This window comes from Cyprinus carpio, chromosome B7 (assembly GCF_018340385.1).
Source record: "Cyprinus carpio isolate SPL01 chromosome B7, ASM1834038v1, whole genome shotgun sequence".
NCBI lineage: Eukaryota > Metazoa > Chordata > Actinopteri > Cypriniformes > Cyprinidae > Cyprinus > Cyprinus carpio.
In genome coordinates this window covers 39,080,084-39,357,630 of record NC_056603.1, presented here as the reverse complement: position 1 = coordinate 39,357,630, position 277,547 = coordinate 39,080,084, and the positions used below count along the sequence as shown (strand labels likewise).

The window sequence follows — 277,547 nt, the reverse complement described above, 5'->3', positions numbered from 1 at the left end:
CACACACACACACACACACACCTGTAAAATCACATTGCACACAAATCGGTGTTTGCAAAAGTTCTGCATGATCCCCATTTTAACAAACATTATCAGAATCATTGCATATTGGTACCTTAAAGGAACATATTAGTGACTAAACTGTACATATTAATACTTGTACATATTAGTACCTTTTAAAAGGTACCTGTGTCAGCTATTGTACCATTTTTTATGAGACTGATTTGGCAAAATTTACAACATTGTTAATATTTTCAGCTGAGCAGGTAAGAGGCGTGTCATTTCTGGAACACACTCAAAGCGGTTTACCAATCACAACACACTGGGTCAGCTAACCAATCAGAGCACATTTTGTATCGTCGAAACAGGAACTAAATGGGTCATTTGAGACAGACTGGGAAGAGGGATGCTGAAATAATGTAAAATGTGAAAAATAATGTGTTTTCAGAACAATCAAGCAAAAAAAGATTTTCTAGTATACTCCAAAAAAACAAATCAAGACCCAGCACTCTGGTTGCTTTCTAAGGGTGCTTTCACACCTGGTCTGTTGTTTCGGAACCTGGCACATTTACCCCCTTAGCTTGGTTAGTTTGGGCATATGTGAACACGGCAATCTTGCTTGGATCCACAATCAGTCAAAACAATCGGTCCGAGATTGCCTGAACGAGGTGGTCTCGATTGAAAACATACTCTGTAACAAATCAATCCTATCCAAAAAAAAAACCCATCAAATCCCAGAAAATGAACCATGGAACTTTGACCAAATTTTCGGAACAAAGCAATCGATCTACAGGTGTGAAAGCACCCTAAGTAGCTCCAAGTATATCCAAGTCAAAAAGATTCAGTCCAGGTCTATACAATATTTTGGTCCCTAGACGTTTAGTGTAGCAAAATGATAGTGGAAAAAGACATTTTAAGAAGAATTTGTCCTTTGGGTTTTTGGTCCACGCTAAAAGCGTTTACACGTTTTAGTTGGGAGTCAAAGTAATTTATTGGGGGCATGGTGGGTGACAGTATATACTCTGGTGCTCCTGCATAGTCTCACCTCACACTGGATCATCTTTGTGTGAGGATTTTACATAAACACACACAAGCCTTGTCCTGTAAGAAGTGAAGGAATGTAAACACTGACCCAGCTACATTCTTTTGTCTGTTGTTTTGCGTGGGCTCCTCAAAAGCTGACGGTCCCGGCAAAGAGCTCTCTGTACAGAGTAAAGCAGGACTCTGTAGGGTAAGCACTCCCACAGATGGAAGACCTGAAAGAAACCAATACTGTTAAGCAGACAGTGAGATCTCTTGTTTGTCCTAGAGAGCAAAGAGATTAAATTGAGAACAAGTGGAGACTTTTGGAATCTTGTCTTCTGTGAAAAAGACACGTGTCAACTCCAGAATTTTACAAGAGATCTCAACTTTGTCTCAAACTGTGGTCAAATTTGTAAAGTCTGCAATCAAAAGTCAGATTTCTCAATATGAACTCAAACTCTTCCAAGACCAAACAGCTCTATACTCATACTGTATGCCAATAATAGTCTCACAAATTTTTTTTTATAAAATTTTGTGAGTCGTCCAAAACTTCAGAAGTGTACATTCCCTTATGAAAATGAATCACGATTTTACTACGAATAAAATCGAAAACCATGGTAATCACAAATTAACCATTGGTTTTGCAACACTAAAAATCATTCTCAATATTAAAGAATAGCAGAGTCCAAAATACAGCTATAACGATCATCACTTCCAGAATTACTTTTTCCAGCTGATGAACGATACAAACATTGACACCCAATCAGAATCCTACGGAGCCCCGCACATGACATGCAAGAAAAAATAAAGAAATCGTACACACGATTTACTAATTTGTTCCCTCGATGTACTAAAACATGCACACGATTACTATTTTGCTCCCTCGATTTGCTAAATCGTGCACACAATTTACTAATTCGATGTCTAGATTTATAAATCGTGTGCACGATTTAGCAAATCGAGGGAACGAATTAGTAAATTGTGCGCACAATTTATATATCGAGGGAATGAAATAGTAAATCGTTGACATGATTTAGCCTACTATTTTTCCCTGCATGCCAAGTGCGGTGCTCCGTAGAATCCATTCTGCTGTATTGAGTTTGAGAATTTAAAGGCGGCAGATGATATCACCAGCTGGTATGGACACTAATATCATTATCTTTATAGTTATCATTCTTGGTGTGAACAGGGCTTAACCATTGTTTAACCATGTAGTAAAACTGTGGTTATACAAATGATAACCAAACATACACTTTTGATATATTAAAACCATGGTTAATTTTTGTAGGGGTTGGAGGATTTTTGTCTTTTATGACTAGTCCCACACTGTTCTGGAATGTTCCAGAAAGAACTAGAATATTACAGAAAGTTACAGAAACATCTAGAATGCTTCCATCCTTGCAAAAGCAAAATATCTTAAAAAAAAAAAAAAACATGCAAAATTAGTACAAAAACTCATCTGTACTAAAGCAGTGTTTCATAATTAATGACAAACGTTCTAAACTTTACTGGACCTAAATATTTACCAAAATACAGATGCTATGTGAAAATAAATAGTACATTAATAACAAGTATGACAGAATTACAAAAGAACCATAAAAATTTAAGTGAAACAAGTGTGTTATTTTGGATGAAAAATCTGAGGCAAAGTTGATTATTCCTTTGAAACATACCTGAGAACACCTGAGCTCAGAAAAGAGCAAACCTTTTGTAATATTACCTGTAGACACTGGCTCGTAGCAAACACTGACAGCACGTCTCAGCCAAAGCTCAGATGGTGAACCAGGGTCCTGATCTAGGAGGGTTACATCTGGGTTTTTGCTGACCTTAAAGACAATACACAACATACACATTTTCACTGATGACTCTATGCCAGATGAATCTTTCCTCTGTTCTATTGTGTGCTGTGTATGTTATCTTATCAGAAAAGACCATAAAAAATATAATTGACATTTAAAAGTGATGATATCAAAAGGATTTCCCTAACACTTTGACTAAAAAAAGTCATAGTGTAGTGCTGAGCGGAAGAGATAATGGTTTTGAAGGCACAATATCAACACAATCTCTTCCACATTCAACACAGGACGTGTGAAGCCTCGGAGCACTGTAATGATTGATATTGGCTTGATTTTGATGGGAGTGTATGAATCATGTTTTGTGATGTGCTTTTGACACAGCTGTCAGCTTTTGACAAATCTTTTTCCATCTTCCTATTGGTACAATAGGAAAAGCAAAACCCCAAATGATTTCTTCAACTGTTACTTCAAAACAGCAACGAGATTCACTTTTTTTTTTTAATTCCTGCTTTTCAGACTTTTCTGAAAATGACCTAGGAATCTTATGTCTCCTGGGGTGTTCCAACAGACCTTAATAATGTTTAAAACAGTATTAGATGTTTAGAACATTATTAGATGTTTAGCTTAGATGTGCCAATATAGCAAAGTCTGCAATACAAGCCTTTCAGTATGATTTCAATATTAACTGAAACATTTCCCATCAATTCTCCAGCATTATTCAAGCTGTGCAATTCACATTCATTTTATAGCTCTATATGCTTACTGTAAACAACCATTTCATTTCACAACCAAAATAAAATTTTGACATAAATTACACACAAAAACCAAAATTTTGTCATCATTTACTCACCCTCATGTTGTTTCAAACCTGTACGAGTTTCTTTATGTTGAACATAAAAGAAGATATTTTGAAGAATGCTGGTAATCAAACAGTTGAAGGTCCCTATAGACTTTCATAGTATTTCTTTCCTTACTATGGAAGTCAATGGGGACCAACAAATGTTTGATTCTTCAAAATATCTTCTTTTGTGTTCAGCATAAGGAAGAAACTCATACAGGTTTGGAGCGACATGAGGGTGAGTAAATGTTCATTTTTTGGGTAAACTATTAAAGATTTGTGAAACATTGGGACAAAGTTGATATTACAACTTTAAAAACTGTATTAAGGTTCCTGCTATGGAATAGCAAACTCTGAACAGTAAAATTGTGCTGCTTGCTCCTGACATTTCACATATAGTTACTGTTCACTCTTCATTAAATTTGACCAATGGTACTGTGAGATCCATAAGTTATGCGTTTCTTCATTCAGATGTGGAATAAATAATTGTGTGTACTAAGCGACAGTTAAATAATTGTAAATATCTCTTAGTGAGATTAGTGAGTTTTTTTGACTAGTTGACATTTTTAGTTAATTCTGTTATTATACTTTACCTTAAAAAAAGTTACTGGACCATCAGATTCAAGTTCAAATCATGGGTACATATGAAGAAGCAGCAACAAATATAAGAAATTGGGCAGCTTGCTATCGCAGCTATTTATATTACACAACTATTCGAAATTGTAGGTCAGTGTATTAAAAAAACAAATTAATGTTTATGCAGGAAGGATGCATTAAATTTATTACAAGTGACAGTAAAGACTTTTACATTGCTTTAAAAAAAATCAAATAAATGCTTTTCTTTTAAACTTTCATCAAAGAATGTATAATGGTTTTCACAAAAAAAAAACAAACAAAAAAAAAAAAAACCCTGAAAACTGGAATATTGGCTGCTGAAAATTCGGATTTGCCAGGAATAAATCATATTTTATAATGTATTACAAAAGGACAAAAGGCTCTTTAACAATATCACAATGACTTAGACTATCACAAGTACACGATAAATATGAAAAACTATGCATTTGATATACTGTTTGTATATAAGGTAGGGCTGGACAATTAATCAAATTTCTAATCGCAATTACAATTATGGATGCCACAATTACGTAATCACTCAAAGTGGCAATTAATCGTTCAAAGTCCACTTATGTTATTCTGTGTGCTTAAGATGCAATTTTTTTCTTTCTACATGCTATCTTTAGGGTTTTTCCATTGTTTTTATTTTAGTTTTAGAATAACACTATAATACCATTCATATTTTTACTTTTTTTATAATTTAAAGAAGAAACCAATCCGATGTATAGTTTACATTTGAGGCTTAATACTATAGAAAAGCACTAAAAGTTAGTTTTTTCAGCTTATTTTCATATAAAAATATGGCATCAAACAATGGTATGAACATCATTCAATGGAAATTGTTATAATCGTAATTAATAATCGCATTTACAATTTCAAAGGAATAATCGACAATTACGATTTTTGTCCTAATCGTGCAGCCCTAATATAAGGGTAAGTATATGGTAGGGCACTCTAAATGATTTTAGACAGCAGGAGTCCTGCTGCATGTTCCCCTGCAAAGAATGACACACAGATGAATATTGCAGTGCAATCCAATCACGCTGATTATTTCCTGCTGGCTATGAGTCTACGTTTGTGAGCTTTCTCTCTCTCTCTATAACTCGCCGTCCGTCTCTCTCTGTGGTCAATCTGGGCTCTATTCTCATTGACTGGATCTATTTTTACTTGGCCTTTGACTGTCACCACTGAAAGGAGCTCAAGTCTTATAAATTTGAGGAGGATGAAGGTCATCTTGATGGCAGGTCCCTCCGGGTCCCTGATGACCTCAGCGTTACCTCATGGTAAAAGCTCTGACGTGGCTGCATGAGAAAGTGCATGTCCCGCCCCCCTCCCTTCACTTGTTATGTAACACAGATATAGTGAGCCAGATTTGATGAAAATTTGGTTGTGTGAAAAAGGAAGTGGTTGCTATACAGTCACTGTAAAAACCAACAGGAAATGGAGAGAGTGTTTGAGAAACTGGCGATTCAGGTGAGAATCACCAGAAGCCTGCCATGAATTGGGGAAACTAGTTTTTTTCTTCATCCTTTTGGTACAAGAAAGAAATGCAGAATTTCACCTTTACAACATATTTAGGGAAAAGGTTTAAGAAAATGGTTTCACATACAATGAGGTACAAAAGTATGAGACCACTCGTGTAAGTTAGAGATAAAACATGAAAATTTCATACCACTATCGAAGTGACCAAAATGATCAAGGTTATCAATAATATGGTGTCTTTATTTTAATTCCCACCATTAACAAACTATTAACAACGACTTTTGCCTCAATAAACTTAGTAAAGTAGTTGTTAAGTTTAGGTATCAGGTAGGATTAGGGATAATGTTCATGCAGAATATGTGCTTTATAAGCACTAATAAACAGCCAATTTGTTATTAATAGGCATGCTAATAAGCAACTAGTTAATAGTAAGAATTGGTCCCTATACTAAAGTGTTACCAATAATATTCATGGTATTCATGGATGGAAATTTTCAAAAAGTACTGGTACACACACTGGAATCATTGTGATATTTTAAAACAACAATAATTAGCAGAACTATGCTCTTCTTGTTTGCATAAATATTAAAAGTAATATAATCTATGTCTGATGGCTATGATGTTATCTTTTAAAATGTTTAAAAAATGAATGCATTAAAGATTTACAAAATTAAATCATTTAGGATTTTCTTGATTAAAAAAAATATAATTAAAAACATAATAATTTGCATATATAACAGCAGCATGCATATTTGCTTTGCTTTAATGAGAGCAGCATGCAATCTGACAATAAATGCCAAGTTCATAAAACCTGATGATGATTTGATGTGAGCATCATCCAAAGAGCACCTTGAGCTTCAATGGAAACAAGAACATCTGACTGTCTGTCACGTGATCAGTGCCACAATTATGCTTATTTGATTAGAGAGCTATAAATAGAGCAGGAACTAAAACTTTATATCCAGGTTTAAATAAGATGACGATTGAAACCCAGATTTTAAATGTGGTTTCAGACTTTCAAACACTACTGTATACATGTAATCTGTGCTGATCCTAAGCAGACTGTGTGTAGTTTTAGGCCATTAAAACAATATTCCACCTCCCAGGAAACCATGAGTAGTTTAAAGTATTTCTTTCTTGAAGTCCACAGCAAGCTCTTGTCTCAAGAGACATAAATCAATCCATGCAAAGAAAAACTTGCTAAAACTCTACCTGATTGACCAACAGGGATGAAAGATGCTCTCTCAACAGCCCACTATTTCCTTTAAAGCTCTCTTTGTATTTGTCCTGTTGATATCTTTCCTCAAAGCTCCACAATCTTCAGCGTCTTCTCTCTTTTCCTCTCCCTGACTTTTTTCCCTGCACCAGCCTCCCTGTGACTCCTGGGAGCTTTGACCATTTAAGGAGAAGCCTTCTCCGAACCGCTATTGCCATGTGTGTGTGTGTGTGTGTGTGTGTGTGTGGTTTCTGCATGATGCTGCAATGAGCTGCAGCTGAAGTATGACTCTGTCCTCCACAGCCTTTATGTTTTTGGACCTCTGCCTCTTTCTGATTTAGATTTAGTTACTGAAATTTTATGGATGAGTGAGAAACTCATTTTCTCCTCTGCACCCTTTTAATGACAGAAACTGACTTTCTTTCCTCTTTAAATATCACTTATAAACACATTTTTCAGTTCAGCATCTGAACTGCAGCAAAAACAAGCCATTAAAGAGGAAGTGATTGAGAGGGTTTTTTTTATGTCTGAATATGCAAATACTGTGTAACATCCAAAATGTCTTTAAAACAGCTGCTATTCTCAGTGCTTTAAAGGTACAGTTCACCCAAAAATGATTTCACCCTTCATCATGCTTCTTCATCCCTGTTGTCCTCTCACATCAAAATACCAACATATTTCTTCAGAACTATTTTGGACTGTTTTTATTACTCTGCACATTTCTCTTATGATTTAGACAGCATGACTTTTTTCTCTGGACAAAGCAATATTATGAATTATGTGTATCTTTCTGAGACAAGTGTTCCTGTGGCTCAGTGGTCGAGCATTACATTAGCAGTGCAAAAGGTTGTGGGTTCGATTCACAGGGAATACATGTTAGGTAAAAAATGTTAGCCTGAATGCACTGTAAGTCGCTTTGGATAAAAGTGTCTGCTAAATGCATAAATGTAAGACGTTAATTGATGGACTGGAGTCTTGTGGATTATTGTGATGTTTTTATCAGCTGTTTGGACTCTCATTCTGACGGCACCCATTCACTGCAGAGGATCCACTGGGGAGCAGGTGATGTAATGCTAAATTTCTCCAAATCTATTTCAATGAAAACACAAACTTATCTTGGATGGCCTGAGGGCGAGTACTTTTTTTTAAGCAAATTTTTATTTTGGGTGGACAGAACTACAGAAATTTTTAAGAAATTATGCCACCATAAAGTAAAGCATGTATGTGCAACCAAGTCTGAAAACTTTTAAAATGTTTACGCTTTCTAAAGGAAATATGAATGATGCACACTGCCACCATGCTGGAATGTTGTGGATGATTGTCTGGGTGTTGATATGCATTTGGTAAGGTGCTCAGCATGGTTTGCTAGAGTGTTGCTAAAGTGCTCACAGTGGTTTCTAGGTAGTTTGAGTGGTTGCTAAATGGTTGCTTATGACCCAAGCCACAAGTCTCTATATTCTTGTTCCCTTGATCTGACTCGGGTCCCTCCTTCAGTGGCACTGTATTTACTAGAGAATAAAAACTGGGTCACACTTTATTTTAAGGTCCAATTCTCGCTTTCAACAAACCATCAATTATGAATTTTGCCTTAATAAACTCCTAATTTGCTGCTTATTAATAGTTAGTAACAGGGCTTAATTTGTGCCGGAACAAGCAGGATCCGGATCCGGCACCTCCGAAATCCAATCCGGCACCTCATTTTGGCGGATCCCCCTCCTCAGGCACCAATGAAAGACGTTCGTGCTGATCTATAGCGTGCATGTGATATATTTAATGAAAAAATCTTCTATTATGAGAGCGCTTGCTGCACAATAACGACCTTCAGCGTGCAAAAGACGCGACATGTGAATGGCCCCTAGGCTGCTGTCACAAGACCAAATGCACAGATCCAATACTGATACATGCGTTTTCTCAAAAAAGGATACTCGCCATGACAGCTATTTTGACGTCATTTTGTGTTTATTTGGCCGGTTAAGCTCAACAAACCAAAAAAAAAAAAAAAAAAAATCTCAATATGACACTGGTGAGGTGGCTTTATATGTGCACGCCATGCTTTGGCTGTGAGCGCACAGAAAACTGCCTCTGGAGTGAGCAAGTATCGAATGGCTTAAAAAGACTTGTGCAAATGATACATTTATATGACGATGCAACAATGACCTGATTAGGCAAGGGGCAGTTCTGTCAACTGTCCCGGAACGCGAGCGAAAGTCTTGTATCGCAGCGTCGAGCAGCTCATGTAGTACAGACGATTTACGCAGAGCCGGACTTCGTGCTATAGTGACTGTCAAGACCGGCTCGACGGTGTTTAATGTTCAGCAGCAACAAGTGCAAGTGCCTTCAGCGCATCTGAAAGAGATCCGCGTTCAAACGCATGCAATCGGCTAAAGCTTGCCACAAAGCACCATAATAGTAAGGAGATATTTCAAATTTTTATTTATAAAGTAGTCAGTGTCGCAAAGATGAAGTTGCCGATCCTGATTCGCAATCTCCTCATTGGACGCGCCTTTAGAAAGAAATGTATCTTTATGGATTACATAATGAAAGAGTTTTTGTTTTCGATTAGAATGATTTCATTTTAAAGTAGCTTTCTATAGATATATTTGTCATGTCTGTGAGGCATATATTCGCTGAGTTTCGGTTCATTTTTGTGAAGCGCTCCTGCTCAAGATGAGACGGCTGAAAGCGCATCCTGTTTGTTTTCTTTGTTTTATAAAAGCACAACGTTTTGTTGATATTGTGAGTGCACACAAATAAAAGTAGACCTTTTAAAGTTCCGAATGATGATGTATTACTCTTACTTTTATGAGCAAAAATGACTTGCATATCAATTATATGCATTAAAATGACAACATATTTTAGTTGTTTCTACTTGCGCCTCCATGTCCTGCAGAGCGTTTAGCTTCCACTCTCCGCACAAACAGTGCACATTTATCTAGGTTAAATGTTTAAACTAGCATTGTGATATTGAACGGTTTTATATATATATAGATTTAATGTTAAGCAAATCTAAAATAAAGTGATTGCACGAATGCTCCGTTACCTCTTCCTCCTCTAATCACATGCCAGATGCGTTACCCCAATTTGTTCCGGGACCTCGCAATTTACAAATTAAGCACTGCTTAGTAATGTAGTTGCTAAGTTTAGGTATTAGGTAGGATTAGGGATGTAGAATGCAGAATATGTGCTTTATAAGTACTAATAAACAGCCAATATGTTAATAATAGGCTTGCTAATAAGCAACTGGTTAATAGTAAGAATTGATCCCTTATACTAAAGTGTTACCAAAAAGAGTTCTAATTATACTGGTCCACAATTGTGATAGAGAAAATTGACTCCTCATCAGCAACACAAAAAAAAAATTATTATATAATAAAACAATACAATTTTAGCTTTTCTTTTCAAACCAAACCCCACCCACGCCAAGCCGCCAGGGCAGCTGTTTTCAATCAGAGGGATGGGACCCACAAGGGGCCTTAGAAAACTCCCAAGGGGGCCTCTAGATGACTTCAAATGATTTAAAATATGATACAACGAGATCTTATTTTCATTTGTTCCCTCAACAACTGTCATTTTTCTTTAGGAACCAGGGCTCTCACAATCTTGGAAAAATCATGTGATTTCTAGACCTGGAAAGGTCATGTATAAGGAACATACTGTATAACTGCCCTTATTCATGCCCTTGTAACAGTGCAATTATACATTTAAGTACTGAGTAATATTAATTAACTACATGTACTTACTATATGCTTATGGTTAGGATTAGGGTTTGGTTTAGGGTTACTTACATGTAATTATGCATAATTCATTGTTATTATAATTGAAAGTTCATGTAACGTGTACGATGACATATATACATTAGAGTCTGTCAAAGTCAAAAAAGCATCAGCACACCTAGCATTTAGGCATAATTTGTCCATATCACAAATGTGCAGAGTCAATTTTATGCCAGAGTTTAATAAACAATCCCTTAGCCTAAGTATTAGCAGCAGTAACAGTGATGTTTGAAAATCAATGACTCAAAACTAATGACACAAAGACAAGTAATGTGCTCTGAAGATGCTATGGGATATTGCAAAATACTACAGATTCATCGTAAAACACCTAGGTCAAAATTAATGGAAAAAACATATAAACAGCTATTTACCTTGTTGCAAGGTTCCTCTGCTTCCGTGCGCAGAAGCGAGCCACCTGTTTGAAAGCAGCAAGAGAGATCCAGGCTTATTTGCAAGTCACGGGTCTGTCATGCAAATGCACAAGCGTTAAAATGCACATCAAATAGTCGGCCATCTAACAGCATGACGCACTAAAGGAGGTGTAGCGCTTGATTGACAGCCGAGTTTTCTATACTTCTTTCAGACTCACTCTCTCCCTCCCACCCTGCCTCCATATCTAAGGGCAACAATAACCTGGCAACCATTTACATGAGGAGCTTGATCCTCTGGTTGAAAGCACTCGTCGAAGCACAGACTCATTGTTTCACTTCCTTCAAAAGCATGTACCAATTGGACAGTGGTTGTAAAACATTCAATGATGTGCTACAAACAGCGATAATCATTATGCTCAGAATTTTGCAGCTTAAAACTACTAAATCAATCAATGCAATAACTATGTTCCATAATTCATCGTCTGGGTTAAATGCAGGTCATGGTAAAAACAAGCCGTTCGACATTAATCACTGACATCTTCAGGAGAAGAAAACAAGATGAAGGATTTATAGCGGCTATAGCAGTAGAGTTGCGAGGAGAGTGTTTTCGTTTGATTCAGCCCACTGCTTGGCTCTTTATATCTTTATTACTGAGTGTAATGTACAGCAATGAGATTGAGATGAGCAGCTCGAAATGAGAACCAGACATAACTGATATGCTGACATTTCCCATTACAGTGACTACAACCATAGCATGATGACTTTGCTTGTGGTGGATAACGAACAAACTGATCTAATTGTATAACGTATAAAGTGTCTGGTAAATACATGTTAAGATGCAATAATTTCTTATCTGAACAAGGCCAACTAAAAAGACCTTGCAAAAAGAGGAACTTCATTAAAGATCAAAAAACATTTCAAGCAGATCACAACAGCTAAACGCTAAACCAAATGCAAATGTCCTCCCAGAAGAACAGGCTTTTCTGTAGAGTGAAATAATCTGGTAAATGCTTTGCATTAAGCCTCTCACTCATAAAACATCTTTAGAAACTCATTCAGTTCTGTGTTTGTGCTTCATGCTGCAACATTTGCATGTTAAAAAACCAAACAAATGACCTTTGAGAGAGTAAATATAAGTTAATGATGACACTATAACATTAAAATATAATAAAGTTCATTTTTTAATATTTAGATTATGCTTAAAAGATCAATAGTCAATCATTTACTTACATTCATTTTGTTCCAAACCTGTGATGCTTTCTGTATTGCGTGGAGCACAAAATCAGTTATCAAGACAAATGTCAAGTCAGACAGGTTTGGAATGTCATTTTAATTTCTGGGTAACCTAAGGCTTTACTTGAGATTAAACTCACACTGGGGTTGGTCTGAGGTGAGTGGATAAACAAATATGTTCAAAAGTTGAAAGATTTTTTAAAATCAATTAATAGTTACATACTATGGAAGCCCGTTTCCACCACTGAATAATAAATAAAACAAGGTAATTCCGACTTTTTATCTCACAATTCTGACTTTTTTTGTCTGAATTGAGTTCATATCTTGCAATTCTGACTTTATAACAAGCAACTGCAAGTTATAAAGTAAAAATTGTGAGTTATAAAGTCAGAATTACGAGTTATAAAGTCAAAATTGCGAGATATAAAGTCAAAATTGTGAGTTCTAAAGTCAGAATTACGAGTTATAAAGTCAAAATTGCGAGTTAAAAAGTCAATTGCGAGATATAAAGTCAAAACTGTGAGTTATAAAGTCAGAATTGTATGTTATAAAGGAAGAATTGCATGTTATAAAGTCAAAATTGAATGTTATAAAGTCAGAACTGTGTGTAATAAAGTCAAAACTGCGTGTTATAAAGTCAAAATTGTGTGTTATAAAGTCAGAATTGTGAGCATATAAACTTGCAATTAGGAGAAAAAAGTCAGAATTGTGAGATAAAAAGTTACCTTTTTGACGGAAACGGGCTTCCATTATATTCAGTAAGGATGCATTTATCATAGAAAAAAATATTTCAAATACTGTTCTTTTGAACTTTATCAAAAAAATCCAGAAAAAAATATTATGCAGCATGACTGTTTTCAACATTATATAATAAGAAGAATAAGAAGAATAATTATTTCTCGATTAACAAGGATCATGTGACACTGAAGGCTGGAGTAATGATACATGTAATAAAATTTCACATTTTTAAATGTATTACCGTGATCAAAAAAATGCAGCCTTGGTGAACATTTTAAAAACATTCTTACCAACCCCAGACTTTTGAACGGTAGTTTAAATCAGGTTTTATGCAGATTATTTCATGTAATTTTCCTCTTTTGCTGAGAGAGAATGATTAAACTTTTTTTTTAAACACTATACCTGTACATAATGCACATAATGTTATCTCTATGAAACAGCGACAGACATCAGCCATAAAATACAAAGCATTCGAGAGACAGTCTGTATGGTCAGTCATATTACTGCATGTCTGTTTCACTTGACTTTGTACTACTCATTTGATAAGCAAATACAAGACTTTTTGTCATACAATAAATAAGCTGAGAGAAAAGGGTTGCAAAAGGTATAAAAAAGTTGCTAGGTATACACACACATCTGCTGTTGCTTCGTGAGCAAACAAACACAGCAATGTACGATTTTACAAAAACAGTCTGCCCTTCTCACGTGATTCTACGTGATTAAGACCCTATACTGCACAAGTGAACTGAAAATCTCTATTTCCTTCAGCTCTATAAACAGCACATGAGGCAGCTGCACTTGGGCCAAAGCCACAGAGCTCCCTATAGACACAGCAGGAAGAAGGTTACGCCATCAGAGAACACACACACAAACACAACACATAAAGACATAAAAACATGAAGAAACACTCATTCAGTGTTACATTAAAAAAGCAGATACCACATACACTTAAAATATATACTGATTGATAAAACTAATAATAAAATTAATGAATAATGTACTTGATAAAGTGAAGGGTGTCATGTTTTCTATGTTGAAGAATATTTTCTGTTTTCCAAACAGTGTCATTTTAAGATGTCTATATACTATAGTATTTATTTAAAAAATACACTTTATTTTGAATTCACTTTTATTTTTATGTTTTAAATTTTCATTTAAATTTCAGTCTAAGTTTTATTCATTTCATGTGCTTTATTCATTTTTATTAGTTTTTTTTTATATTTATATGTATTTTAGTGTTGTAATGCCACACCAGCAGAGGGAGCCCTCACCTGAGGACTGACTGTTCACCGCTCCCTCTGCTTCTACAGTCACTTCCTGTTTGACACTATTTAACATGAGTCAGCATGTTCCCACTTTGCGAAGTATTGCCAGTTTACTTGCCTTACCAAGCGGTTTCCTAGTGATTATTTTGAGTGCCTGTTTTCACGTTCTTGCTTCTTGGATTGACCCATTGGATTTACTGCCTGATTGGACTGATGTTTGTTTGACCTATTTGCCTGCCTACTCGTCTCTGCCTTTTGGATTCCCCTTGTGCATGTTGAAAGATCTGACTGCCATTACGGTACTGACTCTCTGCCTAGTTTAACGACTCTGTCTGTAAGATCTTTCCCTAATAAACTTCTGCAAATGGATTCTAATATTGCCTCAGCCTCCTTGTTACAGAATACTTCGCCTGAACTGAATCCAGCAGGAGTTACAAACATGCAAGCAGCATTTGCTTATCAAAGTGAAGTATTGAAGGGGTACCAAGATCAATTGGGAAAACTTCAAGCAGTCAATAAACACTTGACAAACTACATCCAGTCTCTACCATTAACCATGCCTAGAGTGGTGAGTTTCGCACTACCCGATAAGTTTGATGGTTCTGCTGATCGATGTAGAGGCTTTGTTCGACAAGTAAGAATTTATTTCTATAACCAAGAAGACAAGTTTAATTCTGATGATAAGAAATGTGCCGTCATGATGTCACTGTTATCTGGAAAGGCGATCGACTGGGCTGCAGCTGTTTGGAACACTGACATGCGATTTAGATGATCGTTTGACTACTTCATTCAACAACTGCAAGAAGTGTTTGAATATCCCGCAGGGGGCAAGGATATATCAACCCAGCTTCTGCAAATGTCCCAAGGTAACAGAACAGCCGCTGACTACGCCATCTTGTTTCGTATGCTTGCTGCTCAGAGTGGATGGAATAATGTTTCTCTCAAAGCTGTTTTCCAGAAAAGCCTCAACGTTGACCTTTAGCCAGAACTGGTATGTAAAGGAGAAAGTTTATCATTTACTGACTTTGTAACACTCGCTATCAAGATAGATAATCTGATGAGACAAGCCCCATGAAGGAAAAATATAAGAGAGATTTCCCCTGTTACTTCATGTATTTCCCAAGTCATTGCCACATCTACCGCCAAGTCAGTTGAGGAATCAACTCTCTGAGAATGAAAGAACCAGGCAACGTCAACTAAATTTGTTTTTACTGTGGTGAACCAGGCCATCGCTGTCAGGGATGCCCACACAAGGCTCCAAACTCCACGGTTGTAAATATGGAACATTTCTCTTCTCTTTTTCCAGTAACCAGTCTTTCAAACTGCCCCTTACCTTGCAAACTGAAGACATGTCCATCTCATTAACTGCACTGATTGACTCTGGAGGTGCATTAAACCTCATCCATAAAGATATCATCAAGAAATATAACATACCCACTCAACCATGCAATCCACCTATCAAGATTAAAGCCATCAACGATACTTCAATTGGCAATGGAATATTTCTACAGACCAAGACAGTAACCCTTCAAGTTGGCTTATTTCACCAGGAATCCATATCACTCTACGTCATCGACTCTCCCAAGCACAAAGTCATTCTAGGATTTCCATGGCTGTCCGTTAATGACCCTGTAATTTCCTGGCGTCAGGGTGAGTTGACTAAGTGGTCTGCCTTCTGTAAGAGTCACTGTTTCTCTTCAGATGCCCAACCATGTTACACGACCAGCATTGAAAGTCCCTCAAGTACCAAAGCAGTCACTATACCCCCATGTTATGACGACCTGGCAGAGGTCTTTAGCAAAACCAAGGCAACCCAACTACCACCTCATCGTCCCTGGGACTGCAATATTGATTTACTCCCCAATGCCATGCCTCCCAAAAGTCGTGTTTACCCTCAATCTCAAACTGAAACCCAAACCATGGAGGATTATATTGAGGAGGCCTTAAGTTCTGGATTTATTCGGCCCTCTATGTCACCAGCTGCAGCAGGGTTCTTCTTTGTGGAGAAAAAAGACGGAGGACCGAGGCCCTGTATTGATTATAGAGGACTGAATAATGTTACTGTAAAATTCCGATACCCCCTGCCACTGGTTCCTTCAGCCCTGGAACAGCTCCGGGAGGCTACAATGAAGCTAGTAAGATGGTCTTTAAAATTAAATTGAAATTGTATTTATTTACAAAAGTTTTTATATGATTTTTTTTTTTTCTTTTTTTTTGTTAAAAAGGTGTTAGATAAGTAAAAGTTTTCACCCTATAAGTATACATGGGTTCTTAGTTCATGAATTTGATTTAAATTTTACCAACTTAAATCAAGGAATATTTTCAGTTCATCTTCTACTAAATGTCTTTGTTTATGGTTGTATGCTGTATGAATGTATGCTTATTTTGTAAAAATTGATATGTAATAGTGATTTTGACCACAGGAAGAACAGCACTCATATGTATATGAGATAGCTGATTGTTGGATCAATAAATAAACAAACAAACAATATACACCAAACTTGACCTACGGAGTGCGAATAACCTGATCCGAATTAGGGATAGCGATTAATGGAAAACTGCCTTCCTCACCACTAGGGGGCACTATGAGTATCAGGTCATGCCGTATGGACTTGCCAATGCTCCAGCAGTCTTCCAATCATTCATCAATGAGATCTTCCGAGACTAAATCAGTACGTCATAGCCTACGTTGATGACCTTCTCATATACTCGAAGTCAGAAGCAGAACACATTACCCATGTCAAGACCGTCCTCACTCGGCTCCTGAAAAATCACTTGCATGTAAAGGCAGAGAAGTGTGAGTTTCACGTCAGACAGACACCGTTTCTTGGTTATCACATTAGTCACCAGGGGGTCAAGATGGATGAAGCCAAGGTCAAGGCAGTCACTGAATGGCCACAACCATCCATCGTTAAGGAACTTCAAAGGTTTTTGGGGTTTGCTAATTTCTACAGGCGATTCATTAGGAACTACAGTATGGTTGCTTCCCCTCTGACATATCTACTCAAAGGAAAACCATCAAAACTCAAGTGGAATGAAGAGGCCACTCAAGCATTCAATACTCTGAAAGTAAGATTTACCACAGCCCCCATTCTCAAACATCCGGACCCCAATCTCCCGTTCATCATGGAGGTGGACGCTTCAGACTCAGGAACCAGAGCCATGCTCTCACAATGCCATGGCCAACCTGGTAAACTGTATCCCTGTGCATTCTTTTCAAGAAAACTATCAGCGGCAGAATGAAACTATGATGTTGGGAACAAAGAACTGTTATCCATGAAAGCGGCCATAGAACAATGGAGACACTGGCTCGAGGGAGCAGTCCACCCTTTCCAGGTAATCAGCAGTCCACCCTTTCCAGGTAATCACTGACGACAAGAAACTGGACTATATCAAAGGTGCCAAAAGACTCAATCCACGCCAAACTCTCTGGTCTCTCTTCTTCACCCCGATTGCAGTTCACAGTGACCTATCGTCCAGGCAGTAAAAACAGTAAAGCAGATGCTCTCTCCAGGCAGTATGATCTTCCCCTCGACAACCACACCCCAGAATGCATCCTTTCCTCATCTGTAGTCATCGCCCCAAATACCTGGGATATCATGGAAGAGATACAACATGAACAGATCAAAGAACCAGCCCCTGCCAACTGCCCACCCAATAAACACTGCGTTCCTCAAAGTCTACGTCAACAGGTAATGCAATGGATCCACACCTCTGTCAGTTCTGGTCACCCTGGAATATCCCGCACTTTGCATCTGCTACGCAACTCATTCTGGTGGCCTTCGATATCCAAGGATGTCACAGTTTATGTTAAGGCCTGTCAGCACTGTGCCCAGTCCAAGACCCCCAAGGAGTTACCATCTGGACTCCTTCAACCTCTGCCCATTCCACAACGCCCCTGGTCTCATCTCTCCATTGACTTTGTCACTGACTATGGTTTCATTGCAATCATCATTATCATAGATCGATTCTCAAAGTCATGTCGATTGATCCCCTTAAAAGGACTCCCCACAGCCATGGAAACAAGCAATGTTTCATCATGTCTTCAGAAACTATGGCATCCCAGAGGATATTGTCAGTGACAGAGGCACCCAGTTCACGTCCCAAGTCTGGAGAGCATTCCGCAGGCACATAGATATCAATGTCAGCCTCACATCAGGTTACCACCCACAAGCAAATGGACAAGTGGAACAATTAAATCAAGAACTAGGCAGATACCCAAGTTCCTATTGCAGCTGAGAATAACATCGGACCATCGAATTCCTACCATGGACAGAATACGCGCAGAACTCACTGACTCATTCATCAACAGGTCTGACTCCTTTCCAGTGCGTCCTGGGCTATCAACCCCCTATGTTCTCGTGGTCTGGCGAACCCTCATCAGTCCCTGCAGTGGACGACTGGATTTGACGTAGTGAGAGGGTGTGGGATAGTGCACATGTACGCCTTCAATGAGCTGTACGAAGACAGGAACTCCAGGCCAACAAGCGACGTTGGCCACACCCTCCCTACAAACCAGGACAGCGGGTCTGGCTCTCCGCAAGGGACCTCAAGTTGCAGCTACCAAGCAGGAAGCTCATCCCAAGGTATGTTGGTCCTTTCAAAATTCTAAGAAGAATAAATGAGGTCACATACCAACTAGAGATTCCTGCTAACTATCATATCTCTCCTTTTGTGTCGCTACTCAAACCGGTCCACCCGGATGCTGACCCCAACCGTGAGACTCAGGAACCGCCACCGCCGCTGGACGTTGATGGAGCACCAGCCTTCAAGGTCAATGAGCTATTGGACTCCATAAGGAGAGGGGGTCAGCTCCAATACTTGGTGGACTGGGAGGGCTATGGACCTGAGGAGAGGTCATGGGTAGCCTCCAGCGACATTCTGGATCCTTCCCTCACGAAGGACTTTCACCGAGCCAGACCCGATCGACCAGCGCCACGACCATGGGGACGTCCGAGCCGAGTGCCAGGAGGCACTCATAGGGAGGGGGATTCTGTAACGCTATGCCAGCAGAGGGAGCCCTCGCCTGATTACTGACTGTTCACCGCTCCCTCTGCTTCTACAGTCACTTCCTGTTTGACACTATTTAACATGAGTCAGCATGTTCCCACTTTGCGAAGTATTGCCAGTTTACCTGCCTTACCAAGCGTTTTCCTAGTGATTTATTCTGACTGCCTGTTTTTAGGTTTTGCTTCTTGGATTGCCCCATTGGATTTACTGCCTGATTGGACTGATGTTTGTTTGACCTATTTGCCCGCCTACTCGTCTCTGCCTTTTGGATTCCACTTGTGCATGTTGAAAGATCGGACTGCCATCACCGTAATGACTCTCTGCCTGGTTTAATGACTCTGTCTGTAAGATCTTTCCCTAATAAACTTCTGCAAATGGATTCTAATACTGCCTCAGCCTCCTCGTTACAAGTTTTGGTTTTATGAGACCAGTACTTCAGCTGAAACTTATTTTTCCAATTAGTTGCCAAGGCAAGTTTATTTTTTATGTAATATTTTTTTATTTTTTTTCAATTCATGAAAATAATGGATAGGTACATTGCATTATTATTATTAAAGCTGCAATTCTGTCTGGTGCAACTAAAATTTAACACTGTGCCTTTAAAAGGGATTTCAATAATAATGGAGTTGATTTGTTCGCTATATATATTTATTCAGGTGATTGTTTTGCTGTGTTTATTATTTGAAGAAATAAGACACTGCCATGACAAATTCATACGCTAATGTCAGTCAATGTTCATCATGAATCGAATTATCTGTGATATGGCTTTTACACAACAGTTCAGTAAACAAACTTGGCTCAAATACAGCTACTTGTTCATTCCGGAATGAATTAGTGGGTTTAAAAGGATCATTTGAATGATTCAATGTCTCACTCATAACACCACAGGCATAACGATGTGAGCTACAGAAAGAGTCCTACTAAAAAACATCTTACTAAATAGCCTGAATTTGGAAAAGAATACTACTTATATTAATATATTACAGAAAAAAAATAAGTGTAATAAGCTAGTATGCAATTCTGATTCGCAGCCACTGAACACATAAGAATTCAAGGAATGTTACATAAAACGTTACTAAAAGTTGCCATCATACAAATGAACTGCTTCAGATTCATCTGAAATGTTTTAGTAACTTAAGAGGTAAATAATACCGTTTTCAGAAGAAAGTGGAGTGAGGACGCTCTCCTGAGCAACAGACTCGGATGTGGAAAAGCTACAATCCACCAGGAGCCCAGTGGCTACGGATTGAGACATACAGAACGACTAGAACAATACAAACAACATGTTAAATCAATTATAACATGATGTAAACAGATTATATACTTTATATACTGTACGTACATATTAGTAGCCAAACGTTCAGAATAAATACGATTTTCTTAATCTTTTATGCTCACCAAGGCTGCATTTATTTGATCAAAAATACACTAAAAACATAATATTGTGAAATATAGGACAGTTTAAACTATTTTCTATTTAGACATATTATAAAATGTAATTTATTCCTGTCATGTAAAACTGAAATTTTAACACTCACTACTCCTGATACATTTTTTTTTTCAGGAATCTTTGATGAATACAAAGTTCAAAAGAAGAGCATTTATTTAAAAAAATATATATAAATCTTTTGTAAGATAATGAATGCATTTACTGTAATTTTTTTTTATGCTTAATATTTTTGTGGAATCCATGATGCACTACTATTCAAAAGTTTTGGGGTAAGCAAGATCAAGAAAAATAGTTTCATAGTATTCAGAAAGGATGAATTAAATTGATCAAAAGTGTAGACATATTCATAATGTTAGAAAGATTACTATTAAAAAAAGCTGTTAATTGGACTTTCTTCTCAAAGAAAGAAAGGAAGGCTAAATGTATCACAGTTTAATCTTAGGTAGCAAAAACTTTGTTTTCAACATTTATAATAAGAACAATTATCAATAATGGAGCACCAATAAACTGAGCACCAAATCATCATATAAGAATTATTTCTGAAGCATCATGTGAGTAATGACTGCCGAAAATTCAACTTTGCCATCACAGGAATAAGTAACATTTAAAAAAAAAAAAAAAAATTCTGTATAATATTATATTATTACCACATCATAACTTTTCCATGCATGTGGTGCAAGTCATTCCATGCTGGTCCATACCTGTGTGTTAGCAGAGATGGTGGCCTCCAGGGCACTGAGTTGACTCTCAGTAGCATCAGCTCTGCTCAGTGCTTTCTCGACCATCATGCTGATGGCCTCTATCCTCTCCTTTATCCTCTCTTCGCTGCTCATGAGCACCTGAGCTGCCCGCAAGGCCTGCGAAACCATGTCCTCCACTTTCCTCAGAGATTTCAGCAGCTCTTCTGCACCCAAATGCTCTGCTGATGAATCAGTGACTACAGCCACGTCCCTAAAGTGAATCTGAGCGTCATTGCAGGTGCTCGTTCCCTGGTCTTTGAGAAGCACCTTCATGCCATGCTTAGTTCCTTCCAGCCTGATGTGATTGACTTCCAGGCTTTGGATCGGCTTCTGAATGTCCATCACAGTTTCTTGTGGAACTTGGGCAGCCTGGTTCTTCTTGCCCTCTTTAATCTGACCAGTCCACCAGGTCATGGCGGCCGCTATGTGGGCTTCCTGTCTCTGATGCTTGGCCTTGTGCTGTCCTTGCGCTGCCAACGGTGTTTCAAGAAGCTCCAGCTCTTTCAGACTGGAAAGCAAATGGACAACATGCATCATGCAACGCAATGCAAAGCAATGTTAAAAGATGGCAGAAGACATCAGAAGTGATTCCTTACAGTGTGACCAGCTGATGCCTTGAACTGCCATGTTGTTGTTGCTTCTGCAGATAGAGTCTCTGTAATTTCTCACTTGCACTGTTACTAACTTTGTCCTGAAGAGCACATAACACAAAACAAGAAAGTACTGCAGGTTTGGAATGACACGAGGGTAAAATTAAATGTTTCAAATCAAATTTTAATTTTTGTGTTGACTACAGTCTTATATTAGCATCGAGATAGTATTATAGTTTTTTCATTAACATTTTGAATTGGCTATTTTTATATTTTGTGTTTCAATTTAATTTTAGTAATTTAGTTTTACTTGTGCTTTGCCATTTAATATTATTTCTATTAGTTTGAATTTAATTTAATTTTAATTATTTTAGTACATTGAGTTAAACTAAACAATGCCAATGTTTCCTGAGAAACTGGCTGAAATAAAAAGTTTATATTATTTGTATATTTTATTTTATTTTACATTTCTTTAAAGTAATGAAAATGATTTTTAAGGTCTTTGTTTTAGTTAACTTTAATAAGCCTGGCTGACTCAGCAGATCATGGTTTAATTTTACAAAAATAATCTAGTTTTTTATTATTAATACATTTATTCATAATAATAATAACAACAACAGGTGCAAGTTTACCAAATAAGCCAGGCTTATTTCAGTTAGTCTGACTTTTTAAACCAAATCAAGTGACAATAAGTCAGACACTATAATATTAAAATATAATAAAGTTCATTATTTAATATTTAGTTAATGCTTAAAAGATCAATAGTCAATAATTTACTTACTTTCATCTGTAATGCTTTCCCCAGGACAACAAAACAACATCAACAATTATGATGATGATGATAATAATAATAATAATAATAATAATAATAATAATTATGTGCCTCCTGGATTTTGGTTTCATTTATTAAATGGATATGCACTTTTTAAATATTTGAGCTGATAATACTATTAAAAGAAAATGTAAAAGCATAACAAAAACAGACAAAGACATTTGTAAAAAATTATCATTAATAAATTGTAAAAACATTAAAAATGTTAAGTTATATCAAATTACATATTCATGTCACTTACACTAATAATAAGTACAATGTGGTTATTAATGGGCTTTTACAGTAAAACTTCTACTAATAATAATATTAATAAACTGTAAAATAACTTTCATTCACTGTTACTGTTTTAGTAACTTCAGACAAAGCAGCCAGTATATCACGTGGATGTTGTGTGAATGTTGCTCACAGTCTCTGAGAGCTGTGTGTGGAGTATATGGGAAATCTCTACAGGTTTGATCTTCTGGAGGCTTTCAAAGTCTCCTCTCTGAGGGACGCTGGGTAAGATCTGGCTCAGTGAACCACTAATCAACTCCATAGCCACATTCTGGGACTGAAAGAAAAGAGGAAACCATGATGTACAGCCATTACATTTATTTCGTTTAAAAACCACGACACGAGATTGTTTGACAGTTCAGTAAATTGCTAGAAATGTAATGAGATTAACAGCGATTATGAGAAAGGTATTGTTTTTAAACAACAGTTCAATACACGATTAATCAAGTAACTTACATTTTAAAGACATAATGGCAATTTCTTCATCTATTTCTGGGCTGCCAACGAAAACTTTAAAACACAGCTAAAATAGAATCAATACAATACTGATGCTTCAGTTCAGAAGGAATCGGTGATGGTTTTGAACCGAATGATTCAATGATTCACTCAAAAAGACAGTCCCAGTAAACAAAACAAAAAAAGAGATTTAATTTTGTGTAATATGTTGATAGACTACGAATGTAGATTTGTTAAAGTTTCTCTAGGCATTTAAAAAATCATTAATTCTTTTTATTTCAATCTTTAAAACAACAAAAAAACAAGAGTACCTTAAAACTTTCTAAATTACTGGCAACATACATGGATTAATCCCCTGAAATGTGATTTAATTTGTCTTATGATATGTTTATTTTTTATTTTATTTTATTTTTATTTTTTTTGCTTTTATTTAATTTTTATTATTTTATTGTGTATTATTGTATTATTGCTTTTATGACGCTTGGATTTATTGTTGATGTGTTTAACAGTGGAAAGGTGACAATGTTTGTTATTTGAAAGGTGAAGTAAAGTGGTAAAAAAAAAACCTCTACTGGTGTAAACATTTAATTTGCAGAAAGGCTTCTTTCCCACATCGTGGGCGATTGTTTGCTGTTAGATTGTGCATCAGTGTCAGAAATGAATGGGGACCACGGGCAAAAATGCCACCAAAATTAACAAAAATGTCTCCCTGAAAGTAACTTTAAGGCTTTATCTAGTGCAATAAGCAATGATTTTGTGATGATATTGCAGCTTTACCCTCTAATGAGTTTCTGTTTTGATTTATTTTATGATTTTATTTTTTATTTTTTAACATAAATGCCATGACAGATGCAGCTTATTTAATGGTAAACATGTTGGATGTTGATTCATTATTGTTATCCAAGTTATATTTAATCTCTAAAAACACTATGAACTTTTATAAAGATACATTTGGCCATTAACTTTTAAATAATTCATGCATCGGAGAGATTATTCACTGTAGCAGTAAATGTGAAGTGGACTGTTACCGGTTGAGCTTCCTGAATCTCATGGTGCAGAGACTGATGGTTTGTCACATCTGTCCTCTGTGGAATATGAGAACTGATGTGGTATTTATTTAACCTGCCAAAAATGAGTACATTTAGAGTATAAATAATGATACATCTGGTTGCTTTTCACAAATACCAACTGATTTTTCCTGCTAATGAAACAACAGAGTGACAGAGAGGTATATCGGTGGTGTTTACCTGAAGAGTGCTTGCTCTGAGTGCTCTTGTAGCCTCATCAATTCTGACTGCAGGCCCTTCAGATGCATAAGCAGACAGTTACTGAACAGCCAAACTATTCTTTCACATGGTCACAAGCATATTCTCAAAGATGGAATACCTCAATAATTTTGTGACTTTCAAAGTGAGTGTCCTTAAGCCTTTCCAGCAGGATGCTTTTCTATGTGGAATAAACAACAAGTGCTATAAAGAAAGACAAAATGTACTCAACACAGTGAAAAAGGATCACCGCAGAGTTTAATATCACCTTTGTAAGGTCCCTGTCTTTCACAGCCAGCACCATATGAGATTCTTCTAACTCTCCCTGTGAACATGATCAGACTGTATTAATATACTGTAGCTCACTCTGTGGTCATATACAATGCACACTTACACATTCTCTCACCCTTAATTCAGAGTTTTCTCTCCTCAGTTTGTTTATTCGATCTTCAGCAAGGTTCCTCTCAAGGGTTAATTTTTCATTCTGTGGAAGATATTGTGATTTAATGCATAACAGAACTATTTCGAAATACTTATTCACAATGTATGATTCTATAAAGTCAATACCTTTTCTTCAGTTGTTTTGATTAGGGCTCTCAAGCGCGTGCTTTCCTTTATCTAAAAGACGGATCAAGTCAAGATATTGGGTAAGAATTGTCATTTATAAAACTAGTGTCATATGATTTTAAGAGCGTGAATGATTCATACTAAGGCACAGTTGCTGGCCTGTGCTCTTGCGGCTCTGTTCTGGCTCTCTCTCAGTGCACATCTGGTTTCATCGAGTTCCTCTGAAAGGGATCGGGCTCTTACTACAAACAGCTGGGTACTGGTGACATTTCAAAGAAAAAGAAAAACTATAAACATCATCCTTATGTTGTTATATTGATTATTTATTTTATCAATTATACTGATACAAAAGGAAAACTCCTGAAAATGTATTCACCCTCATGCTATCCCAGATGTACATGAGTTTCTTTCTTAATCAGAACAGATTTGGAGAAATTTAGCATTAGGTCACTTGCTGCAGTGAATGGGTGCCGTCAGAATGAGAGTCCAAACAGCTGATAAAAGTAATCCAAACAACTCCAGTCCATCAGTTAACATCTTGTGAATGGAAAAGCTGCATTTTTGCAAGAAACAAATCCATCATTAAGGCCAAAATACAAATCCATAATCCATAATAACGCTTCCTCCAGTGAAAAAGCATATCCCCTGTTGTCCTCTCACATCAAAATCCACTGTTTTGGACTGTTTTTGCCTGTAAATGGTACTTGACCAGATGACTTTTCACTGGAGAAAACTATAGATAGTGGACTCGTATTTTAGCCAAAAGCAATGGTTTGAAATTCAATTATCTTAATGGTGGATTCTATCTATCTATCTATCTATCTATCTATCTATCTATCTATCTATCTATCTATCTATCTATCTATCTATCTATCTATCTATCTATCTATCTATCTATCTATCTATCTATCTATCTATCTATCTATCTATCTATCTATTTATTTATTTATTTTATTATTGCTATTATTTAAAAAAAACATGCAGCTTTTCACTTCACAAGGTGTTAATTATTGGACTATTACTTGTTTTGATGTTTTTATCAGCTGTTTGGACTCTCATTCTGACGGCACCAATTCACTGCAGAGGATCGATTGCTGAGCGAGTGATGTAATCTTAAATTTCTACAAATGTGTTCATACGAAGAAACTACATCTACAACTATTCCTTTAATATATTTAATTTAGTACTTAGTGTAGAGAACGTTCCATTGATATCTATCAAGTCATATTTTTATGCATATACACACACACACACACACACACACACACACACACACACACAGATTTGTGGTAAGAGAGGTGCATTTAGTGGACACCTGGCCAGTTTGGTGTGCAGCTGTGACACCTCCAGACTGAGCTGCAGGATGGTGTCCTCACACTGAGAAACGGTCCTCAGAAGAGTGCTGTTCTGCTCACTCAACCTGTGCTGGGTGTGTTTGAGCTCAGACACTAAACCTGACAGATCTCCAGACTCACTGAAACCACACAGAAATCACATGCTGAAATCACAGGTGCTCTTAAAGACCCAACAAAATCAAAATGGTGCTTGTAGTCCATCTATAAAGAAAACTGCACCAGTCAAGCCATTTCTGGGCTCTTTAAACTGTAGTACAAAAACAAAGAAAAAATCACTTAACTGACCAATGACATTCAGCTCCATCTGTAAACGTGGCCTCGTTTAAAGGAAGATGATATTCAGTCCCTATGGGGACAATGTGAGACTAGTTTAAAATGTCACAGTTACAAAAGAATTATAACTTTTATTCAGCAAGGATGTATTAACTTGATCAAAATTCCACAAAAAGAAGAACAACTTTTTCAACAGTTAACAGAAATATTTATTAAGCACAAAATCATATTAGAATGATTCTTGAAGGATCATGTGACACTGAAGACTGGAGTAATGATGATGAAAATTCAGCTTTCATCAGAGGAATAAATTACATTTTAAAATATATTAATATACAAAATTGTGATAATATTTCACAATAATAGAGACTGTATTTATAAACATTAAAATATTCTTGACCCCAAACTTTTGAAGGGTGTGTAAGCTTTAATTTTTATTCACTTACCAGTGATAGATAATTTTCTTAAGGTTGATCCTGTTTCCTGTTTTTTATCCTCAGAAGCCCTATGCATAAATCACACTTTATAATGTCTCAACTTAAAATTAGTCACATCACGTCATATACATACCCTGACATTGTGTTTTTGTCTGTATCTCTCACCCTTCTTGGCAGCACTGAGCGATCCACTCTCTCATGGTGGTGTGAAACGTATCTCTACTAACAGGTGGATCCTGGTTCTCTGGGTCCAGCATATGTTGTAAATTGGTCAGCTTGTCCTGGCCGGAGCTTTGGAGCGTCATGGACTGAAGATACTGCACCACAGTGGAGGCACGAACCTCTCCTGTAGATAACAGAGAGACATACTGTTCAACTGTCTGTACATTCAATAAATTAATAAATAAATAAATAAATAAATAAAAGAAGCAGTTTTTAAATAAAATTTTTGTCATGTATTTTCTAAATTTTCAGCATCATTACTTGAGTCTTCAGTGTCACATGATCTGAACATCAATATGCTGACTTGGTGCTCAAGAACATTTCTTGTTATTAGCACTGTTGAAAAAAGTTGGTGCTTAATATTTTTTCATTTGTTTTTGTGGAAACGGTGATACTTTTTTGAGGATTCTTTAACAAATGGAAAGATCATTTATTTATATAATTCTAAATAAATATATATTAAAAATTAGAAACTTTGGCATTTTTTTAATCAATTTAATTAATTTTTCAGGATTCTTTGATGAAAAAAAAAATTAAAAAGAACAGCAAATATGAATAAATTGGGGGAAAAAAGCAAAGTAATTAATTTTTATTATATACACACACACACACACACACACACACACACACACACACACACACACACACATATAATATATATATATTATAATATATAATTATATATATTTTTTAAAGTATGTACTTACAGTATATTATGTGTGTGTGTGTGTGTGTTTGTGTGTAATGTCTTTACTGTCACTTTTGATCAATTTATTGCATACTGTATACTGCATCCTTACTAAGTAAAAGTATTTAAATTAAATAAAAGTATTAAAATAAAAGTCAAAGCCCCCACACTTTTGAAGTAAGATTTGCAAGTCTGCATCTATAGTAGTGTTTAAAGAGGAAACCGTACCTTTGCCGGTAGTGTCACATGCTTCAAACGTTATATTCAAGAGTTCTTCCTCTGAAAAGCCATTGGTATCAGCACAATCACACAGAGTCCTGTTTTCTGATGTGAAATCTAAAGCAATGTAAAGACACAGATAAGATGACTGTGATTACAGCTGCTCTCTCAGAAAATACATATGATCGTATCAAAACACTAACAAAGCTTCAGATCACCTTCACTGCTCTCAAGCAGATGGCAGGGCTCCACTGAGTATGTTCCAGAGTCGACGGAAAGGCTTGGGATCCCGCGTCCATCACACCCATGATTCTGTGATACGAGCCTGAAAGAGGGAAGATGGGGCCCAAAGTCTTCTTCTAAAGAGCCCTGATGTCCAGTCGGTTTCTCTGAGGCCATAGCCACTGACAACCAGAGAAATTAAACTCAAGAAACTGTGACACCTCAATACCCTTCATTTTATTCAGAGAAGGACTTACATTTTCCAGAACTACTGAAGATGACCTAATGAGATCTTCTGTTTCATGGTTTTAGTGAAATATGATAACGACAACAATTGAGACATCAGTAATAATAGAATGATATATGCTATTTTTGGCATGAAACACAATGTAAAATTACATACCTTTTCAGATGAATGTGAAAACACACAAGAATGGCATTATCAAAACAGCATGGATGATCTGTTGACAATCATACATATAGTTCATTCTTACACAGGTTGTGTATGTGCAACATCCTTGTTGCCTGTAGATCTCAGTGCTTCTAAAAGCAACAGCTGATCTTTAGAGAGCCTTTGCCTCTTTTCATCAGAGACGCACACTGGCACACATCAAAACCAGATGACACGGCTACCTCCCCCAAACGCCCTCCACTCACTGTCTGTGTGCTTCTAGCAGGACAGAACAATGCTGTAATGGACCATTTTAATTAACATTCGGCAGTTTTCCATATCAAATGTTTCAAGGCCAGCACTCATCACTGTTAGCACCACTCACTTATTGTCCTTATCCATTTCACCAAACGTATTTCTCTTAGTCAGCCTTTAATGTTGAAAATGTATTATTACTATTATTATTATTCCATAAAATGTTATATCTAAATTATGATTTTCGATATAATTAAACTGTTGTCATATCATTTTCTATGTATAATTATTATTATAATCTACACAGTATTATACTACTTTCATTGTTCTTTTATTATCTTAATATAAAATTTAATGATATTAATTTAAATATTACTTACCTATTTAATATTATATTATAATTCTAGATACAATTATACTACTATTATAATGTCATTGTATATTTGTTATTGTTATTATTATCATATCGTTAGATACAAATATAATATCATATCAAATATGCTTGACTACTACTATTATTTATCTTTAAAATATTATATTAGAATTTTACATATATTAAATAATATAATTTCAATGTATTATTACTATTATTATTATTAATCCTCTATATAACTTGTTATTATAATTTTATATTGTACTATCATCATATAATTGTATATTTGTCATCAACAATAGTATCAATATGTAATTATAAATGATAAGTAATACAGTTATCCTCCTTTTATTTCGTTTTATATTTATTATTATTATTATTATTATTTATACAGTATGATAACAGTAGTGAAGTAGTTATGAGAATAGTAGTAATTATATATAAAATTATATAATAATATTCATCATTGTACATTTGTTATTTTTATTATTAATTATCTTTCTATTATTATTATTATTATTATTATTATTATTATTATTATTATTATTATTAACATAATATTATATTATAAAATTAGAGGCAAATGTACTTTTGTCGTATACGTAGCACACGTGTTGTTGTTTTTGTTGTTACTATTATTAATTTGTCACTCTATGTCTAAATATATCAAAATACTTTAATAAATATTTGTATTTTTAGTCGTTTGTCGCGTCTCGTGATCATTTAGTGGCGACAGAAAGGTCTTTAAAATGTTGAAACAAAAAAATCCTAATGTATGGATTTTCGAGGACTTTTAATTTGAAGCGCTCGACGCTTACCCGGAAGTGCAGTGTATTTTGTTGTTCAGGTTCAGTTGGTGAGTGTGTGGGGCTGCCGCCGCTGATCATCTCCACTGGATACAAACAAGTACAAACCAAAAACTGTGATATTGGGTTTTTGGCTTGAGTCGCAGCCATGTCTCGGGGCTCCATCGAAATCCCTCTCCGGGACACAGATGAGGTTCGGACCTGTTTATTTATCTCTCCGCGGCGCTGAATATAATTTGATCACAGCTCTGTGAATAGCTATCATCTGCTAACATGCTATCATTCACGCGCTTTTGATAAGTTGACATAACGTAAAATTAATAAACTAACAATCTTGGACGACAGAAATAACCCCGTGAGCCTTATGCTACTCGGTCATAACTCATACAGCGAAAAACTCTTAATGAAGTTCATGTCTAAAATGCAAATTATTGAGAACCAAGCTAATTGTACAAACTAGAATATAAACAAACATGTCAGGGGTAACTTATACAGGAGAGAAGAAAAATTACAGCAACATTTTATATATTAAACAGTGCAGTTTATATTGCGTACGTTTACATTTATACATTTTTATCACTCAGTTTGATTTTATGAATATGACAACGCGGAATTATAATCACAAGCTTATACCATAATATAACAACAATCCAAGCATCATGTACTTAACTTTAAAACAGTGAACTAAATCATTTTCTCCAAGTATGGTGGACCTTATTTTATTCCCAAAATCAGTGACAAAAAAACAAAAAAAACTTTTACGTCAACTGAAGCTATCCTATATTTATAGTATGATGTTATTATATGGTTTTTTTTTTTTTATTATTTATTAGAGCTCTACTGTCAGTTTTAGCCAAATCCACTGAATTTTATCGTCCTCGCTAATGATCATTACTTTGTGGTTTCTCTCTCAGGTTATCGAGCTTGACTTTGACCAGCTTCCAGAAGGAGATGAAGTCATCAGTATCCTCAAACAGGAGCACACACAGCTGCACATATGGATTGCGCTCGCTGTGAGTGACAAGCTCGTTTACCGTGACATTTTTAGGATTTCTGGGTGCGCTAAAACCTCACGACTGTTTCTTTGCAGTTGGAGTACTACAAGCAGGGCAAGACGGAGGATTTTGTCAAGTTGCTGGAGGCGGCTCGCATTGATGGAAACCTGGATTACAGAGACCACGAGAAAGACCAGATGACGTGTTTGGACACACTGGCGGCTTATTATGTCCAGCAGGCTCGAAAAGAGAAGAACAAGGATGCGAAGAAGGACCTCATCAACCAGTCCACTCTTCTGTACACCATGGCAGACAAGATCATCATGTATGATCAGGTAAATGAAGGTCACGGTTTTCATAGTGAACTCTGTTACCGTTTTGTTTTTTGTGTTGTTGTCTTCAGCCTTATGATATTTCTCATTTCTGCAGAGCCATCTGTTGGGAAGAGCTTGCTTTTGTCTCCTGGAAGGAGATAAGATGGATCAGGCAGACGCTCAGTTTCAGTTTGTACTTAACCAGTCAACAAACAACATCCCTGCGCTCCTGGGTAAGTGTGGCACATGGTCATTATATACTTAAAAGTCTGATTTAAAATCAACTTGAAATCACAATTCACTCTATTTTTCCTAACACTGCAGATTTTGTGTGGGTCTTGAAATATCTTAAAGGCTCTTAATTCGCCAGATATTTGTTTTTGTTTTAATCATAAACTCACATTATTTTGATCAATTTCTCATAAAAGAAGACTTATTATTTTATGCGATTTTGCTTGAAAAGTCTTGCTTTACAGTGTTCCTTTGAATCCTTTAAAAGTCTTAAATTCAGTTCAAATTTAAGGTCATAAAAAGTCTTAAAGGGATACTCCACCCCAAAATGAAAGTTGTGTCATTAATCACTTACCTCCATGTCGTTCCAAACCCATAAAAGCTCCGTTCATCTTCGGAAGACAATTTAAGATATTTTGGATGAAAACCGGACTGCCAAGTAAATAACAGTGTCAAGGTCCAGAAAAGGTAAGAAAGTCGTCAGAATACTTCATCTGCCATCAGATGTGCAATCTGGGTTATATGAAGTGACAGGAACACTTTTTGTAAGCGAAGAAACAAAAATAACGACTTTATTCAACAATTCCTTTGTCAACGTACAGCATACGGTGATATGGAGAGACACAGAGGAGAACGTTGACAAAGGAATTGTTGAATAAAGTCGTTATTTTTGTTTCTTCGCTTACAAAAAGTGTTCCCGTCGCTTCATATAGCCCAGATTGCACATCTGATGGCAGATGAAGTATTCTGATGATGACTTTCATACCTTTTCTGGACCTTGACACTGCTATTTACTTGGCAGTCTATGGGACAGGCACAGGCCTCCCGGTTTTCATCCAAAATATCTTAAATTGTGTTCTGAAGACGAACGAAGCTTTTACAGGTTTGGAACGACATGGAGGTAAGTGATTAATGACAAAATTTTCATTTTGGGGTGGAGTATCCCTTTAAATGCTATAACAAAAGACTTAATTGTCATTTGAAGAGGTCTTAAATTGCATTTTAAATTTCAAATTGCAATATGTCCTAATTTGATAACTAAACTCCATATTACATCATATTAAATGCGAGTGCTGCATGCTCCAATTCAAAACATGTCAATCTTGCGCATTCTACAGGATCAGGTTTCAGAGTAGATCGCAGCCATTGATTATTGCACGTTTATGCCAAGCGTTTGCTATTAATAGATGTTGTCTTGTTATGGATGATTATTTATGTTTCTGTCCTTCAATAGGAAAGGCGTGTATCTCCTTCAACAAAAAGGATTACAGAGGAGCTCTAGCTTACTACAAAAAAGCACTTCGCACTAACCCAGGCTGTCCAGGTGAGTCTGCCAGATGTGTTGAACATACTAGTGCCTGTTCCTTAAAACCTGACCACTTCCTAGATAGTTACAGTAGATCAGTTTGTTCAAATCTAATATTGACAATATATGCATGAAATGCTTCAATGCTATATGTATTCTAATATATATTTAAGGCATGTTAAATCAATAGAATTCATAAAACTTTAACATTTGTATAATTTGTTTAAATTTTGGTCACACTTAATTTCAATAGTCAGTAGTTTTATACATTCTACTTGCTAGCTGCCTTTAATCTAACTCGTCACAGTATTAGTAGACTATTAGGTTAGGGCTAGTAGAATAAATTGAGAAATACTTGCAAATTTTCTTATATCTAAATCTGACTATCAAAATAAAGTGTTACTAAAATTGACTATTTTATAATTAATGTGGAATGTTTATTCATGTATTTTCAGAATTTCTGCATTGTTTTTATGGATTTATGATGTAATACAATTTATCATCAAACATGCATCTCACACATTAACAATTGAATATTTTCAAATGTAAACAAATCAAAATCTTGTTGCAGCCGAGGTGAGACTAGGCATGGGCCATTGCTTTGTCAAGCTCAACAAACTGGAGAAAGCTCGCTTGGCGTTTGGCAGAGCCCTGGAGCTCAACTCCAAATGTGTGGGAGCTTTGGTGGGTTTGGCTGTGCTGGAGCTCAACAACAAAGAGGCCGACTCCATCAAGAACGGGGTGCAGCTGCTTTCCAGAGCCTACACCATTGACCCCAGCAACCCCATGGTGCTCAATCACCTCGCCAACCATTTCTTCTTCAAGAAGGTAAAGCTAGATCTCTCTCGTGATCTACACTTTTGAAGTGGAGATGTTGTACTTGATACATGCTTTGTGTTTTTCAGGACTACAGCAAAGTGCAGCATCTGGCTCTTCATGCTTTTCACAACACCGAGGTGGAGGCTATGCAAGCGGAGAGCTGCTATCAGTTAGCTCGTTCCTTCCACGTCCAGGTAAGAAAGAGACTTTCTCAATCAGTATAACATGTAATTGTGTCAAAGACATTAAGATGACCGCATCAAAAGAAATTTACAAAAGGGATTTTATGTCCATAGAATGCACATTAAATGTAAGTAAAGTGTCTACTTTTAAGATTTCAAATACGTTTTTGGAGAATAAAATGTCAAAATTTGGTTGAAATAATGTTACATTGTCATTCAGTGTCACACAATATTAATATAAAATTCAAACACCATGATTATTCTGACATGTTTTAAATAAGTAAAAAATTCTTACTGACAAATGGGCAAAACCTAGGAAAATTTTTTAAATTACAACTAATTAGTATTTGGGGTGAAAGTAATTAGTCTTTTTTTATGTCGTAAATTGATTTTTGTTGTAAATATGCCTGGCACGATTGTTACACTGAATGACATTTTGGTGGGTCTCTTCCTTTGTCATTTTTTTTTTTTTTTTACTTTTTTTGGGGGGGAAACAACAACAATTTAAAGCAATATTACACTTATTGTTTTTATGCTTAAGCCCTTTTTCATCTTTGAGCCAATTACTTGTATAAGAGAGATAATTAGCTGGGAATAATAGCATAATCAACGCTAAAGAGTATTATTTTTTGTATTTTATTCATATTTTAACTTGATTGATTTTTATTGTTTTAATTTTAAGTTTTAATACCTTTATTACACCCTTTTATTTTTATTTTTTACATTTCATGAATTAATTTTAATTAATTTATTACAGTTTAATTAATTTGTATTTCAGTTTTAGTTTCAGTAATTTTAGTACCTAAACTTGTTTATTTCACTAAGTTGACTTGGGAACATTTCTAATTTTAAATTTTTTTATATATATAAAAAAAATCTTATAGTAATATTTAACTGTGTTTTATTTCCATTTTATTTTAAATACAGAAAACTGTTTTTAATATTTTGTTTTAATTAAAAATCACAACACTGGTCTTATAATGATCAGTAGATTTGTATATAAAATAATATATAGAATATTTGTATTTACTTTTATTTCTTTACTTTTTTTTTTTACATAATGCTTTGCATAAAGTGTAAAAACATTATTCGACCTTGCCAATACATCAGTCTGTCATTCAGCTTAAATTTCCTGCAGTGCGTAACACCAAATGCTGATAAACTTTCACATATCTCTGCTTTTAGGAGGACTACGACCAGGCCTTCCAGTACTACTATCAGGCCACTCAGTTTGCGTCTTCTACTTTCGTACTACCCTTCTTCGGCCTGGGCCAGATGTATGTATATCGTAGAGACAAGGAGAATGCTGCACAGTGCTTTGAAAAGGTCCTGAAGGCCTATCCCAACAATTATGAAACCATGAAAATCCTTGGGTCACTTTACGCCACGTCAGATGACCAGGAGAAGAGAGACATTGCTAAAGTATGACATCACTATATATCAAACACTACATTAAAAAAAAAAAAAAAAAAAAATTGTCAGAGATTGTAAGGCTGCTATTTTTTTTACTAATAGGAACATTTGAAAAAAATCACAGTGCAATATTCCGATGATGTGGAAGCCTGGATTGAGCTTGCCCAGATTTTGGAACAAACAGACATTCAGGTAACCGTGTCATTCCTACATATGCTTGTGTCTGGACTCATCCAATGGATAACTCTCTAACACTGAATCACCCATCTTTCCTGCAGGGTGCTCTTTCTGCATATGGCACGGCCACTCGTATCCTCCAGGAGAAGGTCCAAGCTGATGTTCCCCCTGAGATCCTCAATAATTTGGGTGCTTTACACTTCAGATTGGGAAACCTTGGCGAGGCAAAGGTAAAGAGGGATTTTTAGTTCTAATTAAATGAATGTTGAGGTTCTGCTGTTCATTACCACAGAAAACATCTCATTTTCTTTGTAGAAATACTTCCTGGCTTCTTTGGAGAGGGCAAAAGCTGAGGGTGAGCATGATGAGCACTACTACAACGCCATCTCCGTCACAACCTCCTATAACCTGGCCAGACTCTATGAAGCCATGTGCGAGTTCCACGAGGCTGAGAAACTCTACAAGAACATCTTGAGAGAGCATCCCAACTATGTGGACTGTATGCATCATCTTCATCATCATCGCAGTATTCATTTTGTGGATTTTTTTTTTTTTCAAGAAATGGTCAGTTCACTTGATTCATTTGAATCTGTAACAGGTTACTTGCGACTTGGAGCGATGGCACGTGACAAGGGAAATTTCTATGAAGCTTCCGACTGGTTTAAAGAAGCCCTTCAGATCAATCAGGTTGATAGTTCTTCTCTTTATACATATGACTTAACATATATCGTCAGTGTTCTAGGTCTGTATTCATTCAAATAGACAAAAAGTCAAACAAAAAAAGCTAATGTGAGATATAAACCACAGCTTGACTTCTCAGTCACAACGTGATCTTCTTCAGTGCCTAATTGCAATACCAGGTGCAAGAGTCACCTTAAAACAAACGAAGAAAGATCACATGGTTACCAAAAATCAATTCAGTTAATTAACAAATTATCATGTTTCCTCGGAATTCCATTGGTTCTAGTTTGTTGAGGTAAATTAACTAGTAGTATAATTCTCAGTTGATTAGACTTATTATCATTTACTAGCAGTTTTGCTGAAAGTTTAACGATAGTTTCTTATTTATAATGCATCTAATTTCATCATGTGCATTTTTTTGTGTAATTGTGTGGCGTAAGCAACTATGGGATCTTTAAGGTGACTCCTCGTACCTGGTGATGTAATTAAGCACTGAAGAAGGTCATCTTGCGGCTGAAACTGAGTAAAGCAGTTATTTTAGAATCATCGTTTTTATAAAGTTTGCTGTATTTTTGTTATTCATTTTAATTAGTTACATTTTAGTCATTTTGTTGTGTTTTTGTCGTCTTTAGTAATGTTTTTATGCATGTATGACTGTTTAGTTTTAAATAAATTATATTCAGTATTTTTTAGTTTTTTATTTTTATTTTATTTCAATTAAGGTTTATTTTATTTCAAGTAATTTTTAGTTTTAGTTAACTGTAATATTACTGTAGTAAAGCTGTGCTGTGCACTTGCATTTTTAAATTTTTTTTTATCCTATAATAAAAAAGTTATTTTTTTATTTTTTTTTTTTGCAACTTTTGGCCTACTTTGATTATTTTGGCTTATGCACCTAGACTTTCTCGAATTTTTATTTTCAGGTTTTTGGAGATTTCTTCAGGTTTGTATAAATATATTGTGTTTTGCAGGACCACCCCGATGCCTGGTCTCTGATTGGTAACCTCCACTTGGCGAAGCAAGAGTGGGGTCCGGGGCAGAAGAAGTTTGAACGCATCCTTAAGCAGCCCTCCACTCAGAACGACACTTACTCGATGCTGGCGCTGGGCAACGTGTGGCTCCAGACGCTGCATCAGCCCTCTAGAGACCGAGAAAAGGTGCCTCACGTCATTCAGTTGACAAAAAAAATCATGTGTTATCACAATTAGTTGACTAATTTATTTACTTTTTTTTTTTTTTTTTTTGCAGGAAAAGCGGCACCAGGATCGAGCTTTGGCGATCTACAAACAAGTTCTGAGGAATGATTCCAAAAATCTATATGCTGCCAACGGCATAGGTGTTTTATATTAGTTATCTGTAACTAGCAGTATAAACACATGTAATAGTGATTAACCGTTAATTTCATCATAAGCATCTTTCTTTCATGTGGCACAGGTGCTGTGTTGGCACACAAGGGTTATTTCCGAGAGGCACGGGATGTTTTCGCCCAGGTCCGAGAGGCCACGGCAGAGATCAGTGATGTCTGGCTGAATCTCGCACACATCTATGTGGAGCAGAAGCAGTACATCAGTGCAGTGCAGATGGTGAGAGAATAAACTGAAGGAATCGTCTCCTAAAGAGGAGGGTTTTGTTCTGGATCTGTACTCAAGTCCTGTTTTTCCTGTCTTGTTAGTATGAAAACTGTTTGAAGAAATTCTACAAACATCAGAACACAGAGGTGCTTCTGTATCTGGCCCGAGCGCTCTTCAAATGTGGCAAGCTGCAGGAGTGCAAACAGACTCTTCTGAGGGTGGGCAAATCCTAATATCACTTGGCAGTTTGTGTTTCCCAAACTGGGTTTTGTAAGTTCATGTAAACTAATAATGAAGTAAATCATGAAAAATGTCCAAAATCATTTTAAGTAAAAAATAAAAACAACAATTTAATACCAAAATAAAACATGTTTTATGAATAAATATTTTATTAGGCATATGACCATGACAACATTGAGACACTATTATAGTTTTTATTAATATTTTGAATTAGTATTATTTTATTTTCAGTTTTCATTTAATTTTTTTGCTGAAGTTTAAGTAATTTTGTTGTTTTGTCATTTTTATTATTTCTGTTTTTAAAATATGGCTGTATAGTTAAGCTAAATAAAAAAAAGAAATGTTGCCTTAATAGTTTTTATTTATATTTATATATTATTTATATATTTTATTTCAAGTTTTTATATGGTTTTAGTTAACCATGAACACGTTAGTATTCTTTTTGTGTTGAATTATAAATCAGGCTGCTGGATATTATATGGCAAACAACTTATATGATTATGCTTACATTTATTTATCCATTGCATAATTCGTTAAATAATAAATAGTATTTAACATATTGCTTATTTAGTTTTCTGGTAAAGTGGAACCCAGTGTATTATACTGGAATGTACATATATTTAAAGCTGTTTTTCATCAAAACAACATGGGATTAAAGCCCATATATTTATTTTTATGATTATGTATTATTGTATTAATTATGATTCTTTTTTTAAAACTATATATTGGTAACACTTTACAATAAAGTCCTATTAGTCCATTACAATTAAAGCATTAACTAACAATGAGCAATACATTTATTATAGTATTTATTTATCTTTGTTAATGTTAGTTAAAATACAAATACAACTGATGATGGTTAGCTCTTGTTAGCACAGGTGCATTAAATAATATGTATAAAATATAAAAGTTTGATTTTAATGTATTAGTAAATATCAAAAATAGGATTAATAAATGCTTTAAATGTTTTTTTTCATTGTTAGTTCATGTTAAAAAAATATAGGTAACTAATGTTAACAAACGGAGCTGCCTTGTAGAATGTTACCAAATATTTTTGCAGTCCTAATTGTGAGTTTTTTCTGGTTCTTTGACTCTCAGGCCCGGCATGTGGCTCCCAGTGACACAGTGCTGATGTTTAATGTGGCGCTGGTGCTGCAGAGGTTGGCCACGCTGGTGCTGAAGGACGAGAAGAGTAATCTGAAGGCTGTATTGAGTGCGGTGAAAGAGCTGGAGTTGGCTCACAGGTACGTGAACTCCAGGACCTCCAGCACGTGACGCACTACAGCTTGAAGCTCTCATATGGCTTTCATAACTTTGTTATTGTTCTCACAGGTACTTCAGCTACCTCAGTAAGGCTGGAGACAAAATGAGATTCGACCTAGCGCTGGCCGCAAGCGAAGCCAGGTAGGTTTGTTGTCCAGACATGGGATATATGAAGTTTCCTGATACAGCATGCCCCAGTCAGATGTGGTCTGACACCTCCCATGAAAATGCATGTATCGTTTCAAATGTATGTTTTCTCTTTCAGGCAGTGCTCGGATTTGCTAAGCCAGGCTCAATACCATGTGGCCCGAGCTCGGAAACAAGATGAGGAGGAGAAGGAGCACCGCGCCAAACAGGAGCAGGAGAGAGACCTGCTGCGGCAGCAGATGCTGAAAGAACAGGAGGAGAGGAAGAGCAAAGAGGCCGAGGAGCAGAAGAAGCTGCTGGAGCAGAGAGCCCAATATGTGGAGAAGACCAAGGGCCTGCTCAACTTCTCAGAGACGATGAAAGCAGCAGCGAAGGAGAAGAAGAAAGCAAGCAGTGGACGGGTCAGTCCAAACGCTTCAACACTCTTTTACACACCCTATCTTTTTTTTTTTTAAATGTAATGAAATGTTCATGAATTTTTTTTGTCTTAGCGCAAGAAAGGAGGTGACTTCGATGACTTTGTCAACGATGACTCTGATGAGGACCTGCCACTCAAGAAAAAGAAGAAGAAGAAAGCTGAGAGTGGGAGTGAAGTTGAGGATGCTGGGGAGGATGGAGAGAAGAAACCCCGTAAAAAGAGGAGGAGGTAAACTTTAATAACAACATATCTGCTCAAAGAGTTTTAGGTCACGTCTCCAATAGTCTTCAGTTCAGAGGATCATGATTCAATTACATATATGCCAATCATAAATTAAAATATAAATTATTCTATAATGATATTACTTAATATGTAATAATTACATGATTATAGATATATATTATAAATATATTTTTAAAATGGAATATTGGAAAATTTATTAAAGGTGCAAAATGTGAGCTAATCTAATTAAATAATTATGAATTATATAAATTTAGTTAATGAAAAAATTATATACTAAGTTTTTTTTTCTGAACACCTGATTGGAGTTTATTCTGGGTCAGGTTGAGTTTCAGTGTGTTTCTCTTGTTGTTTCCTCAGACCAGCTAAAAGAGAAGATGAAGGTTCAGATGATGAGGAAGGAGGCTCGAGGCCTAAAAAGCAGCGCAAGCCCAGAGAGCGCAAGAAGATCGAGAAGGTATCGATGCTCGGAGCACCTAACATGAACATTTGACCTGTATGTTGAGATTTAGTTGTAATTGCATTTCTCTCTTTTTAAACCCAACCGGAGCGCATGCCGCCGTCTCTTAAAGGGAAGATCAAGTCCAAAGCAATCATTTCATCCTCTGATTCCTCGTCCGATGAGGATGGCCTGAAAATAGCAGAAGACAGGTGAGAGACGTCACTTGAGTTTGCTTGAACTGCCAGCATGAGCTGAAATTTCACAATATCTATGACCGAAGCACACACATCTCAAAATCGAATCAACAACCTCGTCCCCATCCTATGTTGTTTTCTTTGACTTGAATGCACGTCACAATTCGGAAAACATCATCTGTTGCTAATTCTGTTTCATTTAGGATTTATTTATTCCTTAAATGGTCTGTTTTCTGTCTAGAAACCCCAGGGACAGCGGCTCTGCTTCAGACGACGACGTAGGCCACAGGAAACGCATCGCTTCTGACAGCGATTCCAACGAGGAGCGTAACCGGTCGGGCAGTGAGGCCGGCAGCCCCCAGCGCTCTGGAAACTCAGACGAGGATGAGTCTGGCAGCGAACGTCCGGTGAAGCGGAGGAGACCACAGCAGCAGTCCGACTCTGAGCAGTCAGACAACGCAAGCAAGAAGAGCCACTCCGAAGGGTCTGACGATGAGTCTCAGGCCGGATCTCCAGCCGCCGCTTCAGATCGAGGCTCGGAGAACGAAGGCTCTCCGCAGAGGTCCGATAACGACTCTGAGCCGGAGGGGTCCAACAATGAAGCCTCCAACAGAGGATCTGATGATGACAGTGACTGAGTTTGTTTTGGAAAAAGAAAAGTCTTTGTTCTTGTAATGTTCAAATCATAGTACGTAGTTATGTGTCTTCCTGGATAATGTTTCTCTTATTTTACACAATGTTTTATTTTTCAGTTTTCAGTCTTTTGAGTAAGAAATGCTTTTTTTGTTGAGCATTACAGCATACACTCTGCTCTGTAGTCTAAAGGGACAATCACAAGCTGTGATTCGGAGTTGGTGTACAATATGAAATACCTTGGAATAAAAAGTATTTTGAAACATTTTTCTAGTTTGTACTGAATCCTGGTTAATGATGGGTTTTTATACACCCCATAGATTCAGTAAGGTGCTGGAAATGTTCCTCTGAGATTCTGGTTTTCTGAGACACAGTTGCTCAGATTTGGCAGCTTCACATGCATGATGTCAATCTCCTGTTCCACCACATCCCAAAGATGCTCTACTGGATGGAGATCTGGGGACTCATGATTTGAGCTCTGTGTCATGGCGTGTTATCCTGCTGGAAGTAACATCACAAGATAGGTACACTGTATCAGTGTTGGGGAAAGTTACTTTTAAAAGTAATGCATTACAATATTCTGTTACTCCCTAAATAACTAATTACGTTACTTAGTTACTTTAACGTTAAATATGAGCAGGGCTTAATTGTTTTTAATATAAGAAGTTCTATTTATAGCAAATGTAAAAGCCCTTTCATACCAAAAAATGTAATGAATAAACCTCAGGCTAAAGGAAAAGTAAATTCACATCTGTACAGCAAAACACAGGAGAAGGTTCAACACTCTTCAGCAATAAAAACAAAAACAATGAAGCCATTTTTAAAGTCGTTTTTGCTTATTAGTATGGTTGAACTGGATCATCAAAGGTCAGCAGCAAAGATATTTGTGTTATTTAACATTTCATTATTGCAGGTTTGCGTCATATTCTGAGTTTGCATTTCACTGTTTTAATTCACTTTGATGAATACTAAATGTTTTTTTTTTTTTTTTTTTTTTTTTTTTTTTTTTTTTTTGCGAGTGGCATAAATTAATTCACATTTACATTTAGTCTAGAACTACATCGTGTTCACACAGAACACACAACGCCTCTGTACTTCTGATTTCTCCCAACATGGGGACAGGAGTCTTGTCGGTCAGTAAATGGGAAAACAAAGTAACTGGCGTTACTTTGTTTTAAAAAAAGTGACTCAGATATTTTCTTGTAAATTAAAAAGTAATGTGTTACTTTACTAGCTACTTGAAAAAAGTAATCTGATTACGTAACTCGCGTTACTTGTAATGCCGCACCCCCAACACTGGTGGTCATAAAGGGACGGACAGGGTCAGCAACAATACTCCAGTAGACTGTGGTGTTTAAACTATGCTCAATTGGTACAAAGTGCACCAAGAAGATATCCGCCACACCATTACAGCCTGAACCATTGATACAGGGATTTCATGTTGTTCATGCGACATTCTGGCCCTACCATCCAAATGTTGAGCAGAGATCAGCATACTCTTCAGACCAGGCAAGCTTCAGTTGTCTAATTTTACTGAGCTGTGTGAATTGTAGCCTCAGTTTTCTGTTCTTGGCTGACAGGAGGTTCAATATCATGCATTAGGTGTGAAGACCCAGCTCTGTGTATATTTTGCAAGACCCCCCTTTCCGTTAAACATACACTACTCAAAAAGTTAAGGATTCTATGATGAAAGTTCAAAATAAGTTTTTTTTATTTAAAATGTAAATCATCAGCAGCCAAATGTCTTTAATGTCACTTGCTGAATAAAGAAACATTAATTTCTTAAACATTTTTGAACTGTACTGTAGATGCAACAATCTGCAAATTAGATTTTTTTTCATTCTTTATTAGAAAATGTTTCCAACATGGCATCAATAACACAATAACAGCCTACCTATGGAAAGCACTTCACAATATGAATGAGATACACAAGAACTACAGAAAAACAAAATAGAAATTAACCGCTTTAAAAATGACATTACCAAGCATCATTTATGGGGCATCTCATATACCGTTACAGCACATTCTCTTAAAACCAAAGCATTTTCTTAGAATTCATTTCTGATTAAGGACTGTAAGCATTGTAAGCATTGTTTTCTTTATTCCTGAATAGTAAGAGACATTTCCGATGTCATCATTCAGTGCCAACCACAACTCAAAAAACAACAAATAGTGACAGTGAATTCAACCGATTCAGGGAAAAGCACAGCTCAGGCCTTCAGCAAAAAAATAAGAAACTGAACATTGAAGCATAACCATTAGTGTTATCCAAGGGATGGCCTTCAGTAAACAAGTCTGATGACAAATGTTCTTCGTTCCACATATTCATGCCCAAGCACACATGAAAGAAGGCCAAATAAATGCTGGTGTGTAACTTTATTGAAAGCAACAGTGGTACACTGAACATTCAGAGCTCTTTCACCGTACAGTAACACTATTGTTGTCCTACCTAATGATAAAGCTTTGATTTCCCCCCTCATGATTAAATAAATATGTATAATACCCATCATGGGAAAATACTGTTAGGTTGTAAAACAGTGATTTGTATATTGAACATCCATACCAAATTTTCTCATCTCGTTTCATCTTTATTTTACCAATTAAAATGCATTAAAAAAAAATTACACTTCTGTTTGGATCAGATTGTTGCATCTAAACAGACTGCGTTTGGTAATCCCTGAACATGCCGTAAAGAAAAAAACAATTCAAGTATCAGCTTGACATAGTGGAGGGGACACATATGGGCTGGGAAAAGAAAAACAAAAGGCTGCATAATTTCATCTCCCACATGGCTTTGTTCATTATTATAAAAAATAGGAGGGGGAAGTAAAAAACAAAACAAAAAAGAAGATTTTACAATCATAACTGGAAAGTAAACCATTTTTCCTGTTTCACAGACTGGAGCACCTTGCAGGTCTGGAGAGTTTTCATTAGACTCCACCACACTACTGTGAGGTATGAACGACGCATCCACTAAACGTTATGGTAACCGATGATTACTGAGGATTCTTTGTAACAAACATAAGTGAATATTGCAGCAACTCAAAATATGACACGGAGCAAAAGTGCATTTCTATAGTTTTGTGCTGAAATGAACAGCAGCAGAAAAGGCTCTTGCAAATACATGTTCTTAAAAGCAAAAAAATATAAAAGGATGCAGTTTTAAGCTGCTAATACCATTTATCTGTGGTGGGTCTGAACAGACGCTAGTCATTACATGCTTTAAACAATGAGGCCAAAGAGAAGCGTGAAATAATACGTTGGCTTGGAACAGCAGCACGGAATGGAGTGTGGCAGGTGAAAGGAGAGATGGTGAAATTTAAAGTCAAGGCTTTGGCTGGTTCTTTAGTCAGCTTCCTCCTCAGACTCTTCCTCTTCTGCCGTCTCCAGCCAGGTGAGCCACTGGTTCACCTAAACAGTGAAAAAAAGAGAAAAAAAGTATGTATGTGTCTTTCAAAGAAATGGTGTGTAACCGTTTCAGGCAATAGGATAATTACCTGGAACAATGCTTTCCCTTTCCCTGGAAACTCCTGTGTGATATCTTCTTTCCACGCTAGGAAGGCCTCTTCTTCAATTATCTCCATATCATAGAAGTAGACAAAGTAGCGCAGTAACATTCCTAAGGAGATAAGAGACCATTAAACATGGGAAAACAAGCATTTCCTCTGTATACTTCACTTCCAAGTCTTGGTAAACAAACTCCAAGGTTCCCACATTTTAGGTCAATGACTTCAAGCATTCTGTATTATTTAAAATATATAAATTTAATACTAATTATTATTATTATTAATAAAATGTTATATTTTTTACTAATATACCATGGTATTAAATCATCTATACTTAACAAAATTTTGGGTGGGGGGGGGACAATGATTATATTACTATATAATACTTCCTTCAAGTCTGGGGGAATTATCATAATTTAAGATTTTAAATTATCAGAAGATTTTTAGCCGTACCTATCATAATTTAAGATTTTCAATTATCAGAAGATTTTTAGGCGTACCTTTGGGAAAAGCATGGGCGTTGCAGTGGACCTGTAGCGCATAGAGTGCACTGACTTGTAGGTCCACGTGTTCATGCAGGAATTTTTGCATCACCGGTTTGAAGGCAAGTAGCAGCTGCTTTTCCTGGTCGAGCTGCTCTTTCGTAGGTGCAGATAACTGGTCGTCTCCTTCAGTGGAACACATCTCGTGGAAAATGTACTGCAAAAAGCTAGATCAATTTTGGGAGGGTTAACCAAGTGTCCATATAACAAACCTTCAATCCATTTACAAGAAACGTTTGAGCCAGCAGGTCCATCATCATACCTGGTCATCAGAATGTTAACGAAACCCTTATCAGTGTGCAGTTTTGGAGAAATGTTGTCCTTGATCCACTTGTAGATGGTTTGCGGGGCAGGATCTACTTGAATTTGCTTCAGCAGCTCCTTTTCCAGCTTCATCAGAGGGAATAAGAAGCTCAGGCCTTTCCCCTCCAGAATCTCCAACATACGATCTTTGTTTTGATCTATTTCTGTTGGCAGAGACAGGAATATATGATTCATATTTTGTTCTATTATAAAAGTGACTGGATTTGTTAGCGTTTAACAAATCTGGCAACTGAATTTTCAATTTCAGAATTTTGGCAACTGAAAATGAGCCCAAAACAATTATGAGAGGGCCAAAAATCAATGTTTGTCATGGTAACATTTAATAAGTAATGTTTTTCAGTTTCAACTGCGTCAATATCTATTTCGTGCACAGTACTTGGATAAACATCAGCTGTGTGGATGCTAGGTCTGGGTTGACCATCAACTCCACATGAATTGATCTTTATTTTGCTGAAGGGAGATTTTTAGTCTGTGCTGTTTTCAGTTGACGAATGAACAAAACTTCACTGAATGTTATTTGCAGTTCATTTGAAGTAAACTGTAGATGTGTCAACCCAGTTATCATTCTAAAAGCATAAATACATACTAACGTTAAGTTGATTAACTTTAAACTTCTCAAATCAAGGAGCCGTGCAAGTATGACCATACAGGGAGAAAACCGAAGCACATACCTGGCAGCATCTTCTGCATGTTGACCTTGCTCTGCTGGAACAGGTCGGTCAACCACTCCCGGTCTTTCATTTTGGCCATTTGCTGCAAGCAGAGGAGGAAGAGAGGAAAGTGGGTGCCATTCTCCAGAGGGTGGGCCAACTCTGCCATGCTCACAAGCTCAGCAATGATCGCCCGGGCAGCAAACTGAGCCAGGTAAGACTTCACCAAGGGAACATCCAACTCGATCTTGGGACACTGATCCAGAACACTGAGGAAAGCCTGTAAAAAGATATCATTTGAGGAAATGATGAGTCCCCGTTTCAGTCAAGATGCTGTGAGGGTGAACTTCACTGGTGAAAAGTGTATACAAACCTGCATAAAGTTCTCCCCCGTGACCAGTCCCTCCATGCGGAGTGTGTTGATCAGAGTGCTGACATGCTCTCGGTCCTCATCTGGGCTCTCCAGTGAGCACATGATCATCTTACTCAACATCTCAGGCAGGAAGTGTTTGGGAGCTTTCATCTCTCGCACTCCATTCACTGCATCATTCATGTGTTTGCTGCTCAAGTAAGCAGTCACAACATTCTCCTGCAAGCAAATTGAGGGAACAGCTCACTCAAAAGATGGTTTAATTGAACCATTTTCAATAAGACATTAAGTGGAACATACAGTCATCTTAAGCAGTTCCTCCCTAGCAGGAGGTGGCTTCTTAGTCGTCTTCTGCGGCTTCTCCTGAATTGGAGGTGGGTTGGTTTTCAGGCCAAGTTGCGGTGGCTACAAACAAAAAGGAAGGGTTAAATGCACTTTGAAAATAAGAAATATGGCATTTTGTTCCTATGCATGAACTACAGCACTCATCACCTGTCCCAGCGGAGGTGTGGAGGTGCGTGGAGGTTGAGCACTAGGAGGAATCATGGTAGGTATCTGCGGCTGCAACTTTGGCATTTGGTTTTTGTTCAGAATGAATGACTGAGCAGGTCTCAAGCTGATCTAAAATATGAAAATAATTTGTCATTAATCCTACAGAAAACACTTTTCTTCAAATTAAAACCAGATTATAAAGATAATGTGTGAACAGTTAAGGCAATTTTTTTTTTTAATTATATAGTTTTTTTTTCTTAATTTATTTGGATAACCTGAAATAAAAAAATAAAAAATAAAAAAAAAAAGCATTTGTCATCCCTGGTCCAACAATACCAAAACATTTTTTTCCTTTAAACTAAACCCAGATAACACACACCGCACACTGTGTGTACAGTAAAAAATAAAACTATTGAATGTATAATAGTAATCAACAACAACAACAACAACTCATTTATATGAATAATCACTAGGGTCTACCTTGAAACTGTTTTAAGTCTTCAACAGTATTTTAAATCTTTTTAGTACAAATTTGTACTGATACTAGTCTAAACTGCTGAAATGTTGACACCAGTTATGACAATAACAATAAATGTTCATCATCTGAAAATTAAAATCATTTATACCTCATCAGCATTCAGCTGTCCTTTCTTAAAACGTGGCGGCATATCCTTGGACTGAGCTTGCTGTTGAGATGAATGAGTCTGGCTCTGGAAAAGCAGATTCTGCCCCTTTGATCAAAACAAAAACACTTGCTATTTGCACTAATATTATGAAGTCCTGAAGCATTAGTTATTTGGTAAATGGGCATTCACTTGGTTGGATTTCATGAAAGGCTGGGGTGCAGGGGCCACGTGGCCACCGTGACCGTTGAAAAGAGGGTTTGTGCGACGGCCCATGGTGGGGGAATACCTGTCCTGAATGACTCCAGGGCCAGTACCAATCCCACTGCCTATAACCAGACAACAGAGTTATTAAGCTGGCAGTGAACTAGAGAGCAAATCCAGTCATGCACCACCTGTCCCAGAAATGTCAATGCACTTCAGGACATACCTGGCATCTGCCCAAACATATCCGCTAATCCCCCAAGAGTTTCTCGATCAGGTTTCATTCTTGTCGGCAAGAAAGGATTTTCTTGAAAGAAGTCAGTCCTTATTCCTTGAATCATTGGTGGAATAAAAACACCCAAATCCTGTAAGGGACAAAAGACAACAGATTTCCATATCTGCAAGGGTCTACAAGCCTTTTCAAGCCACAGACATTTTGCTTCACACCTATAAACCCCAAACTGCTAAAAAGTGAATTTGTCAGTTGATAATTTCTTGAAATCAGCAGAATAATTTTGGAAAATTCTGATTTTAGAATAGAACTGCATATTTATGAATCAAACCTGATTTAAAACAGCAATGTCTATGGTAATATTCTAAATTGTAAAAAGCGATTTAAACAATTTCACACTCTCCCAAAACAAAAAGTCCTCAGATTTGCATGAATTGTGCAAATGGCCCATTTCAATGTCAAAATAGCTTATTATTTTACAGAGAGGCAACAAGTTAATGCACTCAAATACTTCCGTTTACACTGTAAATCCATAGCTCTAAAAGGTCAAATGATAATTGGCGGGGTCTCACCTTTACTGCATCCTGGCGGATCTGGTTGATAGTCTTAGGTCCATTATCAATAAAAGCTTTCCGAGGCACCCAGTTGTTCTCTCGCAACTCCACGGTATCCTGAAGCAGGAAACGAATCCGAGCAGGCAAGTCCTTGTTGTTCATTAAGGATCGCATACGGCCGAAGTACTGATCCATTAAAGACTGCGAGACAAAGGGGTGTTAGGAAATACCACGGTCTTAATGCACCCAAAGTCCTGCTAGTCTTAAAGCAGCTTACCTTGGCTTTCTCATGATCTAGCCTTGGCCCCACAGTTCTCATTATCTGACAGAGGCACTCCAAATCCTCCCCCATATCCTTAAGTTGGACTCTTTTCTTCTTTTCCAGAAGTCAATTAGGAGAGTTCAAATGCAACACTGTTAGGTTGGAGATCAAGTAGCCAACATGAATAATTCAATGGAGGATTTATGAATAACTCACTGTTTTGATGCATTTATGAAGGATAGACTCATGAATGAGATCGAGTTTGCCAAGTTCTCCAATGAATTTGATGTTGCCCAGCATTTTGATCTTGGCAATGGCACGCTGCTCTTCCTCTTCAGAGGTGAGAGGGCTGTCATTTTTATCATAGACTGGTAGAGAAAAAAAAAAAAAAAAAAAAACAAGAATCAAGTAAATGACTGGAAATTCAGTATACCTGCTGTAATAATGTTAACTTTTCATGGTCTACTTACGGTCAACATTTCTGGCGCGGTTTTCAAATTCATCTTGAAGTTTGGATATCAGAAGTCTCCTGAATGTCTGTAGGAGCATGATGAAAAAGTGGAATAAATATCCCAACACAGTACTCTGTGCTGTGAAGCTTCTTGCAAATTAATAAGGGAATTTCTTACAGTGCTCTGCTTTTGTGATGATTGGATCTCTGTTGATGGGCCGTCAAAGTTTGGAGCATCCTCTGCCAGACGCAGACATAGCTGAGCATATAGCGAGCTATACTTCGGCTCTTCAAGGGCTTTGTCTACAATCTGGTTGAAGTGAACAAGAAGTTAATTCAAGAATTAAAACAAAAGCATTTCTCTCACAGGCAAGTGTGTAAAAAAAAAAAAAAAAAAAAAAAAAAAAAAAAAAAAAAAAATTTAATTGCCTTGGAGTCTAAATGCAGATTAGACCTGCCACTGTCCTTAAGTGTCAATATCTGTGGGGAAGTCGCGGCCTAATGAGAGTTTGACTCATAACCCTAAGGTTGTGGGCTCGAGTCTCGGGCCGACAATACCATGACTGAGGTGCCCTTGAGCAAGGCACCGAACCCCCAACTGCTCCCTAGGCGCTGCAGCATAAATGGCTGCCCACTGCTCCGGGTGTGTGTTCACTGCTGTGTGTGTGCACTTTGGATGGGTTAAATGCAGAGCACGAATTCGGAGTATGGGTCACCATACTTGGCTGTATGTCATGTCACTTTAACACTACTATCTATCTATATACAGATATATACACACACATACTAGGGCTGCACGATACTGGAAAAAACTCACATTGCGATATTGTTTTTCTGTGATATATTGCGATATGGAAGAAAAACAAACTAACAAAAAAAAAAAAAAAAAAAAAAAAAAAAAAAAAAAAAAAAAAAAAAAACCACCAGGTGACTTGAATAGCTCTCTTTGGAAAATAATTAATGACTGGGGTGATTTTGTAGGCGAGTAAATCAGCATAGAAAATAAACAAATTACAATCATAGATAAATATAATAGAACAAAGATACAAATAAAAAAAAAAAAAACAGTGCTTTATATATATATATATATATATATTTATTTTATTTATTTTTTTTGGTAAGACTAACAGTTTTCAGGTACAGTAATTGTATAATCAAATGTAAAATAACACTGCATAGTCTTCACTGTATAAATTAAATAAATTTAAATTAAAAATAATAAATCTGTGTTAAAGCTGTGTTTTTCTCTATGCGTTTCGTTGTTTGATTAACATTAAACTGCTGTGAACCAATATACTGTTACACATACATTTTCTTTCTCAATTGTTTACCTTTATCTAAACCGTAAGCAACTTTCTTTACAAGGAAGGATACTTTACAAGGAGACATGCATTTTGACAATTTCGTGCGCTTGTGTCATTTCAGGCACAAATAGACACAGAAGTGAAAGGAATTCGGTGTTCACATGCATCTGCGCTGCTCTCACTGTGTCTACACCGGACCCGAGTTGCATGGTGCGGCGCGACAAAATACTATAGAACCCATATAATCAGTGATGCCGTCTACACTGGATGTGGCATGACACAACAAATCCCTGACAGTAAACTGATGCTGCATTCTATTTGACGTACTCAAAGTTCAAATGATTTGCATGTCACTTTGTCAAGTCCGGTGTAGACACGGTGTCTGTGTGCGAGCAAAGAAAACCGCACGAGTTCATAATTCAGCTCTATTTTGCACTCGATGGTTTAAATTGCTTCAAAGTTTAAACTGAAAGGACCTAAAACACATGCAAATTAACCTTCATTGTATGATGGCTAAACTTTATAATTAATCCAACAATCACCTGCGTTTCGAACACTGTACCTGATCCATACATCGCACATCCTGCAATGGAACTATCGCAGATGCGCACATCACGATTTCGATGCTGTGACGAGTGAAGCGATTGACATTTGCTTATTTAATGTGTAAGAAAAGCCATCTGCTTTGGTATTAAAGTTGGTGTTGAGTATAAAATGTCACCAGTATTGGTAATTGAGTCTCTAGCCTTCATGTATAATGAACAAAACCCTCACCAGCAAGATGATTCCTTTGAGGACGAGCTTTGAATCTACGCCCACATTCAGGAGCTCAAGGCATAGCTTGTCAAACTTCTCAGGTGTCAGTTTATTAAGTATGCTACGAAAAAAAAAAAAAAAACAAGCAAAATGGTTAGTTCTTCAGTGACATCCACTGGCACTGGTTCTTAAAAAGCTAATTCAAGGACATTTGCAACCAAGAATATTCAAATCCAGGAATAAATGTTTTTCAAAGCAGGACAAGAGATTGTGTTCTGTATTCAGCCCTGTATTAAATTACTCTCGTAAAGTAAATCAGGACAAACTCTATGTCTCTGCAGTGGTGAATGAGAAGATTTGTTTCAGGCTCTTACCCTCTCACTTTTCTGAAGATTGCATCGTGTCGTTCTTTTTCGTTGGAGGAGTTGACATCTCGTCTAGTGCTTCGTGAAGGAACCCATCTCTGAACGCTAGGCCCTGGGGTTTTCCCCAGGAACTCGCTATAAAAAAAAAACAGTGCAGTCATTGGTTTGCGTCAAGGCTTTAGTGACTTACTAATGTCCAACATAAAACATCAGCATTGAAATATCTTTTTGTGCAAATCGGAAAGGATTCTGCCACCACCCGTACATGACAAACACTTTAAGAACTTTTAATGGTATTTCTCACATGAGGTCAACACCTCAGATTCAGGACAAGCTACTAATAATGTCTGTGACAATATTAATAAATAATGATCTTTTATTTGACCTACATCCATGTGAAAAGGCTCAAACCAAAAGAGGTGGGCTGGACTTGATTTTGTCTATCAGGAATTGATTGGTTAGTTGTTTGCCATTACTGCGATCTCTTGAGTGACAGGTTGCTGGTAAGGAAAAGTTACGCAATGATGCACAATTCAGAATGGATGTTATTGCGATTAAACATTATGAGGGGACATTAATTAAAAATAAAAGCATGATTGCATTTCTAACAAACATTACATAAAAAGAACAGTCAGTTTACATTTCTAACTTTATTTTTCTTCAGACAAAAAGAAAACGCAACAGTAAAATGTTCCTTTTTTTTGCTGGTTGCTATTCAGAGTCAACAAATCTTCCCCCCACTTACACAATCAGCAAGGCCTCAGGAAATAATGCAACGATGATGTAATGATGGCCACTGATATAGAAGACGGCAACACATTTAAATGAGCTGAGCGGTCGATAAACAAGCGCATTCATAGATCAAAACTTGACGTTTGTTTTGATTCAGGCTACGTTTACACGACAATGAGTTTTTCCCTTTGCGTTTTTAAAATGTTTCCCGTACACGCGACAATGTTTTAAATGATTTGCGTTTACACATCTGTGAAAATGGCAAAAAACACTATTACGTATGCCAGGCCAGTAGTTGGCGCTGTCACCCTGTTAGTAAACAGTACCTGTAGGGAAGTGACAATTATACGATGCGTCTCCACTGTTGCTTATAATATTGAAGTAAATCCACATTTTGCTGAAGAAGCGTTCGCAAACTCTTGAGCAGCAACAACTACTACGTACTCCGCCGTTGTTGTGTATGTTTGTTCGCACTTGCCTTTAAAATCGACACGTACTGCGCATGACGTCACCGTTTCCAAAGATTCCTGTATTGGGTGTTTACACGAAAACGATAGCGTTGGCGTTTTCAAAAACGTACACTTTGAAACCCGTTTTCAAAAATGCACGTTATCAGTTAAAACGCATAAAAAGTTTCCCGTTTTTGCTGAAAACATTGTCTTGTGAATGGCTCCTCAGACATGACCAAGAGAGATATCCAAACCAATGTGTTACTTGGCAATTAGTCCATTAACAAGAAAGAAAAAAAAAAAAAAGAGGTATATTATTAAACTCTCCAAACGTACCTGTTGCCGACAGACTTGGGATAGTGCTGAGTTGCACCCCTACCTCCTCCTCCGCCCGAAGAAGCACTACAAAAGTGAAAAATTCATATTGTGAGTATTCATGTATAAATTCCTGGGATGTGGGGACTTTATACATGAAATACTAAACTCTTTCTGCCCATAAGCTCAATTAAAAGCTACCAACATGCATCTTATTAACCAAACGTTATGTAAATAAGTGATCTTCTGAAATGGCACAGAGATCCATAAAAACAGTGTATAATAAAAGTGAAATGTGTACCTGAAACGAGAAGCACCCCCCTCTGCAATCACACTCTCCACTTTGGCGGCTTGACAATGAAAGATCCTCAAAAAGAATGAGAGTGAAAGGGTGGGGGTGTAGAAACACGCCTAAAAGAGGAGAAAACCGCTTCATTTAGATACACTTACAAAATAAATGGAAGTTACAAGCATGTAAGTTTAACTGAAACGTATAGTAGAGCTAAGAAGGTTCTTTAGTCGCATTGAAAAGTTGACAACGCGGATAAATGTAAAGAACTGAACTGCCATCAAATCTGAACAAAGCACAAGGCCTCTGCCGTGAGCTCAGATTTCACAAAAGAGCCTTGATTTATTAAACACCACATTCGAGCGGCATTATAACTGGGTTTATTAAAGAGAGTTAACGGTCAGTTAATAAAGACTACATACGGACAGTTCAACAGAGCGCATATTTTATGATAAACAATAACTCGGTTGTTGTCATGGTGCTCTGCTCGCGCATTAGCATTGAGGCTAATTATCTCACAGAAGAAAAAACGGCCACGATCTGGACATTCAACGTTTCTAGTCAATTCAAACAAGTAGAAACCAAAACGAGGCATCAAGTGTAACAGCGGGTCACTTGGCAGAATTATATTCGGGTTTATTTTATGGTCAAACGGGCGGTTTACCGGCAGGGTGGTGCGAGGGAACAGCTGATCTAATAACCGGACGCCATTTTCTCATTAAGGATCATAAAGCGCGTCAGCAGAGCCGCACTATCAACATATAAACACACAGCAGCTCACATCCAGCGCTAAACCTCTGGGTTTGACTCTGTAACGGTGCTCGGTTCGCCGGGATAACGGAATGTAGCTGTTATAGGTCTAGCAAATGCAGAAAGCGAGAACACGAGAGCAGTCGGAGCCATTTTACAGCAGCGGCAGCCCATTGGCTAATGCGAGTCAGATTAGATCAATCTTACCTTTTCTAAAAGAACTTCAGCTTTGATGGTGTTGGGTATCACAAAAAAGAAAAGAAAAAAAGAAGAGAAAAAGAAGCGAATTTTATTTAAACGCGAATTATAATGCGGTTAGAGAGCAGTGCGCCTTGAGGTAACTGGCCGCACCGGTGTGAGGAGGAGAACTGTGAGCTGACGTCACGCACAGACGCAACTTTATTCACTGGACGCGTCAAGCCTGCTGGATGGTACGGCGCCGTCGTCATCAAGTTTCACTGCACCTACACTGGACAAAAAAAAAAAAAAAAAAAAAATTAGAATGCCAAACAGCGGAGTGGATTTTGATTCACTTCAGTGACTCGAGGCAGTTAATCAAAAAGATTCACTGATGTTCATTCGGTGGCCCCTTTCCCGCAGTTTATGGTTTCGCCAGTAGGTGGAGACTTTTATGCGCGTCATTTACTTCGTTAACTCGTCATTCAATGAAAGCGCCCTATCTAAATAATCACGAGTTATTCATCTTCATTCATTCTTTCATGCATTTGTATATATTTAAGCCTAATTTTTAATCAAAATGTCACAATTGGATCTTCCGACCGACAAATTTCTATTCGAGTCATTTAATCATTCACCGATTCGTTAACATCGAGTCGACTGAAACAAATCCAGTTATCATATTATTAAATCTACTAAGAGACAAAAAAAGTTTAAACACCACAAGCGGCAGCAAAGCACATCCACGTTTTTCATCCATTTATGAAATGACTTATAACAATCTAATTTCTTAATATAAATATAAAATATAAATAATATATTATTTAGATAAATGTATCTAGTTTTAATAATGCCCTAACACTATTTTAATTGTGTATGGTCATTAGTATTCATTTTAGTACTGTCAAACGATTAATTGCGATTAATCACATCCAAAATAAAAGTTTTTGTTTATGTAATATATGAGTGTGTGCTGTTTATATTTATTATGTATATATAAATACACACACATACTGCACATATTTAGAAAACATTTACATGTATAGACATTTACATATTTATATTCTTAGATTTTATATTACATGTAAAATATTTAATATATAAACATAACATATTTTCTTAAATTTATACATGCATGTGCTTGTATTTATATATACGTAATAAATATACACAGTACACACACATATATTACATAAACTAAAACGTTTATTTTGGAAGCGATTAATCACGATTAATTTTACACAATTTATTTAACATTCAAATTATAGATAGGGTTTGTGGGTCCCTGGTGCATTTGGGTCCCAATTGAAATTGCATTCTGTGGGAGGTCCCCCTCGAGTAAAATTTGACTCGTAAATGTTTCAAAGCTTCATGTAGTACTGTTTAGAACTAGGTTTGTTTGGCAGTCTTGCTCACTCAAGGCAGATTAAGGCATTCTAGGCATGTGCCTATGCTTGTTTGTCGAGGGGGGGCCCAAGTACAATGAAGATATATGTAATGTTTTCTTATACTATGGGCTATCTACAACAGCAAAAGACCTAAAACCCCAAATAAATATAACAAACAATAAAAATGGCAAAGTTTTTCCATGTTTTCCACCTATTTTATGTATGGAAATCATGCTTTCCTTCTCCAATTCCCTCCCAAACGCACACACACAGTACAGACTTGCGCACACGTGGAGACGCGGACAGAAACTTGTCAGCGCTGTCCTACGAATTTATCAGTTTCGCAGCTGAAAAGCTATGATATTTCTCAGTAGTGAGGTTCTTGAAGCAATTCAACTTATCGCTATTAGCAGAGACGTTGCTGCTGAACACTGCTGAGAGATGCACACACTGAAAAAAATGCAACTGCACATTTTCCAATTTACGAAACTTTTTGAGTCTCAAATACTAAAAAATGCTATTGTCTTGAAACTACAAAAAAGTCCTTGTCAGACCAACAAAATTACCCCAAATGTTGTCCCAACTAGTCAAACAAAGTTGTCTGAACAAAGAATTTCATATTTTTGAAATGTTAAGGCTTTGTGAGTTCCCAGCATGCATTGCTGCATGAATAAATTATGCAGTTACCGTTATAGGATTATTGTTTTGCTGTTTGCTGACTTTTTTTGTTGTTGCTGTTTTATCATTATTGTTATTATTTGTTGTACTTGATGTAAAGAGTTCATCTTTTTAACATTTGATTGCCACCGTTCTTGAGGTTTGAGTGAACCCTAGAGTGTTTGACCACTTATGTCTATTTCCTGTATATCTTAGTCTTGTAATGTGTCTTATAAACAAAGTAAATGTTGTCTACTTATTAGACTAACTTATCCATTACCGTTTGTCATTCGTAAACAAATATAAATTCGATAATGTGGTGACCTTTTAAACATTCTGTTTTCTTCCAGGAAACAGACAAAAATTTATGGCAGTAATTGTTGTTTCAGCTGCTGTGTCAAGAATTTTTCTATTAGCAAAATAAGACAACCAGCATTGCATGAACAAACAAATTTACATTGGCTCAACAAAGTTTCTTTACTGAGCAGAACTAAAAAACTTGAGAGAACTCAAAAGTCTTACTGCATCTAGGTTGCCTTTTTTTTTTTTTTTTTTTTTTTTTACATTTTCTCAACTATTTTTTTTTTTTTTTCACAGTCACAGTCACACATGCTTAATCTCTCTAGCCACTGATCCTACTCTAGCTAGTCGGGGTACAGAGAAGCTGTTTTTTTAAATACTGAGTGTAATGCTATGCTGGACTGCATAGCTCCTTTCAAAAAGGTAAAATCTAAAGCTATTTCTCAACCCTGGATTAACACAGAGAGTCGGTCAATCAGACTAAAATGAAGACAAGCGGGGAGGAAATGGAAAAAATATAAGCTCCAAGTCTCGTATGAGATTCTTAAAGATTGTATGGTAACTTATCAACAGTTTAAATCAGCCAAGGCGCCTTATTTTTCTGATTTAATCTCAAAGAACCATCAAGGTCCTAAAGTCTTACTCCGTGGAATAAATACTGTTTTACATCCTGTATTTCCACGGGTGGTAAAAATGCATGGAGGAATTGTGAAATGTTTTTGAAATTTTTTCAAGGATAAGATTACTGACATTAGAGCTAGTATTTCTAATTTTCCCCTGGTTCCTGGCTAAACTTTAGCCTCTCCTGACTCTTTTCCTGTTGGCCAAAAAACCATGTGTGAACCTGTTACATCTTCTTATCTGTTAGAGATTGTTCAGCACCTGAAATCAGCCTATTGCTCTCTTGATGTTATTCCTCCAGGTCTGTTAATTCAGGTCTGGGATGTGGTGGGTTCCTCGATCACGTCTATAGTGAATCAGAGTTTTTTAGATGGGCTAGTCCATCTTATTTTAAGCACGCCTTGCTGCAGCCTCTGTTAAAAAAAAAAAACAAGCCTGGACCCGTCAGTGGTGAATAATTATAGGCCGATTTCAATACTTCCTTTTTTGGCTAAAGTAGTGGAGAAGGTGGTACTTAATAAACTCTCAACATTTTTAAATGAAAACAAAATCTATGATCAATTTCAATCTGGCTTTAGGCCTTGACACAGCACCGGAACTGCCCTTCTTAAAGTAACTAATAATCTGCTGATGTCGGTAGACGCTGGGAATTGTGTTGTTTTGGTGCTTCTCGATCTAAGTGCAGCATTTGATACAGCGGATCACAGGATTCTTCTTGACCACTTAAGTCAGTGGGTGGGCATTAAGTGGAATGCTCTAAAGCGGTTCTCTTCCTACTTACATGAATGAACTTTTGCTGTGGAAATAGGGAATCTATATCATCCTCTCGGCCTGTTTTATCTGGTGTTCCTCAGGGTTCTTGTCTTGGACCTCTTTTATTTTCCTTATATATGCTCCCACTAGGATTGATATGTCAAAAACATGATGTGACACCCAGCTGTATCTTCCTTTGAAATGTGATGATGATTCCAAACCTACATAGTTGCTTGATTGTCTGGAGGAAGTATAGGTCTAGATGTCTTCTAATTTTTGCAACTAAAAGAGTCTAAATCGGAGGTGGTGATCTTTGGTCTATCAAAGGTAGCTAAAAAGCTTGCAATTCACCTAGGCCCCTTAGCCACCAATGTTACAGTGCAAGCCTGGAACCTTGGGGTGATTTCTGACTCAGAGCAAAAATTTGATAGACAAATCAATACTGTCGTTAAAGGTAGTTTCTATCAACTGAGGGGCATTGCTATATTAAAGAGTTTTTTGAATTTTAAAGATTTGGAGACTGTGATACATGCTTTTATTTCATCCAGACTTGACTATTGCGATTCTTTATATTTTGGGCTGTCTACGAATTTGCTTGCTCGTCTGCAAATAGTGCAAAATGCAGCAGCCAGACTGCTTACTGACACTTACTGCTTACTGATTACTGAGAAAATGCTCTATATCTCCGGTGCTGGCCTCTCTGCATTGACTGCCTGTTGATTTTAGAATGCAATATAAGGTATTGCTAATGGTTTTTAAAGGGTTACATGGTCTTGCCCCAGAGTATATCTCTAGCCTGTTACAATGGCACTCTCCTCCTAGACCGTTAAGATCATCTCAGAGTCTTATTTTGAATGTTCTGAAATCAAGATTAAAGACTAAAGGGGACAGTGCCTTCTCTGTGGCAGCTCCACGTCTCTGGAATAGCCTCCCTCCTCATATTAGATTCTGTAACTCGTTGGAATGTTTTAAATCCTTGCTGAAAACGCATCTCTATTCTATTGCTTACAACTGCCCTTAGGGGTGGAGTCTGAGTAGTGACTTGTATTGGGTGTGTTCTTATTTGTGACCCTGGACCACAAAACCAGTCTTAAGTTGCTGGGGTATATTTGTAGCAATAGCCAAAAAAACATTGTGTGGATCAAAATGATCGATTTTTCTTTTATGCCAAAAATCTTTAGGATATTAAGTAAAGATCATGTTCCATGAAGATATTTTGTAAATTTCCTACTGTAAATATATCAAAACTTAATTTTTTATTAGTAATATGCATTGCTAAGGATTCATTTGGACAACTTCAAGGGTGATTTTCTCAGTTTTTTTATTTTTTTGCACCCTCAGATTCTAGATTTTCAAATAGTTGTATCTCGACCAAATATTTGTTTGTTTTTGTGGTAATGTTGAGAGTGTAAAACACTTTGGTCAACATGTGTTGTTTTTAAACGTGCTATAGAAATAAATGTTGATTTTGATTTTTTTTTAAATCTCTCTCTCTAATATCTGCATTAGCCTGGATAACAGTCACTCAAACCTCTGTTATTAGCTCTAAAATGACATTTTGGAACTAGCAATGGAAAGTTTGGAGGGAGGTGCATAAATTAGTTCAACAAAAGTTTTCAGGATGGAAACATGACAAATGTTTTGAAATAAAATATCTGAACAATGTATTAAGGTTGTGACTCCCGGCCGTTAATTTTTAGAGAAATAATGCTCTTACTGAAGCGATAATGTAGCCAAGATTCCAGAGCCTATTAATGGAACGGTCTTCCTCTGTTCTCAAATGAATTAAGAATTACATTCGATTTTCAATGACTAACACAAACCGAATGACTTTGCGCTTATGGTGATAGAGAACACGGTAACGGTTTCCACTGATTACTAAATATTTTTGTTTGCTGGGATGGTAATATTGAACAGTATATTAACAGGGAAGGGGCCCCCAAAAATTTCATTTGCCAATGTCATGATAAGAGGTAAATCTGGCCCTGTGTGCCACATGCACGTCAATAAAGTATACATATATACTCATCAATACATTGTGCAACACTTTATGTTTACAATAATATGTGATATCTAATTAATTTGACACTGAAAGGTTTATCTTGAATTCTTGAACACTTTTCAGGGCACATGAGCTCCTGAACATGATGGCATAGCCTGAAATGCTACTCTGAAGCATTATTAGAGATTGTGTGGATTTAGTGTCACCAAGCTTTGTCGTTTTTCAGACCTGGGACAGTCTTGCGCACTTACTGTCTGAGGCCCATACTTTGGCCTTTACAATGGCAAATATGCAGTGGATTTCTGACATCTAAATCTGTCAGAAAAAGTGTGAACTGCCTCCAAGTTTTCTGATTGCCTAACACACGGACAGATTTATTATTTTATCATTTTGCCATTTACAGAACCTACATTACCTTTAGTGTCTGAATTACTTATTTAGGTTGACTTCAGGTAAATTAGGCCACTTTTGCCACTGAGACTAAAGAAGTGGCCCTATTTACCTCATTTCACCATGTTCCTGGACCAAAAAAACACTGTTGGAGATTCAGACATCCTCCATATAGAAAATATCAAAAAATTTTCTCACTGCAACATCTACATTTCCTCCATAATCTGTGGTTATCTGCTATAATGATTTTCTAGCAAATTCAGAATATTTTACCTTCTTCTATTTGTATTTACATTCTTCATATCATTGCAGACACAGCTCAAATGTGATGTTCAATAACCCTAATCAATTCAGGTATTACAGTTTTTTCAACTGCTTACACATAACATCTTTACTTGTCAGACAATTTCTGAAACCTGACAATCAGACACCAGAACCACACACCAAACCTGCAAAACCAAACGCACAATTCTTTATGTAATCTAACAGGAATTAATATTATGGCAAAGGTGTTTGCAAATGTTTGCTTTTTGAGATGTGTTTGTGATATTTTGAATACAGTGCTTCATTTTGCAAGAGATGTGAGGCATTTTGCATTTTGTGTGTGCAATTCTTGGATTTGTGTGGAAAGTTTTGAAAAAAAGAGGCAAAGTTTTTAAAAAATGTAAGCAGCATAAATTATTTGATATGATTATAGATGTTTACTAAAAAAATAAAGGTTCCAAAATGCCACAGAAGAACAATTTAGGTTTGAGACTTCTGGTTCATTAGCCGCTTCAGGGAGATAACGGAAAATAACAATGGTAAAACTGTTTGCATTACAAACCATGTGTTCATAATTAAGATAATACACTAAAATTATATGGCAAGACACACCAATTTGCAGTATCAAGCAGCAAAACTAGTGGTTTTGTACAGCTAAAAATAGCTGGAAGCAACTGAGACCGGAAGCAAGAATCATAAAATTTATAAAAATGGCTGCGCCCATTTTCCCGGGCAGAATAAGGTGGATAACGAAAAATGTAAGAAATGGAAAGATTCCATTTATGTTAAAGTTTCTTCATGGACACATCAATGTCAAATCTTTATTTTTTCAAGACCCCAAATCCAGAGGCACAAGGGAAATCATCTGAATAAGAGAATGTCTATGGTTTATTTCCTTGCACAATATCCTCACATTTAAGATTAAGATTTTAATTTTCTCCATTTGATGAGAGCAATTCTACTGCAACACGATAGCCTCTTTAGAAAGTATGATGATCCCTTTGGTTTTTGCACACCACAGTATAGTTACAGCTTCCACAAAACATGGATTCACTTGATGTGCCCTTGAACTGATACAGCTACACTGCTGTTTCTAATGAACTTGTCACAGAAATTATGACAAAGACAGAAATTTTGTCTTTTTAGATTACAATAATGTTCCTCTGGAGTGAGAACATAGTGTCCAACTGCCTAGTTTGTTTCTGTTTTGAGGTTTATCGTCCACCATATGCTGATGAGATTCAGCGAAACCCGTGTAACAATGTGCTGCTCTGATCAGCTGTAGTTAATGAGGTGCTCAGGGAAAAGCTTGATTTCAGACAATCAGCTTTTAATTCAACAGTGTTAATGAAAATATGCTATTAAATGCCACACTACTCATCAAATTGCATTGATGACACTAACTTATTTAACCAACAACTGGCTGTTTGATTTGTTAAATGTTTAAGTATAGCCTACATGTTTACATGAAGTGCGAACTGAGGTACTATCACCATTAAACCAGCAGATGGGGTCAGTGACTCTTCAATGATTGCCCTTCAGAATTTATCTGCTCCTTTCTTCTTATTTTTCTCCTGAATTGGATTTAAGATTTAAAAATCATTGTCAGGTCATTCTTATTGGATAAAATTCTCCATCATCCACCTCTGTGAAGACAATCTAGATAGCCTACATTGTTTATCTGAATGTAGTTTAATGAATGGCCCACTGTAACTGTTTGAATAAATCTAATTTTGCGTTTCTGTTGTGGTCTTTCACTGGGAGATGATTGATGGATAGCAAGTATTCAGTGAGATGGGCCATCTATCTTCTCTACAATGCTGTCAACATGCTTAAAAAGCGACCCTGTCCGAAAGACGCTATTATAAGCTCATAAATACAATTAGAGACAAGGGTTTATTGGTTTTGTGTCACAGTAGAGGACAAAAGAGCTCAGATTCAATGAAACGAGTTTAAGTGGAGAAACTATGGACACAATTAGGCATTAAATCTGCTTCTACTCTCCTATGCAAACATAATAAATTGTACTCACAGCTGCTTACATGAGTTATACTCACTTCTAATGCTTGCTATTATGAATAATTTATCTTCAGCTGAATGGGTGAGAAGCTAAATCCTATGCTTTGTCACATATGATTAATTTCCTTGCAAATTAGACAGAGCTCTATGCCAGCAGACAAACAGGCATGTATATAGATGGTGATCTAAACATTGCATAGTAATGATGATTACCTTTGTAAAAAAGAAGTGTGCTTAATTAAATGTGCACTTGTATTGTACTTTAAATCTTAAAAGAAGTATATTTAAAAGGATTGTAGCTACTTGCAGGTAATATATATTGTTAATAAAATAAAAGGCTACTTAAAGGGATACTCCACCCCAAAATGAACATTTTGTCATTAATCACTTACCCCCATGTCGTTCCAAACACGTAAAAGCTTCTTTCGTCTTCGGAACACAATTTAAGATATTTTGGATGAAAACCAGGAGGCCTGTGACTGTCCCATAGACTGCCAAGTAAATAGCAGTGTCAAGGTCCAGAAAAGTATGAAAGACATCGTCAGAATACTCCATCTGCCATCAGACGTGCAATCTGGGTTATATGAAGCAACGGGAACACATTTTGTAAGCAAAGAAAACGAAAATAATGACTTTATTCAATAATTCCTTTGTCAACAGTCTCCTCTGTGTCTCTCCATATCACCGTATGCTGCGTATGCTCTTCTGTATCAGCTGCACCACAAGGATGCACTGTTTTCTTTCAAATCAAAGCTAAATACACGTAGAAATAGTCCATCCTTGTGGCACGGCTGATACAGAAGAGCAGCATAGGGTGAAATGGAGAGACCAACATTCTTCAAAATTTCTTCTTTTATGCTCAACAGAAGACAGAAACTCATACAGATTTGGAACAACTTGAGGGTGAGCAAATGATGACGAAATGTTCATTTTTGGGTGAGCTATCAATTTAAGTGTACTTTTTAAAATCACACGTTGTAATAATATCAAATGAAATGTTTTACCTTAAAGTGTTTTGTCATGCTTTGAAGAAGTACACTTACTTTGATGTGTTGACTAACATACTAAAGTATATGTAAAGTACTTGATTATTATTATTATTATTTTAATTGTAATTTTTTGTTCAATATTAAAATTAAAGTTAATATATTTTAAATGTATTAAATTGCAACTTCATCATTACAAATGTGTACAAATATATTTCAGTACATGACAATATAAATGACAGCTTACCATAAATGCTTGTCAGTATATTTAACACCTTAACCATAATTTCAAAGACCCCAGAGTTATGAAATAACATATAAAGATAAACGGAATGGGTCAAAAACACTTTTAGGTTTAACTAATTGCATTTCATATAAATTCAAACTATAATACATATGTAAATACATTGTAAATAACATACTAATTAAGTGTCTGCGTGTAAAAAACCTTACATTCATATTGGTATATTTATTTATTTATTAACTATTTTCTAGTATATTATTTTTTAGAATAAGTTATCCTGCTAATGTTTAGGCCTACCTTTTTTTTTTTTTTTTTTCACAAGGGTATATACTGAGTGCATTGAAGCCTTTCTTATTAATTAATCAATTAAATAAATAAATTATTCCTATTAAGATCACCTGCCACAGTTTTGAGTGTTATGTAAAGATTTCACACTGTATTGATATAAACACACTGGACACTCATCTGCATATACACTTACTCTTAATGAGCTCATCTCCAGTAATCTGTGTGGTTTATCGAGCGTATGGGGCTTTTTAAATCACAGATACTAAGAAATTAATTACTTTGAATCACATTTTGGACCAACAATATTTCACAGCTTCTAGTTGCCTGAACAAGCGAGTTCGTATTGAATAATGCTGCTGATTTGCGAGCTCCCAGCATGCATTTCAGCATGACTAATTTATGCAGTTGGTATTATAGGCTTATTCTTTTGCTGTTTGCTACATTTATTATTATGCAGTTGTTGTTGCTGTCATCACTATTATTTATTTGCTGTGTGGTATGTATGTGGTGCTGTTATAGCTCATCTTTTGCTTATTAATTGAGGTTTGTGTATGAAGTGTTGAACCAAGTGTATTTATATAAAGCTATAGAACATGATGTTGTTCATAAGATTCTGTTTTTAAGAAAATTGCACAGTTCTTATACATGCTTTATATATATGCAATGATGACAAATTAGAAATTTTTGGTCATTTCTAAATAATAATTTCCTGAATAAGAAATCTGTGTTTGACTTGATAGGAATTTATTGGTTGAGTGAAACATTTTGCATTTAGTGAACAAATAAGTTCAGTTTGGCAAGACAAAGTGTTACTGGGGATAGTTACTCAAAAATCTCATATATATTTTTGACTTTTCTTAAATTTCCTGTTTTTTTTTCAGTTTAAAAGTGAATAGAGAAATGATCATGAGTAGACTAAAAGATTATCATCTGGCAGTTCAAATGTGTTTTATCCAGCGCTGGATTTATTATTATTAATTCAAACTAAAACCAAAACAATGTTAGTCTGAAATAAAATAAAATAAAATATAAAAACTTAAACCTATTTTATTTCGGCAACATTTCTCATTATCATTAACTTGATGAACTAAAATAACTAAAATTAAAATGGAAATAAAATTTATAAAAACTATACAAACAAGTAAAAATTACTCAAACTAATAAAATGATAACTAAAATAAGAAAAACTAATAAAAATGACAACACCATGAAACAAAATTACTAAAACTTTGACTAAAATTAAAACACAAACAGAAAATATAAAAAAAATCAAAATAATAAAAACAGACCTCAGTCATACTAAAATAGAACTGTTATTTTAGAATACTATAGAATAATATTGAAAAGACCTGACTCAGACTCAAATCTGTCTCAATATTATAAGACCGTTATGACTAGTCAAGGCTGGTCTGAAACTATAACAAACTTTTTTTTTTTTTTTTTTTATCTGTATTCTAGTGAATAGATTTAAGGAACTGCCTACAAGAACTTAAAGTGGAAATTTAATGTGAGTCATGAAAAACTAATGCACAGAGCCAGTGTGATACATAATTTTTGGAAAGTGGTGCCAAGTTGCACAAAATGCAAAAATACCTGCGAATATCATTTGCATTCATTTCATCATTTAGTAAAGAGTTCCAATGTTTCTTCTGAGCCTCGAGTTTGTGCCACCAGATGGCAAAACTGCATGGGTCGTAAAGCAGTGCTGGATCAATACTGGGTACAGACAACATATTATAGCTGAAGCTATAACTGCTGCTATTGATTGAGGAGGGCAGGCTGTGGAATGAATAGTGAGGTTTGGAGTCATTTATTGTATACCCTTGCTCTTATGTGTTTTGCAAATATGTTGGATTGTATCTGGATTACCGGCCTAATCAGCTCATGTGATGGAAATATAATGAGAAAGACTATAATAGAACCTAGATGATTCTACAGTATTCTAAAATATTCTAGAGCAATCTGAATCATAATTGTTTAGACTCTCATTACGACGGCACCCATTCGCTGCAGAGGAACCACTAATGAGCAAGTGATGTAATTTCTCTCCAAATCTGTTCAGATGAAGAAACAAACTCATATATATCTTGGACGGCCCGAGGGTGAGTATATTTTCAGCAAATTTTCATTTTTGGGTGAACTAACAGTGTCTGGATTATGTACAGTCCCTGAAGCTCACTTTAATTTGAGTGTTCAGTCAAATACTGATCTGATATTGCAATGCCAGTGTTGATGCCAGGCTTTTTGAATAAGTGGCCTTGAGTGGATACAAAAGCAAATGTGACAAAATCTCAAATTGTGGAGAGCTCACCTATAGCTAGGGAAAACTAATTTAAGCAGAAAATGAAAAACCTGAAATAGCTTCATTTCATGAAAAGAGGGAGAATGTGTTTCTATGCATCAGCGTCAGTTTTGAAAGGCTGGTTTAAAGTTTACACTGAGCTCTCTTGCGGCTTGTTATGTATGAAGTGTCAAAACTATCAGCAGAGAGATTTTGAGTGCGCTGCACAGGCTGAATTTGAAGGGATCTTTGGGATATTTATAAAATAAATAAATAAAAGTATTTCCTTGATGGAACTGTAGTATTTTTCTCCCTGTTGGATTCATGCCATTTCATCTAGAGACAGAAAAAAGAACGAAATACTGCACCGTTCTGTGTTTGTTTTTTTTGTTTTTTTGTCTGTCTGGTTGCTGTTCCATGCAGTGAATGCAGCTAAGCTTAAGTAAAACTTTTTAAACCTTAAACAAAATATGCCAAAGTATCATAATTGATCCATACAATCTTAAAAATACCCTCCTAAAAACAGGGTACATTTTAGCAGGCTTTTAAAAAGAGTATTGTCATAAGTGACCTTTAATTTAATTAATATTACATTGTCTGCAAGAACATTTTTATTTTTTAATATACATTTAAGATTGGAAGTACACTACATGTGCAGACTCGTAGGGTAATTCTAAGCCTCTGAAGTCATATGATAACTTTGTGTGAAAAATGGACCAAAATTTAAGTCATTGTTTGCTGCTACTATTCCATGAGCTGTTAACTGCTCTAACTGGGTCAATGAGTTCATTTAGACCAGCATTGAGAACCAAAACGTATTCATTAAAAAGATTTGACTAAAAAAATAATATGTTCTTGAATCCTACACTGGTACAAAACAACTTCAGAAAATATGCCACTGTGAGTGTCTCAGATAGTTAGTACATCATAGGCGTCAGACTCCGGAGTGTGGGTCCAGACCTCACCGCAGTCAACATCACACATCACTGGCTTCTCACCGGGTGGCTGACAGCCAAACAATGACAGAGAGGTGGAAATGGATAATGCAGGAACCATTGCCAAAAAGAAGTATAGTTCAGGTTTATTTTATTAAGTATACTTAAGTAAATTTCAAGTATATTTTTAAGTATACTTTATGTAGTAAGTATACAAATATAAGTGCACTAGTAGTATACTTGTAAGTGTACTATTTCAATACTCATTGGGACTAAATTGGCCCACTTTCTAGTATATAAAAGTATACTTTTAAGTATACTTTTAGTATAACAGTAGAAAACTTTGAGTACAAAATTAGTTTTTAGTTTGTACTTCAACTATACTAAAAGTGAACTTATAGGTATACTGATAGTTTACTAAATAAATACTTGTAGCATTTTTAGTACACTCTGAAGTATAGTCTCTGTAAACTACTAGTTTAGTAGTTTTATACTGCAAGTATACTTGTAAGTTTTCTTTAAGTGAACTTTACATCATACTTTAAGTATACTACTATGTCCCTATATAGGTATTAATTTGTATATATTTGGTTATATGGATATCTGAACATACAAAACATCCAAAGAAAGAACAGGGTATCTGCTTGTAAACAAAACATTTTATTCTAGCTTCATGCTTTAGTTTTTATAAAAACTCATGAAGTTTCATAAATTAAAAATAAATAAACATTTTGAACAAAAAGCTGAAAAAAAGACTATGAATTGAATTCAGAGCGATAATCAAAACATAGAGAGTCGATCAACACCCCAAAGCTTGACAGTCATTACATCTTCATGGGTCTTCTCTTTAAGTTACACAGTTTTGATGCTGTTTTTTGTCTGATCGTGTTAGATTCAAGAGACAACCTTCTGGTCTTTCTCGTGAAACCAACAAGGAAGTGACTAAAACTGCAATTCATTGAGGGGTCGCTAGAGGCTGGCTCCAAAAGGGAGTCAGTCCCATAGACTCCCCATGTTATAATGACCAACTTTACATCAGAAAAATATATGTTTACAGCCTGGTACAAAAAGTGATTTTGGTCTATATTGCTAATTTTGCCCTCCATGACAAATATACGGCCACTTGAGTGACAGGTGGATTGCCACTGCTGCCACCACTATCGAGCTAGGTGGGCGTGGTTTAAGCAACCAGCCTCTTTGCCCATTTTCGATTATATGGGAGTGACTCGCTGCCAAAATGGCGACGGCGGGCTCCGCCCACTTTGAGCTTCAAAAACGCTCTTCAGAAATCTACGGGTGACGTTACGGACATAATACGTCCATGTTTTTATACAGTCTATGGTTAGATTACACATGGAAACATCTGTTGTTTTGGTTTCTTCTTCGCTTGTGTTTTGGAAATTTTGTACAGAAGGTGTGTAATAGCGCCCCCTACCGTATAACAATGAAAACATGGATTCCCGAAGCATAGCTCAAATATATTTAGAGTTTTTCTAAGTATAAGTCAAGTACACTTAAATGTCATTTTAAGTATATATCTGAGAAGTACATAAAGCACATTTCTGAAAAGTAAAAAAGTAGACTGAAAGTATACTTTCCTATTTTTAGTTTAAAAGTATAATAATAGTACATTTGAATAAACTTCTTTTTTGTAAGGGAAGCATAAGACTTGAGATCTACTGATAGATATTAACACATACTGTTGGTGTATTAGCAGTGGGTTCTCATTACCGTGATGTGTGTGTCTGCTATGTTGTAAAGGTCAAAATCCATTCATTAGCACAATAAAGTGAACTGACAGACAACTCACTAAAGGCCTTTTTTTAAAATATAAAATAAAGGTTTCTATAAAATGAATATGTTATTTCAAACACAACAGGAATTTATTCAGACAGTAAATCAGCTTATTTACTGCACTGAGGCAACATTCATTTTCATTCATAGCTCTCATTGATCATTTTATCCAGAGGAAGCTGAATGCTGAATCTATACAGTAATATCTATAGAGCCATATATCATAGACCACGTCATTTATGATGTGTGTATGTGCACCCATGTGTGACTCTGGACAATGAAAGGTTAAAGGAGATGACTGACTGGTTTCATCATTCTCAGTGACTGTGGGATGACGAGTTGCATAATGACTGACAGTTAACTACCAAATGGGTTTGGTCAATTACAATTGTGTTTTCATTGCGTTAATTAATCCAGTTCATTCATGTGGGAAATGTGTGCATATTTTATCTCTGTGTTACAGACTTAAATGGTCATGAGATGTTGTTGCTTGAAAATAATGACCTTGTGGCTAGAGCAGACAGAATCACTGGGTCTGTATGACTCTAATGAAGTATGATCTGAAAGTGGACATTTTTTGAGTCATAGGTTTGTGTACAACAGGTTTTTCAACAAATTTTTGATCTTGTTAATGATTTAGAGGCCTTAAGAATTCATATATTAAATATGACACACAGTAAGCTTTATAGGGTCAAATAATCATTGTTGACTTCTGGATAAAATGGCTAATATAAACTATGGTATAAACACATGCAACCAAATGCTTCATTGTCACTTGGAGATGCTTGTTGGCCACAGTAAGCTGCAATGTGGACCAAACCTAATGCTGTTTGGTCAAGGGTTTGACATGAAGGGAAACCTGCACTTACCCTTACCCTGATCTCCCATGATGCCCCAGATCCACCGCAGCTATATATAAATGAGGACTTGTGCAGCTCTTATGTCTCATAGAGCACCAATGCCAGCAAAGCTGTAAATGCTGGGCTACTAGAGCCATTAATGGGTGCTTGTCTCCATACCAGCTCTTCAGGAGACATAACAACAGATTTCACCTAAGCTGTTGTTTTCCATTTCAAGGACCTGGATTTAATTTCCCGCCTCTTACACAAATTCCAGGTATGTGGTCTGTGTTCACTCAAACCCTTGAGGTGGTTAGCTGTGTGAATTGCTCACCAGCTCTGGCAGTCACCATCGCTGTCAAGAGCACTTTATAAACACTAACTGTTGGAAAGCACTGACTACTGAGCCATGCTCTCTGTTGAAACATAGCAGAAAGGATGTTGCGGATGACTGAGAGAAAAATATATACATTTTGTTTTTCTTTATTTAAAACTGTTTTAGATAATTTGTTACATGTGTCAGTTTTGATCTATTAACTGCAGGAGCCTGTTTTTATAAAATAAAAAGTTAAAGAGGACAAGTTTTAAAATAACAAAAAAATAAAGTCACAATTACAAGAAATTACACAATTAAATAGATAGTTACCCCCCCCCTCCCAAAAAAAAAAATATATAAATCTGTCATTACTCACCCTCATGTCGTTCCAAACCAGTAAGACCTTCGTTCATCTTAGGAACACAAATTAAGATATTTCTGATGAAATCCAAGTGACCCTCCATAGAGAGCAAAGAAACTGACACGGTCATGGCCCAGAAAGGTAGTAAGGACATCATTAAAATAGTCCATGTATCATCAGTGGTTCAACCTTAATTTTATGAAGCTACGAGAATACTTTTTGTGTGCAAAGAAAACAAAAATAATGACTTTATTCAACAATTTCTTCTCTTCCGTGTCAGTTTTCGATGCAGGGTTCACGTCAGTACCACAACACATACTTGTAGCTTCATAAAATTACAGTTGAACCACATGGACTTTTTTAACAATTTCCCACCTTCTGGGCCTTGAATGTGTCAGTTGCTTTGTTCTCTATGGAGGGTCACTTGGATTTCACCAAAAATATCTTAATTTGTGTTCTGAAGATGAATGAAGGTCTTACGGGTTTGGAACGACATGATGGGGAGGAATTAATGATAGAATTTTCCTTTTTTTTTGTGAACTATACCTTTAAGCAATTACTACTATGCAGCTTAGTCATGACTGTGAGATACAAAATTTCAATTACCTTTTAATTTTACCCCAGGTAACTTTTAGGCTAACTATAACATTTGCTAGATTTAGGGCCTGTTCACACCAAAGATGATAACTAATGATAACGATAAAGATATAGCTTTAAAAATCATTTTAACAACATTCACAATATTACTTAAAAAACAACAACAACAACAACAACGGTATTTCTGATCAAAATAAATACAAACTTGGTGAGCATAGACCCCTTTCAAAAACTATCAAATTTAAAATAAAATGTTAAGTATATACCAAGGGTTTGTAAAACCTTTTTTTTTTTTTCACAATTTGGTAGTGTATATACTTTAAATTTTACATCATTATATATTTTAATTTTTTGGTAAAAAACATAAATATTCAGTGTATAATATAAATCTAATTTAAGGTAACACTTTATTTCGATAGTCCACTTTAGACATTCTACTAACAGTAAGTAACTTTGCAACTACATGTCAACTAGCAGTTAGTATATCTTCTAACACTTTCTGTATCAACTTATTGTTAACTTTTACTAACTCTAAACCTACCCCTAACACTAACCCTAAACCTACCCTAACAGTCTACTCTGAGAGTTAGTAGTCATGTAGTTGCAAATTAATGAGAATTAGTTGACGTAGTTGACATGTAGTTACAAAGTTACTTGTAGAATGTCTAAAGTAGACTATCGAAATAAAGTGTAACCTAATTTAATATTCTAATGTAATCTAGCCTACTGTAATCTAATCTAATCTAATCTAATCTATATATAATTAGAGAATATGAAAATCATGAAGTTTTGAGTAAGGCACATCTACTGTAGTAACTTTTTAGAAAATCCTTTTTAGGGAATATTTTTTAGAAAGGTCTCTGCACTGCCTATTGATTTTATTTTCAAAATATTTATTGTGTCTGGCCCAGCATGTGGTGTCCATTTGGACTCTAAATTGGACTCATCAAGCTTTAGTGAGAGTAGTGCCAGACTAAATGTAATGTGGAGTGGTGCATTTGCCCACAGAGAGCAATTTACTGTGCCACTGATTTTCATTATTTCATGTATTGTAACTTTCTATAAACCCTCAAACCCATCATAATTACCTCTGAGATAAGTGGTTCTCAGTGTAAAAACCAAACAAAGACTATCATAGAAGTCTGCTTGATGCCCTCTGTGCATCTGACTCAGATAGCAAAAGCCCCGCAGCTACTTTCACGTCAAAGCAATGCCTCTCAGATTGAAGGATGATAATGTAGAAGCAGGAGGTCGAGGCTGGGTCTGGGACCTTGTTTATGTGAATAACAGCACTTTCTGTTTGCAGAAACAAACTTCCTTTTTTTTTTTTTTGGAGGTTGACAGCTTCTTTTTTAACTTAACTTAGGAAAAGAGCAGCCTGAACATTCAGATAAATATCTACTTTTGTGTCTTATAAAAGAAGGAAAGGCATGAGGGTGATTAAATAATGACAGCTTTTCTTATTTTAAACACTTTTTAAAACTATTCTGCATTCTCAAAGTTCTTTCTGGTTGATTTGCCCTGAAAATGACTACGTTCTTTCCCACGCAACAGTAAAAAAACATAAGGAAAAATGTCTTCACTCTTCCATTATCTGAGTATTAAGTGCATGATAAAGTTGCCTTGAGATATAGTTCACAGAAGGAATATTTAATCAAGGATCTCAGGGAAGCTCCCTGCTGATCTGTAATGTATAACACAGTGAAGCAATCTAAGGATATTGTTTGCAATATTAAAGTAGCTGGGTGGTAAACATCAACATTTGTATCATTAAATGTGAATATGCAGACATTTGCAATCGTTACCTGCAGCCGTATGATGGAGGACTGAAGTTCAGGCTTTGTTTGCCCTATCATCCATCATGTGAGCTTAATGTCAGTGCATAAAAGCTCCACCTTAAATGTGAATCTACTCTGATAAAGGTCTGGGCCATGAAATGATCTTTGTGATGGATGACATTCCCCGCACCCTGTCTGTGAAAGACAGCTGAATGAGAAATCCAAAGAGCCGTAATATTCATGCTGGAAGGAAAACAGACAGCGTCTGCCTCCATTTGAGCTGTTATTACATGTGCTTCTGATGCTTCATTTCAATATTCAAATACGCAAAGAAGATTCAGGCATTTGGATGATCAGTTCACTGAGCTGTCATTACATCTTTTGAAGTAAAAGACACACTCTGATTCCATTCAGTGCTGTCACAAAGCAAAAAATAATTCTGTGGATATGAATCAGGGTTAAGCCAGGAAGGCATGTGTGCCATCTAATCAACATGAGCTGTGCAAGCAGGCATTGACCACCCTTTTCATAGTGTAATTAACAGATTTTTCATTTTCTCAGTGCAATCTGTGCCTGTATTTGTATTGCAACAAATATATTTGGGCTAGGGAATGATTAAAGATGTATAGTCCAATTTTCAAATTTAATTTTTTGTTTTTAATTTTTATTTTTGGGGGGCTTTAAGTCAACAATGTCAAGGTGATACAACTATATTATTATTGCATTATAATGCATAAAAAGCCTCATAAAAAAAACACATTTTTTTTTTTTTTGGAAAACTTCATTAAATAGTTTAGAATAATAATGTATGATAATTTATTTTAAATATAAAAATAACCGGCCCTCTACTTTTAAATTTGTAAATTATCTTTTATAATGTTTTGTCCAAAGATATGCTGTGTGACTAAAATAAATAAATAATAACAATATTTGTAAATATATATAAAACAATTTATAATATATTCTTAAATGTATACACTCATGTATTTCATTTGTAAGGATTGTTGTTGTTTATGAATTAATAATTGACTACTGATTTAGAAAAACTTTAAAATGTATTTATAAATATATTTAAAAATGTATATAAAAATATAAAAAATATATTAAAAAAATAATATAAAATATATACACACACACACACACACACAAATAAACAAAATAAAATACATATTCAAACAAAAAAAAAAAACATCTCATGGAAATAGCATAAAAGTTTTTCAAAACCACATAAAAACCAACATGAATTCAAACAGTACATTTCTAGACTAATTAGGCACTATTTCAATACAAAACCAAGTGGCATCTGCAAACAAATGCTGCAAGACCTTTTCTTTGAAATCACTCAACTTTTTCGAGTCATGTTTGTAATTAATTTTAGCCAGCTGAAGCCAGTGTTTTTTAGGAATGCATTAAGTTTCCCTCAAGTTCAGATAGGAACTTGTGCTTGTTCTTGTTTGCGCTATATTATTTGTATTCAAAATTTTCCAGGTACATACATACTTTTCTGTTCTTGTAGTACAGAGATTTTTCATGATCCATTCTTTAGTTATTCCCTGCTGTGCTGACAGACATAAATCACTCCACTCTTATCTTGCACGAATTTAATGGAAAAATAATTATGTTTCTTGCTGAGGCAGGAGTGCGTTAAGCCCCAAAAGTCAATCGGCAGATAAAGACGGAGAACAGTTCAAAATGTGTTTATTCATCCATTCTGTTTGCTATCATTTTGTGTGCCAGACATGATTTAAACAGACAAAAGACAGAAAACTGAAAAAGATCTTGTATGTAATTGAAAATTCACTCTATGTCAGCATATCACAGACAACAATATTTGGCCATAAGGAAGTACATTTTTTATTATAGTCTAATCGAGTTGTCAACCCAGATGGCCTTTAGTTGTTAATTACAACAAAATCCGATGCAAAACTAATTACTCAGACACACATACGAACAAAATATTCATTAAACATTTACTTCCCTGTAGGCCTATTGTTAAATCAATAATTTGAGAATGTATTTTTTTTTTTTTTTTTTTTTTTTAGTGCAGTCTAGTGCAGAAATATTTTATTTCACAAAAACTGCCATTGATCTGCAGGAGGATAAACACAACATGAAACATCTCAGACAAAAATCTGTCAAAGTCTTTGAATTGTTTCTGTCTTCTTGCATGTCAGTGCTTGAACAGTATTTGATTATCATCTCTCAAAACATCTTGAGTAACTGAAGAGGGAATATGTCAAACTTGCTTTTAGAGCTGAAAAAAATATAGGAATGATTTGGACTGATTTACATTTGTGTTTTTTTTTTTTTTCCAATGTGATATTTATTTTATTATGGATATTTATTTGTGTAATGAGATTTATAATAAATTAAGTAATCATAAATTAGAATAAGAGTTTACCTTTTTTTTGTTTATATCAAATTTAAAGGAACAGATCACTCAAAAAAAAAAAAAAAAAAAAAAAAATACTGAAAATGCATTCACCTTCAGGCCACCCAAAATGTAGATGAGTTTGTTTGTTCATCATTACAGATTTGGAGAAATTTAGCATCACTTGCTCACCAATGGATCCTCTGCAGTGAATGGGTGCCGTCAGAATGAGAGTCCAAACAGCTGATAAAAACATCACAATAATCCACAAATAATCCACACAACTCAGTTCATCAAATAAAGTCTTGTGAAGTGAAAATCTGAGTGTTTGTAAGAAACAAATCCGTTGTTATATTGATTTCAAATTCAAATCGTTGCTAAAATATGAGTCCTATATCAGTGATATTGCTTTCTCCTGTGAAAAGCTGTCTTGACTGAATCAGGAGAGAAATTTATAGATCAGGCACCACTTACACTGGAGGCAGCGTTATTAGGGATTATGGCCAAAAAAGATGGTTAAAAGTTAAAACGCCTTAATGATGGATTTGTTTCTTACAACCATGCAACTTTTCACTTCATAAGACATTAATTGATGGACTGGAGTGGTGTGGATTACTTGTGGATTATTGTGATGTTTTTATCAGCTGTTTGGACTCTTATTCTGACGGCACCCATTCACTGCAGAGGATCAATTTGTGAGCAAGTGATGCAATGCTACACTTCTCCAAATATGTTTCGATGAATAAACAAACTCTACATCTTGGGTGACCTGAAGGTGAATAAGCAAATTTCATTTTTGGGGGAACTATTGCTTTAAGGACAGAAACATATACTTTCTGCCAAGTTTGCCCAACTAAATATAAGATGAAATACAGAATCACATCAGTGACTCAGTGAGTTTTGTTGAAACTTGTTGAAAGGACAAAGCATGTGCAAACCTGACTTAAGAATGGCGCTACGTGCTCAAGCCACCGCATCAATTCAACACCCTCTCATAAAGCTGTCAGCTGTAGATCTATGTGGCGGCTGACATCTTTAGACTGCTGAAGATGAAGCTGAAGGTATGATGTGAGGGGCATGCCATATCTCCCTGCATAATAAAGCATAAATATGCACGACAATTCATTTTCTTAGACGCTTAAGATGTCAGGTCGGGTTGGGCTGCTGTGAGGAGGTTCACTGTGAGACAGGAGCATGATAAAATGGCAGGAAGTTCAGTGTTTCTTGACAGGAAACACCCTTGGGATGCTGTAATCTCGTGAGATGTTTAATTTCCTCAAACTCTTGATGCTGCTTCAGGTGTATCTGTTTGTATAGGAGACATTTCAAGAAGGCTTAGTTTTTTTTTTTTTTTTGGGTTGCATGGGTGATTTTTAGGGAGAATAAAGCTAATAAAATCTTAAGCGTGTTTATGACTTTCTTTATTCTGTTCAGCACAAAAGTAAATATTTTAAAGGTTATTGGTGACCAAGCAGTTGATAGTGAAAATTTTTTTTTTCCATATGAAAAAAATAAAATAAATAAAACCGGTATAGAATGTTGTTACCAATATTCTTCACAATATATTCTTTTGTGTTAAACAGAAGAATGAAAATAGCCCTTTAAAGGGATACTCCATCCCAAAATTAAAATTTTGTCATTAATCACTTACACCCATGTCGTTCCAAACCCGTAAAAGCTTTGTTCGTCTTTTGCTTTTTAAATGTAAATGCAATTAGTTTAACTTTATTGTACTAGCAATGTAGTACATATAAAACATATAACGTGTAATATATTGTAAGTTTTACATACTTTTTTTGTCAATATTATCAATATTATAATACATTATCAAATATACTTGTGATATCAAAAAACACAATTAAATATAATTAATATATAATCAAGTACTTATAATCAAGTACTTCATATGTGCTTTAGTATCTTTGTCAACACAATGAGCACATTTCTTTAAAGCATGAAGACTATTAAAACATAATTATTTAAAATAGTAAGGTAAACATTTGATTTGACAATATTATAATGTTTTAAAAAGTGTACCTAAGTGTGTTAAGAAACAGTCATGAAAGTCTACTCTCTTTAAGTACTCTTAAGTGGCCTTTTATTTAAATTATATTATTTTATTTTGTATTTTTTTACAAGTGTGACCAATCAGAATCGAGTATTTCAGAGAGCCATTTACTACGCAATAACAACTACTAGAAACAGACATTTATATAAACACAGTGGGAGTCTGTGTCTCTGTGGCGCGACCAATGGCAGATGGGAGAGCGCTGAGGAAACCTTCTTTAAAAAAGTCTGTATTTTTGTGATTTTTTTAATGCTCTAGTAGTGGAAAATTTACACACCTCACTTTTAATACAACCATTAAACTTTTCACTAATGCTAAACAACTATTCAGTATCCAGAAGAAAACAATGCCTCCAATAAATGGTACTATTTGGAAATCATTACTATTCAAATCATGCATTTGACGACAGCCTAAACTGATAATTATTCTGCCCTTGAAAAAGTCCTCCAATTTGAATGATAAGCAATTTATGTACCGTTTCATTGTTCGGCAGGAGCAGAGAAAAAAAGAATCTCAAATTAATATATTCAGCGGATGCAAAGGCAAATATCCCTTTATTGTTCAGTGCTATTTGTTAAAGCAAGCAGGCAACTAGGCTTCAATTGATTCATTCTGTAAAGGGATCACACTGTGTCTGAGGTGCCCCCAAGGGCCTCATGTGCAGCTTCAATTTCCAGCAACTGCAAAGCCATAAATGAGTGCAGAATCAACATCCTTACATACAACTGCAATCAGTGCAGAGGGTTCTGTGCCAGGAAAAGGGTAGAGGTGAGTGATGGAGCTTATTTCGTCCCTGGCTTGTCTCTACAGCGGATTACTGGCTCGTGCTGTGGCTCATGAGAGCTGTGCTGATGTGCAAAGTCTAAGTCTTTTTCGTTCAAGGTCAAGTAGTTGGACAAAACAAAATTCAGCTTGGACCAAAGGCCCTGTCTTCACTATTTTCCCCTACACAGATTAACCAAACACCCACTCTAAAAAGGAGCTTAAAGGTGAATCATTATTAACCATTGATTTTGAAACCCAATCAAAAACTAGGTTTAATCTGTGCCGTGATCCTTCCTTTCTGCTTTGAATCCATGATCCAATGCTGATAAGTCAAACAGACGCAAAATATAATTTAGTGACTATTTCTACAGGTTATTGCTTATGCATAAGCAATATCAAAAGAGTAGAGTGCTGATATTGATATTGCAATGAATCAGTGTTTTTGAAATGAAAAAGAATATATTTTGAAGAATGTTAGTAGCCAAATAGATGCTGGTAGCCATTAAATTTCATACTAAAAAAAAAAAAATTCTATGGAATTCAATGGGGACCAGCAACTGTTTGGTTACCTACATTCTTTAAAATGTCTTCTTTAGTGTTCAACAGAAGAAAGTAACTGATACAGGTTTGGAACAACTTGAGAGTGAGTAAAATGAAATATTTTTATTTTTGGTTGAACTATTGCTTTAAATGCCCTGATCTTAAATGGGGAATGTTGCTCAACTGTCCCAAAATCCCCCACAGCTACTTCAAAATGTTAAAGGGGTCATATGATGCAGTTTCAAGTTTTCCTTTCTCTTTGGAGCGTTACAAGCTGTTCGTGCATAGATAAGATCCCTAAAGTTGCAAAGACTAAAGTCTCAAACCCAAAGAGATATTCTTTATAAAAGTTAAGACTTGTCCACGCCCTCCTAAAACACCTCATTTAAACATACCCCCACATGTCTATGTCACTATGTGGGAAGATTTGCATAACGCCGCTCAAATGTTCACACAAAGAAAGAAGGTATAATTTTTATTTTCACTGTAGTCTTGTTGCTGATGCCGCCGCCATGTTGGGGAGACACTTTGTGGTTTGTTGTGAAAGTGAAACTACTTTGTTTGGCCTTCCAAAAGAGGACACGACTAGAAATCAGTGGTTAAGTTGTATTTGCAACACTGTTCCAGAACAGTTCAACCCAAATATTCCGATTTGTGCAGCGCATTTTACGGAGGACTGTCTCCTGGGAGAGAAGCCTACAATGCCGGTGTCTGTTTCTATAAAGTTGGGCAATTCCAACTTTGTAGGGACAGTCTGGCGCTTCTGACTCACGGCCTGTAAGTATGTTTTCATATTTAAAGAATTTGCCACTGATGATTCAAACGCGAGTTTTGAGCAGTGTAGGGTAGCACTTGTTGTTTGTCATTCCTCCGATCACAAATGCAGACATGGTTTTATGTTTACGCGGTGCGATACGCAACGAAATGCGTACAAAGAAAGTATAAGTCATTATAATCAGTAATTATGTCCCCACTGGATGCAACAAATGCCTCGTTTGTAATGGGTTTCATTGGTTTTGTCTCATCGCGCCGGGACACACCATCACAGTATGTTAAGGGATGTAACATTTCCGTCACACGCTTGAGGAATTCGGCCAATCACAATGCACTGGATAGCTGGCCAATCAGAGCACACCTCACTTTTCAGAACGTTGAGCTTTGTAAAAATCTACGTGTTTCAGAAAGGCAGGTCATAGAGGAGAAACAATAATGTACAGTAAGTGGAAATTGTTTTTTTTTTAACCTTAAACAGCATAAACACATTGCATTACACCAAATACAGAAAATAATGTTCTTTTTAGCGGCATCATATGACCCCTTTAAAGTTGGGTGAAAAACTTGTTCACTAAAAGTTTTTCTTCTTGTAAGAATGTATGTATCCACTGTCTGTTGAAAAAAAGAAAAAAGAAAAAGAAAAAGCCCAACAACACAGGGAATGAGAAGGTGGCATCTTCTGTTCCAAGTTTTTCATTACATCACACAATGGCCTGTGAATTCATGACAGCATTGATAGAGCACAGCTTCCTCACACCTACAGTACACATACACTCCTATATAAGATTTACCATTGAACTTCATTGTGGGAACCAGGCATTTCTCACTGATCCAAATGATTAACTTGGTCTTATGAGACCAGAGTATGGAATTCCAGAAATCTATATTTTGTAAATATGGGCCTTGGAAAAGTCTAGATGAGTTTATTCTGCTTTAGCTAAAGTAGGTAGTTCTGTTGTGGACAACAACCATGCATGTCCCTTCTGCAGGCTGCATCTTACTGCGTGAGATGAAAAAGACACTCTTTGTGTCACTTTTGTGTGCTCTGAGACACTTGCTTGGAACATCTCCTGCTCTTTTTCTAGCAAAAATGTATTCATCACAAAATAAAAGCTTAAAGTAAAAGCCTGATTATTTCAGGAACCTTGTCACAGGCCCATTGATTTAGAATTTCTTTGTTACTTTTGCTGTATTTTCACACGTAAAACAATGATGTGGCATTCCTATTGTACCACTGTCCTCTTTTTTCAAAGAAAAAAGTCTCCTGAAAATTCTCTCCCAGGTAGTTCCATTGTTGTTATCATTAAGACTGAGAATGATTCAGTGGGCTATGTAACACTTTCAATTGTCAAGAAATTACTATGGTTACCTTTGGATAACAAATTGCCTTTAACATGCAACGGAACACTTTCATAGTTGTAGTCTGTAACTTTCAGAAGGGTATACTCATTTTCGCAACATAATTTATCACTTATCTATCAAAGTGATAAATTGATATGTTGCAGACAGCCTATTACTGTATATTACTTGTTCATTAGAAGAAAATATCAGTATGAATTTGACTTTGCATTATACAGTAATATAGCACAAACAACCTTTCAAGTGCTTTTCCAGTTAAACTAGTCTGCAGCAACAAATTTTACATACCTGTGGAATTCTTGAAGTATATTTGCACTCATAAATTTACCTACTCCTCGCAGAATTTACAAAATGTTAATAATTTTAAAATACAAGAGGGATCATAAAAATTGTATGTTGTTTTTTACGTTCTCATAACAGTGAAATAGTTTTTATCACTACTATTACTAACAATAATAGTAATTCATTAAATTATTTTTTTTAAATACCATATTCAAAAGTTTACATACACTTGATTCTTAATAGAATATAATAAAAAATAATCACACCTGGATGATCCACAGTATTTAGAACAACTTGAAAACAGTAAAACATGAGTTTTTACTGACCGCATGAACATTTGTCTCCTGGCTGGATGCTGAACCACTTTTATAATGCCAAACCTCACAAAGCAAGATTGAATTCAGTGCCACGACTGACTATATATCAGAGGCCACAACCTTGCTTTAAAAAACATTGCTTTCATTTATCAGGAGACAGTAGCTCATAGCAATGGGATGGAAGAGTCTGAATGGCTGGATTTATAGATGGTTCTCTAAAAAGCATCAAAAACACTTCATTCTTAATTACTTGTGGCATCCATGTGTGTCATCCAATCTGAACAGTTAAGTTAAGAGGATGTTTAGACTGGTGGGTTAAAACACACTTGAATAAGCACTTTAATAAAAGCAGTCAAGCATCAGTGCAGCCCTCACTTTACAAACTTTTTTTTCTTGTTGATCAAAGGCTCTTTATAAAATGAAGGGTTTAGTTTTATTTCAAACACTGCCACAACAAGTGTTCATTTCATTGACATAGAGTGTAAGTGAACATGTCATGTTTTTTTTAATGGAATTAACATCTGATATAGAGGGATGTTTATAAGATGGTACACAAGAGAGACCTGATTTAAAATCTAAGGGCAGCAAAATGATGATGATGATTATTATTATTATTCTTTGTTTTTTTACAATATATAAAAGTCATGCTTATTCATGCAAAATTCATGTGGCTGTTTGGGAGGGCATTGCTATGCAGTTGCTAGGGTGTTTTGGAGGGTTGTTAGGGTATTGCAGGTTTTGTGGTCCCTAAGGGCCATATTTACTAAACTGTGCAAATTAGCAATGCAGCTAACAATGCACATTAAAGAATACAGATGCAGTCAGATAATTTCCATAATGACTAGCACAATCTACCATGAGCAGCACAAATTACCGCCTGCTTTAATAAGACATGCTTTTTTGGCATTAAAGGTGCTTTGACTCTACTAAAGCATAAAAATACCATAATTTGTTTGCAGATATTTAAGAAACATGCATTTTTATCTGAAAAACAATGCTACAGTCAGTTATTCTCCTTTGAAAATGTGCGTTCCGGGCTGGAATGTCGGTCTCTGTTTTGGTTTGTGAAACCCTCCCACTGCCAGTTTACCCAGTTGTATTTTGTCACCCTGGGTTGCCAGTTGGCCGAAAACACGGCGTATTTCATTTCATTCATCGTCAAGTGCGCTCGTTCCTGTTGGTGTCCTCAATCTGGCAACCTGCGTGTCCGTCAAGTCTGAGGAGGAGGGGCCGGGTGAAAAAAACCCTCTCCAATATTTTGAATTTGGACTGCAATACCTAGTTCAACCACTTGGTGTCAATCCTACATACAGCACCTTTAAATAATGGCGCAAATACTCGTAATTTGACGAGCCCAAACATTAGTAAATCATGATTTTAATACTCTCCTCCCATAAATTTTGTGTCTGAAAGGGAAACTCCTGCAAATGCATATTCAGCAAGATCAGGCACACAAATATCTGTGTTCACGCCTTTTCGGCGCTGTTCCTTCACTGCGCGTCTTTAGTAAATCCTAACAGATTGTTTACGCTGGTGTAAGACCTAAATATCTTGTTTCCCAAAATCTGGGATTTTTTCCCACACATTTTTTATTTGCCAAAATGGTCTCATAGAAAAGAAATCTCTCTCCTCTACAAGACGTGTAATTTGAGAAATCACTGATATCCTTAGCAGGACAAGTTACTTGTTTTGATAATTCCTGAATGCATTAAGATTCCTAGGCTGAAGCCAACTATTCAAACATTCTATGAAAAGAGATTAGGGTATCCATTTTCATTTAGTTGGAAGAACTGGACAACATATAAATATTTATGACAAGCATAAGCTTATATCAGTGTGAAGAAAAATAAGAAAAGGTTGTCACATTGAAAATTTGTAGCTCAAATTATTGCTTGATATTTTTATTTAGAGAGAGGTCATAAATAAACTTCAGCTTTTGGTTTTCATTTTAGAATTTTCGACAAGACCACAAACAACATGTCAGTTCAGTTTCTATGCAAACGTGGAGACAAGTGGAGAATAAATGCTTATTTTATTCTCATGGTGTTTTCAAGTGCTGTATTGAGATTTGATTATAGCAACCATTCATAGGAGGCATTTGCATTTCTGAGGCCTGTTTCAAAGAAACAGTTGTAGGCCTCCAGACCTCAAGAGAAAAATAAATAAATATGGCAGAAAAAAACATTTAATGCAATGCGACTGCAATTATTTTAATATCTCTGTTATATCTAACAGTTTTATCACATATCTTACTTGCAATAGTGTGTTTAGTAATGCATTCTATCTCTTTAACCATAATACTTTTAACTCTGAAACTAAATTGCCAAGTCATTGTCTTTAGGACTGAGTCATTGATTCATTCATTAGATTCTTGTGTTGCTCAGAGATGTGCAACAACTCTACTTTAGATTTGTTTGGAATTATTTTCATTGGCAAAATAAATCAAAAACAGACAATATTCCAAGTCTTATCTGTTGTACAAAATCAATACGACATTTGCAAACGTGCTGATATGCGGGAAAAAACAGCACTCTTGCCCAGGTATCGCTTAACTACCTAAATCCTTTATAAATAAATATACATTAAAAACAAGAACTCAGCACAGGGACAATTTTGCCTTATAGCTATACCTCAAAGATCCTGAAGTGGACATTTGGAAGAAAGAAAAAAATAAGTAAAAAGACACACTTTACAGCCTGTCAGAGGGGAAATTTTTTTTTTCTTCATTGTACTACACAACGTTAGTAAGAAATGCATTTTTGCATTTCTAAACACTCCATTCCAACAAGGCGATGAGCACTTTGAACAACAACAGGCTGAGACGTCTATAATCACAATTGCATTGAAGCCCATAACATCATGACTATCTGGTATAAAAAACATCCGTCAAGCTTTAATGGCTTTTATTGAGCAGCTGCCAAAGTAAATAATACGTGCAAACCAAACATTCAGAATCATTTGTCAAAATGATGTGCATTTGATTCTGAAAAGTGGGACAAAGGGCCACTACATTGTAGATGGTAGAAATTTATGTGCAGGTCTCAGGTAGAGGTCTGCACTATAATAATAGCTCTTGCACTCCATTTTTCTGCCTTCTTCTCAGAATTGTCTGCCCTTGCTGCCCTCTGTCAAACACCATTCAGGTTTCCTTCCACTTCCATCTCCCACTTCAGCCTTTCCTCCTCCTTCAGAAGGTGCATGGTGCCTTCTGTTTAACATTTTGCAGTCATGCTGCACTGTGTTTTTCTCAAAGCCTCCATGACTTTCTTTCCAAAATACATGGATAACAGTCACTAGCTACATGAGCAGTTTTTTGCACTGCTATTCTACTATATTTGGGTCAGTAAGATTTTTTAATGGTTTTGAAAGAAGACTCTTACACTCACCAAGGCTCCATTTATTTGATAAATCATACAGGAAAAACATTAATATTGTGAAATGTTATTCCAATTTAAAATAACCGTTTTCTATTTTAATATAATTTAAAGCATATCTTATTCATGTGATGAAAAGCTGAATTTTCAGCATTATTACTTCAGGCTTCAATGCATAATCATTCACGAATCATTCTAATGTACTGATATGATGCTAAAGAAACATTTCAGATTATTATCAGTGTTGAAAACCATGATACAATTTTTTTAATATTCTTTGATAAATAGAAAGTTCAAAAGAACAGGGTTCTAAACAATGTCAAAGTTCTTACTGGGACTTTTATTCCTTTCTGATTAAAAGTATTAATTTCTTTAAAAAAATAAAATAAAATCATCTGACTGACTCTAAACTTTTGAACTGTAGTGTAAACGTAAAAAAAATTAAACATTTAACATCAACATTCAGCACAAGTTTTAGAGTAGATATAGAGTGCAAAAGAATATTTTAAAAGAAATGACTTATTCTCTTACATTACCATGAATTTCTTAGAATTAAATGAATGTTAAACATTTTAAAACAGGCATACCACGCTAACAGAAAAAAATTTAATAACATACCAGAAATTCAGAAAAGTAAGTTAGAGACAAATGTTACAAGGATAAATAATATCTGTGAGCTCAAGAGCCAAAGGCAGTCCTCAACTCCATTTGTCAAAGATCCATTTAACAGACTAATGGGTGCAGTCCTCCACAACTAACCTGTTTTATCTCGCTCTGACAACACATTGACAAACTTTTTTTTTATATGACACTTTCCTTATAGTTCCACCATTTCATATCAGTTTTCATAATCCATTTAAAACTTTGATTTAACTGTGTATTTCACAGAGGAAGGATGCCTTTCAGGAAAGTGAAATATATCTTTTAACTCAACACAACAAGAAAATATAATGGCATCTAAAAGGATTTTGATATAAGAAAGTACTGTATATGAATAATAAACACAAAAAATTGTCAAGTATAAACAGACTGAACTGAAACTAGAAAAAGGAACATTTACTTTTATCTTGCGTTCAGTGCTCCTGCTATGACACCACATGCCACAAGCAGCTGTGTGAGATTTGGAATTTTTGCTGAATGTTCAGAAAGTACTTGATAAAACCACAAAGAAACAGCTTTACTTCATATTTCACATGACATTTAGGAAGCATGCAAGCTGTTAAATTTTCTGAAATAGATGCTAATAAATATTTCTGACGTAATAAGCCGTTCTTCAACTTTTCTGTACATTTCTGTTTCCATTAAAATCCATATTCACTTAAGGTCATTCCATAAGACCATTCAGCACTTTGCAATATGGTTTATGGAATAATTTCTCTTGTGAAAAAGAAATGCACTTACTTGTATTGCATGTGCATTTTTAGTGTACTTCAAATGTTAGAAGTACAGTTTTTACAAAAGCAGTACACTTCAACCGTATTTCAAAGACAATGGAAGTAATTATGAAATTATATAACGATATACATGTGCCTTGTTTCACTCACAAGGCTTTGATTAAGCCAGGATTAGGCCATACTGTAGTTCAGTTAGGACATTTAAGTGTCTTTTATAAAAGTGCCTTAAAAACATTACTGGTGTGTGCATCTTCAGACAAATCAATGGCACTAACATATTTGAAGTCATGCATTTTATTCTGGAACTACGCTTAAGCCTTATCTGTGATGTTCTATCTTAAATTCAGCTAATTGCATTTAATTTAAAGTGCCCCTATAATGGGTAATGAAAGGTTCATATTTTGGTTTTGGGAGTCCCCAACAATAATTTGACATGCATGCAAGGTCAAAAAACACTTTCATTATGCCAGTCAATATGCATTTATTTTTAACTTACTTGCTCAAAGACTCCCAAACGATTTGCTCAACGATTCATTTTTCCAAACCCCTCCTTTGCGTTATGCTAATCTGTGGTGATTGGTCCGATTGTTCTCATTTTAATGTCATCAGCCTGTAATGCCTGATAAAGCAGAGTTTGTGAGCGCAGTGCTGCTTTGTGTACAGCGTTACCAGGGAAACCGCTATTTTTACCGCTCCAAAAGTGGCACCTAGTGGCAAAGAATGAATTTGCATTTTCATTTAGACCAAAGCAAAAAGATTAACAAGTGGGCGGGCAATATGCTAAAGGCTTGGGATTTGTTTTAAAAATGACTCGTTTCAATGATTCAGAGTCGACTCTTTCTTTTGAGAGACAATAACTTTATACTCAGTGTACTTTCATATTTAAAACTCTGCAGGATGTTTTCATTCATGTAGAGCTGTGTTACACACTGCATGAAAGGTCATTTTAAAAAAAAAAAAAAAAATCTATAATGTGGCACTTTAATTCATGTGCAATTACATATCTGAACACCTTACATTCGTTTTGCACATATATTATTTTAAAGTATTTTTTTCCCCACAAAAAGTACTCATATTTCACACGAAAATGAAAATTCGGTCATCATTTCCTGACTTCGTCAAGTTTAAAACCTCTATGAGTTTCTTTCTACTATTGAACACAGAAGAAGACATTTTGAAGAATGTAGCCATTGATTTTCATAGTATGGAAGAAGAAGAAGAAGAAGAAGAAGAAGAAGAAGAAGAAGAAGAAGAAGAAAACAACAACTATGCCATCAACTGCTTGGTCTTATTTTCATTTTTTTGTTGAACTATTCCTTTAAAACTTCTTTTTCACAATGATTCATACAGTATTATATAGTATTATTATTCATATAGTAAGTATATTATTATTATTCATATAGCAAGTAACTTTGATAATTTTTTTTCTGCCCATCAGTTTGAAGTTGTAATGTTCAGTTAAGCCTGCCACTCAACATACATTAGTTTAATTAATTACAGTAAATGATTGAATTTATGAATTTATTATAAGAACAGTTAAGTGGGCCATTTATTCATGGCCACCAGCTGAACATTAGCACTAGTACTCAACAGACTGACGTTATCTCAAAGCAACAGTCATAATTCTCAGAACATAAATAGCTAGATATCCGAATACCTGCTTATTCCAAGGGCTTGTAGTTTTCTCATAGTCAGCTTTGGGGATGATGCTTGTTTTGTTGCAGAACTTTCACAGCACTAAACCGCTGAATATATGTGAAAAATCAACATGTTTAAGCCAGACTCGCGTGATACGTGGATATGTGCTGTTTGGTTGAGTCTGTGAGATTCACGGTGCACAGCATGTTTCCCTCTTGTTATATTCCTTCATGAGGATTTGGCTCTGCTTCAGCTCTCCAGGAGCAAATCGCACAACATGAATAGAGCAAGCGTTTCTGAATGCTTTTCAAGGAGGGTGATATGAATTGATGGGCAACATACTGTTATTAAAAGTCATTTTATTTACACTAGCATATGCACAAAAATAAAACTGCATACCACAAGAAGTTTGAAAGAAGACGCTTCTTTCACCCCAAAATGAAATGAAATCTATTTATTCAGCCTCATCCCGTATGTTGTTATTTTGAGAATGCTCATGCAGCTTGTCTCCATACAAAGCTCCAAAAAAGGTCGAAACCCCCACTGAAGTACCAAAATAGTGGTCCATGTGTATGAAGTCTTCTGAAGACATACGATAGCTTTGTATGAGGAACAGACTGAAATATTGTTATTCATTGAAAATGTTTCTCAAGCTCTCGAATGCCATTCATCATTCCACATATTTGAATATTCTGTGCTGTGTTCGATTGTGACAAATGCCAGAACTTGGCTCTGGGCTTCAGTGATGTCAAACCTGGCTCGCTCTTTTTAAATGTGTGCGCAAAACAGATTTGAATGCTTCGGCAATGGAACATTTTTAGTGAATAAACACAATTTCGGACTGTTCCTCACATAAACAAAGCATATGCTTTAAATATGCTTGGAATTGTTATCAAATGAGTAGTTTTATTTCGCTACAAACTTTTCTTGTATGTTTTTGGAAACTTAATTGCATGTAATTTGCAATTAAACGAAAATGTGTTGCAGTTTAAATTTATATTGAGTGCTATTAGCTTAACTTTAGAGTGTTTTTTATATAACACATATACAGTTGTAAAAACAGTTACAAATCAAGTACATGTGCTTTAGTATGTTAGATACACTAATACAGTATCAGCAGCATATAAAGAAAGTTTATGCTAGTATATTGTTAATAAATATACTTTTTATTAACAAGTTTTCTTTCATCTTGTTTGTTTGCCCAGGGCCAACAATACAAGAGGCAGGGGACATCCCTGCTAAATTCCAGTTTTGTGTCATGCTCTTGTGAGGCATCCATCCATTTTCAATTCTAGCGATAGGGTTGAAACATACAAAGGGTCTGGAAGCTTCTAATTGAATTATTTCAAAAAGACTTTATGCTGTTTTGATCCTGCAGCATTTGAGGGAAGATGATAACAGTCCCTTTAATGAAAATAAATAATGGCTTTGCCGGAACAGCCTTGAAGTGCAAAATTGCACATTTTTAGGAAAACCATAACAATTCCTATATAGTGAAAATACCCTAAAATATGTTTTAAAGAATGCTTATACTAAATATTTATGTACATCAGCATTTGTACTAATATTAAAAAAAAAACTAAATGAACAGGAACAGTAAGAAAGTGTGCACTACATAAATACAAAATTTGTACCACTAGGTTCTATTTTTAACTGATCCTAAATAACTGGTATTTTCTCAGAGGATATAATAATTGACGGTACATCTCTTTTGCCTCCCTTGATGAAAGTTATATTGCATAAGCATGGAGACAAGCTTTAAGAAATATTCTGCAGATATAATTTAATGTTATTTAGATGGATTCAATTGAAATCTGAGCATGACATTGGCAGAGGGTGTCCATCATTCATAATGAGTTTTGTACCTCACTGTTCAGCTCTTGCCTTGAATGGCATGGCATGAATATGAGGGGGAGAAATACATTCAAAATACATATATCAAGTCAAATGAGAGTGAGGTTCATGGGTTTTAGAAAGCATTCAGTTCAGTAAATCATTACAGCTGCATCGTTTAAAGAGATTTGATGACTAATGAACAGTGTTTAAAAACACACACTTAATGAAAAAAATTACTTTATTAATAATAAATATCTAGTTCTGTCATGAAACTCTAGATGTTGCAGGCTGATAGGTCCTTAATGCAATCCGTTAGAAATAACATCATTCACCACATGGAAAAAGCTGATTGGTTGTATTTGCAGGCAGTTAACTTGCTAATCAACATTTAAATACTTTGATTAGGCAAATCAGAGTTTCTCTTAAACCCTCCACCTCCCCCAGCTCCACCTGTATAGATCTGCTACGGCAAATTATATGTATTTCTGTGAATGCATTGACAACAGCAAGCCTCTACACTTGCTCTGCAGCAGCAGCTTAGCAGATCTACCAAAGACATCAACACTTTATCATTAATTTATACTGTAATTTATACAAAAAAAAAAAAAAAAAAAAAAGATTTGTCCACTGTCTCTGTGAGGTGACCTTGTGATAAACAATCTTCTCAAAATATCAAGTTTGTTCTTGTTATCCATTGCTGAAATCTTTTATTTAGTACAAAATGTATTACATATGAAATATTAATTATGTATGGGCCAAATAAAAACTTTCTTTAAAGTTGTTTTGGTAGATAAAAGGATTATGCAAAAATTGCACATGCATTGTTTTACCAAAACTGGACTATACAGGTCATTCTTAGGAAATAATGCTATTTACTACTTTTGCTACTTAGAGCATTTTTCTTTTTTTTTTCTGGAAAAAAAATTTGTCATTCACATTGTAAATGTATATATATATACATGATCATGGCCAACAGTACATTATCGTTTCTAAATCTTAAGTGGTATATTATTGCAATTTTGTCAATATAAATTCAGCACTTTATACTTAATGGATAAATTCTGGTAATATTACTTAATTTCATTGTGCCTTGTATTAAACTGACAATATTATTAACCCATGACATTTCTCTTATAAAACATGCTTTGTACTTACCCTGTTTCAAAATCCATCTGGGAATGAAGGAAACTATGAATATCAGTTCAAACTACAAGCTAATGGTGTTTATTTGCTCGGCTCTGGCTTCAGAAAACACATGGATGCTACTAGTAAATACGTTCCACATGAATGGTTTGGTTTACTGCCATTCATGACAGCTGAAATGACTTTTGTTTGTTCAAACTCAAGGTAAATTGTTTCTCTGTGTAAACAGGCAACCCAGAATATACAAGTTCTGATACTCAGAAGGAGAACTTTTGCATGATGCCAGATATAGTGTAAATAGTCATGCAATCTGATTAAAGCTTGTATCTATTATTATCTTTTTGCCCAAGATGCAGTAAATCATCAGTAAACAGTCTGCAGTCAATCCCTTGCATCTAAGGCTAAGACTCCTGAAAGACGCTTTGTTGAAGGTCAATTATGAGAAATGAAGACAGAGACTTATAAGAATTGAACATGTACAGAATTTAAACGGTGTTAAAAATGCATCATCAATTATTTTTTATTCTAGACATTGCTTTTATAAAGCAGCTGTAAAGTACCATAAATTTAACAAAAGTTATGGTAAAAGGGAAAAAAAAAGAAGACCAAAAATAAACATGTACCATGATGATTATAAGGGTGCAGATACAGGAGATGGTATGTTACATTTTTTTTTTACATTGTCTGTTTAATATACATGACTGACAGTGACTTCCTTGAGTAGCTTGTAAAGTTGAAGGTCCTCCACATTTAGTGCACTGATCAACTTTCTGAAATCACCACGACGCTATAGTTTTTCTGTTCCTATTGTGCTGATAATACTGCACCTTTGCACTTACATTTGCTTCACACAATTCTTTCTCTGACCTCCATGGATGATGGTAGACTTTCAGATGGAGTTTTGGTTCCAGAACTAATACTAGCTGATGCAAATCTGCCAATGTTATCTTTCCCCAGCAACTGCACATAAAGTGCCATCTGCTGAGAGGAGTATCTGACTGGAGAACATTTCTTTGATTCTTCCGCTTAGTCATGAAATAAAGACTTACTATGTTCTCTGCGGTGACTCACTTCCTCCTTGGCACAATATGTTCTTGAGTTAACCTTCCTCTCGAGCTGTCATTCTAAACAGAAATTTGCTCTTAGAAATACCTCGAAGGGGCACATAGATCACATAAGGCTGAATACACATTTAAGCAATTCCTTAAAAATAGTCGTATTTGCCCTTTCATACATTCAGTATGCTGGAATATTGGGATAGTGATGGTTCATATAATAGTGGGCCAGCAGCAAATGAAAAAGCTCTGTATTTTAACAGATGAATCATCTACTGCAATTAGGATAAAGAATTAGAATGTAAGAGGTGGAAATGAAAATGTTATGCCTCACAGGGTCTGTTCATTTTCCCTGTACAAGGGACAAAACCCTAGCATGGGCTAAAAATCGTCAGTGGTCTTTTAATAATGAGACCTGCGGGTCTTGAAAAGAGATGTACTATCTATTATTACCAGGACATAAATTAAGGAAAGAAGGAGAGCATTACAGACAATAGACAAGGAATTATTCATTAGGATTCATGAAGAGGTGGAGCAGTTATTACATCAGAGAATTTTCCAGAGCTCTTTATTCTTTCTTGGTTTTAGGATTTAATTCACCTTTCTCTGACAAAGATTATGATTGATTATCAATGCAAATGACTACAGATATAAAACTGTAGCTGTATCCAACTATTTATTTAATGTACTTATTTATGTTCCATATACAGATTTTTATTTTTTATTTTTTATTTTTTGTTCATATTATCAGTAAATGGCCTTGTTTCCTGATGTAGCCTTCTAATAAAATACTCAAGTGCAGTGAAAACAAATTGCAGGTGTTTCTGTATTGTCACTTTGTAAAAAAAAAGTCTGCTAAATGCACAAATGTTAAGAAAGTAAAATGTGATTGAATAATAACAGACAAACCAAAGAATAGAATCCCAATTACATCTGAATTATTTAATTATATAATTCTTTAAATTACTGCATATGCAGGCTGTAATGAAAGGGATGTCGTAATAGCAATAAACTATGAATTCTACATTGAATTCCTACATTGATTCCACTCAAATGGCCTAGTTTATGATGAATAATAAAGATGTTTGAAATGTTTATCTAATGCATGCAATTATTAAAGCTACAGTCTGTAAGTTTTGTCACCATCTCTGTTTGAAACCTACATTCGCCACTTTTGTTCTGACCAACAGAGGAAAAAAGCATTACAATACATTGCACTACCAATGTTGATTAAATCTAACAAACAGTTAACTCATATAACATCAAACCTTGTAAATTATTATTGTTATTCTTTGTTCTAAAATTGTTCATGTTAACAACATCAGCATTGTGTGACTATGCGTATGCAGTGTGAATTACCCTTATATGTAGATTTCAGTATCTGCACACTCTAATCTCTCATTGTCATATCATTCGAATTTTATATAAAGAAATACTTTTAACCCAAAAAGCAAATTATTGTTCCTTAGAACTGGTTCTCTTTAAAATACAAAACTTGTGTAATTCCATGTAGGCTATCTGTAATCAGATGCACACTTAAAACCTTAACATAATATAATTTCAGCCACATATGTTTCATAAACACATAATCCTTGGATTGCATTCCACCATAAAAAGTTTAATTATTCCAGCTGCTGCGAGTAAACGATCCGCCACCTGCTGCATCCTCACATGCTATAGCCTTGGGACAACTTCTTTATGTTTACAGGCGTGATGTAATGACCAGGGTTGCCAGGTTTTCACAAGATAACTCGCACAATCGCTACCCAAAACTAGCCCAATTGTGTTTCGAGGGGGTCCCCAGTTAAAAATCGCATTCTGGGGGGTAAAATACACGTTTTATAGCGGGGTTCACACTACAATTTGTTAAAATTCGCATTCCAGGTGATAAATATCATTTTATTGGAGTCGCTTCAACCCGCGGACATGAAAAACAACCCGCGGCAACAGTGTTAAATTAGTCCAATTCTTGGCAACACTGGTAATGACCCGGCGGTATGCTTGAATTTCCCGTGAATACCTACCAGTACCACTTAAATTAGAAAACATTATTATAAGCTTACCGTTAGGAATCGGGCTAAAGTAAGGTGATAGTTTTGAACACTGGCTGGTTATATACACTGCTTTCCAAATTATTATGCAAGTGACATATCAATAGGATTTCGGTACAATAAAGAGGATTCTCTTTGTGAGGATTGGTTAGCAGTGACTGAAACGCAGCTTTACACACAACTGCCAGTCTGCATGGAGAGGATCTTGAGACTGCAGTAGCTTCAAACAGCTGTCTGCTGCTCAGTAGTGGCTTTTTTACAGCTGGCATTACAATACAGTTCATTTGTTTGACAGAACTTTCCTTAATAAATCTTTATCTGACCAAGATCTTCTGTGCTCTAAGTCACTCACAATCTTTTGACAGTTCAATAATTTCTATTTGCTTTTTGCAAAATATTGTTTGTTTTGATGCCTTTTGCAAGACATTGCATTGTTTCATACTTTTCATCTACAGAAAGATTTTTCTTCCTCACCATATTTCATGAGAATTGTGACTTGCTTAATAATGTGGAACAACCTCTTTATGAAGGGTTTCCATTTACCTAAGAAGACCTGTCAAACTATTGACCAAACCTGTCTGAGATTGATACCAGTTATCTAAAAAGATGTGAAAAACAACACAAACAAAAATCTGACGCTTTATTGTACCAAAATCCCATTGATATGCCACTTGCATAATAATTTGGAAAGCAGTGTACTTGCTCAAAAAAAAAAATATTATATGTTCCAGAGAAGAAAGTCATACAGGTTTTGAACAACATGAGCGTGAGTAAATGACGACAGACGTTTTTGGATGAATTATCTCTTTAATCCTGGCTGGTTTGTTATCATATATCTAAATGTGTTAATGCATTCACAAACCCGCCGTTAGAAACAAACTTTTAATATCCAAAATAAAATAATTCCTATGATCTCACATGCATGCAGGCCCGTAAGAGTCTATAACTATAAATCAGTGCAGTCAGTGGGAGCTGCTGAGTTTCCACTTCACCACCTAAAGTGCAAGACACTTAACCCCAGTGGGACTGTCAGTGCACTAAGAGATCTACAAGTGGCTTTAGGCAAAATACCTTTGCTAAATACCTATATATATAGGTCAGTACAGATTAACATACAGGAGGTGGGTGTTCTACAGTGAAGTGGATAAAATGTTAATGCAATTGCAGACATTTCTCTGGCTAACGTAGCCACTGAATTTAGACACTCTGTTCCTTCAACCACACACCTTCTCTTTCTGAGCACATTAAAGGTGGAGTTTTCTTATAAGCTAAAAAAAGGAAGGAAAGAAAAAAACTTTACACAAGCCTCTGTGTGAAAATATTTGAGATATTCCCTAAAATGTGGCATTTGTGGGTATATGGATGAGCAATCAAAACTGTGTACTCATACTACAGTATGTAAGGACCTGTGTCTTTTCTTTTATTTTGAAAACTTCGGTAAAAGAAAACTAGTTGAAATGCAAATCAAAATAATTATGCAGCACCAATATTAAAGACTCCCTGTGGTCAAGTTTTAAACATTGTTTACATTTCTATCTGCTGTTTTTAATATGCTCAAGGACAAACCATGTGCCAATTCATCAGTCAACATGATCGCCGAACATTTTCTCCTTAAAACTGCAGTGTACCAATAGACAGTCCTTTTCTTACTGTCAAAGATATGACATGTCAGCTTGCTGGGTGGGGCTTTTAATATCATTAGCAAAGCATTTCTACCTAAGGATGTTGATTGTAACTGTCCGAGATGGCAAATGGGAACATGGTTTTTGTAACATTAGCAATACATTAATAGCAGTTTGATAATGTAATATGCCGAAGGTTAATGATATTAATTGATGATGATTTTCAAAAGATAAAATTAGTGACCACAGTGGGACTTAAAGCCTTTGCACTACTATGTCAGTTCCCTTCAAGAATAACAATTGTCTATCAATATGCTAAAGAATGTAAAAACATCACCTTGAAAACCAGTATAGAGTATAAAGCATATTGTGTGTGTGTGTGTTCTGGGTCTTTGGAAAACAGGCAGTGGCCTTGCTACACCTAGTTTCATTCAAAGATACAAAAAAAAAAAAAAAAAAAAAAAAACGTGACCTGTCCTGCTCCATTATTTTGAGTCACTTTGACCCAGAAACACATTCTGAGGTTTATTCAGCAGTGGAGCAGCGACATAATATTATTATTAGAAACCCTAGCTGATTCTGATAACTTAAAACACAACATTTCACAACGTGTCACAAATGTCTGTGTAATCACATTTATGAAAATGAACATTTCATAAACAAATATAATTATTATTATTTATGTTAGAGATTACTGAATAGGCAGAAAGGACTGCTTTTGAATTTGTATAATTTTTAAAAGACAAGAAAAAACAAAGGACTTGATATAACTGAAACTGAACATACATGCTCAGAAATGTTTCCTTCAAGATACAAGGACACAAAGGATTGTGGGATATCATAGATAGAAAGGAACACGTGGTTAACGCTGCTGCAGAATAGATTGTGAACAATCTCAGGGTAAAAAAATACAGAGCCAGACAGTTGGTTCATCATTAACAAAACAACTAACCAACAAACTCATGATGCAAAGCTATAACATTCATATTTTAATCTGTTTAAGAGTACATATTATAAATTCAAAATAATAATTATGCAGCAATAATTTAAAAGTGTGAGCTTTTAGAACTTAAATTGAAAACTCATATATTTTAAACAGTAACTACTGTACATCATGCTAGGCATATTTAAATATATATGCATTTGAATTTGTTGACCATCGACTAAAGACAGACTAGAGTGGAACATTTCAAAAATGAAAGCTGTCGTTTGAGTTTGTAGGATGTGACAGTTTTTTATTTATTTATTTTTTATCTAGAGGACGCTGTTTTATGTCTGTGGTTCATTTTTAGGTCATCAGCACAGTACAGTTTCATAATGAAACCATGATAACTGATAGATCCAGTTCTAAGACTCACAAGTTATACTAAGTCAGCAAACACCCTCATTAAAAAACATGTCTGTGTGCTGGACTTTTGGAAAGCAGAAAGAGTTAGAGAGTAATTAAAAGATGCTGGAGCTATTCTTTATTTAGACTCATAAAGGGTAATTTTAGGTAATAAAGAACAAAAGATGTTTTACAGCTCATTTGCCATCACAGTGTAACATCTTCTCATACTCCAGCTCACGTCATGTCACCCTGAATCCAATAATCAAAGACGTCTACAGAAATGATTGGAAAATGACCCAGTGACATCCTCAGTATGAAACACACATTTCATCTCATCAAATGTGTGAAGTCTGGCCGTAATCAACCTGTCATGTCTTTTCAAGTGGTCATATGCTCCCATGTCACGGTTACACTGAGCATGCATTGATATTACTTTTTTGATGAACAATGACCCATGGTGGCCCAAGCTGAAACTTCAGTCTAGTTGTTCGTAATGAGCATCTCGCTGTCCTTTATCATCTTCCTCTTATTTATTCATAACACTGCACTTAATCCACCAGGACGTCAATGACACTCTTCAGTGAGGTCAACAACAGATCAGCATGAACGCTCCAGCAAGGCATTTTATAGAGAGAGACAGTCAAAGAAGTAGCCAGATCTCACACTGATACTGCAACACACATGTCGACAGATATGGCCTGTCGGAAATGAGCATCTCTCTTCAGCAAGCAGGCACGCCAGACAAATGGAACTCAAATAGGCATCACATTCTATAGCTCAACATACTGTTTTCATTAAAAGTAGTAAACTCTAAATTTTCTCACCGGTGCTGAACACACATTCTCTCCTAGTGCAACATTTGATCTCCCAATTCAGCTGATAATTAGTGGTCAACAGATAAAGATTTTTTTTAATGGCTGATATCTTAGAGGGTGACCGATGGCCGATATAAAGTTGATATACTGTATATATGATATAACACTTAATAAAAACACATGCATAAAAACTGCTGCAATTTTGACAGAGTTAACCACCAGATTCTCCTGTTCACCCTCAGAAAGATGGGCATCTCAAAATAGAGCCTTGTTTCAAGTAGTCGAATACATTCTGAGAGCAACAAAACCACAATGAAAACTGGTCAGTCTGTCAAGATAGTCAAGCCAAAAATGGAAGCACACATTGCTTGCTATTCAAGTGTTTCAACTGTGGATCTTTTAGGAAAACTCGCCAGTGAAACAGCTGAGAAGGATATATGACTCCACTGAACTCAACGCTCTTCCCTCATTAGGCAGGTAATTGGGTGACACATGCAACAAGAACAACTAAAGGATATAAAGGAGGGAATATATTTAGCACTGATAAACAAACAACTAGTAATTGTAACATGATATTACACAAAGAATGGCTTGGTTTTCACACAGTACTCTACATCACAAACTACTAGTAACCATGCAGCGATTAATGCTGGAGGAGCACCATTAAAATCCTCCAGCTTGTTAGCTGTCAGTGTGTGCCTCAACAGTGTGCTCGACTAATATGAAAAGATGAGATAACACTTCCAGCTAAGGGATGAGGATCGAAACTACAGCGGCAGAGATCCTATTGCAGATGTACTCAGATCCATTCAACAAACTGCAGCCCATTGTTCAAGTGGCAAATAAAGTAAACTAAATGACTCAGATGGAAAAGGATCCCATGCAGATTTTTCCATGAACTGAGCCAAATGCAAAGAGTTGCAAAAATTAACCTAGCCATGATTTCCATAGAATAATGGCTTGGACATGGCCATCATTGGTTCTTTCTGGCTGACTACTGTATGGCATCCAGTTCAGATGAGAATGAGACACTGCATCCTCTAGAGGCCAATCTCTAGTTAGCCGCATCTTCCCAAGTGCCTTCATCTTGCAATGGTCCATCCATGGTGCTCAAGAAAGAAAAAAAGAAAAAAAAAAAAATCAGGTTATGTAAACATGGTTCCCCTGAGAAGAGAATAACACTGCATGGGCGACGACAATGCCTTCAGCGTGACCGGTGTCTGAAGCTTGCGTCTAAACAAAATAACATGGGCAAGGGAATGTCATCTGAAGCTTGTGTCCAAAGCATGGCAAGGGAACTAGTGGACGCAGTGTCTCGTTCCCTTCTCAGGGAACCATGGATATATACGTAACCTGAGACGTTCCCTTCTGAGGAACTGCGTCCGAACGGTATACCCACGCCACCATGGTGAGGGGAGTGCCTGCCAGAGACCACGATGAGCACTAAGTACCAACTCTACCATAACCATAGGAGCTGCCCCTAGGATGCCTTGACGGCTGTCAGTGACATTATCCCCTTCAGCCCAGAGCCTGAGCTGCATACCCTAAAAAACTTACCTGTTAAGGACTGAGCTAGGAAGCCCGAGCAGAGTTCAAAGGCTTGGAATCAGAAGAAAGAGATTCCTTCAAAGGGATACGGCCAGGTGTCTAAAAACCAACCAGACCCTGGCCTGTCACCCAGGGGGCTACCGCCAGATCTGAGTGAGCTTGCTTAAAAAACTGGCTCGACAGATATTTGGTAGCAACACCTTGCTCAGAATGTATCAGCAGGGATGCATAAGTTGAGTGGACCCCAAGGTGAAAACCGGGGCCTAAACCAACTCAGAGAAAGGGAACGAAGCTGACAGCACTTAACCCTTGCTATACAGGATTTTAGAAAGTGTGCAGAATGCTTAACGTGCACACTTACCACAATGTGGATTTTTAGAAAATGCACATGGTTTGTGCCCAGTGTGTGCACTTACTATAGCATGGATTTTAAAGTACCGTTATTTAAGGGGTAACCAAAGCTGTCATTTGACAAGCCTAGTAACCTTACATGACTGTGGTACGCTCAGGGAGAGACAAATAATTCAGCAGTAGACCTCATGCTCAGAGCGCATGTGGATTGAAAGGCGTATCTCATAGAAAGAACCCTCCATGTGAGGGGGGTATCACCAACTCGACCATAGCAGTCACAGAACAGACTCTGCAGCATCTGCTCACAGATGCCCAGAAGGAAGCAGCGTGCTCTCAAGAAACCCTTCATGGTGAGGGAAGCACAGCTAGCTCACTCGGCAAGAAACCCATGAGGGAGGCAGAAGATGGCCCAGCAACCTGGCATGACTGCTACCCAGAGGTTAAAGAGCGGAGGCCCAACTTCAAAAATTGAATGGGGACTCGGACACTCAATTTGGGAGGAGCGTGCTCATACGAAACCCCTTAGGGTAAGGGGAGCATTGCTAAGCTTGACCCAAATAGAGGCAGTTTATCAGGCAAGCAGCAAGCAGCCCAACTACCTGATGTCACTGCCACGGAACTCAAAGAGCAGAGGGTTCAACACCTAGCGAGGAAAAAGAGGAACCCATCTAGACCAAAGCAATCAAAGGACCCTCCTGCAGTGAGGGGAACACGGCCATATCTGGGAGGCAGATAGATCAGACCTCAGAAATGGGATCCAGCTTAGAAGGCGATCACACATTCCAACAGGGAACAACAGGGTTCCAACATAGAGGCAACTGACCAAGGAGGCGACAGAGGCAGGCCTAGCAACTCAGGACTTTTGCAAATGGAGTCTTCGGGAGCAGCACTCTCGGCTCTCAAGCTGAGGCAGGCCCTTAGAACACACACTGGGAGCGACTCATAGCCAGCCCGCACAGAGAGGGGAGCACTTCTCAGCTTGACCAGAAAGCGGCACTAGATTAGAAGAGGTAATCCAGCAGGGCCCAGTAAGAGACAGTCAACTGGTGCAGTTGGACACAGTCTCATGTCTCACAGTGTGTGGTCCCGTATAACCAGACCCGATTGGACCTGAAGAAACAGCGTGACCCACAAACCATTCATGCCTACAGAGCTACTGCTCTTCAGAGCTGAAGCATTCAGGAAGGGTTTCTGCAGAAACACAACTCACTCGTACCTCAGGGAATGCAGTGTGCTCAAGCCCACTCCGCGGAGGGACGATAACTGGTTTGGCCATAAGGGCAATATGACAGAGAGGACCCACGGGCCTGACTGTCTATTGTACTGGAAAGCGGAATCAAGGAGTGTTGAGCCACTCAACCCCTCAGTGAGAGGAGCTCTAGCTCAGAGAACATGCATGAAGGTTAAAGGAAAGACTCAAATCCCAGGAGACCCCTCAGGGTGAGAGCTGAGTAGCACACCCTGGCCAGGGCAACTTCTCGAAGCAAACACCCAACCAGGGGATAGGGAGCACATCCTGATGGCGAGCTCATAAAAAAACCTTCCGCAGTGAGGAGAGCACTGCCATGTCCGCGGACCAAATTGACAGCAAATTACATTAGGACATTAGAAATAAGATCCAGCTTAGAAGGCGATCACACATTCCAACAGGGACACATCTCACTCATACCTCAATGAAAGCAGTGTACTCTAGCCCACTTCACAAAGGGGCGATTCACTGGTACAACCATAAGGGCAGTGTGACAGGGAGGTCCAAGTGGGCCTAACCATCTATTGAAACTGCAGAGAAGAGTTAAGGAGTGAAGCCACTCGACGCCTCAGCGAGAGGAGCTCTTACTCAGAGAATGTGCATGATGGTTGAGTGGATGACTCAAATCTCAGGAGGCCCCTTGCGGCAAGATATGTTTAGTGCATCCTGGCTGGGGCAGCTTCTCAAAGCAAACATCCAGCCAGGATGTCAGGGAGCACATACAAAAATTCTCAATCTGAATGGAGGACCCGCGAGTCCTGGGGACCTGATGGACAATGGGCTCTGACTTCCGCAGGGGAGGTGCTCGCAGAGGTCCTAACCCTGTAACAAAGCCAGAGGTACAAAGACAGGACCAGGTAATGCTGCAGAGAAAAGTTAGTTAGTAAGTCCACATAAAACTAGCAATAGAAAGATGAAATGGATCATACTCACACTTCTGTCAGGACCATCAGTGGGATGGTGGCTTCAGGGGACCCCAGAGAGCATGATACTCTACCACACCCAACTTTGGGTATATGAGCATCAGCTCAGTTCAGGACCAAGCATCAAGGAGGCTCGCAAGCCAACACTTGAGCACAGAGAGTCATACAACCCTGAATAAAGGTAAAGGCGGAGTGCAGTATAATGTGGTTTTCTGATAAGGACATGATATTAATCACCTGTCCGACAACTGCAGACAGATATCCAAATTATAAGATTCCTATATAAACAGAAGGAAATTACTGATAGGGAAAAATTTCAGGTCCTTTCCATGTTCTGACCATCAACCACGAATTGTGGGCAAAGGGCAGAGAATTCTCACTGCAACCACAATGTGCCGCATGCATTCAGCTCCCATGGGAGCCAAACACACTCCACCCACGTGCTAGATTACCTCGGAAATCAAACGAGAACGGAAACTGCTGCTGCAAATGTGTCGCTATTCCCGTGAGAGGTGAATGCACTCATGCAAACGCTATCTACGAACTCGGGTAAATGGTGAAGTACTTACCTCCCCCTCAGTAGACCCGCGAATGCATCACAATTAGCACAAGCCATCTCCTTGTGAGTTAAGCATGTTCAATTCACGCTTATACCTCACAAGAAATAAGCAATGAATGCAGAGCGCGTCCAACTTTCTCAAGAGCATAATGAGCTTGCTCTTCACCACACACACAAAGCACGCGAGCAGTGTGAAACTGCGGGTATCAGACCAAAGCCTCTGGTGGGAGAACATGCACTCCTAGTCATGCTTAGCTCATGCTTACATAATCAAATGGTCAGTGAAGAAGAAGAAGAGGATGGCGTGTTCTCCCGGCACCCTTTTATACTGTGGTCGCGCTGGGTAATGACGTCATAGGCTGTCGCCAGCCAATGTTATTTTCGTGTTAAGATGTATGCTTCAGACACCGGTCACGCTCAAGGCTTTCCCCACAGCAACCTCTAGACGACACAGTTCGAAGTTCCCTCGAAGGGAACTCAGCTAGCATTATATCTTCACATATACACAGGATTCTTTAGAAAGCTTGATCAATGGTGAAGAGCCCTGCACAACACATTCTCAGTCCCAAGTCGTTACATATGAATGCTTGGTCAAGATGCTTTGGCATCACTTTTTAACACACCCCCTATAGTATAAATTTTCAATGTGCATGCAGGGTACTCCATTGTTTTGCTGTGTTAGATCCAGATGCATTTAATTATTTGCATGCATTTGTAAAAGTAGAAATTATTTTTACTGTATATATGAGCACCTAAGCGCACCCTTACTCTAAACCTAACAACTTCTCAACAATATAAAACACTAAACTGGTGTAAAAGTATATACAGTCACAGGTATTTCTTGCAAAAACTGACCAGAAAACTAGGATATTACAAACAACTTGTGTTGTATTCCAGTTCTTCTGAAGCCATTTGATATCTTCATATGAGGAACAAAGTAAAACTTAAGGTTTTATTGCTTTAAACTTTCTGTTAATGAAATCATATCTCATTCAAAAGATAAATCGGAACATTAGCGGTATGTCACGAGATGAGACACACAAGATCCAAATGCATTTCACAGTCAAACCTGACAATGCTTCTTCTGGTGGCAATTTTTGGATGTGTTTGTGATTTGAACATTGCAGCTGGAGAGGGTGACCGCTTTTGGGTTTGTTCCTCATGCTAATCTGACATGTGGCTTTGGAAGACTTTTAAGTTTTGAATAAATTTTCTGACTTTAGTTGTATATGTCTGTTATGTAATTTGTCTTTTATTGATAAATGTTTAGGTTTAAGGGTTGAGGTTGGATTAGGTGCTTGAAAATGTCTAAAGAGTGTATTGTAAGTTGTGTAAATGTAACTAAAATATTGTGGCTGTTTAAATTACAATATTATACCCCAATATATAATTTTGTGACAGTAAATTTCCCATGACCTATGCATCTAAGCATGTTAAAAAATGATATCTTTAGGGGTTCCCAGTGTTAAAAAGTAATGCCAAGGGGTCCTGACCAAGCATCCATATGTGACGAGTTTGGAGTGAGAATGTGTTGCCCTGCATAGCTCAACAATAAGGATGTGTGTTTTTTTTTAATCATAAATGATAAAAACTGGCCTGACTGGGCAAGCAGAAAAAGGATATTTTTGATCCTTGTTCTGGACACACTAGGAGTTGTGGACTGAAGTCATATGAATCAGATTTTTATTATGATCTTATATTCTGTTCTTTCGCTGCTGGCACTGCCATTCGGCAATGCAGTGGTTGAATGCACTTTCTCAGAGATGATTTTGATAAAGCACAAACTGTGCTGGAGGATGAAAGACATCTGTCTGACACAATATCCTCTGCATGAGCCATTCAAAGGCATGAAATCTGCTGTCGTCATTTCATGCTGGCCTTGGTCAATACATACTTGTTCAGACCTTGAAAATGTAAATGGTTCCATTAAAAGGATTACTGCCTGTGGAACGCTGCTCGGCCAATCAAATTAGAGCACCGGAACTAACTGTTGTATAAAGCATCTTATATCACTTCCCTTCCAATTTGATCTGCAATGGAGAGATGTGACATCCATACCCATTTTTGAAAACAACTCTATATTACCATTATTAATAAGTATGTTTGTGGGAAAGTCAATCCTTTTTACATTTTGTGGCTGTTATTGTTTCTGAATTGTGCAGTTCCCTGAAGAAAGGTTTCCACAAAGTGTGTTGTTTCTCAAAAATGTAATGTTTTTTAATGATGTCTGGACACTGCCTGCAGGGGTTTAGGATTATACATACAAATGGTTCAATATACTGCTATCAAATACTTTCTCTGAGGAGTAACATTTCATGTTTTCACTTCAAATATCACATTTGGAGCTCTGGAATTGCTCTAGTATCTTCTGTTGTGGTGCCTAACAGAAATAATAGAAAGTCTCAATTTCTTATTTAATTAAGTGCTATAAATGCATTCTGAATACAATAATAAAGTCACACCATAGAACATACATAGTTTTCATATAACCTTTATCCCTCAGCACACATATGAGCAGCTGCTATGTGCATTTGCTTTTTATTAGTATCAAGACGTGAGAAATGCAGGGGTTATTTTGTAATCTAGGTCTTAAAATGAATGACAATAACAGTCTCAAAAAAACCAAAGTCAACAGCAGTATTGTTCATATATATATTCATATCATATATTCACTTAAAGTAGTTGTTTGCATAAGATGTGAAATTCATTCAGGCTCAGTTACTGACTGTCCGTTGTTCAGTGGAACAGTAATTGAACCTGACACCGGTGACACCCTAATCAATATCAGCGCCTCTGTCCCTTCTGAACTCCTCTGATAAGATCATAAAACTGCCCACAAACTCATTTAATGCTTGTGTTTTATATTTTATGAGTTGTTGCCATAGCTTTATGTTAGCAATAAAATGTTTTGTTCGAAGTTAAAATATGAAATTGCAATGCAGCCCTCTGTTGATATCCCTCAAATATTCTGGTTTAAAATTCATAGGTATTAAAGTCAACATGAAATGCTGTATAAGATTTTTTTTTACCTATGATGTATATCCAATTAATGCCAAGATGCAAATGTGCAAGTTAATGTCATGCTTCTAAAAGAATATGACACTGGTGAATCATACATTGCAATAAAGTGAAATACAATATGTTGCTCGCAAAACAAAACATTTTGTCAGAACTGAGCAAAAAATATTTTATAACCAGATGTTATAGACCTTGTGCAGCTGTTAAATTTTGTTAAATCCACTTCACCAGCAGCGATGTTATAGAGAATGCGAAGGTAATGTTAATTATTAATCCAAACAAAACACAAAACTTCCAAACACACTCAATCAATGTGATTATATTATTAAGTCACAGGCAGTGGGTTTAATCAGTGACACTATTAAAGGATTTGCTATCCAGCATCTTCTCGTCACTTCCTCAACCCACTTCCCTAGTATTTTTACACATAGAAAAGGTAAAAAAAGGGTCCCACTTTATATTAGGTGGCCTTGACTACTGTGTACTTACATTTAAATGAATCATTTGGTACAATACACTTATTGTGTACATACATGTTTTTACATTGTACTTATATTATTAAACATACCTATATGTAATTACATCTGTAATGAATTTCTGTAATTACATTTATATTTACACTGTTGACCCATCCCTTACACCTTAACCCACCTTTAAACCTACCCATACCACCAAACCTGAATAGCAGCAAAAGTATTTTGCAATACAGTATGACCACAATAAGTACATTGTACTTATTTTTTGATGCAAGTACATAGTAGTTAAGGCCACCTAATATAAAGTGTGACCAAAAAATGTATTACAATGTCCAGTTTTCTCTTCAAATGCAGATGTGCGTTACTATGGCAATTCTCGATGCAGCAGGAGTGACCTACAATGGCAGCATTTTTCTCAAAAACAACAGAAAATCAAAACACTGCCTTAAACTCACTAGCAGAAAAGCAGTGTGATCCTCTTTATATAGTCTAAACAAAATTACCCAGAACGCAACACAGAGTGACATCAGCTTCATATTCTCTATAGAACTGCTGCAAAACTGTCCTTCATTGAAATATCATAAAGAGTTGCATTTACATTAAGAAAAAAAAAAACTTTAAAAAAAAAAATACTTTAAAAAAAACATCTTTTTCTTTATTTATTTTTATTTTTTTTTTTTTTTTAAAGATTGATTTCCACTGAAAGGACATTGCTTAAATATATTTATTTTTCTCAGTCCGATATGTGAAAGTACAGTGGTTTAACGGGAACAGATTGAACATTGTCATTATTTTCTCATCCCCTTGCCATTTCAAACATAGATAATTTTCCTTCCTCTGCTGAATGCTATACATACAGGCACTTCCTACACAATAAGCACAATAATCTAACACATGGCTTTGAGAATGACTCAACACTGACTTGATTTCACCAGCCTGCCTAATGGAAGATCTATTAAGCCAAATAGATCTATGATGATACCTCAACAGTGGTTATACAACAGGCAGCAGTGAATATGTGTGCCAGCAAGCACATTAGTAAATAAGGTTGCATCGTCTATGTACAAAACTATTTGTTCTTTATTTTTAATTGAGCCACAATCAGTGCCAATTCATCATTCCATGTAATTTTGATAAATAACAACTGGCAAATTTGTTTAATTAAGTCTTAAGTTAAATCTTACTGACCTTTAATTATTACCATGTATTCCTTTCATTCCAAAGTCAAAGGAATCTTGGACCCTGAAGCCTGTATTGAGTGCTGTGGAAAATACCATTCGGCACCTCTATTTTCCCAGATGTAACATCCCGTCTTGTGTAATGAGTCTTGAGTCTCCACTTTGGCATGCCATTAACTCTGTAATCAGACCACATATTGAGCTGGAAAGAGGGCAGAGACTGACAGTCAAGCCCTTACTGAACACGCTAAGTCTGGAAAGCTCTGCAGTAGTTGGAACCGTTTGTATCCTTAAGCAGAATATTCTTGTCTGCATCTGATTCCACACCAGGCAAGCATCTTTAAATGCTAGTTTGAAAACAGTGGACTTGATGCTGTCATTATTGTAGTAGCATCAGTACAATTATTCTGCTGCCGGTAATCAAATAGTATGCTTATTTTCAGAACACAGAGTGTGATTGGACTTATGCTTAACTTAAATAATTTGACACAATTTACTTTGGCTTCAATATAACATTAAAGCACAACGAACCATTGTGTGTCGACACAGAGTAATGGTGCCTCATTTTTGAATCAGTCAGTGTTTCTGAATGAGTCGGTGGGCAGGCTGAATTTACTGCATCTCTAAATAGTCATAAATAGAAACTGACACAGTCAAAACACACCATCAGAGAAGTGCTAATTAAACATCGCATTTCAGTCAATAGCTATGTGTCCATCCAAAGTTGTGAATTTAACTTACACGCAAAATTGGAATATTGCATAAAACATTTGCGAATAAAGCACTGTTTACATAACAATATTTGAGATACTGCGAAATTAGTTCAGTCCCCTGATTAGTCAAGTTATGCCATCCCTACTTTTATGATGCTCATGGAGGAAATTATACAGAAAATGCATTTCTATTTCCCATTAATCTCATTAATTCTTTTCAAAATTTCTCAAATCATTTTTCCTTCCTTTTTTTTGGACTGTGAAACAATGGTTCAAGGTAGTGTCATTATAGACTTAGTCTAGTGTATGTGTAAAAAAGCAAGTATACATTATACTCGGATAGATTGTGAAAAGTCTTGGTTGGACTATAAATCAGCAGTGTTTGTCAATTAAAATACCCTCTAAGTTCTCAATACTTTCACCTTAATTTTAATTTAATTAAAATAGCTAGTATATTTGTATAGTTTTTATAATGTATACCAGTAGTGCTTTCTCTAAGGAGCCAATAAAAAAAAGATACGAAAATAATTAACAGTACAAACATAAAACAAAACACACACAGTATTACAAAATAAAAGACTGAATAATGGCACTGCCTCTCTTTAACCCACTGAGTTCCAATAGGCATCTAGGTTTTTCATGTGTTTGGCGAGGCATAAAATCAAAAAGACAAACTACACTTTGCTCTGACTGGCTGATTTCAGTGTCAGTGCTACAAAACCCTATTTGCAAGTTCTCTACAAATTGGTCAAACTAGTGGAAATGGAAAAAAATACTTACAAAGTAAAAACACACTGGAAATTATGATTGAGATGGTTTTTAGTAAGCACTCAGCTTGGTGAGATAAATCACACATCCATGCTGCAGTGCTCACCTGCATCAAGAATTTTATGACTAATGTTCTGGAAAGGAAAAAGCAACAGTTTAAAATAATATCTGAAAGTATATAATAATAATAATTTAAAATGCAAATTAAATTAGATTAAAAAATATATATATACATAACATTTTATTGTATTATATGTTGCTTATTCATAGAAAAAAACCTTCTTTTTTTGTCTCCATAGACCACTGTAGTGTTCATATTGCAGAGCCAAAGACATGAATAGAAAGGGCCTATTTTCACACAAGTACTGATTTTACATTCAGGATCTGAATATTGATTCTGGCTGCTGCTTCTAGTATAATCAGTCATTGACCATTGGCTGCGTGAGCTCAGGTTAATGATGCCTTCCTCTTGTATAGCCTGCTTAAAATGAAGCAGTAGACAGAAACATCTGCTGTAACAAATTTGAAAACTGAAAAGTGAGATTCATTTTATAAAAGCAAAGTTCAACTCTCTAACAACTTCTAACATATAAGCTTGTAAACATTTTCATTAGATTTTATTTTCCACTAGATTGAAAATTTTAACCTCAACAGATGTAACTGCATTGTTATACTTCTCAAATCTTTAAGACAGTTTAAAGGAATACTTCACTTGAAAATGAATTCTGTCGTCATTTACTGACACTTTTTGTTTGTAAAGGGCATATGCGAGTAGGCATGATTGACAGTGAATATTTGTGTGATTCACACCTGAGAAGACAAAGACCCACATAATGAGCCTTTCAGTCAGGTGTGTGACTGATTGGGAAGAGTTACAAGAAAGAATGTGAGGACAAAATAATTGTATATATTTTTATGTTTGTAGTTTATTTAGAATATATTTAATTATCCCACAAAATAATTTGAGATTCACTTGCAAGTGCAGTTAAACAGTTTATTAGGAACAATCAAAGCTGACTTTCAAAGCTGAATTTTTAGCATCATTACTCCAGTCACACGATCCTTCAGAAATCCTTCTAATATTCTAAATTTACAACCAAAAAAAACAAAAAACAAACAAACAAACAAAAAAACATTTATTGTTATTATTATTATTAATAATAATATTATTAATATTGTTGAAAAGAGCTGAGAATATTTTTTCAGGATTTTTGATAAATTGAAAGAACAGCAAGACTGGATGCTGAAAAATGTAGCTTTGATCACAGGAATAAATTAAATTGTAAAACATATTCAAATAGAAGTTATTTTAAATAGTAAAAATATTGAACAATATTACTGCTTTAGCAAACTAGTATTGACTGGTATTTTGTAATGTTGAAATATATAAATGAACATCACATAACTAGCATTTCCAAAGTGTATTTTGTTTATGTGCTCTCAAATAAACTAAATGATAAACTGCATTATTAGCATTATTGTGATGGTCACTGATACTAGTTGTACAGTAGAACATTTAGATGATGTGAATGAAACTTCATAATGTTTCACTTGATTATACATTTAGTCAGGAATTATAGTTAGGAAAAAGTCTAACTAGTAAAATGTATACAAGTTATGTGAAAACTAATACAAGTATATAAATTAAAAAAAAAGACTTACTCATGTTTATGATCTCGGCTGGATAAAGCGCTTCATTCTTATTTCTGAGGAAATCCAAAACTCAAATTCTGAGGTAATCCTCAGTGCATCTTCTTGGGGTGAATTGTGTCTTATTCCTCTTAGCGCGAAGCAAACAGTAAAATAAAATAAAAAACTTGAACAGTCTCGCTGCTTTGTTTCCTGTATGGGCGTTTACAAGCCACAAGCTTTACGTGGAACATTAAAATATCAATACCGCGTTCAGCGCATGGTCGCATTAGATATAATGAAGGGAGACGTGAAAGACGGACATCGCGTTGTTTTCATATGGATTACTTTATCACAGAATATTTGTTTTCGGCAGCACTTGCTTAGTTTAAAAGAAGACATGTCAAGCTTTCTATAGATATCTCTCTCATGTCTCTGTGTTGAGTATTCACTGAGTTACAGTTCATTTTAATGACGCGTTTGTAAATGAAGATCACCGCAGACCAAGGCTGCAGACAGCGCACCTTGTTTGTTTTCTTTATTCTATAAATGCACAAAGTTTTGTTGTTATTATGTGTGTATACAAATAAAAGTAGACCCTTTACAGATAAGATTGATGTATTGCTCTTATCTGTACGATCAATACTGAAAGTGTAATTTGAGTTCTTTTCGGGGTTATCAGAAGAAGATGTCTCATAAAGCGTATACGCGGGGATCGACACGAAAGGTTTTTATTCAGCTATCATTTCCCGCTGATTTTAGGAATAAATTATGGGTAGAGTTAGGTTTAGGGGTAGGGATTGGGTTAGGTCTATATTTTTGGACAATAATGTTGATCCAGGATCATCAAATGATGTTGATCCAGGAACATGTCTTAATTGGCCGTACAAAATCATGGTGACCATGCACATACATACATATACATAATCTTTGGAATGACATGAAGGTGAGTAAATGAATTTGAACTATACATTAAATGAAATTTAAAAGAAGTCTAAATTCAGCAACATATTCACATACAGAAATTTGCATGCACAGCTGTCGACGCAAATGTTTTTTTTTTTTTTTTTTTTTTTTAAATTGATTATCCAAAAGGGTTGGAAGCTGCTATTATTATCTGCTGTTCACATTTGGGGGTAGAGGAGTGTTTCATGAGTTTATTGTGGTAATCAAATTTGTTCAAAACAATTATTATGCCATCATCATCACCCACCCATTTTAATGCAAAATGGTAAACATATTAACTCTAAACAGCAAATCAAATGAAATTATAGCCCAGAAATGAAATTACACTTTCTTCCCTAAGAAACAGTTTATATTTTGTAAATCAACCAGAACTAATTTTGAGATGCTTTTTTACATGTTTGAAAGAAAGACAACAACAGTATAACCCACTGAACAGACTGTAAGTCCATTTCTCATAGCCTTGTTTTCATTCATGTCAAACTGAATATACCATCTACCCTAAGGTCCCTTGCAGATCATAAGATCCAGTTCCTGTTCTGACAGTGCCGCGACCCTGGACTGACCTCTACTCGGAAGCTCACTGGACACTTCAGCTGATCGGTTTTGTCAACTCAATCAGAGATCTGCCCTGGAAAACCCTTCCAGAGTCCAGTTTAGCCTGGAGCTCCGTGTCTCTCAGCAGGTGTGGACTCTGACAGCAACATGAGGCATGTCACACTGCTCTGAGCTGGTCTGGATAGATGGCTGTATTGACCTCACATCTTCACCAGAGAGCTGCTCTGTGACAGGTTACCCACATTTTATGCACTGATTGTCAGGGACAGTGTGTAGAATCATTTAGAGCTGATTTTATACGGTACAGACTGAGCAGTTGCCGATAGCCGAAGACATTTTTAAATTAAATTTGAAATTTGAAAATTATTTTTAAAAGAAATACTTTTAAAAAAGAACGTTCTGTTAAAATTTGCAGGCCAATATAAATTTCAAGTTTAAGTTTAGTTTCAGATCTCTCTCTTTTGTTTCCTTTCCTTTCTATTTAGATGCTAATTACAAGCTTACACAATTAAAGGGATACTCCACCCCAAAATGAAAATTTTGTCAGTAATCACTTACCCCCATGTCGTTCCAAACCTGTAAAAGCTCTGTTCGTCTTCGGAACACAATTTAAGATATTTTGGATGAAAACCTGGAGGCCTGTGACTGTCCCATAGACTGCCAAGTAAATAGCAGTGTCAAGGTCCAGAAAAGGTGTGAAACTCGTCATTAGAATACTCCATCTGCCATCAGACATTTAATCTGGGTTATATGAAGTGACGGGAACAAAAAAAAACAAAAATAACAACTTTATTCAACAATTCCTTTGTTAACGGTCTCACAGCATATGGTGATATGAAGAGACACAGAGGACACTGTTGACAAAGGAATTGTTGTATGAAGTCATTATTTTTGTTTTCTTTGCTTACAAAAAGTGTTCATATAACCCAGATTGCATGTCTGATGGCAGATGGAGTATTTTGATGACGACTTTCTTACCTTTTCTGGACCTTGACACTGTTATTTACTTGGCAGTCTATGGGACAGTCTCAAGCCTCCAGGTTTTCATCCAAAATATCTTAAATTCTGAAGACAAACGGAGCTTTTACGGGTTTGGAACAACATGTGGGTAAGTGATTAATGACAACATTTTCATTTTGGGGTGGAGTCTCCCTTTAAATTTTTTTTATTCACTCTCAGAAAAAAAGTCAATGGGGCGGTACCCTAAGGTAAAAATCTTCTTTGTACCTTATTTACCCCTAAATGTTACATATTTAAGTACATATTAGTACCTAAAATATACACACTATTAGTAGCTTTTGAGAGGGTACTGACCCAGTGACACCTTTGTACTTTTTTTCCCCTGATTGTTTGATGAATTACCTGAAAATCTTTTTAGTATTTCTCTTTTTATTGTTATTCTCATATTGTAATGATATGCACTACATTTTAAACTCTGAAAATAAATAAATAAACAAATGTTATGATCCAGATATATATTCTAAAAACAAGAACAACAACAAACCATTTTGAACACAGAAAGAAAAAATGTTCTGCATACGAGGAATGACCAATCACAAACCTTTGAACCTAAACACACGTTTTCATGTAAATCTCGGTTACAGTGATGGTTCCAGAAGGGAATTAAATGTACTGCTGACCATCCGCTTCACAGCCAGCAAGAGCCAATGACCATGAAATGGTCACATGGTAACAGCCTGACCCCAATTTTAGCTGTAAAAAGACTAAATTGCAGAGAGGGCTTGGAGGGTTTTAATTGGTCTATTACATGAGCAGAGGAACAGCGCAAGATAATGAACAGAGCTGCTGAACAGTCAAACCTTTTTATAACAGAGAAAAATGAGGATTTGGATTATTACATTCAGGGAAGACAATACAATTCTAAAACTCAGGCCTCACCTCAGATGAAACGGCTCCAGAAGCTTTCTTGTAGCGCATCCTGAAGCACCTAAACCCAGTTTGAAATAAAAAAGCACAATCATTCAAAACTGATCAATCAATAGGGCCTGTATTATTTCAGTTTATTTTTATATATTAGCCTCAGATGCCCATAATGGAACATCCACAGTCTGTTCACTGACTGTCTGTGATGCATGTTGCATACAAAACTTGCAAAAAAAAATGAAGAACACTTTTTACAAACGTTTAAAAAGAGATTAATTGACAACGCAGCTTCCTTCGTGTCGATACATTTGTCAGTCCTCCGCGAAAGGAGAATTGATCTCCTGTGAGGAAGAAATAAACAATGATTTTCCAAGTTTCCTAGGTTAGTGGTTTCTTTAAAAATCTTTAAAAGAGATTCGTGGTTTAGTTGGAGAGAACTACTATTCCTCATCATGATTTGGCAGGTAGCCTAATAATCATAACCATGTTGATATTCGATAATAAATAAATAAATAAATCAATAATCCAGCACAAAAGCGAGTGTGATATTGCTGTTATGCAGCTGTGTGATAAACAACAAGTGAATATTAAGTAACTTACATTTTAGTCACCATATTTTTGGTTAGTTTTCTGTTTTTGCTCTGCCACCGAAAATAGTTCCACACGAAGCTACAACAGTATTAACAGGTAATTGTTTCATTCCTGAATGAATGAGAGTTTTGAACGATTGAACGACGATTCAGCGACACAAACAGTCATTTGTCGCCACCTACTGGCTTGTTTTTTAACTTAATGCCACTTCAAGTCATGTTGAAGAATAATTTGACCGGTGGAGCCAAATGTGCATATGACAGGAGACCATTGAGAAAATAATAATAATAATAATAAATAATAATTTAAAAGACAAGATACATTTTACAAAATTGATCAGAAACTACACTGAATTTTTTTTTTCATTCATCCATTTAAAAAAATTTAGCCCTTAAGGCAAGTTATTTTTCATATATAGACGTGAATAATTACCCTAAATTGTTTTAATTGGATGAATGAATTTTTTTTTCTTTTTTTCAGTGTACCTAGGTGCAGTAAATTCCACAAATATCCACCTTGAGCCTTGATATTCAAATCGCATAATTTCTTTGGTTCCTGTGAACCTTGAGCGTGTTCACATGGTTGTTCGTATGATAATCCCCCTGGGTGCTATTTCTCAACTTGCTTGCTTGCCTGATCTTGGTCTTGAGAGGGTGGGGTTTTAAATGAGGTGTCTAAGTTGTTTTACCCAGACTGCAAATGTCACAGGAAAATGGAAAAGACAGATCTGCTCTTGGCTCGAGGGCTTAAGCCGCGGCTGACAGATGAGACTGACTGCTCGCTGATTCATTGGTTAATGGTGTTTTCTTTAGGTCCAGCCAAGAAGCACGAATGACGAACATGGCCCGTAATGCTGGAAAGCAGTGACTTCATTTGGTATTCTGTGTTAACATTATGTTCCCTGATGAAGCGTGGCTTCCTGAAAAAGAGTTATTAACCTGTCTGAACACCATTCATTCTGTGACAATCCCCAAACAACATGCGCTACATTGATCCAGACCTTTAATGGCTCAGAACTCATGATATTATTTTGATGAATGAAGACATCCGTTTCAGTGAACAAACAACAGCAAGGTGCCTGTGCATTCTTAACCCTGAAGACACAACAACAAACACAACTACTTGGTTCTGCAAGAAAATAAATAAATATATATATAAAAATAAAAATAAAAACTAATCCACCTGTTAGAATTAGAATAGACTATTTCCCAGGATTTTAGCATTTATTCTCTTAAAGGTATAGTTCACCAAAATATGAATATTCTGTTATAATTTACTCAGCTTATGTTGTTCCAAACCCTTTATAATGTAAAAGTGAATTTCTGAAGGATAGTTATTGCTTTTCATTCATGAAGAGATTTTCAAGCTCCTTTTTTTTATCTTATTGTAAGTATCATAAAGTGGTGTATATATGACCAGTATTCTAAAAATCATATGATCACTTTAAGGACCAAACTGAAATCCACTAAATATCTTGGTATTTGCCCTTGCTCTGCACGGCACATAGATCTAAGAATCAATGTCTGATTATTAAAAGAATCATTCTTTGAGTCAGACCTTTGCAATGAATCAAAATGATTAATTTTACAAATCTGACTAATCTGTAATGATTCAAGCACTGCTGAATCATACAGCACATTTACTATTAGTATGTAAAAACATGAATAAGAGCTTCAGCATGTTGGTAACCAACAGCTGATGGTAGCCAATGACTTCCATAGTATGAAAAAAAATGGCTACCATTGACATTCTGGTTGCCAACATTCTTCAAAATATCTTCTTCTGTGTTCAGCAGAATAAACAAACCCATGTAGGTTTGGAACAAGTGGAGGGTGAGTTATTGGTGACCGAATTTTCATTTTTTGAGAGAACTATCCCTTTAAGTCCAATGCAGGCAAATTAAATTAATGACCGTTTTTACACCCAAATATATAAATCAATATTAATACAAGACTTAAGTAACTGTGAGCTAAATGAGATTGATTCCTTTGGTCTGACCAAAAAAGAAAATGATGCATTTAGTCCTGGTTCATTTTTGGTTTGTTTATTCCTATTTCGTTCATGTTTTGTTCATATCAGTTGAATTGCACCAGAGTTTGTTTGGAAGCAAACCCATGGAAAGGTGGGTTTTGGTTCACTTATTTGGTGCACACCAAGGTTCGGATGGTAGCATTCACACTTTTTTATGTGAACCTCAATCGCCAAACCTGCCAAATGTGCACACAGAGTGTCCAACCAAACCAGCACGACACTTCTACTTCGACTGTAGATTGCTTCATTGAACTGTTTTATTTTGATTGCCCAGAGAGGTGCATGAGCTCATCAAAGTATCGTCGCAATCCTTAATGAGTGAAGCACAAGACGCCCAACCGCATATGCCTCTGTGCCCAACGGGCTGTGGTTGCATTGGAAAAAAGCCTTTCATTCCAATTGATTTCCCCTTTTCTTCTGATTTAATTAAATAAGATCCCAGTCTGGGAGGTTCTCTGTCTCCTTCTCTCATTTTCTTTCCCTGGTGCTTTGAAGTGCAAATCACATCTTAGTGATGTATAAGAGAATCTTTCAGATCTAGCTTAGGAGACCTTTAAAGCACAAAGGGCACTCACAAGGTTGGTGAAGTCAGGTGATGCTGTATTTTATTTAACTTGGTGGTCTGAAGGAACAGTATAAGGCCAGAGGATATTATATTTGTCTCTTTACTGTCACTTTTAAACAATTTAATGCATCCTTGATGAATAGACGTTAGATTAGAATGATTTCATAAGGATCATGCGACACTGCAGACTGGAGTAATGATGCTAAAAAGTAAACTTTGCATCACAGGAACAAATTGCATCTTAAAATGCAATCAAATTAGCAGGAAAGGCTTGTTCACCTATAGTGAACGAATGAAATTCATTATGCTGAGAGATGCCATAAATTATGCAAGACAAAACACGCTTCTTCATTGACAGACATTCAAAAGAAAAAAACAAAAAACATAAATATTTAAAAATAAAATCCAAATTGCATACTTTGAGGGCTGTATATGTGCCATCCAAACAACTGGCATTGAGATGAAAGAAAATTCTATCAGATAGCTTTCTGCAGGTACTGTATATTAGATCTCCTTGATCCCAGGAAACTCCTTGAGGGTTAGAAACATTTCTGGCTTATCCAGACTCTAAAACAAATTACATCTCAGCCTTCTGGATATAGTATAATCTAGTGTTTTTAACTCGAAAAGACAGTATAGTTTACAGCTTTGTTCCCTAGTAGGCCATCTTTTAAAGGGTGCATTAGCTGAAATCACATTAGTATTGCTAATGGACGGTGACAAAGCAGATCATACTCTACATGCATTTAAAGCCATACTTGAGGATGACTTCACTTCCCAACGCCAGCACATTTGGGCAGGCTGAAACACATTAATAATTCATGGTCACTTAAGCTTTCGTAAAAGACAAATGCACTCATGCTTTGACTGGCAGATCGCACTGTTTGATTGACAGCAAAAACATGAAGATATCAATGTCACAAATCAGTCACACATCAAGCAGAGGAAATAATTTTATTCACTTTCTTAGGACGACACGCCAGTACTCTTAAAATGTCAAAACAATTTCCAATAAAACACACACCTGCTGATTTTCATCACTCATTATTTATACTAGTTACAAAGTTAGCTACCCACAGCAAGCACAGGAGGATTTACAGACCCCATATAAGAACAAAAATGATCGGTTCAGGTTTTTAAATTAAATTTAGGGGGAAAATAGAGAAAATGAAAGAAAAAAAGGATTCTGTTATATTATTGCTCTGACATAGTGATTTTTTTTCTTTATTCAGCTTTTCATTTGTGATTTCTGTCGGAGCAATGTGTTCATTTAACAATTATTTTTATACTTAAATTGCTATAATTATCTTAGAGTTGACCTTTGCGCTGAACAATCGCATTTACACCATATTAGCAGGTATTTAACATTAACAGTACTAAGTGTATAATTAGATTCAAGTGAAAATGTCACAGAAAATGACGAGTTCATTGCTGCATTGAGGTCAAGTTCATCCAGTCAGAGAAATGACTGAAAAATGAGATGAAATTCCTGTGAGTTCACAATTTTTTTTTAAATCACTCACTGAATATGCCTATATCCAGTGACATGAAGTTGCAATTAAAGTTAATTTCATCCTTTGTTAATAACTAATTTCACCAAGGCAATTAAGCTTAAGTTATTTTGCGTACCACTGTAAGAAATAAAATCTGTAGAACAACAGATAATGGCCTGCTAGAAAATTACCAGTGTGTTTTCTGTTAAATTTATATGGAATGTAAATGCATGTAAAACCATACAGAAAATTCCTTTATATGAATATGGTACATATCGGGCTGTATGTTTACAGGCTTTTCTTAGCAGTAGTTCCCACCTGGTTTTGCTTAGAAAACCCAGAAGTGGCGACTACAACACAGTACTACAATTATTTATTGTGAAAATGTCTAGAAAATCAATTCTGAATTGGTGCGTTAGAGTGGCCCTGTTCACCCGTCTCATATTAACTGCCTCTTTGACATCTCTTCTTAACACCATAAGTGCCATAAAGACGTCTTCTCCATTTAGGACTCAATTTCCTCTCCCCCAGGAGGATCATGACTTTCTTCTGAGCTATATTGTTTGGTGACCTCAGTTTGCACTGCTTATGTCATCATTTGGTGCAGGTTTTGTCTTGTATCCTAAATTACACTGAACAATGTGAGCTAGTAGGTTTGCTTGTACAGCTATGAAACAATGATTTCTGTTTGTAGCATTTAGTAATAAGAGAGAAATTTTTTTTTTTTCAGTTACATATTCAGCACATAATTTGGGGGATTTTTGGACTTTTTATATTTACATTTTATTTAGTACTACGTGCCCAAAAATATTTCTCTTGCATATGGGAACATTATATTCTGTAGCTGGTGATGGAAATACTTTTGGTCAAAGTAAAACAGTATTCAAGGCTTTGTAAGGTCATTCTTCAGGTGTTAATTATTCAGGCTGTCGCAGGAGTAGCAGGACTGCATTATTAAAGTATAGAGGGTCAGAATCCTAGTACCTGCCACTTGATTTTCTTTTTGTAACCTACTACTGCTACTCCTGGGCTTTGCTGCTCAGATCCTATTAAATTATCTTAGAGCATCATGGTGTACTGTTCCATCCCACGACTTAAGGAAGTCATTATTAAGTCATTATTTGATAGCCTTTGTCTTTAATTTGATTCGCTTTAGCTTGCTGAAGCTAAAAAGAGATGTGCTTGTCGAGGGATCAGGGTTCTGTGTTGTCTTTTTATTGGGTCAGAGAGGATCCAGTTACAAAGACACATTAGTCAGCATGAACAGAGGGATCCTTTTCAGGTCAAACTTACAGCATGAGATAGTATCTGGAATCCAAAGACTGGACTTGTCAACAAATTCTAAAATTGATTAAAGCATTAGTTGACACAAATGTTCTGTCATTATTTACTCACCCTCATGTTAGTCCAAACTCATAGGATTTTCTTTCTGTCAGCTGGTGGTAACTGTACGCTTTCATTATATGGAATACAACTGTGTAAACATTCTATGAGAAATGGGAATGGGAAAAATACTTTTGGAAAAAGCGGGCGGATACTATTCACAGAGAATGCTCTTTTGCTTTTAAAAACAAGGGTAGTGGAAAAATAATAAAAAAAATAAATAAATAAAAAATAAAAATAAAGGTCTAGGGATTTGTTTTTAAACTCTCTGATTTTGGAACACGGTGTTGTGCACAAGATGCTGGAAACGACATGAGATGCAAGCACAATGCTTGACCAAATATTCTAGCACATGTTTATGTTGTACAGTAAATGATGAAAAAATGTTCACACTTGACATTCCCCAGGTCACAGTGGAATCTATTGTGCTCTTGAGACCAGTTCTCACAGGCTGCATTTACACTGCAGGCCTGATGCCCAATTCTGATTTGTTGACTATATCCTAATTTATGAAATCTTCTTTTTTAAAGGTATGGTGACCAGACGTGCCTTTTTCTGGGGACACATCCTTTGCCAGGATTTCTAAATTGCCTAAAATAACAAGGTTTTGGCTGTTTGCTCCACACAGATTGATTGTTGAATGACATCTAAGTAGCATGAGAGCAATAGAGAGCAGAGCAGATGGCTGCTTATGCTTTTGAATCACTTTTGCGGTACTTTGATGTCATACAACGATTGAGCCACGCAGCGCCGCTTCAAGTCGAACACACATAATATGTACGCGCATCGCTTTGAACGTTCTCTGTAGATCCCACCGACTCAAGCGCCACGATTGGTCGATTATGTACAATGCCTGCATATTATTGGTCAAACTACTTTAAGATCATTTTAGATCAATAGCCTTGCCCAAAGGCTCAAATGACATAAAACTGCAACTGGGTTGAGCCTTTGTCCTCCATTCACAGTTGATGTCTTTTGCAACCATAGCTTTTTCAATGAAGTCTCTCATTGATAGGGGAATATCTGATGTGTCTGCTTACATGCAGATGCAAATGCACATATCTGATTCATATCAGATTAATTTCCAAATATAAATGAGGCCTGAAACCATTCTGAAAATATCAGTATCCATGTGCTTTCTCCTGTTTACATGCTCGTGGGTCATATCCCATCTGTGCCACTTGGGAGTAAAAACATCGGAATTGGGTACCACGTAATGTAAATGTGGCCACAGACAGCCATCACCTGAAGACTGATGGACACTTGAACACAACATTAACGTTGGACTGTTTACATCTGTGAGTATCAAAACACATCCAGGACTTGCCATTAGAGAGGAATCCTTGAGTCTAAGCAGTATATTGATTTAGGTTTTGTTGCCTCATAAAATATGTGAATCTTTAAAAGGTGAACTGAGCACAAACCCTCAGTGACTCAGCACAGAAGTTTATTAATTCATCCTGAAGAATAGCCAAGACTTCTGACTAAGCCATTCATATTCAGAGGTTCACGGTGGGCTTTCAATCACAAGGGAGTTTAATTGAGCTACACAAGTCACCTCTCTTTGACCGCAACTTCCTCTTTCAAGCAGTCTTAAGGTTGATAAGCATTAACATGTGACTATTCTTTGAAAAACTGTTTCTGTTACCCATGCAAATGCCATCAAATTGCATCCCTGTAAGTATTCATACTTTTCATTTCATGTCATGAATGAAATCCACAGCCTTTTCACATCCTCGTCTTCGTAGGGGAAATTATGGAGAAATATTCAATAGAGTCTGTATCATACGAAAGCAGCACTGAATATTGAAGAGTTCTCATAAATGAATAAAAATATATAGCGTTTTACTATGATGATATATGGAAATTTTAATACACCTTTTCAAACTGGCATATTTTGTTTCATTCCTGTTTTCCCACATGATGCTACTATTAACCGTGCCACCAGTTTTGCAACTTGATACTCACATTATCCATGGAAATTGTAGAAGGAAAGCTCAATTTTGCTGACAAAATACTATTTTTGACTCTTATTTTCCATGGCAACTCATCATGTTTCAGAGGCAGCATTTGCACAGTGAAGTATAATCTAGTAATCAGTCACAGTTGCTTTTAGTCTTATAAATAAGTGGCAACATTGACAAGTACATAAAAAAGAAACCAGAATAAATAATCATTTCTTTTCTCCCTTGAGTTCTCTAGAGCCTTACAGACAACACCTCTGCTTCAAACAACCTCCAGAATCTCATTAATCCTGTTACATACCAAATTTCCTCTGACATCACAGATCATTCTGCTTAAATATTCATCTCCAGACATCAAAACCGTGAAGTTATTTCATAAGGATCTGCCATTCAGCATAATTTATTGTAAATCCTTGCAATCACCACATCTGTTTGTTTGTGATCTCCCAAGAAGTGTAAGAAGAGGATGCTAATGCACGACTCATAAGATAATGTCAGGGTTTCCACAGAAACAGAGGTTACAGAGCAGTATGACAGGTGTGCTGATTATTAAGAGAGCTCACAAATCCTTCTTAACCATCAAAATATGTAAATGCCAGAAAACAGGCACATTTTTAGACTCGGGGCATTTGATATACATGACTCTACTGAGAGTACAGCCCTTTTTTAACTGTATACATTTTATATGGCTAGACAAATTAGAATTTTTGTGTATTTCGTTAATATGCATTTTAAAGATCTGATTTTATTATAAGGTTTTATTTGGACATTTATTTTTGTTATCATTTGTATTCATTCAAACGAATCCTTTTTGGACAGCAGAATACCACTGCATAAATATTTTTTAATACTTCTCAAAGGTTTGCATAATTATGTTTAATATTATGCTTTATTATGCACTCGCAGAGTTCACATATTCATATAATCCCTGAGTGAGATGAAGGTAAATAGATTTGGGTCACTCTCCGTGATGGAGGGCTTCGGCATGTGATTTGGCTCAAGCTTTAAATCCCCCCAGACTACTTAATTAATAAAGTTATTAATATAATATGTAATAGAATGCCAGAGGAATTGTCACAGGATTTCAGATCTTTTTATTTCCCTGAATTGTGATACATGGGAGCATGTTACCTACTCTCTTTATTTCACAACTTATTCCAGAATTAATAAATACCATACTATATATATATATATATTTAAGATATATTCACTGAAGAATGAGGCTTTTGGTTGCCAGATTGGTTTTGTAAACTTAAAAATGAATGTTCCCAATGTATTCCAATGTATCCATTTTAATAACCGATATAACTTTTTCCGGTATAAAGAACCTTTTGTGCAATGGATGTTAGGTTCTTAATGGAACCATAGATTCCAATAAAGAATGTTGATTTTTAAGATAGTGCTTACCACATCTACCATCATGGGCTAACCGGCCAAATACTGGCTAACCAGTTATGCCCTGACACTTTGAGCAAAACCGGCTTAAAAAAAAAAAAAATCACATGGCTGAGTCAAGGTGTTAATGGTCAGGACAGGTACAGTAGAAACAGCTCCAACTGTTTCAACACAACTGCACAGTCTCAGCTTTTTCCATTGTATCTGTGTGTCCTCCAAAGACTAGCACAAAACACTTATGAAGCTTCTTAGCCCTTACGGCTGCCTCGCAAATCTCTTTAAAGGTGTTAGGAAGGATTTGAAATGAATTAGTAACGTCTGCCTCATGCCTGTTCTGTAATCCCACAACACACAGTCAGAGCAGACACAGCATCTGTTTCTGCCCTGCTAAGGTCCTCCAGACAGTGATCCTCCATGATGCCATTAGCTTGAAATGTTTAGCACGACCTCTGATGGCTCTTGTGAGGATTTCCTATAATGCACACAAGGCTCATTTAAGGATTGATCTTGTCATGTTTATACACTTCCTATACTGTTAGATGTGACATCTAAGAACATTTTACTAACACATGCAAAAAGAGATGCAAGCAGTGTTAATGCTCAGGTGCGGAGTGAAGCATTGATACCTACATTTTCATTTCAGGATACAGAACCTTGTAGAACATTGAATTTGATAAATAATGGGCATTATTGTAGCTGCATTATTGTTGTATTTACGCTGCATTGAATAATTTAATAAATCTAATAATAAGTTTAACACCACAACGTATATTCCATCAATGTATTACTAATTTGACGTTATAATGGTGATAAATAGTTCTGACAAGTTGTCATTGGATTTGTATTTGACGTATTTCTTTAACTTCAGACATGACTCTTAAAACTGAAGTCTTGGAATCATTTTACAATGGCATCGACATTCATATTTGCTACTTTCCAATAGCCTTCTATTATTTTTTAACTCTTATCCCAACCTTAAAACTTAAAGGAAAAGCTCACCCAAAAATGTTCATTATAGTCCATCCATAATATTGTGATTTTGATGTGAGAGGGCAGCATGGGATGGACTTTTTCACTGGAGGAAACATTATTTTGGTTATGGACTTGTATTCTGGCAAGAAGCAATGGTATAAGTTAAAATCCCTTAATGATGGATTTGTTTCTTACAAACACACACACAGCTTTTCACTTCAAAACTTGTGTATTATTGTGATGTTTTTATCAGCTGTTTGGACTCTCATTCTGACGGCACCCATTCACTGCAGAGGATCCACTGGTGAGCAAGTGATGCAATGCTAAATTTATCCAAATCTGTTCCCATGAAGAAACAAACTCATCTACATTTTGAATGGCCTGAATATGTTTTCAGCAGTTTTTCATTTTTGGGTGAATTATTCCTTTAAAAAAAAAAAAAAAAAAAAAAAAAGTGAAAAAAATTGTGACCTATTATATTGTAGCCACACTATTTTCATAATGCCAAATTATTTTTTTTATCTATTTACCAAGGACACTACAGCATCAGTGAAGAGTATGTTTGATACAAAATATTAAGTATATAACAGATATCATCCATAAGTTATACATACATTTCTGTTGTGGATGCTGCACAATACGTTGATATTATACAGTATCCAAACATATGATACCGTACATGTACACTTTACATAACTCAGAATACAAATGAGATCAATGTGATGGATGAGATGCATTATTCTGCCTGCACTCTCTCTCTCTCTTACATCCTGAATATATATAAGCATCAGGCAAATTCAATGAGGGGGAAGGAAAAGCAAACTCCTTCCTGTAATGTACCTTTCACTGTGGTTTGGCCTGTCCCATCACTATGTTTATTCTGATGGGTCCTCAGAAACTTGGAGGATGGCCATAAAAATATCAGTGGTATAGGATATCCCAGCTGACAGGCAGACAGCGGCCAGATCAAAAATCCATTAGCATTTATTTTCACGAGATAAGAGAGGACATGCATTCTGTATAACATTTGTCAACTCATGAATTTAAAAATGAAGCCCTGTTTTCATATAATTTCGTAAATTAATTTGTGTGTACAAGCTGCCCACATTTTCTAATATTTAGCCTTGTGTTGGTTGTGCATTAAAGAAGTATGTTTCTGTGTAGATTTATGCTACAGACAATAAAATACTTTCTTCTATTCTTCCTACACTCTGCAAATAATTTAGCCACTAAATTGGAAGTAAAGTAAGTTTCCATTTAGGAAAAAAAATGTAAAAAAAATAAAAAATAAAAAATATTTTTGACCCAATTTTCAAAAATATATTTATTTAGCATCCTTTATATGTTGCGTTGTATGATTATCATAGCTATAAATGTATGTTTGCTGTGGCAAAAATCACACATTCAGAGTTTTTTTCATACAACAAATAATACGTGATAATTGACAAAAGTTACATTTAGCGTCATTTACTTAATGAAGAATGATTATTGACACAAGTGCAATTAATTTATTAATTGCAATTTTTTATTAATTTTTTTATTTTTAACACTTATGAACATTATATATAATGAACGACATAACAAATAAATTACTGAAGCAAGTGAAACTACTGTGAATTTCTGTAATTTTTTTTTTCTGAAATTGTGTTTTGGTGTGCATACATTTATGAATAATATGAATTCTTTGTATCAGTTGGTTATTTGGTGTCCTTTTGGAGTTTCCAAGTGTCCATTTTTTGGAAAGACACCTACATTTACCTTGAAAATAACTTGCAGAAAATTACGGAAAATGCAGTTTTGTCAGAATCACCCTTCAGTCTGAATGTTATTTTAGTTTTCTTTGCTTACAAAAAGTGTCCCCGTCCCTTCATATAACCCAGATTGCACGTCTGATGGCAGATGGAGTATTCTGACGATGACTTTCATACCTTTTCTGGACCTTGACACTGTTATTTACTTGGCAGTCTATGGGACAGTCACAGGCCTCCTGGTTTTCATCGAAATATCTTAAATTGTGTTCCGAAGACGAACAGAGCTTTTACGGGTTTGGAACGACATGGGTTTAAGTAATTAATGACAAAATTTTCATTTTGGGGTGGAGTATCCCTTTAAACAAGATAAATGCTGTATGCTTAATTTCATAATAAGTGTGTGATTAATGGTGGGTGCAATCAATCATGATTTAAAATTTTAATAAATTGACGTCTCTTATATGTATGTGTAGTTACATTTATTATAATATTATGTTAGTAGAGCAAAGTCTTGCCAATTATGTTTCTATAATACTGATTGAAAATGGGTTTGAAACTGAATTATATACAAAGGCCAGCTACAACCTGTTCAATATTGCTTTTATCTAAGTGTATTTGTGTGATTTATGATATCTTAAATTAGACTAAAACCATTCAGATTCAAGCCATGATTGCCAAATCCATCATAATTGACATACAGTTACCCTTTATGAAAACTGCAAAGTACATTATTAGATAATCTAAAGACACTGAACAAGCATCCAAAACACGTGACACACTCTTTTGCATTGGGGTCTATCAAATAATAATGATCATGTGGCTCACAGGAGTTTCTGACTTCTTTATGCACACACCCATGAGACATTAGAAAGTAATGGCCATCTGGCTTAGCATTTCCAGAAAAGAGAGAGACAGAGAAAGACATTGGACACAATTCCATTTTCAGTCTACAAAGCGAAGCCTTTGACTTTGACCATCTGTTTTTGTTTTGTTCTACTGCTTTCTGATAAAGAAGTGAAAAAAGATACATTTGTCTTTGAGAAAGTATAGCTAACTTAAGCAAATATATTTAATTTAAGACTCTGGATTTCATAAAGCAGTAGGATAATTTTAGCAAAGTTTTAAAATAAAGTTTTTGGGTTTAAATTGCACTGTGCATCTTAATTCCCCATGAAAAATCATAAGCCGACAGATACCAAAAATGCTTAAGGTTTTTTCTTTATTTTTTTCCCTGTGGTGTAAAATTTGACATTCACATATTCACTGAAGTGCACTTGAGCAAAAACCTGATTATTTTTAAATCAATCTCTGGACATGAATCATTCGGCAGCCACTTGTAGCAATAATCTCTGTAAATGATTAAATTCTGTCATGACTGGCATCCCCCACAGATATCTTAATCAGAAAAAAACCCAAGGGATATAAGCCTCATCCTGAGGTTGTGTGAAATTAACCAGAACATCCTCAGATTTCATTAAATAAATGCATTAATTGAATAAAATCAGCTTAAACCCATATACAGAGTAACTATTAGACATTTATCATTATATAAGACCTTCGATCGTTCTGCTTAAAATAAACTGCTGTTTGGCATCATATCTCTGCTGTGCCCCAGTTGCCGCCCCCACAGTGTAAATCAGTGAGCCGGTGCAGCGGGTGAGCCATCTTGCCGCAAGGAATGGACTGACCTGGCTTGCATCGATCAACTAGTCTGAGTCATTCTCCCACACGCTGCCGAGAGAGAAATCGAGATGAACGGACTGATAAGGCCAGTGGACATTTGTCTTCCTGAAAGTGGAGGTCGTGTTGAGAGGAGGTCTGGAGAGTGGGGCAGACACTTTATTTCTCTTAAGACAACCACTGCCATAGATTTTCTCCTCACTCCAAGGACTCATGTCGCTATTTCATACCAAAGTTTTATTACTGTAGCCATTTGTTATATTTGAGTAGTTGACATCCATGAGTTAAAAATCAATATTATGACTTTAAGTTAAACTTAAAATTATGAGGGGAAAATCTATTATTTGATTGGTCACAATTAGACTTTTTAAATTTTATTGTCTTATAAAAGTGTAAAAAAAAAAAAAAGAAAAGAAAAAAAATCTAAATCTAAAATATATACCTGCAGGTAAAAAGTGCTTCCATTTCCAGGTGAAGTGTTCAGATACAGGATAAAAAGCTAAAATGCATTAGCCCAACCCTTAAGCCTGTCTCTACTTATACTTTGGATTTGAAATCCAAAATTCAACTTAAGAAGAGCCTTGGGGGCCTTAACAAACTTCAAAAGGGCCCTCAGGACAATGTTGCCAAGTCCAAAGTTTTCCTGCAGAATTGGGTTAATTTTACACTGTTGCAGTGGCTCGTGTTTTAGTCCATGGGATAAAGCAATGGGTGCCGTCAGAATGAGAGTCCAAACATCAGAAAAATATCACAATAATCCACAAGTAATCCATATGACTTCAGTCCATCAATTAACATCTTGTGAAGGGAAAAGCTGTGTGTTTGTAATAAACAAATTCATTATTAAGATGTTTTTAACTTCAAAGCCACTTCTACCGGCTAAAATAAGAGTTCTCTATTTATAATATTGCTTTCTCCAGTGAAAATGTTGTCTCATCTGAATCAGGAGGAAAATATGCACCGATCAAGCTGTTTACAAGGAAAAACTGTCCAAAAGAGTTCTAAATAAATGGTGGATTTTGATGGCAGTGGACAATAGGGGATGGACTTTTTCACTGGAGATAGCATTATTATGATTAATGGGGATTTTGGCCAGAAGTTAAAAAGCCTTAATGGTGGATTTGTTTCTTACAAACACTCAGCTTTTCACTTTTTACAAGACATTAATGAATGAACTGGAGTCGTGTGGATCACTTGTGTATCATCACATTGTTTTTATCAGCTGTTTGGACTCTCATTCTGACGGCACCCATTCACTGCAGAGGATCCACTGGTGAGCAAGTGATATAATGCAAATTTTCTCCAAACATCTTCCAATGAAGAACTCATCTACATCTGTATATATATATGTATATATATATATATATATTTGGTGTGAACTAAAGTATTTATGTTGATTCAGTGGTGTTAGATAATATTTTGACAAAAAAAGTAAATCTAGATAAATTAATATTAATACTTATTTTTTTACAACATGATTCATATTTTTAGGTGCCTTCTTAACATTTTTTTTTTCAAAGTTTTTTTTACAGTGTATGTTCCACCAGAAGATCTATAACAAAACCTTCACAAAATGTTTTCATTGGGATAAAATAGCTGAAAGAGAATTAAAAATCTATCATCACACCACATACAAATGATACTCTATTTCAAGTATACTAAAATCTACCAGGAATACAAGTTATAGGCCACCTGTGATTTGTGCCTACCTTGTTCAGTTTGGACCTGCAGCAATATTTTACATTTAGTGAAAACGTATACATAGTTGCTAAGTTGTTAATATTCCATGTGGTCTCTTTATTGTTCTTTAATTATTATAATTAAATAGATAGTCCAAAATACACCATCTTCAGAACTGATTGTGTTCCACAAAATAAAGAAACTCGTGTGGGTTTGGAACAACGTGGACTAGTAAATAAAATTCTCATGTTTAGGTGGACTTTCCCTTTAATTCAATGAGGTTGGTAGGATGACGGATTGTGGACACCCAGGAGAGAAAGACGGTAAGAGGCCAGTCATGCTATAAATACATATGCTCATAATTCTTAAGCACAGTGGCAGAGGGAAAATTTGTCATAATTAGGCTTATTTAATTCCGCACAGAGAATTTAACCAGCCTGCTGGGGCAACTCTTTCTTTTTACGTCTCTTCTTTTCCCCTTTGTACAGCTCCACATTTTTCATTTTACTCTGGCATTCATCATATTTCTGGCCTCACTGCCGTTACCTTTGTGTGAGGGTTATGATGAAGAAGGGCCCATAAACCTCCCAGTGTCTCTCAAATGAGATTAGAATGGCTCAGCTCACAGGGGAAGCCCTCCGCTGCACATTGTGCTCGAGTTTCAATTTCTGCCCTACAGGAGCTTGAGATGACAGGAAGCTGGCACTGTGAAAACAGATATTATGCTTGGAGTTCAATTAAACAAAAGGAAATACAGTATATAATAGGAATGACAAGTGATCCTGTCCACCTTTAAATAAGGGTGAGGTGTAATGTTTGCTTGAATGGGCTTCTCACGCACATGTTTCAGGTCTTCGCAAATACAGTAAGGATTAACCAGTATTAAAATAGCTGCTATTTGGACGTCCTACTGGATAAAATTGATGTAAAAGTAATGTTCTGGTTTCAATACACCATCAAATAATGTGTGTACTGAAATGTATCTATTTGTCTCACATTAACTATTTTTCAGTGAGTTTTCAAGGCCGAATTCCACTCATCTCAATACTAATCCACATGATTGGGAATTTCTGCACACATTCTGCATCAGATTTAAGTTTGTCAAGCGAATTTACAAAGTTGAGCAACAGAAAAACTGAAAACCTGCATGACATGACACCTGTGTGAGCTGTCCTTCATACCTCACTTCATATTGACAATAGACAGACATTTTTTTGTTGTTGTTGTCCACAAATTTCCCTCCAAATGTCACTAATGTGAGTTTTGGAACTCCAGTTTGTGAATCTGTGTGTGTGTGTGTGTTTGATGAAGATTTTAGCGATTATCGCTGACTCTTTCTGCAGACTCCAAAGGCAGCAAAAAATGACTGTCTTTATGAGCGAATCATTGAATCGTTGACTTAACCAGTTCTTTTTTAAAAACACTGATTCAGTCAAGAGAGTTACAGTATATTGCTGCTTGTTGCTCAGAGATGTGACGAACAGCTAAAAGGGAAGGTTCTCAGAACTTTGGTAAATGTTCTGGAAAGGTTCTCTTAAAGCAATAAAGAAACATTCTTTCAGTAACATTAATAGAACATTTAGGTTGAAGTTATCTTTAACAATGTTCTCAAAATGTTATCTATACATCAATCATGGATTTTTTTTTTCTAAATGTTATTACTTACTACTTGTTTGTCTTGCAACGAACATTCAAAGGATCCCATAATGGATGATAAAATAATAAAATGGAATGTTCCCTTAATATTTTCTCTAACCCAATGATAAAAATATTAGCAATAATAAAGATTTGGAAATACTTTATTTTAAGGTGTCATTATTACACATGTATTACTATTACAATAACAACAAATTATGCATAATTACATGTACAGTAAGTAACCCCAAGCCAAACCCTAATCCTAACCCTAACCATAAAGTAAGTACATATAGTTAATTAATATTATTCAGTAATTAAATGTACAGTATATTTGCACTGTAACAAGGGCACCTTAAAATAAAGTGTAACCAAAGATTTAAAAAAAAAATGTTTTGAATGTCAATAGAATTTTGAAATAACCTTTTCATAAGTTAATAGGAACTTTGCAAGCTGCAAAACTTTCATAGAATATTTTTGTTAGCTGGAAATCTACTGCTAAATAACAACGTTACGAGATATTTCACCCAAAAATGCGGTTATTACAGTTTAACCACTGATGTCACATGGACTTTTTTATCAATATCTTTGCTATATTTCTGGACCTTGAATGTTTCAGTTGCATTGCTGTCTATGCAGGTTCAGAAAGCTCTCGGATTTCATTAAAAATATCTTATTTTTTGTTCCGAAGATGAACGAAGGTCTTACGGGTTTGGAATGACATAAGGGTGAGTAATTAATGACAGAATTTTCAATTTTGGGTGAACTATACCTTTAATAACGTCAAATCTCACTGGTTCTTGTGTCAGGCCATGTTTATGGTATACATCAGATAATTGATGTTTTTATTTTATTTAAGAAAATTTTTGCCCTGTCAATTATAAAAAGTGTTCATATTGCTTAAGATGACCACTGGAGTTGTAAGAATTATTTTATGCTAACTCTGTGTCCTTTTTGAAATGTGTAATTTCCACTGACTGGGATATGGACAAATCTTTCTTCATGTTGTGCAAAATAAAGAATCATTCAAGTTTGGAATGATATGAGGGTGAATAAAATGATGAAACCGCATATCATCTACACTTGCAGCATGACTCCTCAAGCTGCGACAGACATGAGTTTAATCCTATTCGGCTATTTCAATATGATTTAAAATGCAACACACTTTTTTGAAGGGAATGAATAATACAGAAATCAGCCAAAGGCATGATCTTCAGTAACAGTGTGCTGAACTCTTACCACAACCTGTCTGAGAAAGATACAAAAGATCATGGTACAGACTTAGCCTCTTATAAATATTGAATGTTTTTGGCTCATAACTAAATGTAAGATGTATATACCTAACTGTAAATACTGTAGCTGAACAAAACATAAACAAGTATTTTGTATTCTGCACATGAATTTTTCACACACAAGAAAGAGCACAGAACTGACATGTTGATTTACCACTCATGTAAGTGGAAGCAGAGTTAAAGATTATAAATAGTGACGCACTGGTATGTCTACGGCCCCCTTCAGGGCTTCTTACATTAGAACATATATTTCAGGACTCTTCTGTACATCACAGCACATTTACTGGCATCAGTCTTTTGCGTCACCCACTTCAAGGCTGTAGACAAGGCATGATGCTTGTTCTGCTGCGGTGGGGGAAATGTCAACACACATTATACTGCTGCAGAGTGTCACATATCAGCTGCAACACAAAGAAGGGGGAGATCAGTGTCACTCTGAATCAGCCTGCAACCTTTCTGCCATAGTCAAAGCGATAAAGAGCTTTTATGAAGACGTTGCTCTCTGTGGCTTTCCCTTGTGAAAATGAAGTGCGCTTAATTGTATTAAATGTGCATTTGTAGTGTACTTCGAATCTTGAAAGTATATACACACATATACCTATACAAATACACACACACACACACACACACACACACACACACACACACACACACACACACACACACACAAACTTGCAGATAACATAGTACTATTGAAATGAAATGTCACTTAACTTTACCTAAAGAGTTGCACTTTCATGACTGTTTAACACACTTAAGTACATTTTAAAGAGCACTTTGTAATAATGTCAAATTAAAAGGTAAAAGTTTTATCTTGTTTTTTTTTTTTTTTTTTTTTTTTTTAAATAAGTACACTTATTTTGATGCGTTGAGTTGTATACTGAAGCACATGTAAAGTACTTGGTTATAATTTTAACAGTTTAACTTTATTTTAAGGTGCCCTTGTTATGGTGTAATTATACATTTAAGTACTGGTAGTAATAATTAACTACATGTACTTACTTTATGGTTAGGTTTTGGCTTAGGGTTACTCGCATGTAATAATGCATAAATAAGTGTTACTATAATAACAAGTATAACGTGTAACAAGGGACACCTTAAAATAGAGTGTGACCATTTTAACTGTAGTAAACAATACAAGTAATTATGCAATTAAATACATACTTAAGTCCTACTTAAGTGGGCAATTATTCAACTAAAGCTTTCAAAACATATTCTTTTAAAGCATTATATTTCCATAAAAAGTACTATTTTTAAAAGTGTTTTAAAAGTTTTAAAAGTTTACTCCTTATTTACAAGGGTTATAAAATGACTTTTGCAGTATTTTGCCTCAGTGCTATTTCTTTTTTTTTTTTTTTTTTTTTTTTTGCTGAACATCACTATTGATATTTCTCATACTTAGGGTGAGTTTAAAAAAAAATCCTCCAACCTCAAGTATTGAACTTCTGTGCATTCCTTGTACTGCACAGTTTGCTCAGTGGATACCGTGTGGATTGTCGAGCACTTTTATAGGTGATCAGGCTCACGATTTTCACCTGGCTGATGATAAAACAGGCAAAAAATCCTGTAGGCTCACACTGAAGGAAGAAACTGAGACCTGAAATTCACATAGACTTGGAGGTGGACTCTGTTGACTTGCTATAGCTGCAGTCACCTGACACCCACTGAATGCCCTTACAAACACCCACACTGAACATTTTCTCAAGTAACCTAAAATTGTATATGTATATGTGGCAATACCTTACTGATTTTATTCAGGTCACAAGTGTTATTCACATGACAAAATCAACCTGACCACTTTGAGTTACACAGAGGAAAGCAATTCATAAGGGTCACATCAGATATAAAAACTTCTTTAAAGGGGCCATGAAGTGTAAAATCTAAATGTCCTTGCATGCCTTTTGCTGCAAAAGCTTTGCCAACTTCAAAGGCGCACCTTCAGAAACATAATAAAATGTAATAACTGCATATTCTCACTTCTAACAGCGTAGCAACCAGCTGAACACCCTAGTAACCACACTTAAAAATTGTATTGTTGTGGCAAACAGCAGTTACATTTTCTTCAGGAAATGTAAAATCTACTTTGTTTGTTTATTTATTTATTAGGTAATTAGTAATATTTTAGTAATAAAAAAATAACATTTTGTCGTACATACAGTACATACATAAATAGACTGGAAAAAAATAGGACTGAGGATCAGTTCAGTGCAGAAAATACACTATGGATTCCAGTTTAAATGTACACAGTACATTTATCAAGATATTTTAAGTAGACTGTTTGGGTTTTAAGACTGTGTCCTGCTGTGTATTTTAAGTGAGCACGATTAAAGATGCTTCATCATTTTTTAAGCTTTCGTCAGTTTAAGCCACAAAAAGTCACGTTTTTAGCATAGCTGTTTCAGTGTCTATTTTTATTTTTATTTTTCTGGGGAAATAACATTTTACTGATTGATTTACAGAGAAGAGATCCTGAGCCGCAGCAGGTCCTCTGTGAAAGGCTCCATCTGTTGACTGCTGATTATAACATTGATCGTAAAAGCAATGCAGTTCTGTTTAGTACTGTGCAGCTTAGGAAGCACCACAAAAGTGGATTTGCAGGTTTCTACTGTGTGCCTAGAAATGTATGGCATATATAGAGATATGTAAATCAGTTCTCCATACACTCTCAGAAAAAGAAAGGACAGAAGTTATCACTGGGGCAGCACCTTTTCAATATATACACACTTGTACCTTATTTACTCTCAAACGGTGAATATTAGTAGTATCTTAACGGTATTTTTTAGTACCTAAATTTTAAATATTTTTACCTTTTGAACAGGTACTGTCCTAGTGACTTTTGTACCTTTTGTTCTGAGAGAGATACAATTCTTCATGTTGCTGTTTAGGGATCAAGTTAGCGTATACAAAAAAAAAAAATCACTTTTTTAATTAATTAATTATTTCTAAACACACACACACACACACACACACACACACACACACACACACACACACACACACACACAGAGACACACACACACAAACTTGCTGATATTTCTCACAGTAAGTTGGGGAACAAGTTCTGTTTTCTGTGGATTTAACACTAAAATGAGCATATATTTTATAAATAAAAATGTTTCTGTTCAATCTCTCTTTCAAGGACATGTGATTCAGTTGCATTGAAAGTGACGTGACATACAGCCAAGTATGGTGACCCATACTCAGAATTGGTGCTCTGCATTTAACCGTACAATGAATAAACATATTAAACCAATGATTTTTTTTTGTCTAAAAGTTGAGTGCAACCATCTTAAATGCAACTTGCATTAATTACTAAATTAATGTAAATTGAAATGCTTGATGAAATGTCTGGCATATTTTGGATTGATTTGTTGTCAGAAACTATAAGCCTATGTTGTCATAACTATAGGCTTATATATTTAGATTTTTATTTTAAAAGGTTTACATCAGATTATAAGTAGCAGTTGCAACGCATTAGCTGTACTAGTTACCAAACCAGTAACCTGTAACCAGTGTTTTTCTTTTGCTTACAATGTCGCTAAATGTTATAGCATTGTCTATGATTTTTGTTGGTATCTCATTTATTTGAAGCTATTTAAAGCACCACTATTATTGTCCCAGCAGAACCAAACATTATATGTGTGTATGGGCTTTTTTTAATGAGATAAAATCAATATAGTTTCTTTATGAGCTTCCTCAGACTATACCCATGGGGTGGATATAAAATACAAGCTTAAAGTGGGTCTTTATTCCTCCTACTCTTACATGTTAGTGCTTTTGCTGATAGCAGCAGTGTTCTGGAAAATTAGCCAAAGAATCTGAACTATTCATAAAAATACTTATTTGCTTTCTTTGGCCACACACATATACATTATTATGCTGTAATCGCACTAAAACAAGATTAGATGCATGTGGAAAATGTCATTCTCAAATCTGAATAATTTGACAAATTGTATTCATAAATATGGTCATATTCTAAAGGAGAAGCTACTGATGTTGGTTTACATATACATACAATTACATATACTGTATCTGAAAGTTTTTTTTTTTATGATGTCTATCTCAAATGTTGATATAATTATTCCTATATTTATCAGCTACAACAAAGTATACAATAAGTTTACAACTTATTCTTAAACTGTGTAAACTGTGTTAATGTTAAGAATGAAGACTGCTGTTGGGATTTGGAATTACAGCTAAATTTATAGTTTAATCAAAGTTTGGAATTTATTGTGGTAATCTAATTTACTTTGCTCAAAACAAACATAATGCCATCCATGAGCAGCGTTGTTTCATTCCTGAACAAATCAGTATTTTATTTTAATGAACTGAAGATGAATTAATAATTCAGTGACTCAGTCATGACACATGTGTCGCCACCTACTGGAGTAATGATGTAACTTGCAGAAAGAGTCACTGAAAATTCCCCGCTATTAATGTGCAGAAGGCCTGTTGAGACCATCACAAATATTTGGCACGAAAATTCGTTTTGATGTTTGCATGCGATTTGCATAAAAATTGCTTTTGCAGGCATTTATTCAACTGAAAATGCTTATTGCACAAAATTTTCACACCAAACATTTGTTTTGGTGTGAATGGGCTTTGTCTATCGGTAATACACAAACATGGACAAACGGACTGTTAATATGTTATATGCTGATGATATGGCTAGAGAGAGAATCTGTAGTTATTGTAAGTTAACATGAAATATTTCAGTGATAGAAGATGAGAAGCATTTTTATATATGATTGCTCTTTATATGAGGATTTGCATAAGAAATACTTAGGTGATCTTGTTCTTGTTGGTGATGTTTGTACTGATGTGTCAATTGTTTTTGATTCAGGCTATACATGACGGCTATACATTCGGGCCATATTTGACTCCGAACCCTAAGGTTGTGGGTTTGAGTCTTGGTGCCCTTGAGCAAGGCATTGAACCCCCAACTGCTCCCCGGGCACCACAGCATAAATGGCTGCCCACTGCTCCGGGTGTGTGTTCATGGTGTGTTTGTGTTCACTACTGTGTGTGTGCAGTTTGGATGGGTTAAATGCAGAGCACGAATTCTGAGTATGGGTCACCATACTTGGCTGTATGTCACGTCACATTCACTTTTTTCACTTATATCATGGAATGAAGAAAAAACTATCTGCCATGTCATTATGATTTTGTGGAACTATGGGCCGAGAGGCCATATATTCCTGAAATAAAAAAAAAAACAAAAAAAAAAAAACCTGACAAGTGGACTGATGCATTCAGTTATAAGTGCTGCTGTACGAAATATCAGCACTTGATGTACCTGTTGTATGTAAATGCATGTAAACCTCATTTCTATTATTTTACACAAATTATTAAAAAGAGCCAATCAAACAAACGATGGTGGGGCCTTAGTGTTCATAGATTCCGAATTGATACAGATACCGATGCTGAATTCTAGCAATGGTTCAGTTTTAAAGTGATAGTTCACCCAAAAAATGAACATTCTATCATCGATAGTCATTGGTAGCTGTCATCGGTATCCACTGACTCCCCCCCCACCCATACATGGATGTCAGAGGCTGCTGTCAACAGTTTGGTAACCAGCATTCTTCAAAATATCTTCTTTTGTGTTCAACAGCTGAGAGAAATTCATACAGGTTCATTTTTGGGTAAACTATCTCTTTAATGGTAAAAGAGTGCAAGGTAAGATGTAAGTAGCTTAACAGCATTTGACAACTGTTTTACAATGTTGAATGACCAACGTGACGTAAACTACTGTACTTTAGGTCAAATTTCACAATTCTGAATAGGCTGAATCATTTATGTGATTCATGTAGCCTAATTCATAACCGAATGTGATGAGAAAAGAAACATTTTGCCATTCTGCATTGTCGACACATTAGGCGAATGCATAGTAAATGTGTGCATATTTCAACTTAAAAATATTTGCAAATAATTCAAATCGATTACAAAATGTGTTTTTTTTTTCTGTATTCTGTTAAATCCTTTAATCACTTTATTACCAAATGACTCCCTGAAAAACACCTATACAATTTATTTAAAGTTATTATGAATGTTATTATATAATTTGCAAACAGCCTTACAACTTCTGTAATCAGGAGGGTATTGATAAGGTAGCCTACTGTTCATTTGTAAGTGGTTAAATTGGTGGTGTAAACCCATGCTTTGCTACAACACTCCTCAATCTCCTCTGCGTTGCCTACTATTTGTATTAGAGCTTTAAATGCAATGTAGCCTACTCCTTTATTTTGCTTGGTCAAGTCATGTTTGCTTTTATTACACATTTATTACAATTACACTTTTTTTTATGAAACAGCCGTCTCTGCCATTATATAGCACCTCCTTACTGTTACTGGATCATTGTGCAATTGGTCCCATAGATTACAGCTCCTCTCATTGGTCAACAGGCTCAGGATCAAACCACACACATACTCGCGCACCTTCGCTCTCCTTCCTATACCGCTGCTCGCAGCTGTAGATGGAGGACGCGGCGCTTCATGTTGGAACAAGACGATAGTTGCCCTTTTCAAGTCGTTGGAATCTGTCAGAGCTGAACAGAATGAAGCGCGGACTGTAGTGTTTGCGTCAGGCGCGTGATTCTCCATCGGAGCACATACAGAGTTGAGGACAGGCGCACTTGTCCGCTGTGTCTCGGACTCTATATGGAGGGATGTCGGAATGGCTTGCACCAGGAGAACCAAAACTTTGGTGTCTACGTGTGTGATACTAAGTGGCATGACCAACATCGTGTGTCTTTTGTACGTCGGATGGGTGACTAATTACATCGCTAATGTGTACATCAAAGTGCCGATGCCTGTCCCAGCCAAAAAGTTGGACGGCGACAGGAAAGGAGAAACTCTGCGGATTATAGAGCGACTGGATCGGCTGGAGAATGTAGTTAATCAGCACATACAAGGTAAGACGAATGTCTGTTTAATTACTGTGCGTACAAATGCTACGTTAGAAAGGAAGTTTACTCTGTAAAACTATGAGAAATAGAGCTGCAAACCATAAATTCAGCACAAATCTTGTGCCAAAATTGAGCTGTCCACAAAAAGATGACAAAATAGACCATAAGCGCATTTGTTAACAAATGTTGATTAAATAAGGGTGCTTAAATAAGCATTAACATTAGAATGAATTAGACGGATTTTATGAAATAAATAAAATTACATTTTGAGTTTGATGCAGTCAACAGTGCAAACATCAAATAAATAAATACAACTAATTAAAATAATCAAAAACTGGTCCAATAATTGGCTACAAGGCCTGAGACAGGCCAAAGAGCTGATAGACAAAAAAAAAAAAAATACAACAACAAAAAAAAAAAAAAAAATATATATATATATCTTTTTTCACACCATTAAACACTATATGCTATGTTATATCCCTTTCGTGAATTATTTTCCTATATGAGAAAATGAAAAATAGCCGAGAAACACAAATTCAGCAAAAAATAATCTTATGTAACTAATGATATTTTATTGCTGATGCAGAGGCACAAATTGTTGCATTTATATAGAAATCCCTTTCATTGGTAATGCAACTAAATGACCACCTTCACAATGACTTACCATGGTAACCACAGTTACCTACCAAATGCACTGCAATTATTGCACTAAAAAACCCATATCTATATGGCATATACTTAAAGCAGTGTAAGAAGCATTGTCATTTTGTGCAGAATTTTCTGTTTAATAACTGTAGCTTTCATCAAAATACTGTAGTAATCTTATATTAGCAGGCACTGTCATCACAAAAATAAATGACATACAAAATTACAAATATTTACAAAAAGTATGTAGACATACTATACAGTAGTGGGCTGTACTACTGTATGTTTTGTTGTTGTGACGGTAGCTATAGTAACTTTTTGGTAGACACCTTGGTTACCATGGTAAATTTTTGTCTGCACTGTGAACAGACATGACCTCGGGTGAGAGAAATAGCAGTCCATTGTGGAGAGTATCTTCCACTCATGTGCTAAACAGAAAAAATCTATAGAGTTTCATCATCATGACCTGAATACCAATTGTACATCTGTCCGGTCCTGTTCAAATCAGGTTGATTGCACCTTGCCTTATTGTTAATGACACTTTTATGCAGGTGTGACCTCCAATTTGCGATCTGGCAGATTCACAAAGACCATTGATGATTGCGAACTCCTCTTCTTCTCTCTTTGGAGACTCTTGTTTAATGAACTTGGCACTGGCTGAACATTAATTATGAAAAGTGGCTGATTGCTTCTATCTGTAAAGGTAGTTCAGATCTTTCAGCACTACTTAACACACATTTCTGGATTTTGCATCATCATTTATGCTTATATTTATTTGATACACTCTTAAAAATTAAAAGTTCTTAATCTCTGCAAGAGCTTTTAATCTCCATGGAAGCTTTCCATTGCACAAAAGGTTCTTTATAGCGGAATAGGGTTCTTTAGATTGTTTAAATATTCTTTAACATTAATTTTTTAGAACTTTTTACAGAAGGGTGTTTTGGGGAACCTAAAATGCTTCTTCTATGGCATCGCTGTCAAAATCCCATTTTGGAACCTTTATTTTTAAGAGTGTATGATTTAATGAATTTTTGAGTGATCTTAATAATATTTATTTAAAAAGTGCATGGTGGATTCTACTTCTTATAATTACTGTAGTACAGCCTAACCCACCTTCCCCAAAATGCGTCTGCCAAGCAGTATGCAACAATAAAGCTTTTGTAGTTTCTCACTGTTGCGCAAGCTTTATTCCAGGTTCCTCTCAGCTTCTTTTGGAAAGCACTAATTTGTTGCAGAACTGAAAACACAAGCAATTTGCTGCTCTCTTTCTGGTTTATTAGTCTACAACAGCATGCACAGCATGATTTGTCTGCTTCGCTGAATATCTAAGGAATACAAATTTTGCATTGCTCAAAAAAGTCTTTAATGTAACTTTATTAATGGCCTCCTTTTGTGCTTTGTTATAAAAGACACACTTCATTGTTAGCGAGATGATTTTGTCGTAGTTACTAACTGGATGTATGTTGATATGGGTTGCGGACAGCCAGTGTAGCGCTCAATCCGAATCAAGGGCGCAAACAAACCTCACTGAGCTGAGAGGCGGCTACAGATGATTACTTGAGCAAACATTTCTGAGCTGCAGCCTCAGACACGTTGTGCTGTTTGGCAATGGCTGTGGGCTTCAGGAATGGACTTGGAGAGTGCGTTAGGGAGCATTTTTTAGTTACAACACATGATTTATTTTTTTATTGCGTGGAAGAGATTGTCAAGATTTATCTGAGATACCGTGATCTTTGTAGTTTGACAATGATTTTTAATGTAATATTGTGGGTTCAGTACAATTTAATCTCAACTGACAGCATCTGCAGTGTTGACTATCTCAAAAATAATTCTGATCTTTACTTAAAAAGTAATAATGTCAACAGAACACATAAAATCCAAAAATGGATTAAAAACTTTAAAAACTTACATTTTAACAGAATTAATGCAAGTGGTATTATAAAATAATAAACTTCACATTTCTGCTTTTTAATCAGTTGGCCCCATTGACTTACATGTCTTGATGTGACTTCGATTTTTGCTCTTTGCTTTAAAAAAAAAAAATACAAAGCAAAGGATGAGTCTTTTTTTGTGAGATTCAACATTATGCCACAATGCTTTTGATTGAGCTTAACTTTTATTGAACTCAGAATATTACTTAAAATGATTAGTTCACCCAAAAAATGAAAAATAAATAGCTAAAAATTACTTACCCTCAGATGAAACGAGGAGAAATTTAGCATTATGTCAGTTGTTTTACAATGAATCCTCTGCAGTGAATGGGTGCCGTCAGAATGTCAAAACAGCTGATAAAAAATCACAATATTCCACAAGTAATCCAGTAATCCAGTCCATCAATTAATGTATTGTGAAGTCAAAAGTCAAAATGTTCGTAAGATACAAATCTGGCCAAAATAGCAGTCCATAATCTATAATAACGCTTCTCCAGTGGAAAAAGTCCAATTCCTGTTGTCTAAAGACCAATTTTTTTAGAACAGTTTTGGACTGCTTTCACTTATAAACAGTGTTTGATCTGAGCATATTTCTCTCCTAATTCAGATGAACTAACTCTTTCACTGGAGAAAGCAATATTATGGACAGAAGATTTGTATTTTAGCCAGAAGCAGCAGTTTCAAATGAAAAAAAAACATCTTAATAATGGATTTGTTTCTTACAAAGACCCAGCTTTTCACTTCACAAAACACTTATTTATAGACTGAAGTGGTGTGGATTACTTGTGGATTATTGTGATGTTTTTAGCAGGTGTTTGGACTCTCATTGTGACGGCACCCATTCACTGCAGAGCATCCATTGGTGAGCAAGTGATGTAATGTTAAATTTCTCCAAACATGTTCTGATGAAGAAACAAACTCATCTGCATCTTGACTGTCCTGAAGATGAGTAAATCTTCAGCAAATTTTTATTTTTGGATGAACTGTTCCTTTAAGTACATTCATTTTCCAAAGGGAGGATGACTGTAGTACACTTTAAAGGGGTGAATCTGTATCTTACGATACAGTACTGACCACAAGGTTGTTCTAAACTTCATCACCGCAGACTTTACACTGCCTCTTTCTCTGTAGCATACAAGTGTTTTCCAGAATGAATGATTTATGTGGAAGAGGTACATGCCAGCTGTGGCTCTACCACCTGGTACAAACAGCCTGGAGGATGGCCTGCCTGATCTCCCTGTCATCCTCAACTTGATGAAAATGCAGCACGCTTCAGCACAGCAGCTCTTTAGCGCTGTAGTGGATTTTCTGCTGAAAGCCAAAGAGAAAGAACAACAGAATCACTTAGTCCCTCTTTCAATTGTGTTGTTACATTGTGTAGAGGAGCGAAGTGAAGCGAACAGATTCTCAGCTCATAACATTCGGTTTATCTGCTCTCATACCATTTGCATTTAGCTTTTATGCAAAGCACTGCACTGTGTGCAAAAACAAATCAAGAAAATAGCATTTCATAGGTGCTCAAGAATAAAATTCTGTGGCAGATGAAGCAGGAATAGTAACTTCTGTTGTGGAGGAGGAATTGAATTTTTTTAGATCCCACTATTATTATGACAAAAACTGTTTTCTTTGAAGTAGAACAGAAAAGCCTTTGTTTTCTAACTGTAATGTTGAAGTTAATATGAAATTCCATAATGGGACATGGTTTAAAAAAAAAAAAAAAAAAGCAAGACATGGATTTTATCGATACGGATTGTTTATCTCTAGATCACAGGTGGTTGTTATCTAGTAAATAATAATGATAATAATAACAATAAACAATAATTAATTGCTTAAATAATACAATAATATTTTGGACTTAACTAATTCATGTCCTAGCACATTAATTACATTTTTTGGGGGTCACTTGACAAAACGTCATAGATTAAACTTTTCCAGCTTTTATTCACATTGGGATGTAATAAAATATTTAATATTTTTAGTATTTATGTCAGCATATTTTATTAGAAATTATAGGAACACCAACACCAAGAAAAATTCCCATCATATTTGTACTTGGCATTTAAATGTTAGTCCAATTGTTCAGCGGGTTTGTTGGCTAGCTTGATGAATTCTCACCATTGTTTGTTCATTGTTTCATATTTCCGGTTTGTCTGCACTGAATTCAAGTGCATGAACACAATGGAGAGAATGTGTCTAGCTAGTCTAGAAATTATTTATGATATTACCACCTGTCTCTTTAAAAATGCCTACATCAATTAGCAGTAGTAATGGAATTTCATATGTAGGCTGATTTGTTTGGTTATCAGAAACACCTTATTAAAATTTTTATTTTTTTATTTTTTAACAAACTGAAACTCTTACAGTTTTCTCATTAAAAAAATGCCTTGTTGCAACAGACAGAACTGCCAGCGGAAAAGCAGGTCTCGTTGGAACTTATTTAAGAAGTTGAGATGTGATGGTAATGACAAGCAGCCTAGTTCTAGTTTTTGTCTGTCTTTATTCAGATTTGACATATGAATATTTATGCAGCCAATATTATTATTCAGGTTAATGTAAAAGTTTGTTATAGAAATCTACAGATGCTTGGAAATGTAAATTTTTCTCTGAAGCTTAATAGGTGTATTTTAAAGAATGGCCTATTTAGGAACATTACCTAACTGCTGTGTAGGAATGTATGTTATGGAATGGTTTGATGGCAGCGTGATCTGAAAAGAGTCAAACGGACTGCGTTTGCTTCTTTGAGAAGCTGTGATTTCTTATTTCCTCTCATCCTCTGCTCCCTATGAGTCTCCTCTAATAAGCAGCGGGTTGGGGTTAATTACCTCAACAGAAAGGCATGGAAACACAGCCGAGATGTTGTATTTGGCACCCCTCGGAAGAGACTCGAACTTTTTCAAGTTGCCCTCAACTGTCCTTTTGACTGACAGATGGCTGTGTGAGTGAGGAGGCACGGCAGGGCTGATTTATGGCCGTGCTGGAGGGTTTATCCTGTGATAATCGCAATGAGCTCTGTTAAACAAAGACACGGCAAAGCCTCTGATCCAGAAAGACAGGCTATTAATCAGTACAGCTCACACGCCACACGTAGGTGCTTGAATTTATAGTGCTTTAACTCGCTTGGCATTTGAAAAAAACTAGTAAATTAGGTAGTTACTGGGTTTTATACTGTGGTCTCTCAGTGTGTTTTGTATAAGTTGATGTTCTGTAACTTAGCATGATGAAGCACCACAGTCTTATTCAATCTAATAAGATGCCGCTGTCCCTGCTGGACGCCCCAATCTGGGTGCCCCCTCATCACTGTGCAGTGTTGGTTTGGTGGATTCAACAGGCATCGTTCTGTATCTCATGCTATTTGAAAACATTCTTTCGGCCCTACATGGTTCCCCCTTTGGACATAGTGCCCTTGGATGCGTGTCCAAATGCCCATATGGTAAATCTGGCCTTGTCAAATAAATCTGTGTCAGATGCAAAATATTCTAGATCTCAGTTTCTTCTGAAATAACCCCTAGTAGTATTAGACTTTTTAATCGATGCTTATTGGTCGATATTTAATTGTGCTGCTTATTTCTCGTATTATTATATGTACATTACACTTTGTTGCCATATAATGCTGACAGAAAGTTAATCTTTAAAAATACAAATAATTTAACAACATTTTTCTCTTTAGTAAATCATCACATTATGATCGGCCAGAAATAATACGAGTGCATTACTAATTAATAAAACCTTGAGGCAAAACCATTGTTTTTTCATGCACTGGTCAATTTTGAGATTTTAGGCTATTTTGCTTTCATAACTTGATTCATTTTCAGACTATTGAAAATACTTTATTTAACATACTTTTTTCTCAAAATTACATTTTTGAGTCAGAATTCTCCACTTCAGTAGCATTTACATACAGTACATGCACCATACTTCACACTTTCTTTCTATTTCTATCTATATTCTGAAGGTTTTTAACAGATATATAATTAGCCTGATATGTATTTTACATTTTATTCCTGCAAACATGGAACAATGCATTTTTTATTTTATATTTTTCTGGCTGTTGACAGTATTTTCTGATTGTGGAATGATAAAAAGAGATCCAAAATCCCCTCTGTAAAAACCTAAAACTTTAATATGTCAGAATTTTTAACTTGGCTTTGAACTTGTTTTGATTTCTGTTCTCGGATTTATGCAAATTAGTGTATATTTAATTAGATAGTGCCTCATTTGCATATTTCAACATAACATTTCAGAAAACTTGTAGCACAAAACAATTACCTTAATTTACTGTGATTAATCAGCTGGGGAAAGTATGCTGCTATGTATTAGTAAAAAATGTTGCCCTATTCAGCTCTTGTGTTTTGCTCTAATATTTATTTCTGTAAACTATAATATGACCCTGGACCACAAAACCAGTCATAAGGGTCATTTTTAAAAAAAATAAAATTTATGAATGATAAAGAAAAACAGCAATAGCCAGTGTGTACTATACATCTAATATAATCAGAAGCCACTCTTGAGTGTAATTGTGTGTTAGAGTGACACATTAAGACTTCATGAATAGAATTGCTTGCTTCATTTCCTCTGCAAGTGTTCATTGCCTTGAACTTTACAGCAAAAATCAAACCAACCATTTTATCTGGCTGATCTGTTACCCTTTTAAAACAGGTCATTCAGGGGTATAAGCCTTAAATGGGTTTTTCCATCTGTAGTCATAACTACAGCAGTAATGCTGTTCGGTTTTGATTGTATTGTGCAAGACAAATGCTTTTATTCTGCCTGCTTGTCTTCTTGATTGAATTCTGTAAAAATACACTACAGTATATTCCTTCTCTTCATTCTAAGTGCACACTCATGCACAATGAAGGTTATGCTACAGTATCTCAAAAGCTTTCATGCTGAGATGATTTGAATAGGTTCGAATTAAAGCAGCACAATGCAAATACCTACTTGTTTTGTGCCGTGCATGTGATTTTCTTGGAATAAACAATTTGACCTAACTACAAAAAACAGGACGGAGTAAACATACCTTGATGTAAACAAAATAAAAATTTGCATTAATTATAGTGCTCTAAAGCGATTGGATTTGCATGTCTGTTCAACCCAGATTTAACACAGTCGTGTGGACTAAAAAAATCCAGTTCATTAAATATTTATCCATGTGCAAAGACAGTATGCTTGGAAAGCTTAAAGAGAGTCAAAACATGCTATCACCGAAGTCAACCTTATTTTGCAATGTCGACTGTATCTCTAATAGAGAAAGTAACCTGCTGATATCAGGGTCCACCACACTGCGAAAAAATGCACAAGTGCAAATTTTCTTATTTAGGAATTTGTATCCAAACTCCCATAGGAGCAGGAGGAACATTTGGCACGCTGGTGCAAATTGAGGTCATGTTTCACTATATAGCACAGTCACCGCCTGCCTTTGAGAGCGCTTTGAGGAAACACATCATAACTATAAATATTTTGCTTGTCATGGTACTGGGACAAACGACAAAAGTTGGTTTATCAGAATCAAGCAAGCATTTTTGGGTTCACTTGTCCCCTTAAAAGCGAAGTCACTGCATATCGATAAAAAGTTGTTCTTAGTGAGGTCTGCACTCTAAATAATATTTATTGAATTTAAGCAGGGGATAAAAAAGGGGATAACATGAAAAAAAAAGAAAAGAAAAAAGACATTTCAGCTATCAGCCTTCTTCAGTGTAGAAAAAGAAATTAATACTTTTATTCATTAAGGATACATTGAATAGTTAAAACAGAAAATAATTTATGATGTTACAAAAGATTTATATTTCAAATACATTTTGTTCTTTTGAACTTTCTATTCATCAAAGAATCCACAAAAATATTAAATAGAAAAAAAGAAGAAAAAAAAACTTGTTGTTTTCAACATTCAAAATAATAGGAACTATTATTAATAAATTGATAACAATCAAGCAAATTAGCATATTACAATGATTTCTTAAGGATCATGTGACACTGAAGACCAGAGTAATGAGACTGAAAATTCAGCTTTGCATCTCAGGAATAAATTGCAATTCAAAATATATTAAAATAGAATCATTTTAATATGTAGTAATTTTTCTGACTATTTAATCAAATAAATGTAGCCTTGGTGTTTTTTATATTCTTTTAAAACAAAAAAAAATGTCAACAGTATCACATGCAGCAGGCTAATAGTGATAGTTAATAGGTTATTTTTTGTGATTTTTACTGAAAACATTTTTTATATAATGCTGTTATTGCTGTTTTATAAAATCAAGCAGCTGTGTGTAATCGTGACTTTACCAGGGCTTAGGGGTGTTGTTGGGCATGACGCACAGTGCCTAAAACCACCTTAACCTAGAAAAATTATGGTTAGGCCTGACCTTAAATGGATTATTTCTTTATTATTAAGCATGTAAAAAAAATGTAGGCCATTAATTTCCAGGTCTATTATTTACCTTTGTATCATTTTGTTTTTAATACATTTTAGTCCTAAATTAGTCTTCTGGGATTGTCAAAACAAGCAAAAGAGATTAGCAGAGAACATGTTTTCTGTTTCTTATTTTAGCAAGTAAGAATAAGAGGAGAGAAGCGGCAGATGATGCCTGTGATTCAGACAGCCACAGACTCGCTTTCTGTCCTCTTCACTCTTGAATTTGTGATTCTAATTAGAAGCAATGGGATGTAATTAGTCATTAATTAAGACAGAGCCAAGCGGGTGCACAGTATCTCTGAGTAAGCACAGCTAAAGGAAGTCAGTCACTCTCTGAACTTAAGAGACATACGCTTGAAATGAGCTCACTGTCTTTTCCACGGGCTCATGCAGCGCTATTCACCGCTGTGCAGCTGGAAGGGAAGAAATGCACTTGATACAGATATGCTTGATTATCAGCTTGTCTCATCTTTTTATTTTTAGCTAGGGATTTATAGATAATAACTGATTACCACTGATCTGTATGCCACCCAAATGCATTTTAATCGCCTGTGCTCTAAGCTTTATCATCACGTTGTTAAAATAATACTGATGAATGCCACTGAGGGAGTCATCTATCTATCTATCTATCTATCTATCTATCTATCTATCTATCTATCTATCTATCTATCTATCTATCTATCTATCTATCTATCTATCTATCTAATCTATCTATCTATCTATCTATCTATCTATCTATCTATCTATCTATCTATCTATCTATCTATCTATCTATCTATCGCTCATACAGTTTTGTTCAGTGATGAGATCGGTAACACTTTAATACAAGGACCAGTTCTTACTTTTAACTAGTTGCTTATTAGCATGCCTGTTATTAAAATATTACCTGTTTATTAGTACTTATAAAGCACACATTCTGCATGACCATATTTTACATTCCTAATCCTACCCAACACCTAAACTTGACAACTATCTTACTAACTATTAATAAGTAGCAAATTAGTGTTACGGAGCGAGCGAGACGAGATGTACGGATCCAAATGCAAAGCTTTATTCAAAGACATGGTCAAAAACAGGCAGGGTCGAACACCAGTAAACAGATATAGCTTGGGCAAGACAAAGAGTAATCCAGAGACAGGCGTGGATATATCGACAGCGAACATGCTCCAGAGGGTAAGGCCAATGGGAAATCCAACAGACAGGCTATAGTCCACACAAGGGGCAAACAGTATCTGAAAGGGTGAGACAAAGGGATAATCCAAGACAGGCTAAAGTCCAAGACAGGCAGGGAACAGACAAGACGAGGTAACCAGGCTAGGATCAAGACATGAGGAACAGGCAATCAAGGAACAAGTCTGAACTAGTGATGGCCACTTTTGAAACAATGCTTCATGAAGCTTCGAATTCTTCACAAATCAGTTGTTTCAAAACAGTGGTTCGGAGCGTGTATCAAAATGCCAAAGTCATGTGATTTCAGTAAATGAGGCTTTGTTACCTCATAACTTTTTTGAAATTTCCATAGGTTGCGTTAGGGGGGCGATCTCTGTGAACCCGTGAATCATGCGAGTTCACTGAGACCACTGCATCAGCGTCTGGTTATACGATCTCAGTTCAGTTTGATCAGTTTGCAGACATTTTTAATGAGACATTTGTGTAATTAAAAGGATGAGTAGTAGTTAGTCTCTTACTGGCCTGTTTATACAAGCTCTCCATAAAACAAACAAAACAAGCCCTTGCTAATTAATAATAATTATTTTAAATATGCATTGTCCTATTATAAAGACACTTAATTTCTAATGGTATTTTATTATTTTGATTGCATTTAATATATTATACTTTTAAGAAAGCGTTTTCATTGGGTTTGTAAAAGCTGTTTTTATGCATGAGTCTTTGTTGCATTTAAACAGTTTTGACCAGCAGGCCTCACCAGCGTGATGTATTTTGAGCGCTTCGAAACAGTGAATCATTTTGTGAAGCAATTGGTTCAATTGATTCGAAGCTTCGAAATGGTTAGTTTCTCCCATCACTAGACTGAACTAGACTAGAATACAGGCTCCGTAATGTAGCTATCACTGACGTAGTGATAAGCGCAAACAATATTCTGCCCTAAATGATGGTTGGGGCCTGTGTGTGTAATTGGTTGCAGGTGTGAGTGTAATCAGTGAAGTGGAGCATGGGAAATGTAGTCTGGGGTGACATGTAACAGTCTGTGTAGTGTGAGAGTCAACATAATAGGAAAATGACCTCTGGTGGCAAGCAGACGGAAGACCACGGACAGGATTTGTGACAATTAGTAGTTTATTAAGGCAAAAGTTATAGTTAATGGTTTGTTAATAGCAATAATTGGATCTTAAAATAAAGTGTGACCCTGAGCTCTGCACAGTCGCGAATCCTTTCATTGTAACAAAAAAGGTGTAGACACGATTTAAGTAAGGGAATAATTGTGCAGTGTAGATCTTCATTGATTATAATGGAATGAGATCACGATGCACCTAGATGAGTGACAGCTTTTCAGTAATTATAAGGGGAGCGTGCTTTGAATGCTTTCTAGGCTATAATCCATTCAGAATTTAAATACATTCACTCATGGATTCATTCTTGCAACTGCAATGAATAACATTAATCCAAGATTGTCACTGCCATTGTGTAGCATTTACTACAGCATTTAGTTCTGCTAACTGAGTGAAAGTGGAGCAGGTTTGAGCTGGCGTGATTGAGTAGAGGCGGGGACTAATTTGCATATTCATAGATCTGCAAATACTAAATGAGGTAAGTGTGTAAGCCAATATAAGTCACAAAGAAATTATTTTCATGTGGAAAAGTTTACATATGTAATTTTATGAACAAAGATGAGTTTATGAACAAAGATAAAATTATTGATTGCTGGTGGACATTAAATAGGTTTTTCAGGGTCACCATACATAGATTGATATTCACACCAAAAGGTTTCCTTGTTCACAGGGCTGTTTTTAAGGAATAACCATCATTTACTGAGCCACATGACATTCCACCTGTAAGACTTTCTTTCTTCTGTGTCAAACATGAGGAGAAATTTTGAAGAATGTACTGGTCACTCTTTTCCATTTAATGAAAACAAATGGGGATCTGGGCCGCCAAGCCCCAAAATGACAACAAACGCACCATGCCTTTTGTATGTCTTGTAACTTTGTTATTTACAGGAATTCTTGCACTATCCCTTTCAAGCAGTCTTTCATTTATAGCTTTTGTGCTTTAACGTTTACAATGTATCAGACGTATTCCTCAGAGGCATGTCACTTTATGGCTGTTTGACTGCTTATTCCTTTAAAGGAAAGTAAAGAGCAGTGCTGTCTTGTGACTCAACAAGAAAGATTATGAAAGCTGTAAATAGGCGTGATGATCACCCACAGGTTTACACTGTTTGATGACAATTGAACTGCTTGTTTTGAAATTACAGTGAAGGCGTTGAACATCCTGGAGCATGAAATGTACTCAAGTAGTCATTTCCAGAAACTCTCAGTACAGGATTTCATGTCAGATTCTGTCCCGTTTGATTTAGTTCTTGAAACAATAGAAGAATACTTAGTGCATTCAATTACATGTATACAAATTGTCTCTCATTTAACCTCAATTTGCTCTCATTCAGAATCTGCTGAATGATGTTTGCAGATGATAACAGTTCATCTGTGAGTAAAGACTGGACAAACATCTGTACCTCTTAATGCCTTTCTAAATCTTGAAGTTTTCAGCCAAGCGTCTAAAATGACAAATAACCATTTTAAGCATGGGGACGTTTATCTACAGAAAATACAACATAATCACTTGAGATGTCTTATCAGGTTTTCCACAAGGTGTATTCACCAAACAGAATGATGCCAATCTCTCTGAGCATCTCAGCTTTGAATCCAAGTGGGAATTGCTTCATAGAACGTCTTCCAACCTCATTACAGCTGTTTGTGATTAGATATCTAGGCGCTTCAGGGATAAATGTGCTTTAATGATTTTGGCTTGAGCAGCATTTGTGCATTTTAAATAAATACTCAAAGCCTTTCTTTCCAGCACTGATACATGACTGCAAAAAAAAAAAAGAAAAAAAAAAAGAAGAAGAAAAAAAAGGGGTCCAGTAAATAATACTGAAAATAACCAAATGGTAACTTGATTTTTGGAGTTTTTAATCATTATACCATGTGAAGTTGTGTTGGATTAAAGTATTTTTGAGTTTCAATACACCTACACTATATAATTATTATATTTTTTATTCTTTATTTTTTTGGTTCAGTTTCATTTGCTCACTTTAACAGCAGGCACAGAAATGAAGCAGATGAAAACATGAGGTGAAGCATGTAATACTTAAAGCCAAAAAATGAACTATTGGAATATAACTTTTTATTAAGTTGACACATCTAAAGAAATCTTTTTACAACTAAACTACATAGGTAGTTGTTACATTGATGAAGATTTTAAAATACTGCACTTATGAGTTCTACAGATGCTTCTTTATTCATCCACTAGTCTTTTTTTCTTGGTTTTGAAGTGATTTTCAGATGAGAACATTCTGTTATTCAGCACTGCAGATCATCTGTCCATCCTGTCCATCCTGGACACACTGAGAGTTGAGACGGATGATGGCTTTGCATGGAATGTTATAAAAAAGTTAATTATTTAATACGTTTATAAGTGCCAAACTATTTAGAGGGGAGCCTTTTGAAGCCACAACGTTTCACTTTAGTTGCATCAGTTCCACTTGGATTGTGAGCATGTTTGCATAATCACATTTATAAGTGTGAAATATTGCACGATTGTTACTGAGTCTTTCTGAAACCATTTGCTGAGGGCAGCTGAATATACAACTCATGCCTCTCAGATTTGTATTTTTACAGATTTTTGTTGTATGATCCATTTTGTATTATGAATGTGCTTGAAACATAGTTTACTGTTAACTGTATTCATATTGTGAGCGGTCAGTTTACATTTTCTATTGTTGATGCTTTCTAGTATTAAGTCAAAACTTTAGCTGCCAATCTGTGACTAGCAACCTTACTTCTTAGTACTGCTGAAGTCTGTTAGCCCATCATAGCCACAGGCTGAGACCAGAGCTTCAGATTTGTCTCCAAACATAACAGCATCTCTAGTGGCAGGAATCCAAGTGACCCGTCAATTCCCCTAAGCCTCCTTGACTGACACAGGTCAGATATGTGTTGAATACGGGTTGAGATTTAAACAAGCTCTTTTCTATAATACGCTGAGAAAGCTGAGGGCAGTGAATGGCGCAGCGGCACCGTTTGCAGAAAATAAAATTCTGACCATGGCTCTGTTCCAAACCTTAGTAAGCTGCCTATCTAGGTTACATTTTAGGCATCATAGCCATGTTCCGGACACAAAGGCTATTTTAAACAGTAGGTAGGAAAACTACCATAGTACGATGCAACTTGGGTATACTCTATATTCTTCACTGTATTTAAATATATGCACTTCAATCTATTTTAGTGTGTTAACAGTCAATGGCATTTTTGAAGTGTATGAATGTGCATAAACATGTAAAGGAACACTACAGATAGACCTAAACAAGAACCTGCAATGAATCAAACACTGGATAAAACAAAACGTCAGGGAACAAAGGCTGCAAAGATTGGACTGAACCTTGGTTTGTGCTGGACTTAAAAGTTATATTCAACAGTCTGAAAGAAAAACAGGCTTCACAACCTTTCTAAATATGTTTATCTTTGTCCATGTATTTACATAGTAAAAAGTATGATCTATAAAATTGCATCTTAGTAAGATATGAATCAGCATTTAAATCACTTTAAAGTATTTTTTGTGACATTTGTGTTGTTAGATATTTAAGCTAAAACCCAGTACTTACCTTTAAAAGTATCTGGCATTTTCTCTCAACAATAATTCTTTCATCAGCAGTGTGCATTGCGCACTGAATCTTGGGATTGTCTAGGTCGGGAAAGATCCATCTACTGTATCCTTCATGGCCAGATATTTGATATATATTTGAGGCTGCATTCAAAGGAGCCTTTGAAACGTGAAAGCCATTGTTGCATTCCAGGCTTTGAATGCAGCCTTCGAAGGATGCAGCCACTAAATTGGGACACAGGTCTTTTGTGTATTGTGCTTGTATTGCATTGTTAGCGTAGCAACATATGCTAACAGCAAACTAGCTGAAAGTATTGATTTTCTAATAAATATCATGTGAGTGTGTTGTGGAGACTGGAGAGCATTTCAGATCAGTCTCTAATGGGGTTTTATTTTGTCTTAACACTGCTATGGTAAGCAGCTGCCTATATAGACAGTACATAGTGAGGCTGCTCATTTTTCAACAGTTTTGGAACAAAGCCCAAATGTGTTTATGCAGCACAACATATTGTAGGCAAACCGATAGGGCCACAACATCACAGTCTTTAACTTTTCTTGCAATGCCCTCTGTTTTCTTTCTTCTTTCTCTTTTCTTTACTTTTGCATAGCCGGTAGCTCTACTTTATGCTCTGAATCCTGTTTGATTCAAAAAGGTCACTGCAGTAGAAGGCAAGCAGCAGCAGGTCCATGTGGAATCAGCGCCTCCAACAACCCTCTCTGCTCTTAGAATGCAAATCTAAACATACAAATAAACGTAATTTCATGTTTTCTGTTGCCCTGACTGGAGTTCATTAGGTATTCATCCAAAAGATGCTTAAATGCTGTTTGTTTTTGCACCGCAGCACCTCCGCTGAAACACAGAGGCCTCTAAAATAAACAGTTTTAGCATTGGGGATACTATCAGTGCTTGTGTTTCTGTTCAGAAAATTGGCCTCATTTTTTGTGCTAGCAAATTTGAAGAAACAGATGACATATTCTTACAGAGTGGGGTGACATCTGTGATATATCTTTCATGCTTAATTACGTCTGAACTCAGATGCCACCACCTCTATTCTTCAACAAAGCCATGAATCACTAATGTACCTCACGCAAAACTCTGTAGTACTTGTTTGTCATTTATTTCCTGGGGTTTCATGAATATAATTGCAACATTACTGAACAACTACGACACAAAACAACTAGTATCGGATCTGACATGCTTAATGTGATCTACCCAAGTATGACATGTTTCTGGAAAAACATCCTTGCTTGTTTTGGAAGTTATATCATCCATGCTTTGGATACAGCTTTAGGATTAGTGGTTGACTGAAAAGAGTTTTATTAGCAAATGGCACAAAATTACCAATATATTGCTTTTTATGTGTGGCCCTATCCTAGATGATCACATAACAATAATTTATTTTTTCATGTTAATAGGAGAACAAATATTACATCAGGCTTTTGAGGAACGTTCAGCTCTCAGTCATCATTGTATTGACATTATACTGTAAGTTTTGGTAAATTTTTTTTGCATAATTTCACATATGCATTTTCTCACAATAAGACCAAACTAACAATACAGAGAGAGTGAATATAAAGTCATGAAAAGCAGCTAATTAAATATAGAACACTGGGCTTTAATTGAAAGTTGTTCTTTTGTGTGGTTTTAGTGAGTTCACATGGCCCAGATCAGCTGCTGTCAATCTCACAGTTGGACCATCACAATATTTTTAGAGGTTTTCTTCAGGCTGAGACAGTGTGCTCTTTAGAGGAAGATCTCACTGGATGGGCGCTAGTTTGTGGAATTAAATACTTGATAGATATTTAAGGTTTTCATAATTGTGATAGAAGTGCTACTGCAGCTTGCTGCTTTATCATTAGACCACACGCATGTATTGTACCATATTTTTACATAAAATTGTTTTGCTACTGCAACTTGATGTATTGTACCACACAAAGCCAACTATCCCGATTTTTTTTTTCCCCTCGTCTCAAGAAATCTGCGTCCACACGAAACCCTGCTAACACAAAACTGTGAGTAAACATAGAAGTGTGGCTACTGCACAGAGATACACTAAAAAGGGAGCTGGACTATGCTTTATCATTATACAACACATGGAACATTAAGTTATTAATCTGGTTAAACAAATGATAATAAACAGGGATTTCAGTGTGTGGGTTTTTTTGTTTTAGAGGTGTCTGACTATGGGTGAAACGTGGGCTCATGACGTCATATCTTGTCTACACGAAAACGCAAAGACCAGATTTATCCACTCTGGGACCCGTTTTCTAGCGGTTTCACCTTCAAAAATGCCGGATCTGACTCCGATGCGAACAGAAACTTCCGTGTGGAATGTCATAGCTGTCATCAAAGCTCTGAATATAATTTTCTTAATCATAAAACACAGATTTTAATAATCTTAAAATATAGATTAAAGCTTGATAATAATAATAAAAAAAAAATCCCAAATATTGGCCAGTTCATCAGCCGCACCAATATTTCAGTTGACCATTTTGTACACTCGGGTTGGGCTATGATTATTCAATAGGATTGTTGTCTCAGGAATAACAAATGATGTTGATATAGGAACATGTCCTACTTGGCTAAATCAAATTGTGCACATAGCAGATCTCGTAGCAGAGCAAAAACAAGATGGTAATAATGTTAAGGGAAGGACTTGCTTAAATGAACAGCTCTAGGACATGCGGCACATTATTTTTCAAAGTACTAAAAGGATTCTCTCAGGATTTCTTTCATAGAAACATAATGTATTGAGTCTGTGAGGCAATAGTGTGTGAGAAAGCAGAGCTTTGTAGGTGTGCAGTCACCAAGCAGGTTTTTTTCCAACCTGGCAGTGCCTGGGAAGCAGTAGGATAATGGCTGAGTTACATGGTTTGGTGGCTGTGCATTGGTGGAGTAGCAGGACTGGATCTGGGCTGCTTTGACAACAGTGTAAATGTTTCTTGTCAATTCTCTGCTGTCCTCTAAACAAAGTCCAACAATAAAAATGTCATAATAGAAAAAATACCAACTACAACCTACAACCTAAGAGTAAGATGCTTTCTAAAACAAGGAGTAACATAAAAAAATAAAAAATCAGACCAAAATAAAAAATAAATGTTTCAGAAAAAAACTTTCCATGAACAATGTATAAATAATATGTTTGTGCTAATGTTTTTGTCTTTCAGAAGAAACAGAAACAGATAACTTCTTTATCTACTCTACTTTTAAACACAATACCAAAAAAAGTGTACAACTTTTTTAATCAGCAAATTACTGAGCATATCTTTAAATTTATTTACAACCCCGTCCAGTTGGCCAATTTCATACTGATGTACTGCCAATCCACTCTCTCAATATGTCAATTGCAGTTTGTCAAATCTAAGTCACTCAGGTTTTTTTCTGCAGAATCCAGCATTTGTAACCTTAGAGAATGACTCTTCTCTTTCTGTGCCAAGATTCCTTCCACCAAGAAGAAAAGACGGAATATTAGTGGAATATTTCTGTCAGTCTAGCATAATCTGGCATTTTCATTCATCTTTTCCACACTCGCCCTAGTGCTCTATAGTGCTGATAGACACGTTGTCTGATATGCCATCAGCACTATCAGCATTTGTGATGTACTGGAAGAAAAACTTCATGTGTCTGTGAAACTGTCAAAAAGCGCTGTAAGAACATTTTAAGGAAGTCAGAAATGCTTGGCAGATTGATAGGAGGCTGTTTATTGAACACTTTGAGGGCTGAATTGTGTCACGTTTGCATTTGCCATTATCTTGCACTCATAACCAACCCAAAATATCAGAACTGTCCCTTGTGAATTGCATTCAGACATTTCTTATAGGGTATGTTTATGGCATTATAAATCCAATAATGGGGTACCTTACTCACCCTCATGCTGTTCCAAACCTATAAGATTTTCAATTAATCTTTGAAATTATTCTGTTTATTCTAAATCTACTAGAGATCAAATATGGTAAATGTGAACTCAACCTCACTGCAGAAGCTTAAAGGGATACTCCACCCCAAAATGAAAATTGTCATTAATCACTTACCCCCATGTCCTTCCAAACCCGTAAAAGCTTTGTTCGTCTTCAGAACACAATTTAAGATATTTTGGATGAAAACCGGGAGGCTTGTGACTGTCCCATAGACTGCCAAGTAAATTACATTGTCAAGGTCCAGAAAATTCAGAATAGTCCATCTTCCATCAGTGGTTCAACCGTAACATTATGAAGCGACGAGAATACTTTTTGTACACAAAGAAAACAAAAATAACGACTTTATTCAACAATTTGTCTCCTCTGTGTCTCTCCGCATCACCGTAGTGCCATTTTGGAGAATATCCGCTGAACGCAAACTGCATACGCTATTCTGTGTCACGGATGCGCTGTTTTTGTTCAAATGAAAGCGTAAATACATGAAGAAAATGTATCCTTGTGTCGCAGCTGATACAGAAAAGTGTAAGCTGCTTGCGATAAATGCAAAGATCAAACACTGTTTAGAAGGAAAAACAGTTCTAAACAAATATGTCAGTGGAGTTTAATGTGAGAGGACAACAGAGGATGGACTATTTATGGACTCGGTTTAAGTAAACTTGCATTAGGGATGGACTTATTTATTTATTTATTGTGCAAACACACACCTTTTCACTTCACAAGACATTAGTTGATAGACTGGAGTCGTGTGTATTACTTGTGGATTATTGTGATGATTTTATCAGCTGTTTATCAGGACTCTCATTCTGACGACACCCATTCACTGCAGAGGATCCATTGGTGATCAAGTGACACAATTCTTAATTCCTCTAAATCTGTTCAGATGAAGACACAAACTCATCTGAGGTTGAGTAAATTTTCAGCAGATTTTCATTTTTGGGCAAACTATTCCTTTTATCTTGAATTTATCGTACCCACTTTTTTTATTTTATTTTATTTTTTGCTAAGATGCATGCTGCAGTTTGCTGATGCTAAATCTGTGGGCCGTGTAATGGTGGCAGTTCGGTGTGTGTGTGTGGAGATCTCCAGACTACTCAAGCAAGGAAAAGCATATGAGGTTCTGCCACATCGAGCATGCTCAGTGAGGTCTGCATTAAGCTTCGGTAATGCCCATCCTTAACAACTCTTCAGCCCACCGTCACCGGCCAGCGAGTTAATGGCCTCTCAGAGTGCAGATACCGGACTCATTGAGGAAAGCAGGAGGCTTCATCTGGGAAAATGGAAGTGCTCATGGGCCCTCCCAGGGGAGCATCCACAGCCACCCGAGCGTTTCCTTCAAGCTCAATGTGACATTGGGAGGGTGGAAAGCTCATTTAGAGGGCTAAGATTTCCCACTCCCTTCAAGATCTATTTGGTAGACTTAGACGGTCTTTCAGGGCTCAAGCCTAGGAATTAGATTTACACGATTGCAAACTTCTTACCTGTTCAAGGTTATTTTAGAGGGCCCTTTGTTCCTGTACTTTGGAAAAAGGAAGCTCAAAGATTAAACTTGAGCGGATTTTTCATTCTTGTGGTTAATCAGTGCAATTCATCCATATAAAACGGCTTTCCAAGTGGCATCAGTGCTTGATTCTAAGGACAAAATAAAGCAAAACCCTTAGATAAAGAAATAAATAGCTGGTTCTGCTGCAACCTTCTACAGGAAGTGGTTCAAAAGTATGACACGCCATCTCCTCTGTCTCACTTATTGCATTTGAGGTGATTCATGGCCACGGGCGCATTGCACAGTGAGAGGCTTATTTCATATATGTGACACTCGCATCTTGAGCTGCGACTGACCCGCAGAATTTCACCATCTCTCTGCCTCATAAAGGTTGAAATGGTCTCTGCTCGTGAATTATTTATGGGAAGCAGTACCAGTTGAAATAACTGCTCAGTGATGAGCGTTCACATTCTCGGCCCTGCTTTCCACATCCATCAAGATTTTCAGTTTTGAAGGACACTGCATGTTCACATACAGTACAACAGGTTTACGCTAGGGATGAACAAAAAACTACAGGTATTCAAATTGACTAGTCTGCGGTTTGTGGTCTTCGGGAAGCCCTGTATAATTAGGCTGGCAATCAGACACGTTTCTGGGGGCCGTTTACATAATAGGTGCTCTTGCAGTTGGAAAACAGCAAGATGGAATGGAACAGAATGTAGGGGTCTTCTGAGCAAACATAAAACTGTTTAACTTGACATTTTTATGCAGTGCTTGCGCCAAGGCACTTAAAAAAACAGAGAGAGATGCAACAGCCAAAGATACTTTAAAGGGGATGAATTTAAAGATGCAACTTTTCTGAACAGATTTTTTCCCATGAAAACTGTCTGACGGTTAAAGCACAGCACACTGTTAGCATGCTAATGAAAGCTTTGCTGCTAAAACATCAAAACATCATTTTTTTTTTACTTTTCACACTTTTGCCATGTTTGACAAATGTGAAAATTTGTACATCCAATTTGCACAAAATTTCAATTAAGTACAGGGTTCATTAGTTGATAAGCTGAAAAAGTGTTGACTTGTACCCAATTAAAATTGAAGTTTACTGAAATCAACATGCCTATAAAAAGCTAAAATGTATTAGAAAACTTTTTTCTAATACATTTTAAGATGTTTTAATGGCACATGTCTGTGACATGTCAGGCAGGCATGATGAAAGGCTGTGATGAAAGATGAGCTGAAGAATATTAATTAGTTTTCGTATGTTAGGTGAGTGGTGATTTTACACTGCATGTTTCCTGAATTTTCCACTTTTTGACAAGAGTGTTCATACCTTTAAATAAAAACATGCCTGGGACATTCAGACTGTATTGGTTATTCCATCAACTTATTTTCTAACAATTTTGTAGACTATTTTAATGGAGATTTGAGTACGGAGTACGTATAATGGAGATTGACTACGACAGTGGAGGGGCCAAAGATGGGCAGGCTTTGATGAAAGCTGAGCTCATGAATATTAATTAGGCCATGCTCATTCCTCTCATACTTTTAATGTATTGAAAGTACGTAAAAATGGTTCACCTAAAAAATCAAATTCTGTCATCATTTACTTGGATGACGGTAGCCACTGACTTGCATAGTATTTTTTTTCAGTGCTGTACCATACTACCATCAACTGTGTGGTTACAAACATTCTTCAGAATAAACTTGCTCAGCAGAAGAAAGAAACTCATACAGGTTTGAGGATGAGTAAATGATGACAGAATTTTCATTTTTGGATGAACTATCACATTAAGTAAAAATCATGTCTGAGACAGTCAGACCATATGTGACCCTGGAGCACAAAACCGGTCTTAAGTCGCTGGAGTATATGTGTACCAATAGCCAAAAATACATTGTATGGGTCAAAATTATAGATTTTTATTTTATGCCAAAAATCATTAAGATATTAAGTAAAGATCATGTTCAATGAAGATATTTTGTACATTTCCTAACATAAATATATCAAAACTTCATTTTTGATTAGTCACATGCATTACTAAGCACTTCATTTAGACAACTTTAAAGGTGATTTTCTCAGTATTTAGATTTTTTTGCACCCTCAGATTCCCGATTTTCAAATAGTTGTATCTCGGCCGAATATTGTCCTATCCTAACAAACCATACATCAATGGAATGGTCCAGGGTCACATATTAGCTTTTTAATTCAAAATTGTGGATGCACATATTTGAGAACTGACTCAAAGTAGTCTTTAAGTGTCCAGACTTTTTGAAATTTGCAGCACCCTCAAATGCCTTTCTATCAGAGTAATGGGAGATTCTGACTGGTGCATCGAAGTGTTACACAGTATTCACGTACAATACTCAGAAAAGTTGCATCTATAAATGCATCATCTTTAAAGCACTGCAGTCATATGCTGTAATGAGACAGATGTCTGAAGCTATCAGCCATCACGTCATGCGGGGATTTTCAAGCATCCCATTGAGTTTGCCACGTTTTTAAGATGCATCTCAAGACCCCTGCGTTCTGTTCCGTTGCATTCGGTCCATCCAGGAATTACATTTTATTAAATATTAAATTATTAAAATTATCACGCTAGGCAAGTGCAGTAAAATATGCTGTTTTATATTCCTGTTTTGATCTGGCTCATTGCTCTCATTTGATCTGTTCTAATGCAAGGGTTTAATAGCATTATAATCATGTTTGTCAGGTTTTGACCATGCAGATGAGATGAGAGATTTTCTCTCTGAAAAGTTTCTCTCTGAGCTAATGATGTGAGCCGGTGTCAGTATGATGTCTTATCAGCGAGGAAAGAAAGGGAAGTTCCCTCCGGGGCACTGCTGCAATGTTTTGATTTGTTTCTTACGGACGCTCCCTCATAACCTGACCATATCTTCAGCCCTGCTTACAAATGCATCAGAAGCCCCAAAGGAAAATGCATGCACTGGAAAGAAAGGAAAAAAATACTGAAAACGGCAACCTTTTAAACATCTCCCAGAGAGTTTGCCCCTTACACGAGCTGAAGGCGATTACAGCATTCAAAGGGAACTCGGCTTTAAAGGATCTTTGAAAAACAATTGTCCATGGTGAAGAAAAACTGTAACACTGAGTACCAGAACAAAACCTGATTTGAAGTGGGTGGTTTGCCTCTGGACAGACGGAAAATAGACCTTGAAGACCACCCACATTCACCCTTTGCTTTGCTCCCTGTGTTTGGAGCCCAAACTGCCTGAACTATATTTAGAAATATACAAAGGAATTGCATTACGAGATTTTACCTTTGAAGACAGCAATTTTATTCTTTTAATGAGGAAAATAAAGTGTTACACCCAAATTCGTCCACTTCTGATTTTCTCTCTCTGAAAAGATGAGACTTGAGGTCCGTCCCTGTTTCATTATTTTGAAACTGTGTTTCCTGCTCTAATGAGAGAATGTCTTCCGCAAAAGGTTAGTTCACCCAAAAATGAAATTTATGTCATTATTTACTCACCTTTACATTGTTCCAAATGCAAATGCTGTTATTTTTTCTCTGTGGAACACGAAAGAGGAATTTTTGAAAAATCTTCATGCTCTTTTCAGAATAATGGCATTCATAGTTCATTGTGATGGCTGTCAGGCTCAGAAGAGGGCAAATAAACATTATAAATAGTCTACAAGACTATTTTTGGAGCCTTCTGACACCAAATGATAGCTTTGTGTGAGAAACAGTAAACTTATATTATTTATTTATTAAATCTGAGATTGCTTCAAATCTCAAATGACATTCTTCACTGTGCATATTCATTCTGGCATATCGCATTTAAAAGAGGCAGTTTTAAGTGAAAAATTCTTTGATTTTCTTTCTGTTTCTCACACAGAGCTTTCATTTGGTTTCAGAAGACTTAACACACAAGTCACATGTATTATTGTTTTTTGAGCTTGTGGTCACAATTAACTGTTTCAATGGACAATATTGAAGCTGTTTTTGTCTAAATGTAAAAAAAAAAAAAAAAAAAAAAAAAAAAAAGATTCAATTAAAAAGCCACATTCATACAAATTCATGATTGTGAGATATAAAATCACAATAATATGATCCCAGCTAACAGAGAACATTCTCAGAACTTTGGCTAATGTTCCGACAAGGTTCTCTCAAAGTTACAAACAAATATTAATTTAGTAACAATAATAGAATTTTTGTTTAAAGTTATTGTCACGATGTGTAGGAGACGAAGGAGCGAGGAGACAGAGGGAATCCAGAACAAATAGAGACTTTATTAACACCAAGGAACACACACACGTAGCACTGGAATCGACGCACAATACCAGACACTGTAGATGGAAACACACAGGGCTTAAATTATGGGACTAATCAAGAAATTAACAAGACACACCTGGAACTAATGAACATAATTGATACGAGGGAGAAACTAGGTCATGGGGAGAACATGGGGAGAAAAACAAGACACAGGAACACAGGACTGACAGTTATCTGGTCTTTAATAATGTTCTAAAAACATTAGCACAAAAATGTTATTTGTACAGCATTCATTGAACATTTTTCTGAAACATTTTAGTTGGATTTCATGCAATATTTTTTAAAAGTTACTATTTGTATCAAAACATTCAGAGCACATTTAAAAAGGAATATTCCCATTATGTTTGCAATATGAGGAATGTTCCCTGAACATTTGTATATAAGCAAGTAAATACATTCATAAAGCACTGTAAAAAGTGGACGTTTTTGAATGCTCAGAGAACGTTGTAACTGTTTTCATAACTCACTGGGAACAGTAGTAAAATGCTTCTAGAACTTTTTTTTTTTTTTCCATTGCTGATATAGTCACAAGTGCTGAATGGAAAAGCCAAGATGTGCATAGATTCTAAAAATGTTGATATGAGTTGGATAGTTTTTAGGCGTGAATAAACGAGTGGAAACGCTGAATAAATTTCTTAATGCATTTCAAAAAGAGTCATGTGACTTTGCTGTAATAGATCATGTGATGTGATAACTGAACTAACTAGTGCATCAATCTCATTGTATGCCATCTCAAATATTGTTGTAAGTATTTTGAAATGCCTGAGCCCATAACTTTCTCACACGATTGTGATCCCAAACATCAGGCTTTCAACCTCAAGATAACATGACAGCGTTTAATTTTGCATTTCGTATGCACTCTCTGAGGCACAATTAATTTTATTATGCAAGCAAAAAGAGCAACAGGCTTTAACGGTTGTCGCAACTTTCATATTATTGATACTTTGATCCAGTTTCCCAAGAGGTGATAATTATCCTCTTGAACACATGGGATGGAAACAGTGCTTTATTCACAAATGTTTTATGCGATATTCTAAATTCACATCTTTGGATGGAAACAACTATTGTCACATTGTCACAAAGTAATCTGTAAGAAAAAAAAAGGCAATTGCGAGTTTTATACTGAGTCAGAAATAAATGTTTCCCTTTTTGTGTTGTGTGAAAAATCAACTTACATTTTTTCAATGACATGAGGGTGATTATATTACTGAGTTACATTTTGGGTGTACTGTTCCTTTAAAAATTGCACTAGTAGACTGTCTCTCAGTGCTTGGTCTCCGAGTAAATGAATGCACACCCACAGTCCTTGCAACACACTAATTGCCTCTTAGCTGTTACATAGTGTGTGCTGTCATGCATATGTGTGCAGGCACGCAGTAACCCCTTACTTAGAAAAGATAAGTAATGATCCTGAGTAGAGTCTTGCTGTATTAGACTAGTGGCTGCTCTGTTGAATATTGTCTTGTTATTCTGTAAACCTGTTTACATGCTGCGACAGACAGTCTGACTGAATTTTTTCCTAATACCACTGCTTACAACTGCCTTGTTAATGAGTTCATCAAGTGCAGTCAGTCATTTATTTGACATTTAATAGAAAAAATGAACCCATTAATAGCAAGGCTGATACTGTGTTTGTTTTTAGGTTTTTATTTATTTATTTATTTATTTATTTTTGCCGTTACAGTGCTGAAAGATTTAGTCAAATTGAGTGTTTTATTACACTGATGATCATGTTATTATTTTATAATTATATGCATCATAAGCCCCAAAGTGAAAAAATTAACTGTTTTTAGCAAAAATATTTATCTTTCTGCCTATTTTAACACATACACTGCAGTCACAAACAACACTCATTAAAAAAACATCTGGAGTTATTTCACACTAAATGGTGTTATGTAGCTAGTTATTCCTAGTTTCTTAAGCACCACTGCAGAATAGTATTGAATTATGATTATTATATTATTTTATTGACTTTTTTTTTTTTTTTTTGGTTTAGACAGCCTTAATATATTACAAGTTGTTTATGTAATTTAAAGGTTTGAAGGTGAAATATGTGGTTTCTGTGTCACTACTACTGTCACCTAGCGGAATTGCAAAAATGAATAAAGCATATTTTCAAACAGTCTTTTCAAATGCCCCTTTTGTTAAAAAATTAAATTAAAAAATTAAAATTAAAATAAAAAATATATATAAAAGATGTTTGAAAAACAATGACTGAGCTACACCCGTTTGAAATCGATAGAGTTAGCAAAGTCCATTTCGAGAAAAATTTAGTTCCAATGAACATTTTACATTACAAAACATAGTTAAAAATATTAACATATCACTTATTAATCATTTATGAATGCATAGTCATGTTTTGTAAATGATTAGTTCATCATTAACTAATTACTTGTAAATGAATTAACAAAACACAAATTGTTAGCATATCACTTATTAATAACTTTTGAATGCTTTGTAAATGATTAGTTATCATAAACTAATCACTTATACACTTATAAACTTATAAACGTTATTATAAAATGTTACCCTGTATAGCACAGATATAATATAATGTTACACATCCGATGTTTTTCCCCAATAGTTCCCCAAATGTTCACTAAAAGGGTTGGTTCACCTAAAAATGAAAATTAGCCCAGAAATTACTTAACTAGATGTATATGACTTACTTCTTTCAGATGAATCCAGTCGGAGTTATATAAAAAAATGTCTTTGATCTTTCAAGCTGTTTAATGCCATTCACCAGGTGTTGCAATGCATCAGTCCAAAAGAAGTTAATTATTTAAAGTTAATTAATCCCCATTAAAACGTGTCTCAACATAGTCCTCCTATAGCTAATCGATGTTTTTGTAAGAAAAATAGCCATATTAAAACATAATAATCACTTTAATCTAGCTTGCGTTCACTGTTGTAAACGGAAGCAGTTCCGGGCGGATGGCGCATGAGTTCGGCTTTGCACATGCGCCGCTCAGAAGTGACGAACGCGAAAGCGCAGGGGAGAGATCAAAACAAAACAACGGTCCCTAATTAGAAGTACAAAACAAGGATTTGTAAAGAAGAATGTCAGAGGATTTCGATATAAGCCAAGAGGAGACTGGGTTTCCTTTGCTAAAGTAAGGAAATTTTGCTTCCTTTGCTCCTGTAAACAAACATTGGTTTTCACGAGACTCACCAGCGCATGCACAACACTGTCCTCATATGTCATCCTCCCGGAACTGCTTCCATGTACAACTGTTGGCGCAAGCTACATTAAAGTGATTATTACGTTTTGATAGAGATATTTTTCTTACAAAAACGCATCGATTCGCTACAGGAGGCCATTGTTCAACCCCTGGATCTGTGTGAGACACTTTTTTTTATGCATGGGTGCTTTTTATTTAACTTCTTTTGGACTGATGCACTGCAACACCCGCTGAGTGGCATTAAACAGTCTTAGAATTTTGGCTTGCACTTCTGTAACCAAATCTGAATTTCTTTTCCCTTGTAACATGTCAGCTATAGACCCACGCCATCTGATCCGTCCCCACATCATGTTTGTAAATACATTTTTCAAATTTTACCCAATTTTTTTAGATATACTGTAGCCCCATCACACATACTATTCTTTATGGGGTTAAAGGATATTTGGTAAAAACCCTCTTATTTTCTTCTAAAACACTAAAACCTCTCCAGCACTTTGCTGAACACCTGCAGTTCTGCAGCATTTTTTTTTCAGTAAGTGGATTTGTGGCGACAGATGTGAAAAATGCTTTTATGTTTATGGCTCTTGTCATACAGTTTATTTGTGAAATATGCATTAACAGTGTGTTTATGATTAAGATAATGAATTTAAATAATATGATGACATATACTAAATTGTAACATCAAACAGTATTACAGTAAAGCCAAAATAACTTAAAATGAGGCTGAAGTTGTGTCGAAACATTCTCAGAGTTCATCCATATAATTTACAAATGTTAATTAATATTATTTTATTATTATTATCAACATTTTAAAATAAATTATAAGAATTGTTTCCTATCCTAATCAAGAGTTTTTTTTCTTTTCTTTTCTTTTCTTTTCTTTTCTTTTCTTTTCTTTTCTTTTCTTTTCTTTTCTTTTCTTTTCTTTTCTAGCAAAGTTCTTCTAAATTTCACAAATAATTACAAAGAATTGGCAAGTAACACACTGAATTAAACATTAATTTTGAAATTGAAAGCCTGAAATGGTATTTTCTTTTTAAAAAAAGACAAGTATAACAAAAGCATTTGGAGTTGCAATTTGACCTATTTTCATGTTAATAATGAATAATTGTTTTGGTTACACCTTTTTACAGTGTCATTGTTACAGGTTAGATGTACTTACTATAGTATTAACAGTAAATTATGAGTAATTCCATGCAACAAAACCCTAAACTGAACCTCAGTCCTAACCCTTATCATAGTAAGTACATATTATTAATAAATACTACTCAGTACTTAAATGTATAAGTACACTGTAACAAAGACAAAGTGTAACCTGTTTTTCAAATATAATATTAATTAAGGCTGTAATTACCCTTTTTATCTTAAGAAATCAGAAAAATGCAGCATTCATTAGAGGTATAAGTATTGGTATCAATAGCAGTGATGTTGATATTAAGAGCACTTGATATCAGATGTTGTATTGAAGTTGTATTGGCCATCACAGGGAGAGAGTGAGGGAAGGACATTTGGAAAGGTGGATAGATTCAGAGAGAGTTAGGGGTGGGCTTGAATTCTTCTCATTCTCGTCTGTGAGCAGGTCTGATAAACGTGTTGTAACACAGACGAATGCCTTTGTTTTGCAGCGCAGTATAAAATGTTCTCTGCACAGCAGATGTTATTAATATGCCTGTGTGGGAAGTGATCTGGCAGCGTGCTTTGTTTGCGCTCATTATTGGTTACATGCAGTTGGTCACATGTTCTTGCAGTGCACACGGTACATTACGACTACACCAGCACCCTGGCACCTCTTTCAGCATGTCAAACTGGATTGCACCTGCCTATAACATCCCTCTTAAACTGCATGTCTAGAGCTGCCTGCTTCTGTGTTTACAGTATGAAACATTCACAGTACCGCAGGCAGAACTAAAAGTCCATGCACTTTCCATGCACTGGCACAAATGTTCATTCTCTAATTGTATTATTTTATCCCACTGGTAATTTAATGCCTCAGAGTGATGCATTTACACTGTTCACTGATGTATTAGAGAGAGAAAAATAATAATGATTAGGAATGCACTAATTTGAAAATTCTGGCCCAAGCTGAATATTCATCACAAAAAGCCTGATATTAAAATTCAATTGGTTTTAATGGTACACAAGATTTTAAGTGGCACAGCAGTATAATGTACAATTTGAAAAATGCAAGTAATAAACAAGTGATAATTATTAGTGCTTTTAAAGGTTTTATATGTAAACATAGAATACATCAACACACACACACACACACACACACACACACACACACACACACACACACACACACACACACACACACACACACACACACACACACACACACACACACACACATTAAATCTGTAATATCAGCTAATAATCAGTATTGTGATTAAAACATAGAAAAGTATACACATGCAGTGTGTACATATATATATATATTTATATATATATATATATATATATTATATATATATATATATATATATATATATATATATATATATATATATATTATCTTATTTTTTTATTTATTTATTTATTTCTTTGAAAGGAAGTCACACTATTCAGCTTTGTCTGTGACTGTGAATATTGTTGTTTCATGATGACTTCTTCAGGAAACTAATTCAAACATCAGCTTTAAAGCAATGCTCTAAAATATATTTATGGCTAGCTAAACAAAAACAAAAGGTGCATGAATTACTATGGAGTAAAAATCTCAAAACACACACTGTTCAAAATAATTCATATGATTTTTTATCTAGGTGTGGAAAATGATTTTTGTTGTTGATTTATGTGAGCACATTAGTTGCGTGAAGCCAAATCATTGTTGGCACCTCATTCATCAGATACAGCTCTTTATGCAGGTGGCCTTTTGTAGAAGTCCATCCTGTTTCAGCCCACCTGACTGTGTTTGATAATGTTCCTCACAGAGAGTATGTGATTAGAGCTGCCGGGGCTTAACACCCTGCTAGAACAAGACAAGTCATCAGTGTGGAAATCTGATTGACTCCACACAGGAGTCACAGGAGCTCAGATAAAAAATATGAACCGCTCGTTCGGTGTGGCGTAATTTCATCCTGAAGCAATTATCCACAATCTGCAGTATCTATAAATCCTGTTTATTTAGTCATTTTCCTGTGTCCCTTTTTTATGTCTCACACACTTTCTTCCGGGTTTTGTGAAACTGTTCTTATTGTATCCATATTCTGAGTCAGGAAGTCACTTTTATTTCTTTGGCTTCCTCTGGGCCTCTTTCAGTGCTTGTGTTTGGCGGCCCACCTCCTTAAGGAAGGGCTGGGCTCTGTTTATGTGAGAGCAAGTGTGGTGGGGGGTGGACTGTAAAACCAGAATCGTATATAACTCCATGAGTAATTTTTGAGCCACCTTATATAAAGTGTCTTAAAGTGGCTGATGTTTTACCAGTACATATGTATATATTATTATTATTATCATAATTTTTGTATTATTATATATGTACCAGTACATATATTATATTATATTTTTTTTTCTTCGGGAAATTCAACACATTTTCTGACATTTTTACTCTATTTTTGGTCAAATAAATGCAGCCTTGGTGAGCAGAAGAGACTTCAAAAACATTTTGACTGGTAGTGCATTAATTTTAGCCTTTAGAATAAATGGCAATAGTGAACATGTTAATTTAATGCCCGTTAATGTAATCAATGCTGCGGCAATAAAAACAAATAACGATCATACAACTTGACCTACAGCCTGTCCCACATTACTTCCGCCAGTAAAAGATCCAGTTTGAATCAGAAATACATCACATTATGAAGTAAAATGCTCGTGAAAGCCATTTAACAGATTTTATCCTGAAGAATTCATCCCTGTCATGCAGCATGTTGGCTGCGGTAGAGCTCCTGACCTTTTTAATGTATACTTGCTGTGATGCTCTCAGCACACACTGATGTGGGGTCATTCTCAGACTGCTTATGAAATTCTGCCATTTCTCATAGCTGTGTTTAATGTCTGTGAAAGGACTTCCATTACTTGAAGGCCTGTGTCTCTTTTGTTGAGTTGAAAGGCTCTGATAGCTGGCCTGCATGCTTGCAGACTGAATTCCTCTATCAACAAAGATCCTTTGGGACAACATGCTGAGCAGACCGAGCCACTAGATGTTGCCTAGGTTACGAAGTCTACAAAAGCCACCCCTGACCACGCCAGTGTGGTTTCTTATCTCTTCAGAGGTAGAAGACTAATTAATAGCCAGACATACTGTCACATCACTGACCCTCAGGCACATATAATGGGGTTTTAGGACACGTCAATTAAAATGATATGTGCTGCATTCATTTTTTATCTTTAGAAAAATATTTTGGGCAGCATGATTTCATGTGGCAATATCATATATTTGTACATTTGTAGTTTACCAGACTATTGTAACACCTTGCCAGTGTATTATGGTTTATTAAGAACTAAATGTAACATTGGCCAATGTGTTATGATGTGAAAGGCTCTTGAAGGGATAGTTTACCTGAAAATGAAAATGAAAATTCTATCAATAATTACTCACCCTCATGTCATTCCAAACCCGTACAAGGCCTTCATTCATCTTTGGAACACAAATTAAGATATTTTTGATGATATCCGGGAGCTTTCTGTCCCTCCATAAACAGCAACACAACTAAAATGTTCAAGGCCCAAAAAGGTAGTAAGGACATTGTTAAAATAATCCATGTGACTTCAGTAGTTCAACATTAACTTTACAAAGCTACGAGAATACTTTAAGGGTGCAAAGAAAAAAATAAAATAAACGTCTTTATTCAGCAATTCTTCGCTTTCGTGTCAGTTTCCACCATGCGTTCATGACAGTACCATGACACATGCACGTTATTTTTGATTTCTTTGCGCGCAAAAAGTATTCTCGGTAGCTTCATAAAATTAAGGTTGAACCACTGAAGTCACATGGACTATTTTAATGATGTCCTTACTACCTTTCTGGGCCTTGAATGTGTCAGTTGTGTTGCTGTCTGTGCAGGATATTTTTCATCCAAAATATCTTAATTTGTGTTCCGAATATGAATGAAAATATTAAAGGAATGTCAAACAATTTAAGAACAAAAATAAATTAAATAATTAACAACATAATTTTAACTATCCCCTTAAGATACCCCCCAAATAACAACCAGAAAGAATCAGGCATCGGTGAAACATATACTATAATGCAATAAAATATTAGTAACATACTGTTATGGAAAAAACAGAGGAAACGTGCGGATCCATATGCAAGGCTTTATTTAACAGACGTGGTCCAAAACAAGGGTCGACAACAATAGCAGATATAGCACAGGCAAGACAAGAGAGTAATCCAGAGACAGGCGTGGCTCAAACGACAGTGAACGTAATCCAGAGGGTGAGGCAAACAGGTAATCCACAAGCAAGCAATAGTCCAGGCAAGGTGCAAACATAGTTCGAAACGGCAAGACAAAGGGGAAAATCCACGACAGACACAAGATCAGGTAACAGGTGTTTAGGTTATAACAAGACTAGACTGAGAACTAGAACTGGGAACTGGCTCCGTGATGTAGCTATCGCTAACACAGTGATACGCTAAACATTTCTTGGCCGTGAGAGAGAGGAAGTCCATGGCTTATGTAAGGTGTGTGATTGGCAGCAGCTGTGTGTAATCAGTGCAATGTATGCTGGGATATGTAGTCCGGGATGACATTCACTAGTTTGTGTAGTGTAAGAGTCAGTGTAACGGAAGGGTGACCTCGGTTGGCAATCGGACAGGAGTCTATGGACAGGATTCGTGACACATACATGTAACAAGTCAATTCAAAAGTGAAAGTGAAAGTGACGTGACATACAGCCAAGTATGGTGACCCATACTCGGAATTCGTGCTCTGCTTTTAACCCATCCAAAGTGCACACACACAGCAGTGAACACACACACACCGTGAACACACACCCGGAGCAGTGGGCAGCCATTTATGCTGCGGCGCCCGGGGAGCAGTTGGGGGTTCGGTGCCTTGCTCAAGGGCACCTCAGTCGTGGTATTGAAGGTGGAGAGAGCGCTGTACATTCACTCCCCCCACCTACAATTCCTGCCGGCTCGAGACTCGAACTCGCAACCCTTGGATTGCAAGTCCAACACTCTAACCGTTAGGCCACGACTTCCCCCATGCAAGTCACCTTTTTAATATATAGTGCTTTTTACAACAGAGAGCAGATTCACAGTATTCATTTACATTTACATTTAGTCATTTATCAGATGTTTTTTTCCAAAGTGACATACAAATGAGGACAATGGAAGCAATCAAAAACTTTAATGTAGTTAGTACAGGTAGCAAGTTTTTTTTATATAAATTATATAATATATTAAAACAAAACGGATAGAATAGAAAAATAATAGAGCAAGCTAGAGGCATTTATTGTTTTTGTTAATTGTATAATAAATAAAAAGAAAAATAGATAGAATACAAAAGGAATAGAGATGCTAGTGTTTTTTCTAAGAAAACAAGCAGTTAGTAAATGAATAGAGTGCAAGTCTAAAAGGGGCAAGTTCTTTTAAGAATAGAATTAGAATAGAGAGTGCTAGAGTTAGAGGGTCAACTTGGAATTCAACAGGGAAGTAAAAGAATCAATGATGCAAACATAATCAGATATGAAGCAAATCCAAATTCAGCTCTAACAAGACAATAGTGTCCTTATTCAAATCAAGTCAGTTTAGTGTTGATTCAGTTCAGTTTATAACTGTGTAAAGGTCATCAATAATGAAACAAGTTCAATTTAGCGATAAGCAGCTCAACTGTCAGTAGCTTAACACTACAAAAACAGAAGTGTTGTTATTTCATTTAATTAGAAAACCCTTGTTAATTTTGAATTGTTGTCAGTGAAGAAATATGTTTTTAGCAGCAAGGACTAACTAGTACTTGCTAATCAATTAAAGTTGAAGGGCTACCGAGACAAGTAGTTTTTAGCCGGTCATTTGATCTCAACATGCAGTGACCCTCTCTATGAATAAAACATCATTTATTAGACTTCTGATTTGACTGGAGTACTGTACATACAAATAAAAAATAGTTTTTTGTTTTATATTAATATATTTTCATTTTATTAAACAGGGTAAATGTGTGTGAGACTGCAATCCCATAAACACACCAGTGCACATGACATAATTAAATTTGTATTATCTGACGAGTTGTATCTTGCATTAAAGCAAGTGACGTCTGTTTCATGTATTAAAGCTGACTGATGAAAATGCTTTTTTTTTTTGTTCACTCTCGGTGTGCAAAGACCTTGTCAATTTAAGTATGGTCTCTTAAGTGAATGCTTTTAAAAGCAGTCCTTGGTCCATCTTGTACACCAAACACTGCCAAAATAAATTTACAATGCAGGTGAAAAGCATTTTAACAAGACATTGTGTCAATGCTGCTTCCGGTTTCATGACACGTAGCACATTTCTCTGAACAAGGCCAGTCATCTATTATTTTGTTTGTCAAAGCAATTACTCTGCTGTGAGAATAATGCATAAATAGCCATAAAATCGTACATTTGCCAAATGACAGTTACACGTTTTATTAGCCAGCACATTATAGCTGAAGCAGACACCACACAGTTGGGGAGATCAGATAAATTAGCTATCTGTCACCTGTATGAGCAATATATTGATGTACACACCACTTCTTTATTATTCCTTAATGGATTTCCCAATCTGATTTGTTGACACACACATCATGTCTTATAAAGCAGTTAGTTAAATCTGTAGTGTTGAGGAAATGATATCTGAGTGCTAGTACAGTATATAATTGTCTAATTCAGGGTTCCCAATAGACCCCAAGAAAGCTACAAATCAGTTTTCATTTTCTGCATTTGCTTGAAAAATTTCTGCTAGTGGTGTTATTGTACTGTAGCTTACTAAAACTACTAACTAAAACAAACAAACAAACAAATAAATATCTACTAAAAAATGTTTAGTAAAAAGTAGGGATGTAGTACAGTTAGCCCATGGTTCAATACATACATCGGTTCTGATGACTTGGCACATCAGAGGGTTTTTGCAACAAATGAAGAATAAAAAACTCCTGTAAACCTCTGTACGCTGGAAAACGTGTGGAATATTTTATGTCTACTTAAAATGTATTTTGACAGTGGTATTATTTTTCCGATTTTTACCCAAATTAGGATGGATTGGCCATTATTAAGCGCTATAAACACATGTAATGTGTGTTTCATTCATACTGGTAGACGGAGGACAATAAACACTGGCCTGTGACAATATACGGTTTATCTGTGTTCTTCAAGCCATCTCAGGTATTTTCATAATGGTTAAATATATTTAAGCCATTGCTAATTGACATAGCCTTTATTACAGTATAGAATATATTTTCTGCCTCATTCTGTGACAAGAAGCCACATCAGATCACAAAAGGAAAAGTTATTTTAAACACTCGACTAATGTTGTGAAGTTATAATGTTCTTTTTTGTTGGACAGCAGGTTTAGAAACACTTCTCATCGCAAGTCATTACAAGGCGAGATGTTTGGCGTATGTGCTTTTTCAAATGCATGTTATTAGCAGGGAGGCATTTTCTCATGTCACCAATTATGAAGGAAATAAAAAGCACAAAAATTATTTAAATGCAAAACTGAAAAGAAAAAAATAACGCAGTTCACGAGTGGGTATTGAACCGTTGATGTCATACCAAATAGTTTGATATTATATTGAGAATCGTGACGTCTATAGTAAAAAGTGTAACTAAAATTAAAATTAAAACACAAAATATCAAAATAAAAAAAAAAAATGGTTGGTGACTTCTTCAATAAAAAAAGGATTGGTACTGTTTGGATTGGCAAAAATTACCTACATATGCCTTTTTTCAAGTTTAAAATAAAATTAGTAACTTTTTTATTTTTTTATTAATTTTGTTGTGTTTATTTATTAGTTAATCCCCACCAATAATAATATGTACTTTAGCTATATTCATGGTTGTAAAACAACTTGTATTTGTTGAGAACACCCCCTGCCTAGCAGCGTCAGGTCATTTGATTTTGAGATTCATTTTGCAATGTCTGAAGAGAGTTTAATCAAAAGGCCTTAAAATAGAAAACATCTCGGTTACATGTGTAACCCTTGTTCCCTGAAGGAGGGAATGGAGACATCATGTCATTACGAATTGGGATCTTGCCAAAATGACCAATTCACTTTGAGTGTAACTAAACGAGCCAATGGATATTGGCATGCTGAATTGCATCTGGCTGCCACACCCACAGCGCGGGTATAAGGGGCAGCAGGTGAACCGCATTAATTCATGTTTTCACTGGTGACCTGGCAGCTCAGCGGTGGTACAACAACTATGGCGACGGGACGTGATGTCTCCGTTGCCTCCTTCAGGGAATGAGGGTCACACATGTAACCCAAACAGTAGGACTTGTATAACACTGGCAAAGAGTGCCCTTCCACCGATTAGGGAACTCTCTGGAGAATTAGGCGTTAAGGATGCCGCAAGCCGACTTTGAACCGGGCCTCTCAGTGCCACCACTCGTTTGAGATGAAAACACAAAAGGAAACCAGTTCAACATGTAGGCAATAGAACCTAGCGAACATGGGGTGACAGGGACAGCACGAAGGGCAGGACCTTGTACTGATATGCCCGACCCTCGAAGGTGAAACGCAGGAATGGCCTGTGTCGTGGGAAGATCGAGACATGAAAGTATGCGTCCTTCAGGTTGATCGCTTGTCTTGGGGACGGATGAACTCCAAAATGCGTTTCTGCATCAACATTTTGAATGGCAGCTTGTGAAGAGCGCAATTCAGAATTCACAGGTCCAAGATTGGTCGTAACCCACCACTCTTCTTGGGCTGTAAAACCCCGTCCTCATATAGGCTGGAGGGACTGGCTTTATCGTGTCCTTCACCCATGATCTTGGGGGGACGCCAGGTGATGAGTCTGGAAACATAGATACGGACTGGGGAGTGCTAACCAGGCTCCGAGAGACCTTGCCAGGGGAACCAACAGAGTCGCCAACATACCTGTGGTGGGGCAGCAGAGTTTTTTAAGAGTTTTTGCCCAGTGGTCCTGGGCAAACCCCACTGGTGTCGGCTGGTGAAAGAGGAGGAAGTGATCCTGTGATGCACAGTCCACCAAGAAGTCCGCTGCCAAGAACTGCTGGGCAAAGCTCTCGACTGTGCCACCGAAAAGGCCGGTATGTGATACAGGAGCATTCAGGAATTGCACTTCAACATGCTCCTTCATATCGGCCAGACACAGTCAGAGATGGCACTCCTGGACCACCAGGGTGGACATCACACGACCCAGTCTGTGCGGTTACCTTCATTGCTTGGAGTGCGAGGTCCGTCGCAGCATGCAGTTCATGTAGAACCACCAGGTCATGACCACCCTCATGTAGGTCCCTTTTGGGCTTTGCCCTAATGAACCTGCAATGATGCCATGGCGCGAAGGGCAGAGACCACCTCCCCACAAGCTCTGCCAGTTACACCTGACAAATACTTACAGACCCGCGAGGGGAGATACGGATCACCCCGCAGAGTGGTAGCAGTCGTAGGACATAATTGCATGGCCACAGACCGCTCCACCGGGGAATGCCTGTGCACCCCAAAGTGGCCCCGCCATCGAGGGTGGTGAGGGAGGAGGAGCTGCATGATTTGTTTCTGGCAGTAAATGGTGCCTTCCATGATCTCGTGAGCTCCTCATGCACTTCCGGGAAGAATGGCACCAAAGGGGGAGATGAGAACCAGCCTAGAAGGACTGGGACGTGGTGGAGGATTCCACACAAGCCCGACATTCTCGGCGGCCCAGGAAAGCATAGCCGTCATCTCTGGGTCTGACTTGGGCAACCCCACTCTCCCCGAAGGGGGCAATGCAGCTGAGTCGTCATCCCCGGAGAGAGAGAGCTCGCCCTCCGATGCAGAGATCAACATCTGGTTTGCAGGTGGAGCACCGAAGGAGACGAGCGGTACACTCTGTCCTGCAGAGGGCCAAGCGTGCACCTCCAGCAGCTCCACCAGCTGCGGAGCAATTGAGGGGCGAGGAACTTCCTCTGGAGAAGCCCTCACTGTGATCATCAAATCACCTCTGACTCTACCGGAAGCAGTGGTCGAGGGATGACGAACCAGGACGAATGCTGGATCGCAGCAGAAGTAGAGGGACTCCACCACATTTAACATAGTGGAGCCTTTTATGCAACTCTGCGATGGTCTACAAAATCCACAAATGCTTCCTTAGCGTGCTTAATGCCCAGACACATGAGGCAGCGATCATGACCGGCCTGAGGCGCCAGGTAACGATCACATCCAGAAACACACGGGTGATCAGACATCCTTAATTCCGCATGCCAATGTCCATTGGTGTGTTTAGTTACACTCAAGATGGATTGGTCTCTCTGGCAGGATCCCAATTCGTCGATCATGACATGATGTCGAGAGTGACCGACTGAAAGGGAACTGGAAAGGGGAAGTACAGAAAGTGTTCACACATAAAACAGAATGAATTTTCTACTAGAAAATAGAAGTGCAGTATATTGATATTTCATCTCAGAAGTCAAATGTTGCGTGTTTGTGCACAGGGTCCAATAAGCCACTTTCCTGTGCCAGTGCTTAAAGTCCACTGCAGTCTAGAGCTGTGTTGAGCAGCACAGCTTCAATGTTTATTCACAGCTGCCGTTTGGGTGGGTGTCTGTGCTCTTTGTAGCCAGTCTCCAACAGAGCCGTATTTGATTCCATCAGTGATCAATACTGACCCCCTCAGTTTTAGTAGCCATGTAGTCATGTTTTCACACAGGTCCAGGTTGCAATACTCTGGCTTACAACAATGTGACTTCCTCATTCTGTGTATTCGGTTCCCATAGCCTGAAATATTGTAGATAAGAAGTGCGTAGCTATAATAATGGCTGTTTTTAAAGGAATAATCCCCCCAGAAATGAAAATTTACTTTGGGCCATTCAAGACGTAGATGAGTTTGTTTCTTCATCAGAACAAATTTGGAGAGATTTAGCATTACATCACGTTAACCAATGGATCCTCTACAGTGAATGGGTGCCATCAGTCCAAACAGCTAATAAAAACTTCACAATAATTTACAAGTAATCTACATGACTAATGTCCATCAGTTAATGTCTTGTGCAGCAAAAATATCTGTGTATGTATTTAACAAATCCATCCTAAGATGCTTTTAACTTCAAACCATTTCTTCTGGTAAAATACAAGCTCACTATACATAATATTGTTTTCTCCAGTGAAAAAGTTGTATGTGAAAATTAAGCACTGTTTAAAGGCAAAAACAATCCTTTTCTCTGGAGGAAGTGTTATTGTGGATTGTGGACTAAGGTTAAAAGATTAAAATGTCTTGATGGATTTGTTTCTTACAAATGTAGAATACCAAGGGGAAATATATTATTGCCTTTTCAGTTCTCATGAGATTTAATAGAGAATCGTCTGTTTTTAGATGCTTTTCCTGTATTCTTTGGATAAGATAAAAAACAAACAAAAAAAAAAAAAAAAACACCACATTAAACAGTTCACATACAGTATGAGTGTTGAGCATATATGGCTATAATTTGGATGTGGATGGAATTTAATGAGAAATGGCACAATTACTCATTAAAAAAGTAACTACAGTATTAGTGTTCTTATATGGAAAGCAGCATGTTAATTTTCTTTTGCAAATCCTTTTCTAAGTCAGTTGTCAATTACTTTCTTTCCTCTTGAATAACAGTGATATGCTCAAACTGAAACAATTTTCACACTGGAATGGCCATCGATCGATCGATCGGTCAATCAATCAATCAATCAATCGATCAATCAGTAGAAACGTCAATTGAAAGATATCTTGGTAACACTTTGCAGTAAGTTTCCATTTGTTAACTATGGCATGAACTAACCATGAAAAAAATATTTTGAGCACATTGGATCTGTTAGAAGGATTTTACAGATAATGTCTTACTGTATGTTGAAAGCAACTTGAGCTTGAGCTGAAAATGTTCTTTAATATAGTAGCAATTCATAAAATATATATTAGTGGAGCTCTGCTTTCTATTTTATAGCTACAAACTGCTGCATGTTAGTGCGTGGCTGATGCTGCTAGATGTGGAAAGGTCACAAGCGACAGTCAAGCACAAAGGTCAATCAAAGTGACATTGAAACGCAAACAAAACCGAAGCTCATGCACAATGGGAGTGTTATGTAAGGATATTGTTTGCATGGAACATTGTTTCCCTCAGTATAATATTCTGCTTTTTGCAAATCATTTGCAATTCACCTTCCCACAGCAGCAGTCTTTTGAGTTAAAGCATTGTTTTTTTTGTATTTTTTTTTTAATTTTTTTTAATTGTCTTATATATTTTTTTTCTCTAGGGATGGTTACCACTTCATTAGATTGTCAGACATATTACCTAATAGGTAATTAAGGGGTGTCTAAGGACACCTAAAAGGTGTCAGTGAAGGAAAATACAGATGAACTAAGATTTTTATTTTATTTTATTTAGAATGGGGAGAACATAAAATTTACAAGATCGCAGTTGTTACCACACTAAATGTATTTTTCAAGAGTTTTTAAAACCTATCACAACTTTGCCTTGAAACGACCACTACGTCATTCCCTAGTTGCATACATAGGGAGTTTAAAGGGCAAAAAGTTACACAAGAAACAAGCTGTGTTGAATTTCAAAAATAATCTATTTCGTCTTCAGATAGAAACTAGAGAAATAGAGAATGATAGAAACAGAGAGGTGTGAAAGTTATGCCCCTGAAGCCACGAACCAGGCAACAGTAGTGCTGGGGAGAGAACGAGAAAGAAACATCCGTGCGCACACACACACACACACACACACACACTCACACACACACACACACACACACACACACACACACACACACACACACACACACACACACACACACACACACACACACACACACGAAAGCTCATGTGATTTGTTATTTTGTTGGTTTGAGCCAAACTCAACCTACTGTTTATAAAGGAATAAACTAAAATCCCCTAACATTTGTGCTTACATAAACAGTGTAATAGGCAAAATTGTATATGTATCAATTGGATTTTGGTTTAAATGTACTTTTAAGGTAAACTTTTGGTTTGACATTTTTAAGATTTGAATATTTCAATACAATTAAGCACAACTCTTTTTCACAAGGGTTTGCCTAATGAAAGAACACCAGTGAAGGCATTTATTCATGAGCTGTCGTGTTATTAAGCACAATCGGTGAATGTAAATGCCTACAGTGTCATTTTCCTTCTGTAGCCTCTGTTCTCTGACACGTTTCATCATCAGGGGAACACCAACCTTCTCTTTCTTTGACCCTCACAGAGTCCCCGCTGAAAGGAGATGACAATCAGCTAGATCGATCTTTTTCTGACTCGTCCTTGTTCAACCACTGGGGTCAGGATCTGGGGCCAGAGAGCCGCAGAGTGGCCCTCAAGATGTTTCAGTATTACGGCTACAACGGTTACCTCAGTGACCGCCTCTCTATGGACAGACCCATCCCAGACTACAGACCTGAAGGGTGAGTGTCTGACAGTCTGTCTGTCCACGTGAACTAATGTGATTGCTGAGCACAAATCAATGTTTGCAGTCAGCAGAAGCCCTGTGTTCATTTTTCACTGAAATATGATGGTAATATAATAGTATTTTGATGTATACCCATGGCGTTTTCTCGGAGGAGGCAAACAAGAGCAGTGTGTTCTCAAAAACAAATTCAGATGAGAAGATTATTGCCTTCTTTTTGCTTCCTCTGGCCCACCACACACCACCAATATGAACTGATATTAATATATATACTATATAATGATTACCATAATCGTGTGGCATGGTATTTACAATGTTTCTTATGCTTGCCAAGGCTACATTTACTTGAAAAGTACAGTAACAATAAATATAAATCATTGTGAAATAATATTACAATTTAACTTTTTTTTCTATTTAAAATGTAATGTATTGCTGATTTGGGGCTCAAGAATAATTTCTTATTATTATTATCAATGTTGAAAACAGTTTTTGCTGCTTAATATTTTGTGGAAACCATGATACACTACTGTTCAAAGGTTGGGAAATAAGATTAAAAAAAGAAAAAGAATTGCATACTTTTCAGCAAAGATGCATTGAATTGATCAAAAGTGACTTTGAAGTAATTTCTAATGTTTTTATTTATTTCGTTTTTAATAAATGTTGTTCTTATTAACTTTCTGTTCATGAAAGAATCCTGAAAAAAAAAAACAGCTTCCACAAAAATATTAAGCAGTAAAAATTGTTTTCCACATTGATTATAAGAACATTATTAATAATTGAGCACCAGTAATAATTAAGCATCAAATCACCAAATGAGAATGATTTCTAAAGGATCATGTGACACTGAAGACTGGAGTAATGATGCTGAAAATTGAGCATTATCATCACTGAAATAAATTACATTTTAATATATATATATATATATATATATATATATATATATATATATATATTTAGAAAACGATCATTTTAAATTGTAAAAAAAAAAAAAAGTTACAATATTACAGTTTTTTTCTGAATTTTTGTATAACAAAGTATACAAAAGTATAACAAACATATTTCAAAAACATTTAAAAAAAAAATCAAAATTTTTGACCAGTAGTGTATAAAAATACTGCTGAAAATTTGTGTAATGTAAAACCTGACACTGTTTTTATTTATATTTTTTATTTTTTTACAGTCTGTTATGGGTTGAAAGCATGGCAACATACGGTTTACACCAATGACTCTATTTTGACAGGCTTTGAAAGAGGTGTATGTGGAGAAACATAATTACTCCATAGCCTGTAATTACTGGATGTGTCTTGCTGGCAGCAACATAAAGAACGCCTTCACATCTGATCACATCTGTTCTTTTCTCTCCGTGAAGCCAAATTGCTATTGAGTACCTGGGTCTGAAAACCTTCAAAACCCACTTGTTATAAACTCCAGTCTGCCAAGAACATCAAAACATTACCTATCATTGTAAAGACCACCATATTTACCAAAAAGGTCCTGTTTGTCTAATTGCCTTTTGTCTCTCATTAGTATTTCCGGCGATTTCCATGTAAAGGTACACAGAATAGGGCCTGAAACTGAAGATGAAGTCACGTTTAAATAAATGGTCAGCATAGAAGTTGCCTAACCTTCTGAAAATGCTGATTATATACCTCAGGAGGTCAAACTAAATATTATATGAGCTTTTTTATTTACTATAAATTTTGCATGAGGTTTGCAGTTTCTCAACTCTGTTACTAAAACTTTTGGTTGCTAAAACTGTCTAAATACATCTTAAACCCCTATTTGTGTGATGTTATTATTTTGGCAATAATTATTAAATAAGCAAAAATTAAATAGACAACATCTATAGACTAATGTAAGAAGCATATGCACCACTGGTCTACAGTTTGAATAATTAAGTTTTGTAATGTTTTGGAAATGCAGGGCTGCATTAATTTGATCAAAAACACATTACAAAACCGTAATATTGTGTATATTATTAACATTTAAAGTAACTTATTTTCTATTTGAATATGCAATACTTGTCAAAAGTTTGGAAACATTACAGTTTTAAACGTTTTTAATGAAGTGTCTTCTGCAATAAGGCTGTATTTATGTGATAAAATATACAGTAAAAACAGTAATATTGCGAAATGGTAATGCTATTTAAAATAACTGTTTTCTGTTGTAATGCATTTTAAAATTCAATTTATTTCTGTGATGGCAAAGCTGAATTTTCAGCATCATCACTCCAGTCTTCAGTGTCACATGATCCTTCAGAAGTCATTCTAATATACTGATCTACAGATCAGTTATTGTAAACTGCTATTAAATATTAACATTGATTCTTATTATTATCAGTTTTGAAAACGTTATTATTCAGAATTCTTTGAAGAGTAGAAAGATAAAAAAACACCATTTATTTGAGAAAAAATAGGTCATATATTTGAATTATTGATAAAATTATTGATAATCTTTCCTTAAAGTCACTTGAATAACAGGTTTGAATATTTAAGCATTATAAAATGGAATTATATTATTTAACTGAATTTGCATTCAGCTGATTTTTTTAAATTCTGATTATGAAAAAACTGGGGGGACATCAACATTGTAAGCTGATGTGTTTAAAACTAGTTATGTTGCATGCTTGATTAATTTTAGTAATACTTTAACAATCTTACATGGGATTTGTTTTTTAGAAATTAAAAGGACATTGATTTTGTATCCAATTCTTGGAAATGCCTCAATACATTAACATTTGTGCTCCTTTGTTTCATCTGTTTTCACAGGTGCAAAAACATGTCTTACCCGTCCAACCTTCCGCAGGTTAGTATAGTCTTCATCTTTGTGAACGAAGCGCTCTCAGTCATTCTGCGCTCCATCCATTCGGCCATGAACAGAACCCCGCGCCACCTGCTCAAAGAGATCATTCTCGTAGATGACAACAGCAATAACGGTAGGTTTACACACATCGCAAAATGCTTAACATGTTTATCAATTGTGTAATGTTTGTCTCACAAGGTCTAAGTAGTGAGTGCCATTAATGTGAAGCACTGGCCTAACTATTTCCTGTAAGACTGGAACACAGCAGCGGCAACCTCATGCATTTCTTTGTAGTGCTCTTTTGTGTTGGACTAGCTAGTTCTCAGTGTGTGGCTTATAGTCTTAATAATTACCGCTGTTTGGCTTCTCAACATTCTGTCTTCAATCTAACCCTTCCGTCTGCTTAATTAGCCGCTCTGCTCATTGGATTAAAGTGACTAGTGATAGAATACTAATCAGCTGCAAACTGAGAAATATTTAGCCCGGAAAGCTTAAACCTTAGAAACGTGATGAATTACTCTGTTTCTCCAACATCATGCACCTCATGTTCTGGACTATTGTTGCATGTAGCGGGATTGTCTGCTGGCCTTTTTGCTCATTATTACTTTAATTTCCACCAATTTGGTGCTGCAGTAAGAGCGTTAATTGACAGGCTGATGAATATAGCTCCCGTTATATTTAACATTAATCAAAAAAATGATAATACAATGCAAGGTCGTGCTGATAAAAAAAAAAACAATAATACAAATAATATATCATTGCAAAAAAAAACAAAAATAAAAAATTGAAAAAAAAAAATATAATAATAATAATTTTTGTGGTTTAATTTTTTTCTGAATTATTATGTTAATTTAATTTTAGTATTACGTGCATGTAACTTCCCAATTTATTAATACATTTATTAATATATTCCATTTAATATTTTTATATTATATTGACCTTATCTTCCAGAAAATTCTGCCATAATTTTCTAAAGTTCTTCCAAATCTTTCTTTTTTTCTGTTGAACACAAAGATGATATTTTAAAGAATGTTGGTAACCAAAAAGTTGCCGGGAGCCATTGACTTCCATGTTTTGTTTTTCTTTTCTTTTCTTTTTCTATATATATATATATATTTATATATATACATATACATACATACATACATATATATAAGTATTGTTTTTAATTTGACATTACTATAAAATGCAGATTTTAAAAGTGTACTTAAGTGTTTTAAGAAATGATCATGAAAATGTACTCTACGTCATGGATCATGGAGTGAACCAAAAGAAGGGAGGGGGGGCAAATTTTAATATTAGAAAAGTAGGCCTACTAATAGTAGTTAGATGCCAGATATATTAGTCTATGTATTTTTAAGCTTTGATTCTGGATAATTGATTTTTAGAATATAGATAACGTTTCTCCCGATTCTGAGACAACCAAACAAAATAATATGTAGGCTAATTTACTGACAAAAGTTTTTGACAATGTTAATATTATAAATGAGGATATTTACAAGTATTTATTAGGCTACTTTAAATTAATTAATTATGACAAAATCATTGAATGAAGACTTGTTTTGTCCAGTTTTTTTTTTAACAAATCTCTTAAATGATACAGACATCAAATATATTTTAACAGTCACTGGTCGCCACCTACTGGCATAATGTAACAAAATCTATATTTGAAGCGCCACGTAGTTCCAAACGTCATTTATTCAGTTTGATCGCGGCTGCCGCAACATCAGAGTTTGTGCCCGGACTAAACTTTTATCCCAATACTTTCGTTATTATTTAACGTTTGTAACACAGAAATGTAGCCTAGCTTATCATCAGGTCCGGACAGACCCCCAACCCCCCCACCCCTCCCCAACACACACACACACTTCCACTTCCACGACCTTTTATTTAGTTTATATTATATTATCTGCAAGAACAATTTGTTGTTTTGTTTTTAATGAACAAAGATTTGTAGACTACAATTAAGCACACTTCTTTTTCACTAGCTTTCACAGGATACCAACAATTACTTTTGTCATTACGGTTAGAATTAGTAGTCTTATCAGCGCTAGCTGTTGTCACCCCTACAGCTCTATGGAAGCTGCCAGGTCCTTTCAATTGTGAGTATTATCTCTCGACATCTCTCCTTAATGTGAGAGCCACGTCTGGGTTCAGCTTACACTTTTTTCTACTGCGGCAGACACCATGACCGACATGAAGAGAAAGAGGGTAAAGTAACCCAGATGATTCCTCACTAATTGTACCATTTTGAGGATCAGCAGCCAGCTCTCTCAGCTGGCATAATCTTGTGAGTCCTGACAGCTTTATCTTTACATTCATAGATGAAGGTTGTGAAGCGGCCACTCAACATGAGACTTTATGTCAACAGAGGGACCGACAGAGAATCTGTCAACCTTCAGTGAAGGCCAAAGAAAATTAAATCCCATTCGCCTCAAAACCTGAGAATGAGCTGACAAAAATTCTTTGCCTCTGCAGTGGACAAATGATGAATAACCACCTTATCATCAGCAAGAAAGAGAGAGAGAGATGACTTACACTGCAAAAAAGAATTTCCTTGCCTAGCATTTTAGTCAGTAAAAATATTTATCCAATTAAATTTACTTGAGAAGAAAAATGCTTAATTTAGACTTACTTTCAGAAAATATATCTTCAGTTAAGTTAAATTACCAAAAAAAAAAAAAAAATCATTAAATGCAGAATTGCATGCAGAAATGCAGACTTGTTTTCAGATCATACGTACTGAACAGTTGCTGAATATTATTCCCCCTAAGGCCATCCAAGATACAGATGACTTTGTTTCTTGATCGGAACAGATTTGGAGAAATTAAGCATTACATCACTTGCTCACTAGTTAATACTCTGCAGTGAATGGGTGCCATCGGAATCAGAGTTTAAACATGCAGCCAAAGGAATTGCCACAATACTTTCTGTAGGACTCTCTTGGCTGGCCATCGTGAGTTTTGAGCTGTTAGAAGGAGTGATGAATTGATTTCATGAATGTTGTATTATATTGGTTGAGAGCCTCACATTCAGTTCAATACAGCTTAGCTGTTCCAGCTCCTGGAGTCCATATTGACGTACACAAAGATTGAGTTGTTCTCTTTCTATGGCCAGGGATAATAAGGATAACTTCCAGCAGGTAAACCAGGTTTCCTCACTGAATCTGAGAAAAGATTTATGTTTTTATGTCCTTAACACACTTATTCCCTGTTAAATGCACTTTGTAATGTCAAAATGTCAAAAAATAAAATAAAATAAAAAATAAATAAAAATAACCAATAATAATCATTTTAAAGTATATTTTAATATTTTAAAGAAGTCCACTTATTTTAATGTGTTGGCTGACATGCTAAAGCAAGTTTAGATTTTTTTTTACTTTATCATTACAAATGTAAAACATACCAAAAAACATTAATAAATGGCATACTCGTTTCCACAAAAAGTTTACCATAAATGCTCATCAGTACATTCAGCAGTACACTTGAAACATATTTTAAACACAATAAAAGTAATTAAGAAATTAGATGTAAAGATGTACTTAAGCCCACTGTGAGTAATACACTCTAAAATTTAGCTTATTACCTTTAATGTTAATTCAAACTATAATACACTTTCATTTAATTGCAATTAGCATGCAGTTAAGTGTCTGTAAACATGACACTCAGTTCACACTTAAAATATTCTTTTAAAGTATATTGTTTCAATAATAGGTGCTCTTTTTTAAAAGTATGCTAAAGTGCACTTTGTTTTCACAAGGGAATAGATTCTGCAAAAAAAAATTGGATGCTAGTTTAAGTCAGTTTAACATCAAGGACTTAATTAAAATGTCTCCTCAAAAGCTTTGACACCCAATAAGATTGCTTAGAGACCTTCAGCATGTCAGTCTTCCTTTATATTATCATATTATAATAGCTAGCAGTGGTAGGATCAGTCAAGCTTAATGTTTTGTATTGACTGAAACAAGAAGTGCACTTGAGATAATGGTGATGAAAGATTGATGCTTTCAGTCATGAGATAATGGACCTGTTATCCATTGTTTTATTATGATAATATCTTCACCAGTTCTTCCAATCAATTGCTATTTGTTCATGTATGTTAATCAGTCATTTTCGACGGAGATGAAAGTTCTGCTCTAATAAGCTTCGAAGAAAGTTTTTGGTGAGGTTGAGGATAGAGGGATTTTCGCTGTCAAATAAAATCAGAAGACAGATTTCATTTAGTGTCTCCCGGTTCAATCATAAAACTCATATTTGCAGGCGGGGGTAAAGCATTAGAGCAATTTGTAGAGCCACAAGCTGTTCATATCCAATGTTCTCTGGCTTTTGAAAGAGACATTCTCTTCACGTTCACTTGTGCAATTCCACAATCTCAGTGATCGATGAGAGACGCCGTTCGCTCAAGGATAACGCTCTATAGGCTGAGCACAACATCTCACTCAAGGGCAAGGTGAATTACATTGTGTCTATAAGAAAAGTGACCTTTAGCTTCTGTCATACCTGTGGCCAGTGGCAGGATCTTTAAGGGCAAGGAAATAGAGCAAAACAACTGTCGGATAACAATCGCTGTGATTGGCCGATATTACAAGTTCAGGCAGTCAACGCCTACACAGGAAACATTCTGTACGAAGAACATTCTTAGTGCATACCATCATCTCTTTCCATTAGAGATTTAATTCTTTCACATACACTGAATTTTTTGTAAATGAAATATTATTGTAGTATGTTTTACAAGACAAAAGTATTTTAAACATTTAGAGGAATGTGGAAACACTCTATTATTCAATGGTGTGTTGTAGCTTACTTGTGTGCTTTCTGCTTTCTGTTTTTTCTTTTTCTTTTGCTAATCATTGTCATTATTCTTATTCATATTGTGCAAATCACCCCTTTGAAACCTGGTTTCAAAATGTTGCTTTTTAATTTATAAAAATACATCCAAGCTAATAAAAATAAATAAATAAGTAAATAAAAAATAATAAAAAAAGATAATTGGCACTAATAATTTTTTTTGTAAAAATTATCAAAAATGCTGCTGGTGGTTGACAACTTTAAAAAAAAAAAAAATGCTGATGGAGAAATAATTAAAATTTTATTTAAGATTAATTTAATGTTTTGCTATTGTCTTTGTAATTATTTGTGAAATTTACTAGCAATTTCTAAGTAGAATTTGTTTCAAAGTAAATCCTAAATTTTTTTCCAGGTTTTTTTATTATTATTATTATTCAGAACATTTACAGTAAACTTGCATCTGCGTTTGCCAGAAATGTCCCTTTAAAAATAAATAAATAATACAATACGAATAAAAATCAATAAAACGGGCTGGCATTGTCACACCCTTAGACGTTTTGTTGTGTTTTGATCCCCCATGTGCTCTGTGTGACCTATGCTGCGTCCCAATTCACATACTATCCATCCAAAATAGTATTCAAAAATAGAATTAGTATGTCCCAAATCATAGTATGTTTAAAAAAGTATGCCAAAGATTCCCGGATGGTTTATTATTCCGGTTAGGATTCGAAGTGCAGATCGATGCACACTATAATGGCTAATATTCCCCACAACACATTGCGGATATACGTGACCGACAAACAGGTAGAGAAAGGTATTTGATTGAAAAATAATCTATGTCTAACCGAATAAAAAGCCTGGAATAGTATTTTCTTGTAAAACGTTCTTTAGTCCAACTGTTTTTAATTCAAAAAATATTTTTTACAGTGTAATATTCATAATAGTACCTGGTTTACAAATCAGATGGTGCCAAAAAGACAAAGCAGGAATGACTGTGGATGGAAAACAAACACTGAAAAAAAAAAAAAAAAAAAATGTATATATATATATACTTTAAGTACCACTAGGGGGGAAGTCGTGGCCTAGTGGTTAGAGAGTTTGACTCAACCCCCCCCCCTCCCCCCTCAAGGATGTGGGGTCCAGTCTCAGGCCAACAATACCACAACTGAGGTGCCCTTGAGCGAGGCACCGAACCCCCAACTGCTCCCCAGGCACCGCAGCATAAATGGCTGCCCACTGCTCCGGGTGTGTGTTCACGGTGTGTGTGTGTTCACTGCTGTGTGTGTGCACTTGGATGGGTTAAATGCAGAGCACCAATTCTGAGTATGGGTCACCATACTTGGCTGTATGTCACGTCACTTTCCCTTTTTTTTTATCTTTAGTGAAGGGTTTGGAGGACTGTGCCAAGCACAAAAAAAAAAAAGAGGAAATTCCTTCCATGTGCACAAACTAATTTTCTACTCAAAGAGTTGATGAGCCGTTTCACTATATTACGCTGTTAAAAGGTTTTTAAAAACCTTTGTGTACCACTGGGCCTTGTCTGGATGAGTTTTATTTTTTGAAGTCTTTGTGATCATTTATTTGTTTTAACAGCTACAGATAATTGAGTTGGTGGAATTAATTCTCTCCCTGTCCCTTGGCTACACCATCTGCTAAATCACCAAGCATGTTTGTCATGCAAACTTAATAGAAATTCAGTTTAGCCCCTGCAAACAGGGAATAAGACGATTAGACCCTAGAATGGATAAACTGCACAAACCCTTACCAAAAAATAACACGGTGGTACCATGATGCAATCATGCTTTCAGATGCATTAACATGTTTCTTTGAAATATAGCATGATACTAAACGATTACCATATTAATATACTTGATATTTGCCAACATACAAACATGGCATACCACTGTAGCAGTTCCCTAAAAGAGAATTTGCACTAGATGGAGATTGCTCTAAAGGAATACATTTAAAAGTTGATCCGTTGCAGTCTTTACACCAGCCTTTTATGACATACAGTACAGTAATGAATGTGTTGTATGGAAGGTGGAATTATGTCTGTCTTCATCTTTTTCATATCAGCATCCACTGTCTCTTCAAGGTCTCACCCTCTCTCCCACCAGTTTCTTCTCTAAGAGGGAGAAAAGGTGAAATTAAAAATAAATCATAAGAATTCAATTTAACAGTGAAGCATAACACATGAAGGACCCAAATGAAAACTTAATGACACTTCTTCTTGGTTTGCATTATATATTCATGTGAGGCACCTTCATTTTGACTTGTTGCCAGATTGTTAAAGTTTCATCAGTGTTGTAGATCTTAGTGGCGTTGACATGGTGGTTAACATTTATTAATAGAAATAAACAATCAAGACCACAATTGAAAATGCTTCTATTTTGCATTTTTCATTCTAAATACCGGTCAAAAGTTTTATTTATTTTTATTTTTATTTTTTTATATATATTTTGTTTTTTGAAAGGGGCCTCTTATACTAATCATGCATAGCTGCATTTATTTTATTAAAAAAATATTGTAAAATATGGTGATATATTATTACAATTTAACACATCTGTTTTCTATCTGAATGAAAAAGATGGTAATATTGTGAAATATTTTGCAATTTAAAATAACTGTTTTCTATTTTAGTATATTTTAAAATGCAATTAAATGTCTTCAGTGTCACATGATTTTTCAGAAATCACTCTAATATGCTGATTTGGTGCTCAAGGAATATTTCTTATTATTATCGATGTTGAAAACAGTTGTGCTGCTTAATACTGATATAATAACTGTGATACACCACCATTCAAAAGTATGGGGTAAGTAAAATAAAATAAATAAGTAAATTAATTATTAGGTTACACTTTATTTTGTGTGCTTATTACAGTGTAATTATAAATTTAAATACTGAGTAATATTAACTACATGTACTTACTATATGGTTGGGATTAGGATTAGGGTGTGGTTTAGGGTTATTTGCATGTAAGTATGCATAATTTATTGTTATTACGGGAGTAAGTACATGTAACATGTAACAAGGACACCTTTAAATAAAATGTTACCTATTAATTTTTTTTTCTAGCAAAGATGCATTAAAATGATCAAAAATGACATTTAGGCATTTATAATGTTTTGAAAGATTTATATTTCAAATAAATGCAAATAAACTTCCTATGCATGAAAGAAAAATCTATTATAAATATACCAAAATATATCACAAAAATATTAAGCAGCAAAAACAGTTTTAACAATGATAATGATAAGAATCATGATTAATAATTGAGTAAATAGCATTATTATTATCATTATAATTTTTATTAAAGTATGCTACAGTATATAAATATATACTACTAAACACTAATAAAAGCTATATATATGTATACAGTAATAATGCATGGCTTGTAGTTTTGAGTACTATTGAGTTGCTCTATTTCCTTGTACATACTGTATCAGTATATTTCATAAGCTGCTGAAGGGTGCTAGGTCAAGTGTGATGAATGAACTTCATGAATGTTGTATTGTTTGGAGTGAGAGCACACCCTTTCACTCAAGCAATGCATGCAGTTCCACATCCTGGTTCAGTACGGCTTCTCTGTTAAAGTGAACACGATTGACAGGCCCAAGAGTCCTTATTGACACACACACACACACACACACACACACACACACACACACACACCAACACACACACACACACACACACACACACACACACACACACACACACACACACACACACACACACACACACACACACACACACACACACACAGTAACAACAACATCCTCTTTGCTGTGACCAAGAATAATGAGGACAGTCCTCTTGGAGGCATTGTAATGTTACAGCTCTTCCTCTCTCTCTTTGTCTCTGTCTTCCTCCCAGATGAGTTAAAGGAGAAATTACAAGACTTTGTCAAGGAGACCAACAGCAAGCAGCCCGGTTTCATTAAAATGGTGCGGCACAGTAAGCAGGAGGGGCTGATCCGCTCACGTGTGAGTGGCTGGAGAGCTGCCTCTGCCCCTGTGGTGGCCCTGTTTGACGCCCACGTAGAGTTCAACACTGGCTGGTGGGTGATATGAGAACTCTAGCTATTCCTAGCGCTTCATAGCCAGACTGTAATTACTGCTTGTTTCAATTGAAATGGTCTAAAGGATCAGTGCACTTGTTCAAGCACTGACAGGAACTGAGGGGCATTTTTTTTCCTGAAAAGATCTAAAGAAAAAAAAAAGCCTAGTTCACTGCTTCAATTTTTCTCTTATCTTCATGTTGCTCCAAACCTATGTGAGTCTCTTTCCTCCATGAAACATAAAAGGCTTTTTTAAGAATGCACTCACTTCTCTTTTCCATATTGCAAAAGACAAAAAAGGACAAAATGCACCTTAAAAGTACTTCAAATTACTTCTGTACTATATTCTTTTTTTTTTTTTTATCTATATACTGTAAAGGCTTAATGCGCCGCATATGCTGGAAAAACATGCCTTTCATGCAAAACTCCAAAAACGTAGGCCTACCTATACCAATTCAAAGCAGTTTCCAGCTCAAAATGAACACTAGAAGCTGTAAAACACCAACAACTTCAATTCCTTTTTCACACAAATTATGGTTATGGTGAATATTATTGGTTAATAAAGATTATTTTCACAAGATTCCTTGCACAATACTATGTTGTGGTCTGAAACTATTTTATAATTACAAACAGTTTACAAACTAATACATTTTAATGTTTGCATCACATGCTTATGTATGGGTTTTTCTGATATAGTAAACTTGCTCGGTAGCACACCTGGTACAGCTTTGCACATGAGTCCTGTGAAACATGATGCACCATAAAATACCTGAGTACTTGAAGATGCAAGCTGAATTAACAAGTGTGTTTTAACTCATGCTTACTTTTGTAAACACTATCATTTAGTTTTACGGTAGGGTTTAGTGTAGGTGTTGCGTTATTTTCAAACATGACATACCTTTTAGTGCAGTTCAATGGATATTTCTAAACTGTTGCCAAATGTACATCAACCAACATAATAATATTATGTTGCAAAATGTGTTGCAAAATGTATACCTTAATATCATTATGCAGAAATGCTGCCACAGGTGCATTTTAGTTATTAATAATGTGAGGAAAAGACTGAAATGTAAGTCATTATGCACTCAAAATCTTCATCTCTAACTTTTAAATTTCATTCCCACTTCATTTTCAAACTTCACAACACATCGAGTTCCTTCTTGGATGAACTATTCCTTTAACCTGGTCCTGTATGAACATAGATCATATAGATGCCCTTCATCATCAAAAGAAGTTCTGGATCTTAGAGTTGGCACACCATGGTTTCTCTCATAGCAATCTGACCCAGATATGTCAGTGCAATTTGAATAACACCCAGAATTTTTCTGCCTTTAATCAGCTTTGATGTGATTTTAAAGCCGTACTGTACTGCTCAATTTGCATCTCTCTAGAAGAATCAGTCCTAAAATAGTACTGAGGATGAGCTGACTGAATAGGCACTGTTTGTTATTTAATCTTGTTGAGAATGCACTGCCTGTTCAGTCTCACGTTTCATACTTAAAAAATGGCTTTTTTTTTTCTTTTTTTTTGGAACAAATCATGTTCACTGGGTGGTAAACAATTTTATTGTCATTTCTACAGGGCTGAGCCTATTCTCCAAAGGATCAAAGAAGACAGAACCAGAATTATATCTCCATCTTTTGACAATATCAAATATGACACATTTGAGATTGAGGAGTACCCCCTCTCCGCTCAGGGCTTTGACTGGGAACTGTGGTGCCGGTATCTGAACCCACCAAAATCCTGGTGGAACTTGAACAACAGCTCTGCTCCAATCAGGTATTTGGTTCAATTTAATAATTTTGGAATAAATAATAATAATGATAATATTTATTTATTTATTTACAATTATTAATCTGTTTTTGTTTGTAAATATTTGTATTTATATAAATATCTTTTTTTAAATTATTTATTTATTTAAAAGTTGTTATTTGTTTGTTTGAATTTATTTCAATAAATCTCTTCACATTATTTATAACTCATGATTTATCTTTTATTTAAAGCTTATTTTTTTATTTAAATCTCATCCTTTATTTATATGTTTGTTTGTATTTATTTAAATAAATCTCTTCACTTTATTTATTTATGTATTTTCAATTATTAATCTGTATATGTTTGTAAATATTTGTATTTATTTAAATATCTTTGTTTATTTATTTATTTATTTATTTTAAAAAATGGTTGTTTATTTGTTTGTTTGTTTGCATTTATTTAAATAAATCTTGTCACAGATAAATAACTCATGATTTATTTATCTTTAATTTAAAGCTTGTTATTTTTTATTTAAACCTCATCCTTTATTTATTTGTTTGTTTGTATTTATTTAAATTAATTTATTTGGTTATTTATTTATCTTTATTCAAACCTGTTTGTTTGTGTATGTATGTATTTAATTATATAAATCTTGAGGTTTGTTTTGTTTGTTTTATTTAAATAAAGGTCTTCATTTATTTGTCTGATTTGGCTGATATTACAATAAATATATATTCAGTTAATGCAATTCTCTAATATAAATCTCTAGGAGTCCAGCCCTGATTGGCTGCTTTGTGGTGGACAGGGAGTACTTTGCAGAGATCGGCCTGCTGGATGAAGGCATGGAGATTTACGGAGGAGAGAATGTGGAGCTGGGTGTGAGGGTGAGAAACTATATCATTCCGAGCAGGCTTTGGGGTAATGAAGATAATGGATTCACTCTTGAAGGATTAATGACTCTAATGGCCCTCCATTCTTGGCAGGATAGTTCAAGTTGGCACCATTTACTGTATCTCTTGTCAAAACGCATTCTTTTGATCTGGTTGTAATTGTTATGCACTTTAAAAATGAGACGTCCAACATCAGTGTAAGTAGGGTTATTAAAACTACAACCATAATAAAGTGTTTTAAATAGTTTGAGATGAAGTATAGAAAGGCAAGACACTTTTGAATTTAGGGCTGCTACTAAAATTTTTTATTATTTTTTTCAGTTAGTTAATTATTTCCTCAATTATTTCAACATTTTCTCATAAAAATACTTTCTTTACAAATAAAAAAAAAAGTGGCAAGAATTATAAGACATTTTAAGTAATGCAAATGTTCAGGAGTCCAACATACTGTAAACTCAGCACAAAAATGGCTAGTGCCAATTATTTCTGGAAATGCACATTTATTATTTATCAATTATGAATCATTATTATGAATCATTTCAAATACATGTCAGTTTTTCCTTTGGAAAACAAATCTTTTCTGACTAATGCTGTAAACTATACCGGGAATCCTCTTATTTGGTACACTGGTATGATATTAAATGTTGAAATTAAGTCCAAATTATTAAATTCAATTGCTATACTTTATATTATATTATATTATATTATATTATATTATATTATATTATATTATATTATATTATATTATATTATATTATATTATATTATATTATATTATAAATATTGACACTTTCCATGCAAATTGACTTATTTACAAAGTGGACGTTGCATAATAAGATGACGACAAAGTTTTGGCTCTACTTTAATTGTTATAAAAGTCACCCTAAGACAGCAATACACCTCAGATATTTGGCAGATATCTTCATTTAAATATTTATCCTTTATAACGGTATTCTTTTAACAGTGAATTTTGAGATTTAGCTTTGCATGTTCAGACCTTCTCTATTTTTACTGATTTACAAATCCAACATTGAAAAGTTCTTTTCCGTGCCTTTTTATAGTTCCCAAAGCTCAGGCAGTACAAACCTATATTTTGTATTATCCATTCATACTTTTGTTTTAACACTGCACCGGGTCTTTCTGATGAAAAGCAGCCCCACGGCATGAAAACTACCACTTTTGCTGAAGGTAGGTGTGAGATTTGAGCAGTATTAGATTTGCACCACACATTTGCTTCACATATTTCTTTTTCTGTGCCACCCTCCCCTACAAGCTAGTGTTATACAGGTTCCTGATATGGTTGACTGGTGGACCTTTAGTCTGTTTTCAGATACTGAACTCTCAAAGCAAACATTGTCCTTCATGTGGCTGCTCTCAGAAGTCTCATGCTTTTTGTGCAATGAGTTTCATAGGGCGACATTTTCTCAACGTCTGGGTGGTTTGATGCAGCTTCCATTTCTTTATAATTGAAATAAAATTGCCCGCTGGGACACATAAACACTTGGATATTGTTGTCCTTACTTATGCATTTGGTTTACTTAATTTCTGACTTCACAGAATGACTCTTTAGTATTCATTTCACATATGCCCTTCAAACTTCCAACCTGAATAATGACTCATTATGATCTGTAAACCCCAACATCCTGTGGGAGTTTTAGCCAAAAAATATGGTAATCTGGAGGATATGGGGGCTGAATACATATTTCAGTTAATTTTTTTAATCAAGAATATTTTGTAGCATAAAATAGTATCTTTTTAATTTTTAGTTTCATTGCTAGGAATAAAAACACATTTGAGAGCAAAATGTCAGTGTAAGATTCATATTTAGGTAAAATTGATTAATAGACTGAATATTTATGAGGTGCAGAGTACACTACCAGTCAAAAGTTTTAAATAATTAAGATTTAAATTTTTTTTTTTTTTTTAAAAGAAATCACTTATGTGCACCAAGGATTGTAATAACATTTCACAATATTAATGGTTTTGCCTTTGAGAGCATGAGCAAAAGATACTATACTTCTTTCAAAAACACTCAAACATTCCAAACTTTTGACTGGTAGTGTATGTATTTTGGCTAGAAGATATTCATTTGGTTAGAGAACAGGGCACACATCATAACCTTCCACCATTATAAATAATCTCATAAAATCCATCGCTCACTGAGGGGATATTTCAAAATAGCCTTCAATAAAACTCAGTGACCCTTATGTCAGTCGCTCTTCAGACCCTGTTTGCTTTCTTTTCCGTTTATACTGCCATTTCTTTGCTGGTTTATTTGTATGTGTCTTTGTCTCCATCCCAGCAAATTCTTAATAAATGTGTACCTGAGCAGAGAGCCATTATAATCCCTAAAGGCAGCCAATAATAACCTTCAAGCATACAGTGACCCCAAAAAGCATTTAGATACTTCAAGGAACAGTTCACCCAAAATGAAAAACTGCTGAAAATTTACTCACCCTCAGGCCATATAAGATGTAGATGAGTTTGTTTCAGAACAGATTTGGAGAAATTTAGCATTATATCACTTGCTCACTAATGGATCCTCTGCAGTGAATGGGTGCCGTCAGACTGAAAGTCTAAACAGCTGATTAAAAACATGACAATATTCCACAACTAATCCGCATGACTCCAGTCCATCAATTGACATCTTGTAAGGTAAATATCGATGTACTTGTATTAAACAAATCCATCATTAAGGCGTTTTTACTGTAAACCATTGATTCTGACCATAATTCACCACAATAATGCTTCCTCCGTCCCCTGTTGTCCTCTCACATCAAAATACTCTGACATATTTGTCTAGAACTGTTTTTGCTTGTAAACAGTGTTTTATTTGTGCATATCCTCTCCTGATTCAGACAAGATGTATTTTTGTTGTTGTTGTTTTTTACTATAGAATGCAATATTATGGATAGAAGACTCATATTTCAGCTACAAACACACATATTTTAGCTTTCTGCTTCAGTAAACATTAATTGATGGTATGGAGTTGTTTGCATTACATGTGGATTATTGTGATGCTGTCATCAGCTGTTTGGACTCTCATTCTGACGGCACCCATTCACTGCACTGGTGAAAAAGTGATGTAATGCTGAATTTTTCCAAATCTGTTCTGATGAAAAAAAAAACTCATCTATACGTCTTGGCTGGCCTGAGGGTGGGTAAATTTTCAGCAAATATTCAGCTCTGGTTGAACTATTCCATTAAGCAACACTTACAAATGTTTGAATGACATTGGGCATTGTTGATGACAAAATAAAAAATACACATACTGTACGTACCGTGTGTGTATATTACATAAAATTCTGAATCTAGAGGGCAAACTTGCTGTCCCTGTCTATCCTCTGGGTGAGTCAGCACAACCCTAAAATGGCTTGACTTTCAAAGCTATGACCATTCTCTCCAAGCACGGTGAAACATAATCATCAATCACGCTAAAGGAGAGAGTAGGGTGGCATTTCCCTCCCTGGTAATTTTCCCTCAGTGAATGGCATGCTTTCAAGATTTTTATGCTTGATAATGGGCCACTGATTGCTCTTCTCTGAAAGCATGCACAATTTTCTCAGAGACATACTTTTTCACTGTCCCTCGCTGGTTTGTGGATAAATGGAAAGTGAATCGTTCTGATTGCACTAGACGGCACACAGAGACACAGTGTGCTAGATTTGTTCATGTCTCTGTTTATACCAGATTATGGTAAAAGCAATGAAAAGACAGGCTGCTGAGAGAAGGCAGAGGTGCTTTAGTCAGATGAGGCGCTACTACCTCTTACCTCACTTTACCCACAATTCCCAGTGGGTTTCATCTGTCTGCAGTATATCACTGCAGCACTACGCTGACAATGAGATGGTGAGTTATGTGTGTGCAGATTAAAGTCTCAGAGAGAAAGGCAATTTTCAGATCTACGCATATCACTGTTTCAAATAAAAATAGCTGACTTTGTTTGCCGTTCTATATAGAGGTAGACTTACAATGTCCTCAATCAGCGTTAAATGCTAAGTGAGTGAGAAGCAAATGAATCACATGTCTGAAGCCTTTTGAGGTGATAAACGGAGATTAGAGCATCGTGTGATAAAGCTCATGAAGCATTTATGCAATATCCAGATGGAGTCCTGTCACACACTGAATCGCTTGAAGAAATAAAGGACATTATGTGGAACATGTAAGCGAATTATAGTGTACCAGAGATAAAATAAATAGGCCGTGCAGAGATTTGATGGTTCGGTGTAAAACATCCAAAATTTACTATTGTGGCCCAAGCACTGGGTGGTTCTTATGAAATGGTGAGGAAATGTGATATTTCAGGTCATATTTCATCCCAAAACCACTAAAATAAGGAATTATTATAGTTTGTATAAAGAAATTAAGCCTACTTTTGGACCATAAAGATTTATTTATTTTTATTAATTGTATGATAGAACATTTAAGCAAATTTTCCTCCAGATTCTTGCTGAATACCAATCATGAAGCTGAAGGTATTCATTTCTTGCAAAAAATAAAAAATAAAAAATCCCCCCACATTTTCAATCACAAGTTCTCATTTATGTAATGCTGAAAAATAAGTATTTCATACTTTCTTTTATTATTAATATATATATATATATATATATATATATATATATATATATATATATATATATATATATATGGTTTTGTGGTTTTGTTGGATTGATCTTACTAATACAGTATTACACAACAGTTTCGGTACTCTGATTCTTTATTCAAAATACATTTTCTCATTTTGTCATTATAGAGTTAAATATGACCTGGACATGGAATTTGTGGGACTGGTATAATATAACAGTGAGTTTCGTTCCTCTAATTTGATTGGTCAAGTGGCTGATATTTTTAGTGTATCATAACTGATTTTTCTTTGTTGGTGTCCATCTGCTTGCCCGTTCCTTTTTATTCTTCATGTAGTTCTACACTAGTCTACATGGATTCCGCTGTTCTGCTGATGAATCACTGTTTGCTCACTAAAGCAAATCAAATGTCATCGATCCATTCACCCTATCAGAGACCATTCTGCTCTTTGCTATGTAAACTCAAAGCATGCTTAGTATATACTCTCCTTTGGGAGGGTGTGAAATAAAGGACGAAGGAAAATGAGAATGTGTTGCTGGTATTTTTGCAGTAGGCCAAGGTCTGAAGTGCATCGAGCAGCATTGTGTGAGGGCACTTTCTGTCCTTCTTTATCCAAAGGGAATGATGCTTTGCTGATGGAGCACCTCAGAAGTTGAAACAGATGGCTTTTTTTTGTCTGAAATAAAACATAGCTACCGTAAGCTGCAATAAAGAGTCATGTCAGCACACACTGCTGTCTTAAGCGACTGTCTAGGACTGCTGGAGCGTAATTGATTAATGTGATTTTACATACATTCCCGTTTCTCGGTGACTCAGTTTCTCAGATATGGATTGTTGACTTGCTATGCAGTTAGTTCACTGTGGAAAACTGAACATAGCGAGGTGACAGAAACTCTTATTTATAGACTTGTCATCCTTGCAAGTCTTTTTCATTAGAGGTTTGCAGGGTTGCAAATTAGATACAAAAATACTTTGTGCAAGCATGCACATCACAGTATGTTGGTGTTATCTTCAGCATTGATGCCAGATTTCTCTGCACTATCTATGAACTGACAGACAGACATTACTATTAGGGTTTTTTATGAACAAAAATGACTGCATGCCACACTGTATGGAATACTGTTTCCCACAATGCAGTGCACTCAAATTGAGTTTGTATTTCCAGAAAGACAAATGAACCATAACAAGTACTTTCAGCTGTGATTATTTAACACATTTTTTGGACACGTATTTAAAAAAATACCTCCAAAATTAAGACTTTCTATTCAAACTTGTTAAAAAGGCAAGTAATGAGATCATGTGACAACATTCTAGCATTGTACTGTGTTGAATTAACTTAACAGCATTGTTCTTTAGCATGGTTTTTGGTTGTCAGTCACCACAATCAAATATTTATGTGTAATGGCCACTAAAGTGTATAATATACATTGACATCTGTGCTAGTTTCCTGTACCTCATGTGACTTCACAGTGCCTTTCCTCTCACATAATAAAATAAATCAAGATATTTCATGTCCACTTATTTATTTCCTTGGAAAGTAGCTGTATAATAAGCAGGATAATGTACAGTCAGACAGTCATAATCACAAAAATAGACCCCAAAGCTGAGGTGCTGACTGGTCATTATCCCTTACATACTAGTTTCACATGCTATTTTAAAAAACAGCAGCCGATATTCAGTGTGTGCACTAATGTTCTATTTCAGACATGGCCATTGTTTCACTAGCAATTGATTTTGTCACTCTTGCGCTCCCAAAGATCTCTCCATGATGTGAGGTGAGCACGCTCCACGGAAATGGAGCACCCTTGAACAAATGTTTGCACCAGAAAATGAATGACATTTGGGTTCATTTGAACCAGTGTACTCTCCAATCAGTGTCATCACAGCAGAACAAATTCAAGCATTTGGATGATCATTTGAGAGTAAATGTTAGCACACCGGAGGCTAAAAAAAACAGCGAGACAAAAGTTAATACCGACAAATGGCAGGGCTGCTCTAGTTTCGGGAAACCGTGAGTGTCCGTAGGAGGACTGGCAGGCAGAAAAGAGGGATAAATGCGGGCGGTCACACATTCACACATATATACGCACATACTTGAGAAACAGACATTTTTAAACCACCCACTACTCAGTTCAGTGCGCATGTTACTCACGGTAGAGCAGCGACTGTCAAACATTGAGTCTGACAAGGGTGAATTATACAGGAGTAAATATCAGGGCAGTGCGACTGCTAATGCACGCCACGGTCAACAACGACAATAAACCAAGACAACAGCAATTCCACCCACGCCGAGAATTTTGGTTCTATCAATTTAACAACTGCCACTTAAGTATATAGTAGTAAGTGCTTTTAATTGCAACGTTCTGAACTGGGAAACCATCCAAGCTGGTTGTCCTTGGACCTTTTGCTTTTAGACATCTCCAAGGGAGTGAATTGTATGTGTCGTGTGCTGTTTCCATGTCAGTGGTGTGCCATTGTCATAGAAACTGCTGATTTCATTGAAGGGTTACTCGTAATTGACTCAAAACAAGGCCTAATTGTGTTCCAGCTTATAACTGTAGCCTGGTGCAATTTTAGAATTGAACTGACTGACTCTTTTTGCCCCGTTCAAGCACCTCATAGAGCCACTTACTGAAGCGCTACACAAGTCAAGGCAGGTGCTCTCACAACCGAGAGTGATTGGCGTGTGTGCTTGACCAGATCTCCTGTTCTCTTAAGTGTGTGTTCACACTGACAGCGATTAAATCGCTCAAGGTCAGCGAGTTACTGCTCTGCTGGATGCTACTGTAGTAGGCGTTCACACTCGATCCCTGTGTCTGATCGCTTTTGACCCTCCCGCAAGATTTGCTGCATCGTGACATCTCATTTGCATACATTACTGGTAAAAGTTTGGAAAAATACGACTTTATGCTTTTAAAAAAGATGTCACTCACCGAGGACTTTTCTCACCAAGAATTTAAAATACAGTAAGAGTAATAAAAAAAATAATAATGTGAAATATTACAGTTTAAAATAATTGTTTTCAATTATATGTATTTTGAAATGTAATTTATTACTGTGATGGCAAAGCCGAATTTCTGAATGTTCCTTCAGAAATCATTTTAATATCCAGATTTGCTGCTCCTTTTTAATCAATTATTATTTGTGCTCAGTTATTTATAATGTTTCCTGTTTTTATCAATGTTCAAAATATTACTTTTATTTTAGTGGAAAACTTCTAGAACAGAACGTTCTAACATGAATAGAACATTAAAAAGAATAGCATTAATTCGAAATATAAGACTTTTGGAAGACTATAAAAGTATTGACTGTCACTTTTGATCAAATTAATGTGTCCTTATTGAATACATTTAATTTCATTTTTTTCTTTTCTTTTCTTTTTTTTTTTTTTTTTTTAAAAAAAAGCTTACTTAAAAAATGCAACTGAATCAAAAGAATCATATAAAAAAGGAGAAGATGAAAAAAAAAATCAATGTTTCTTACCAAATCAGCATATTAGAATGATTTCTGATGGATCATGTGACATGGAAGACTGGAGTAATAATGCTGAAAATTCAGCATTACTGTACATCACAGGAATAAATTACATTTAATGTATTCAAATAGAAAACATTATTTTTATGTTATGTTATTTTACAATATTATTCTTTTTACTGTATTTTTGTCCAAATAAATGCAGCCTCGGTGAGAAGAAGAGACTTCTTTAGAAAAGTAAAACAAAGTCTTAATTATTCCAAACTTGTATAGTGTCAATTTTTCGCACCTTTTGAATCTGTAACAGTTGCTCATGTTTCTTGGAATTGCCAAATATCATTGAAAATGAATGACTTTGTGTGGCTTCAAATGGCTGTCGGAGTGAACACTTCCTTAAAAGTGAGCAATACACTGATAGGAAGTCCTGTTTGAGCTATAATGACAGCTTCATCTTCCTCCCCACAGAGAGAGCAGAGTGCACCTGCTGGAGTGAAGCATATATCGAGCATCCTTGATAGCTTCTCCCGCTCAGCCTCATAATACACTCGACTCGACACAATCTTGATATCTTTCCTCTGGCTTCAAAGTGAAGTCCTGACCTCTCTGATTGTCATATTTTTCCACAGACTGTGGCTGCTGAAAATTGGCTGACCATAACAGTGCCTTCAAAATGCAGTTCACATCTTGACAGGGCAATGGAAGTTTTGTCTACATATAGATAGTAGTTTGGTGCATATTTTATTGTTGCTGTAAGAGCCCTTTGCCCTGTGCAGCTTTATAATTTTTTAAGACAATACAGTGTAGATTTTCACCAATGCACTCTTGTGTTTTGGACAGGTCCTCAGCTTAGGACACTGCTGTGCTTTTGTCCCCAACATAGTTTTTAAGACTTCTTTGGTCAGCCAACCTGTTCAACTAAGTTAAATATTGTTGCTAGTTGCTGAGTAGTATAAGCTAAATGCTTATAGTACTCAGCATTTTTCTTTTTTTATTCAGCAGGACATATACATGAAAGCTCATTTTTAACTCTTACCTGGCTGCCTATGGAGGAGTCATTTTGAGGCATCATACTGTAAATATGTGACCTGCTCAGTAACAGATGAATCCAAAATGATTGTTAAACTAAGAAAAATATCTATCATTAAAAACAAATGCAGATAATATTAATTAAGCAAAATGTCACTTATGTACATTTTTAACTTTTTTTGTTTTACTTTGAAGTACATTTTAAATCACTTCTGAATGTTTTAATAATCTTTTGTTGTGCTTTAAAGTACACTTATTTTAATGTGTTGTCTAAAAATACCAAAGCATATGTAATGTATAATTTTAACTGTAGTGTATTGTTCAATATTACATTTAAAGGTAATATATTTCAAATGTACTAAATTGCAACTTCATCATTACAAAATGTACCATTACAAATATATTAAATGCATGGCTTACAGGTTTTAATAGAAAAAAAAACAAACATTAAATTATGTTTTAGTTTATCTTAAATGCTTGTCAGTACATTTGACAGAACGCTAACAATATTTCAGAGACATTATTATGAAATTATACAAAGATGTTCTTAAGTATTAATTAAGTTTTGAGTTTTACTTTCAAGACTACTTAAGGGGGTCAAAAATCAATTCTGGTAATTGCATTTAATATGCATAATAGTTTTAAATTATCATACATTTTCATTTAATTGCACTTAAATATTCTTTTGGTAATAAGTACTCTTTTTAAAAGTATGCTAGAGTGTGCCTAAATATTAAAGGGTTAGTTCATCTAAAAATGAAAATTAGCCAATGTTTTACTCACCCTCAAGCCATCCTAGGTGAATAAGACTTTACCTCTGAGATAAGACGCACCTCTGAGATATGCTAGTCTCGCATGTTTGTTTACAGAAGCAAAGTTTCCTTACTTTAGCAAAGGAAAACCAGTCTTCTCTTGGCTTATATCGAAATCCTCTGAAATTTTTCTTAACAAATCCTCATTTTGTTCTTCTAATTCGTGACCAGCGTTTTTTGTTTTTTTTTGCTGTCTCTCGAATCATTTTACACTGGACTGCTTTGTGAATGAGGGTCAGTATAAAGCTGGTTTTGCACAGAAGAAGTAAGTATCATGCGTTAGTTTTCCAAATTGCCTTTCTGAAAGCACTTATTGGCACTTTGTAAGGCTAATGTTGCTAAAGCTACCATTGTCTGTCTGTTTTCACTGAGGCTGCCTTCGCCTGCTACTAGAATGATTGTGAATAGGAATGTGGGAGTTAAAAATTGCATATGAAACCAATGTGAAATCGACCGCTTGAATTTGTCAAGCTCATAATAATATGTGGGACTTATAAAGTTCTTGTTAGCACGTGATGGCACCATGAGACCAACTATGTTGTTATTTTTATCGCGCTGTGCTCCCCGTCTGTGTAATTCATAAATAATCTGGCAAGGTGCAGAATTCGGCACAACGTCGATTCAAACATATATGGGTGAACAACGCTACTACTGTAGCAGTTTCTGACATTTTCTGAGTGTTTCGTTATTGCTGGCATGCCGGTTCGCGAGCTCTAGAAACTCTGAAAGGGGAGACAGGACCACCAGCTTGTTTTCATTTACAAGGACAAACACAAAAAACAGAGCGTTTTGTCTCATACCCTAAAAATGGCAATTTCAATAAGCTATAAAAAAAATTATCTGTAGGGTATTTTGAGCTAAAACTTCACATACACACTCTGGGGACATCATAGACTTATTTTACATCTTGTAAAAAGGGGCATAATTGGTCACCTTTAATATAACTCCTATTGGATTAGTCATAGACACCTAGGATGCCTTGAGTGTGAGTAAAGCATGGTCTAATTTTCATTTTTGTGTGAGCTAACCCTTTAAGAACTATTGTAAAATTGGTCTGATCATATTAAAAATGGACAGATTAACCAGCATTTTTGTGTGTGTGTGCAGGCTGATGGTTAGCTTAGCAACATGCTAACTCCAAACTCTGCTTCACATGTGAAGCTCTGTTTGATCACTACACAGAGCTGCTGTCTATGTAGAGTTTTCTAAATCAGTCACTTATGAGCTTCCATCTGTGTTAGGATACTGCCATAGAAGACAGCTGCCTCACTCATCAGTTTAGGAGTTTGTGCGCCTTAACGTATATGGGTACATTCGTTATACTGATTTTAAATCTATTTATTCCACATGCCATATATTAAATTCCTATTCAGACTTTTTAGGGTCGTATAAAGGTCTGGGTGGTTTTAAGTGGTCCAAATGAGCTTTAGTCTTTAGTGTTATGCAAGATCTTCATACAAGCTTCTGCACTTCATCTGCTCCTCAGTCTGGTCCAGCGAGTAGATCTGTCTTGCCAAGAATTGTCCCTTTTTTATTTCACAGCATGAAAATGTATTTTTATTTAGATTCTTTTGTGTGTTTGTGTAGGTGTGGCAGTGTGGAGGAAGTGTGGAGGTGTTGCCCTGTGCCCGAATCGCCCATATTGAGCGCGCCCACAAGCCCTACACCGAGGATCTCACTGCCCACGTGCGCAGAAATGCTCTGAGAGTGGCTGAAGTGTGGATGGATGAGTTTAAAAGCCACGTCTACATGGCCTGGAACATTCCACAAGAGGTGAGGTCTATTATGTCAGCTACTGTAATTACCGCTATAAAGTCCTGTTGACATTTACACTTACTTAAGTGGCAGATGCTTTTATCCTAACATGTCTTATAAATGAGAAATGGTAAAACACAATTCATCCAAAGTACACAAAGGAGAAAAGCTGCAATACTAGATTTAGGGGTTATGTTTCATAGGAGTATTGTTTATATTGTAATTAATTTGTCCCTATATTAAAGGGATACTCCACCCCAAAATGAAAATTTTACATTACATTTATCAGATGCTCTTAACATGTGTTCCCTGGGAATCGAACCCACAACCTTTTGCGCTGCTAACACAATGCTCTACGACTGAGCCACATTAATTTTGTCATTAATCACTTACCCCCATGTCGTTCCAAACCCGTAAAAGCTCTGTTTGTCTTCGGAACACAATTTAAGATATTTTGGATGAAAACCAGGAGGCCTATGACTGTCCCATAGACTGCCAAGTAAATAACAGTGTCAAGGTCCATAAAAGGTATGAAAGTCGTCATCAGAATACTCCATCTGCCATCAGACGTGCAATCTGAGTTATATGAAGTGACAGGAACACTTTTTGTAAGCAAAGAAAACAAAAAAAAACATCTTTATTCAACAATTCCTTTGTCAACAGTCTCCTCTGTCTCTCCATATCACTGTATGCTGTGTATGCTCTTCTGTGTCATCAGCACCATCCACGACCTTCATACCTTTTATGGACCTTAACACTGTTATTTATTTGGCAGTCTATTGGACAGTCACAGGCCTCCCGATTTTCATCCAAAATATCTTAAATTGTGTTCCGAAGACGAACGGAGCTTTTACGGGTTTGGAAAGACATGGGGGTAAGTGATTAATGACAAAAGTTTCATTTTGGGGTGGAGTATCCCTTTAAATAAAAAAAGGAATATATTTAAAATACATTTATTTCATACTAAGTATAGTTTAAATCTATTAACATATTTACTGACATATCACTCGAGTCTTACTGGCATAAAAAAAAAAATTCATTTGGGCTTCATTTGGATTCTACTTGTGCACAATGCACATTTCTTAATATTAAGCCTAAAATGTGTTTTTAATGTCACTACCCTTGAGGATTGTATGATCTCTGTATAATATCAGTCTTTAAATGCAATATATGTAATGTTTAATACATGATGTGAATGTGGGAGATTTCACTTCATTCGAAAGTTCAAGTTTGGTGATCTGCCATGTGAATTTGTATCACTTGAAAATGTGACTGATACATCATGGTGCAACATCTTAGCTGAATTAAAAGAACACAAACTTTAAATCTGCAGTGTTGCAGTGAAGTAGGTTGCATTTTCTTTTCATTCTGGTTGTATTATTTGCTGAAAAAAAAAAAAAGTTTCTAAAAAAGACGCAGAAGGGTGTGACATAATATATGGCCGTGTGACATAATATATGTCAGTGTCTGTAAGAATTTTAATGTTCACGTGATCGTGGCTTTGAAGGATATATCCACCTTATTTTTTCCCGTAAGAGCCGGTGCAGCCATATGTAAATTTAATGTTTCCGACCTCCGGTGTTGTCCGCCTCCAGTTATTTTTAATTTGCAAGAATAAGATTGGTAGGGTTGTTCTGGTGACATTTGCGATAATCCACCATCAAGGAACAGTGAACGTGAGTGTTCTGGAAAGTGCCTCATTGTGATGGCAGCACAAGCACCACTCATTCACAGACCCCAGCAGTCTCAGAGGAAGCGTAGATGTGTGAAAGTGAGTGTGTGTAGGAGGGTGCAGATTTTATATGACAGCATCAGCGGCTTGAATCTGATGTGGGTAGATACTGGCAAACCAGTGTAGCAAGACAAAGAAGGTGTGAAGGGAGCCCTTTTGGGTCCACTGAAGACCAGGTGTGCTGCAGCATTCTGGATCATTTTAGGGCTTTTCACTACATGCTGGATGGCCAGGCAACGAGTTTAATTCCTTCTATCCCCTTATATATCCTTATGAATTAATTATTCATGATATTTGTAAAAATTGAAATTAGGTTTTTATTAGGTATTTCATTAGGTATTACTGATAATACTATACAGAGTGCATCGAATAGGAGGTTGGTTAATCTCCTTACTTATGTTGCCTGTAAGAACATTCTTAAATGGATCTCTGATAAACTGCCAACGGTCTCAGAATGGCTTATGATGATATTTGGTTTTCTTTCATTGGAATATATTACATAGAGGTCAAAAGGGGAAATAGATATGTTTTATCAGATATGGAACCTATTTATGAATCTAAAAGTGATGCAAGTATAAGGATTTTTTTTAACCTTTCTTTTTCTTTCTTTCTTTATGATGCATGTATCTGTGTGTGAGAATGCTCATTTTGTGATCTGTAGTCATTATTCTTTTGTTTTGTTAAAATAAAGAATAAAAAAATGTGTACACACATCTACTCACATATATACAAGGTGTAAGGAAAGTATTTTATTAGTTTTACGTAATGGATGTAATACATTACATTTTTAAAAATAATTGCATTAAAATATTTCTTGAAAATAAAACATTTTTTTTTTTTTTTATTAAATTTAACACTTTCAATTTTAAACTGTCTTTGTTGTTGTTATTGTTCAAATATTGATGACACTCTTAAATGCCATTGACTGTTAACTGGCTGAGCCTGACCAGAACATTTTTCTGAAAGTCTGATATAGAAATACCTTCTTAAATTATGTCACAAGCATATTCATTCTTTTTTCTTTTTTAACAAGTTAAAACAGGAACAGGAGTGACCCATAAACACTCTGTACATTCTACTGTACATTCATACATAACTTGAATAATTGGAGAGTAAATATGATTATAAACACTCTAGAAAAGATTAATTAAAATGCGTAGAGAAATACAGTTGTTATTGTCTATTAAGCAGCCATTACCTCATTTATAGTTCTCCAGCCCTCAGCTCTGGTTCCGACCATATGTTACAGTACTCCATTTAGTTAGGGAGCTTTGGCCCAGCTCGTGCATTTATCAGTGAGACAGCAATTAAGATCTGGCGAAAGCTGAAGGCATTGTGAGATTGCAGCAGATTCCCAGACCCAAGCTGAATCTTGAGAGGAGGGAAAGGGAGAAAAGGAAGTGACTGTTGATGCAGGAACAAAGAGTGTGCTGAGCAACATGAACTGAGATGTTCTTTGCTATTTCAGTTCCAGTGGCATGGAGCGCAATGCTGCATTTTCATGAATCACTGCTATAATATATGGCAATTCAACCTGATTCTATATCTCCAGTCTGATAATTTCTTCCTCTGTTGTGAGGACGAATGGTTGTGCTATATTATGATTATAGTCATGACTAAAGGTCACTGGTACAGCATGCAATGAAAATGTCATCAATTCTGTCATAATTTAATCACCCTAATGTCGTTTCAAACCTGTATGCATTTATTTCTTCTGCTGAGCACAAAAGATAATCCTTTGAAGAGTTTGATAGCCATATATTTTTAAACTCATTGATATCTCTACCTTTTTGTGTTTTGTTCGTGTATCGTCAGGACTCAGGGATAGACATCGGTGACATTGCAGAAAGGAAAGCACTGAGGAAAAAACTGCAGTGCAAGACCTTCCGCTGGTACCTAGTGAACATTTACCCTGAGATGAGAATGTACACAGACACCATCGCATATGGAGTGGTGAGTATTTGTATTAAACCCAATGAAACGGAAGCAGTTTGCACATGGAAAGAGCAAATACTGTGCAAATAACTGTATATCTTGTCAGATAGACTCATTTCCCAGTGTTGCAGTGTTATTTGGAATCAGATTGTGTTGTAATAAAACCCTGCATGTCCAGTCAGAGCAGTGGCAGTTGCAAGACAGTTTCTTTCTACACAGCTAATGCTTTAACCGCGGCTGGAGTGCTGAATAAGCTACAGCTCATTGTGAATGCCCAGATATTGTACCATTGAGGCAGGATTTGAGTGCAGTGTTCGCCACGTGTGACACCCACTCACCGTTCCATCCAAGGTGCCTGAAAAGGATTTTCCAATTTGTGGACAAAACGATGCCTGCGCAACACACCGCTAGTAGTCGAAGCGCGACTCACCCGCACTGTTTTTATTAGCCATGCATGTCAAGTCCAAACAATTCATTCGCTTTTTATTTCCTACTAGACTAAATAATAATGCACTTGACTCAGTATTGATGCAGAAAAAGGCTGTCTGGTTGAGGTGTTCATTCTGTGCATGATTTCATCATATGTGTTTTCATAGGCGCAATTTAAAAGGAAGAAACTGTGGAAAATAGGTCAGCCTTATTGAAATGAATTCTGGGAGTAAAGGGCTCAGAAATAGCTCTCGCCCTCATTACTTTACTCTGAGTGACTGCATTTGATGAGCCTGTCAATCACGTTGGCTGGAAATTCAGCACACGGTGATAAAAGGCACAGCAGTATTCAGCTGAATCCAAGGGAAAATGCCAAAAACAGAGATACGATCCATTGAAGTCCTCCGCTAGGAATTCTGTTGTCACTGATACGGCCATGTGGTTAAACATTATTTTCATTAGACGTAACAGTTGCAGTACGCTTTGAAGCCTATGGAGAAAAATGTTTTTGAGGCTCTGCATGAAATGATTTTACTAATAGGCCCTTTATACTCTGGAGGTAGAATCACGTAAACAGAAGCACAACGAGTTTAAGTTATTCGTGGAAGGCGTGACAGTACGGCTCTTTTACTTCACCAAGGACGTTGCCTGGAATATCATTTAGATGATTCATGAGTGTGCATACACTTATGAAAATGAATTTTATAATTAGAACCTGTAATTAGGAGGAGAATTGAACCGCATTACGATGCAAGTGAGAAACAGCCTTGAGTTTTATCTGCTGTATGCTGTATTTGAAAGAGAGGGGTGACAGCGAAAAATGACATGCACTTGAGTGTCCCCTTAATTCTGATGATGCTATTTTTCTTTCAGCTGAGAAACTCTCTGAAGACTGATTTGTGTCTCGACCAAGGGCCAGACACTGACAACATTCCCATCCTTTACCTCTGTCACGGGATGACACCTCAGGTTAGTTGCCTTTCTCTCTCTGTTCACCTGCATCAGTGGAGTGACTGTGACATTGGTTCTCTTCTCTGTTGGTGTTTTATTAGGGCTGTCAGTTTAATACATTTAGTATAATTCTAAACAAAATTACAGGATAAAAATGTACAACTGACAAAATATTGACGTGTAAAATATTTTTTATATATTCAATTATTTCACTTTTCAAATGTATTTAGATAAAAAAATTTTAAGCAGCTTTACAGAAAGTGGTGTTTATGTATAATATCTGAAAGAAATAGTTCACCAAAAGAAGAAAATTCTGTCATCATTTAATCACCCTCATGTTGAGTTTCTTTCTTCTGTTAAGAACAAAAGAATATATTTGGAAGAATGTGGGTATCCAAACACAGTATTTTTCTCCATACTCTGGAAGTAAATGGCTACAATCAAATGTTTGGTTACCAACATGATTCAAAATTCTTTAAAAGAAAGAAACTCATACAGATTTGAAACAACATGAGGGAGAGTAAATGATGAATTGGTGAACTATCCTTTAAAGCCTCGCACGTGTCTTTTGTGTTCATACCTAAGCGATTTTCGCTGGCGATGAGCCAAATGAACGTGCAAATTCACTCCCTGACATTACATGCCGCTTAATTAAAAAAAAGGAATACCCCGGTACACATCGAATCCTATTTGATCTGCAATTCCTCTCCACAACAACTCCCTCTTATCGAGATTTTTGTTGTCGCTGTCACGTTTGTCATAAAGCCCTTTGTGAGACCAGCAGCTCTACATTCATCTTGCCTCGATGCATCTTCTTGGTCTACTTACTTCCTCTTCGTCGTTAGTTATAAATGTTCTCGGCAAGAATGTTTTATGCATGAGCACCACCAAGTAGTGTTTTACTATAACTTCAGCAGCTCCAGTCACAAGAACAAAAGCACCAATCTCATTGGTCAGCCAGTTTTTAACGCAGCGCGTCAAACAAAAAAAATGAGCCGGAGGTGTTTTTTTTTTAAAATGACATGTTTACGCCTCGTGTTTTCCACGTTGGTGTGCACACTCACATTGGTGCCCTTTGTTTAGTCATGAGGCGTTAAACGTCAGCGATAATCACACGCAATCATGAACAAGCCTTAAGTCAAATTCAGCAAATTAGAGCTGGCCGATAATATAGTTTACATTTTGGCTATGTAGTATATATCCCTTGTAGGTATTGTATGTTTGGATGGATATACATAAAACTTTATATAGAGGTGTACAATAATACAGTTTATATATTTGCAATGATAAAAACATACATGCAGCTGAGATTTTACTTTATACAGTAGTATAGTATTTTTCTTTACACACGTGTACTGATTGCAGGTAAAGATGTATGAACTATATATCCAACTTTTTCATCAGGCATAATAAAAGTTAAATTTTTGATTGCCATATCATTAATTTGATGAAAGATTTTAACATTTTGACAGCCCTAATTCATTATTATTTAACCTATTGTTTTCTTTGTGGTCAAAGACTTGGCTGAATAGTAGTGTAAAACATTAACACAACAGACATTACATAAAACAAGGGACAAATAATAAAAGTACAGATGTGCCGAGAAGGAATTTTGCCACCTAAATATCAGCACTGATGAATGTATGTTTAAATATCTAAAAATATTTAAAAGCAGGAAAAAATACATTTTTGAAGAGTTCCTAGAAGAAGGAACAGCAAATTGCAAAAATGTTCAAAACTATTCTCAGGCACTGGTGCACAAAATACATCACCGATTTTGTTACATATTTGTGAAATAGCTCTTTACTAGTCATGTTCCCACTTGTGGACCCGCTGAAGAAGGCCGTGTTCTTTAATGTTCAGTAGAGTACAGGTTATCTTGACATGGCCAACTTGTTCCAAAAATGCCCTTTTTGTAGCTTCTTTCGGGAGACAATTATGTCGTTGACCAAATAATCTCTCTTGGTCTTCTAAATTAACAAAATGTTATGATCAGATTATTAAAAGATAAGTTTAATAATGTAATATTTAGAGAGAAAAGAAGCTAAGAGGTTTCAGGTGTGACATGGAAGGACCTGTAGTGCTCTCCTATCCTCAGAGAGAGTCAGAGAGCAGCACTCGAGCTCATGAAGCCACTCAAGATAGTAAAGGGCAGGAAAAGGGTGAACAATAAGTCATAGAAGGTGGTGCGATACCTGATCCAGCAGAGAAAGGGCTGATTGAGAAAGGTTATGGAAGCATGATGGTTCCCAGAACACAACAAGCACAAAAGAACGAGTTTGGTTGCAGTAGCATTAGCCTATAAAAAACTCACAGGTGAGAAATGAGTTTTTCAATGCTGATGAGTTGTTAGGCTCACAAATCACCAGGGAATTTTCAGCAGATGTAGTTTAGAACAGCTGAGATGTTTTCAACAGCTTGCTAAAAAGGAAAGAGAAATGTTTTGTTTGCCATTTTCGTATGGTTTGAACATTTTTATTAATTCTGTTTTCTGTTGAAACTGAGAGGAAAAATAATCTAGCTAATCCAGATAAACAGTTACGTGCCCAGACAACACACAATTGTGGATCACAAAAGTAGCTAATTTAGTGTCTGTGTCTTTGATTAAATGGAGAACAAATAGATCTTTTTCTTCTCAGGTATTTTAGTTAGTAATGAGGAATATCCATTAAGTCTCTTGAGCTATATACGTAGGAGCAACCTCAGCAATTAAAATGTTCTTCTTGGTGGTTATAACTTTATGTTGTCTATACTATGAGTATTAAACCCTCATCCATTAAATAGTTTGAAGAAGTGAAAGTGAACGTTGCTTTTAAATGAGAAACACACAGTACACAGTCAGACACAATAGAGCAGCAGAAAGAGTGGGTTGGATGATAGTCATAAGTGTTTTTGTGCAGGGGTGGCTGTTTGATTTTCCAGCGCTTTCTGCCAATATTTTTGAGACTCTGGGGGTAGTCGGAGGCGGCTTAAACATCACAGCAAAATATGGAATTATAACAATGGTGTTTATTAATGTCTGAGTGACAGTGTTACAGAAAATTTTGTTAATGCTTGGTGATGAAGTTAACTGCATAAAATGATATTGAAAATCACAAAAGGATTATATATAAAAAATGGCTTTATATGTTGGCAGTACACAAGCATACAACCCCAAAAATATTTAGGCCTAAATTTAAGATTTATGTATTTGAATTGCATAAAAAAGTTCACTTCATTTGGATTATACAGTTTTAACATAAAAAAAGTATTGAAACAAGCGATATTAAATGAGCTCAATTTAAAGTGCCCCTATTATGCCTTTTTGACTATTACCTTTCATGTAGTGTGTCATGTAGCTTTATGTGAACATAAACTATCTGCAAAGTTGTGACGCAGACAGTGCACGATAGATAAAGTTATTATCTGGCAAAAAAAAGAAGTCAACTCGCAATTGCCGAAACGAATCGTCAGGAATTTGAATCTTATTCTGTTACACTCTACTTCACGAAGTAACACATTTGCATAATGTCTGCCCACGTTTTAGGTCGCCAACTTGCCTGCCCTTTTAGTTTAAAAGAAGTATACTAATAGAACACTTGAATAAACTTCTTTTCCGTAAGGGTGACCACAAACACAGTAACGTAATGTGGTTAGCATCATTTCGAGAAGACGCTGTATCCTACGCTGTGAGAAAAAATTTGTTTGATCACATCTCATAATTACCACAAACTTGTCAACACTTGACACTTACCACTGAGAAATGTCCTGCTCCAGTCGTGCTTGTGGGATCAGTCTCTTGTCAACCAACCGCGTCAACTGTTTCATCATCAAAATCCGGCTCGAGTTGGTAAGCTACAATCCATACAATCTTTTCTATGTATTGACAAGCTTCCAGGGCTGTCATTCTGCCAAGGCAATTGGCGTTTCGTTTCCAACACGCGCTGTACACGGTAGACCAATCCAGAGCCGTAGAGAGATCTCTCTATGGCTCTGGACCAATCACAAAGGACTGCGCCATCTGACCAATCACAGCAGTGAGTGCTCACGGAAAGGAGGGGTTTAGAGAGACTGATTCTTTGAACTCCTTTGCACAGGTTATTTATGAATCATTTAAATATGAGGTAAAATTAAATCTATTTTCAGGGACTTCCGGGTTTCGTTATGAGTGAGTAGCACGCACTTCACGACGGCTCCGTAAAAAATTAAATATAACATTGTCAGAACATCTCTTCAGCAATTGTGAACATTGATAAAATTATAGTCTCGCATCCTGGAAGCTACTAGACGACTTTAGGATTTAATTTGTTCAGTTTTCTAAACATGCCGGGCAAATCTCGGAAAACCACAGACCAGGCCGCGACAACCTCCGGCTCTAATGTTGAAGAAGCGCCCGAAGAAGATGCTACAGATGCGGGTAGTGCAGTCATCCTCAACGCGATCTCGTCCCTTCGTGCGGAACTTCTTTCAATCAAATCAGACATTGGAGAAATAATAGACTCAAAGATCGAACAACTCGCTGTCGCTATCAGAGGAGAACTTTCGACATTTAAAAACGAGGCCAGCACGGCAATCTCGGAGATTAAAGTAACGATGGACGATCACTCTGCGAAATTAGTAAATCTGGAAGTTATGCTTCCACTTCTTCTGACACAGTGGCTTAGATGGAACAAGATCTGGGAAAGCTAAAGCGTACAGTGGAGCAACTTACAGAAAAATGCACTGACCTAGAAAGCCGCAGCAGAAGACAAAATATCCGTATACTGAACATTAAAGAGGGCGCCGAATCCGGAATAAAGCCTAGAGATTTCGTTGCCCGGCTCCTCGCAGAGGCCCTATCCTTAGAGAAACCCCCGCACGCACGTAGACCGAGCCCACCGAGCTCTACGCGCCCGTTCTGGAAATGATGAACCACCTCGAGGCTTCATTCTGCGCTTGCATTATGTCCACGAGATGGAAGAAATAATGTAAAAGGCGGCCAGGATGCAGCAGATTCACTTCAGGGTTGAAAGAATCAATATCTTTCCGGACTATCCACCTGCTGTGGTAAAGTGATGCACACTTTTTAAAACGCGCGAGGGAATTGCTGAAGGATAAACCCGGAGTCAAATACGGACTGCAATACCCCGCTAAACTGAGGGTCTCGCACAACGGCAAAGAATTCTATTTCACCGATCCAGACAAAGCGGTCAAGTTCGCCGAAAGCAACTTCGGAATTTCACAACCAGTGTAAAGGATATCGTTGGACTGAGTCAAAGTAAGATCAGAATAATGTGACTGCTGGTGAGCTTCAATCAGCATCGACTCTTTATGACTGTTTACATGACTCTTGGTGTCATGTTTATATTGAGATGCTCCCCTTGTACTCCTTATTACGGAGCTGTGTTGATACGAGTTTTTGGAAGTTTAAGGTTTGATATTTTTTTGAAGGTATTTGCTAGATTTTTTCCTTATTTTATTATATAATTTGTTGTTATATTTTACTTGTTGTGTAATTCCGTATCGCACCGCGTGTTCTAGTTAGTCGGTTAGATGGCGGGATTAATGTTTATGTTTTGGGGAACGTGGGATGGGAGCCTGTTTAAAATAATCCAAGGTTCTAAACAAGCAGTGAAGATGATTGATCTGATTTTTAATCAAGCAAAATAACTACTCAAAGTAACAGAAAAGGTCTTAAATGTATTTCATGGAATGTTAAAGGATTAAATCACCCGGTTAAGAGAAGCAAAATATTATCACATCTAAAATCTCTCTCATCAGATATAATTTTTTCTGCAGGAAACTCATCTCAAAGTGGACTCTAAAGACAAATTAAAAGGTAGCTGGATAGGACAGATTTATCAATCTAATTTTTTCGGTTAAATCTAGGGGGGTTGCTATTTTATTAAGAAAAGGAGTTCCATTTAAACAAAATGCTCTGAAAACCGATAGGGAAGGTCGTTACATTATTCTATCTGGTGAGATTTATGGTCTCCCGATTACGTTAATAAATGTCTATGGTCCAAATAATGACGAACCAGACTTTTTTAGGAAGGTATTTTCTCTTATCCCCAAATTGTCCCAAACAAATCTTGTTATAGGAGGGGACTTTAATTGTGTCCTTGACGCTTATCTCGATAGATCATCGCTCAAAATTCCTTCACAGTCTAATTCAAGAAATTTTTTGAATGCTTTTATTAAAATTATAGTTTGATAGATATATGGAGACTTATGCACCCTACCGATAGAGATTATACGTTTCACTCACATGTACATAATGTATACACCCGTATTGATTTTTTTTTTAGTAGACAACAATCTTATTTCCAATATCCTAAACTCTAAAATTCACGATATACTGATTTCAGATCATGCCCCAGTTTCATTTGAAGTTGTTTTTGATCAAACATCTTTTACCCGACCTCTATGGAGGATGGACCCTCAGTTAATTGATGACCCCAAGTTCATTGATTTCATGAGTTTACAATTGGAAATTTTTTTTCAATAGCAACGATAAGCCAGAGACATCATCAGGTTTGCTCTGGGAAACATTAAAAGCATTTATTAGAGGTTGTGTTATATCATACCAAGGATCCCGGAATAAATTATACAAAACAAAATTAAATGGTTTAGCAAATCAAATTCATCAGCTAGACATTGAAAATGCACTAAACCCCTCGTTAGACACTTATAAGAAAATTTTACAATTAAGGTACGAGTATAATAATATAGTCTCTATTAAATTAATAGAACTTTTCGTTTCATTAAACAAAAATACTTTGAATTTGGAGAGAAGCCCCATAAATTACGAGCCAGACAACTGCGTAAAATAGGTAGTGAAAGGACAATTCATAAAATAAAGACCAAAGGAGGGACGCACTGTATTGCATTGAAAGAGATAAACCAATGTTTCAAGGATTTTTACTCAAAGTTATATTCTTCAAACACTGATTTGGACCCTCAGGTAATGGATACATTTTTACGTAAATGTAATCTCCCCAGGCTATCTCCAGAAGATAAGGCATCTCTTAATAAAGATATTTCTTTAGAGGAATTAAAGAACACAATAAATACTTTGAAGAGCGGGAAAACCCCCGGTCCTGACGGACTGCCAGTCGAACTATATAAAAAATTCACCGACACTCTTACTCCATATTTGCTTAAAACTTTTCAACAAGCGTTAACAACTGGACTACCACCGACCTTCTCTGAAGCTATTATCACAGTAATCCCTAAAAAAGGTAAAAATCCTGAAGAAGTCGAGGCATATAGACCTATCTCCCTTCTCAATGTTGATCAAAAAGTATTATCTAAAACTCTTGCTAATAGACTCTGCAAATTAATTAATAAACTGGTTAACACAGATCAGAATGGATTCATTCCAGGAAGAAGCACTATGCATAACATTAGACGATTATTTAATATAATTTATCACCCTAAGGCAATCCGAGACAATTTGGTTGTGATCTCATTAGATGCCAAAAAGGCGTCTGACCGAGTAGAGTGGCCTTACTTGTTCGCTGTCCTTGAGAAATTTGATATGGGAGATGAGTTTATAACCTGGATTAAAATTTTATACAGTAGTCCAGCAGCACGGGTTTTAACAAATAAAACAATTTCAGATTCTTTCTCTCTTCAAAGAGGAACCAGACAGGGCTGTCCCCTCTCACCCCTTTTGTTTGCGTTAAGTGTAGAACCCCTTGCAGAAACCATTCGTTCTAACTCTTGCATACATGGCTTCAGTACTTCAAATACCATTAATAAAATATCGCTGTATGCAGATGATATTTTGCTTTATATTACTCAACCACAAGTAAGCCTTCCTGTTATACTCAAGAACATCACTACCTTTGGGAAATTTTCTGGCTTTAAAGTTAACTTGGAAAAAAAGTGAACTCATGCCCATTGGTTTGAAGGATTTATCCTTAATACATTCTGCCCCATTTAAAGTTTCCAAGGAAAAAATTGTATACTTGGGAATTGTGGTTACTTATAAATATTCTCTGCTCTTCAAATCTAATTTCAACCCCTTGCTGTCTAAGTTACAAAACTGTATACACTATTGGAGGACTCTCCCGATCTCCCTAATGGGCAGAATAAATGCAATAAAAATGATATTTCTTCCTCAAATATTATATTTATTTCGTAATATTCCAATACTTTTGCCAAAGTCCTTCTTTAAACGCCTAGATTCGATTATTCTTCCCTTTCTTTGGAATTATAAGAGTCACAGAATCAAAAAAGTTCATCTTTGTAAATCTAAACATGAGGGGGGTTTAGCCCTTCCAGACTTTCGCCTTTATTACTGGGCCACTCATTTACAAGTTTTTGCATTATGGTTGGAACAGTCTGCTGTTGCCCCGGATTGGCTCCAGATAGAACGGGATTACTGCCATCCTTATGATCTTGGAGCAGTGTTACTCTCCCCAGTGATATTAGACCAAGCAGCAGTTAATAATATTGTCATAAAAAGTCAGTTACGCGTTTGGAGACAGATGAGAGAATACCTTAAAATAAAATCTCTCTCTCTTTTAATTCCAATTGCAAATAACCCCTCATTCCCCCCTTTCAAGGTTGGATACAACCTTTACTCAATGGAAGGAATTGGGTATATGGACAATCAAGGACCTTTATCTTGATAGGGCTTTAGCTTCCTTTATGCAACTACAACAGAAATATAATCTCCCAAAAAATCATTTTTTTCAGATTTTTACAAATAAGGAATTACCTACGTACATATAAAGTTTCCCTAGACGAGGTCCCGCCCTCAGTCATTGATGATTGTCTTATACAGTTCAGAGGAAACAAATGTCAGCTATCTTTAATTTATGGAAGGTTACTAGCAGCTACTTCCCCTTCTACAAAGTTGATCAGAGAGGAATGGGAGCGAGAGATTGGAGTTGGAATCTCTGAGGAGGCTTTGGCAGAGTGGCTTGGAGGATATTGATAAACAATCGGTCAACACTAGACTATGCCTCATTCAATTAAGGTTCTACATAGATTACACTTCTCTAAAAAGAAATTACATAGGATTTTTCCCCAATATCTCTCCTATTTGTGATAAATGTAAAAGAGAGGATGCTGATTTGGCTCATAGTTTTTTTGATTTTCTGTCATAAAATACAGGGATTCTGAGTGTGAGCTATTTAAAGTGCTTTCAGATATTCTTAATGTGAACTTGGCTCCAGACCCTGTGCTCATTATATTAGGGCATTCTAATTAAACATGTTCATTGAACAGTGCTCAACAGAAATTCCTTACATACTGTTTGATAACAGCCAAGAAATTGTTATTATTGTTTTGGAAAAAGGTTAATCCTCCCACAATCAAACTATGGCTTGAGGAACTGATATCCACTCTGCACTTGGAACGAACCAGATATCTTTTAAAAGGCAACATTAAACAATTTCACAAGATTTGGGACCCTTTCTTCTGTTACCTCAAAAGTAATTATATTCCTTAATTCAATGTATTGTAACTTAAAAGTTATTTTGAATGTCACTGTATTGTATATTAACAGGCTTGGGATGGGGTGTTACAATTTTGTTTTGTTTTTTGTTTTTTTTGTGCATATAAGAAAATTAATCCTGGGTCATGTGATTATTGTAAGGTTTTTCTGATAATTGAATAAAAATTTATTTGACAAAATCTATTTTCTGAGAAAACTAACATGTTCTTTGACCTTGCATGCATGTAAACCTGTTTTGGGAGACTCATGAAACAATATTAGCATCCTTAAAAATGGCATAATAGGGGCACTTTAACTTTAATTTAATGAGATTTAAAAATTATAAATTATATACCTAGTTATTGTGTATTTAAAACACATTCAGTTTATTAGTACTTTTAATTGTGTTGATTTGAAACTGCAGAAACACTGACCTATAATATAATTTAGAATATCTGTAATCTATATAGAGAGAGATCTGTAGGAGTCTGTTGTAGTGAATTATAATGGATGATTTTGAAAGTTATTTTGCATGCTGTAGTTTAATTTTAAAGGTAAAACAAGTCTAAAATCACTCATCTATCAAAAAATGATTGTTTTTATACCATGTATAAATAAGTAACAAAAATGAATAACAATCATCAGTTTGAATTCAGATGTAGTATTTGTGTTTATTGTACAATATAATTATTTTGTTTAGTCTACTTCTGTGTTACGTTTCCAACTTGTGTGACAAGCTGTATCTTCTGATTTCCCAGGTGCACATGAAGGCAGCATATGATTTGAAAATGACAAAGGCTTTAATTATCACCGTTAGAGCCTTAATAACATAGCATACATGTTATCTAAATACATAACCCAGTCCATCAAAATGATGGATCATAATTATTTGTAGTGCAACCTACAGTACCAACACACAATAGATGTGTAAAGGTGTTTACTTCATACTGACAACACATTGGTTTACCATGAAGAGATAATTTATGCTTTTTGCTATTACAATTTTTAATAACTAGTTAACCAGTGTGAGCACAGACCAATGCAGTATGTGACAGTCTGATTACAGCATCGTCAATGATTTAATTTTAGTTATAATTTCAGATTTACAATGCAAGTTTATATTTTATACTCAAAATTTTGAGTAAATTTTTCATTGTTTTATTGATTGTGAAAAGCCAAGACTTCTGCATATGTAAAAGTTCAAAATATAACAAAACTAGAGGAAGAAGATCTGGAATTTTTACCAAGGCCAGGCAAAAAAAATGACAGTTTGTCTGAGAAGGAAACATAAAATCAATTTCGGGTTGAAAAGAAAATAGTGACAAATGTCAAGGGACTTGTAAAAAAAAGCAGAAAGAAATCACATTAGAAGTCTGAATTGCTGACAGAACATTGTAAAGGATAAATAATAGCATATTGGACTTTGTTGATATGTGGAATATACTATTTGTGCTAGGCTGATGATTTGTAGGCAATAATAGTCATCTCTCTCTCTCTCTCTCTCTCTCTCTCTCTCTCTCTCTCTCTCTCTCTCTGTCTCTCCTGGTTTTCGTTCTGCTCCTGTCACATCCAGATTGGGTTAGTCTTACCTGTTAGAAGGCCCCTGTAGAGTTTATAATCAGGACTCAGCTCATAGCAGTGCTTTTGAGAGGGATTTCACAAAAAATGTGCCCACATCAGCATATTTCATCTTAAGGATACAAAATAAAATAGCTAAAGACACTTTTGATGCTAAATACGATGGCCCCTCAACAACAACAACAACAACAACTTATTTCCATATCTAACATCTCAATGTTCTTTAGAAAACAGTATCTGGTTCTCTCCAAAGGTGTTACTTTTCTTAACATTTGAAGTATGTGCAAAACCCAGTGCAGGCAGCTTGCTTTTTCCTTCTTAACAGTGGGGATGGGTTTTTTTTTTACAGTGGAGCTCATACAAAAACAGGAAGTTCTTGGCAAACATCTCAAACCTGTGCACACATGAACACACTACTGAACATATGAAATATGGCGAGACAGAACTGTTCCCAAGGAGATTAGTTCAGACCCTTCGCTCCCTCTGTTCTGAGAATAGCACACTGTTCAGGAAAGATTTGTGAAAACAGCAGTGCTAGGTGACAGCTACTGCAACCTGCTGTCATTTTTGACACAGAGCTTTGCTTGACAATTAACTGAAATAATAACTGAGATTATGAATAAGGCTTCCGTGATTACTGGAATGTGAGATATGTAAAGCTTTGCATTTAGTTCTACTTCCACTGACTCAAAATGTTGTATCAGTGTTTGATTTTTGCAGAGCATTGTAACCAGACACAGACATCTGTTGAGTACATACTGTACAGTAAATGGCAAGAGCTTTTTAACTTGACTACTCGCTTAAAAAATGTCTTTATTGACATTAATGGTTTAGTGGAGAACTTTTAACATCCATGGAACCTTTCCATTGCACAAAAGGATCTTTACAGTGGAAGAAGGTTTATTAGGTCATTAAAATATTCTTAATATTTTTAATTTAATATTCTTAAATTTAATTTAATATTCTTTAATTTAATATTCTTAATATTTTTAATTTTTTAATATTTCCATTTTCTTTCTTTTTTTCTTTTTTTAACAAAAGAAATATTTAATTAATACTATTACACCAACAACAAAAAAAACCAATTACTCCATGTTGACTTTACAGACCTTTTCTTTCTTTATAAGCAGGTTTATTTTGAATCAGTGAATCACCACCATACCATTAACCTGTTTTCTCTGTATTCAGTTATTTATAAAAACTTTATATGAGTAAAATAATGTGTAGTATCACTCTGGGACTAGTCTAAAAGCCTGAAGTCTTGTTCTCAGCCCAGATATCGTCAAGAGAAAGAGTTTTATGTTACAACACTTTGGTAATATTATCTTTTGAAACTAAAGCTTGCCAGATGACTCTCTGAACTTTAAACAAGAGAAAATCCTTCAGGAGAAAAATGCACCTGCATTGCAATTCGCTACTCAGTGTTCTCTACAAACTTAAGGAGCAACAAATGGAGCGCTCCACACTTTTCTACAGCGTTTTCGCTTCAGAGCTTCCATTATAATGACACATTTGAAGAATTCATTCATGGGTGAATACTTTTTTTATGCATGAGACAACAAGCAATGTTAAGTTTGTGACTTAAGCAGCGATTTGCCTTGGCCAGAGTGGCTCTGGAGAGGCGAGCCTGACATGTCTGCCAGATGTTGCTTAGCCCCTTGGCTGCTCCCCTTATGCTCAGCTTCTCTCTACACACGTTCAGTCACACAGAAACATGCACTACACACACTAACGACTTCCAAGTCTCTTCATCCTACATGTCATTGAAGGTTTGAGCTCCTGCAGGCCATCTGGAGTGACTGCCGATGATTCTTAAGATAGATGCTACTGGTGTTTCTGGCTCACACATTGACACTTCTTCAATCACAGGAAATTACATCAACAACACAATTAGCAGTACTTCTTTTTGAATCTGTGACAGGTTTGGCATGCCCTCCGTGACACAATAGAAATTTCCTGTCACATCAAATCCTGCAACCATCCCATTAGTTCACATTTCATGGCACTTTTACAGTGAAATGCCCAGTAACTGGTGCTAAATATTGAGATAAATTATCTCAGAAACAGTTCTGCGTGACTGTTTTTTTTTATATATATATATATATATATATATATATATATATATATATATATATATATATATATATATATATATATATGCATCACAGCAAATCGATATGGTGAATGGTGCCCCAAAACCAAATCCTAACCAAAAGTGAGATAAAAACATGTTTGTTGAAGCAACCATATAATTGTAGCTTCTTTTTATGACTATTTGAGCTCTTTTGCTAAGATTCGTGATTCGTGTTTCACTGGACTCGTGCACAAGTTCTCCACATCACAAGTGCTATACTATACCAGGTGCGCTACCAAGCAAGTTTACTATAACAGAAGAGCCATACAAACAGTTTTGCAAAAATGTAGGCTGAATCACATATTTACAATGCGCCTAGTTGCAAAAATAGTCTGTTTAATTCTAAGGGTCAGACAGACAGTGGAAGATGGTTATAAAAAATCATATGACTTTTTTTGCCTGGATAGATCTGGACTAACATTATAAGTTTACCACATGAAATAAATACACTGAAAAATATATATGTATATAAAAATATATAAATATGTATGATATGACCCCTTCAATACAATGCTAATAAAGTTGTGTTTTCTCTGCAAAAGTATAGACACTTTTGGTAAAGGCTAAATTTGACCACTGTTCTAAAGTGTTAATGCACTGAGGTTCGGTATGAGTGTGTGTAATGTATTATACTAGCTCTCACTTGTATACCATGAATAATACATTGCTTAGTCAACAAAGAGAATTATACTAGTATGGCAAAAAAGTATCCTGTCACTTGAAGAGTGGAATAGGTTTATTAGCATATCCCCAAACCTTATTTAATAATTAATGAACTTACTTAGAACAGCCAGATGTGAAACATATAAAAAAAATTATCATATCAAATAAATGCTTTGCAAATTGTGTGTGGGGTGAGAAAATCTGAATTATTTAAATGCATAAATATGACTCATATATGCAATGTTTTAGGGAAAAAAAAAAAGTTAATCATTTGTTAGAATAGTTAATATTTTTGCATGTACTGTGTTTTTTTATTTATTTTATTTATCCCTTACTTATTTGAGCCATTCTTTATGTGCACTATTTTTTGTGTGCCGCCCTTTTTTCCTTTACTTTCAGAGTGCACCAGAATGATTCATAATATGTTTGAAAGCACTAAAATGTGCCTTCCATCTTGAGTTGATTTGAAATCACACCTTTAGCTTGTGTGTTTTTATGGTCTGCCGCATGGAGATGTCTCATAACATGAGATATAGACATTTCTCATATTGAATGGTTCAATTGCCTGTCCTTGTAATCTTCCTCAGTAGCTTATAAACGTAAAATGACTATTTGCTGCCAGACTTGCTCTCTTTCACAAGCTTACTCTGAAGCCTGGTTTTATTCATGAGTCTGCTCTGTCATTGCAGAATGTGTACTACACCAGCACTCAGCAGTTATTTGTGGGCATCTTGAGCCCCACCATTGACGATGATGACAACAAGTGCCTGGTGGATGTGAACGGCCGGCCACGGCTCATTGAGTGCAGCTATGCTGTGGCTAAACGCATGAAGCTCCACTGGCGGTTTACTCAGGTAATACACACATGCTGCACAGTCTGCACTCACATATACATCAGGTTTCTTACTCCCACGGTGTTAAATACTGACATTTTCATATTTTCAGTTTTTATATTTTCATGAAATGAATAATTCATCCCAATTTTTTTTTTTTTTTTTTTTTTTTTTGCTGAAAATCTATTCACCCTCAGGTCATCCTAGATGTAAATGAGTTTGTTTCTTTATCAAAACGGATTTGGAGAATTTAGCATTATCACTTTCTCACCAGTGGATCCTCTGCAGTGAATGGGTGCCGTCAGAATGAGAGTCCAAACAGCTGATAAAACAATAATTAATCCACACAACTCCAGTCAATCAATAAACATCTTATGAAGTAAAAAGATGTGTTTTTGTAATAATTTATCATTAAGGTGCTTTTAACCTCAAACCATTGCTTCCAGCTAAAATATGAGTTCTCCACTGAAAATGTAATCTCGTAAGAATCAGGAAATGATATATCCACAGATCAGGCACTGTTTACAAGCAAAAATGATCTAAAACAGTTTTAAGAAAATATGTCAGTGATGACATTTGTTTTGATGTGAGAGGACAACCAAGATTTGATAATGTAACTGGAGGTAGCATTATTCTAGATTATTATGGACTAGTATTTTGGCCAGCAGTGACAATAAAGTTAAAATGCCACAATGATGGATTTGTTTCTTACAAAAATGCAGCTTTTTACTTGATGGACTGGAATGGTGTGGATTACTTGTGGATTATGTTGATGTTTTTATCAGCTGTATGGACTCTTATACCAACGGCACCCATTCAGTTGCAAAGGATGCATTGGAGAGCATGTGATGTAACGCAAAATTTCTTCAAATCTGTTTTAATGAAAAAACTAACTCATCTACATCTTGGCTGGCCTGAGCGTGAGTTTAATTAAACTTTCTTGGGTGAGGTATTCCTTTAATTCCTCACAATATCTTGCTTATAAATCCAAATGATTATCTGTACAGTATATAGCTGTATGTACTGTAATTGAAAAAGTAGGGGTACTTTGGGATATCGGTTTCTGTTTTAACTAAGGCTTTACGGTTGCTGTTTTAAGCTGATGCTTTTGTACTTCTGCTCCACTGGGGTGTCATGTTCTGTCAGGGACAGTGTAGTGCCTTGAGCGTGGATTGAAGTTTAAGAGTGACTGCCGTGATGAAAGCTGATGTTGATAAAGTTCATGTTTTAGTCATCCAACTAAAAAAGAAAACACTAACAAAACACAACACTTCAATAGAGCAGAGCTCCTTGAGAAAACAACAGATTAAAATATTAATCACTGCAAACTAATTAATATTGCTGAATCCAAAATGAAAATTTCATTTTGATGCCCTTTGCGTCAGTGTAATAAAGGTTTTTCACTGAAAACAAACCTGTGTGACTCTAAAGACGCTAAGGGACTCGACTACATTTTGACATTCAGAGCTCTTTGCCCTAGTACTGTGTGTGGTACTTCGGGAGTGAGAACAGTTTGTAATACAAGGAAAAAGACTGTAAATAAGACACAAAAGTAAAAAAAAAAAGATTTATTTGAAACAGTCTTTTTGGAGGAGTATTTGATCATTAGTTCTCTTCTGGACCTCTAATTAGAGCCACAAAGGTCAGATGGAGTCATACATTCCTCAGCTCCTTTCAAATGTAAAGCTCAAACGCATCATCAACTCTATTATTTCCCCAAATCCTGTGAGTTTACATGTTCATATAATGAAAATAAGCTATGAGGGTAATGCTAAACAGCCTTGATTTGCTCTTTGGTTGCTGGATAAGGAAATCAGCTGATTATATACCCTTAAATATAAATATACCCTTAAAGTCATGTTCAAAATAAGTGGCACATCAGACAAAGAGGCTCCTCTGGGATCCAGAGACAAAGGCCTTTCATATTTAATAATGTGACAGATGCTATTTTCACAACTAAATGTAATTTTGATAGTAACTAGGGCAATTTATTGTGTGAATTTTTTGTAAATATGTAAAATGAAAAATGCTGCTTTTGCACGAAAAAAAAAAAGATTAATTGAATTTACTATTTTTTTAAGGTAAGTGGTTGCAATCAATTTATTTAAATAAACACATTTTGTTGAAAGTTAGTCAACTAAATTAGTCAACTAAATTTGTTTATTTAAATATAGCTAAAATAAATTGATTGCAACCATTTACCTTAAATTTTTTAGTAAATTCAATGAATCTTTTTTTTTTTTTTTTTTTTAGTGAGGTAAGAAGCAGGGTTATTACTGCTAAAACTAAAACTTATAAAAAAAAGTAATGGAAACAAAAGCTGAAATAAAATATAAATAAATAGCATGGTGGAAATAAATAAAAACTGAAACGAAACAAAATCTAAAATCGAAATAAAAAGAAATCTACTTCAGCATATTTATGAAAACTATAATAATACAATAATACTAAAATGTCACTGGTAAGAAGGCAGCAAGGTACATCCAAATCTGAATCTACGTACCAGAAAAAAAGCATTAAAAAAAATAAAAAATTGCTCCATTATCTCTAAAGCTCATCTGAATTTGTTCAAGATCATTAGACATAATGTTATGGTGCCTTGGAAGCATGTCTGAAAGCTGTTTACTTAAGAGGTACTTTCATACAGAGATGCTGTCTGTTTAGTCATTGACTGACAAGGCAGTGAGGCAGCAAGGCAGCTGCCTGAGTTTCAGACGCAGCCGTCATCTTCCAGCAGAAGGAATACAGTCACGGCTGAGGGGTCCCCATTAGACATTGCTTTATTCATAATATAGCACAGTCTCCTGTTGTTTAAACATTGTATATTATATTATATTATATTATATTATATTATATTATATTATATTATATTATATTATATTATATTATATTATATTATATTATATTATAATGCACATTTTGTCATCATACAGCATTTATAAATGTTTTTTTTTGTTGTTGTTGTTGTTGTTGTTCTGCTTTTATTTTTAATGTTTCTTTATGAAGTTTAACTTGCTGAATACGAAAATCACAAACTTTTCTATAATTCTACAATCTGTAATTACTCGATCATAAAAATCATAAAAAAAAATAAATAAATAAAATACATGGTACATGCATAATAAGCAGTTACTAAAACTGAGTCATCTAGAAGTTTAGACTGGATGATTTTTGTCTTTTATGACTAGTCCCACAATGTTCCTGAATGTTCCAGAAAGCACTAGAATATTACAGAATATTCCATAATGTTACAGAAACTTCTAGAATGTTCCCATCCTTGCAAAAGCAAAATACCTTAAAAAAAAAAAAAAAAAAAAAAACATGCAAGTTTGTAAAAATAGAATTACTGATAGAAGTTCCCAACCTAAATATTTACCAAAATACTGATTCTACCTGAAAATAAATAGTACGATAATAAGAAGCACCTTAGAATTATAGAAGAACCATAAAAAAGTGAAACCACTTTTTTGTCACATTGTGTTATAAAATCTTTATTTTCATCCATTTACAGCAAATTCTGTCATCTCTACTCTTGAAAAAGCTTTTCTTCTATTTTCTTCATCATTAATTGAATTGAATGTCGAAAAAGCACACTCCAATTTGATTTTACTCATTTAAATAATTGTAATCGTTTAAACAATTAGGTTTTACATTTTAGTGTGTTATCTATTTGGTGTGCATATAGATGAGCTGTTTACACTTTTAAAAAGAGTCATTGTGTTTTACAGTTTTAATATAACTTTAAAAAATATTTAATAACCATATGGGGGTGAGGGACTAGAAATAAAACGGCTGATGTATTACTTTTAATAATACTAATTTGTATGGGAGCGTCTTTTTGTTTTTATGTTTTTTGGAATTATTTTTGCTCTTTATAGGGCAGATGATGATGTTACTCATTGAAATGTGTGTCAGTTACTCTCATTAATTAGTTTCTGTTTTATCGCTTGCCATTTGTAACTTCTTTCTCCAATTATGAAATATCTCTGCTGCCTCCCTAACTGCCTTTTGTGTTTGTGTATAAATCTCACATTGGCTATGGCTGAAGGCAATGCTCCAGTCTAATCTCAGTCTCACACTCACATGCACACATCATCACTAAAATAGACTGAATCAATATTAAATGCCCCTGTTGGTTTACTTCCTAGACACAATGTGAGAGAACAAGGCCATTCTCATAGCCAACTGACAAATTCTTGATATTGAATGAGTGAATTGATGAGCATGTGAGAGATCCTTCATGTCGACATCAGCCAGTGATGCACAACAGTTCATGTGATGGGCTGATTTTGTGTTGCCCTTCATATTTACCCCAATGCCTACAGCTGGATGCACACTGTCACGTTAGATTTCCCATTAAAGTCTTTGGAAACCTGTAACCTTTAACACACTTCTTATGCATCATTATGAGTGGAACATTTGTGCCCTAGGCAGCTTTAGCACACATACTAAGAAAAGTACCACATGTGCATGACAAATTAAAGTGAAATTAGGATAAAGCGATGAACTCTTTTCAGAGAACAAACTATGAATATAAAAAACAAAAAAAAACAATACAAACTTCAAATTGTTTTTTTTTTTTCTGATTCTATTCGTTTCAAAGATAAACCTTGGCTAAGAGTCTTTCTTTCCCTGTCATTGAGGTGTTTTTGTTCTCGTTGCATTTGTCAAGAAAAAATGTGTGAGCTTAATTTTTAAAAGCAATGAAGTAACCTTCGGATGTCGAAATAACCCTTAATGATGAAACAACCCTCAGTTCCTCAATAGGTTTGATGATTCAAGCTCAAAGTTGAGCATAATTCTTTGAAATCAATGACTTTCAGAACTTTCAGCTGCTCAACAACCGTCAGCAGTATCAATAAACTGATACACGTTACTTATGGTTTGAGGCTTCTTGCCAAGATTTATGAATTATTCTGAGTCTTGCAAATTTTTAATCAAAAGTATGGGGACTTTAAAGACTGTCATGTCAGAAGAGTTACACTAAAATTGCATGGCAGGGTTTTTATCCCCTGATTTATCTTCGCCTTACAGGTGTTCATTGTGTTTTAAAACAATAATATCATAGGACAAAAGGAGGAGGAATAATTTTTATCTTTAACGGAAAAAATGGTAAGAAAACCACTTTCAGTATTTCAGTTAGACACTGAATTTAGCACTTATTTGATAAACTCTCATTCATAATAATAATAATAATAATAATTAATAATATGATTAATAATACCTGTATATCATCTTCAAATTATATTCCACATAAAATCTCAGCCAACAGCTTCTCAAAGAGTTTGGTGGTGGAGGTCATAGTGGAGGAATGACAACTCATAATTTGATCATGATAAAATTTATGTCAAAGATAAGCAATCTATATTACTTGACATAGGTCAATCAGTCCATCACAGCAGAAATAAACACTACAACAGGCAGTCAGTGCATGTGGCTAATAAATCTGTATTTTCTTGTATGAATTAATGGCAAGTTTTCATCTGATACACAAACTCAAACACAAGTGTGATGCTCACAGTGCATTGTCAGGGTTGCCATGATACCATAAATATATCTTACCATACTGTACCGGCTGAAGTATTATGATCCCATATGTTATTGTGTTAATTCATAATTCAAATCTACAAAATGAACCAAATTTTTATATTTAGAGACCAGTTTTTCCTAAAACCGCCAGTAGGTGGCAGCAAGTCGCTGAATCATTCATTCAAACAATTAGTTCAAAACAGCTGATTTGTTTAGGAATGAAGCAATTGACAGTTTTTTTTAATGTCTCAGTGAATCATTGATTCGTCTGATTTGTTCAAAAACAGATTCATTCAGAAATTAAACAAACCACCACTGTGTTGCTAAGAGAAGCGCTACAGTCCTGCTTTGTTTAGAACTCTTTTCATAGGCAAAATATAGCGAAACCATCATTATTGACAATGCTATGTCTAAAATGTCACTTAATATCAACTTTTTGTTTAATAAACTGCTGTATAAAATCAATTACATTTGCAATTGTGCTGATATTTACGAAGAACAGCACTTCAAGATATTGCTGAACTATCATGTTCTAAATAAAAAACATGCTGCAGCTTCTTTGCCCCCATCTAAAAATTCCCAACTCTGACTGAAGGACAGTATGTTAAAACACATAATTCAATGTTAAAATCACATTTAAAGGATTAATATTATTAATAAGAACCAAATGTAAATGCCGTTATGTTGATGAATGCATTGCATTCGTCATTACAAATTGGTTCTATAAACTAACCATTACACCTGTTCTAGAAGTGGTCAGATGAGCAAAGGATGAACTGAAACAATACATGGTTATTTAAAAGATATTATGACGTTAAAAAGAATGTTTGAGATGCTGATTTTCTAAAACTTTTCAGTCCCTTTCTCCTGATAAACTGCAACGCAAACAAAGACATGCAATACGTCATTACAAAATGAAACACTCAGTACCATATAAGTCATGAATTCTACACAGCATTTACAACACAGGACACAGCGGCACTCAAAAAGACTCTCTAGTAATGTTTTTACAGACATGCCTGTTCAAATGAACTCTTTAAATTGCATACTGACGCATATACATCATTACTTACAGTAGTACCGTAGTACATAGTCCATTTCTTTTTGTCATTTAGTTTAATTTAATAAAGTACTAAACATTGCTACAACTAAATAAACTAAAACTTAAAACTTACAATAACTTACAATAAAATCTATATAGACATAAAAAAAATAAAAATAAATAAATAAATCAACTCTAATTTAAAATAATAACAATAACAGAAGTAGTATCAAGGATACTAAAATAACACTGGTCGGAGCATCACAGTGTTTACACTCTTCTAGGAAGTCAACACTAGATCCAGCTGTATCTGCAGCACAGACACTATTGACCTGTTAAACCGTAATGCTTGTAGCTGTATGTACTGCTATTCTCATAAACAGTGCACATGATAGGCTTTAGATAAACCCTTCATAAAGAATCTTTTAGAGAATGTAAAACCACTATCTGAAGACCTCCTGACCACAGCTGTGTAGGACTCCTTGAGCACCTTTCAAAGAGCGAGAAGGAGTCTGCGGTACTGAGACTAAATAAACCCGGGTCTTACGGCCACAGGACTTCTCTTCTGTGAAAGGCGGGCTAAAATGAATGCTGGCAGTGAAAAACTCGGCCACCCTATCTCAGTCCTGCAGTCCCATCCTCCCCGGCTTGAGATCAGTGCGGATACTTCCCTCTAGCTCTTAGCCTGCTCTCTCATGTCTAAGCCTGCAGCGCTGCTGTTCCCTCACAGATACACCAGCTGTGACTCTATCAAGCCCCTTTCAGAGGGAAGATGAAAGATCAAGATGAATCTGATGTGCCTGATGTCTCTAAAGTTTTGAATGTTTTGACCCAAACCCTCCACCTCCTCGTGTTATCTTCTTTATAGGCCTCAAAAAGATCTTTCATCCCAAAATCTGAAGATTATTATTATTATTATTATTACTTCCAAAACAACATAATTTTTAATTATCAGTGTAATGCAATTATTACAATTATTTATAAATTACATTTTTTTATTTATAAATGTGTATATAAATTGTATATAAATATATAAATTAATAAATATAAATATGTAAAAAATACAGTTGTGCATTAGAAAATCATGTCTCTGATACATGTATTGGATAACGTTCAAGCTTGAATTACCAGTTAATGCTAAACTTTTTTTTTTTTTCATGTTTCATTAGTAATCATAGGTATCCATTCGTAAAGTAGTAGCACACATGCATTTTTGTATGATGACATGGAAACTAAAATTTGCATAATTAGTGTACAATGTCAACAGCGTCTAAAAAGCATATTACTAATTTACAACTTTAGAGATGTGCAAATGTTATAAACCCTTTCAAGTTCGTAGAATTGATGGAATTAATAGATTCCTGATTCCTGATTTTATTGAATTTATTTAATGACAAATATGTTCAACGTGATCACATTCATTCAAATCCAAAATCAAATTCAAATCAAGTGTTGCATTAGTTAAACATTTAAAATTTGTCGCCTCAAGCGTTACACCACAGGTTCGAGGTCAAAGATGCCAAATGCATTGGCTCTTGCATGTCTTTTGGCCAACTGGGGAATGCAAGCTTTTTACACTGTGGCATTAAAATCTTTTTGAATGTGACTACTTTGATGTACGAGAGCTGGGGGGCAATTTTCAGCAATTTACAATTTTACTTGTTAAATTAAACTTGTTGCCACTGTACATTTATCTGTTTTTGTGTAGTTGAGATATGGTTAGGTTTAAGGTAGGCTTGAGGTTAAGGGCTCAACAATATCTACATGATTGTTAAAACATGCCTAGAAATACATTTAAAATATAAAGGATTTGTAAAGATTTCTAAAGATCTGTCCATAATTTTAACTTTTAAAGGAATAGTTCATCCGAAAATGAAAATTTGCTGAACATTTACTCATCCTTGGGTCATTCTAGATATATATAAGTTTTTTTCTTCATCAGAATAGATTTGGAGAAATTTACATCAGTTGTTCACCAGTGGATCCTCTGCAATGAATGGGTGCCATCAGAATAAGTGTCCAAACAGCCAATAAATATAATAATCCGCAAGTAATCCACACCACTCCAGTGAAGCAAAAAGGCAGTGTGTTTGTAATAAATTCATCATTAGGATGTTTTTAACTATTGCTTCTGGCTTACGAGTCCTCAGGGGTTGTTGTCTGAATGTGAAACTTTTCAAAAACACAAAGTAAAAACTTTTGCATTTTTAGTTCAATGTTGTTGTGTATACATACCTTGAAACCAGTCCAAACCAGTTCTAAACAAATATATTGGTGAACAAACAGGGATTATAGTCTGATATTTTGGCCTGAAGAGACGGTTTGGAGTTAAAATGCTTTAATTAGATATTCGTTTCATTCAAACACACAGCTTTTTGCATCACAAGATATTAATTGATGGATTGGAGTTGTGTGGATTACTTGTGGATTATTGTGATGTTTTTATCAGCTGTTTGGACTCTCATTCTGACGGCACCCATTCACTATAGAGGAGCAAGTGACATAATGCTAAATTTCTCCAAAGAAACAAATTCCTCTACATCTTGAATGTACTGAGGATGAGTACATTTTCAGCTAATTTTCATTTTTGGGTGAACTATTCCTTTAAATGCTATATTTCCGTTTCTATCCAAACATACAAAATTTATGTGTATGTTATGTATGAATAACCTCATTCTCTTAGGAGATCAGGCTGTGATGAGATTTTTCTGAACATGAAGTGTGAAAGGTTACCCACATTGAAAGGGAATTTTGTGGGAAGATGGATGAAGCCCTGACAGCTCCATCTATACAGGAACATGCCTGGGCACAGTCGGGGGATTCTGTAATGAAATATATCTATTTTCTTTCTCCTTTCTTCAGGGAGGCTCCATCCAGAATACAAAGTCGAAGCGATGCCTTGAACTCCTGGAGAACAATGACAATGAGTTCGGATATCAGCTGACGCTCCAAAAATGCACTGGCCAGAACTGGACCATCACCAATATGTTTCCTGGTAGCACCTTATGATGATACCATCGAGACTGAGGGAGGACTGCATTGACAAATGATGACAAGCTTAAGCACCTGGATGTCTCTATTTGACTTTGACATCATATGATAAATGTTAAACATTTTTCCTAGCTGCTGTACTTGTGCATACTGATAAGCCACATTTGGCAGATATTGCATTGTGTATTATGAGGTTCTACACTGTACTGAGATTTATTTTGTGCAAGGTATACTTGGTTTTGTCATGACTTGAAGGTTGTACCGGCTCCAGTGCACACATTGAAGCCATAATTGCTACTATGTAGCAAAGCTTTGGCAACGTTCTTGCTGTATTTCTTTCTAGTGTCTCAGGTTTGTAGGTTGAGATTATTTTGAAATAACTCTGTACATTTTTGGGACATGCCAATATGTTGGAACATATCTAGATACAATCAACTGTTTTATATCTACATGTAAAGTAAATATTCTCAGTATTTATAATTAATGGCAGTAAAAAACAAATGAGAAGACGAATTGTGAGTTTTGCTGATCTACATTTTTCTACACAAGACCTTGTACCATCCTTCCTGTAAACAGAGAGAGCTGTAGTTGTTATGACAGATTTGGTAATTCCTTGCCGTGTCAGTGGTTTGGTTAAACAGATGTGCTCTCTCTAGAGAGTTTGTTCCTTCAGATGCATGGCTTGCACTTGTTTTGTTCACCAAAATATTCCATGAAGATCACAGTGAATTTTATAGCAGTGGCTCTAAACTGGTGGATCACAAGTCAAAAATAGGTTACGGGTCTGTTCAGGACATAAGAGGAAACACGGCTGAGTACATCTGAACACAACAGGAATTTAAGTTATTATTCATTGAAAATCTCACCTTCTGCTTTAGGTCTCAAATCTAATTTGCAGTTTTACATATTCAGAACTGGCACATCATGGCCAGTCACGATAAAACAACCAATGGTTTTGGCATCACTGATATCAAACCTGGCATGATGAGTTTTGATGCATCACATTTGAATATGAATGCAAACCCTTCTGGTGTTTATTATAGTGTTTTTGGAGCACCTGATCACTCTATGCTTTGTATGGAAAGGAGCAGCTTAGACATTTTCCAAGGATAAAAGAAAGTTAAATGATTTAAAGTCATGTCAGATACCATACAGAAATTTCATTTTTAGATGAATGATCCCTTTTAAAGACTCCATTGATACTGTTGTTCCATGCATGGTTGTAAACAGCTTTGCTGTTCACGTGTCAAAGATTTTATTCTCAAAAGATGTCCGGATCCTCCCTGTAGCGGGAGTTGTGTGCATCGATAGATGTTTTCTTTAAACTCTTTCCCGCGCTCTCTCTCTGGTGTGTATCAAGGGAAGAGACGAGTGCCACTTTCTGTTCTCAGCTTGCCAGTCCTCATTAGCATCTACAGTCCTGCTGGGCCAGAAGGATGTTTGCCATTAAATATACATGCACATCCACTTCTACCACCCTCACAATGCCACAAAAGTCTGGGAAATATTTGCATTTGCAACAACCTTATACGTGTAGTTAAAATACAACTCAAAAGGTTTACAACTTAACAGTGCATAGCAAATCATAGACAAAACCACACACACTGCTTCAAGAACGTCAGCTGATACATATTCGTGCATCCAAAGGCGGCCTGCCAAAAAAGTTCTCTAAAAAAATGTGATCTTTACTTTCATTGTAAACGTAGGGCGGCAAAGCACAAGGTCAACACGTCTCTCTTATCTAATGGTTTAATAGGAGTCACTCAGATCAATATTCCATTCAGACGTTCAGCTGGCAGTGTCCTGGCTCGATGTGTCCTTCTCCCATCCAAACATGATCAAAGCCAAACCCTTTTTGGGTTTCAGAAAAGCAATGACGTTATATCAACCTACTCTTGCAAAACCACTGTTGAGGAACTGATACTTATTTTAGCACTGCAGAACTAATTCTGAAATTCTGTTATGTCATTATTTAAAGAATTGAACTCTGTTGAGTGAAACATTGCTCTCAAAGCTCAAGTTAAAGTGATTTAAGCTTTGACCCTGCTTGTTGATGACCTTTTTGAGGCAAAAACTAGTTTCTATTTAAGAAAATAGAATTAAAATGATGTGGAACTCAGCCAAATCCATATAACCAATTTTTCACTGGAAAAGATAGATAGATAGATAGATAGATAGATAGATAGATAGATAGATAGATAGATAGATAGATAGATAGATAGATAGATAGATAGATAGATAGATTCATCTTATTAATTCATGTTAGCTTAGGTAGAATGTATAAGTAAATGTAAAAATGAACTTTTTAAAAGTTAAAAGTATGTTTTATTGTAAAGTCTACAATAAAAAATGTTAACTACATAAAAAACATTACTGAAACCATTTTTGACTCAATATATATCAAAATATATTGAAAAGTCAAAAATGGTTTCAGTAATATATAAATAAATATATAAATATTAATTTTATTTTATTTTAGTTCTAAAAACAACTAATCGAGCCTGTAAAAGGATCCTTCTGCTGTGATTTATGCGACTCTTTTCATGTGCAGGTCAAATCGGCATATGAATTTGTTGACAAGTGTGTTTAAGCCCTGACGCAAATAATACTCTCAGGAGATGAGTCGAGGAAAGATGAACTATATCTGTGAATTTTCTAGATGTAGAGTTTATGTGTGTGCATTTGTGTGTGGGTCACGGTCGGTGGATATTATTAAGTATTTATATTTTGAACTCATGGGAGGTCCAGTATACTTATATTTCTCAGAGGTTGTGTGGGTTTTGCTTGCAGGATTCATGTGCTGCCGGCTTCTCGTTTCTGCAGAGGGAAACAGATGCAGTAAACTGGATGAAGTGCTGCTGTTCCTCCCCTGCGAGTAGATGACAGTTTTTCTGCCCTTGCCCATATCTATTATTCAGGTATCTCTCTTTGGGGATGGGGCCAATAAAACTGTGTCCATAATCAAACACACATACCCACATACATAGCAGCTCTGTTCTTGATATAGCAGAAGTAAAACCTGTAAAACCTGACAAGGTATTCCTGGCACAAAGTAAGTGCAATATGACAATAGGGAATAGGAAGGCTCAGGTTAGCATACGGAGAGAATCAAGGTATAATCTGAGCTGAGAATGGACATGATTCCCAGTGGAATCCAAAGCCGTAGGGGCAGAACAGTGGCTCTCTTTGTTTTCCATTCAGCAGGTATGTTACAGGTGCTGATGGGGGAAGGAGGGTGTTTTGTAGAGTAGTCAAATGCACCTGAGACTCCAGCCCTAAGCATGTAAAAATATGCTCGGCAGAATACATTGCAATTACTGCAGTGTTGACAGCTCTGTGCTTGAATTCTAATTCGACTATTATATATTATAAGTGTTATTTACAACTGTGAAGATCCAAAATGTAAACTATGAACTTAATCCTAGATGAGGAACTAAGCATGAACAATGAGCTAGACAAATACCAGTGACATAGAACAGCAAAGTAACACGGCAAACATGAGGGCTTAAACTAGACTTAGATCACCCAAAACTTAAAATTCTGTCATCATTTACTCACCCTCATGTTGTCGCAAACCTGTAAGGCTTTTGTTCAACTTCGGGAACACAAATGAAGAATTTTTCATAAGCTATGAGAGATTAGAGCCCTACACGGGCCTCACATCTAGGCCTTAGTTCGGCCCTTGTCTGACAGCTTATCAGAATTTTTAGGCTTGAGTGAGTCTGACTGGAGCCTGTGTCTTTTTACTCTCTTTCTCTCTTCCCCATTACACTGTTGCAGCCATTAAAAAGTTCTGTTTTTAATGGCAAAAAAGTTTTGTTTTTAATGGCAAAGTTGTTATATTTATTTTCATTTCTTTAAGCTAATTTAGAAATATTTTTGAAAAATGTTTTGTTAAATTCAAGTTTTTTATTTTTTAAAGTAACCAGCAAGCGGTAAGCAGCAGACAGTGAGTTGATCAGCCTTTGTTTGATAAATTTTTGCTCATGAAGGTAACAGTAATACATCATTAATACATCAGTAATACATCAACCTTTTTTTAAACCACGGACCGGTTACGTTTTGAAAATAAACTATTGTAGCGGAGCGGTTGGGTGTGTGTGTATATATATATATATATATATATATATATATATATATATATATATATATATATATATATATACATGGATCAGATGATTTAAATGGGAAAAAAAAGAAACCACAGAGAATAAGCATGCCGTGAAGTTTTTTTTAAAATAATTTTATGTGTACCCTATGTATCTCAAAAGCAGGGAGACGTGAAGGAGGAATCAATTCAGTATTTGTGCGCTGTCTGAAACATGTCTCTATGCTTGTGCGCGCTTTGGCTGTGTGTGAGAACAGCGCGTGAGTAATGGATCTCTTTCTTTCTTCTTCTTGTGGTTTAAAATCACTTGTACTTGTAAACTGGCAAATTAATCTGCGAATCACATGTGTGCGGAATGGTGGGTACATCTGGTCCGTATATATCATGGATCAACTGCGATCCATTTAACTCCTTTTGACAGATCAGAGTAATCTTTCATTCACAAATTGAACATGAAATCATCAAATTGCTACTCCATATCTATTGCATAAAACAATAACAGAGAATAATAAGAACAATCATTAATGCGCAATAAATAACAGAGCTTCATACCTGTACACATTTTCTCAGAATGTTCTTACGACCCGGTAGCAGCTCTTCCTTGGCCCGGCAGTGTGTCACGACCCGGTGGTTGGGGACCTCTGCTGTAAAGGACTTACTTTTATTTGTGTGCACTCACAATATCACCTAAATGTTGTACTTTTGTAAAATAAAGAAAACAAACAGGATGCGCTTTCTGCCGTTTCAGTCTTGAACAGGAGCGCTTGACAAAAATGAACCGAAACTCAGTGAATACTTGCCTCACAGGCATGATAAATATATCTATAGAAAGCTTTAAATTACTAGGCCTACTTTAAAATGAAAATATTCAAATCTGAAACAAAAACTCTTTCATTTTGGAATCCATAAAAATGCATTTTTCTCTAAGGGGGCATCCAATAAGGAGATGGCGAGTCAGGATCGTCAACTTCACCTATGCCAAACTGACTCAGAAAACACTATTTTGTTAATAAATAATTCAAATATACCCTTAATATTTCCCCCTGTTACATTCATGGTAATTACTTTTGCAGGGGCTTTGTGGCAAGCTTTAGTCTATTGCGTGTGCTTGAATGTGGAACTCTTCCAGCAACTAAACACAGTCCAAGCTGCTCTTGACAGTGGCGGTAGAACGGTCTCATGTTGTTTCACTAGCGCGCACCAAATCTTTTTTATCACCATAATTGATGGATGTCTAAAATATAAAAATAAGGAGAAGCCTAAAACAGTCTGAGCTATGACATGAAAACTGGCCCAAAGCTGGCCCTAGGGATGTAAATAAGTCGGGGCCCATCGGGTTCAGGCTGAAATGCAGAGGGCTCTATGACAGATTTCTTTCCCTTTATTTAAAGTCCATTCACCTGATGCTTCAAAACATTCATAAAGTGTAAAATAAATCCAAATGAATCGAGCCGTTTTAATCTGTCTTCTGAAGAGACAAGGTTGCTTTACATAATGGACAGATTTAATTTAGGCTTTTTTTTTTCATATATAAACATTGATCAGCTAACAATGTTTACAGCGTTCAAATTTGGAAAGCTCAAGCACGCTCCAGTGAGCTTCATTCTCACTTGTCATCTCAACGTGTTTGATCTTCTGAAAGAACCAATGAGGTTTGTTTACATTCATTGATCAAAGTTTATATGTGAATAAAATCTCTGATGAAGAGATTTTAGGCTTGAAACGTCACCAGTGGTGAGAACATAAATAAATATCTTTTTTTCTACTTTTGGAGCTGTGATGTGCCAACTTTGATCTTCCTTTTTGCAACTTTGTGTGTTTGAGCACCCACATTGAGCTTTTTGCATATTGAATGTGTGCTCTTTGGGTGTAATATATGTAAATAAAGACATTTGTGTTTATAAAGAAGATAAATGAAACTCTTACGGGTTTGGAACGACATGTTTTCATGAGCTTGATCCATAATGTCTTTAATCTGTATGAATAGGTGGTCAGTAACCTTTTGTCTGTAGAAACTGTCATTAAACTATATTTTCATAATTGTCAAATATTACTTTATTTTATGCCTCTTTGATTTTGGTAAAAGAAGGAATGTGCACATTTCCATGATTACTTGGGTTTTGCATTAGTTTGATAGATATTCCAGAGATTTACTTATAGGAAAAGTGTTTTGGAGATGGATGGTTGTATATGAGTTTTGATTAATGCTACATTGTCCATTGTCTTTTCCTTAGTAATTCATGAGAATGTATAATATGCCTGGTTGCTGTAACCACTGTGACCCTTAAATCTAGCTATCCTTTTATTTGTTATGACTTGTTTTGCAGTGTTCATTAAGTATTTTTATGAATATATCCCTGTGCGTTCATTTGTATTCCATTGTTGATTATGTAAAGCAAACTTTATAAATTATTGCCCTCGTGTTCTGCAGGACTTCAAAATACTAAATAATGGAGCTAGTGCTCTGGGCTTTAAATGTAAAGCATATGCATATATGCATTAGCTATCCTTTGATATATTGTATTCCTCCCTGCCCATAAAAATGATTGGCTATCATTTAGTTTGACTACACAATTTTGATTCAAAGTGAGACTCCATGCACAAAGACAGAAACCATATAATAATAATAATAATAATAATAATAATAATAATAATAATTTTTGTAAAAATATATTGACCCCACCACCAATCAGCAAAATGGTGAAGATGACATTTTTCACTCTGTCAGAGCTGTTATGAATGTTATGACAGAACTAAATCACAGGCACAGAATTGTCCTTAGCTGTTAAAGCATAGTCTCATAACAACTAGAATACATTAATGAACTGCAGTGGAGAAAAATATACATTTCTGTAATTATTAATTCAATATTGTCTGAGAATCAGCTGCTGAAGACATCTTTGTGGCTTAGAGAAGACAGATTCAGTCATAATACAGATTCTGAGAATTACAGCATTGTCTGAATTAGACCCTGCTGAAATTTAAGTCATGGGAAAGTCATTCATTTCATTCATTTTACTGATTTGACACCATTTAAAATCTTACCATTCAAACTACTTTTGTTGGTGTATACTGTAAAATGCGATGGTTATTTTTTGGTGTTTATGGTTTTATTAAGAACCTTTAACATCTATAGAACAGTTCCATTCCACAAAAGGTTCTTTACAATAATAAAAAAAAGAAACATTCTTTAGAATATTACATTTTCTTCACACTATTTTTTTTTTTTTTTTTTTTTTTATAACTGTTCTTTAATGAAAGATAATTTGGGAAAAAAACAAGATGCACCAAGAAAAGTACAGCCCAATATACTGTAAATACACAGGAACTTTCCTTTTTTGTTGTTGTTGTTGTTTACCTGTATTTTGAATTACAAATTGCTTTGTCCACTGTTAAAGAGTTGAAGGACCTTTATTTATTTTTTTTTTTAATAAATTTTTTTTGTTGTTGTTGTTATTTTAACTAATATTTTTCACTTCAATTTTTTTTTTTTTTTTTTTTTTTTTGGACATTATGATGGGGAGTGCTTTGGAAATGTTGCAAGCTAGAACTGAACCTGAGTCAGCATCACAGCTCAGTGGTGTCACTGCTAGGCCATGCATTAACCATTCTTAAACTAAAGTTAAACCTGCTCTATATTTGTTTTCTACAGACCTGATTCTATCTCATTAATCATTGTTATTTTAAAGAGGGATTCTTGTCAAGCCTCATTATCATCATCAGGTACTAATTAAAAAACATATTACAAGTTAAGGTCTGAGTGGACAGTCTTGCCAAATGTGCTCTAGAGAGATAAGACATTTAAACTTGACTGGCACATTAATCTTACTTTCCCTCAGTAATTCAGAAGTCCTCACCTCAAACTGACAGCGGAGGACTTTCAGGCAGCATTTCCTCAATCAGCTAAGTTGATCTTGTGCACAGGGGGATGTGCGTCCTGCCTAGCTATAGAAAACACTCTCCTTTTTTATGAATAAAATAAATGGCTTTTACAAAAACAAAATTAGACTCCCTGTAAAGAAAACTCATTTTGGCCACTTGTATCTGCTATCTTGTTCTTTCAGTTACTACACAAACCACATGATCATAGGTGAGGGTTAGAACATAGATCAATCGGTAAATCAACAGCGTTGTGCAGGCTCAGCTAACTCTTCATGGTCTGGTACAGCAACTGTATTACTGTTGCACTGATCTGCTCATCGATCTCATGTTACAACCTACCTTAACTCATGGTTAAGAAACAAAGATGCTTGAACTCCTATATTTCAAAGTAAATCACTCACTATCCGAAAAGGGCAATCCACAATTTTGCATCTGAAAACCATAACCTCGGATATGTAGGTGCTGACCCACATTCCCACCGCTGCACACTCACCTGCAAACCACCTAAGAAATCAATGAAGGTCACACATGATGAGGCCATCAGGAAAACATCATGCAGAGATACATACCACCCTAAGGCCCCAAAACTGGACACCCTCTGCCCCCTGTCTGCACTTTGAAATCCTGTATGAATATTACATTTGTATGAATATTACATACAGTTCTACTGTTTATCTTAGTGTTTTAATTATCCATGGAAACTCTTTCAACTATATATACATATGCAGTATATATATATATATATATATATATATATATATATATATATATATATATATATATATATATATATATATATATATATATATATATATATTAGAGCCCTGCATTCCAGCCCAGGCCAATTTTCACGTCATAGTTCAGATGCAGGCCGGGCCTCAGCCCTGTTTTAGGCTTCTCCTTAATTTTATATTTTAGACATCCATCAATTAGTGATGAAAAAAATTTGCTGCGCTGGTGGAAACAATACGAGACTGTGCTACCGCAAAGAGTGACTCGACAGTGTTTAGTGTCCCGCAGCAGCAGCATGCGTGCCGTCAGGACAGCTGAAGAGTTCTGCATTCGCCATCTCCTCAGATGCACCTTTAGAGAGAAGTGCATCTTTATGATTATAATGAAAGAGTTTTTATTTTTGATTTGTTTTATTTCGTTAAGTAGAATTTTAAACAGTATTAGTATTAGTTTAGTATTAGTATAGTATTTTCTATAGATATATTCATCATGTTGGCATGTAGACTATATTTGCTGAGTTACAGTTCATTTTTGTATAGCGCTTCTATTCAAGACCAAGACGACAAAAAGCACATCATGTTTGTTTTCTTTATTTTATAAAATCACAACATTTTGTTGATATTGTGAGTGCACACAAATAAAAGTTGACCCTGTACAGTTCCAAATTATGTATTACTTTGAACTTTAAGAGCTAAAATGATGGCGTATTTTAAGTTGTTTCCACTGAAAAAAATGCAAGTGATCGCGCTGGCGCAACCATGTCCTGCAAATTGCGCTTTAGCTTGCACTCTCCGCAAAAACTATTGAATACAGCGCACATGTATCTAGGTTTAACATTTAAACATTGTTATATGCTTGAACTGTTTTATATCTTACACACCAACAATTGTTTAATTTGCTTTGTGCTTAGTTACAGACATGAAGGACAGTTTTACTTGACCGATAAATCAGTTCAAGTAATATTGGCCTTAAAGGTGCAATCAGTCATCTCTATTACTGGACTCTTAATTATGGCTTGCTGCAAGTAGAGTATTACTAATTAGTTGCTAACTGTAAACAAAAATGGTAACTACAGTAAAAACTTCCACACCAGTATATATCAGTATATATGTCAGCCATTGATACAAAAACAAAAATGAGTGTACTATTTCTTAAAGTCTTTTTATACCTTCTTTCCTTTAGTAGAAAGATATGTAATTGTGTGTTTTAATTTTGTTATGGAGGAGCAATTTTCTCTACAGATTAATTAGAAACCATTGATGTTTGTAATAACAAAGACGCATTCACTATCTTGCAGAAAGTTCATTAATGTTCCGTAACTAAATTAAAGTTTGACTCTTTTTTTTTATTATTTTTGTTTGTTATGAGTATCTGGGCTGTGTAATTAGTTACATTAACATATTTTCATTAAAAATTGCTGTTTCAAAATCATATGTTGGTTATCTTTTTTTTTTTTTTTCCTAGTTCCACCTCATCTATTTGACCTAAAATAGAAGACTCAAGCTATCTCCAGGGCTCAGAGAGGCAGAAAAACTGCACATTCTATCAGAGACTGACAAACTCACTGATGCAATCAATTAAATATTTCCATGAACCATAATGAACCATAATTTTTTTTTCTCAATCTTTTTTTATTCCCATGATCATTCTCAAAATATGGTAGCATTGACAGTTCAGCAATAAAAAATAATTTAAATATTAGATATTAATATTCATTTAAATATAAATATTTATATATGTATAAAAGGCAAACAACATATTCACATAATCGCTCTCTCTATATATTTTTTCTTTTTAGATTTTTCTTAGAAAATTATCGAATTAATACAACTTTTGATCTTAAAAAATAATAAATGCTGATATTAATATAACAGACTCACTTAATATTGTGTCCTTATGTACTTACATTTAAATGAATAATTTAATACAATGCACTTACTGTGTACATTACAGTACATACATGTTTTAGCATTGTATATACATTTGAAAATACTGATTAATCTGTAGTTACATCTTTCATTATTTCTATAGTTACATCTAATTACACTGTTGACCTTACCTGTATCCCACCTCAATAGCAGCAAAAGAGTTTTGCAATTCAACATGAGCACTATAGTAGGTACATTGTACCTTGCAATTCATTATTTTATTATTAAGTACATAGTATTTAAAGACAACTGTAAAGTTGGACCACATTAACTAAGATGCTGGATGGTTGCTAGTCAGAACCTCTCTATATTTTGAGAAGCGTCTTACAATAACATCTTCACAGGGCTCCTGGCCCACTGGGTCTAATGAAGCTTGCCATCAAAGGTAAAACTGTCTGTTTCAGCAACGGTGGCAGAAACCTGTCATTAATGAACACATACTGCAATATTTCAAGAATATCCTCACAGACACTCAACAACGATGAGCCTCGGACTCAGAACGTCAAAGTCAAACTTCATCTCCATCACACGTCTCAAACCGAATTAAGGTCTCCGAGGGTAATTGGAGAATAAAATGAGGAATGTATCAGGAAGCATTTGTCTGCTCTTATCGTAGGTGATAATATGATCATGCTAATCGGAGTGTGATTGGAGCACTGCAGAATTAACCTCTCTAGCTAGTGCTTAACCGAGTGCTCTAGTGTGTTTGAGTGAATCTTAATTTGCAGGCCAGCTACGCAAGTGTCCATCAACCTGGACCTGTCCCGCCTCACAATGAACTATAATTATTGAAATTAAATCTGGGCATTGGTATCCCAGCGCTGTGCCTCTGTAATATTAAGAAAGTGAGAATGGGCAAGAGGAAAGCGAGTGTTCCCTGTGTGTTTCTGTGCTGATTAGGCTCAGTGTGAATCTGCTCAATTGCTCCCTGATGATATTAGCCCCTGCATTGCAGCTCTTATCATCCTCTAGCCTGTGATTCCATGAAGCTCCAGGAGGAGTTACAATGCCTCCGGATATATCTTGGCTTAGGATTGTTCTCTCTGATAACTGTAAACGTCAAAAATATTTGAATTTACAGTATATTGCTGACTACTAGTTGCTGTGCTTTCACAGTGAATTTATTGCAACTTGCTGTGGTTAGTTGGCTGCTGTGCACACTTAAGGCGAGTCCATTACTGCGTGATTTTTGCTCAGATTTTTCACCGGTTTACAGTCAAAAAACATTGATGCTAGCTGCTTACAATCAGAGCCAGTCTACAGATTTAAAGTGACAGATTTCATCGAAAATCACATAGTGTATGATGGTCGCAGACTCTGATTTTATATTCCATCCAATCAGAGGATATCAAACATGTTTAGTAGCCTATTTTTAACCGATTTTAGAACACATTGTTATTTGCCAGATTTTGTTTATTTGTATTCTCCTAGCAACAAAGTACACATTTCTGCTTGTGATCAGAATGGCTTTAAAGTCTGGTAGTGTATGATCCTCATTTGTTCAGTATATAATGGTCTGTTCAGATTCATATTACATATACACTCTTAAGAAACTCTTATATCTTATAAAAGTTTCTTCACAGCTATGCCATTGTAGAAGCATTTTTGGTTCCCGTAGAATCATTCATTCAAAGGTACTTTAAAGAACCATCTCTTTCTTACCTTCTCATAATCTGAAGAATCTTCTTTCGCCACAAAGATCCTTTTGTAAAAGATAAAGGTTCTTTATGGAACCATTTAGACAAAAATGGTTCTTCTATGGCATTGTGAAGCACCTTTATTTTTAAGAGTGTAGCGTTTTCCAGACTTTAGTTATATGCTTGAGATATTCAACTTTTCCCTTTTTTTTTCTCACAGTTGTTGAGTTTTGTATTTTGAGTGTTGATATTTCTGTCCATGCCTGAATAATAACCACTTAATTTACCACAATAGTATTTGGAGTGGCTGACTCCAGAGGAGGAGATGGCGGGCGAGTTGTGACATGTGACGTGAATGTAGACCTCCCCGGTTGATGTACAACACAGCCGCAGTGTTGTCCATGCAGATCAACACGTGCTTGCTTTGTAGTGGCCAGAACTGCCACAAGGCAAGGTGCACTGCCAACTCCAGGCAGTTGGTTTTACAAAGCAGTCGAGGCCCCTTTCAGGACCCCGAGGCTGCCTGCCTGTTGCATGTATTGATCCAGTCTGTACTGAATACATCTGTCTTGAAAACAACAACATGCCGGGACACTTGTTCTAAGGTGCCCCCGGCCCATAGAAAAGCAAAGTATGATCATGGGCTGAATGAGCGGCAACACATCGGTGTGATGGTCACGCGGCACCATGCCCATCTTGGGACTCGGGGGTGAAACCAGTGCTGAAGAGGTCTCATATGAAGCAACCCGAGCAGCGTCACTGCAGCTCCGGATGCCATATGCCCCAGGAACCTCTGAAATTGTTACATCGGAACCACCGTCATGCCTCTGAAGGAACTCAGACTGAGCATGCTCGTTCGTGAGATGCGTTGGCAGACTCACAGAGTCCAACTCCACACCGAGAAAAGAGATTTTCTGCACAGGGGAGAGTTTGCTCTTTTCATCGTGAATGGAAGCTTGTGAAGGGTCTGATTCAAGAATTACAGATCCAGGATTGGCCGCAGGCCACCACCTTTCTTGGGTATGATGAAGTAGGGGCTGTAAAACCCATGCCTCATTTTGGCTGGAGGGACCAGCTCGATTGCATCGTTTGCCAGGAGGACAGCAATCTCCTCGTGCAAGACAGGAGCATCTCAGACTGCCACCGAAGTCCCGAGAACGCTGCTGAACTTGGGAGGTCGCCTGTCGAACTGAATGACAAAGCCGAGTCAAATTGTGCAAATGAGCCAGCAAGACGGGCTGGGCAGCGTTAGCCATGCCCCAAGACACCGTACACCCAGGCACCAAAGTAACAACCGACGTACGCGCAATGGTGCAGCGGAGGAGAGTAGAGCTGGATGGTGGTACAGAAGGCATTGTGCTCTGACTCATCCCCTCAGAACTCTCAAGTTCTCCCAACCGCAGTCTCTTAACAAGAGGGGACGTTGTGGGTGAGAGTGAGGAGGCAGTACATCACACGCTGTCAGCCCGCAGGCCTGAGAACCCTGAGGAAAAGGAAATTGCTCTTTCTTTGACAATGTGGCGGAACAGAAACAAAACAAAACAAAAGATGCTCGCGGCTGCCCGGGCAAGCATGGACGTCAGCTCCTGGTCCAATTCGGCGGCAGCCACAACACCTGAGGGGGGCTGTCCCCCCCGAATCTTTATCCTCGGAGGACGATAGCCCATCCCCCTATGCTGCGATCCACATCTGATTTTCTGGCGGCCCATCAAATGAAATAACCGCCATTAGACAGGCCAGCAAAGTCACTTGGGAGTTGAACAGGACCATCACTGCGTGAGGAGTAAGAGGTCCGTGGGGGCTGGCCCGACAGAGAAGCTCTCACTGTGACCCTCAGATCTCCCAGAGTGCTAGCCGGCAGTCCTCTGTTTGAGCCAGAGAGACCAGGATGGGTAGTGGCAGAGGGTGCCTCTCTTTTCAGAAAAAAGAGGCGAGATTGCAACGATGCCATGCTCATTCACTCACAACAGACACATGAGCAATTCACAAACGCAGCTTCAGCGTGTTGGATGACCAGACACTGAAGACAACAAATGACCAAACAAAACAAATTAATTAAAGCTACTAGAGTATCCAGTCAGCAAGTACAAGTAATTCACAGCCAGTTTTTTAATAATATACATGCTCTCCCTTTTTATACATTTGATCTACAACAGAATAAACTAGTAGAACATTGTAATAGACTGAAAAGTTAATCTATTTAACTAGTGTACATAATTCATGTCTAGACAAGAATTAAATATCAATCAGTCACTCATAAAATTGGTCATATTTGAAGGTTATTTTAAATAAAAAAAATTGCTGCTGTATGCAATGTACTGTATGTCAAGAGCATAGGTGCATTTGCTTACATTTTATTTTGTGATATAACTGGTACAGAGAGAAGGACACAGATGAAGACTGCAGTAGTTGAGTGTGTGTGTTGCAGCTCTGTGCCAATTTAAGAGACAGATGCAGCGACTGTTCAGCAAAACATTATTCCCAACATTACAAATAATGCAATTAGCACTCTTATTAATGAAATGAAAATTCTGCTCAACAGTTACTCTGTATTAGATACAATGGCCCCAAGAGCTATTAAGACATTTAAACCACACTAAAAATGTATGAATTTTATTTAAGTAGATAATAAAATGTCAAACCAAGTATCAGCAAACAAATAAGACCTTTTTTTAGAACTAACTTCTGAGCCATGTTTGCAACGTTCGTTTAGGACAGTTTTGTAAACAGTGCTTGATCTGTGCATATTTCTCACCTATTCAGACGACTCAACATTTTCACTGGAGAAAGTAATATTATAGAGAGGACTGGAAGCTAGCTGGAAGCAAAGGTTTGAAGTTATGAATGTCTTAATGATGGATTTGTTTATCACAAAGATGCACTTTTTCACTTTAGAAGGCATTAATTGATGGACTGGCATTGTGTGGATTACTTGTGTATTATTGTGATGTTTTTATCAGCTGTTTGGACTTTCATTCTGACGGGACCCATTAACTGCAGAGGATCCGTTGGTGAGCAAGTGATGTAATGACAGATTTTTTGAAATCTGTTCTGATGAAGAAACAAACTCATCTATATCTTGGATGACCTGGGGGTGAGAACATTTTAAGCAAATTTTCACTTTGCATGAACTATTCCATTAAAAGGAATGTCTGTAAACTTAATGGATAATGTCCTGGCAGAAAATTACTAGTACCTTTTTCTTTTTCTAAATGTAATATGCCTTTGTTAATAACCTTCTACCACCTACCAGTCAAACACATGAACAAAAACACTCCTGCTACATGTGGGTGGACTAATACATTTGCATTGTTCTATCTGTGATCTAAGTCTTACATATGATACATCCACCATCAGCATGACCATTTCAGGCTAAGCACATGGCCTTCCTTTGCAAGGTGCAGCAGTAATTGGGATTCCTCCAAACACATCTCCGCTTAGGCTCATTGTTTCAGTTCACATTTCCATGCAAGCCAACAGCACATTCTCCCACACACTGCACAGCACACACATATACAAATACATATATACATTTAAGAAATATTGTGGTATTAATGCATATTATGCAGCTACAGGGTTCTCTTGCCTTCTTTCTCCATCTGCTGTGTTTTTTACATTTCCATCATCCCTCTTTTTTTTCTCTCTGTTACAGATTATTGAATCACTGTATAACGGATTAAAATATATCTAGCAGAGCCAATAACACATATGTCACACTGAATATTATATAATGCTCATTCTAAACAAGAAAACAGAAAATGGCATTAGATTTATTCTCAAATAAAGCAATAAATAAATCCATTGGTGAGCAAGTGATGTAATGCTAAATTTCTCCATATCCGTTCCAATGAAGAAACAAATTCTTCTACATCTTGGATGGCCTGCGTACATTCCGTTTTGGGGTGAGCTATTCCTTTAATGCATTTCAGTGTGGGAGGTGCAATGAAACATTTAACTAAACTCTTAACTAACTTAAAAGTTTGGTTAGAGTGAGCATAGCACTGTAGTTATATTTAACACAATTTTATAAAATTTATAAATATATTTAACATCAAACAATTACTGTTGGACTTCCTGCAGTATCACTGTGGAACCCTTGTTTTAGCTGTTCAATTTGTAGTCCTAAAATATAGGAGATAACAAGCATTTTTTGAGTCAAGAGTTCCCGCTGGAATTTTCAATGGGTTTTAGAATAATAGTTTTCAATTTATGTGTAAATCAAGTAAAAGGTCTGTGATAAACATCTCATATTTTGTTCTTCAACATAAATTACATATCAGTAATATACAAAATGTAAAGTTAAACATGCTATTTTTCACCAACTTTGATTGTGGCTCATCCCATCAGAATTTTCAGTCGCATTTTATTTTAAGGTCCAATCCTCACCATAAACAAACCAGTAACTATGACTCTTACCTCAATAAACTCCCAATTTGCTGCTTATTCATAGTTAGTAAGGTAGTTGTTAATTTAGGTATTGGGTAGGATTAGGGATGTAGAATATGACCATGCAAAATATGTGCTTTATAAGCATTAATAAACAGCCAATTTGCTAATATAGGTCATGCTAATAAGCAACTTGTTATCAGTGAGAATTGGTAACAATACTAAAGTGTTACCGAATTTTGAAACAGAACTACACATTTTACATTTATATTTTTGTGCCAAAAAAATGTGAACTGAGTGACTGTAATAAGAACCCATCCCAGTGCCTTGAGCCAAGACCAAAAAAGATGACCAGCCTCTGTGAAAACACACCACAATTTACAGTGCCATCCATCAAAATGCCAATCTCTGCCAAGATGTCAACTATCCTCTCATCTGTCTCCAAAATATGTCATGCCACTGTTGAGAAAAACACTGGACTGACCCAAATAGCATCAAATATTAAGGGTTAGTCTTGTACTCTCTGATGATGTCCTTAAGAAGAACTGCAGCAGATGCCGAGTCTGTTTGAAGTGCTAATCATATCAGTCGGAAGTGTGGAAGAAGTCAGTGTTGTACAAAAGTAAAGGTCATGAAATGAAGTTATTATTTATGAGACATATTCATATAAAATTATGTTGCATTTTTGTTCCATTTCTTTCTTTTCTGTTTGTGCTTTCTCTGAAATGCCTCTGGCAGTATTGTAGCATTCGAGGATTTGATTGGAATTGTTGGTCTTGCTCTTCTGTACTGACTTTATTGCCGAAGACAGTCAGAGATCCCAGTGGAGATCTCCGGCCTCCCACTCTTCCTGTCTGTCTGTGATATCAAAGCACAAAAAAGAGACAACCTTAGTATTAGGCTCATCTTGAAGCATGACATGTCGGTGACTGAGTGACTCACAGAATGTGGGGGTATTCTGAGGGCATATGGAGAAGCCTTTGTTGAAATCTGCAATGGAGGTGTCATTAGGCAACAACGATTCATTCATTTTAATAGAAATTCCATCAGCTGTATAGACAATAACCCTAAATGCCAGGTTGACTGTCAATCTTCTGCTTTATTTCCAGGTAAATATTAATATTTGACATTCAACAATGCTATTGACAATAAACTACATTAAAAAAGCATAGATCAACCAAGATTTCATCAGGCATTAATTTTTAAGTCTAGCCTTTTCATAAAGCTTATTACATTAAAACTTTTTTCCCCCCTATAATAATGTTTGCACGCCTCTTCTGTTGTGATGGATTTAATAATGACTCGGGAGAAGTTGCACTATTTAAGAAAAAAAGGCCTAATCTGCTGTTAATTGTCTCCTGGAGCAAAGACACAGCAGAATCAATTATACGGTGACTGCACAAAGGCAAGTAAAAAAGGAAAGACAAGTCACTGGAGGAATGGAGTTAAGAAACTTTCCAAACTTTTAAACATGGCTCATCAAGCTTAAATCGCTGAAATAAATTCAATAGGTAACAGGCTAGATGCCTTTAAGGGTTGCCTTGTTATCTGGAAAATAAGTCACACCTGAATATAAGCCGCACGTGTTTCAAAATTGCAGGAAAAAAAAAAAACAGTTGTCACATCCATGAATGAGTCACATTTTATTTTTCCTTTTAGAACAGGGCAAGTACAAGAAAACTCTCTTGTAGTCCCAAACCTGTATGTCTGTTTCTTTCTTGAAACACAAAATGAAGAAAGACTGCTGCTCTCTTCCAAACAGTGAAAGTGAATGCTGCTTCGGGTTTCTAGTGAGATTTTTAAAATAATGATAGTGAATATGGACTACTATTGTGATGCTTTTTGTCCATTTTGGAGGTTGACAGCCGAAAGCCATAATGTCAATGTGAATAATCTACTACAAAACATCGCCTTTCATGAAGAAAGAAATTTGTGACTAAATTATGACAAAACTATTTTTTGCCTGAACTATTCATCCAAGGAAAGTGGCTCTAAGAGACTGAATGTTTTTCTTTTTTAATTTTTCAGTGAACTTTCTTAGTTTAAACAGTTAAAGAGCCAAACACATTGAACAATGGTCTGCACCCAATCAATTAAATTTCTATGTATGCTTTGGCAACATGGCCAGAGTTTAAATCAGGCAGGATCGTACCTGCTGTGCTCTTGATTTGGAATAATGGAGATGCTAATTTCTCTCCAGAGTAAAATACACTCTTAAATCCTTTTTACAGAGCTTAAAGGTGAAGCATGTATTTCTAACTATAACAGAATCAAATGCCTTAGTTATCTGCGTATTAAACTGCAGTTTAGTTAATGCTGACAAAATTACATCATGCATTAAAATATGTATGCATATTTTGTTTTGAAAAACATATGTTATACAACACTCACATAAAAAAGATGTAGAAAAAAGCTGTTTACTCAACCCAGGCTAATTGAAAAAAATGTGCCTGTGGCTACATTACTTCAAAATAACATTATGCTGCTTCTTACATGTTTCCTGGCTCTTTCAAAGTGAAATGTCTAGTGAGTGATGCTAAAAGCGGATTCAGTTTTCCTCTTTAAAATAAAAGGAGTCTCATATTTTTGCAAATTGGCCCACATTTGGTTTTTGACCACTGAAAATTAGTAGAATTTTTCGATTTACCTCTGGAGCAATATTGAAATTCCAATATCTTTGGAACCGAACCATATACAGTAGGGCCTTAAAAATTAAAATGCCAACAGGAAAGTTTGCTGAGACCCAATATCTAAAAAGGACACTAAGATATCTTAAATACTTCTTGAGTTGCGGGCATGCAAACTTTGGAGCAAAAAAAAAAAAAACGTACTTAAAGGCCTTAAAAATGCTTTTTCCCATATCTGAACTGTTCTTACTAATAGAACTACCAATCTCTGTGTAAAAATACTAATAGAACTACCAATCTCTGTGTAAAAATAACATTATGATGCTGCCATCTTTCTGAAGTCATTTGTACCCCCTTGTAATTTGGCTCTGAATCTCAGGTGAAAATTGCCATTTTGACCCCCCTTTACAAAATAGAGGATTACACAGTAAATATTCATCAATGAAATTCATCACTATACATGTTTACCTATACATGTTTTTTTTCTCAGAAAAAAAAAAAAAAAAAAAAAAAAAAAAATATAATATATATATATATATATATATATATATATATATATATATATATATATATATATATATATATATATATATAGTACAGACCAAAAGTTTGGAAACATTACTATTTTTAATGTTTTTGAAAGAACTTACTTCTGCTCATCAACCCTGCATTTATTTGATCAAAAATACAGAAAAAACATGTAATATTGTGAAACATTATTACAACTTAAAATAATAGTTTTCTATTTGAATATACTTTAAAAAAAAAAATTTATTCCTGTGATGCAAAGCTGAATTTTCAGCATCATTACTCCAGCCTTCAGTGTCCAGTCTATCACATGATCATTTAGAAATCATTCTAATATTCTGATTTATTATGAGTGTTGGAAACAGTTCTGCTGTCTAATATATTTGATGAAGAAAAGGTTAAAAACAACTGCATTCATTCAAAATAAAATAAAAATTCTAATAATATATTTTCTAATAATATATTTTCTTAACTATCACTTTTTATCAATTTAACACATCCTTGCTAAATAAAAGTATTGATTTTATTTAAAAAAAAATAAAGAAAAAAAAATCACTGACCCCAAATTACTGACCAGTAGTGTATATTGTTATTACAAAAAAATATTTATATTTTAAAAACATAGCTTCTTTTTTTTTTTGAGCTTTTTATTCATCAAAGTATCCTAAAAAAGTATCACATGTTCTGAAAAAATAGTAAGCAGCAGAACTGTTTCCAACTTTGATAATGAATCATCATATTAGAGTGATTTCTAAAGGATCATGTGATAATGATCCTAAAAATTCAGCTTTGCATCACAGAAATAAATGCTAATTTAAAGTATAATAAATTTAAAAACAATTATTTTAAATTGTAATAATATATCACAATATTACATTTTTTTCTGTATTTTTGATCAAGTAAATGCAGGCTTGATGAGCAGAAGAAACTTCTTTCAAAAACATTAGAAATAGTAATGTTTCCAAACTTTTAGTCTGTTCTGTATATATATATATATATAAGTATAAGCAAAATCAAAAAATTGAGCCGGGTGACTTTTTGACACCAAATGACCCAAAAGCATATTGAGGTCATAACACCCTATTGTGTAAGAAACCACACAAAAATAAGCCTTTACTAATTGATAATCTGCCTCTCTTATCATCATTTGTGTGAGAAAAAAAAAAGTGTTATTCACAATCCATGTTAAAAGGTGTCAGTTCAGCCACTGTTGTATCAGAAAGCCAAACATAAACAAAAAATTACTTTCCTTTGAAAATACACATATATAGGATCTGAGTACGTCATTCTACTACGCAAAAAGCTTTACATAAAAAAATTAATTTTTAATCAAATTTAAATTATTAACGCAAGACAATATGCCGACCAATAATGTTAACCTCTAACTGTGTCTTTCATTCCATTCAGTGGCACTCTTTCTGTTACAGTGGGAGTTGTCTGAATGTTACTTTTTCACTCAGTAGTGCTGGAGCTTCCCTTGCTGAAGTTTCTTTTGCATCTGACCATGACTCTCTGGCTTTCACATGAAACAGCACACATAATGAGTTTTTCCAGGCATGAGAAAGCTCATTTTTTGCTGTAGGTTTCCTGACTAGCAGAAAGAATCAGACACACACTGTAGCGTGCACACACACACACACACACACACACACACACACACACACACACACACACACACACACACACACACACACACACACACACACACACACACACACACAGACTTCTTTCTGCTTGAGGCAAAAGCTGCTCTCTGCACAGAAATCAGCTTAAGTTCTCTCACACTTGCTATCTTTAAAAAGAAGAGAAAACCTTTTAACATGCTGCCTCTTTGCATCCAGTAATCACTACTGAATGGTCAAAGTCATGGGCACTATATACACCAGTGAAATCAACACTGTGTGTGCGACAGATTTTAATTTGAAATGTGTGAGGGTACACAACTGTAGTCTGAATTTTCTCAATACCAGTCACTAATAATCCTTGTGGAACCATAGTTCAAGGATAGATGTAAATATCTATTGTCAGTTTTTGACCACACGTCTTAATCACTTCATGTTAAATGTATTATTATGCTTTTAAAGTGAGTCAACCTATGTAGCTGTTGTTATGCTATGAGACTGCATGGATGGATGCTGTAATTTAGTTAATATAAGAAAGTAGCTGAAATTGAGGCTTGTGAACCATACTTTAATAAATTAGTCTGAGTTTGTTTATTTATTTGTTTGTTTGTTTGTTCTGTCTTTTAATTTTAACAAAACTTCTGCTTATTAATAGTTAAACATGTTTGTCTTAAAAATTAATGTGGTCCAAACAACATGCAAAAACATAGTATCCAAATCATTAGACAGTTTTAAGAACATGGCACATTTTTCCTTTTCACTATAGTCTGTTAGAAATTATATTTAGGTAATATATTCATATTGGCCCAAACAATGAACAAAAACTAAAACAAGCAACAGGATATCACAAAGCCATAACCTAACTACATCAGTTTTAGACATATTATTATGAAGATTAGCATGTGTTAGTATGTGCAGCTCACCCCCAAACTGCCCTAAGATGCTTTCTTCCTCTTAAACTGTCTTTCTATCAAAAATGTGGAAGCGTGTCCAGTCACCAGAGGCAGTTGTCACAGTGGGTGTCTGTCAAAACGGAGGGGTGCAAGGGATATGCAGAGTCTCATTACTAATCCATCTAAACTGGCCTTCTACAGCCTGACATTTGGGAAATCAGAAGGAAGCATTTAAACAAGATTGTCAACTACTCACAGTCTGTATTAACATAAGATGAACAGAACTGAACTAATGGGTTGTTTGGATCATCTTCATCATTTGTCATGCACTTTTGGTATGATAGAACCTGATGTTTTGAAGGCAAATTAAATGGATCTATTCCACCCACAGATGCAATGTGAAAGCTCTTTCTAAAACTACTGGAATGTGGGGTTATTCCAGTGATTGTCAGAACCACCCTGACTTTTTGATTACACCCCGTGTGTGCGGTATATCTGGCCCTGATGCTTTAGCCAACTGATGAAGACGGACTGTCAGTTGGCATAAAGCTGCCATTGTCTACCTGTAACAGAGGAGCTCACAGCTTTTTCAATTATTGTGGCATTAAACACAACCATCCACAAAGCCATGAGTTACAGTGCACTTTCCAGCAAGTCTCTTCTTTTTTTGGTATTTACTGTATATTTGCCAATGATTGAAACTGTTTGCCAGAAGTGCTGAAGTTGTCATTGTTGCCTCAGGTTTGACATTTGTATTTGCCGAAGATCTGGCATAGAAATGTTTTCCAGTCATAGCAAACACTTACATTTGCCAAATTTGCCAAAAATCTACAATAGATGACAGGCTCTAAACTTTTTATTAGCTGTGGCAAATTCAATTTTCCTTCCTTCCTTACAGAAATGTATCTTTTTTTTTTTACATGTTTATAAGCAGAGGCCCAAAATAGTTATTTTTCATCCTTTGTTCCCCATAGTTGAATAAAACCAGCCTATTTAATATTAGAACTTTTGATTTCAATAATGTATTGAAATTAAGATAAATGTTTTAAAAGTATTTTAAATTAACTAAATTAACAAATGTAATCTTATTCTAAAGTTTTACTGAATTTTTAATTCTCATTTTTTGTTTTGCCAAAGTAGACAAATGTACAATGGCTGAGAGAGTTCAAAGCACTGCAACTTCAGAAAACACATGCAAATAGAAAAAAAGCACAAGCAAATTAAGAGCGTCTTCATCAGTTTGACAGTATGTGCTGCAAATGCTCACAACCCAAACAAATATATATAAAAAGGACTGAGGAAAACTGGAAAACAAACGGAGGGGAGACACGAAATTCAAACTGTTTCGTGGTCGGGTCTTCTGTCACGCTATGCTGCCGGAAGGAACACGGAGTGGAGAGTAATCAAGAGAGCTTTTATTAATCCAACACAGGGGTAAATCCAACATGGAACACAGGAGGAAGACACACATATATAACTGCATGGTAGACCCGACAAAACTAAACTGAAAGACTATGGTATTTAAAGGCAGGCTAATTGTGAAAAACAGGTGAATGGAATGACTGATCAACAGAAACACACCTAGGAACTAATCAAGGAGGGACAGAAACTGGGTCACACAGAACATGGGGAATGGAACACATGCAGGGAAAACAACATTATGAGTCCAGGGGTGTGACATATATTTAATTTAATTATATTTGGCATATTGATTACATTTGTATAACGCAGTTGTACAAATAGCCCACCATGGTTAAACTATGGTTAGTGTAGTAAATCCATGGTTTAACTTGTAAACATTTTTTATACAAGAAATGTATTCATAAATTAATTTTATTAGTAAATCCCTAGGCTGTCCTATGGTTATTTTTTGTAAGGGTAGTAATAAAAGTAAAAATAAAATAACTTCTGTCAGCTTATTTAGGCTATGATCATATATACACACACGCTTACATTAATATACGTGTGTAATGATCTCTGTCGATGAACACGCACACAAATGATGAAGGCTGACAGTCTTTAATAAATATGCAAAAGGTAAATCCAGAAAGGGAAGGCGGGTGACACATACACAGAGATAACTCAAGACCTGACAAACTCAGACTGCACAGACATCAATTTAAATAGACCGACCAAACAGAGATCATTAACAAGACACAGCTGAACAATGACAAAATCAATAACCATGACCACTATTGAAAAGTGTAGTGTAGTAGTTGTAATAATATGTTTGCGGTCATAATGACAGTAACGCACACAAAATGGTATCTGTTCCGTGCTCTGGCACGGTTAGCGCTCACACTGCATGTGCACTGCGCCCAAACCCAACCAAACCGTGCCCTGCCCACCTCTTCTAACTGGGCCAGGGCCGGCTAAATGAACCACGCCTGAGTGCGGCACGGAACGCTCACACAAGTCAGGCGCACCAGGCTTTGGGGGTCAAACACACTCGGGCATGGTTCAGAACACCTAGTGGGAGTACATCCTAACAGTTCAAATGATGACAGATGAAGACGGAGTATTTCTGAGCAAAAGTCTATTAAATCTCCCGAGTACTGCCTTAGCTCACCCTCAGCGTTGGTGTAGCTCTGTAACTCCTTGACAATGGCTCGTTGGTCATGGCATGCTATGGTCTCCATCTGCTGTGGGCTCTAGCTGATGCTGCACGTAGTGGGGAAATGGCTGGCTGGGCATCCACATGACACCAGCACCCACTCAACATAGTCTGCCAAACTCCCTCAAGGACCCTCCCCGGACAACTGTGCACCTGTGGTGGTTTTCGTCCGGCGTGCAAAAACATGCTCAAGCATTTGTCCGGGAAGGTGGTCAGATGGGCTTGACCGAGGAATTCCTCCAGGCATTCCTCAAGGGAGTGGTTCCCCTGCTCCAGGCAAAGCAGGTTAATGGTGGCAAAATGATCCATGAGAAAACAAAACACGCTGTTCAAAAAATGAAAACACAAACACAGCACTTTCACCTTTTCAGTTGGGTCTTCTGTAAAGATCTGTGTTGATGAACGCACACACACACAAAGATGAAGGCTGAGCGTCTTTAATAAATCTGCACAGGTAAATCCAGAAAAGGAAAGGGCAGTGACAAATAAACATCAGAGTTAACTCAAGACCTGACAAACTCAAACTGCACAAATTTACATAGATCGACCAAACAAGGATAATTAACAAGACACAGGTGAACATGATGAAATCAAATCAATAACCATGACAACGGGAAAAGGAAGCAAACAGAAAGTCCAAACTAACCGAACTGTAACTATATATATATAGGAATCAAAAAGGAAAATAAATATTAGGAAACAAAAATCTCACCTTTCAGAGCAAACATTGTTAAATATTTACCAGCCATGTTCGTCACTTTGCAGTTCACTTAAATATTTCCGAGGTGGTCTGTGCCTATTTGCAGTGTGTTCTTTATTTCATTGTGTTATGTGCATTTGCAGTGCGTGTGTTTTCAATTTGATGAAGATCTTTTCTTTACTGGCAGGTATTTTTCATTTGCAGCTCGTTGAGATCTCTCGGCCACCATACAAGTGTCAGACAAGAGCATGCTTTAGATAGAATATGACACATGATATTTAAATAAAAATAAATAAAATGATCACTTGTAACCAAAAACTACTATATAATATATATATATATATATATATATATATATATATATATATATATATATATATATATATATATATATATATATATATATATATATATATATATATATATATATATATATAATTTGAGATACTTTAAAAGTTTAGTTTCTAAAAAGTTTAGTTTCTAAAAGTCCACAAAATAGTTTGTTTTGTTTTCATCCATAGTGTTGGCACATAACCAGCAAATTGAATGATTTTACAGGTTTGAGATTTGAAATTGAAATTTACAGAATATATTTCCACATATTAACTGGCGGGTTTTTTTATTAACATTTTTTGCAAAGAGCTTAAAGCTAAGCCACTAGCTTCACAATACTGAAAATATGCACCAAACTGTGAATCTTCTGTCATTGTCTTTTTAGCTGTGGTTCAGTGTATGAGAAACAGACTTGACTAGACTAATGTGCAGCAGGCAAATCCTGCAAGGTTGCAGTCAGCGGGTTGACTGAGTGAGTCTGGTGTCAGCTGTGAGCCTGATGTCTTCTGACAGAGTACAGGAGTGGGCTGAGCATCCGCTTCGGAACAGACGGAAGAATTACACAAGGTGACTCCTCCCATTCAGAACGGGGCAGATGCTTGGTGCATTACGCAAGGCTGACTGGAGTGGTCAAGATGAGGAGTGATTCATGCCAGCCACTACAGAATGCAGCTCTTATGCTCAGTGACATGTGTCAGTACAAGTAGCAGACTTCAGAAACAAACCTCAGCTACATGTAACGTGGGCGCTGGTGTCAATGTTCCTGAGCTTCTCAGAGAGATAACAGCAGTGAGAAACAAGGAAATGTAGATATCGACAGGCATACTCCACAACACACGCTGCAGACTCTTCTACAGCCCTCTAATGTGGTGATACATGAGGTGAAGGTCATGTTATGAGTTCACAAAGAAAGTGTGACATTATTAATGAGGGAGTTGGGAATGATTAATTGCACACAGACTGCTGGTTACGTAAAGGCGGACGGAGTCTTGTCAGCCTGTTCTCTTACTGTAAGCCTGCATCCTTTGTTTTTCCACCTTAAAGCATTGTAGCTTTTCATGCTCTTTTGAATATGTATGCTGTCGTGAATTTGCATAAAAACATAACTACATTTCCTGTGTCATTTACTTTCAATTATTATATCTGTACAAAAGCAGTTCATTATGCTGCTTGATATTGCAAACTGGTATTTGATATCATATTACATTAATTACTTTTCATAATAATAAGCATAGTAGTTTGTAGTGCAAATAGTTTTAGTGTTTACTGCACTTTCTTCTTCTAGTTATTTTATAGTAGCTAATGAATCAGAAGATTTGCACATTTAAAGAGGCACCAAATGGAGTGCAAATTAAAAGTTCTTTCAGCCAGTGGAATTGGCAACATTTTGGACTCGAAACAATTGGTGGATCATATTGTTGGAAATACCTTTTGACCATCTCGCATGGCCACTTTTGTTGCTGTCTCTTTTTTTGTCTTGTTTTGTTTTCATTGGTTTTCCATCTTCTTTTTTGACTAGTTTTAAAAAGCTACTTGCTGGGGAGAGTCTAACCAAAAGTTGTTAAAGGGGACTTGGGATAACCATTTTCCACAAGTTGTTATGATTCTTTAGGGTCTTCAGTAAATGGCTGCAACATATACTTTGGTTAAAATTCCTCAATGGTCGTGTAAAACATGACATCATACTGCTCAGGAAATTAAAATGGCTTGATAAGACTTAAAAAAAAATGACTGAATGGATTTTCATCTTTGCAGGGTGGTTGTCCACACACTGCTAAGACACATTTATATGCAAACACCATGTAAAAGTTAATTTGGTATCCGATGTCCCCTTTAAAAAAAGCAAATGTGAGATAAAAACACATTTGCTTAAGCAATCATTTTAGCTTGCTTTGCAATATGTTAATGTCAAACTTTACCGAAAACATTTATGAATCTTTTACTGGCTTCGCAACCCAGGCTCAATGTAAAAAAGTATGTTTGGCAACATTTCAGCAAAATTATATTACTTTGCTTCTTTATGTTGCAATTTGTGATGCTAAAAGTATGTTTGACTTTCTCTGAAACAGATGGACAGATGTGGGAAAATTTTCTTACACTGGTAGTTGTACAGTATGTACTGTGAGTGGTGAGTAAGAGAATTTTTGGGGAGTGGTGCTAAAAGTTTTGGGCATTATCATGCTTAAATGTAAGTACCACCCACACCAAACCTAACCAACATTTTCTGAAACATCCATGCAGCTGTAGCTTGCTTCTACAAGCCTTTTATTAACCATTGTGATTTGTGTTCCACAGGACTCATGCCTAAGTACTCCATATTGAAAGTGCCGAGCTGTACCAGGTGAGTTAAAGGGTTACTCCATCCCAAAATGAAATTTTGTCATTAATCACTTACCCCCATGTCATTCCAAACACGTAAAAGCTTCGTTCGTCTTCGGAACACAATTTAAGATATTTTGGATGAAAACCGGGAGGCTTGAGACTGTCCCATAGACTGCCAAGTAAATAACAGTGTCAAGGTCCAGAAAAGTATGAAAGTCATCGTCAGAATACTCCATCTGCCATCAGTGATTCGACCGTAAAGTTATGAAGCGACGACAATACTTTTTGTACACGAAGAAAACAAAAATAACGACTTTATTCAACAATTCCTCTCCTCTGTGTCTCTCCAAATCAGCGTAGTACCATTTTGGCAAATCTGAGCAGTACGCAGATGGCATATGCTCTTCTGTGTCAGCCGTGCGGCGCAGATGCAGTTTTCTTTCAAACCAAAGCGTAAATACACGTAAAAAACGTATGATACAGAAACGTAGGCTGATACAGAAGAGCGTAAGCTGCCTGAGTACTGCTCAGATTTGCCAAAATGGCGCTACGGTGATGCTGGGAGACACAGAGGAGAGGAATTGTTGAATAAAGTCGTTATTTTTGTTTTCTTCGTGTACAAAAAGTATTCTCATCGCTTCATAATGTTACGGTTGAATCACTAATGGCAGATGGAGTATTCTGACCATGTCTTTCATACTTTTATGGACCTTGACACTGTTATTTACTTGCCAGTCTATGGGACAGTCACAAGCCTCCCGGTTTTCATCCAAAATATCTTAAATTGGGTTCCGAAGACGAACAAAGCTTTTACAGGTTTGGAATGACATGGGGGTACGTGATTAATGACAAAATTAATGGTTTATCCCTTTAACAAGCAAGTTTATCATGTAAAGACAGCCATACATACAGTATGGAGCTTATCATGTAATGCAAATGTCAAAATTTATTATTTTACAATATGGTTAAAAGTGTTTTGAGGTCATCGCATAGCATTGTGCAAGAAACCACATGAAAATAAGTCTTTATTAATCAGTAATCTGACCCAGATTACCATACACAACCATAATTAGTTTAAAAAGGTATAAAAGTTTTTGCTTTTTTTACTGCCTCTAGTGTTCATTTCAGGTGAAAACGAAAAATCCCATTTTACAGTGAGCCTCTCTTGCAATTCCAGACACATACAGGCAGCACTCTTAAATGTTCAGACGTGCGTGAGGCTGCAAAGTTTGGTCTGCACACTCGCGGTCCATGTGGACCCTTTTTGCACAGTGTGTGGAAGATGTAGCGGCAAATAGGCAACTGAAGCATACTTCACCTTTACACAGCAGACTCTTAGCAGAGATGCAGCAAGGATATGGTTAAAATGTCTTTGACCCAAGTAATCAGAGTGCAATATTCAAGCTTGGTATCAGTGCTTAAGAGTCTTGGTTGCAGTCAGAAAGTCAGTCTGAAGTATTAGTAGTCTAGGGAATAACTGCAATCACACTCTTGCTATACCACCACTTTGTCCTTGAGCAAAGCTTGCTTACCCCAAGGTGCCTCTCCTTGCAGTTGTATTTTGAAGGAAAGTTTAAAATTATAGTGGTTTATAATGCAGGGTCATGTTTATGATTCCATTTTCAAAGAAGCTGGTCATCAAAAACGTTCTTACGCAGAATGAGCACATAAGTCGGAAATATGGGACCCAGACACACTTGGAGGTGGGGAGAGTTTGCTAAGGAGGGTGTCAGAGCCAGAAAAGATAACTCACATGGAATCCATTACAGGTGAAAAACTACAGAGCAATATAGATTAGTTCAGCTTGAGTTGCTCTAAACCTCAGTACAAATATAATCGGCAGGAAGCAGGGAACATCTCGTGTTTCCTCTGGAGAAACATTGCCAATCGATTAGCTTCTGAGGACATATCTGACTCCCTTCAGAGAGATCCTTCATCTTTAAGAGGAATAAACCAGCAGTGCGTTCAGTATCAACAAGGATGAATAGGGAAAGTGTGGGCTGCTCTCATAAGTATTACAGTGCTGCATTGTCACAGAGATGACTGTGATAATTAACCAACTTTGAATTAGTGCTTCCCCAGAGCAACATTATTCATTACAATATAATGACTGCTTAACAAAGCTCATTTGCACATTACCATCTAACAGCACTGTTAGGTGTGTGACAAAGTGTGAGCAGTGGCTTTGGAAACACCTGCTAGCTGGTTAACTGACTTGAGCGTGTACCACTGTTTCATTATCACCCTGTCAAATTTTTGTTGAAAGGTTATGATTTCTAGCTTGTTATGCATAAATTACAGAGCATGGAGAGAATTGTGTATGCTGCATACATGCCTAGCACATGAGAGAGAACTTGACTGGATTGTGGTAACAGGACCCAATTGTGAATTTAAATTATGGCTATTTATTGTTATGTCAAACTAAATGTGCCTACCTGCTTAACTGGGAGCTCAAACAATTAAGTCAGAAGAGTTTTTGCATTCCAAACCCGTTTTGTTTCAGCTATTCATCTGACTGCTCATGATAACACACCTAAGGGAATAAAAGCCTAAAGCAATAACAATTTATTTCAAAACATTTAGAAGGACACTTCTATTTCCTGCCTTGCTTTGTTCTTGGAAAACTGGCAGGTTGTGCTGGATTCGTATTTTGCTGCCGTTCCCATAGAGTGGATTTGACAAATGGCTTCATTATGCTCCTGCTGTTTTGGAAGGGTATGATAGCACAGTACAAATCAGCTTGTTTGTCCTTATAACAGACCTGAAAACCTGGGTCATAGAGAACACTGTCAGGTGAACTGAGATGCTTGGTTTCACTAGCTGACAGACTGACACAGTAGCTCTGTTCTTATACCTGAGCTGCCTACCTAGACAGTATTTTAAGGTCTTCTAGCTCCAAATGTAAGGTTGTTGCAACCTTATGTTGCTTTCCTCATTTGGTTGAAATGTAAGGCAGCATCACATCTATCCTTTTCTAGAATGCAGAACTGGATATGGGCTAATGTTTACTATAAAGTGAAAGTGGTGACATTTGTCAAGTATGGTAACCCATACTCGAAATTGGTGCTCTGCATTTAACCCATCCAAGTGCACACACACAGAAGTGAGAAGTGAACACACCGTGAACACACACCCGGAGCAGTGGGCAGCTATATCCAGCTGCCCGGGGAGCAACTGGGGGTTCAGTGCCTTGCTCAAGGGGACTTCAGCCATGGGTATTGAGGGTGGAAGAGAGCGCTGTTCATTCACTCCCTCCCACCTACAACTCCTGCCAGCACCGAGACTCGAACCTGCGACCTTCTGGTTACAAGTCCAAATCTCTAACCATTAGGCCACAGCTGCCCCCTGATAGGCCTGTATAAATACAGGCCTATTTTATTTCATTCAGCGTAGAATAGTATGAATAAAATTAATCAAATTACAAGTGCATTTCTTTACCCAATAATTGTCTATTAGAGTATCATGGCATTAACTTAGCAACATGCTAACGTAGTGGAATCATTTGTGAGTCTTTTTTTTTTCAGGCTTTGCAACCAGGCTCATTGGAAAAACATACATCTGACGACATTTCTGCAAAATGATATTACGTTGTTTCTTGCATGTTTTGCTGCACAGATGAGTCTGAATGTTGTAACATTTTATTACACTGGTTGTTGTATGTATCACAATAGTTTGGAAATGAAAGGTTAATGCTCTATTGCATTTGGAAAAAACTTACCACCAACATTAAACTCTACCATAAACCTAACGGATAATGTTGAGGTGAAATAAAAAGGCATTTGCTGATGCAGCCGGGCCCTTTTAGTTAGCTTCTACAAGTTTTTGTGTCATGACTCATGTTTCATGAGACTGAGCTATCGAGCAAGTTTACTATGTCAGAAAAGCCATGCATTTGGAACTGGTTATGTGATGCAAACATAAAGTATTAGTTTACAAATCATACTATAAATAGTGTTTTGAGGCCGTAACATACAGTAGTATTGTTCGAGGGGTTGTGCTAAAATAAGTCATGATTAATCAATAATCTATCTCGTAATCATATCAGGAATGCTATCGGTATGGCCTATGTAGAGCATTCTAGGTTTCATTTTGATCAGAGTGCTGCCTATATAGGAACAATTAAGAAAGCTTGTAAGTTTTTGGAACTAAGCTATTGTGTCTCTTTCTGCTGTACATGCTTTACAGTCATTTGTATTATTTCCATGTATGAAAAAAAAAGTCTTCATGGTCTACCTCAGTCTTGCCAAGAAATTGAGGTAAACAGGTGGTTATGTCTGAAGTAATTGGACAAAAATTCAAATACTGAATCTATGTGTTAGACCTTGCTGTGTAAATGCAGAATAACATACCTGCTGCTGTCTGTTATGTCAATAATATTAATAGATTTCTTTGTTCTTTATCACTGTTTACTTGAATAATTACTTAAAAATCCGGCAGCAGTGTTTACATAATAAGCAACAGCTTGAAGACTACATGCTATTGTTAAAACATAATTCATTTTTAAAATGTAGCTAATGTTCATATTAATATTGAAGTGTTCAAAGAATAAAATTCATGACAACCCCATTTACCATGAGAAATAGATAAGGAACTAAAATCCCTCACTACTTGTAGATAATGCGCTTTGATATTTGGTTTGGTAAATGTTTGCACTGTGGTCCAGCTCTTCTAAAGTCAATATTATTAATTTAACTGTGAGGTCGGTACACAAATCACTTTTATCATAAGAACACCCATGAATAAAGATGAGGAAAATCACTCACTGGGACGCCCTCTGTTCTGGATTCCCTTGTGGGATGTGATGTCAGGTGGGGCCACTGTAGACTACTTGAATGAACGCAGAGCACAGCTACTATTGATTATAATGCCATTTAAAAGTCTGATGGCATATCAGATGAGAGTTGTGCTTTATTTACTGTGTTCGAGCTGCAGAATAAGCCTCCCTACGTTCCTCCGCTCTCTATACACAGACTGCTCATAATTAATCATAGACCTCTGGGTGACTGGACTGAAAGTGACCTTTACGCTTTAGCTTCACAGGGACAAAATGTTACTTTTGCATATTAGGTTTGGCAAGTCAGTCAACCTCAATGAAAATTTTGTTAATGGGCCTCATTCACAAGTTGTGTGCTTATGTGTGCAGGGACTCAATCAAAATTTAATTCTATAAAGATGCACAGTAGACATTGTTGGCCATTCAATTCTATTCACAAATATGCAAACATGACAGAGTGGAAGTGCATGCAACATGCAAATCAGGGAACACCTTCTCCAGGTTATGCTAATGCATATTATTTTTGTTGATCTGAAATACTGTAAGTACGACTTATTGTATGGTTACTGAAGTCACTTACTTATTAAATAATTATAATAATATTATAGTCATTCAGTGTATTACAATATTATATAATATAAAATAAAAACATATTTTACATCTAAAAAATGAAGGAAAAAAATCATAAATCATTTAATGTTTTTTTTTCTGTTTAAAGGCTTTTGATTTTTGTTAAATGGGGATGGTTCTGAATTTTATACAATATTTAAAATACATTTTAAATAAAAGCAAACCTATTTATGATATTACAAATACATTAAGCACAAATACATAAATGAACAAGAAAAATCTGAGTAAAAGAAATCTGAACATTAAATGTTCATTTTTTTCTGTTTAAAAGGATTAAATTTTTGCTTAGTTCATTCTAAATTTTATTCAGAATTTGAAATTTTACATTAATGCAAATATTTGGCAATAATTAGTGGACAAGATTGATTTGGGTAATAAAATGTCTGAAATATTGCTGCTGACATAAGCTTGCATAATTAGACTATTTCAAAGGCATAGCACATAAAAACGTATTTTAATTTATGAAGATTACGTACCAATGGAGCTCAAAAAATCAATCAAGATGAAGGGATGTGCACAGGAGAGAGCCAATCACTGAGCGTGTGTGTGTGTGTATATATATATATATATATATATATATATATATATATATATATATATATATATATATCATATATATATATATATATATATATATATATATATTCGCAATACGCTGCAGTGCCCAGCAATGATTTAAATGGTCCCAGATCCCCCACCCAATTTATTTAGCCCACTAAATGCTGTTCAGCCAAACCACTTTTCTGCTGACTGAATGTTAAACATAGTGAGTCAGTGCGCAGGTAACAACCTCGTACAGAAAAAGAGCTCTTAATTTCGATGGGTTCTGTCTTCATACCTTCTTATTGTATTTTTTCCTTATATGTTTGTTTATTTACATGCACCTGCTTCCATCCAGACGTGATGTCTGGCATCTACTTATTTTTTTGTCACTTTAGGAAGGAAAAAATTACATATTAAAGAGATACTTCACCCCAAAATGATTTTTTTTTTCATTAATCACGTATGCCCATGTCGTTCCAAACCCGTAAAAGCTCTGTTCATCTTCGGAACACAATTTAAGATATTTTGGATGAAAACCGTGAGGCCTGTGACTGTCCCATAGACAGCCAAATAAATAACAGTGTCAAGGTCCCTAAAAGGTATGAAAGTCATCGCCAGAATACTCCATCTGCCATTAGACGTGCAACCTGGGTTATATGAAGCGACGGGAACACTTTTTGTAAGAGAAGAAAACAAAAATAACGACTTTATTCAACAATTCCTTTGTCAACAAAGCAGCTGTTTTCTTTCAAATCAAAGCTAAATACACGTAGAAACAGTGCATCTAACCCAGATTGTTTCATATAACCCAGATTGCACGTCTGATGGCAGATGGAGTATTCTGACGATGACTTTCATACCTTTTCTGGACCTTGACACTGTTATTTACTTGGCAGTCTATGGGACAGTCACAGGCCTCCCGGTTTTCATCCAAAATATCTTAAATTGTGTTCTGAAGACGAACGGATCTTTTACGGGTTTGGAACGACATGGGGGTAAGTGATTAATGACAAAATTCTCATTTTGGGGTGGAGTATCCCTTTAAGTATGTAATATATTATTATTTGGTAAGATGAAGTATGATAAATTGTACTTTTTCACAAGGATACTTTTAGTTGTAGTTTTCTTTTATTTTAGCATTATTTGAACGTATGCCTGTGTTGAATACTTTGAATTAGGTCTTTCAAAGTTGTCTTTATTTATCGTAAGTAAACTAAATTTAAATATTGACCATTGATTAGCAAAATATTTTTATATTTTATATTAGGATAGGAACCATTTTGGCTTGTGTCTAAAAAAAATGCATTAAGTATGGTATATTCTATTATGTATGGTAGGTCTCTATCTATCTATCTCATGGTTAAAAAGGCTCCATATAATGATTTTAATTGTCTCTCTAAGGAATCGCATCGATTAATTAGATATCCAGTCATATGGTCAGTCAGATCACTGAATGCTAATTGCCCATTGCACTGAAAAGACGTCTGGCAATGACCCTCTTCAAGCCTGACATTCTGGAAGCACATCTTACCTGTAAGTCAATTAAGATTTATTTTAAACAAAACTAATCCTGCGTGTGTGAATATTCAAATCATCTTGAGCAATTAAGTAAAGTGGTGTCGGAGGTTGGATTTCGAGTTACAGTATATGTGAAGCATTTAGCGAAAGGGAACAGTAAAGCATAGACGAATAACAGAGTATTTGGAAAAGCTGAGGACATTTCAGTCAGAATGTATTTGCTTTATCACCAGAGATCAGGGACAGGTTTATTTTGGTTCAGCAAGCTAATAGGAATGAATTATTCAAGTCAGCTAACCTTTGTACCAACTCTAATTTATTTTATTCAGGCTGCAGGTTTTCTCAATTATATTTGCATTCTAAGGATTTCTTTCTATCCCTTTTTAGTATGCTTCACTAATAGATTTGTCTGAGCACTGAATTTAAATCACAACTGCCGAACATCTGCTGGTATATGTGTGTTTTGTGCGCTTGTGCATACATATGCATGAATGTACAAGCGTGATTATGTTATCTGAATCCTCAGTTAGCAATGTTAGCTTGCAGTTTTGATACCTTACATCCTAATTTGATGAAATCCAGCATGAATTCACTTCAGGTGCATGACGGCCCATTACTGCACAGATAGATGGCCCATTGCACCCAGGGTATGCTGTCAGTCAGACTGTCCATCAGTCAGATGTCAGAAAGGCACAATCCTGGTTTGAAATGTATTAGTCCCTCCTCGCTCTCTCTGGACTCGCTGGATTCAGCATGGCTCAGTGCACAAAAACATCCTGCAGGTACATACTCACAAGAGATTTGTTTATTTCTATACGGAGAGCTCTCTTGCCTCAATATTTTTTCCTCTTGCATTAGCCTGCTCTTGTATGTTCTCTGGATTTCTCACAGAAAGATTTGACAGGCTTCAGGAAACTGTTGCTTAGGATATCAAACTGTGCTGCAAGTGTGCTGTGTGTCATTACACAGAGGATGAAATTAAAGAGGATTTTTTTTTATAATAAAGCTAATTAGTTTTCTACATCAGTACCTAAGTGATATATAACTTTTCTAAAAAGAAATATATTTCTGTAGTATATTGTGGTAAAAACTGTGTGAAATGTTGAATCTTTTACAGCAGCTTTGTAGTTCTTGGTTGTTTCATTTAACCCTTTAAAGCCTACTGTATAATGCTTAATACTTTTATTAATAATTTTAAGCCCTTTACATTATCAGCATGATCAAAACATAATACAAAATGCCTCACTACACGCCTTCTGATGTTTTATTGATAGTTTAGACTTTTTTTAGGAAGTGAAAAGCCTTTTATACATCTTTGGTACACGTAAGAATAACTTTTAAATTGTAAGTAATACTTCAAGATGAACACTTACTGGACTAAAGCAGCTTAAGATTACCATTAGGCTTTGAGGAATGTTTATTTGTTCATCTCTCAGTCATCATTGTATTGTGTTGCATTAAATATATTGCTTCCCATAATAAAAACTACAGAGCTTTGATCATAAAACTATTAGCATTTTAATATCATCTTAGTAAAACAGATGATTGGGAGATATAGAGTGACAGCTGATATGCATTTTATGCAAGTAGTCTGTTATACTGTTATAAGTATCTCAAAGATTTACATTACAAGCTTTCAGAATTTCATCTTCATCAGAATTAAATCAACATTTTGGCCATATAATATCAGCAACTGCACCAAAATATATATTTTTTCTCTTAATAAAAGAAACTACATATTCTCACTATAGCATACTGTTTGAGCCACAAAAGCCTGATGTATCAAATAATACTAGGACAAATAAGAAAATTGTTGACAAATGGTAAGAGTATAGAGATATACAATCATTCTGGACATCATATAAAATTATTTGGTATAGGGGGAATTTGATGAGAAATGAGAGTTTTGATGAGTATGTATTGTCATCTCTGACTTTTGATTGCAGAAATCTCGGTTTGTGACATTATCAAGATCTCTTGTGAAAGAGAAGACACAGACATGAGATCACCAGAAGGAGACTTTAACAAAATAGTCTCACTATAGTCTCACTTGCAATTTTTTCTTTTCTATATATAGTCTTCTAATTCACCCATCCATTCTGTTCAACTGCTTAAACTTAAGAAGTTAAAGCACTGTTAAGGATAATATTTGACTAAATATAAGCAATCAAAGCTGTGATAGTATAACTGGCTGGAAGGCAACATTTGATTGATCATCATGTGGCACATATGAGCAGCAGTTAAATAACCATCAGTCTGGAATATAGAGCTTTAAAGACCTAAAGTGACATCTTTTGGAAGGAAGATGAAGCTACACCATTTGGGAAAACAGTGTGAGGTGTGTTCAACTTACTTTGAGGAAAAAGGCTGTTTTATGAGGCTTTCAAAGTCACATTTCAAATGACTGGTTTACTGATCTGGTGTCCTTGGTCCAGAACAACTGGTTAAGCTCTCCCACGTTATCAGCCGTCCTGAAATTACCTCTGCAAAGGTTCTTGGACAAACTCACTCTGAGATGAATTATAATTAACAGTTTTAATCTATATAATAATAACAACTATAATTATTCATTTGACTTTCGTTCCAAAATTATACATATTGATACAAAGATACACTGCTTTTAAAGGAATAGATTTGCTGAAAATTAACTCTCCATCATGCTATCCAAGATGGAGATGAGTTTGTTTCTTCATCAGAACAGATTTAGATAAACTGTTTTGGACCGTTTTTGCTTCTAAATGGTGCTTTGTCTGTGCATATTTCTCTCCTGATTCAGACAGAAGAAATGATTTGAAGTTAAAAACACATCTAAATCATTATTACAAACACACCACACACTTAACACAATGATAACTTAAACATCTAATTGGACTCTCATTCTGACAGCAATTATTGTGATGTTTTTACCAGCTGTTTGGACTCTCATTCTGACGGCACCCATTCACTGCAGAGGATCCATTGGTGAGCATGTGATGTAATGCTACATTTCTCCAAAATTGTCCAAATCTGTTCCAGTGACGAAACAAATTTTATCTACATTTTAGATTGCTTGGTGGTAAGTAAAATGTAAGTAAATTTTAATTAAACTATTTCTTTAATGTACTATGCAGATCACAGAGCAACCCTGGAGAAATTAAACCTGCAAAAGACAATCAAAACATAATTTCTTCTCTTCTAGATGTTCCATTAAAAAAAAATTATAAAAAAAAATGCACTTAATTTCCATTAGAACTGCAAGATTAATTCTGCAATATCTGTCTTTTAATGGTGTTATCTTGTGTGTGGGAAGGTATTTACACCAGTATGATGTAGTACAACACATAAGGTGCTGATTAAGGAGGCCTGTCACATCAGACTGCAGCGTGTAAACTTCACAAGATCTATGAGGAGGAGTAACCTCACACTCCCTTTTTAACACCCACTCAGTGACACTCATACTCACAGTCTGGGCCGTCAGTATAGGCAGTGTTATATTTATTTTCTTTTTTAGGCAAAAATTAACCTATAAATATCCTGAAATATTTGATTTATGTTAGTGGAAAATTTAAATAAGGAACTAACAGGTTCTGTTGACTGAATGAAGCTATAATAATGATCTAAAGCCCCTTCAGTCTGCGTTTCCTGGTTTCTGACAGAAATCACACTGAATTTGATTAAATCAACGAATGATGGAACATGCCGTTCTGGTGCCATGGTGATGATTAGGCAGTGATACAAGACAGTCAGGACGCTTTGAGATGCTTGCAAATACTGACACCCCCCAGAGAGGAAATTAGAGGTCATGTACTGCACAAAATCTGGTGTTGATTTGCACAAGCTGAAGCAGAAACAGCCATTTGAGTTTCCACAGAAGGAGGCTGGGTTCATGTAGGGACAACGTATTTCTCTGAATTCTTCATTAATATACTCTGTGTGCTTTAATTTTGGGTGTGACAGAAATAAAACTTTAACATATGTATATGTCTATTAAGTCTGAACCACTAAAGCCATCTTAAAATTTAACATCTTAAACATCCAGTCCTCCACCTGATGGGAAACCTAATGGGAAATGGGAGAAAGATACTTTTTAAAAACTTGTTTTGTGTGAGCTTAAGGGTGAGTTTATTCTTCATGCAAGCTGAAAGGTTTGTTTGAGCTGCACCTTTTATAGTACAGAAGTGAATTTACATTTTTCATATAAAAAAAAAAAACCACCCAAAAAATCAAGCAAGCCTAGCCTAGATGAGAAAAAGTAACGCAAAAGTAATGCCTTACTTTCCATAAAAAGTAACTAATGCGATAAGTTAGTTTTTTAAGGAGTAACGTGATAGT

General features: G+C 35.8%; 5 protein-coding genes and 1 long non-coding RNA gene across 6 annotated transcripts; 2 read left to right on the top strand and 4 right to left on the bottom strand.

Annotated features, from left to right (window-relative positions):
* Positions 1-21,445: 21,445 nt before the first annotated feature.
* On the bottom strand, positions 21,446-27,738 carry LOC122137832 (golgin subfamily A member 3-like). Its single transcript, XM_042726849.1, has 12 exons — positions 27,731-27,738; positions 26,848-27,006; positions 25,674-25,791; positions 25,533-25,583; positions 25,372-25,449; positions 25,234-25,290; positions 25,087-25,146; positions 24,948-25,003; positions 24,729-24,822; positions 23,378-23,521; positions 22,146-22,240; positions 21,446-22,057 (listed from the first exon to the last, which is right to left on the bottom strand). Exons 1-12 carry the CDS (start codon positions 27,736-27,738, stop codon positions 21,490-21,492), a joined length of 1,488 nt encoding a protein of 495 aa, XP_042582783.1. The 3' UTR covers positions 21,446-21,489.
* LOC122137879 (inositol 1,4,5-triphosphate receptor associated 2-like) lies at positions 27,670-29,125 on the bottom strand. Its single transcript, XM_042726881.1, has 3 exons — positions 28,945-29,125; positions 28,736-28,843; positions 27,670-27,943 (listed from the first exon to the last, which is right to left on the bottom strand). The coding sequence occupies exons 1-3, from the start codon at positions 29,123-29,125 to the stop codon at positions 27,759-27,761; spliced, it is 474 nt and encodes a 157-aa protein (XP_042582815.1). The 3' UTR covers positions 27,670-27,758.
* Positions 29,126-30,785: 1,660 nt separating this feature from the next.
* On the top strand, positions 30,786-42,304 carry LOC109093495 (RNA polymerase-associated protein CTR9 homolog). The gene is made up of 23 exons (XM_042728605.1): positions 30,786-30,966; positions 31,688-31,786; positions 31,864-32,103; positions 32,198-32,315; positions 33,548-33,637; positions 34,191-34,447; positions 34,525-34,632; positions 35,806-36,042; positions 36,136-36,225; positions 36,312-36,440; positions 36,526-36,709; positions 36,809-36,897; positions 37,863-38,048; positions 38,140-38,227; positions 38,326-38,474; positions 38,564-38,680; positions 39,801-39,946; positions 40,035-40,106; positions 40,231-40,513; positions 40,604-40,758; positions 41,131-41,227; positions 41,315-41,421; positions 41,648-42,304. The coding sequence occupies exons 1-23, from the start codon at positions 30,922-30,924 to the stop codon at positions 42,042-42,044; spliced, it is 3,483 nt and encodes a 1,160-aa protein (XP_042584539.1). The 5' UTR covers positions 30,786-30,921; the 3' UTR covers positions 42,045-42,304.
* A 1,560-nt stretch (positions 42,305-43,864) lies between these two features.
* Positions 43,865-85,875, bottom strand: LOC109060613 (eukaryotic translation initiation factor 4 gamma 2-like). Its single transcript, XM_042726848.1, has 22 exons — positions 85,810-85,875; positions 55,241-55,318; positions 54,472-54,581; positions 54,192-54,257; positions 52,684-52,809; positions 52,328-52,430; positions 50,428-50,559; positions 50,269-50,335; positions 50,016-50,166; positions 49,814-49,925; positions 49,555-49,737; positions 48,977-49,115; positions 48,739-48,875; positions 48,550-48,654; positions 47,924-48,052; positions 47,732-47,836; positions 47,435-47,650; positions 47,083-47,341; positions 46,350-46,554; positions 46,046-46,254; positions 45,537-45,658; positions 43,865-45,450 (listed from the first exon to the last, which is right to left on the bottom strand). Exons 1-22 carry the CDS (start codon positions 85,873-85,875, stop codon positions 45,385-45,387), a joined length of 2,886 nt encoding a protein of 961 aa, XP_042582782.1. The 3' UTR covers positions 43,865-45,384.
* Positions 85,876-139,776: 53,901 nt separating this feature from the next.
* LOC109047447 (polypeptide N-acetylgalactosaminyltransferase 18-like) lies at positions 139,777-239,546 on the top strand. The gene is made up of 11 exons (XM_042728604.1): positions 139,777-140,095; positions 182,096-182,291; positions 185,062-185,228; positions 193,760-193,943; positions 195,525-195,722; positions 196,465-196,579; positions 208,069-208,254; positions 211,784-211,921; positions 213,206-213,301; positions 227,754-227,918; positions 237,331-239,546. Exons 1-11 carry the CDS (start codon positions 139,858-139,860, stop codon positions 237,475-237,477), a joined length of 1,830 nt encoding a protein of 609 aa, XP_042584538.1. The 5' UTR covers positions 139,777-139,857; the 3' UTR covers positions 237,478-239,546.
* A 22,259-nt stretch (positions 239,547-261,805) lies between these two features.
* Positions 261,806-263,150, bottom strand: LOC122138037. The gene is made up of 2 exons (XR_006155274.1): positions 262,780-263,150; positions 261,806-262,683 (listed from the first exon to the last, which is right to left on the bottom strand). It is a non-coding gene; the product is annotated as an uncharacterized LOC122138037 (long non-coding RNA).
* Positions 263,151-277,547: the final 14,397 nt, after the last annotated feature.

What these genes read in the sequence shown, in the direction of transcription:
- LOC109093495 (XM_042728605.1), top strand. Translation starts at nt 30,922, where the DNA reads ATGTCTCGGGGCTCCATCGAAATCCCTCTCCGGGACACAGATGAG. An exon ending in TGGAACAAACAGACATTCAG is followed by an intron (nt 36,226 to 36,311) that starts GTAACCGTGTCA and finishes TCTTTCCTGCAG; the next exon opens with GGTGCTCTTTCTGCATATGG. An exon ending in CCTCTAGAGACCGAGAAAAG is followed by an intron (nt 38,049 to 38,139) that starts GTGCCTCACGTC and finishes TTTTTTTTGCAG; the next exon opens with GAAAAGCGGCACCAGGATCG.
- LOC109047447 (XM_042728604.1), top strand. Translation starts at nt 139,858, where the DNA reads ATGGCTTGCACCAGGAGAACCAAAACTTTGGTGTCTACGTGTGTGATA. An exon ending in AACAGCTCTGCTCCAATCAG is followed by an intron (nt 195,723 to 196,464) that starts GTATTTGGTTCA and finishes ATAAATCTCTAG; the next exon opens with GAGTCCAGCCCTGATTGGCT. An exon ending in ACACCATCGCATATGGAGTG is followed by an intron (nt 211,922 to 213,205) that starts GTGAGTATTTGT and finishes TTTTTCTTTCAG; the next exon opens with CTGAGAAACTCTCTGAAGAC.
- LOC109060613 (XM_042726848.1), bottom strand. Translation starts at nt 85,875, where the DNA reads ATGCACCTTCTGAAGGAGGAGGAAAGGCTGAAGTGGGAGATGGAAGTG. An exon ending in CCAGAGGTTTAGCGCTGGAT is followed by an intron (nt 54,582 to 55,240) that starts GTGAGCTGCTGT and finishes CTCCTCTTTTAG; the next exon opens with GCGTGTTTCTACACCCCCAC. An exon ending in CCACACCTCCGCTGGGACAG is followed by an intron (nt 47,837 to 47,923) that starts GTGATGAGTGCT and finishes TTTTGTTTGTAG; the next exon opens with CCACCGCAACTTGGCCTGAA.
- LOC122137832 (XM_042726849.1), bottom strand. An exon ending in CTGCACACCAAACTGGCCAG is followed by an intron (nt 25,792 to 26,847) that starts GTGTCCACTAAA and finishes AAATGTCACCAG; the next exon opens with TACCCAGCTGTTTGTAGTAA. An exon ending in AGGCCAGCAACTGTGCCTTA is followed by an intron (nt 25,584 to 25,673) that starts GTATGAATCATT and finishes TCCGTCTTTTAG; the next exon opens with ATAAAGGAAAGCACGCGCTT.
- LOC122137879 (XM_042726881.1), bottom strand. Translation starts at nt 29,125, where the DNA reads ATGGCCTCAGAGAAACCGACTGGACATCAGGGCTCTTTAGAAGAAGAC. An exon ending in TCTGCTTGAGAGCAGTGAAG is followed by an intron (nt 28,844 to 28,944) that starts GTGATCTGAAGC and finishes ACATTGCTTTAG; the next exon opens with ATTTCACATCAGAAAACAGG. An exon ending in ATGTGACACTACCGGCAAAG is followed by an intron (nt 27,944 to 28,735) that starts GTACGGTTTCCT and finishes TGTTATCTACAG; the next exon opens with GAGAGGTTCGTGCCTCCACT.